The 248897-nt window shown below is 41.0% G+C and overlaps 2 protein-coding genes across 6 annotated transcripts; both read left to right on the forward strand.

Moving 5' to 3' along the window:
- Positions 1–3395: 3395 nt before the first annotated feature.
- On the forward strand, positions 3396–219478 carry syt1a (synaptotagmin Ia). Of its 5 annotated transcripts, none has more exons than XM_061959648.1 (12): positions 3396–3501; positions 3614–3691; positions 72885–72938; positions 101735–101812; positions 166525–166724; positions 185458–185630; positions 189763–189888; positions 194135–194302; positions 194647–194814; positions 195697–195814; positions 208242–208375; positions 217860–219478. In XM_061959648.1, exons 5-12 carry the CDS (start codon positions 166541–166543, stop codon positions 218064–218066), a joined length of 1278 nt encoding a protein of 425 aa, XP_061815632.1. In that variant the 5' UTR covers positions 3396–3501; positions 3614–3691; positions 72885–72938; positions 101735–101812; positions 166525–166540; the 3' UTR covers positions 218067–219478. The 5 variants fall into 5 exon arrangements, with proteins under 5 accessions (XP_061815632.1, XP_061815630.1, XP_061815634.1 ...); XM_061959647.1 differs by lacking the exons at positions 3396–3501; positions 3614–3691 and adding exons at positions 11884–11944; positions 23092–23196; XM_061959646.1 differs by lacking the exons at positions 3396–3501; positions 3614–3691 and adding an exon at positions 11844–11944.
- A 10462-nt stretch (positions 219479–229940) lies between these two features.
- On the forward strand, positions 229941–242284 carry LOC133606086 (NADH-cytochrome b5 reductase 3-like). Its single transcript, XM_061959651.1, has 9 exons — positions 229941–230204; positions 230473–230598; positions 234754–234826; positions 234899–235005; positions 235074–235203; positions 237913–237996; positions 238079–238164; positions 238242–238341; positions 241698–242284. Exons 1-9 carry the CDS (start codon positions 230184–230186, stop codon positions 241868–241870), a joined length of 900 nt encoding a protein of 299 aa, XP_061815635.1. The 5' UTR covers positions 229941–230183; the 3' UTR covers positions 241871–242284.
- Positions 242285–248897: the final 6613 nt, after the last annotated feature.

Raw genomic sequence — 248897 nt, forward strand, 5'->3', positions numbered from 1 at the left:
ATCTACATCAACTATATGATTTGCCTGAGAAGCTGGATAGGACACAAAAAACAAAAAACAAAAAAAAGAAAAAAAAAAGCCTTAGATATAATGTGACTGGGCCGGCATGTAAAGGCAGTGCCTTTAAGGTTTATTGGCGCTCTGTATTTCTCCCTACGTCCGAGTACACAGCGGCGTCTAAAAAAAAATCATAAATTTTACTTTTTTAAATCGATACCGATAATTTTGAAACCGATACCGATAATTTCCGATATTACATTTTAAAGCATTTATCGGCCGATAATATCGGCAGTCCGATATTATCAGACGTCCCTAAACATAATCCATCTTGCATCAGATATCGCTCAAAATCAATAGTGTGCCCGCTCTGACAATAGAACAATAATCCCTGCGTGTTTGAAGACGGGCTGAGAATCGCCTTACAGCTCAAAGACGAATATCATGTGACCTTGCTCGGATCAACAGACATCCCATAATACCACTCCCGCCCTCAGGTGTCTTGTTGGCATGAGCGACGCTTGGATCCCATCGTATGTTCCCAGGCAGATCGACCGCCGTGATCGTTCATCACCTCAAGGCTGCCGACAGGGAGCGGTGGCGTGATGGCGGCCATCATGGACATGCGTTGCTGGCGGGCGATGACAGCTGAGGTGGTGTAGAAGGCGGGCTGACAACAGGAAGTGAACGACACGCTCGTTATCTTACAAAAATAATCTTAAACAAGCTAAAAATGACGGGCCGCACGTCTCTGAGATTACGTGACAGGCGGTGACGACTGCGGAAAAATAATCCCCTGAACTCAATTTTAGCCTGACAATAGGAGCCATTAGCGAGCCCGCTGGCGGGGACACGCCAGAGGAATTCTTCGTGTTTCTGGGATTAGGAAAGAAAATTAATTTGTGTTTGTGCTCAAGTGTGCGCGGCGGCAGCTTTAATTGGATACGGTTCGTAAAAAAGATCAATGCTTTGTAAGCCGGCCAGTCTTTAATTGACACCAATGCTGCAGGTGAGGACTGGCACACAATGAAAGCAGGTGTGTAAGTGAAGGCCTTTCTGCTGAAGGAGGTGTGGATTAGCAAGCCTCCATTGACCTCTGACCCCTCATTCAAGAAGAAAATATGCAGGGAGTTTCTTCAAATGCCTCCTTTCTCTGCCTGATTTTTAATTCCTTTTATTTTAGGCTCATTACAGAATTGGAGATTTGCCACCAGGGATGGGCACCGAAACCTGATTCCATAATGTAAATGTAGAAACCAGACTCAAAAAAGGTGCTATTCAGGTGCGAAATGAATGCTGACTCAGCAACCTGCAAAAAGTGCTTGGCTGTGATATTGTACAGGTAATCTCTTGTAAGTACTAAGTTATGTAAGTCATGTAGCAATAGTGATGTTGTACAAGTTATGTATTGTAAATAATGTAGTAGTTGTAATATTGCACATGTAATGTATTGTAAATAATGTAGTAGTTGTAATATTGTACAAGTCATATATTGTAAATAATGTAGTAGTAGTGATATTGTACAAGTCATGTATTGTAAAAATTTTTGTAATAGTGATATTGTACAAGTAATGAATTGTAAATAATGTAGTAGTAGTGACATTGTACAAGTTATGTATTGTAAATAATGTAGTAGTAGTAGTAATATTGTACAAGTAATGTATTGTAAATAATGTAGTAAAAGTGATATTGTACAAGTAATGTATTGTAAGTAATGTAGCAATAGTGATATTGTACATGTAATGTATTGTAAATAATGTAGTAGTAGTGATATTGTACAAGTAATGTATTGTAAGTAATGTAGTAGTTGTAATATTGTACATGTAATGTATTGTAAATAATGTAGTAGTAGTGATATTGTACAAGTAATGTATTGTAAATAATGTAGTAAAAGTGATATTGTACAAGTAATGTATTGTAAGTAATGTAGTAGGAGTGACATTGTACAAGTTATGTATTGTAAATAATGTAGTAGTAGTGATATTGTACAAGTAATGTATTGTAAATAATGTAGTAGTAGTGATATTGTACAAGTAATGTATTGTAAGTAATGTAGTAATAGTGATATTGTACAAGTTATGTATTGTAAGTAATGTAGTAATAGTGATATTGTACAAGTAATGTATTGTAAATAATGTAGTAATAGTGATATAGTACAAGTAATGTATTGTAAGTAATGTAGTAGGAGTGACATTGTACAAGTAATGTATTGTAAATGTAGTAGTAGTGATATTGTACAAGTAATGTATTGTAAATAATGTAGTAGTAGTGATATTGTACAAGTAATGTATTGTAAATAATGTAGTATCAGTGATATTGTACAAGTAATATATTGTAAGTAATGTAGTAGTAGTGACATTGTACAAGTTATGTATTGTAAATAATGTAGTAGTAGTGATATTGTACAAGTAATGTATTTTAAGTAATGTAGTAGTAGTGACATTGTACAAGTTATGTATTGTAAATAATGTAGTAATAGTGATATTGTACAAGTAATGTATTGTAAATAATGTAGTAATAGTGATATAGTACAAGTAATGTATTGTAAGTAATGTAGTAGTAGTGATATTGTACAAGTAATGTATTGTAAATAATGTAGTAGTAGTGATATTGTACAAGTAATGTATTGTAAATAATGTAGTAATAGTGATATTGTACAAGTAATGTATTGTAAATAATGTAGTATCAGTGATATTGTACAAGTAATATATTGTAAGTAATGTAGTAGTAGTGACATTGTACAAGTTATGTATTGTAAATAATGTAGTAATAGTGATATTGTACAAGTAATATATTTTAAGTAATGTAGCAGTAGTGACATTGTACAAGTTATGTATTGTAAATAATGTAGTAATAGTGATATTGTACAAGTAATGTATTGTAAATAATGTAGTAATAGTGATATTGTACAAGTAATGTATTGTAGATAATGTAGTTATGGTGATATTGTACAAGTAATGTACGGTACTGTAAGGAGTGATATTGTACAAGTAATGTATTGTAAATAATGTAGTAATAGTGATATTGTACAAGTAATGTATTGTAGACAATGTAGTAATAGTGATATTGTACAAATAATGTATTGTAAACAATGTAGTGATAGTGTACAAGTGTAATTATGTCATGTAAATATAATGTGTATTTCATAATGTATTATTGTCATAATTACGCAAAATGTGTAAGTTACATGAAAATACCTGAAGGTTGTCTGATGTTTTTGTCAATGTGGAACCATTGTCTCGTTGTCCCTCCTACTGCAACAATTGTTGTGACACCTAGCTGCCTCTTGTGTTGGACGCGCCTTTCTACTTCCCTTTTGTCCAACGGGAGAGAGGCTCGACGATTGGCTGAACAATATTGACAACGTTCGTATTTCCTCTATCGTCAGACTCATTAACACAAGTAAATGCAGCTGAGCAGCAGTCCCTGGTGTCCCTCGTCTTCATTCAATTCTACACACAACGCAGAGGAAGAGAACACCGGTTACACAAGTTACACGCTCTTGTAAGTAATTTAGTAATAGTGACATTGTACAAAAAGTATATTGTAAATAATGTAGTAGTAGTGATATTGTAGAAGTAATGTATTGTAAGTACCCCGCCTTCTGCCCGAATAGGCCCCTGGGATAGGCTCCAGCCCCCCCGACGTCGAGAGGGACAAGCGGTAGAAAGTAGATGGATGGATGGAATATACTGTAAGTAATGTAGCAGAAGTGATTTTTATGCAAAACATAATCCCTGATTTTCAACCAAAATGGCCGACATTAATTGGGTATGTGTGTTCTTGAGACTTGTCAGAGGTGGGTAGAGTAGCCAGAAATTGTACTCAAGTAAGAGTACTGTTACTTTAGAGATTTATTACTCAAGTAAAAGTAAGGAGTAGTCACCCAAATATTTACTTGAGTAAAAGTAAAAAGTATGTTGTGAAAAAACTACTCAAGTACTGAGTACCGGTAACTGATGAGTAACATACACACACATATCATATATATATATATATATATATATATATATATATATATATATATATATACATACACACATATATATATATACACACACATATATATATATTTTTATATATATATACACACATTTATATATATATATATATATATACATATACATATATATATATACATACATATATATATATATATATATATATATATATACACACACACATATATATACAGTATATAATTTATATTTATTTATTTTGCCGTTTTTGTTTACATGTTAAAGGTGTTTTAATGAATATACATGCATGTTTAACACATATAGATTCCTTTCTTTCATGAAGACAAGAATATAAGTTGGTGTATTACCTGATTCTGATGACTTGCATTGATTGTAATCAGACAGTAGTGCTGATAGCGTCCACGTTTTCAAATGGAGGAGAAAAAAAGTTCCTCCTTTCTGTCTAATACCACATGAAAGTGGTTGGTTTTTGGCATCTTATTTGTCCAGCTTCCATATTCGTTTTTATACACTTTACAAGAAATACATTGGCGGCAAACTCCGTAGCTCGCTAGCTTGTTTGCGCTGGCTTTCGGAGACTCTTGTTTTGAAAGCGCAAGCGCGATGGAGCGGCACTTTTATTGTGAAGACAGGAACTGTGCAGTCAGTCTTTAGGCTTTTGACGGGATGTACGGTTGAAATACAAAAGGGTCTTTTTTCCTTCACACTTTTGATTGATTGATTGAAACTTTTATTAGTAGATTGCACAGTACAGTATATATTCCGTACAATTGACCACTAAATGGTAACACCCCAATACGTTTTTCAACTTGTTTAAGTCAGGTCATGTGACCGCCTGGCTCTGTTTGATTGGTCCAACGTCACCAGTGACTGCATCTGATTGGTGGAACGGAGTGAACGTCACCAGTGACTGTATTTGTTGAAACGCAGGCACTATGACAGACCAAAACAAACAAAGCGTGCATTAACAGATCGATAAAAATTAGTAGCGAGCTGAATGTAGATAAAAGTAGCGGAGTAAAAGTAGCGTTTCTTCTCTATAAATATACTCAAGTAAAAGTATGTTGCATTAAAACTACTCTTAGAAGTACAATTTATCCCAAAAGTTACTCAAGTAGATGTAACGGAGTAAATGTAGCGCTTTACTACCCACCTCTGAGACTTGTTCATGCGTCAATATCAGGTTGATTAAAGCCAACATTTCCACAATGACCTGTGGCGTTAAAAAGATTAAAAAAAAGAAGAAGGGACATTTAATTACATTTCAGTTGCTTTGGGACAAGCTAAAATGTCATCTCAGTGGGTATTTAAGACTTGTATTTATTTTTAAAAATGATCACTTTTCTTTAGTGTTATTTTTGCTCTCATGAAAAGAACAAGTTGCTCAACGACTTCACAAGTTTTTATCTGCAAAAAATAAATAAATCACATTTTACATGACGGATAGGAGGCGGTCCATGTTTGCTCACGATCACCCAGAGGGGGCTTCAAGTGGGCGGGACTTAATCCAATCACAACTAACATGGCGAACTTTGTCGATTGACCGGACCTAATTAAAGACATAGTTCAAACATTTGAATGGCAGCATGGCGAAATAAACGATACGTTTGCACCTGGGCTGCAACTAACGATTAATTTGATAATCGATTAATCTGTCGATTATTACTTCGATTAATCAATTAATAATCGGATAAAAGAGACAAACTACATTTCTATCCTTTTCAGTGTTTTATTGAAAAAAAAACAGCATACTGGCACCATACTTATTTTGATTATTGTTTCTCAGCTGTTTGTACATGTTGCAGTTTATAAATAAAGTGAAGTGAATTATATTTATATAGCGCTTTTCTCTAGTGACTCAAAGTGCTTTTACATAGTGAAACCCAGTATCTAAGTTACATTTAAACCAGTGTGGGTGGCACTGGGAGCAGGTGGGTAAAGTGTCTTGCCCAAGGACACAACGGCAGTGACTAGGATGGCGGAAGCGGGAATCGAACCTGCAACCCTCAAGTTGCTGGCACGGCCACTCTACCAACCGAGCTATGCCGCCCCGAGGTTTATAAAAATGTAAAAAATAAATAAATAAATAAATAGCCTCTGCGCATAGCATAGATCCAACGAATCAATGACTAAATTAATCGCCAACTATTTTTATAATCAATTTTAATCGATTTAATCGATTAGTTGTTGCAGCCCTAGTTTGCACTCTTGGCACCTGGAATTCATCCACAGTCTGAAGGTAAGCCTGTTTGCTGAGTTCACTGTCTTGAAGTGTCGTGAACAGAGTTCGTACGGGTGCTTGAAAATGCTTGGATTTTAATGTTGTGTTTTCAAGGGTTGAAAAATGCTTGAATTTTGGGTGAAGTGCTTGTAAATTCTTGGAAATGTTCATCATATTTCTCGGCAGTCTGACTCAATAGGCTAATTATAAAATGGAAAAAAACCAAAAACGTTTCCTTAAAAATGGAAGCTACACGCTTGATCTTTTGGCTTTGCATGAGCTCTTACATTAGGTTGTTGTCATGCCAGAGCCGTATATACGGCTCTGTGTCGACCCCCAAGAGGACAGTGGTGCATTGGTCCATCATGCCGGGAGGTTGTTGTTTTAATGATTATGTATGCATGAATTATGATACAAACAAACAAGTAAACAATAATAATTCATGTTATTTCTTGTAAGGAATGATGTATACATGAATGATGATGATACAAACAAACAAGTAAGCAATGTTTGCAAACACCAATGACATTGAATAGTCTACAGAAACACTGCTTCATTTTCTATGCCCCATTCAGTTCAATGTTAGGCTTAGGTTTTAGCAGATTTTCTGTATTTTTCCTACAGACAGCATTTGGTGACCTCAAACAACAAGGCGATGGATTGATTCACACTGGTTTTCGCCTTTTAAAGGGTACTGGAAAAACTGGAAAATTGATCTTGAAAATCCTTAAAAAGTGCTTGAATTTGGTCATGGAAAATGTGTACGAACCCTGCGTGAAATAAGGTGCTAACAAGCTAGCTAGCATGTTTTGCTTCATCATTCACAACCAAACGTTATTTTACATACTACTTTTGTTATTGACTGTTTTGATTTAACCATGCAGACCACAGGTTATTTGTACTTATCTTTGATTCAGCTGTGTGAACATTCCACCTGCCTTCTATCTCTGATTTGGTGAGCGTTCTTGTTGGCAAACCCTCCAAACACAAACAAATGATCAAATACCAGACAACACGAGCACCATGAAACTGCAGTAACTTACCAGTGAAATGCTGTGTGCACACAATAATGCTGCAGGATCAAAAAATGCAACAAGAACTGTAGGAGGGAAATACTTTGATGGAACAAAAACTGACTACCAGACTTGCCAGACTACCAGTAAAAGGGACATATTTTTTAGTCTTTGATTAACTTTTTATTCTAATGTCAGCATTAACTACATAGAGATCTATGTAAGTCACTCAAATATGAGAAACAGTGCTGTCAGTTTGATGCAGTTCAGTTCAAACTAATATACAGGTAAAAGCCAGTAAATTAGAGTATTTTGAAAAACTTGATTTATTTCAGTAATTGCATTCAAAAGGTGTAACTTGTACATTATATTTATTCATTGCACACAGACTGATGCATTCAAATGTTTATTTCATTTAATTTTGATGATTTGAAGTGGCAACAAATGAAAATCCAAAATTCCGTGTGTCACAAAATTAGAATATTACTTAAGGCTAATACAAAAAAGGGATTTTTAGAAATGTTGGCCAACTGAAAAGTATGAAAATGAAAAATATGAGCATGTACAATACTCAATACTTGGTTGGAGCTCCTTTTGCCTCAATTACTGCGTTAATGCGGCGTGGCATGGAGTCGATGAGTTTTTGGCACTGCTCAGGTGTTATGAGAGCCCAGGTTGCTCTGATAGTGGCCTTCAACTCTTCTGCGTTTTTGGGTCTGGCATTCTGCATCTTCCTTTTCACAATACCCCACAGATTTTCTATGGGGCTAAGGTCAGGGGAGTTGGCGGGCCAATTTAGAACAGAAATACCATGGTCCGTAAACCAGGCACGGGTAGATTTTGCGCTGTGTGCAGGCGCCAAGTCCTGTTGGAACTTGAAATCTCCATCTCCATAGAGCAGGTCAGCAGCAGGAAGCATGAAGTGCTCTAAAACTTGCTGGTAGACTGCTGCGTTGACCCTGGATCTCAGGAAACAGAGTGGACCGACACCAGCAGATGACATGGCATCCCAAACCATCACTGATGGTGGAAACTGTACACTAGACTTCAGGCAACGTGGATCCTGTGCCTCTCCTGGCTTCCTCCAGACTCTGGGACCTCGATTTCCAAAGGAAAAGCAAACCAAACCAAACCAAACCATCAGTGATGGTTTGGGGTGCCATGTCATCTGCTGGTGTCGGTCCACTCTGTTTCCTGAGATCCAGGGTCAACGCAGCCGTCTACCAGCAAGTTTTAGAGCACTTCATGCTTCCTGCTGCTGACCTGCTCTATGGAGATGGAGATTTCAAGTTCCAACAGGACTTGGCGCCTGCACACCGCGCAAAATCTACCCGTGCCTGGTTTACGGACCATGGTATTTCTGTTCTAAATTGGCCCGCCAACTCCCCTGACCTTAGCCCCATAGAAAATCTGTGGGGTATTGTGAAAAGGAAGATGCAGAATGCCAGACCTAAAAACGCAGAAGAGTTGAAGGCCACTATCAAAGCAACCTGGGCTCTCATAACACCTGAGCAGTGCCAGAAACTCATCGACTCCATGCCACGCCGCATTAACGCAGTAATTGAGGCAAAAGGAGCTCCAACCAAGTATTGAGTATTGTACATGCTCATATTTTTCATTTTCATACTTTTCAGTTGGCCAACATTTCTAAAAATCCCTTTTTTGTATTAGCCTTAAGTAATATTCTAATTTTGTGACACACGGAATTTTGGATTTTCATTTGTTGCCACTTCAAATCATCAAAATTAAATGAAATAAACATTTGAATGCATCAGTCTGTGTGCAATGAATACATATAATGTACAAGTTACACCTTTTGAATGCAATTACTGAAATAAATCAAGTTTTTCAAAATATTCTAATTTACTGGCTTTTACCTGTATATCATGATATAGTTAAAAAAACAAACTATAAAGATGCATGTTTTGTATTTCGTATGCTTCACTGATATTGTTTTAGTCTTAGTTTTTTATCTGTTTTAACGGATAAGCTTTCATTTATTAAATACTGTAGCACTTTAGGATTTATTTAGATGAAAAGTGCATAGCAAATAAAATGTATTCTTACCTATTATTTCTGGAGGGCATTGTGGCATCCTACTCTGTTCGGCGGTCCTTGAACACACCAAAAAAACACCTTATGTATTGCACTGATGACAGAACAATCACTCTGTTCTAAGAGAGCACAACTTGTAGGTTCAGTTTGCAAAGTTAAAATATCTTGGTTGCTCAGACAGTAATGTGTTTGTATACATTTAGATTAGGGTATGTCGTTTCTTAATGAGGGAAGATGTTATTGTCTCTTGTTTTCATGTTATCTAAGCTAGCAAGTTACCACTAGTCAGTCCGTGAGTTTATCAAAGTGCAGTTATCAATTACATTTTTTTTCTGATAATTGTAATCTAAAACAGTAATATTAACCGTTGGGAGTGTTACCACGGTTATTAGTAATGCTGTTTATGTTGCATCCCTAATCAGGGTTGTAACGAAGTACCAAGGTAATAAAAAGGTACTACACTGCCTTTGAAAAATACAGATACTTTTTCTTTTCATGTGAATGCTGGCGCGCCGCGGTGACATTGCTGGTAATGTGAGCCGAGGCGCATTTTGAGTGAGTCTACACACACAGAGAACACATACAAGCGGTGACAGAAGAGGAAGAGTAGCAGAAACGGCAATTTTACTTGTTAATAAATAGGGTTTGCAAAGCGCAATATGGAGGTATTTTTTTATTCAAAACTAACAAATAAGGTGACGCTATAAATATGCATTGCCAAAGGTGGCGATACTTTAAACTTAGGTAAACATTTGAAGGACAACCAGCCAGACCTGCAGAAGGATTTTAAAGACTGACAGGTAAGATTGTAGTTAACTAGCTCCCCTGTTGTGCCTATATAGACGTAGACGCCGCATTGAGCTTGTGAATTGACTGAACTTCGTAACAAATTCTTGCTACATGTCTTATCTGTGTAGTTTTAGCCATACTATTGTTTTTAGTATTCATTAATTATTGTATTTGTAAAGCACATACCAAGATTGAATCATTTAATAAAATGTTATTCAAGCTTTATATTCTATTCAAACCTAATTCTAGATTATGGCAAGCTATATGTAATGAATATTGCAAAATTGTAGAAATATTTTGAGTGCAAAAGGAAAAGCCCAGTATGTTTAATTCCTTTCAATTTATTTTTCTGTTAAAATGGTTCTTTGCACAATGAGAACCACATCTTTCATGTATTATGAGATTTTTTTTAAGTTCCTCTGCTAGGCTCGTTTGGTGTGCGTTTCTTTTCGTCGCATCGTGGTTTTGAGGTAACTTTTTTATTTTGTCGTATTTAAACACGATGTACTTACTAGTTATCGTGTCGAGTCTTCTTCATGCGATCAAAGAAAATAAACGTGTTCGAGTCATGAGCAATGACCGGGTGGCTGCATGTTTTTCAAATTCGCCTACTAATTCCTCGTCAGGTTTTGTTGGTTTAGCTTCCATTGTGGTCTTTGCAATGTTGTTGGCATCCATACCTTGCCGTAAAAGTATTTCATGTGACAAAATATGCTACCTGAATGTAAAATCATAGCTGCGTTGGCATGAGCTGCAGCTCAGACATAAAATTGCGATTTTGTACGTCTGTACGATAGATATACTGTATATAATATCACACAACACGAGTTGAAATTACAACCACAATACTGGACATTGTATTTATCCTCGGTGATAGGTATAGATATTAACATTCAATGGCAGCCACCCTTCTATCACCACCCTTCTAATTATCTCCTCCATTACTTGATTAAAATTGTCTCTTTCATTTTGCGCGGTGACATTTGGAGGCACGACCCAGAGTCAGAGGATGCTGGTTTTACAGCAGAAATCAAGTCTGATCACATTGTTATGAGTGGAAAAACTGTTCTGTTGCTATAAATAGGGTATTGAATATTGGACTCTGGCTGGAGAGCAGCGTGACCTTTCCGAGTGCTTCATGGAACACCGCAGGTCGCTCCAGTGTGGGACCTACCGCTGGGAAAAGATGGAACGCCGATCAGAGGAGTTCATTTTCGGTGAAGATGGCACTGCCGATATGTTTATTGTTGTTTATTAAATATGTTCATTAGTTACGAGCTATTGCTGCTGCTGAAAGTTTCTTAGTTTGAGGCCACCATGGCAACATAGTTAATCAGTGTAATGAAAGGGTGTTTGTGTGGCGTGACTTGTGACAGGCGTCACCATCGCCGCCATCCTGGAGGGAAATTAGTCTCACCAACACGGACAAGTTCTTACAAGTAGACGTGCGCACTTGTCCTTTGACAAACAATCTCCCAAAGGAGGAAAGGGGGGTTGTGTTGTTCTGAAGGTGGCTTGTTAATGTGTTGAAAGGGTCAACTTAGGTCATGTAATATCTCCATCATGGTTCTCCTCACAGCCAATCATGGACAAGGACTCACTGATGCTGGAGGGATTCCGAGAAAGTGTTGCGTGACGACGCCGGCGGGGTCTCTCCCGTCTCGCTGGTTTGAACGGGATGCAGTCTAGCGCCATCCGCCGCGCTCTCTCAAGACTGGTTGTGCAGCGCAGTGACAGAGTCATCATCCAAGCTCCGCCTCTACGTTTCCCTCTCTCTCCATTTCTTTCTTCCTCTCTCTTTGGCGTGAGCTCCGTTGCCTCTCCAACTCCAGATGCCTCCGCCTCCCCGCCAGGACCTGCAGATCCGGAACTGAAGGTGAGGTTGGCAGGTAAGAGCACTCCTTTTCTTTGCTTTTCCATCCATGGTTGATTCCTGCTGCCCAAAGTGTGTGATAGGAATTGCAGCTAGGCAACGCAATCAGGATGAAAGCATGCTGTGTGATTGATGTTCCAGTGCCTTGTTTTACACCTCTGTGTGCCTAAAAGCGTTTGTGTGTGCTCCTGAGCCCCGGTAAGTGCGGCCATCGGTGGTCCGCATGTCTCCGGTTGCGAGGGGAGACCATGGTGTTGGTGCGTGGGCGGACAGAGTGACGAAGGGAGGGAGGAGGGCTGGGTGCTTTCATCTTATAGAAGCTAATCCCTGCATTTGTTCATCTCCTACACATCAAATTAGCGCCACTCTTCTTCTTTGCCTTCTTGGTGTCGTCTTCAAGACCGGAACAAAAGAGAAGGAAATGGGCGGAAACGCCATCTGTGACAGCAAGATGGCATCCCACTCTGTGACTTTTCTCTTCATAAACTCGCTGAAGATGTTGAATCAGTGATGAGAACTTAGACTTCCTGGGATGCTCTCTCGCTCCCAGCTGAACGTGTCAAGTGACTCCAAGGGACACATGCTCCCATCATCTCGGGGTGATCTAACGTCTCAGTAGCAAGCAGAGAGAAGAAAGTGGAGTAAGCAGGTGCAGCTGTTTAGCCCAGCGCTGGGAATACATTAACCAGGAAGCTCTCTCCTGTCCAAACGTTACCAGGTGACGGAGAGAGCGCCATCGGCCAATGACCTCGCGGCTCATTTCCCAAGGCAGAGCTTATGTTTACATTCTCAGGGGAGGCTTTCGCTGATTCTCCATTTCAAAAGCGGGCAGGCGGAGGCCGTTCACGCGCTGATGGATAACGCTTCAGGCTGGAAATGGCTCTTTGAAACACCTTGAGGGGGCTTTCATGTACTTGGCTGTTTCATGGAATTCTCCAGCACTCTTAATCAGCCAGGGTTACCTTTTTTTTCTTTATTCATGTGTAAACCGCCTGAATCATTTGGATTTCCTTTAGATTCAAGATTGTTTATTGTCATATGCACAGTTAAACAGACAGTTTGCCGTACAATAAAAATCTTACTTTGCTAGTCCACCCTTCAACAAGTCACATGGTACTTAGCTAAAATGTATATACAAGGCACAGTAAGTAACATATTATTGCACATTCTGATTGACAGTCAACAGTATAAATATGGAGGTGACATTTGGTCACAGCAGCAGTTAAAGTGTCTTTAGTGATCAAAGGTGAAAAGTGTCTACAGTGATGGTTCACAGTTTGGGGGTGGTCATGGTAGCTGTCTTTTGTTCAAAAAGATACAAGTAAAACGGGGGGGGGGTAGCTAGCATTCACAAGTTAGCATTCACAAGCCTGATGGCCTGTGGGTAGAAACTGTTTGTCAGTCTCGTAGTCCTGGATTTCAGGCTCCTGTATCGTCTGCCTGATGGTAGGAGGCTGAAGAGACTGTGCTGGGGGTGTGTACTGTCCTTTATGATGTTGTGTGCTCTCCTGGTGGCCCTGGTAGAGTACATGTCCTGTAGTGAGGGGAAGGCTGCTCCTGATATGTACTGAGCAGTTTTTATCACTCGCTGCAGTGCCTTCCTGTCCTTAGCAGTGCAGTTTCCATACCAGACCGTGATTGAGCTGGTAAGGACACTGTCAACCGTACTTCTATAGAAGTTGCTGAGAATTTTGGGTGGCATGCCAAATTTTCTCAGCCTTCTTGGGAAGTACAGTTGCTGCTGGGCTTTCTTTATTGTTTGTTGGGTGTTGTGAACCCAGGTGAGGTCCTCGCTGATGTGGGTCTCGAGGAATTTAAAGGTTTTCACCCTGTCCACCTTTGTCCCCCCCCTATGTACAGAGGTGTGTAGTGGGTACTCCTTCTCCGTGGGTCAATAATCATCTCCTTGGTCTTGTCTGTGTTCAAGGAGAGATTATTATCCTGACACCAGGCCACCAGTTCCGCTACCTCCCTTCTGTACGCTGCCTCAGCTCCCCCGGTGATCAGTCCGACGACCGTAGTATCATCTGCAAACTTGATGATACTGGTGTTGTTCTGGGAGGCCACACAGTCGTGTGTGTGAAGAGGGTGTACAATAGGGGGCTCAGCACGCAGCCTTGGGGGTCCCTATGCTTAGAACCTTTGTGACTGTTGTCTGGTTGACGATTCTGACTGACTGGGGCCGGTTTGTGAGAAAGTTCAGGACCCAGTCACAGAGAGCCGGTGTCAGACCAACAGTGAGGAGTTTAGCAGTGAGTTTTTGTGGGATGACCGTGTTAAAAGCAGAGCTGTAGTCGATGAATAATAGCCTGGCATAGGTGTCCTTGCCCTCTAAGTGGGTGAGGGTGGTGTGGATGACGGTGTTGACTGCATCCTCAGTGGACCGGTTCTGCCGGTAGGCAAACTGTAGAGGGTCCAGTGTGTCTGGGATGGTCTTCTTGATGTGTGACATGACTATCCTCTCGAAGCACTTCATCACTATTGGGATGAGTGCAACAGGGCGATAGTCATTCAGACAGGTCACAGTGTTTTTCTTTGGCAGGGGCACGATGGTGGTGGTCTTGAAGCAGGTGGGCACAACAGCTTGTGCTAGTGACAAGTTGTATATGTCAGCAAGTACGTCAGCCAGCTCTGATGAACACACCCTGAGGGCCTGGCCAGGGATGTTGTCTGGGCCGGCTGCCTTCCGTGGGTTTGTTCTTCTCAGAATTGTACGTACCTCTGCTGTTGTCACAGTGAGTGGTGGGTCCTGCGTGCGCTCCAAGGTTAGAACCCCTCTCTGTTGGTTGGTGTTGAGGACCTCGAAGCGGGCGTAGAACTCATTCAGCTCATCTAGCAGTGAGCGTTGGCTGTTTGTGACCCCCTTGCTCCCCTGCTTGTAGTCTGCGATGTGTTGCAGGCCTTGCCACATGCGCCGGGAATCTGTGGTGGAGTAGAATCCCTCCAGCTTTTGTCTGTATTGTCCCTTGGCATCGCTGATTGATTTACGCAGGTCATATCTGGCCTTCTTGTAGTCCTCAGCGTTGCCTGAGACAAATGCAGTGGAGCGGGCATGTATCTTGGACCGAACATCACAGTTAATCCAGGGTTTTTGGTTTGGGTATATCTTGTATTGTTTTGTGGGAACAATGTTTTCCACACATGTGCTGATGTAGCCAGTTACACTGGAATCATATTCCTCTATGTCCACAGTACCGTCATCCCTCTGAGCAGCAGTTTTGACTGTGATTGGTCTGTACTCCCAAAGCAGTCTTGAAGCACTAGTTCAGTGTCTTCATTCCACACTTTAACAGTTTTTTTCACTGGGGGGGGCTTGCTTGAGGCGCTGTCTGTACGCTGGATATAGAAAAGCTGAGATGTGATCAGATAGTCCAAAGTGTGGTCTGGGTACAGCCTTGTAGGCTCCCCCCACGTTGCAATATACTTGGTCCAGAATGTTTTTTTCCCTCGTAGGAAAGTTCACATATTGATGGTTTTTCGGGAGGACGCTCTTTAGGTTGCGGTGGTTAAAATCCCCAGCTACGGTGAACGCAGCATCGGGGTGTGCGGTCTCTTGTTTACTGATGACGTCATGCAGCAGCTTTAGCGCTGTAGTGGAATCCGCCCGTGGCGGGATGTAAACAGACAGTATAAACACTGCACTAAACTCCCTTGGCAGGTAAAAAGGTCTGCATTTCATCAAAAACTCAATGTTGTCCGAGCAGTGTCTTTCAACCACCTGTACATCCGAGCACCAGCGGTTACTCACGCGCCGCCGCCTCTCGCCTTTCTTGAAGCCTTTGTCCGGTCTCCACGGTAGACTGAGTGCATTGCTAGCTGGATAGCAGAGTCTGGGATGTTGTCCGAAAGCCAGGTTTCCGTGAAAATAAGAGCACAGCATTCTCTCAGTTCACGCTGGGTTGTAATCCTGGTTCTCAGCTCATCCAGCTTGTTGTCGAGCGAGCGCACGTTAGCTAGTAGCAGGCTAGGTAGTGGTGGTCGTGTAGCTCTAGACTTTAGCCGAGCATGTAGCCCCGCTCTCCTGCCCCGCCGCCTTGTTGTTGTTGTTTTGTGGTTAGCTGGGTCTCGTCGTAGCAGAAAGTTGAAGTCCGTCAGACTATAAGTGAGCTCATGGTGAGCTTTTCCGATGTCCAGAAGTGCGTCTCTGTTATATCTCACTGTTGCTTGCAAAAACTTTGCATTTAAGATGCAAATTAGTACTGTAATAAAGAAAAAAACGTAAATGTTGTCGGGAGTACGACGCAAAGACGTCAGCCACGGGGGGCGCTATCTTGCACTTTTAAATTAGCTCCGCTCTCAGTCGTATTTAAATAATCTCATTAAAGGGAAGTGGGAAGGTCGCTAATGCTAACCTTTTGACCGGCAGAGCTGTGAACGTTAAAGAAAGACATAAGCCATGAAGATGAAAGGGCACCTGCAGGAGCTCATTTGCATGCACATGACTCCTTACGTTCACTTTCGGATTCTCTTGTGGCCGGAAACGAGAGCAAAGGAGAAAGAGGCGGCTGTTTTTTCCACCCTGGTGGATATAAATAAATAGTCTGTATGATGTCACCCTGCGTGCCCGTTTTGGTGTGCAGCCTTTGCTTCCAGTGTTCTGTTAGCAGCGCCCTATCAGCACATCACTGGCAGAATACTGGTGGGGTGATGTCTTACAAGATTAAAAAGATTTTGGGAGGGTTTCCTGTCGTGATTATTAATTGATGAATGATTTAATTTTCCTTTTATAAACTTAAAGGCTGATGTAAAAAATCTAAATGACCTTGAGCAGGGAAAAACAAAAACAAAAGCCGCAACAGTGGAACCTTGATTTACAAACTTAATTGGTTGAACATGGTTTGTAAATCGAAAAGTATGTATGGTGATGCAAAGTATATTTTTTTAAAAGAATGCATACTTTCAAGACACTAGAACGTCTATATACTGTGTACACACACACACACACACACATATATATATATATATATATATATGTGTGTGTGTGTGTCTGTATAATATATACTGTATGTATATGTATATATATATATATATATATATATATATATATATATATATATATATATATATATATATATATATATATATATATATGTATATATATATATATATATGTATGCATATATATGCATATATATATATATATATATATATATGTATATATATATATATATATGTATGCATATATATGCATATATATATATATATATATATATATGTATATATATATATATATATATGTATGCATATATATGCATATATATATATATATATGTATGTATGCATATATATATACAAACCCCGTTTCCATATGAGTTGGGAAATTGTGTTAGATGTAAATATAAACGGAATACAATGATTTGCAAATCCTTTTCAACCCATATTCAATTGAATGCACTACAAAGACAAGATATTTGATGTTCAAACTCATAAACTTTTTTTTTTTTTGCAAATAATAATTAACTTTGAATTTCATGGCTGCAACACGTGCCAAAGTAGTTTGGAAAGGGCCACCGCTGCTGCCCACTGCTCCCCTCACCTCCCAAGGGGTGAACAAGGGGATGGGTCAAATGCAGAGGACAAAATTCACCACACTTAGTGTGTGTGTGTGTGTGTGTGTGACAATCATTGGTACTTTACCTTAACGCCCTGAAGCTTCCAGCGACCCACAAAATAAATGATTTGGCGCGATCTGAAGGTTCTTAAACCGAAAAGTTTGCAAATACAGGGGTTTGTAAATCAAAGTTTTACTGTACTGTTGTAAAAAATTATGAAAATCTTAAGTGTTACTTTTACTATTATTATTATTGACCCTACACCCATTCTATTACTTTCAAAACCCATACAACCTGCCCCACACTTCTTCACACTCCTGCAACCTCCATCTTTCCTGATTGTTTGCAACCTGGCTTGCTGACAAGTCACCGGCTTGTTGCAAGTAATCACAAACCTGATATTAATCACTTTGATCCAGCTGAATTTTGATTACAATCATCCCGCGGGAAGCAAACTGTAACGCTTTTGATAAATTCATAAAAACAACCTGGATTAATCTTTTCTGAGAAACGCCACACCAGCTTCTGCAGTTAAACGAGCTCATTGTCTTGTTTCCACGCTGATGGATGGACAATAGATTGCAATGATTGACAGGTGCATATACATATTTAAGTTGCTGTATATGCAAACGTTTGCATTTAAAAAATAATTTAAAATAAGGGAAACACTTCTCCCCCAACATAAGAAAATTGTGTCTTGTCGGTAGGGATGGGTACCGAATACGGTACTTTTTTTGGCACCGACAGAAACCCGACGGTCCTACACATAAAATCCAACGTTACTGTTTTACAGTACCTATATTGCGTGTGACACCACGCCCGGTTGCTTTTTGACATTTGGTGATCACTCATGCAGCACATGTGTGACATCATGCACAAAAGTGCACTTTATTTGTTTTAAACTATTGTAGTGTCATTCTGTACAAAAAGTGCACTTTAATTTAGTGTTGTTTTGATATGTCATCTTAGTGACATCATGCACAAAAGTGCACTAATAGCTTGTTTTAAAATGTCTCTGACAATCTTGCACTTTCTGTTTTGAAATTACATAATTGTTTGTGCCACTGCTTAATAACTGTTTAATAAATACAGTGTTGGTAAATTGACTTAGCTGTGATTTCCCTCTCTGCATGAAAGTTTAAAATGAACATATATTAATGCAGTATGAACAATAATATTTTAATGTAGACACATAGAATCATCATACTGTTGTGATTATATGCATCAAGTGTTCATTCAAGGCTAAGGCAAAATATCGAGATATATATCGTGTACCGTGACATGGCCTAAAAATATCGAGATATTAATAAAAGGCCGTATCGCCCAGCCCTACCTGCTATTATGTTTGAGTCTTCAAAAGTTTCAAATGAGAGCAAATATCACTAGATTTCTTCCTATGGACAATGTGGAGAGGTCTGAATACAAAGCCGTTAAGTTGGCAACAGTGATCCCTGCTGCTGCTACATCTTCTTATTCTCTGGCAGGCCAGATGTTTTTGAGGTGTGTTAAGCAGGTTTACAACACCACTTACTATATGGAGTTGTACCAACTAACTGCATTCACAGACAGTCCTATTATAATGTGTTTGTTAGCGAGGCCCTAACAGGTAATTGCGGTGCTCCAAATGTATCCATGGCCACAAATCAATGACTAAGGGGTAAACTGATAACGTATGTCTTTATTGCCAAGAAGTATATTTATAAAGTACAATGTAATCCCTTTGTGCAATAAATGAATAAAATATGACAGAGGCGTCTGGTGAAGATGCGCAAGAGTGATTTTTACGACTTAACTTCCTCTCCAAGAGCTGTCATTTTAAAATCTCCCTTAAGAGGAAATTGCTTTTTGCCTGCCCGCGTTTTTTTAATATCCTGATTCATACTTAGAGCCGCTAAAGAGCCAGCGTCCACACGTTTTCCTGCCGCTGCCCGCAGGAGCTTTGTGGGCCAGTTATTAGAGATGAACGTTTTGTGTGTGTGTGTGTGCGCGTGCGTGTGCGTGCGCGCATGTGTGTGTGTGTGTGTGTGTGTGTGTGTGTGTGTGTGTGTCTGTGTGTGTGTATGTATGTAGCTCTGCCTCTACTTGTTAGAGGAGCGTCTCTAGCGGCTAATAAAAGAGATTAATTATTAGTGAAAGCGATTTACGCAGTGAAAGAGGTCTTTCTCTTTCCAGTGCTTACCTGAGACCTGCATGGGGATATCCCATCATGCACTTGCTGGTCTCTAGGGCGGTGCCACTGAAGGTCCAATCCACCGCAGCTTTTCCTGTCACTGTGTATTTGGCTCCACCATAGAGTATTTCTGCCTGCCACTCAAGCGTCATTGGAGTGCCATTGATGGCTTTGATGAGAGTGCACAAAAACTGCCACCATTGCCAGTCCAATTAAATTTAACGCGCTGAAGACGAAAGCATCAATTTGAACAAAGTGAGAGGCTCACAATCGAGAGCCTTTTCTTCTACTACAATGGGCCCATTTTCTGTTAACGCCTACACGCCCGCAAGTCTACAAAACAACAGAGTAAGAGGTTTTATTTTGCCTCAATCCAACGAGCTCCGCTGCGTAAACACGTGCGTCATGAAGTAACATGACCCCTGCTGTGACGATACAGCCAACTATCACCAGTGACCTCCAGCAATGTGGAAGAAGCATCACTAACTTCATCCTGTACTGTTGGAAAGCGGAGCGCAGTAGGAAAATGCTCCTGCGCTTTCCTTACAAGTCTGCTGCTGAAACTTGCCTCTGATGTGAACATCCTTGTTTGTCGCCATGGCAACCAAGTCTCCCGCCGGGCTGTACGTTGTCATGCCAGCCGCCGATCCAACCCCCCAACCCCCTCGTCCTTGCCTGTTAGCGTAGTCTTGTAGGTGGGACGCGCCAGCCCTTCTTGTTGTATTGCATGCTGCAGGAATTTCGGTAGAGTTGCCTCCATTTCTTCTTCGATTATTGCCAAGTTCACAGCTTCCATGCAGGAGGAGTGTGGAACGGAAGCTCCATGCTGAGTTCTCTCTCGCTGCCCAGATTTTGTTTTTTTATGCTGGAAAGGGGCAGCCAGAGGCTGTTTTTCCAAAACATGTCCACCCAGTTAGACAGGAAAACACTCATTAGCACAGCGCCCAGGGATAATAACTAGGAATCTGCCTAAATTTGATATAAAGCGTCTTGCACTAGGATTCTACTTGGATTATTCACACCAGAAGGTTGACTGAATCTTTACTGCTCAGCCTCAAGTTCAACTTAGCATTTACTCTCATCTTTATTTACTGTTGTGCAAAGAAGACTAGCCTGATGATTACAATTCTCTCCTGGTTTGATGAGCGCAGATGAAATTCCCCAGAATTGCGACCGCCGTTCCTTATCTCCTAAATTAACTCGTTACCTTAACATGCTGCTCGCACTCCTGAGGAATAGATTGGCCTTGAATGTATAATGAGCTGCTGCCTTGCCCCGCGTGACAAATCCCGTTCTTGACACGAGCGGCGGCCTTAGGGAGAAGAAGAGCGACCCAGAACAGGAAGTGTCATGTGATTGCATCATGATGCCGAAAAATGTAGTTCAGCATTTAATTGACATTGTTGTGTCTCTTATTGCCAAGTTCTGCGATGACGCCACGCTAAACGGGGCCCAGTCAAATCAGGCGTCCCTGTCAATCACCTGCGTCCCCGCAAGCTAACGGTAATTGCATATGCAAATTGCCAAAGATGATAACTTTGCATGGTGCTACAGGCTTTGCTGATTGTAAGATAATGACATTTTTCCTCACATTGCTGCCTTAATGAAGAGGCAGCCACTTACAAACATGATCACTAAACAAAGTCTCGGAGGCGGACAACCGTTATTGACAAGTATTCCAATTAAATGTCAAATCACAGGATGTGTTTATTTTCTTTGGCTGACACCCAAGAGCTCAGTAGCGGTCGTCATTATTCAGTATCATTACAGGAAGAGGAAATGTATTTTCTTCACTTAAAAACGCTGGCATTTACTATTTTATTTAAATGTTTTTATTTGTGCCTTGTGGCTTTTAATAAGTGTACATACTAGCAAGGGAGCATAAACTAATGCTTCAGAAGAAAGTAAAGCAAATTTGTTTTATGTAAGGTAGAAAAAATATGCAGCATATGCGTCTGCACACAAGACAGTGAGCCTGGCCTTGTGAGGTTATAGTCAGCCATTAAAATCAAATTAGTTTTTTGTTACTTTATGGAAGCTAGCATGCCATAAAATCTTTGTTTTTTCTTCAGCTGTGGAAGATAATAGTCCGCTTCATGGTGCAAGGCGCCACAGTTCCTGGAGAAAGGTGTTAAAGCCGCTCAGGAGCAGCGTGAAGGGCAACTTCAATGTCAGAGCATCACGCCGTGCGCACACAAACATCCTCGCCAGCGCCCGCTCACAGATTATGAGAAGCTTCAATCAATATCTCCGGAGCCATCCTCTCGCTCTGGCTGACCAACCTTGCTAAGAGCACCCGCGGGGGCTCGAGTCCCAGACATACACACACCTCTTTACTGAATGCTTGTGTGCTTGTTTTTTATCAGTGGGAAAACTGCTTTTATGGAAGCATAAACGAGAGCTGCTCTCCTTATCACGAGCAACCAGGGGAGTATTCGCCACAGCATGTAGATTTAGGAATGGCTAGATGCAGTGATCCTGCACAGCCACTAGATACTGCTGCAAGCTGACATCTGCCGCCCTCAAGGGGATCTGATTTTATGATATGTTGGCTGGCACGCTATGTTAAACAAGCAACAGTGAAACTCATATTCATGTGCTCCCTGGTGCATGCAAGGAACACTGGAATCTCTGAGGCCTTTGCAACTTTGTAACCCCTCGCTTGGAAATATAGCCCCTGTTGCATTTATGGCAACATTTAACAACATAGAAAGTCTAGATGTTTACTGCATGCTCCACAGTCTTTGGAGGAGGTCAGAACAAAACCGAGAACATACTGTAGGTCCTCTAAGCGCCAAGTGGACACCTTACCTGCACATCTTACAAGGTCAACAAGTACAAGGCATTAGCACTTTAATCAGTCTCCAATTCAGCTTAAATCGTGCTGAAGGAGATAAGCGATTCTCCCTTCTTGGCAGAAAATCTATATCTTTCATATAGTAGACGCTCGACAGGGAGTGCCCGAGGCTTTGGCGGTCTCGCCGTGCGCTCGCTCTCGTCTTTCTGCAGGGTTTCACCTCGACTCACCTGCATATCTCTCTTTGTCTGGGAACATCAGCTTGTATTAGATTTTCTGTCTGCTTTCTGTGAGTATATTTCGTTTGGACTGAGTTGTTATTGAGGCCAGACCTCGGAAAGGAAGTTGTTCTGCTCGCCGGATGGGATGTGGAAATGACACACCCGGTTTCTACATGCAGTATTTGCACTCTAGCAATTTGTGGGGCTTGGTGTTCCAAAGAAATCTGGCCCCCCGAACGGCTGAATCGCTGATTGACCCGACGTGTCGGTGCTGTGTCAGTAAATAATGTTGTCTGGGTGTACAGTAAACACAGCCACTGAGTCATGACTCCATCTCCAGCTTTGAGGGTCACTGCCTATCAACCGATTGTTTACTCTGCCTTGTCTTCCTCCTCCTTGACTCTTTATCGTCCTCCTCCGTAGATGGACAGTTCTTCCTCCTCTGTCGTAAAGAGTGACACCAGTCTCGGAGAGAGAGGTGAGCTTCAGAGGCCAAACGCTAGTTGATCGTCAGCTCGGATCTTTGAGGTGTGTTCCAGTGTACTTAGCTTTGGTGTTTCCAGAACCACAACCAGATGTAATCATTACATTTGCGTTTTACACACATTCTCTTGCTGTGTCATTTTAAATAAGGGTATGGCTAAACGGGCCACTGGTTCCAGTAATTGGACCCAACAAGAACACAGACAGTTTTCAAATGTAGAATTGATATGTGAACCACAAATAAATAGAGCCCTGTTTCATGGTGTAGCTGTGAGTCTATGAAGGTGGTGCACCGCTTCTTACTTGTGATGACGTTGAAGGCTGGCTGGTTCTGACCTGTTGAACACACCTAGACGCTTCATCTGAGGAAGAACTGTGTACCTAATAAGACGTCATGCAGATGCTCAGGTTGTGCTGGAACGGGTGATGGGCATGGCAAAGGGATATGCGGATTGATGACGCTTGAAAACAGATGAATGCTACACAAAGAGACCTCAAGGGTGCGCTTTATCTCACACATACAGTCGACTGACTGAGGACAAAAGGCGCTCAGACACCAAAATGAGTCAATTATAGAAACCGTTATAATGTAGTCATCAATTATGAATCGTGGAATAAAAGGAAGGCAGCCGGTGTCATCTTCAGTGAAAATGGTTTGAATGCACTCAAACCCGCATAGGAGGCCGCTGCTGAAACCCTATGGCCCCATAAAAATGTCAACATTTCCATTTTCCTCTCTAACTCTCTCACACACACACACACACACACACACACACACACACACACACACACACACACACACACACACACACACACACACACACACACACACACATTGGCCTTTTTTTTGATGCACCTGCATTTGAAGTGTGTTCTTCCTGAGAGAGATGGCCTTCACACTATTTGTCGTTTTCTTCTCTTTTGTGAAGCCACCATCTCCATGCAGGAATGTCTGCTGCTGTAGGTTTTATTCAAACCTTAAAATGTGTGGGAATGAATACCTGGAAATAATTTGCCCTTATATAACACATAAAGGCCTCATTGGTGGATTAATAAGACTGAATGAGTTATGCTTTTATAGTCAGCATGTTTTTCCACTTAAATGTTTCATTTTCTTGGCAACCTTACTGCAAAACAAAAGATAAAAAGCACTCGCTGAGAGTAGACTAGAACATTGCACACCATGAAATAGCGTCTGACTGGTGAGACGGCGGTCAAAAAAATTTAATAAAAGCGTCCCGTCCGCGTTAAATTCGCCGTAAAAAGATTTTCCTCCTCTACTCAGGTCGCTCGTTCCGGGAGTATTCATTAGACGTAAATGTGAAATCAAAGTGCTTTGAAGGCATGACATGTCTTTTAACACAGGGGTCTTCAATGTTTTCCAGGCCATACTCCATCTCTCCAAACTGATAGAGAGATGGAGTGGGGACTCCCAACTTGTATATAATTGTGGCCTAAAGGTACCTTGTTATTATGCAATACTAATATATTCAACTAATATGGTATATACCTGTAGTACTACTGGCTAGCAGGCAACTAATGCGCTAATCACTAGCCAGCAACGAGCCTGCTATTGCTATCTGGCAGCTAGCGCAGTTAATTGCTTGTGCATTTAGTCACTAGCTGGCAACTACCGCATTTAAATGCTAGATGACAACTAGCACGCTAACTGTTAGCTGGCTACTCCCATACTAATTGCTTGCCTGCAACAAGCCTACTTATCACTAACTGGCAGCTGGTACTGCTAATCGTTAGCTGGCAACTACCGCCGTTAATTGCAAGTTAACAACTTGTAATCGCTAGCTGGCAACTAGCTCCCTTAGCACTAACTGACAGCTGGCTCTGCTAATCGCTAGCGCCTTTAATTGTTAGCTGGCAACTACCACCATTAATCGTTTGTTTGCAACTAGCACTTTAATTGCTAGCTGGCCGTTAGCATGCTATATGCTAGCTGTAAACTAGCGCGCGTATTAATAGCTGGCAGCTCGTGCCATTAATAGCTAGCGCTGCTAGTTGTTAGCAATGCTAATCGTTAGCGCCGCTAACCGCTTGCTAGCAACCAGAGCGCTGATCACTAGCTATCTTAAATGCTAACATGAATATGATATATAATTATTTATTGATGCTTGATGTTTTAATTTTACACCTGCATGGTACATTGAGTTGGGTGACCATGTCAATTTTCAATCATGTTTAAACTACTCTACAGTATTTTGGATCAAAGTTCATGTGTATTTAAGGACATTTAAATTTGTGGGAAAGTTGTGAGGGAAATATAAATACGTTTTTAAGTCACACCACTCTGTAGTACCTCTGCGAACTAGGGATGATGTTCGAAACCGGTTCTCCCGATTGTTCGATAAGAAAAGAACCGATTCCATGGATTCAAATCCCTTTGAGAACCGGTTCCCGTTATCGAAGTCACTACAGGCCCGGCCCTAACCAATCTGGCGCCCTAGGCAAGATTTTAGGTGGCGCCCCCCACATCGGCAGTGAAGTGTATATACTCACAAGAAACCGAATAGCTTTATCTTTGACCTTTTTTTTTACTTACAACTACACCTAATATATAAAGGGGTGGACAAGTGACTATTACCTGCAGGGCAAACATTAGCTAACCAGAAGGCAATAACAATGTAAACAAAAAACACCTGCTTAAAAGATCTAATACCTGAGGAATGTAAGGTGGGAGTACAGTAATTACCTAACGTTACATTATTATTTTCCATAACAATTTAGCCCCCTCCACAATATTAACCCGACGTTAAAACAGAACTAGCTATTTATTGATTAGCAATTGCCGAATCATGTAACATTAGCTTAATGCTAACAAGCCAGGTTACTATCACATTCTGTAACAGACAAATAATTTAATGTAGGCTAACGCTACCTACCTGCTACCTCTGTCTTTTCTCGTTTCTACTCCTCTTCTTTTCTCTTTTTTCTTCCCTGGGCACCTGACAGTTTTGGCCGTTTTGACATCTTGTGTTGATTTTTTGATGTGGTGACGTCCAAAAAGAGTCATGATACGGGAACGGAGGGGGCGCACCGTGCGCGGGAGGGGGGGGCGTAATGTTGTAACAAATAATATTTCTATTAAATAGGCTTTACTTTGCATTTTAATTAACGTGGGATTATTTTTTGTATTTAGAAATAATAGTACCAACTTTTTTTCTCTTTTTTTTTTTTCTCCAACATTTGTGGCACTGGCGTGGCGCCCCCTGATGGACGGCGCCCTTAGCATTTGCCTATATGGCCTATGCCACGGGCCGGCCCTGAGTCACTATACCGTATTTTCGCGACCATAGGGCGCACCGTATTAAAATGCGCCGTGTCAGTTACGGGTGCTATTTCTGTATTTAACGCATAAATAAGGCGCAGCGTATTTTTGGGCGCATGCATGGTTAAACATGTGCTATCTTAAAACATACGCTAGCATGCATGGATGCTGTTTTAAAAAGGCAGCAGGAGCAAAGCTGAGTTGGGTTGTACTTTATTGAAGTATTTATCAATGTACTCACATTATTTTTTGATCAATCCTCATCCACAAATCCATCAAAGTCCTCATCTTCTGTGTCCGAAATGAACAGCTGGGCAAGTTCTCCATCAAACACACCAGATTCCCTCTCCTCATTTTCAAAGTCAGTCTCGTTGACCATTAGCATAGCAAGCTACCACAACAGCAAAAGCTGACTTCTCTTGCCCCGTTGTGTGTATCGATTCGCTACCGTGCTGGTGCCCTTCTTCTCCAGTGTGCTTCACCGGGATGTCGAAAGTGAGCGGCACCTCGTCCATGTTGGTGATGTGTTTGTCTGCAATTTTTTTATTTACAACGCACATAACAGCACTATATGCTCACTGGGGGCGTGCCTTTAGCGTCCTCTCTCACCTGAAACCTTCACTCTTTAACGGCCGTATGCTGTCCTCAATCACGTCCGCTTTTCCTCCATATAAGCAGCGTGCCGGCCCAGTCATATAACATCTATGGTTTTTAGAACTCAGTGCACACACACCAATCTATCTGGATTCGATAAGAGATTCGATAAGGAATCGGTTCGATAAGAGGATTCGATAATGGTATCGAACTCGATAATTTCTTAACGAACATCATCCCTACTGCGAACCCTCAGTTGAAGACCGCTACTTTAAAACACCAGTGCTCAACATTTAATGTCAAAGTGCTACAGCATGTGCATCACATTCCCACCACGCTCTCATTACGTTTAGGGCGGCCAAAGTGGTCTATTTGATGCAGCGGACAGCTGGAATCGAATTCGGTCTCCAGTGTTTGCTGACCAATCGTCTGCTAATCAACCAACGGTGCATTTTGTCAAGTCAGCCGATGACAGTGTCGATTAATCAATAACAAACACATCCTAAAGAAGAAGAGCGGATGTTTCGGAAGTTTGTTGGTTTCATTTCAAAACATGTTTATATCTAACTTACATCTTAGTTTCTGAAAACATATTTGATATCATTGATTATGGATGTCGGAACAGGACAGCTAATGACTGTACAAGGCTAAATTTGATTTGCTAGATGCCGTGCTGCATCACACACAAAAACACAAGACAGAACGTTGGCGGGCGGCCGGTGATAAATGACTCGGTGGAGGGTTTGATTGGCTTTTTATCTGCTCACGGGACTGCTCGGGATGAACGGAGATTGATGGGCCGCAGAGAGCCGAGACGATGTTGTCGGCTGCAGTGAAGAGAGCCCCAGAGTGCTAAAGACACAAACTCTCAATCCAGTCGACATGCTAAGATCACCCATTTACTTTCCACGAAGTGCACTTCTGGGCGACAAAAAGCTATGTTTTTGAATGTATTTTCTAAGCTAATTCCACTTGGCTGATTTGGAGTCGGAATGATCCGGCTCTGCCTTTAGTGATGCGATAAGCCCCAAATCAATACATGATTGTATCGATGGTCTCTATTTAGTAGCACCAGGTACAAGTGTTATCTTTGCTGCTAAGCACTCACACGTAAATATAGATTTTCTTTAATGTTCAAGGTCATTTTAGGGTATACCGCGAATAAAGATGGAGCGAATGTGAAAGGAAACATTCTAAGACAACCTAAACCAATGGTTTCAAAAGCAATCTATAATCAGGGTGATGCTGGGACAAAATATTCCGAATTACATAACTAAATGAAGGATGGGCGATATGGCCTAAAATCTATATCTCCATACATATTGCGATAACGATTTACTGTACATCATGATATATTATTTAGTATATAATGATAATAGAAACGTTTTAAAACCGGTTACAAATGCTCCTAATTTGGCTGCTGACATATTGAGTCATTTATGGTTGTATTCCATCCATCCATTTTCTACCGCTTGTCCCTTTTCAGGGTCACGGGGGGTGCTGGAGCCTATCTCAGCTGCATTCAGGCGGAAGGCGGGGTACACCCTGGACATTATTTTCTCAAAACTACAAACCCCGTTTCCATATAAGTTGGGAAGTTGTGTTAGATGTAAATATAAACGGAATACAATGATTTGCAAATCCTTTTCAAGCCATATTCAATTGAATGCACTACAAAGACAACATATTTGATGTTCAAACTCATAAACTTTATTTTTTTTTTGAAAATAATAATTATTAACTTAGAAATTCATGGCTGCAACACGTGCCAAAGTAGTTGGGAAAAGGCATGTTCACCACTGTGTTACATGGCCTTTCCTTTTAACAACACTCAGTAAACGTTTGGGAACTGAGGAGACACATTTTTTAAGCTTCTCAGGTGGAATTCTTTCCCATTCTTGCTTGATGTACAGCTTAAGTTGTTCAACAGTTCGGGGGTTTCCGTTGTGGTATTTTAGGCTTCGTAATGCGCCACACATTTTCAATGGGAGACAGGTCTGGACTACAGGCAGGCCAGTCTAGTACCCACTCTCTTTTACTTTGAAGCCACGTTGATGTAACACGTGGCTTGGCATTGTCATGCTGAAATAAGCAGGGGCGTCCATGGTTACGTTGCTTGGATGGCAACATATGTTGCTCCAAAACCTGTATGTACCTTTCAGCATTAATGGCGCCTTCACAGATGTGTAAGTTACCCAGGTCTTGGGCACTAATACACCCCCATACCATCAGAGATGCTGGCTTTTCAACTTTGCGCCTTTATCAATCCGGATGGTTCTTTTCCTCTTTGGTCCGGAGGACACGCCGTCCACAGTTTCCAAAAACAATTTGAAATGTGCACTCGTCAGACCACAGAACACTTTTCCACTTTGTATCAGTCCATCTTAGATGAGCTCAGGCCCAGCGAAGCCGACGGCGTTTCTGGGTGTTGTTGATAAACGGTTTTTGCCTTGCATAGGAGAGTTTTAACTTGCACTTACAGATGTAGCGACCAACTGTAGTTACTGACAGTGGGTTTCTGAAGTGTTCCTGAGCCCATGTGATGATATCCTTTACACACTGATGTCGCTTGTTGATGCAGTACAGCCTGAGGGATCGAAGGTCACGGGCTTAGCTGCTTACGTGCAGTGATTTCTCTAGATTCTCTGAACCCTTTGATGATATTACGGACCGTAGATGGTGAAATCCCTAAATTCCTTGCAATAGCTGGTTGAGAAAGGTTTTTCTTAAACTGTTCCACAATTTGCTCACACATTTGTTGACAAAGTGGTGACCCTCGCCCCATCCTTGTTTGTGAATGACTGAGCATTTCATGGAATCTACTTTTATACCCAATCATGGCACCCACCTGTTCTCAATTTGCCTGTTCACCTGTGGGATGTTCCAAATAAGTGTTTGATGAGCATTCCTCAACTTGATCAGTATTTATTGCCACCTTTCCCAACTTCTTTGTCACGTGTTGCTGGCATCAAATTCTAAAGTTAATGATTATTTGCACACAAAAAAAAAAATGTTTATCAGTTTGAACATCAAATATGTTGTCTTTGTAGCATATTCAATTGAATATGGGTTGAAAAGGATTTGCAAATCATTGTATTCTGTTTATATTTACATCCAACACAATTTCCCAACTCATATGGCAACGGGGTTTGTATTATTGATCTACTTGCTAATTTACTGTTGATAACTGGCTACTTTATGTTGTAACATGGTTCTATCTACACTTCTGTTAAAATGTATGAAGCAGTTATTCTTCTGTTGTTTGGATACTTTACATTAGTTTTGGGCGTTACTACGTATTTTTCGGACCACAGGGCACACCGGATTATAAAGCGCGCCGCCGATGAGTGGGTCTATTCAGGACTATTGTCATACAAAAGGCGCACCTGATTATAAGGGGCATTAAAGGGGTCAGATTATGATTTTTTTCTAAATTCAAAACACTTCCTTGTGTTCTGCATAACATGTAATGGTGGTTCTTTGGTCAAACTGTTGCATAGATTATATTTTATAGACCATCTTCAAGTTGCTTTCTGACAGTCGTTTCAAAATGCGCCATAACAAGAAGATAGAGAAAAAGAAGAAGCTTATCGACTACGGACTACAATGGCAGACACGTGCAAATTTTCAGGACTTGTGCAGATCCCAAATACACATCAGCAGGTACCAGAAGGCAATAGTAGATTTTGCATATTATTGCAAAACAAAATGCCAGATAATGTCTTCTAATGGGTGCCATTTTGCAGTCCTTATACACACGCACCATAATAATACTGGTGTTGTTTACTGGCGTCAACTTGCAGTCTACACATATCTCTTATGTGTCGCACTTATCATTACACCATGTACCAAATGAAATAGCTTTGAGGTCGGTGAACACAACCAGGATTATGTACATTAGGCGCACTGACGATTTTTGAGAAAACTAAAGGATTTTAAGTGCGCTTCATAGTCCGAAAAATATGGTACAACATTTTGGTATCCATCCAATTTCAAGTAGTTACAGGGGCAGAATTGACCCTACCAATGTTGATACTTTAGAATAGCGGTGTAACAATATCAATTATTATACAGGAAATGCTTGAACTATTTCCTACTATTTGCTCAGATTTAAATCCTTTGTTGTTTGCCCTTGAAGGCCTCCTTTGCCCAAGGACCTATTTCTTGAGTTCATCAGCAATAACAAAAACGACAAAAGATTTTTAAATAATAAAGAATATTGATATAATCACTGTAGTATCCACCATATACTGATACTATACTTTGTATTGTTACTGTCGATTATATTCAAGAGCTCGAGCTTAGCAGGTCGCATGGCTTATTGTATTATCCTACGGTGTGTAGTTTAGTATTTTCAGCTATTCCTTGTCCTCCAGTGACAATGATACCTGTGAAAAACGTCGGCTATTTGCTGCCGTGGAGGCAATAATTGCTGACTTAGAAACGGCTTTGCACTGTGGAGTGACATTAATTAGCGATTTGCTCACTAACATTGCGTTAATATTGCAGTCGTTGGCTTATCACTGTCAAATTTACAGTACACAGCTAGTCATAATGTGCATTATCCTGATATAGCGATAATATCAAAAGTTATACTCGTTTGGACAAATTGGTGTATTTATATTGTCTGTATCATGTTAATCTGTATTTGTCGTGCTGTAATTTTTGTGTGTGCACGGCTATTGCTATTTCTCATCAGATTCAAGTTTGGCATTATATACAATATATTTAAAGGCCTACTGAAATGCGATTTTCTTATTTAAACGGGGATAGCAGGTCCATTCTATGTGTCATACTTGATCATTTCGCGATATTGCCATATTTTTGCTGAAAGTATTTAGTAGAGAACATCGACGATAAAGTTCGCAACTTTCGGTCGCTGATAAAAAAAGCCTTGCCTCTACCGGAAGTAGCAGACGAGTAGCGTGATGTCACAGGTTGTGGAGCTCCTCACATCTACACATTGTTTACAATCATGGCCACCAGCAGCGAGAGCGATTTGGACCGAGAAAGCGACGATTTCCCCATTAATTTGAGCGAGGATGAAAGATTCGTGGATGAGAAAAGTGAGAGTGAAGGACTAGAGGGCAGTGGGAGCGATTCAGATAGGGAAGATGCTGTGAGAGGCGGGTGGGACCTGATATTCAGCTGGGAATGACTAAAACAGTAAATAAACACAAGACTGTATTAGCCACAACACAACCAGGCTTATATATAATATGCCACAAATTAATCCTGCATAACAAACACCTCTACCCTCCCGTCCATATAACCCGCCAATACAACTCAAACACCTGCACAACACTCAATCCCACAGCCCAAAGTACCGTTTACCTCCCCAAAGTTCATACAGCACATATATTTCCCCAAAGTCCCCAAAGTTACGTACGTGACATGCAAATAGCGGCACGCACGTACGGGCAAGCGATCAAATGTTTGGAAGCGTACTCACGGTACCGTGTCTGCGTATCCAACTCAAAGTCCTCCTGGTAAGAGTCTCTGTTGTCCCAGTTCTCCACAGACCAATGGTAAAGATTGACTGTCATCTTTCGGGAATGTAAACCATGAAACACCGGCCGTGTTTGTGTTGCTGAAGTCGGCCGCAATACACCGCTTCCCTCCTACAGCTTTCTTCTTTGCTGTCTCCATATACTATATTTGTTTCGGCTATCCTTGCTTACACAACCGCTTTTCTATTATGTCAAATTACCGTCACAATATGGTTCCAGCCTTACATCCGCTAAATGCATCACGTCATACAAAGTCATGTTTGGGCCATTGACGTTAACCAAACACTATTTACCAAGCAAAGCTCTGCCTTGTGTGTGTGTGTGTGTGTTTGTGTGCGTGCGTGTGTGTGTGTGTGTGTGTGTGTGTGTGTGTGTGTGTGTGTTTGTGTGCAGACTGTCTGCATCCATTCCCCTCATTTAGCGTTAATGCCGTGTATTGAACAACAAGCAGGCGAGCTCCAAACAGAAGCCAGGTCCAAATAAGCATGCCTAATATAGCCTTGCATCTCCAAAATTGGCATCAGCGCATCCCGGACGTCTGAAAGTGTCGACCTAATGGGCCTTGATAGGAGTCATGTAAAGACCTCCTCAAAGATCTCCAGCACAGGGAGGAGACGGGCTCATGTGCTGATTAAAGTAGATATGTATTGATACTGCTAGCAAAGCCAACCACACGGACTAACACAACAAGGGAATGGTAACCTCTTGTCGATAAACGGGCAGTTTTAATCGAGCAGATTTAAGTAGACTAGAATATGCTGTGTTTACTGTATAGCATCCAAAGATAACTTTGCGTTGCTCTCTTCTTTTTGTGGTGCGCTTTTCAAATGTTAATTGTCATGTTGATTTGCTGTCGATTGGCACAATCTTAATGTCCTATAAACTGAGACACAATAGAATAACTCAATACAATATTTATTGCACAGCATGCTGTCGAAAAACTCTTGGATAACAAGTCTATTAATAATTGAAAAGGTTACCGGCGTCAATGCAAACATAAGGGCGGCTCCATGAATGAGGTGTAGGTGAGCATATTACGATATGTAAGTACGGGGTGCTTGAAGCTGTTCTGTGGGTCTTGCGTCATGTCTACGGAGGCAGAGGTGTATTGATAGGCGGTGGCTTCCAGGTCGCCACTGTTCTTTCTAGCGCCCCTTTTTGGCTCCAAAACAAGCAGCTTAAAAGGTCAAAGCGTCCTCCGCTGCCCGCTGTGCTGTTTGCCCTTTCAGCTCACCAAGATCCCCCGTTGACCATAAGTTACATCCGCCAACCCCCCGCCTCCACCTTGCCACTAAACCCGCTAGTATTTTCCTGGCAAATTGTCTTTTTTAGCTGCAGTTGAGTAGCGATAAAAGGAGTACGCTACCCTATTGCTAATGATATATTGTTGCGCCACGTGCTGCACTGGATGTGCAATGTTTCCCACAGATTCCCAATATTGCTGGGATGTTACTAACATCGCCTCCTGCTCACGTCCCGTCCACTGAATACTGATGGTGGTCAAGCTAGCTTTGTTCTCAATGGGTACTAGGCCATCCATCCATCCATCTTCTCCTGCGTATCAGAGGTCGGGTCGCGGAGGCAGCAACCTAAGAAGGGAAGCCCAGACTTCCCTCTCCCCAGCCACTTTGTCCAGCTCTTCCCGGGGGATCCCGAGGCGTTCCCAGGCCAGCCGGGAGACATAGTCTTCCCAACGTGTCCTGGGTCTTTCCCGTGGCCTCCTAGGGTACTAGGCGGCTGTACGAATTATTCAAATCGCAAAAAGGATAAAACTTTCTTCAGAGTTCCCCGAGAGGTAATCAAAAGGATGAAAAAGTGCAAGATTTTACAAAACAACCGCAGCTCACACCCCAGTCAAAGGGAGCAGAGTCGAAGAATGCACGAGTTTACAGTGATCACTTTGTTAAAGGTTTGTTTAATATACCTTAAACCTGTATTATTTCCCGTTTAAGTATTATCTTGATATTTGTATTTTTTAAACACATGTTTGCTACGAGTGTTTCGAAAAGCACCGACTTGGTGAATCTAAACAAATAAAATAAAATCTGAGCAAAACCTAAAAGAGTTATTAGGCTTTTACCAAAGGCAGCAATCATAAATTAATCTTTCAGCACATACCCGATGTTGACATCTATAGTTATATTTTGGTAAAGATGGGGGAAAACACGCTAGTCTTAAACAGCGTGTGCAACAGCAACAAATATTGCATTAGATGCAAAGTTAAATCATAAAATGCAACTTTACCTGAGCAAAAATTATGCATGTTTATCCGGAAGAGTCTTGATACCAATGTCCTTGACCCAGCCACACACAAAGAAGTTGTAGACCTCCACGCTTTTCCAAGTTTTTATCTGTTTTGTCGTGTAGAATGGCGCAATAGTTCCATATGTCTGGGAACGCGACCAACGATAATCCTTGATATTACTCGACAAATCTTTTTCGATTGAGTATAGAAATCTATGTATGCTCAGTGGCCCTGTGGTTAGAGTGTCCGCCCTGAGACTGGAAGGTTGTTAGTTCAAACCCCGGCTTGACTATAAAAAGCCCAAAGACTATAAAAATGTGACCCATTGCCTCCCCGCTTGGCACTCAGCATCATGGGTTGGAATTGGGGGTTAAATCACCAAATGATTCTCAAGCGCGGCGCACGCTGCTACTCACTGCTCCCCTCACCTTTCAGGGGGTGAACATGGGGATAGGTCAAATGCAGAGGACAAATTTCACCACACTCCGTGTGTGTGTGTGTGTGTGTGTGTGTGTGTGTGTGTGTGTGTGTGTGTGTGTGTGTGTGTGTGTGTGTGTGTGTGTGTGTGTGACGATCGTTGGGACTTTAACTTTAACTATCCCATTGCATAGTTAGATTTTTTTGCTCATATCTGCTTTTTGCAGGAAGATTTGAGCCTTTTTTGCACCCAGATAGTTTGCGTGCCGCTTGCTGTACAACAGCCATCTTAGCTTGGTTGACCATCACTGCACGTATTAGAATACAAGCAATACTTGTGACAGTGAGGGCGTGGCCGGGACGGTGCCAATATGATATCATCATATCATTTGCATAATTGGTGATGATTCATACATTTTCTTTAAAAAGGCTAAACAAAAGTTAGTATTTTTTTAAACAATTCTGTGTTATTAGTAATTAGTATTAACATGTATATTTTTCTCATATCGTTTTGCTGTATTTTACAATTGTTGCGGCTTTTTTTTATTTCAAAAATGTAACACAGGCTGCACTTTGTACACCCCTGGTTACACATGTTACACACAAACTAAATGTTGGAATTTAGTTTGCTAAATATGTTAACAGTCTTTCAAATTAGAGATGAAAAAACAACGTGAGATTGTTTGTAGATAGAAGTTGTGTAAAACTAATCACACAAAGAAAAGTGCATTAATCTACGCTACATCCGAATACACCTTGGAATAAACTGAAAAAAGCAATACAATTATACAGGATAAAGGTTGGCTCTAATGCCGCTAGGTCAGGGATTCTCTGACTGTGGTATGCGTACTATTAGTATTACGTGGGCTCCAGCTAGTGGTACGCCAAATAATCACTTAATTAAACATTCAAACAAAGTGTTACTGTTCAAACTGTATGTAATGTTACAGTAGTTCAAAATATTAAATAAACTTGTTAAATAAAACGTCTGCCTTGCTTTTATTAAATACTAAGGTCTACTACGCTACTGTATTTTAATGTTGATCCTTATAATAATAATAATAATAATAACTGGGATTTATATAGCGCTTTTCTAAGTACCCAAAGTCGCTTTACATGTAGAACCCATCATTCATTCACACCTGGTGGTGGTAAGCTACTTTCATAGCCACAGCTGCCCTGGGGTAGACTGACGGAAGCGTGGCTGCAATTTGCGCCAACGGCCCCTCCGACCACCACCTATCATTCATCATTCAATTCACCGGTGTGAGTGGCACCGGGGGCAAAGGGTGAAGTGTCCCGCCCAAGGACACAACGGCAGCGATTTCTGGATGGTATGAGGCGGGGAGCGAACCTGCAACCCTCAGGTTTCTGGCACGGTTGCTCTACCCACTACGCCATGCCGATGGTACTTAGAGAGCTAAGTGTTTTCTGAGGTGATACAGTACAGTACTTTGTGAAAAAAGTTTGAGAACCACTGTGCTAGCTTAATGCTAAAGTACAACGGACCAGCTCTTTGACAGGCTAACAAAATTTAGCAAAGCGAAGTTGTACAAATGTTTATCAAGTTTGATTTTAACTTAACAAAATTGACAAAAAACAGCAACCTCAAACTCTTAATTTTAAAACAAATAATGTAGTGGATGTTTTGTGGAACATGATTGCAGGAGATGAAGCACCTGGAAGGTGAAGTGTTACGTACTCTATCGCAAAATCTTTAAAAACAGTTTTTAATTGTGGCGGGCCACGTAAGTAAATTTAAGGCCGCAACAAGTTATAAATAAAATAAATGGGTTTTATTTAGGAGAAAGGGTTAGCGAATTTTAGGCTTCATGTTTCTGCTCATTTGCTGCATAATTATTCACGCAAGTGGCACACAGCGAGTTATTTATACCGTCCGGCGTGTTGCCCAACTGCTACCACGCTCCTGATTGGCGCAACTGCTTTTCTAGGTCAGACACGGCATCGCACACGCAAGCGCGTGCGCGCACGTATACACACAAATGTTCTCTCCCTCCTCACCCACACAGCCAAATGCCTCTGCCGGGAAAGGTGATGTGGATTTTCCGCGTGGCTGCTCTTTATCCTCGCCAATCTGACTATAAACATGACTCCCAACAAAACGCCGCTCACTCAAGATGGCAGCATTTTCCCTCCTTGTGGACACTTTGTTTGCTTCTATTGTCCTTTTTGAAGCGATCGATTCACGCCGCATGCTGAGCATCACACCCGCAACATCCATCCCAGCTTTTCTCTATGCCAGACCCTGTAATAGCTGCTGCTTGGGAATAATCTATAGGTAACAAATGTGCTTCAGCCAGCTGTTGTATGCCGCTCGGCAGCCCCTCATGGGGTCTAATCAGGTGGGTGCTCATCTGGTGAGGCCCTACCAGACTTCTCGCTTGGCTTGCTCTGGCTTCTGCCAAAGCGCTCTGGTCGTCTCGCATCTTCATACTAACTCCATTTTGACCTAAATTTCACTCTGACATGCCAGCCCGGCTGCCATATTTGTCACGGCATCGATCACTTCGACTCCAGTGACGACGCCTCATTGGTCATTGCTTCAACCTTCAGTGGCAGCTGCTTTATCGCCACCATCAATCACACGTCAGTGCTGCTCAAAAGAGACAGCGACTTTGCACATCTGTATTTCTGTCCGCCGTCATCGAGAAAAAGCGTTTTTTTTATTTTTACTTTTCATACTTGGAGAAATGTCCTTTATCCATGATTAAAAACATCCAAAACAGATTACCTTGTATAAACAAAATAAAATAAGTAGGACGTGAGAGTGGCACAGCCTGAGGCCCTGACCTAAACATATTCACATTCCAATGCACAAGCCAAGTGGAACCAAATACAGTTGAGTGCGGTCTACTGATTCTTGTAGACGCATATGAGCATGTAAAAACAGTACAGCAGATGAAAACAAACACCCCAAAGTTAGCAAAGTTTTTGAAGCTCTAACTTTACCAGGCCGGGGGAAACTTATTGCAGTCTGTTTTGTCGTTATATATCGCATCAGTGTTTTAAAATGATAGCAATGACAGTACTAAACCATACAGTACACCTTGATTTCTTTAGTAATCTCTTCCAAAAGGCAAATACGGAATCTTACAAATAATTAACATTTTTTCCATAGAAAATAATGTAATTCCAATTTATTTGTTCTAGACACACCCAAGTATGAACAAAAAAACACGTTTTATAGAGAATTCTAGTTTTACATGCAGAAAACAATGCGGAATGAAATGAGTAGCGTTGGGTATCATTGCCAATTTCCCAAATTGATTTGATTTCAATTTATACGAGTAATTGTCATTCGATTCGATCTGCATTTAAATATTGCAAACCAGTTTGAAGTCTGTTCACATAATACAAATGTACTTAGTTTTTTTTTCTTAGCCATTAACAATTTTGGACAGTTCAACATTTTTCAAAAGTACAAATTTGAAATAAGAAATGAATTGCAAGTAAATGTGTACCTGTAATAATTATATCCCTGCGCATTATATTAAGGTATTGTTTCTTCATGTGAAAAATGATAACAGTAAATATGTAAGCCATTTTTCTGGGACTCTTATTTTGTGAGCAGTCAGGTTTTAATGCACAGCAATTTTATTTTGTGTGCTTGTTTTTCTGCCTCACTTTACGACAGTGCTGTGTGCGGGAAGATTTGTCGTTTTCTCATTGTGAGTTTGCACAACGTCAGTTCTCATCTCACAAGACTTTCATTTATAAACACAACCAATAAAGTTAACAATTTGAGTCAGATGAAACTTAAACAAGAGTTATGTTGGGCTAATTTACTGTATCTTTATGACCAACGGAGAATGGAGTGGTATTGCTAATTTTGTCTTGGACTGCTTGTTGTTGAAAGCTAACATTAGCATAGTGTGATACGGCTGCCGCTTCACGATCAAGACTACTTGAGGGGACGGGGGGGGGGAATCAATATTATGCCTTGTGAATCAATAATGTAAAATTGGAAAGATACCGATCCATGTCAATGAAACTGATTATTTTGCTGAGCCCTGACAGACAAATATTTTTTTATTTATTATTATTATTTCACCTTTGATCACTAAAGACACTTTAAATGCTGCTGTGACCCAAGGTCACCTCCATATTTATACTGTTGACTGTCAATCAGAATGTGCAATAATGTTATGTTACTTACTGTGCCTTATATATAGATTTTTATTTTTATTTTTAGCTAAGTACCGTGTGACTTGTTGAAGGGTGGACTAGCAAAGTAAGATTTTCATTGTACGGCAAACTGTCTGTTTAACTGTGCATATGACAATAAACAATCTTGAATCTTGAATCTTGAAATAAATAAACATTATCTTGTGGCGATAAATGGAGAGGGAGGAGGGGAAGGAAGAGCCACGGATGCCACCGTCATACTTTGCTACGAGTTTTTTCTTGATTTTAAAAATAATAATGGACCAGATTTAATAGCGCTGTCTTCTATTGAACCCATCACTCATTCAAACCACAGTCACACTACGGTAATGGTAAGCTACATTTTTAGCCACAGCTGTCCTGGGTTAGACTGCCAATTAATTCACATTCATACTCCAGTATGAGTGGCACCGGAGGAAAAGTGGGTGAAGTGTCTTGACCAAAGACACAACAGTGACTAGGATTTGTACCAATAAACCTCAAGTTTCTGGACGTCTGCTGTACCGTCTGAGCCACGCCGTAGTGTTGCTCACCTTCTTTATGAAAATACTAGCACATGCAACTTTCTTTCGCCCAATGGCGGATTATTTTGCAGTCGACTGAATCACAAACACATAGGATTCTTTGTTTGGATACGCGGGCAAACCGACTAGTTTGTACGATAACTGATATGGTACGAAAAAAATCCCCCAAGGCAACCTTTGGCACAAATCCATCCATCCATTCATTTTCTACCACTTGTCCCTTTTGAGGTCGCGGGGGGGTCGCTGGAGCCTATCTCAGCTGCATTCGGGCGGTAGGCGGGGTACACCCTGGACAAGTCGCCACCTCATCAGAGGGCCAACACAGATAGACAGGCAACATTCACACTCACATTCACACACTAGGGCCAATTTAGTGTTGCTAATCAACCTATCCCCTGTTGCATGTCTTTGGGGGTGGGAGGAAGCCGGAGTACACGGAGGGAACCCACGCAGTCACGGGAAGAACATGCGAACTCCACACAGAAAGATCCCGAGCGCAGGATCAAACCCCGGATCTTTGTATTGGGAGACAGATGCACTAACCCCTCTTTCCACCGTGCTGCCCCTTTGGCACAAATATTCTATAAAAATCAAATCTTTGAAAAATGGTGTGGACAAAAACTGAGTTACCACTGTTGATGGGTTTAAATGAACAGTGCCCCCTGCTGGTGAAGTTCCATGATGCCTTTGCTTCAAGACATAAGCTTGTCAATTTGAACGTAAAAATAGCTAAATAAATACATCAGTATAATGTCTGTCTGGTTGTACAGTAGCTTTTGGTTTCTCTCACTTGACATTTGCAGCTTTCTATCAACATATGGTGTGCCTTTGCCACACTGGCCAAGGGGGAGGTCCTGGTCGGTTTTGTCTTAAATTGGGTTCAAAGTGTCGAGCAGCCACATGAGAGGAGATGGTCGAAGTTTTGATTGCCACATACATCTCTCATGACTCTTACTCTGTCCTCCCTGCCTCACCTCATCACTTCCAAATAGCATGTTACTGGACCTCCTGCAGAAAAATCTCAAAAGCGATCATTCTACTATTTTTATGACGGTGGGCAAGAAAAATAGTGTTTGTGCGTAAATGGACGTTTGCAACGTGAGTAATGTGCTCACTTACTCACTGCTTTGCTGTCCTGCAATGCCTCCAAAATAAACTGATGCATATGAATGTTGTTCGGGTACAGTGTGAACTACTCCTTCCTGCTTCAACCCCACCGCCTTCCTCCAATTTTCACATGCAAATATCCCGGGAGGTGGGGGGACAGTGCGTGCAGCCAACTCGGGGAACATAAATTACATTTGCATGTGATTGGAGGGAAACGGGAGCTCGACGGGAGCAGGCATTACAGACCACGAGAGCCCGGACTGATTGCTGTCCTCTCCAGAACACTTACTGTATTGCTCATCCTCAGGAGGGCCGAAGCATGTGATCCTCTCATCACAAACTTCAGCTGATACAACCTGTTCTCATCAAGGTGTGCTGCTTTTTCACTCATCCCCCTTTTGTTGTTTTTTACTTTTTTTTCTTGTTGTGTAGCATTTATTATCTCAGTCCTTTTTTTAATCAGATTTTTCAGAGTGGTAGGAAGTCTATTGTGTAGGCCATGGGTGTCAAACTCTGGCCCGCGGGCCAAATTCGGCCCGCCGTGTAATTTCACTTGGCCTTTGAGGCGATATCAAATTAACACTAGACCTGGCCCGCCGATTATATTCAGCGGCGGTGCCGCGGTAACACTGCATTCACCGCTAATTCTCATACTTGCCAACCGGGAGACTCTCAAATTTCAGTGCCCCTCCCAAAAATCGTCACGTCCAGTCCAGTCCAGCAAATGCTGGCCCAGTCACATAATATTTCTAACAGTGTTAAGTTATTTATACGGGCACCGTCAGTGTAACCTGTATTGCTGTTGGCCAAGTATGCATTGCATAAACGTGCGTGTGCGTGCTAGAGTCGCACATATTTTGTGATCGGGCCGGCACGTTGTTGGAATAGATGAAAAGCAGACGTGACGACAGCTCGTGGAGGACGATAAACGCAGTGCCTAAAAAGCACGCCCCCAATACTGTGGTCCGGGTGGAAGAGATATAATGACTGATGAACAACTTTGTTTGATAATGAAAGATGCCTCAGCTCAAAGCCCGAGTCCCGACATTAATGAACTAGCATCCAAGAAAAGATGGCAGGTATCTGGCTTGGGCACATTAGATTAGATCAGTGTGTTGCAAAATGAGCAGTTTAAAGTCCTGAATGGTTGGTTTATTCATTGTTATTTTATTTTGTAATTTATTAGCCTGTGGAAAAAGTTAATGTTGATATTTACCTTAGAAGGCTGCAAATAGAAAAGAGGCATTACATTTTTATTTAAATTGTATTTGATATGCTATTGATATTTTTTAATTATTATTATTATTATTTGAAACTCGATTTTGCATGTCACTATAAAGTTATATAAGCCTTGCTTGTTCAATATTCAATGCAAAACTTGTTTGGGGCCCTATTAAAAGGTTAATTTGTTCAACCTTGGCCCGCGGCTTTGTTCAGTTTAAAATTTTGGCCCACTCTGTATTTGAGTTTGACACCCCTGGTGTAGGCCTTTAAAGCTCAAAACCGACATCCGCAGGTCATTCCAACATCATTTTTGTTCATCATGTTTAATTATGATGACTCATGCAGTGTGCTGCACTGATGCCTACCTGACTCACTTTGTGCGCCACAATTGTGTCAAAGACGCACAGCAGCCGCTCTTACGCAACACTCATCGCTGCATGGGTTGCAGCATCACCCCAACAGACATCCAATCACAGCACAAGCTCTACTCTCTGCCCCTAAGGAGTGGTCACCTGGTCTAAATGTCATCATGCAAATGGACCTAAGAACGTATAATCCAGAGAAGCGTACTTGTCAACCCTCCTGTTTCCTCCCCAGGAACTATTTTGCCCTTTTCTGGTATATTCCCCTTCCCGTATTTTTATCTACCATGAAAAAAAAAAAATCCTCTCCAGTACCGTCTGCAATCGGAGCAGCACAGCTTCGGGTCTCTGTCTTTGGAACCCTTGGTAACACACATCCTGAGGCCTTCAAAATAATAGCGTGCCGGTAAAAAGGGGTGGTTGGACACACCACTGCACAAGTGACAATGGTGTGTGTGGCGAGGCTTGTGACAGATAGCCCAGCAGATGTCATATGAGTCAATCAAATTAATGCGAGGGAGATGGATGGATGTGAAGACAACGCAAGAGAAGGCATCGCAGCCAAAACACATCCCTAATTAGCTTACATTTCTTGGCAAATGGCAGGTTTCTGATCCTTATCTGAAAAAGAGAAGGGTCAGACACATGCTTTTTATAGGCTTTGTAACATTAACTTGACTATATTACAAAGAAAAAGAAATTACGTTTGCAGTTTTTAAAAATCTCTGAAGCATAAATCTGAGTCTCATTTGCAAGTGTGCATTCATTTCCATTTGTCCTCATTGTGTGCGATAGCCTGAAAGTAGTCTTTGCCATTAAAATAAATGAGCCAGTCTTGGTATTGTTGAGCGTTTATACCATAAGTATTGTACTTATTACACACTAGTTTGTTTGTAACCAGTGTTGGGTTAGTTACTGAAAACCAGTAACTAGTTAGTTACTAGTTACTTTATTTCAAAAGTAACTCAGTTACTTACACCAAAAATTAATGTGTTACTGTGAAAAGTAACTAGTTACTTTTTTTCCCTTTTTTTTTTTTTAAGGCTCCCATTAATGCCCTTTTAGCCTTCATTTCAGTACTGTTATTGCACTGGAGAATAATACAATCTGTTGATCAACTTGACATGCATTTGCATCACTGAACTTAGAAAGCAATGTGGTCTACATACAACACACAAAGACAAAGATATGTTTCAAAGGGCCAATTTATTTCAGGCCAGAACAAATTGACAAAACTATTTTAAATAGTTGCAACATAATGGCACTTTAACTTTAAGTAAATAGGATCTTTGATCCAAAACACAACTAACATTTAACTGAAATGTTATTTTATTTGTGCTCGACAAAAGAAAAGTATTGAGAATTTCTCAATGTTAAGAAACTCGACTTCTGGCTTCGCCATGATGTCTTGTTAGTTGTTATGAGAGTAGTGCATGTGTGTGTGTGTGTGTGTGTGTGTGTGTGACGTCAGTGAGTGAGTTGGCGAGAGAGGTGAGGGAACGGCGACAGTAAGTGCGTGCAGGTGCTCTAGCTTGGTGGATTGCTGCGTCCAATAAAGTCACAAAGTTGCAACAAACCGCCGGCCTCGTCATTCACCCTCAGCTGTAAAGACCCACTTCCGGGTAAAGTAAAAGTTGTTAGCCCTGAAGTACCCTGGAGGAACGTCTCCCCTGCGCCCCTCAACTACGGTCTGGGAGTCCCCCGCCCCCACCCACAGAAAGCACGCCTCTTCTTTTCCTTGTGATACAGAAGGACGACACCGCAGCGCTTCAATAAAACACTCGAATCTTCTGTTTCTAGCCGATACTGCGTTATTTTACGTTATTTTTTATGTAGTAACGCATCATGTAGTAACGGTAACTGAGTTACTGAATATAAAAAATAACGTGTTACATTACTAGTTACCTTTGTAACGCGTTAGTCCCAACAATGTTTGTAATATATATCGTAGTTGTAGTTCGGGCTGCACGATAATGGCCAAAATAATAATCACGATTATTTTATATCAATATTGAAATCATGATTATTTACTGTTATGTAAAACATATTTTTATTGCCTTTTCTATTTTTTAACAAACAGTATGTTAACTGGGCATTCATTTCAAAATTTAATTTAATAAATAGTTAATCAGTTATAAAATAACATTTACGAAATGACAAAGGACTGACTAAAAGTAAATATGCCACTGCAGAGTGCAATCATAAAGTGAAAAAATAAGATTATGCACAAAACTACAAGGAACAGTGTACTGCTCACCGTGTACTGTGTATAGCACATCCATTTATCCATCCATTTTTCTACCGCTTGTGTCTTTGCTAAACAAAACTTTATTACATCTGTTATTTATGCGTGTCTTTGAGAGGGGGTTGGATATGGGGTCCCTCGGTGCACGGTTGATATTACGCTAATCTGTACGTTTGCGCCGGTGGCGGGCGGCCCGCTCCGTGAGCAACCATAACACTGTTTGGATTATTAGCATTACTTCGCGGGCAAACAATGGCGGTTGACAAAAGAAGGGTAATGTTTTTAATGCCTTACTTGTCACTGCAACTAAATTTGCACACCGTGCCGTGCAACTTGTGGCATTTGTTTGTTTATACGCGCAGGAGCATTTCCGGGTTTGTGGGAACAAGCGGGAGGATGCCTAGAGAAGGGTGAGGCGTATAGGTGTTTTCCGGGGTTAAAACGTGGGTCACTCTACGGGAGAGAAGGGCACCAATGTCATAATGCATTTATTTTTTCAAATGATCAACTTAGTGTCAGTCACCCTCTCACTCTTACTCGCTCTCACATGAGTCTTCTGACTGTCTTTCGGTCGCCCACTGGTGGTTGGCTGACTTTTGGTTGTGAAAGTACTTAATTGATTTGCAGTGAAGCCTCCTTTTTAAATGTTAATATCGCCGACAACCACCCTCATTAAATCGTAGCGGAAAAATCGTGATCACGATTAAAGTTTTATTAATTGTGCAGTCCTAGTTGTAGTTTTCATTACCACATTTGGAGATGTTGAACTCGCCATGTAATGCTAATGCTAGCATGTACAGGTTATGGCAAATCCAATTATCAAGAAAAGTTGAGTCTTACTTTTGAGCGCTTTTTGTCAGGCATGCTTGCTTTGTTGGCATGGGAAATTGCAACATTACCTAGAGGCAGCCTGCTATTATTACACGTGCCGAGGCTACAACTGTACGTGACATCACGTGCAAACAAATGTACTGACAAATGGTAACAATTTTTCGTGAATCGGTACCTGGTAGTACCTACGAAATTTGGTTGGTACCTACACAAGCACAAACAAATCCTGAAGCATGAAACCTTTTTGTGTTTTAATTTATGCTACATACTGTAAAGTAGGAATGTTGACAGCATTTACCATTTCCTATTTACAGTCCTCCCTTTTCAAATTGGATTTCAAATATTGCGGCTTCATTATATCGTAGATTCAATTTTTATTTTAAGGACATTCTGCATATTCTAGCCTAAGCTACATGTGTAATTTTGTATTATTTACTGTATGTCTTAAATATATTACTGTGCAGTATTTATTTTATTTTCTATTATCATGTTGTGGCGATCAGTAAAGTATTCTCCAAGCGGCACTTCCAATTCCCGGTTAATGGTGAAAACAGCGGCTAATATTAGCGATATCAAGTTGACCAACTTCTAGCAGAACAAATTTTCGAAACATTTGATCTTTAACCCCTGCCTCATCAATAACACTTCTCCACATCGGTGAGCCTTTGACGTGAGCGATGTTAAAAGACGATACACGAGAACGTTTAAGTACTATACAGCCACTTAATGCTAACAAGACGTCTATCAGCTATCAGCAGCTGTGCGGGCATTGCTCAGTGGAGATGAACTCTGTTAGTTCACTTAATTTTTAACATCATCGCGTCCACATGACATTGGTTAAGCTATGAGGAATAACAATGGCAAGACACGCGATGCTAATACCACGGAATGCTAACAACACGGCTAATGGTCATAGCTGCGACTGTGAAGTTGACAATCTTTTGACAAAACTACTAATGCCCGGGGATCCAGCAAATGGACGCCCAGTTCTAATTTAGAGGAATTACCCAGGATGTGATAAAGTATTTCCATGTAGTGGCTGTGTTGTAGTGACCGGACGACGGCCATCGTAATGACGCTTGGCGGATCCTCCGGGCTATTGGTGAGTACTGTAATCCAACCAATTTCAACCACTGTGCTGCGGCACACTAGTGTACTGTGAGATATTGTCTGGTGTGCTGTGAGAGATTATGTATTTTCACCTAATTGGGTTAAACCTTTTACCAACCTTACCATGAATTGATTAACGTGGACCCCGACTTAAACAAGTTGAAAAACTTATTTCGGGGGTTACCATTTAGTGGTCAATTGTACAGAATATGTACTGTACTGTGCAATCTACTAATAAGTTTCAATAAATCAATCAAAAACATTTTTTATGCAAACCAGTAATTATAATCCGCAAATGTGCCGTTGTTGAGTGTCTGTGCTGTCTAGAGCTCGGCAGAGTAACAGTGTAATACTCTTCCATATCAGTAGGTGGCAGCAGGTAGCTAATTGCTTTGTATATGTTGGGAACATGGTTTGTCGTGATCCCATTATGCAGATGACAGCGGGAGGCAGTGTGCAGGTAAAAAGGTATCTAAAGCTTAAACCAAAAATAAACAAAAAGCATTGAAGTTTAGGGAGGGCTATGCAAAACGAAACTACAACTGAACTGGCTGCAAAGTAAACAAAAACAGAATGATGGACGACAGCAAAGACAGCGTGCTGAGCAGACGGCGTCCACAAAGTACATCCGTACGTGACATGACAATCAACAACAAAATTAAACTTAGACTTCGACTTCCTTTTTATTGTCATTCAAATTCGAACTTTACAGCACAGATAAGAACGACATTTTGTTACATAAGCTCATGGTAGTGCAGGATAAAAAAGCAATAAGGTGCATATGTAAATGAATAAATATATATAAATAATATATAAATATATATAAAATAAATAAATATATATAAATAGATTACTGTACAGATAAATATATTGCACTTTTTCACATGCGTCCACGTTTATGGATGTATGTTATATTGTCTTTTTTATTCCAGTGAGTTAATCTATTTTGGGGGGAGTTGAGGGGATAATTTAATTATGAGCGTTCAAGAGTCTTACGGCCTGAGGAAAGAAGCTGTTACAGAACCTGGAGGTTCGGCTTCGGAGGCTGCGGAACCTCTTTCTAGAGTCCAGCAGTGAAAACAGTCCTTGGTGGGGGTGGGAGGAGTCTTTGCAGATTTTCTGAGCCCTGGTCAGGCAGCGGCTTTTTGCGATCTCCTGGATAGGAGGGAGAGGAGTCCTGATGATCTTTTCCGCCGTCCTCACCACTCTCTGGAGAGACTTCCAGTCTGAGGCATTGCAAGCTCCAGTCCAGACAGAGATGCTGTTGGTCAGCAGGCTCTCTATAGCAGTGTTTTTCAACCACTGTGCCGCGGCACACCGTGAGATATTGTCTGGTGTGCCGTGGGAAATTATGCAACTTCACCGAATTGGTCCAAAAAAATCCATCCATTTTCTACCGCTTGTCCCTTTTTGGAGTAGCGGGGGGAGCTGGAGCCTGCATTCGGGCGGAAGGTGGGGTACACCCTGGACAAGTCGCCACCTCATCGCAGGGCCAAATATTTTTTGCAAATCAATAATTATAATAATGTGCCGTTGTCTAGTGCAGTGTTTTTCAACCTTTTTTGGCATGTAAAAGGTATCCATCCATCCATTTTCTACCGCTTGTCCCTTTTGGGGTATGTAACGCTTAAACCAAAAATGAACAAAAGGCAAGTCCCGCTAGGAAAAGGCACTGAAGCATGGCTATGCAAAACAAAAGTAAAGCTGAACTGGCTACAAAGTAAACAAAAACAGAATGCTGGATGACAGCAAAAACTTACAGTGTGTGGAGCAGGGCGACGGCGTCCACAAAGTACATCCGTAAACGACATGACAATCAACAATGTACCCACAAAGAAGGATAGCGTACGCACAACTGAAATAGTCTTGATTGCAAAAACAAAGCAGGTGTGGGCAATAGCACTCAAAGGAAGGCAAACAGGAAGGGTCACCAAATTAACAGCGCAATACAGAAACTAAAGCACTATACACAGGAAACAACAACACACTCAAAATAAGGCATGACAACCTGGTGGAGTTTCATTTTTTAACCTTTGGTGTGCCTCCGTATTTTTTTTAATGAAAAAAATGTGCCTTGGCTCAAAAAAGGCTCTATAGTGCCTCTGTAGAATGTGGTGAGAATGGGGGGAGGGAGCTGTGCTCTTTTCATCCGATGCAAAAAGTGGTGTGTAGGGACCAGGTTATATTGTCAGTTATCTGCACCCCCAGGAACTTGGTGCTGCTTACCATCTCCACCGCTGTGCCGTTCATGAAGAGTGGAGCGTGGCTGGACTGGTGCTTCCTGAAATCAACGATGATCTCCTTGGTCTTGTTGACATTCAGGACCAGGTTGTTGGTTCTGCACCAGTCAACCAGATGTTTCACCTCCTCCCAGTAGTCCGTGTCGTTGTTGTCACGGATGAGGCCCACTACTGTCGTTTCGTCCGCATACTTCACAATGTGGTTAGTAGTGGACCTGGCGCAGCAGTCATGGGTCATCAACTAGGAGCACAAGACAAGAACTAAAACACAGGAAAACACCAAAAAACTCAAACTAGGTCACGGCGTGATGTGACAGGTTGTGACAGTACACGTACTTTGAGACAAGAGCTATAGTGATGCATGCTTGGTTATGGTTTGAATTAATATCCAACAATTGCGAGAACGACTTGTTATTGTCAATATCGGCTGCTGAGATTCATTTTGTTATATTTTCTGCTGGTGGTGTGCCTCAGGATTTTTTCAATGACAAAATGTGCCCTGGCTCAAAAAAGGTTGAAAACACTGCTGTAATCTACAGGAGAACACACTCAAGGCTGTTTCAATATTGGGTGAAACGAGTATAAAGTTGATGGGTGGGTGTTATTTCATGTTAAGAGGGCTCTAATTATGTTAAAATAAAACATTTAGTAGGTCTTAAACATTTTTTTATATAAGCTATGCCAATATTCAATTCAATAATTAAGTAGAAATGTATTTACTACGGTCAGGCCTGGAACCAATTAGCTAGATAAACGCAGAACGACTGTATCTGGTAAATTTCCCCCATTTTGAAATGGCAATGTTGAAAGGGTAAGCAGAGGAGCAATGTAATGAATTGGAGTATCCAATCGACATTAAGTCCCAGTTAAACGTGGAAATTGAGCATCCAGAAATGAAAGGATAGCACGGTGCTCATTATATGTAAAATGGCGATTCAGTGTCCCGCTCTTGGAATCCAAACACATCCCGAGCGTGACAATCAAACAGTTGCACAGTAATCACATGAAATGGATCTGTGGATGTTTATGCCTGCTTGCTCTTCCCCTGTGGTGTTCCTCCATAGCTGCTTCGCGGCTTTCAGCACATATAGACACAATTAAACACTTCATTCATGTCTTCTTGCTGGAGCTGGGCCAGAACAGCAGAGACCAGGATCCTACTACTGAAGGAATATAAAACTCATTTTGCTTGATGTACTAATATAGGGCTGTTTGCAACAGTTATGGGATACCTAGAGGACGCCATATTTTGTATGTTCTGCAAGCATTACTATACACTCTGTCCTCTTCTTGCACTGATCATGTAAACTACACTCCACGTAACACACACACATGCTAGGTATATGTGTTGTCAGCTAAAGATAACGATTTGGCAAAATTTTGCTACTAAAGATAGTTTTTATTGAATGTGTTGCCAATCTTAACAAGAGCATAACAGCAAATTGTTCATCGCTTCTTTGGAACTGGTTTTCCATATGCGCTTCGGGTGTATGCGAGACCGCAGTGAGTAAAAGCCATGAACGCCAGTCATCTTATTTCGGCCTGAACATTGCTTGATATTATATTTTCTTATTGTGTAAAATATAGACATTTTTTGCTTAACCTTTTCTTTTAGAGCCAGTGTTATTAGATTTTGTATTTAAAAACAAGTAGTACATACAGCAGCTTTAACTTTAGATATCATCCTTTAAGTTAAAGTGGAACTGAACTTTTTTCACATTCACAATCAATGTTCCCTCTAATTTTTCATGTGTGTGAGCAAACGCAAAAATTCCTTGAGCATTCAGGGGAGCACATGTGAGCAACATCACCACTGTGGCCACAACAGCAGCACACCTGTCCCAAACCTGACTAAATAACAAGTTAAATGTTTTAACATTATAATCAAATGACAGGCAGTCATTTCCATGAGATTATTTTCTAATATAAGTGTTTTGGCCCACTTACAATGACAATAACAAAAATATTGTTTTTCATGAGCTGTGTACTAGTATTGTATGTCTAGGTGGGGGTCCTGCTTTGGAAATAATGTGTACCCCTTTCAGATATCTCGTTTAGTTCCCATTAAAACATTCACATGGTGCACAATGAATCAGAATCAGAATAGTTTTTATTGCCATTGTTTGAGAACGGGTTCACAAACTAGGAATTTTTCTTGGTGCGATCGTGCAAGATAAAACACATATAACACAGATTTGGTAATAAAAAGAGCTGTAACTGAGCTATCAGATCTTGTTATAGACTTAGAAAGGAATTCAAAGGAGCTACTGTTAGCAGTTATTTTTCATGTGCCTGATGGCCAAGGGGAAAAAACTGTTCAGGTGGCGGGAGGTGTGGGTCTGGATGGACCGTAGTCTCCTGCCTGAAGGGAGAGGGGAGAATAGTTTGTTTCCAGGGTGAGAAGAGTCAGCTGTGATCCGACCCACACGCCTCCTGGTCCTGGAGGAGAACAGGTCCTGGAGGGATGGGAGCTTGCAGCCAATCACCTTCTCAGCAGCACGTACGATGCGCTGCAGTCGATGCTTATCCTGGACTGTGGTGCCGGGGAACCACACGGTGATGGAGGAGATGAGGATGGACTCGATGATGGCCGAGTAAAACTGCACCAGCATCTCAGGTCTGCACCTTAAGTGTCCTCAGCTGCCGCAGGAAGTACATCCTCTACCGGGCCTTCTTGATGAGGGAGCTGATGGTCGGCTCCCACTTGAGGATGGTGGTGCCCAAGAAACGGAAGGAGTCCACAATGGAGACGGGGGTGAGAGAGTCAATCAGGGTGAGGGGGGATGGTGGGGCTGTGACTTTCCTGAAGTCCATGATCATCTCTACTGTTTTCTGGGCGTTCAGCTCCAGGTTGTTGAGGCTGCACCAGGACGCCAGCCGGTCCACCTCTCTCCTGTAGGCGGTCTCATCGCCATCCGAGATGAGCCCGATGAGGCTAGTGTCATCCGCAAACTTGAGCAGCTTTACGGACTGGTGACTGGAGGTGCAGCAGTTTGTATACAGGGAGAAGAGCCAGGGGGAAAGTACACAGCCCTGAGGAGTACCAGTGTTCGTGGTTCGACTGTGCGAGACTATCTTCCCCAGCCGCACGTGCTGTCTTCGGTCTGTCAGGAAGTCATTGATCCAACTGCAGAGGGAGTCGGGCACGCTGAGCTGGTAGAGCTTGTCTCGTAGCAATCCAGGGAGGATGGTGTTGAAGGCAGAGCTGAAGTCCACAAACCGGATCCTAGCATAGGTTCCTGGGGAGTCCAGATGCTCCAGGATGAAGTGGAGGGCCAGGTTCACTGCATCATCCACAGACCTGTTGGCTCTGTAGGCAAACTGCAGTGGGTCCAGGAGGGGGGCGGTGATGTCCTTGAGGTGGGGCAGGACCAAGCGCTCAAAGGATTTCATGACCACAGACATCAGCGCAACCGGCCTGTAGTCATTAAGTCCTGTGATCCGTGCTTTCTTGGGGACAGGGACAATGGTGGACGTCTTAAAGCAGGACGGCACGCGGCATAGCTCCAGAGATGTGTTAAAAATGTCAGTGAAGACAGGAGCCAGCTGATCCACGCAGTGTCTGAGAGTGGAGGGGGAGACACCATCCGGCCCGGGGGCCTTCCGCGTATTCAGCTTCAAGAACTGCCGGCGTACATCCTCCTCTCGGATGGAGAGGGCCTTTAAAGTCCTGTGATGTTCTTGGAATCCTGTGATGTCCTTGGAGTCCTTTAAATTCTTTATGAAGTGCTGGCGTTGGTGGGGAGGGTGATGGTGGGGGGAGCAGAGCTTTGATGAGCTGAAGGCCGTTCATGGTGACAGTAATGTGTGTTGAGGCCCTGAGCGAGAGTCCGGTCATTCAGGGCCTGGGGGGCTTTGGGCTTATAGTTCGTAAGGGCCCTTAGCCCTATCTAAACGGCCTCAGAATCATTGGAGCGGAACTGTTCATGTAGACGGTTATTGTACACAGATTTAGCTTTCTCCACTTCCCTGTTGAAGTGGTACTTCGCTTCTCTGTAGGTACTCCGGTACCCGCTTCTCCACGCAGTCTCCTTCTTCTTGCGCAGCGGTCTGAGCTTGGGTGTGAACCAGGGCTTGTCGTTGTTATAACAAGCCCTGGTGCGCGTTGGAATGATGCGCGCCTCATTGAACTGAATGTATAAGGTCACAGTGTCCGTATACTCGTCTAGATTGTCCGTGGCCGCTCCAATTGCCTCCCAGTCTGTCGTCTCCAAACATGCACGCAGCTCCTCCACAGCCTCGGCGGTGAAACACTTAATGGTCCTCATAACAGGTTTAGCCAGTTTCAGTCTCTGTCTGTATGAAGGGATTAAGTGCACCATCACGTGATCTGATAGTCTGAGAGCAGCGCGCGGGACTGCATGATATGCCTTGCTTATTGTAGTGTAACAGTGATCCAAAGTGTTCTCCTCTCTGGTCGGGCATTTAATAAACTGCCTATACTTGAGTAATTCCTGGCTCAAATTTCGCTTGTTAAAGGCACTAAGTACGATAACAAGAGAGTCCGGAAAAGACCGTTCCACATGTAAGATCTGGCCTGCAAGCGTGCGCTGAGCGTCACGCACGTCCGCGCCGGGCGGTATGTAGACAGCCACCAGTGAGATGTAAGCATGGGATCATGTGTACATTCCTGTAACTTTCTGTTTGTAAAATATATACTTTTATTAGTATTTCTTTAATATAATAACAGCATTTCGTGATTAATATTTATAAATTAAGATTCTTAATGAATTACACTAGAATAAGCATACATTTGATTGGTAAATCATAGTGTAACGACCTGGAATTAAACATCATGTATGGTGTTGGAGTTGTCCGACTTTGTGTGGCTATAAATGTGTTGGCGCAAGCGAGCGGCTGCTGTTGATATGACGGAAAACAAAGTTGGTTTTGGTCTGGTTTGTACGGCAGAAAATTACCAGTTTTGCTAGATAGAAATGTTTTACCAATGTTTTTAGTCATGTGTTTATGGCCGACAAAGAGTTTTGTTCGACAAAGTGATCGATGGAATTCATGTCCTCCTTAAAGCGTCTCAACAGACGTTACAGTAATTGAACAGTGTTGTTGAAAACTGTTTTCTCTGTTGTGGCTGCGTGTCGTCAGTTACATTGAAAATTGTTATACGTTTCTTTTTTTATTTGATTTGCTGTGCACAAAGGACGCGTGAGCAGTGCGCAATTGCGCAGGAGCGGACCTTAGAGAGAACGTTGTTCACAATCCCTATGTAAGACAAGAACACATGATTTTTTTTTTTAATGCATTCTTATTTGTAATTGCAAGCAAGAGGTGGATGATAATGCAGCTAATGGAAGTAATCTATTCCGCCCATAAAGCCCTCTAAAACAACATCCAAAACCACAAACGATACCCCATTTACAAGTCGTATCCTGCATACTAACCAAGTATTAGCAATATTGTTATTGTAAGCGCTAATGCAGAGGAACTACTTTTAGCGGCGTCGTGATCAGAGAGGTAACTAGTTTATGCAGCTATTGACATACTGAGCTGCTGCATGGCCTCTGTGAATTTGAGATTATAAATCATGTCTCACTCGTTTAGTAAAATGTTGTGGCCAAAAGTTGGTCAGTTTTGACATACAACTTAAACCTGTTAATTGTGAGACAGACACGAAAGTACTTGCTTGCACCCTTTCTATTTTTATTTAATGTTTTACCTGCATGAGGATTATGATTAATTCTTCATCTAAACGGGAAGATATTAACATTACATAAATCGACATCCCAGTTCAGAGAAAACATTGTACAGTAAGTGATTGTTTTATTATGTTCGTAGTTTTTATTTCTTGTTTAGCACTTAGCAATCGTACTACTTGCTGGCTCTGCTTAACACTCAGCTTCTTAAACTAAAACTTATAAACTCATCCTCTGTATATTCAGGCTCAAATATATACATTTCTGGATCATCATTTGTCCCAAAGTAGTTTTTGTTGGCTCTCATGAAGTATGCCATGAGTAGTAGTGGTGTTGTTGTTAAAGGAAATAGCGAATATTGCGATGCGTCTAACATTAATACCATGCGTCTGTAAAATTAATACGCCGATGTATGAATCTAAAATGTCTTTAGAATACGTAAACATGACATGTTATTATGAATGTTCCTGTTACTACATTACATATATACTTATGGCGTGTAAATATATATGGATGTTTTTTTTAATGTTTTGGATGTTTTTTTAGAGCACTTTAAAGGTGGAATAGAGCAAATCCTATTACCTCTATTATTTGCCACCTCATACTTGCTGTATATTATAAATTAGAATGCATTTAAAACAAAAAGACCTATATGTTTCACATAAGGATTGTGAATTATAGAAAAAGTGCAGTTTTCCTTTAACACAACAAAATCCCCCCAAAACACACTAAACTCAGATGAAGAATTGTAAATTGCACGCTCCACTTTCCAGCAGTGAATAGTTGACTGATTGGAAGCTTGACAGAGGTTGCACGTCTGGGTGCTTATTTGCATAATCATGACACTTTGATGTGTGGAGAAATACTCTCGCACATGAAAACAAAAAAAAACCCACCATGGAAAACAAATGGACCTGAAGATGCTTAGAAAAGCCTAATCTTCTCATATCATCTCATATCTCTCTGGAGTTATCCTAAACGAGCTCTGCCGCTTTATTGTGCACGTCTGCCTCCTCAATGAGTCCGGCCTCGTCCGCAGCCCCTCGCTTGGCTAATTAGCAACTAATGAACAGGAGCGGGCTAGAGCAGCAACAAGTAGGTCAGAGGAGGAGGAAACAGTACTGATAATACTACACTTTGACTGATCAGGTATCACTTAAGTGACACGCCCGGATGGACTCACGGACCTATTCTTTGCGTCACTGCGCCATTACAGAGACTTCTGCGACTTTGATTGGCGCCCATTAACCTCCTACTCCGGCGGTCTACGGCGTTATTCATCAGCTGCGCTTTTCTCATCAAAGTCGAGTTTCAAAAAGAATCCGAGGTCTGACATCTCTGCTGGAGCTGTCACCGACGTCGGTCCGGTTTTGTCGGCTTTGACGAGACAGCGGTGCCGACTCTTTAATGAGGCATTAAAGGTCATCCAAACGTTGAGCTCTGGAATAACGAACGTGTCACACTGTGTGACGGGGGAGAACATTCGACTTGCATTTTTTTCCTAACTTTTGGAGTTTGTCCAACTTTGAAAATCCATAGCGCATCGGCGCATGATTATGATTTAGTTTAGGAAAGTCAAAAATGTTTTCAAGCTGATACTGATAACTTCCTGCTTCTTAAGACCGACAACTTATTTATATCCATATTTTTTTATTTTGATTTTACTGTAATTTGTGTACACCTGTAGGTAGGAAAGGCTAGTCAAAAGTGGATTTGACAAAGCCAATATCTTGGACTACAATGGACTGGTTGTATGCCATCATTTTCATGTTGAAATCGCTTTCATTTCCTTGGCAAATGTTTTGCACTTTTCAAACACCGAAAAAGAAAAAGCCCCCAGCATTTCTTTGCTGCGGACTTTGGTGCAGCTTCTTTAGCAGCAGGCGCCTTCTTTGGCTTTACCGTTGTAGCGATGCTGGCGAAAAGTCTTTAAAAAATAGTGAACAAAGCCCACACGATCGACGCCATGTTTGTTAACAATGAGCTCAGGAAAACTTTACGACAGACTCAGAGAAACACTTGATTTACTCACCCTAACCCGTCTAAACCCGTCTTTTTGCGGTTATTGTAGCTATTTTTTTTAATGTTATTGGATTTATCCGTATGACGTCATAATTCCTCTTATCAGCCCAAAAATTAATCACATGTCTGATATTTGTTATGCACGCCGAATTGTAGGCGTCTCTGAGAATTCCTGTCTGAGGCAGGTGCTCCTAAACAAGGTTTCCCTTCTGCTGTAATTCAATTTAGTACTTTGCAGCCAAATGTGTGTCCCAGTCAGGCCGTGTGCTCGTCACACAAACTGGATTAAAAAGCCTAATGACCAAACAGCAGGCTCCTTCTGATGTACAAGTCAACCTTTTTTAAAATCTATTTCAACTATGACTGTGGGCCTATTACAGCAAGCCTGCATTTGATTTTCATGATAATAATTTGTGTGTGCTCCTTATTCATTCATTGGTACATTTATTCATGCATTCGTTTTTTACATTACTTTGATTAATACATCTATTAATACATTCAATCATCCATTCATTCATTCTTACATCCATTTATACATTATTTATTTCATGCATTCTTACTTAATTCATTCATACATTGATTTTGCATGACATTGTGTTGTGGGCTTCTCATCCATTCATTCATTTATTGATGCATCCATGTATTCTTACGTTAAGTGATTCATACAAAAAAAAAAAAAAAGTCATTCATACATGCATTTATTCAATCTTGTATCCATTTATATATTAATACATTTTTAACATTTAGCATTTTTAACGTAAATTAATTCATCCATTCATGCTGCCATTTATGCATCCATTCATCCATCCATTCATTCATTCGTACAACAATGTACACATTAATTGATTCATACATCAATGTATGTCATTCATCCATTCTTTCATTCATTCATTCTTACATCCATCCACAAATTATTAAATTCATGCATTCTTACATTAATTCATACATCCATTTCTTCATGATATTGCTTTGTGCGTCCTAATTTGTTCATTGATACAGCCATTCATACATACACACATACATTAATTTATTCATCCATTTAATTCATTCTTGCATCCATTTATATATTAATGAAGTAATTCATGAATTATTACAGTAATTCATTCATATGTACATTCATTTATGCAGCCACTCATCCATCAATTCATTCATTCATTCTTACATCTATTTATACATTATCCATTTATATCTTTCATGAATTATTACATTAGAACCAGCAAAACCAATTTTCGTACATGATGGTACCTGCTTTTGTGTATCTGGGATCCACATAAGTCCGGAAAATTTTGCAGAGATATTTGTAAAATAATCTTGTGTTCCTTTATACCACCGCCAAACAAGCCATTGGGAATGTGACGTCAGCGGATATCATCGGAATTTCATACACAAACATTTTTTTTGGTTTTACTTCAATGTATGTTCTTTATTTGCCCAAAGCTTGGTAAAAATATTATCGAGAGTTTCAAGTTTCATTTTTGCAGACATTTAAACATTTGACAGATAAACAGAAGATTTTCTTTATACATATAGTTTGAAATGGAATAGGCAGAGGCTAAAGCTTATTATTACACCTACTCCATATCTCCATATATGGTCGAAATTTACCCAAAGACCTTTGCAGCAGTTCCCAATCCGCCATTGTAGTCCGCCCTGCAGTCAACAAGCTTCTTTTTTGCTATCCTTTTGTTGTGGGGCAGGCTCGCTCGTACATGCGTCCTCCACTATTACCATTTCTAATATAAAGTAGTGTGTAGTTCTAACTTATATCTGTCAGTAGACTCGATATGGAAGCGCTAAAAACTACAAAATGGATGACGGGGAGAAGACGCAGTCGAAGTGGAGGCACGTGAAATAGCCTGCTCACAAAACGGCGCATCCTGTTAAGACGGCCAGAAAGTGGCTCAAAGATGGTCATAATCTATGCCAGTGTTTCTTACACATAGGTTGGGACCCATTTTTGGGCCGCAAGCGCCCCCTAGAGGGCCGTCAAAAAATATCTGTTTCCAAATAGGCCACAGCAGTACTCGGTTGTAATACACTTTTACACCACTTGTGGCAGTACTGACAATATCAAACACAGAAAAAGTCTGGAGCTAAAGTCATAGAGAAGTTTCTTAAGCGCAAAAATTATAACTAAAGTGGTGAAGCTGTGTTTTTATTTCCACTTTAATTTCATTGATTGTTTCTTTAAGAAACAATTATCTTATGAATTATTTATTACATTTAGTTAGAGATATATTTATTTTTATTTTACTTATTTTATTTGATTAATTTAGTTCAGTTCAGTTTGTTTATTTCGAACATGCATATGATACAATGTAATGCATCACATATTTCCAGTTGTTTCATTACATCACGTCCGAAAAGCAGTAGGAAGAAACTGAGCTTATTTAATTTGACCCCTTTTCATACCATAGCAATTTTATCACATTTCCTGCGATAAAAGGACCTGCGAAAATTGCCTTTAAAAAAAAAAAAAACGAACCACAAAACTCAAAATTGCGCTCTAGCGCCCCCTAGGAAACAAAAAAACTAGACTGCCTGTAACTCCCACTAGGAAGGTCGGAGAGACATGAAACAAAAACCTCTATGTAGGTCTGACTCAGACCTAGATTTTATAATAGTACATTCTCGGGCTAAAATCAACAGGAAGTTGTCAATTCCCCCTTCAAGACAAAAAAGTACTAAAAACAGTCACTTTTGCCTCTTTGAGCTGTAATTTGACCCCTTTAACATGCTTCAAAACTCACCTAACTGAACGCACACATCAGGACTGGCAAAAATTGCCATCTAATAAAAAAACCTAACCCCAAATCTCAAAATTGCGCTCTACCGCAATTTTTGAATAAAACGCAGAAAAAACTGCTCCTCGGAAGAAAAAAATGACAAAACTGCCTGTAACTCCCACTGGGAAGGTCGGAGAGACATGAAACAAAAACCTCTATGTAGGTCTGACTTAGAACTGCATTTCATAAATTGACAACCCCCAGCAAAAATCAACAGAAAGTTTGCTATTCCCCCTTCAAAACAAAATTTTTGTAAAAACCGGTCACCTTTCTTCAAACATTATCTCCTCTGAGCGCGTTTGTTGTTTCAGCTTCAAACTAACACAGGAGAGAGATTGAACCCTTCTGATTAAAAGTTGGCGAAAGAGTTTTGATACCTGCTCCGGTTTTGATTTTATGACCCTTCAAAGAACTGCTGCGCTGATGCTGCTGTTTTTTTAAGATGGCTGCGTAAAAGCAGGATGCACCAGCGTGCCCACACAATGCAGACTAGGTAGGTACACTAGACAAAAGTATTGGGACACTTATGACTACCACTGGACAAAAGTATTGGGACACTTATGCCGAAAACTGGACAAAAGTATTGGGACACTTGGGACTACAACTTGACAAAAGTATTGGGACACTTACGACTAAAAGTAGACAACAGTATTGGGAAACTTAGGACTACCACTGGACAAAAGTATTGGGACACTTACACTGGGCAAAAGTATTGGGACACTTGGGACTAAAACTTGACAAAAGTATTGGGACACTTAGGACTAGCACCTGCCAAATACGCGGGCCCGACCAATGCTGCTTGCAGCTTTAATTCTAATTGATCTTTTTTGTTACACAGTTAGTGAATGAAGCGCACATTTTTAGTTGTTTCCCCATAATTCTACACAATAACTCAGATATGGTAACACTAGCGAGCAGTAGAGAATATGAAGTGATATTTGGTCCAGAACAGGTTTTGCTTTATTCATTATTTACGTGTTTCTTGCTACTTTATGTTGTATATTTTTCTACGTGAGGTTTCCAGTTAATTTTATTATCTATTATTACACCCAAAAATGTGTTTTCTTTTACCCTTTCAATATCTACTCTGTCTATTTGTATTTGTGTTTGACTTTCCCTTCTACTGTTACCAAATAGCATTATTTTAGTTTTACTGAGATTCAAAGATAGTCTTTTTTTCTGTCAAACCATCTTTTTAATTTGTTAATTTCTTGTTATGCGTATTAGCTTTGTGTGTTCTCTCCTGAAAAAAACGTGGTTGTATCATCTGCAAAATATACTAGTCCTTTGTAACTTTACAAATGTCATTTATATAAAGATTGAACAATTTTGGTCCAAGAATTGATCCCTAAGGTACGCCACAAAATATTTTCAGCTCTGTAGAAGTGTGTTCGCCTATCTTTACGTATTGCTTCCTGTTGGTTAAGTAGCGTCTAACCCAGTTCAATACCAACCCTCTGATTCCGTACCGTTCTAATTTGTTTATTAAGATGCTATGATTAGTTGTGTCAAATGCTTTTGTTGAATCCATAAACACTGCAGCAGCACATTTTTTAACATCTATGATCTCTTGTTATTTTGATTAATGCCATAGATGTTGAGATGTTGGCTCTGTATCCGTATTGGTTGTCTGTGAGTGTTTTGTTTTTATTTATGAATTTCTCTAATCTGTATTTAAACAGTTTTTCAATCTTTTTAGAAAATTGTGGAAGTAGAGAAACAGGTCTGTAGTTTGTAAACTAGTGTTTGGTCACCAGTTTTATAAAATGGTACGACTTTTGCTATTTTCATTTTATCTGGGAATTTGCCTGTTTGAAATGATATGTTGCTGATATATGTTAAAGGTTAAAGGTAAATCTCTTCAATAACCTTTTTATTGTTTCTATATCAATTTCGTTACAATCAGTTGAGGTCTTGGATTTACCTTTTTTCACAATATTGATTATTACCTCTTTTGTCATTCTTTTGAGGAACATAGAGTTGGGTTTCTATCTATGGTGTCATTCAAGTCCTCAACTGACTCGGGATCTGGAACCTTTTCCTCCAGATTTGGTCCAATTTTCACAAAGTACTTATTGAAACTTTCAACTACTTCGTTCATATTGTCATGTTTTACATTTCCATCTAAGAAGTATTTAGGATAGTCCTTTTTAGCACCACTTTTAATAATGCTATTTAGGATACCCCATGTTGCTCTCATATTGTTTTTGTTCTGGTCCAATAATTGACTGTTATATTCTTTTCTACATGTTCGTAGTATGCCAGTTAGCTTGTTCTTATACTTTTTATACTTGTTTTCTGCTTCTGTAGATATTTGTGTCATAAATGTTCTATATAATGTATTATTCTTTTTGCAAGCATTTTTCAGTCCTTTTGTCATTCATGGTTGATTATTTTTCTTTTGCTTCTTACTAAGTTGTTTCAATGGACAGTGTGTGTCATAAAGCATCGAAAGTATAAATACCATATGCATCATCTACATCATTTTCACTGTAGACATTGTCCCAACTCTGTTTTCTCAGATCATCTTTGAAAGCCACCATACTTTGTTCTGTACATATTCTTTGAAAAGTATTCTTGTTATCAATGTTCCTCATCTTGTAGTTTCCGTCATAGATGATGAAAACTGGCATATGATCACTGATGTCGGATATTAGCAGGCTACTTGTGGTATTATCAAAATCATTAGTAAAAATATTATCAATAAGTGTGGCGCTGTGCCCTGAGATTCTGCTTGGCCTTGTGATTTAAGGATATAAACTCAGGCTGTACATTATGTCAAAAAACTCATCTATGGCCTTTTGTTTGTTTGGGTTCAATAGGTCAATGTTGAAGTCTCCACGTAAGAAGGATATTTTTTGACTGATTTCAGTAAAAATTGCCTTAATCCAGTTCTCAAACGTATCAATGTTTGACTTCGGTGATTGAGATATACAACTGATCAGTACGTTTTTGCGTTTTTCATGACATATTTCAATGGTTATACACTCTTAAGATGTTATCAATAGCTAGTGACATATTTTTTACCACTTTGTAGTTTAGGTTCTTCATCACGTACAGAGCTATCCCCCTCCGTTCTTGTTGATTCTGTTGATATAATTTAGTTTATATCCTTTCAGGTCAAAATCCATTCCTTTTTTAGCATTTATCCATTTTTCTGAGATAGCGATAGCTTTGAAGGGTTTGTTGAATTGTTCCAAAAAATGCTTCACATTGTTGTCGTTAGCATACAAACTTCTGCTGTTAAAATGAATAATCGACAGTTTATTGTCTATTTTAATGTTTCTGTTATATTGTTTGTCTGTATAATAAAAACAATTATTTCTGGTGTGAAAGAAAACATCTGTATCTGGATCTATATCTTCATCTAATTCCAGACTTTTGTAATCTATGCTGCTGAAGGTTTTCAGTTCCATTCTTTCCTGTTGATTTATATTTATTTTTATTTATTTCAACACTATAATTATTATATATGATTAAAATCGAAAGTAAGATAACTAAGGGTATATTACTAGTTTAGTGTTAATATTTGAGTGTCCCCCGGGTTTCTCTGTAGTAGAAAAGTTGGGCCCTGAAGTCAAAAAGGTTAAGAAACCCTGATCTATGCAACATTTTGACCAAGGAACCGCTATTACATGTTATGTAGACCGTTGTTTCTTAACCATAGCACACCTTTTGTGTATAGCACATTGTTGGGTCGCCAGCACCCCCTCGAGGGCCGCCAGAATTATCTGTTTCTCAGCTGTGGTTCGTATGGGCTGCAGAGGTACTCAGTTGTAAAACACTTTTCCACCACTTGTGGCAGTAACGACAATATCAAACAAAAGTCTGGAGGTCATAGAGAAATTTCTTCAGCGCAAAAATTATGATTAAAGTGGTGAAGCTGTTTTTTTGCTTTGAGCTTTTTTGACAGTTTATTTAAGAAACATACGTATTATTATTATTTATCATACATTTAGTTAGAATTCATTTATTTTAGCACCATTTAATTATTTTGTATTTGTTTTATGAGTCCCTTATTTTGAAGTATATTTGTTTAGTATTTATTTCTGTAATCAGCCTGACCTACACCTGACATTTAAACGTGTCGTGCAACACGGCTAATCTTGGAGTTGCCTCGGGACCTTGTACACATGTAAATTGTTCAAAACAACCATTTATGAAATATGTCTTAATTAGTTTGACATATGCAGCAGTGAAAAAAAAGTCAATGCTGAAATCAAACCAAACGAGAATACAATCTGCAGAGCTCTCTCAGGAGAATGTTAAGTTTGTTAAGGCGTTGTTGCTTGACATCTTACAAATAAAACATTGACAGTGTCATTGCAAAGTGCTAAAGGTGTAGTTGGCACATTTATTTTGAGATGCATCACTTTTGCCTCAAACAAGTGAAGATGCTCTCTTTCAAATTAAAAAACTCTGTAATGAATGTTTAGCCAGAAGTGGGTCACCCTTCTGGGTGAGGAGGTGACAGGCACGCCACACGTGGTCATGCTTGTCTCCTCCAATAAAGCACCCACGGGCTTCAACTCACGCAAGTGCTCTTACCTTTACACGGCGTCAAGAGGCAGCTGTGTGTTTGCGACGCTTGCGTAGTCAGACTTTTTCGCCGCTGTGAGGCTTTAAACAAACGAGATGATCCAAGGACAAAGGCTGGCCACTGATGTGTCATCATCATCATCATCATCATCTCGCAGCCAGACCATCTGAATGTTATTATGGCCTGTGATTGGACGGCGACATCCAAGGGCGTTTCACTTGGCCCAGATGGCCATCGAGGCCAAAACAACATCTTAGTCACACAGGAACAAAATGACCATATAACCCAGATCCTTTTACGTTTTTATTTAATCTCGAGCCTGTCTACTAAACTTCTGTATGCTACAGCGAAACATCCTTGGAAAGGATTAGATAAACAACAAAAATCGACTGTTGAGGGATCCTGGATCATGATCAGACGTTCATCAATTTGCTGTCAAGGCATACCTAAGCTTCACGCTAACTTAAAAGAAGGTGGTACCTGTCTGATACTGTGGCAAACAGACTACCTACATGATGACCCAAAAAAAACAACCCATAAAACTTTTTTTTGATTCAACATAGATCCAGCAAAATTCAAGAAATTTGCTGACCTTAAAGTTCAGATCATTCCCCAAAGTTTCAGTTGTCTTGGTCTCTTTGCATAAAAGTCATGTTTTTTCCAAAATATGTTCCAAATGCGGCATTGGAGGCAAACTCTGCGGCATTGGAGGCAAACTTGCATATGTGGCTCTACGGATGTCTCGATACCAATATTTTGGTGCTGGTAGCGGTACCAAAATGTATTTCAACACTTTTCGATACTTTTCAAAATAAAGGAGACCACAAAAATGTTCAATATTGGCTTTAATTTAACAGAACATCTTATGATACATCTAACATACATTTCTTATTGCAGCTTAAGAACAATTTTGGCATTAAATAACAGTTAACATACGAGACAACGTCTATTTTAGTAAGTAACCAAACGGGTTAAAAGGTTTCTCATGTATGCAGGCTGCTGATGTATGCAGTCACATATGTCATTTACCATTGTCTTAGTTTGTCAAATTATGATGACACGCAGTAGAAAATGAATGGATTATTAATCTACATGTTCATTTACTGTCAATATCTGGTTACTTTTTGTTTAACATGTTCTATCTAAATGTATTTTAAAATGTAATAAGCACTTATTTTTCTGTTGTTTCGATACTTAACATAAGTTTTGGGTTATACTACAGATTTGGGTATCGATCCAATACCAAGTAGTTACAGAGTCATACATTGGTCATTCGTAAAGTTCTAATGTGTTTAAGGACATATTTCACAAGTTTATAAACAATAAAAAAATTACAAAAGATTTTGTGATAATAAAATATATCGATTTCATCACTGTAGTATCGACTATATACGGCTCTTGTACTTGGTATCGCTACAGTCTGTGTATTGATCAACCCATTTGTTTACATTCAGGAGCGCCAGCTTGTTATTAGTGCTGAGCTACTGTATCCTCCTACGACGTGTAGTGAAACATGTTTATCTATTCCTCGTCCTGCAGGGATGATAATTGCTAGAACCGTAGTGTTTTTGTCGCCAAGGAGGCGATGATGAGTGATTTAGAAGTAGTTAAAACACTGTGGACAGATGTTAGCCGCTAGCTACCTAGGTTTAAAAGTACTTTACTGTTAGCAGCTCAACCTTTATCGTTAGTTTTTTAGCCAAAATGCATCCATTATCCCTCTTTTGTCTCAACACAATTTCTGCCTGTAAGTGGTATGTGCGTGTGTTGACTCGCGAGATGCGCCTCGACTCGTATTAGCAGCAATGTCACCACGGCAAGTCATCATGTTAGTGGGAAAAAAAAGTACCAGTATTTTCTAAAGGCAGTATAGTACCTTTTTTCATTTATTAGTAGTGCGGTACTTCATCAATACAAGTATACCATACGTACATAAGTGCCACAAAATTGTCAATTGCTCAAACTTTAGAATTAATATTTTGCACAGTTCAATAGTTTCTGAACTTGACAACATGATGACATCAAAACCTTCTCCAAAAATTTGCTTGAACTACAGCAGGGCTATTTTTACAGAAACCAAAGGTCTATCCATGGTGCCGAACTTCTCCTTTCACTATTATTCTTATTTGGAGGACCAGCATCCTTTGCAGTGGATAGTTGTTTCCATTCTGTTTATTTGATCAATTACAAAGTTCTAAATTTATTGCGCTGTTATGCAAAATACAAGTGCCCGCCGCCGTGGATTCTGGTCTTTAGGAGGTTAAAGTGTCAATGCTAAGAGCAGTTTACTGGTTTTAGGAATTTGCTGCAAAAATGTTTTCTTCCAAGTTTTGTGCTAAATTCCAAAAAGGGGTCATTCTCGGACCACCACTTGAATAGCCCTGCCCTAGTGTATGGTTTGTTGTAGAAATAGACCTCAGACATTTTAGGGAAGTCTATATTTAGGATATTTCATGCAAATAGTCGACTTATATAACCTGAAAAAGAAAAGAAAAAAAAAAAAACGTTCGAGATTTATTCAACAATTTGTGTGTTCTGTTTTTTGGTCACCCTTGTAGTTCCATCCTTCCATCCATTTTCTACCGCTTGTCCCTTTCGGGGTTGTGGGGGGTGCTGGAGCCTATCTCAGCTGCATTCGGGCGGACCCTGGACAAGTCGTTATGTGCAATGTTGGACTGTAAGAGAAAAAGCCATATATTGGCGAAAATTGAGGCATACGAAAACCGAGGCACCGCTGTAAAATACTCATCGCTTACACCAAAAATTTTCCTGCTCAAATATAAAACAGCTCTTTCTTTCGTCACCAAATTTGATGCAAAACTGTTTCTGACTTTTTGAGCCAACACACAAATAAAAGCCACAGCAAAACCTGACATCATCAAATATTACCCACATAAATAATATTTGATTTGATTAGCAAACAAGGTAAACAAAGACTGTGTCGATGCCTGCGTCTTGTATTCTTGGAACAATTTGACTTTTAATTTGCACGCATTGTGCGTTCATGGTGACATTTGGTGCACAAAATAGCCTAAAGTGCTTTTTTGTGTTTAATGTCACACAATTTAGTGTGATTACAACGGCAGTATAATTAGATGCCTGAGCCTGTTTGTCTCTCCCTTTCCCTCTCTTTTGCAAGCGTCCATAACCGAACAATCGGGGATGTTTTCATGTCAAGCGAGACAAGCGTTGAGTGGCAGCCTCCCCTCAACCGCAACACAACCAAAAAGTAAAACAATGCCAACAAAATATTAAATTACTCTTGCAGGCAGAATTATTCATGCCGTCTAGCTGCTAATACTAAGGAGGCAATTGTGTTGGCTTAGCGTTGAATTGGTGGTGAAGACGATGTTCATGAAGGACATGTTTCACTGGTATTGTGAGCCTGCGAGCACAATGACTTACTTTGTAATGTGTCTTCTTGTCTTTGTGTTCATTTAACATCTGCTTTGCTTACAAGACTTTCAAGTGGGACCTTTTTCTGCTCGCAGCATGTTTTTTATTGCATATTGTCAAAATAAAATGAATTTGAGGTATATTGTTAAATATTGCACTCATTTGATTTTTTACCTGTACCACATTAGATTGATTTTAGCATCTTTCAATTAAGGAAATGTATCAAAATACCCCCCCTGCAATTTCATTCAACTATTAAAATGTTATGTGTTCTATATCTCAAGATACGAGTACCGCAGCTTACAAATTTTTCGGGATAAGAGATGTCTTTTGGTTAGATGTTATGCTTAAGTTAAGTTTTTAACGATATCCTCCTGTCCACTGATTCTGGTAAATATGTTGTCCTGGTGCTTTTAGATCTGTCTGCTGCGTTCGACACCGTCGACCACGCCACCTTAATCACTCGTCTTGAGAACTGTGTGGGCATTAAGGGCGCCGCCCTCAACTGGTTCCGGTCGTACCTAACCGACAGGAGTTTTTGTGTAAAAGTAGACAGTTTTATGTCGTCCACAGCTCCTTTACCACATGGGGTCCCCCAGGGCTCAATCCTTGCCCCAATTTTATTTGCGCTTTACCTTCTCCCCCTTGGTTCTATTTTTAGGAAGTACAGTATTGCATTTCATTTTTATGCCGATGATTGCCAGATTTATTTTCCCATGGCACAAAATAACACGGTTCAACGTCTTATTGACTGCCTGCACGACATCAAAGTCTGGCTTTCAGCTAACTTCCTGAGCCTAAATGAAGATAAAACAGAAGTTATGTTGTTCGGTCCAAGTCGCTCTCCCTCCCCCAACGTTGACCTCGGCACTCTGACCCCGTATCTCAGCGACTCTGTCACAAACCTGGGGGTAAAGTTTGACTCAGATTTTAAATTCGAAAAACAAATCAGCAGCGTCGTTCAAAAAAGCTTTTATCAATTACGCCAAATAGCGAAAGTGAAACCGCTTCTATCAAGACATGATCTTGAGAAATTAATCCACGCCTTTATCTCGACTCGTCTTGATTATTGTAATGCCCTGTATGTAGGCATTAGCCAGGCCTCCCTCGCCCGCCTGCAGCTCGTGCAGAACTCTGCTGCTCGTCTGCTAACACAGACCCGCAGACGTGAGCACATCACCCCTATTTTAGCGTCCCTTCACTGGCTCCCTGTGCGTTACCGAATCAATTTTAAACTCCTTTTATTTGTTTTTAAATGTCTAAACAACCTCGCGCCAACCTATCTCTCCGACCTCCTTCAGCCTTACTGTCCCACCCGATCCTTAAGATCAGCCGATCAGCTGCTGTTGACGGTCCCTGACACAAGGCTGAAGCTTAGAGGTGACAGAGCTTTCGCCGTTGCTGCTCCCAAGCTCTGGAACGACCTACCCCTGAGTGTTAGACAAGCCTCCTCTCTTCCTGTTTTTAAATCTCTCTTAAAAACATACTTTTATTCCATGGCTTTTAACACTGAGTGATATCCATCCTGCAATGGCGCCCCATAATACACCTGCTGTGATCCTGTTTTTATGTTTTTATGTTTTTTTTATTAATTCTATTTTAATTATTTATTTTTTATCGTGTTCTGTTTGTGTTGTGTTTGCTCGGTACTCGTTTTATCTTTTAACCTGTTCATTGTACAGCACTTTGGCTACCCCTGTGGTAAATTTTAAATGTGCTTTATAAATAAATTTGATTTGATTTGATTTGATTTAAGGTTGCGAGCAAAAAATTCAGGTTACGATACTGTCAACTGGTAGTTGGTGTAGCGAATGTCATAGTGAACCCTGTAAGAGCTGACCAAAACACTAGCTAGCATTAGCTTATAGTTAAACATCAACACTTTGTTTTTCTTAACATGGGAAGGATGAAAGTGAATGTGAAGGACAGTGCTGAGAAGAAATGTGGGGTATGTTTATTTAATTAAAGTAAGGAATCATCAATAACATGACACTGCTTGTAGCTAACTACAGTAACTTGGTGAAGCAGTTGGAGCATAGCACTGCTATTTTTAATGTTATGGAATTTTCACTATCCCATAAAGAAATGTTTACAGAAAGCTGAGGTATTTTAAGTATTTATTTGAGATCCCAAATAACACCATGATTACAGAGGAAAAAGTTTTACGCTTCTACAGAACGGTGAGAGAGAGAGAGAGAGTGAGACAAAGAAATCTTCAAGATGTTTATATCTGGTTTGGGAAATGTGAGTTGGAGGAAAGGTTGGGCTAAGTGTACCATCCTGAGAGGGCAGAGAGGAAGAATGAACAAACAGATTCTATCTGATTGGGATTTTAGCAAAACCAGGAATGTTTTTTTTTTTTTTTAAGTTTATTTATGTAGCCCTTAATCAAAAGTGTCTCAAAGGGCTGCACAAGTCACAACCACATCCTCGGCTCAGATCCCACATCAAGGCAAGAAAAAACTCAACTCATTGGGTGCATCAATGGATGCCGAGTGGATACAGTTGATAATGTAAGAGTCCAGTCCATAGTGGGGCCAGCAGAGGCACTATGTCTTGATTAAAGATGGAAAGGTCAGTCTAAATCAAAAAAAGAAACCCACTTGGATATGTTTGTGCTTTTGTGTGCTTAGCTGCTGGATACAGTGGCTGCCATCTATCATGTTTACCTTTTGTAAATTAATTTGCTAAATACAGGAAAATACCAACCTTGTGTGCTTATTGGAGGACATTTAGATCTTAAGTGGCTGTCCAGCTTTACATAAGTAAAGTAGAGCTTATATCGGAGCTTTTAAATGCAAGTCAATATAATCGTAGTTTTCTTTGTTCCTATCGGATCGATATCAATATCGTATTGGGACACCTGTTGAAATTTTTTATTTTAAAGCAGTTTCAAAACGTACATCCATTTCATAGAGCAGGAATTGTGAAAATGTAGTTAAAGGTCATGTTTCAAGGTTAGGCGTCAACATGGCATTCTGGCATGTGTGATCACGACAAATCCAGATGTCACAACAAGGCGTGTGTAATGTTTGCTGTGTAAACAGTAAGCAGTGGAGGAGTAAGTGGGTTGGTTAGCATGATATGGCGGCTTCATTACATCCTGCTTACAATGCAAGTCCCTTTGTGCGAAGGTTTTTGGCGTTCCCCGTCCTTGCTGGCAAACCTCCTGGCAAACTCTTTGAGCTGCATTCAAGTGGGCGTTGGTTTCGACTGTTGTGGAGGCTGCCAGTCTGCTTGGAAGCCAGCAAGGAATCTAAAAAAAAAAAAAAAACACACAATAGACAACATAAACTCGATCTAGCTTGCAGACGTATTGCAGTATGACAGGATGTAATGTGCTGAATGGTGAAAGCTCCTCCCTCCCTGGTGTAATATCTCCATGCCGGATATTGTCCCTGTTGTTAAACGTGTGCTGCCATTGTTCCTTTAGCACTGCTCCTGATCAACAGATGCTCTTTTCTCAAAGCTTAATATTGTGAGTCTAAAGTCCTCTTGCTCTTGTCTCCTAGTGTGGTGAGACTCAAGTGTTGTCCATACTGTAGTTGTCCTTCATCATCTTAGCAGGACATTATCAATAGTACACTTCCAAGTTTTTGGGAAAAGTTGAAAAAAAACGCCACACATCTGGCTCAGACACAGCAGTGGCAGACTGATGGCAGGATGAAACTTCTGTGATAATAAAGTGCAAACTCATACCAGCAGGATGATTATTTGCGCTGCATATTAGTGCCAAGGCAGGACTGTGTTGAATGTGAGGCGAGAATGAAAGACAGGATGAAATTTGAGATTATAAATTAGCGCTGAGATCACTGACATGATTGAAGTTAAGTATTCTAAAAGCCAAAGCTCTTGTATCGGTTCTTAGCTTATGCAGGTGTAAATAATGCACTTGTTGCAGGTCTATTCCTGACCTTGTTTCTTTGAATACAAACAAAACGTTTGCTCTCTCTTCACCCGCTCTAATTGGTGTCCATGTCTAACACCGAGGCCAAACGGTGCACTCGATATCGTTTGAAGACTATTTCGACAGTGAGGAGTCCACATGATTGCTACTGAAGCAGCTTCTTGGTGCTTCTCAAAGCCCTCCTGCGGTCTGCTGCTAAATAGCAGTCGAAATTGGAGGCTCCTGACCTCCCATAGTAAAGACATTTGAAGCTATTTGGGCAGAAAAGCTGTGTGGTGCACGAGTCAATGCTCTATAGCTGTGGTTTCAATTACCCCAGTACAAACCTTAGCAGCACAAACTTCAGTAAGAGTTGCTGGTACAAGCATCCTGCATAAAGTCACCTGATTTTTAAAATGTATTAATAAATGAGCTGAGATAACCTCTTCTACAATTTAAAACAAATTCCAAGGTAAGTTTATTTCGAGAGATGCATTTGTCAGGGTAATACCGTTTCAGGTAATGTTACTTATATTGAATCAATATTTTTTAAGTTTGGATTCAACTGTAGTTTGTGCACACCTTTTTTGCGACTAGCCTTGGAGCAGTTTCTTTAGCAGTGTTGGCGTCTTCAAAACACTGTCGTAGTGATGCCGACGTGTCGTGTGGCTAAGTTTTGATTTGTTAATGCGCAATATATATATATATATATATATATATATATATATTTTTTTTTTTTTCCTCCGAGCAGAACAATCCGTGCAAATAGTACACACAGTTTTCCCCTGAAACAGTAAAGAAGTCCCACATAATCAATGCCATATTTGTTTACAACGAGATCAAGGAAAATATACAGCACGGCGCAGACAAGGCACACTTGATTTGCTCACCCTAACCCTCATACAACACAATATGGGTAATCTCGTATTGTTGGTAAACCCAAAATGTTATTTTTGTCACAGCGCTTTCCCCGACGTAACCATGATAACTGTAGTATATGCGCCTACAATCTGTAACTGTGATCACCATATACAACGGTCTGGGAGCGTTATGAGACTTTAATATAATTATATGTTTCCCATTGACTTTTAATTGTTCACAGGTTCAGAGAGGGCAGTCACATGTTCTGCAATATAGTGATGGCTGTTGTGGAGAGTATGTCAGGTCAATTTAACAGATTTTGTGTAAAATAAAACTTCAGTGTTGTGTTTTGTGTTCAGTGTTTGGCCCAGTTTGACCAAACTTGGTGGAAGGTTAAGCCAGGGGTGAAAGAAGAACCCAGAACACAACAGGGCAAATTGGCTATTGCGATTTTGTGTGTTGAGTATTTCCTGTTGTAAGGAGTCTAGTATGGCTTCTTCTTCCTCACAGTGGTCATTAGATTAAATTGACAGAATTACCAGTGTTAATTAGTGAAAAACGTCTGCCTGCAGGCTCAATAAGCCTTATTTAAAATATCAGTTAATCATCTCCGCTTATGAGTTACAACTAGACTGTCCTCGCATCTTGACATCATTCATCACTCATAGGAATATATCGTTCAACCGATGAATACTGACACGTCGTCTTCTCTTTCAGCAAACACGCCACTTTGAAGGCAGGCCTGGAAGGAACCCCTTGCGACAACACATCGTAAGTGTCTTGTTGCAGACAGTGCAAATCAGAGCCTTTTCTGGATGCCGCAAGATCCCATAGTCCAATTTCCAACTGATTGTGCAGCCTGTAAATGTGTCGTAATTATATTTGCCAAACACGCCAGTAATGCTCTGATGCGTTTACACAATATCCATCAAATCAGTAAACCACACAGACAGACAAAAAGTGACCTCCGGGCTCATTGGACATGCAGACGCAGTCCTGTTGCTTTTTTATAATGAGATCTGGGGCGTTAAATTTAAGATTCAACACACTGTGTGATCACTCAGTGCACTGGTCATTTAGTCAAAAGGAGAGCTTAAATGAGTCAATTTGATTGTGTCCTTTACTTAAAGCTGTATTTTGCACAATTGTGGAAAAGTCTATACGCTATAAAGAAAGCTGTCCAAATTGTTCTCAAATCAATTCCCTCCAAATGTTCAGTGTTTGTTGTGCTTTGATCGATTTCTAAAGACTATTGTTTGCATTTAGGTGTAAAGATAAGACCATTGATCAGTTACCACTTTTTAAATGGGATGCGGCGCGTTCAGCCACATTTCCATCACACTCACACCTGTCAGCTGTGATTAATGCGCTGTTCACTCGCCATCTTTCGCCGGCATACCTGCTCGTGGAACACGCCTCCGCCGCCTTACATTAGGGTGCCTATTAATCACCCTTAACGTTGAGTCATTGAGCCCACGTTACATTTACGCTTGTTTAATGTTTAAATACAACCAGGAATCTGAGACCTCAAGACTGCACTCGTATCTGTGGCGCTGGCTTTACTTTAGTGTCTGAAATACAAGATATTATAATTCTGTCATCTGATGAAATCAACTCAAAAATCTGCATATAAAATGAAAATGTATACAATCAACACGTGCAGGTTAGCCATAACAGCTTATTTGTTTAGCAGTCAGATACTAGTAACTGTAGTTAATAAACACAGCTGTCGTTTTAAATATAATAATATGACAATAGAAATAAACAATCACACACACTAAAAAATGCAAGATTATTTTTTCTAACCAAATGCTGGGTTGAGCCTGTTGGGTCATATTTATAGGTTATTTCTTAGGAGTTGGGTAGTTTTTGTGACCCAACCAGTAAACCAGCCAGCTGGGTTAAAAATGGAGTCAAACGTCTCAAGTGCTAAAAGAGTCATGTGACAGTTTCTGCTGGAAGAAGCATCTCTGACAAGCCTAATATACGTATAAGCATTAGCCGATAGATTAAATTAAATGTAGCGATAAGAAATTAAACTCAACGTGACAGAGTAAAAGTAGTGTTTCTTCTTCATAAACATACTCAAGTAAAAGTAATAAGTATGTTGCATTGAAACTACTCTAACAAGTACGATTTCTCCAAAAAGTTACTTCAGTAAATGTGACGGAGGAAATGTAACATTTTAATACTTACCACCCACCTCTGCTTAATAGCACTAATGTTAGACTATTGAGTGAATGAATAATGGATGCTCAGTGTACTGTAAAGCAAAGTCGGTAAGCTAGAATCTAATTGCTGTATTGTAAAAACTTTTTATTTTTAACATTGCTAAGCACCTGGTTGCAAAGCCATGTTTTTCTTCTCTTCTGTTTGCTTCATTGGCTTTGACACACGGAGCACTGAGGCCTTTGTAGCGATTGCATGTCAAGGAAAAAGTTCCCTCAATGATTCATCAACATCATCAAATCTTATTCAGTATACAGGAGAACAACCTGGATCCAGTTGGTTCGGCGCCAGTGACACAGGTGCTTGTGAAAGAAGGATGTAAACATTGCATTCAACTCCCACGCTGACTGCTTCATAAAAACAATCTAGAGCCAGACATCTGTCTGTCACAAAGATCCTTCGCTCTTTTAGCCTGTGGTCACCGGCTCAAAATGAAAACCACCTCGGTGCCACATCTCCTTTGCTGCGGGCGCACGTGGCGCTCCTTGTGCTTCTTTTTAATCTCGCCGCGCTGCTATTTCATTTCCTGTCTGGTTGAATGAATCAGTGCCACTGCCACAATCTTGTGTCAGTCACACACTTTACATTCATAAAGCCACATAATGGTACCAGCCAGTGTCTTTTTGTGTGTAAAGAAAGAAGCACAGACGTTTAATAATCAAATTTTACTTATATAGTCCTAAATCACGAGTGTCTTGAAGGGCTGCACGAGCCAAAATGACATCCTCTGCTCAGATCCCACATCAGGGCAAGAAAAAACTCAACCCAATGGGATGACAATGAGAAACCTTGGAGGGGACCCCCCCTGGGCGACCGGTGCAATGGACGTCGAGTGGCTCTAGCGTAATAGTTTGAGAGTCCAGTCCATAGTGGATCTAACATAATAGTGTGAGAGTCCAGTCCATAGTGGGGCCAGCAGGAGATCATCTTGAGTGGAGACAGGTCAGCAGCGCAGAGACGTCCCCAACTGATGCGCAGATGAGTGGTCCACCCTGGGTCCCGACTTTGGACAGCTAGCGCTCATCTGTGGTCTCAGAATCTGTGCCGGCAGAAAAGAAACGGCAGATCAACTGGTCTAAAAGGGAGGTCTATTTAAGGGCTTGAGTATACAAATTAGTTTTAATATGGGACTTAAATGCTTCTCCTGAGGTAGCATCTCTACCTGTTACCGGGAGGGCATTCCAGAGTACTGGAGCCCGACTCGAAAACGCTCTGTAGCCCGCAGACTTTTTTTGGGCTCTGGGAATCACTAATAAGCCGGAGTTCTTTGAACGCAGATTTCTTGCCGGTACATATGGTACAATACTATCAGCAAGATAGGATGGAGCTCGACCGTGTAGTATTTTATACGTAAGTAGTAAAACCTTAAAGTCACATCTTAAGTGCACAGAAAGCCAGTGCAGGTGAGCCAGTATAGGCGTAAAATGATCAAACTTTCTTGTTCTTGTCAAAAGTCTAGCAGCCACATTTTGTACCAATTGTAATCTTTTAATGCTAGACATAGGGAGACCCGAAAATAATACGTTACAGTAATCGAGAGAAGATGTAACAAACGCATGAATAATGATCTCAGCGTCGCTAGTGGACAAAATGGAACGAATTTTAGCGATATTACGGAGATGAAAGAAGGCCGTTTTAGTAACACTCTCAATGTGTCACTCAAACGAGAGTTGGGTCGAAGATTATACCCAGATTCTTTACCTAGTCGCCTTGTGTAATTGTTTGGTTGTCAAATGTTAAGGTGGTATTATTAAATAGGTGTCGGTGTTTAGCTGGACCGATAATCAGCATTTCCGTTTTCTTAGCGTTGAGTTGCAAAAAGTTAGCGGACATCCATTGTTTCATTTCATTAAGAAACGTCTCCAGCTGACTACAATCCGGCGTGTTGGTTAGCTGTAGGGGCATGTAGAGTTGGGTGTCATCAGCATAACAGTGAAAGCTAACACCGTATTTGCGTATGATGTCACCTAGCGGCAGCATGTAGATGCTGAAGAGTGCAGGGCCAAGAACCGAACCCTGGGGAACTCCACACGTGACCTTAACATAGTCCGAGGTCACATTGTTATGGGAGACGCACTGCATCGTGTCAGTAAGATAGGAGTTAAACCAAGACAAGGCTAAGTCTTACATACCAATACGTGTTTTGATACGCTCTAATAAAATATTATGATCGACGGTATCAAAAGCAGCGCTAAGATCAAGAAGCAGCAACATAGATGACGCATCAACATCCATCGTTAGCAATAGATAGTCATTTGTGCGAGGGCTGTTTCCGTAGTGTGATTTGCCCTGAAACCGGATTGAAAGGGTTCACAGAGATTGTTAGACGCTAAGTGTTCATTTAGCTGCTGTGCAACAATTTTTTCGAGGATTTTTGAAATAAACGGAAGCAGGTCAGGATCGAGGTTAGGTCTTTTGAGCAGAGGATGAATAAACGCTTTTTTGAATGCTAGGGAAACAGTGCCGGAAGAAAGTGATAAGTTTATAATATTTAGCACTGATGGACCTAATAATACAAAAAGCTCCTTGATAAGTTCCTCAGGAAGGGGGTCAAGTAAACATGTTTGTTTTATCCCATTTACACGCCATAGCAATTCCTCTAATGTTATTTCATCAAAAAGAGAGAGACTATTTTGGAGGGCAATATCCGTCGTATCTGTGTTAATAGAACCCAGTTGTAGCAGGGATGCGTTGTCTTTAATCTCCTTTCTAATGAGTTCAATTGTCTTATTAAAGATATTCATAAAGTCATCTGCCGAGTGGGTGGAGCTACTGGGAGGAGTCCCTTGTTGGGTTTTTGATTGATTGATTGATTGAAACTTTTATTAGTAGATTGCACAGTTCAGTACATATTCCGTACAATTGACCACTAAATGGTAACACCCGAATACGTTTTTCAACTTGTTTAAGTCGGGGTCCACGTAAATCAATTAATGGTATAGGGTTAGCGATGCTACTGTACTGAACAAATATTTAGGATCGTTTTTGTTGGGGCGGATGAGATTTGAGTAGTATTTAGCTTTAGCTAAGGTAAGCATGCGTTTATAAATTATTAAACTATCACTCCATGCTTGATGGAAGACCTCAAGTTTTGTCGCGTGCCATTTGCGTTCCAGCTTTCTACATGATCATTTAAGAGCTCTAGTTTCTTCTGTAAACCATGGGGTACGCCTTTTAGGGGCCCTTTTTAGCTTTAGCGGTGCTATACTATCAATGGTTTCGCGCAGGGCGTCGTTAAAGTTGTTAGTGAGGTTATCAATAGAGCCCACATAATTTGTGAATGGTGCCATTACCGATTGCAGTAGGCTAGCAAGAGTCATCGTTGTGGCAGCATTAATGTTGCGGCTGCTAAAGCAGTTATTATTATTATTAGCTTGTTGACAATGAGTCAGAACTTCGAATTTTATAAGGTAATGATCGGACATCACTTTAGTATACGAGAGTATCATAACTTTTGAGGTGGTGACACCACAGAAAGTTTCTCAAACAAATCAAATGTTCAAACAAATATTTTATAAAGGGATCGCGGCAAGCACAAGCAGTCCGATTGTATTCCACAAGATGATGAAAGTGATATTTTTAAGAGTCATTACCTTCGACGCACTTTTGTGCTTTTTTCTGACATTGTTTCCTTTTATTTCCTATGTCTCTATAAGAACAATTGGAACATCCCAGAACAGAACAGCAATACGGCATCTTCTGCTCAGACTCTACTCACTCTCATTTGTTTTATGCTCCGCTCAAGCTGCTTGACCATCGTGTGAATTAGGCTGCAAAGAAGAAAAACGGATGTGCTGTCATATGCAACCCTTGTATACGCCATTATTTGTTTCAATGCTAAACACCACTTACACAAACACTTGGTGTGTCTTCACACCAGCTCCTCAGTGGCCGTGTGTCTCGCTCAAGGCTTCTGCACGCTTTTCAGTAAGCTTCGAGGCGTGACAGTGACACGGCGAGAAGACAAGGCGTGGCCCCAGAACTCGCTGAAGAGAAGGCAACACGGCGCCCCGTTGTCCTCAGGGACATGGCTTCTCTCCACGTCCCCTGACTCTTCGCTGTCTGATCTGTCGTCAGTGAGCCAAAGTGTCTTGGACACATTGCGGTCACCCTGAGCTGGAGGAAATATGACAAACACAAAAGGTCGACCCTGTTTGCTTCTGCCTCACGAGGCCAACGTCAGGCTCAGTGTTGCAGAGGTTAGCAGTCCTTCTGAACTGGTTGGTTCTGAACTTGGTAGAATTATTTGTCATTGGAGAGATCCCTTCTATGCTTTTGTAGCAAGGATACAAAGAGATACTTTGAAGTTAAAGTACCAATGATTGTCACACACACACACTAGGTGTGGGGAAATGTGTCCTCTGCATTTGACCCATCCCCTTGTTCACCCCCTGGAAGGTGAGGGGAGCAGTGGGCAGCAGCGGTGGTCGCGCCCGGGAATTTTATGTCCCGTGGTGGGAATTGTACCTTAGAAACCCAATCGCAGACTCTGTTGCTGCTGCTCTTCTGTCTGTGTTTCAGAGCAGCCATCGTCACAATTTCTTTGTTGTACATGACCTCATGATCTCATCCATGCAGCACGCCAATGTCTTAAGCTGCTCTCAGATCAGCTTCTGGTGACTCATTGGATACGTGCGCCCCGTATCTCCTCAGGGCCGTAAGAATCGACCCTGTTTTCTCGAGTTACACCATTGGGAGGCCAACATATCTGAGTCTGATGTGGGCGCTTGTGGGCGGGTGCAGGTTTAATCTCTGCAGCAGGAGTCTGCTTTTACTACCTGCCAGCAAACCGCCGCACTCCAACTCATACTTTTGGTGTTGATACTTGTAGAGAGGCTGGCATTGCCGTTCCATTTTATTTATGCGGTGCAAATTCACAAGAAGTGATGTGAAGCCACTTTGGCCACAACAGTGAAGAAAAACAAACAGGAAGAACTTTTAAACGGCAAGAGACCTGACTGTCAGAGTGCCATTAAGCCGCCGTGTTTGTGTCTCATCAGTGGCCTGAGCCAAAGCGCCCAGATGCTTGTCTAATGTGACATTGGCTGGCGTTCATCTGAAAAAATGGAACACGGGGAGCATAATTTAGGGTGTCTGTTCGTCGTATTGGAACCTTCTGCATTTGTAGCCTCATCACAAACAATGACGCTTCTTTCCATCCCGACACCTCAGCGTACAATCGGGCATTTAAGCTACCGCTGCCGGGATGACGATGGTGATGTTGCAAGCGCCATTAACGGATGCGAGAAAAAGAGCGTTAGCATCACACTAGCTTGGTCGTCATGGCAACTAAAAGTGTGCGGTTATTTCTGCAAAGTGCGTCAGGTTTCTCACACCTCTGAGAATAAACTCACAAGCTGCGTCGACAGACAAATAAGATGAGCAACACTGCCAAAGTGCAGCAGACTGCTTGATTCTTTTGCATCATTAGTTAACATCACTTGGTGTCGACTTCCATCCCTTCAAAGTTTGGAAAGTTCTTGGGGTTCACTTAAAGGCAAGTGACATATTGTTTGTCCTTATTAAATTTACCATGGCTAGAAAGGGCTAAAAAAGGGTTCCTGTCTGTGCTTGGGTTGTACGTTAAAGGGGAACTGCATTTTTTGGAATTTTGCCTATCATTCACAATCATTATGTAAGACAAGAACACATATGTTTTTCTTTTTTTCATGCATTCTAACTAGTAAATAAATGCGATCAAAATTTCGCTTACAATGGAGCCTATAGGAGTCGCATTAAGGTTTTATATACATGCTGTAAGTATATATTTAATGTAGTAACAGGCACATTTATAATAAGATGTAATATGTATGTATTGTGCTCATTTTAAGCTTATGTGGCACATTAATTAAAAAAAACGCATCACGACTTTTGCTTTTTTTTTCGACAACTTCACTAATTACAACTCAATGCAGACTTCATGAGAAACAACTAACATAATAAAACATTACTTATTGTACAATGTCTGCTGTTATTAGGATGCCGACTGATAGAATATTGTTATACTCCTGTTTAGATGAAGAATGACTCATAATCTTCGCGAGGAAAAGGGGGGTGAAACAAAGTGCCTTTTCGTGTCCTTCTCGCCATTCCTGGGTCTACATTGGCTGTCAAAGTGTACTAAATTGTCAGATTACGTCCTCACACTTCCACTATCAAAGTGAGAGGCACAATTTATGATCTCGAATAAACAGCTCGAGGAAGCAGCTCACCACTCTATGATGTCAACATAGGCACACAAGCTTGTGATCACGGCGCCGCTATAAATAGTTTGTGTTAGCGCTTATAAAAACAATATCACTAATACTTGGTTAATTTTCAAGTCACAAAATGTAAATGGAGTATTGTTGGCGCTTTTTTGCTGGTTATTTAGACTGCTTTATGGGCGGAGTAGAGGACCTCTCATATGCTCCATTGTAAGCGGACTTTTATTTACGTTTTGTACCAGTTAGAATGCATTGAAAATAATTCATCTGTCCCCATGTCTTTCACAATGATTTTGAATGATAGGCAAAATTTCCAAAAATGTGCAGTTCCCCTTTAAAAATAAGGTATGAACCCTGGAAAGACACACTCTAGCAGCTTTGATCCTAAGGCCTGAGAGCCATTCTGATGCCAACAATGAGCCTCATTTGTAAAACATGAAACCAGCAGGATCATCATTCTCACTTTTTCCACTGATGCTCTGCGTCTCCTGTCCTCTGTGTGACCACCAGTGCTTGGTGGTGTTAAAGAGAAATGTGACACTTCCTCCCTTGACCCTTTTTAGAAGTTTAAATCATGACTGTATCACTTCTAAAGAATTTGACAGACCCCTTCTTGGCAGTTTTAAAAGCATCAGGACTTTTTTCACCTCATAATACACCCTCACAAAAATACAATCTTCTCTAACACAGGTGCATCTGCCTCTATGGATGCTGTCGCTATGGAGACGACCCCCTCTAATGGCCTAGTTTGGCGTGCCTGCTATTTTCTGAACTTAAAAGATCCTTGTTCCGATGTTATGCAAGTGCAGTGTGAATGTTCTGCTTGACGCTGGCTCACATCGTGTTTGTTGTGTCACTGTGTCAGTTGTCAATGTCTCACTTGCTTCTGGACCCAAGTGGCGCGGCCAGGTCGCGTACTTTATGATCTTGATGAATGTAGACATGTGCCACCATGGCTCGCCGCCATTTGAGAGCGGACTCCATCTTGGCTGATTCCCATCTCGGCCTCTTGTCATTTTCCCACAATGCTTTATCCGTCTTCTGCATGCGCCACTCGCAGCTACCTGACGTGATTCTTGTTCATTAACAGGTGTAAGGCCTCAAGGCGGGATTGGGAAAAAACACGTGCTGAACTTTCAATGCTTTTAAACTACACTGGTGCTTGATAAGCATGTGTCCATAATGTGTAAAATGTATTTGTTGCTTCCAGGTACGTGCTGGTTGCCAGGAAAAGTGAGGCAATATCCTTGCCAGTGTCTTCTTTCTAAACCACTGAGACAGCGATTCACGCGGAAACAAGGCTGTCCGTGTTCATCGCCGTAATCTTGTTTGCTCAGGGCGACTGTCTCTGTGCTTGACGACGACAAAGGTCCGCCTTAAAGATATTTGCGAGCGCCGTGGAGATAAGGTCGAGAATGTTAGTGTGAGACTATTAGCAATAGCGGCTAGCTGATGATGTGACATATCTGGGCCTTCGCTTTCTGCCTGACTAGAGAAAAAGGCTTCTGTGATTGGCAGGTTAAACTCTTCAAGGTCAGCCTGCTCTCCTTTACTGTATAGATTACTGTGGTAATATCGCTCTTGTCGAGTGCCGCCCCGCCTCTCCTGCTTGGCTTCTTTTCCAGGGAGATGCTAAGATTGCATCTCTGCCTCTCTCCATGCATTTTACGTAAACTGAGCAAAGGTTGTTGAGCACAGTGATTCCACAGTGGCAGTCATATCTATAATTCTGAGGGGGGCTTCTGACAGACAAGTTATTGCATGCACATCAGAATCGTTCAGGGGGTCCGATATCATGCATGCATTATGTGGCCCTGGTGGGTTTTTTTGTGGAAAATTAAAAGAGGTGATGAGCAGAAGGATTGGAGGAGAAAATGTGAAAACACAGCAGGAAGAGGAGAAGTGGTGCAGATGGCTGCTGAAAGGCAAATTTTCTCCTGCTCATTGTTTGTGACACTCGCATATTTAGCGGCGCACTTTCAATGATCATGCATGGTTGGTTCTTGCCCACGCTGCATGAAATTTACAAGTGTGAGAGCCTTACAGACCCTCCATCCCTCAGTCTGCACGCCCTCGCCTGTTTTTAGGTACAAGATCAGAATGAAAGGACTCTGCAACCACCACCAATAATTCGCTCAGTCATTTTGTAGTTTTTGAAGACGCCACAAAAAACTGGAGTCCTGACAGAAGCCATAAACTATAAGTATGGAATCACATGATTTTTTTTAAACTGAGGATACAGCAGTGCCTTGGTCTACAACAGGGGTGGGCAATCTTTTGCATCAAAAGAGCCATTTGGGCATGTTTTCACCAAATCAAAACCCACTTGGAGCCACACAACCTATTTGATCACAATATTGAAGTTAATGCTACACAATTTCCTTTAACTTATTGTCACGTTACATTACTGTCTCAGTATATATTTCGTTATTTTCTTGTTTTGTTTTCCCCTATGGTTTCCCGAGATAACGGCCCACACCTGTCGCCACCTGTCAATTATTTAAGATCCAGTTTTGCTGGACAACTTTGTTTTGTGCTCGTGCTCTGTTTGTGTTGTGTTGTTTGCTCGGTTCTCTTATTATTTTTTAACCTGCCCATTGTACAGCACTTTGGCTACCCCTGTGGTAAATTTTAAATGTGCTTTATAAATAAAGTTGATTTGATTTGATTTGTGATGTGTTCGGCAAAATACTTTGAAAAATAAATACATTACAGTCAATACAGGGATCAAAAGTGCTTGGGTGGCTGTATCTCTCCTTGTCCACAAACAGGGTATTAATGGATTACATGATTATCACTTCCTTGAATTGTTGTTGATTATTACCCCCCAGTTGTTAAAGGTGTGTGTGTGTGTGTGTGTGTGTGTGTGTGTGTGTGTGTGTGTGTGTGTGTGTGTGTGTGTGTGTGTGTGTGTTGGTAACGCTGTTATTATGTAACACTGGTTGTCACACATCTTCTTTTCTTTATGTGGTTCTGGACATTTGCTCTATTCTATCTACAACTTGTTTATGCTGCTGCGTCAAAACGAGCTCTGTTGTCCCCCTCCAAATCCTCTTGTGTAGCGTGACGTACACCTAAAACAAATGTATACTTGCGTAGCTGCGACGCGACAAATGCTGTAATTGGTTGGTTTTTAGTACTTGTTCTCTGTTGATGCAATTCAATCATGAGTCATACTGCACACTTTTGCAAAATGCCTTCTTTGTTTTCAATTAAGTATTGTAACAAAGCACCAGTTCAAATAGCACTCAATCCCTCTCTCATAACCGTTGTTTATTAGCAATAAAGGAAGTTAACAAGCTAAATCATGACAAATGAAGTGTCATGGTTTCTCACCAGAAAACAGTGCTCCTAGAATTGACTGGCTTATGCAGAATTTTGAAAGACTCAAGACGGTGCCTCAAGGGACAGGGTCTGGATTACGGTATACAGAAGCACAAACTATCTGGAGCCACAACACAGGGATAAAAGCGGGTTGCAGACCCCTGGTCTACAAGTATCACAGCTTACAGTCTTTTCAGGGCACAAGCTGTCTCTTAATTGTTATGCTTTAGGTTGCGAGAAAAAAAAAATGTTGCAAGTCTCTACAGCTAGTTGGCCTAGCCAATGTCCCATTGAAACCCTGTAAGATACGACCTACCGTCCAGTGTGTTTAGTTTATTCGAACATGCATACATTGACATACAGCGCTTGTTTGCATCTCACAATTCAATGTCCCCCCCAGAGATACTAACAATTTGTCTGTTAATTTACAACTGTCACTTGAACAGTTATTGTCATATTGCCGTTACTCGGGGACCAACGTGGCATCCAGCAACTCCACCTAATTACAACTTACTCGCTAGCAGTAGCTTATAACTAGAGATTGACACTTAGTTTTTTTCAACCATGGGAAGAAAGAAAGTCAGTGTGAAGGACAGTGCGGGAAGAAGAGGCTGATCTGTTGTGTAGGACTAGATGTTACAATCCCCTATTGCATACTTGAGACACCTATGCGACTGTGGTATGGTCAAGTGAGTGAAGGCATCCTCTGGGTCAGGGGTCGGCAACCCGCGGCTCCGGAGCCGCATGCGGCTCTTTGACCACTCTGATGCAGCTCAGTTGCATACTTTTTATTTTTTAAGGCCCCATGCCTCACCCGTCTACAATGTTTCTGGGAATCAGTAGATTCTGTGTAATCCGGATAATAAGCAGACATGCATCCTTTTGTTGTATCAGTTCTTATACCATATGTTGTACCTGACATGGACGGTGAAGTCTCTATCCCAGCGGCATTGCTGGTTCAAGCAAAGATTGGTAGTTATCTACTCAGGCATTGTGTGCCTTAGTCGATATAGCCTCATTAAAGACTATTTTGTTGCGTTGCTGCAGCGCTCCAGACCTCTGTGGCCGCGAATGAAGGCAGTGTGCTGAGCGGGGACCCGGAGAGAAGTCCAATTTTTCACTCTTATTGGTGGTGATGTATCCAAAGTGGCAGAGTGCAGTGCAGCGTGCAGGCAGGAGGGCCCAAACGAAGAGAAGATGAATTGATGAGCGCGTGTTCTGACTTCCTGTTCCCAAGCTGCGCCCCAATTTTCCTGGGCTAAAGCAACACAATACACCTCTATGGGAGTTGTAATCTCTGCTTCTCCTTTGGACTCGTGCATGGACATGATGGAGCGCCTGTCAAGGTGACCTCAGAGAAATGGCACAACTGTTCCTTTGGGAGTGCCCCCTCCCCTGCTGACCCCTTCCAGTTTCGCTTTTCCTCCTCACTGCTGAGATTAAGATCTCTTGTTGTAATTAGTGCTGTGTGAGGCAGCCTCATTCTGCCAGGGTGATAGCATCAAAGCCGCCAGGTGCTGTTGAGGGTGTTCTGCACCAGATGTCCATGTCCTCTACATGCTCCGCTGGGTTGCTATGGATGCGTGTCTGCCTTTTCTACGGTCAATTCCTCAAAGTTCACCCCTGCTGCTTGTCTTCGCTTCAATAGCTGCTATAAAAAGGAAAATGGGATGACACCAAAGTGAAAACCCAGGGGTGTCTGAGATTTTAACACCTGAAGACAATAGGAGCATCAATCATCCTACTCATTTCCAACAAACACATGGACCCCCAACACACACACACACACACACACACCTCTTTCCTAAACACACAGTCTATTGCTTGACAGTCAATTCTGCGTAATGAGCATTTGTGCTGCTGTGTTGTTTTTATCTGGTGTGCACAGTCAGGAGCCCACGTTTGGAGGCCCACTGCTTTCATTAGCACACACACACACACACACACACTCTCTCAGCAGGACCCCAACAACATTTTCTACTTCCAGCAGTCACGCTACCGAGTATCTGCAGCTAAGATACACCCCAGGGGGCCCAAAGTCTACCAGTGAGAGAACGCAAAGGTTGTCTCAAGAAAACACAATCAGCACATTTGAATCGATTGGTAAGCATGTTATGTCCGATAAATTAGCTTCGAAGCAGAGGTCACCCTATCAGTGGTCCTATGGGGGTGTGAAATATGGTGCTGATCCTAATTTGGTTTGTTGGGTTGCGTGTGGCGTCACTTCAAGCACTTGCGGGACAAACAGGCATAGCCGTAGAAAAATGTCAAGTGAAATCAGAGTGAAAATACAGACTATATACACTGTTCTTGCATGTGGAAATCAATCAAAAAGGGGGTTTCAGGAAAAGTTATTACAGACTTCTTAAACTAAACCATGATAAAGGGAAAAAAGTTCAAGAACCAACCAAAAACACAGATTTGGAACACGCACAAGTTTGCAGTGAGCCATTTGTCAAAGGTCCGTATAAACTTGAAATACAGTTTTTAAGCCTTTTATTAATTTATTTTGCGTGTGCTTACATTTGAGAAGTTTTCTTTAAGAAACTTCCAAATGGAATGGATTTTTGTGTTGTTGCTAACCTTACTAAATACTAGGGGTGTACCACCTCAGACTACGTTTACACTGCAGGCGAAAGTGGCCAAATCAGATTTTTTCAAAACCTTTTTTTTCCCAGCTTACTGTTTACACTGCAAGTAAAATGTGATCTTTATCAGAATCCAGTAAAAACGCGCACAGGCCCCCATAATGTGGCCTCAACATCTTTTGCATGCACAGTTTGAAACAAAGGAAGTTGACCGGAAGTTGATCTGTCGAAATGAGCTACCTTTTGTAGATGAAGAGTTGACTTGTCACTGGCACTGCAATTAAGTGATTATTTTATTTGAAAAACAAGTTGCCTCTACATTGAAGTTATTATCATATATATCTCATGTATGACACCCAAAGACTTAAAAAGTTTGCGAGTAAATAGATATGATCAAAACAGTATCAATCTCGCGGATATTCCGGAGCCATTTTGAGAGATAATGAGCTAGCAAGTCACGTAATCGCGTGACGTAGAGGTAGGAACCGCAAATCATGCAGACTTTGTGGGACCCAATAACGGCTACTTTGGGACAAATGATGAACCTTATATTTTTAACCTGAATATAACGAGGATGAGCTACAAGTTTTATAAGCGCTGCTAAACATATCCAGGTTTAGTGAAACTCTAAACATCATGTAGCAGTATTGCTCAGTGCTAAACAAGAAATACAAACATAATAAACGATTGCTTACTGCACGATGTCTGCTCTCACTGCGGTGACGACTGATAGGATGTCCATATCTTCCCGTTTAGATTAATAATTATTTTAATCCGCACGGCCAATGATTAAAAAAGTTGCTGCTGACACTGTCTTCTGTTGTAGTGTGTTTGTTTCCATCACCGGGTATAAACTGAATGTCACAGATGAACAACTTCTAGATTCATGGCTAAATCCTCCAAATATCCAGATGAGAGGCCTGATTTATAATCTAGAATAACTGACAAGCCGAGACGCGATGCATCAGCAGCAAGAACGGCAACAAACAACACCTCGCCATCTCAATATGCTGCAGTGCTGCATAAATTGCTTCTTTATAGTTTTACTGTAGTTTGCATATATATATATATATATATATATATATATATATATATATATATATATATATATACGTTGCATTACTGCCATCTTCAGTTTCATTTTATAATGACATTAAAGGCTCCTTGAGTCCAGTGCAACATAAACTATAATTGGCTCTCAGTTATCAATGCTAAAAATGCTTTGTCTGCGTGAGCGCTTACAATAACAAAATTACTAGTATTTGGTCAAAATTCAGGTCACAAGATGTAAATAGAAGTTAGCGGGTTTTGGATGGTTATTTAGAAAGTTTTGTGGGCGAAATGGAGCCCACATACACTCCGTTGTTAGTGGACTTTTTGTGTATTAATTTATTTACGACTTAGAATGCATAAAAAAACAAAAACGTGTACATGTCTTACATAGGGATTGTGAATGATAAACAGCAAATCTATGTCTAATTTTTGCTATTTTCAGCATGGCTGATCTGATAACATGGTCAGAGTACAGAAGCGTTACTACAGCAACGTCAAACATGGACGCCACAGTCAGCTTGTTAGTGAGTATTTGCCGTGGCTGTTGGGTAGAGGAAGTAGGAAGATGATAGAAAACAGCCGCAGGAGAAGGAAGAAGAGAATTGCAAAAAGGAAATGGATCGTGCTGTGCACACGAATGATGTAGCTTGACCAAAGATGACGTAAAAGTCCCGATCGGGTCGCATTTAGATTGCATTTCCGTTTCGACTGCCGTGTCATTTGAAAAGATCAGATTCTAATCAGATTCAGACTACCTCATGATGTGGCCTAAATCTGATGCGAAAATGTCAGATTTGTAGCATTTAAACTGACATAATATTCGATCTATGTCACTTGAGTGCAAAAAAATAAAATCAGGTGTGCAGAGTGCACACTTCACAATTATATTCAATTATGAAACGGGGTGCTACGATTCAATTATTAAACTAGAATCACTGCATACTTTATTCATACAGGATTTCCTTTGAACAAGTTATATTAATCAGCATCCACTAAATAAAGAAAACAAATAGAACGATCTAACACATTTCTAGCAACAAAATGCTGCTCTTATCCCATAAAGTGTAGTTAGGACATAGTCCTTTAATACTTTTCTGCTGTTTTCACAAATTTAGATATTAACATGCAGGGCCGTAACTAGGATTTGACAAATACCGAGGTCAAAAATTGGTTGTTCAAGAGAAGCCTTAAAAGGCTAAAATCATAGGTATTCTAGCACTATATATTAATAAAAGCTTCCATTGAAATAGAACTATCACATGTAATATTATAATCTTTGACAATCATGATTTTGTAACAGTCCACTTTTTATTAATATGCTGAAGTCCATCCATCCATCCATCCATTTTCTACCGCTTATTCCCTTCGGGGTCGCGGGGGGCGCTGGAGCCTATCTCAGCTACAATCGGGCGGAAGGCGGGGTACACCCTGGACAAGTCGCCACCTCATCGCATGCTGAAGTTTAGCGTATTAAACAATTTTAAAGATCATTAAAACATACATTTAAAAAACATACCGAAACTTCTCCCATGATTGGGATTCCAACCCATGACCTTCTGCTTTGCAAAGCAAGTATTAATGAAATCCGCCACAGATCCACCGGACTTGAACACGAAAAATTAGATTTCATATTCTAATCAGTGACAAAGCACGATGTGGTCAGGAATTTGTTTGGAGTAAAATGTAATATGAAGCGCCTTGTCATTTAATAATTTACATATTTATGCCCTTGTTCACGCAAAACCGGGTCCCCCCACTGATCGCGAAGCCCTACGCAGAGCGCGTGTTCCGCATTTAGTGCGGGACGGCTTCTGACTGACATGACAATGTTATTATACCGACAGCGTTTCACATCAATTTTATTCATGTGAAACCAACATTAGTTATATTAGTAATGAATTAATGTTAATGTTATGTTGACAGCACATTTCTTATCAGATAATATTTAAATTAAAAGTGGACTTCATTGTGGAGTTGCAGCGGGCTGTGCTTGACCAAAGATCGTATATTAAGAGAGGATGATATACCGCATGATGTTGTACAGCGCACACGATGTGCTACACAAAGTACATTTGCAGTCAGCTATATCATCGTCTTTTATATACAAGATAGCGCCCCCCGTGGCTGACGTCTTTGCGTCGTCCTCCCGACAACATTTACGTTTTTATTTATTATAGTACTAATTTGCATCCTAAATGCAAAATTTTTGCACGCAACAGTGAGATATAACAGAGATGCACTTCTGGGCATCGGAAAAGCTCACCATGAGCTCACTTATAGTCTGACGGACTTCAACTTTCTGCTACGACAAGACCCAGCTAACCACAAAACAACAACAACAAGGCGGCGGGGCAGGAGAGCGGGGCTACATGCTAGGCTAAAGGCTAGAACTACCTAGCCTGCTGCTAGCTAACGTGCGCTCGCTCAACAACAAGCTGGATGAGCTGAGAACTGGGATTACATCCCAGCGTGAACTGAGAGAATGCTGTGCTTTTATTTTCACGGAAACCTGGCTTTCGGACAACATCCCAGACTCTGCTATCCAGATAGCAACGCACTCAGTCTACCGTGGAGACCGGACAAAAGCTTCAAGAAAGGCGAGAGGCGGCGGCGTCTGTGTTTACGTGAGTAACAGCTGGTGCTCGGATGTGCGGGTGGTTGAAAAACACTGCTCGGACAACATTGAGTTTTTGATGGTGAAATGCAGACCTTTTTATCTGCCAAGGGAGTTGTACATAGGTGGGACAAAGGTGTACAGGGTGAAAACCTTTAAATTCCTCGGGACCCACATCAGCAAGGACCTCACCTGGGATCACAACACCCAACAAACAATAAAGAAAGCCCATCAGCGACTGTACTTCCTAAGAAGGCTGAGAAAATTTGGCATGCCACCCAAAATTCTCAGCAACTTCTATAGAAGTACGGTTGACAGTGTCCTTACCAGCTCAATCACGGTCTGGTATGGAAACTGCACTGCTAAGGACAGGAAGGCACTCCAGCGAGTGATTAAAACTGCTCAGTACATATCAGGAGCAGCCTTCCCCTCACTACAGGACATGTACTCTACCAGGGCCACCAGGAGAGCACACAACATCATAAAGGACAGTACACACCCCCAGCACAGTCTCTTCAGCCTCCTACCATCAGGCAGACGATACAGGAGCCTGAAATCCAGGACTACGAGACTGACAGTTTCTACTCACAGGCCATCAGGCTTGTGAATGCTAATTTGTGAATACTAGCTCCCCCCCCCCCCCCCCGTTTTACTTTTGTCTTTTTGAACAAAAGACAGCTACCATGACCACCCCCGAACTGTGAACCATCACTGTAGACACTTTTCACCTTTGATCACTAAAGACACTTTAACTGCTGCTGTGACCAAATGTCACCTCCATATTTATACTGTTGACTGTCAATCAGAATGTGCAATAATGTTATGTTACTTACGGTGCCTTGTATATACATTTGTATTTGTATTTTTTATTTGTAGCTAAGTACCGTGTGACTTGTTGAAGGGTGGACTAGCAAAGTAAGATTTTCATTGTACGGCAAACTGTCTGTTTAAATGTGCGTATGACAATAAACAATCTTGAATCTTGAATCTTTTTATCACTTTATAAAAAATACAGAGGACATGACCTTGGTGTCCTCTATGGTAGTTACGGCCATGCTAACATGTTTAATACATAACACATTTTCCGAAATTATAAACTTTCAAACAAAATAGTTTACAAATAACTTATTTCAACTAAAATCATCAATTATTTTTCGTTGGTTTTATACAGTAGTGATGTTTGATTATCCGACTGTTTCTGTGGCCATGAATGTATTATGGTGCGAGTAAAAGAAGGCGGTTGAGTGCGGAGACAAAGAGGATTGTTTTGTTGCTGTTGTTGCTTTGGAGTGCTTTTAGTCAGATTTACAATACAGTGATTGTTGATCGACCACCTCCTCATAATCCTCAACATCACAATAGACAACTAGACGATACAATACAGTCTGTACCTTAAAACTGTCCGAACGGCATTTTTTTTTTGTTTCGTCCAATTTAGAGGGGCTGCATTTGTGTTAATATGATTTCGATATCATGGAAAATTATCTGTAAATCTGTAACGATTATTTTTCTTTTATATGTAAAAGTGTGGGGATATCAAGATACTGTATTCTCAGTATCTTGCCTGCGAGAGATTTAATTAATTTATGAATTATTAATCTAGTGCACTACAGTCGAGCATTGACTTTCATGAATATATGCTTAATTTATATACCAATCCAGGTATATGAGGAGGCACGTCAATTATGTGCCTCCATACTTTTGTACTTCTTGAACTCTGTGTAGTATTTAGGAGGAAGTGTGGGAAACCATATAGATTGAACTGTCAATTTAGGTGACGTTGAATCTTTTAATTTGTTTTGAAAGTCTCTTAAGAGTGTATGGATCCACTCAGTCACAATCAGATATTTTTGATGATATCTAATATGGGCATCCCAATCCAACTCTTTCACTTCAAATACGATTTCAATATTGGAGCCTTGAGTATTGGCTAATACCAATATTAATCCGATACAATACCAGCAAGAATCATACATACTTTTATTATTTTGTTGTGTGGAATGTTACAAAAGGATGTTGATGTTTCTTTAAGTGAAATTACTCTGAGAACAATAGTAGTTATAAAAAAAATTAACATATTTATTAATTGCAATGGGTTTATGTTGTCTTTAATTTGAAGAGGAGTGGTAACATCTCATAGTCACAATTTATTAAATTAAGCTCATAACGCAGTAAGTTAAATGCTGCGGACACGTTTGTTACTGAATACTTTGTCATTTGCTTCTGCCTTGGTGTGAAGTGAATTATATTTATATAGCACTTTTCTCTATTGACTCAAAGCGCTTTACAGAGTGAAACCCATTATCTAGGTTACATTTAAACCAGTGTGGGCTGGCACCGGGAGCAGGTGGGTAAAGTGTCCTGCCCAAGGACACAAAAGCACTGACTAGGATGGCGGAAACGGGGATCAAACCTGCGACCCTCAAGTTGCTGGCACAGCCGCTGTACCAACCGAGCCACGCCGCCCCAGGTGACTTTGTATGTGTAAGTAATAAGCAACTATAGTTATTTGATACTTGTTTATATTTACAAACGAGCTGTTTTAGACTGTAATATTGTTAAATTAACGACACAGGTATGTCTAGCTTGTGTGCTTAACTGTTTTGTAGCTACTATGTCCCAATAGCCAATAGCCTGCCATGTTTCCCCCCCCATGTGAAAACTGGAAAAAAAGTCACGTGATTGCAACCCACCAATACAAGATAACTCCATTTGGCAGTTTTAGCATTTTTTGTGAACTTTTTTAGTCACTTGAAGAGCTAATTAATCGATGTGATGAAGCTTGCTTCGCTTGACTTAGAAAGTTTTATGTAGCAGTTCAGTAACGGGGGTCGCAGAAATAATTTAATTACTGGAAACCTACACGGGTGTGTGCAATTACCGCCTCCTAAATCCAAACTAATCCTCCCTCTGAGTCGCCAGCACAGGTACAGCCCGAGGCGTTCTATCAGGTGTCGACTGGTTCCTTTGTAGAATGGGGTACGCTCGGGTTGTTCCTCATTTGGTTGTGTTTGTGAAATGAAAACACTCTTGTGTTTTATATTAACACACATTGTCTACACTTTGTACTGGTACTAATGCAAAAATGTAAAAACAAACAACAAAAAAGTATAACAATTTTGTACTTGTATAAATTAGTGCTTTAAGTACATTGCTTGTGTAAAGTACTTTTTTAAAACCTTTATTTTGTTAGCAAAGTCAGAGCGGATGTTGCACACAGTTTTGTTATTGTGAAATGTGCTGTTGCCCTCAGCTTGATGAGTGGAGACAACTTGAGGCTGTTAAAAAAAAAAAAAAAAAAAAAAAATGAGACAGGGAAGGCCTCTCAAGTTGCAACTGCTGTTGGGATGTTACATCGATGATGTCGTTCACAACAACACAAGCATATGAGATGAGTCGTGGGCGTATGGATTGTTCTTGCTATATTTAGCTTAGTAGTTTAGTCGCTGTTTCAAGTGGTTGCCTCTGCATTGTTTAGTTCAGGACGGGGCGGTTTGATTGTTTCGGGGATGAATGAGTGATACCGGACACATTATTTTCCCAAACAAATGTTCCTTTCCCTCACAAGGACAACATTTTACTCACATTTATGCCAATTACCGTGATATTCTGCATTTGAATAGCTGATTCCGTTTTCTTGGCCAATTCTGTGACTCTGTCCGTGGTTATGTCAACGCAGAAATCATATGACTTTCGTATTTTTGTTGATTTTAGTGATTGTTGATTAGGCATACTAGCGCCGTGTCAAATAAAAAGTAGCAACCATGGTGACATCCCAAACTTAGTGGTCTTTTTTCCCCTAAAACGCTCACTTATCCGTTTCACCGTTACAAGCTCAAGTTTTTGATTGCATCGTTTATTTTTTCCGATTATTATATTTTTATGATTGTGAGAAGCCGAAATCGAAATCAAAATTGAATTGATTGTCCAGCCGTACTGTACATGAAATAAACATACCAATGGGGTGATGGATCAACTTTCTTTTTAATAACAAGGCCAACACAACAACTAGCTGAACTGTCCTATTCATATGAAGCTGCCCTCACTTTACCTTGGCGGTTATTCATCTTGGTGTGCAGTCGACAACGCTCTGGATACTTCCTAAATGTCTTAAACCACACGTCTCTTGTCCGTTGCTTTCTTTAGACTCACATTGAGCTAGCAAAACTAAAAACATGGTTATGTACGAGGGGAGTAGACGGCACAGACACAAGGGGGTGTAGTAGCTCTATGATTTAGTATATATATAAACACTATATGTATACAATAATAAACAATACTAATATAAACTGGAGAATAGTGTGACAAAAATCCAAACGTGTGTGTGTGTGTGTGTGTGTGTGTGGAATTAACTGTTGTGTGTTACCGTGAGTGTTGAGCGAGAGGCGGCAGTCCTGGAGGGGAAAGGGAAAGGCAGGCTCGAATGTCCGTGAGACAGGGTGGTTGTCGGAGGGGGGTATAGCGAGGCGACAAAAGGTCCGTGTCCAAGCAGGGGTCGTGGATCGAGGGAGGCAGTCCGGAATCCAACAGGAAGTCGAGGCACACAGCTCGATCACGGGAGACAGGGAAAGCATTGCGGAAAACACAAAGGACATAAGACACGGGAACTCAGAAGGCACAGAGAGAGCGCAAGTTTGCGGGAGGAAAGCCAAAGACGCGATAGCTTACTGTGTACAGAGAACTACGTTCCGGCACCGGATCTTCGGAATCGCTGGTCTTTATGCCGTCCGCCCTCATCAGACCCAGGTGCGCTGATTGCAGATTGCTTGCAACCGAGCAGGGGCGTGGCCGTGATGCAGGGTGCAGCAGAAGGCATGCGGGACTGCGCATGCGCCGTGACAAACATGCTATTAAAAAGGCTAAAACGCACACAAAGTAGGACTAAGCCCAGTAGCTATCGACGGCACTGAATAAATGAGCACCGGAAATTGGGTTGATTGCTCTCCAAAATGTCTGAGCTACTAGGCACACCGTGAGTGGATGAAACTTTGAGACAAGGTTCGTACGCCAAAGCATATTTTTATTCGGTCTGTTAATCGAAAAGCTCCTACGATGAGGAGTTCCTAAATCGAGGTTCCATCATAATAACATACACAACATAAGTTTGACGCGTATACAATTCTGTAGTTACGGTCAGCTAACACGACAAAAGCGGAACTTTCCACAATCTAAAAATAAACAACTTTAGGGAGGAAGCTGAGCAGCTCCTCCTCTAACCTCAAATGCAAGCCAAACATCTGCGTGACATTGGAGCTGTTGGCAAGCGTTGCTGACCCCAGCAGGTGTGTACTGAGTGTGTGTTTGTGTGTGTGGGTGAGTCTGTGTAGGCTGTCTGCTGAAAAGGAGCACCTGTGCCCGCTGAAAAGAGTTCTTTGAATAGTTCCATATTTGAACAGCCACTTATCCAGCGGCGAGCCTGTCAGGGATTGGCGGCTGCTTCCTGTCGGAGGTAGTGTGTGAGGAAGCAGGAGGCGGTGAGGGAGAAAGAGAGGAGAGAGCAGAGAGAAGCGGCAATTAAATGAACAAATACTCTTGATGTAACCGCAAGCTTGACCCTTCAGTGTTGCTAATTGTTCTCACTAATACTACTGGCATGTGTGCCATTTCATGTGACTGAGTACATTTTTCACAATCGTGTAAAAACAATAACGGTTAATTGTTTGCAAAAATGTCTTCATGTAAGATGGTGCAGGGTAATAATGTCTCCTCTCAGAAGCAACGTGTGCCTCTAAAGCCTCACATTTCCTCCTCCTGATTCATAGTGTCCAGGTTGAGCTTTCAAATGCTGACATTTAGAAAATGGAGCTTTTTGTTCTTTTTTATTTTTATTGTTACCCTGCTACCCTTTCCTTGCTGAATGTTGTATTTTTACTTTTCTGTTTCTTAATGTTTCCTGGGGTTGTTCAGGTTAGAAGCAGACAGCATACTTGCCAACCCTCCCGAATTTTCCGGGAGTCTCCCGAAATTCAGCGCCTCTCCCAAAAACCTCCCGGGACAAATATTCTCCCGAAAATCTCCCGATTTTCAGCCGGAGCTGGAGGCCATGCCCCCTCCAGCTCCATGCAAACCTGAGTGAGGACAGCCTTTTTTCACGTCTGCTTTCCCACTATATAAACAGCGTGCCTGCCCAATCACGTTATTCCATACGAGGCGTCTGGCATACCGCCGATGAGCATGGTGCAGATGGAGAAGATCCTCTCGGCGTCCGTGTTGGCGCACACGTTGCCAAAGCCGACGCTGGTCAGGCTGCTGAGGGTGAAGTAGAGGGCGACCATGTACGAGCTGCGCACTGACGGGCCGCCGACCGTGTTGTTGACGTAGGGCATCTCCACGCGTTTGCCCAGCTCATGGAGCCATCTTCGGGGAAGAGACGGGAGGACAACAGGGGGACAAGAACTAAATCATCCAGACTAGAAATAAATTGTATTACTATGTTTATCTTACCTAAAAATAAATATATTTATTAATAAAAAAAACAAAAAAACTAAATACATTTTTACTATATTTTGCTAAAAACATCAAAATTAATTGTATTTTTACTTGTATTTTTGACTCCTTATTACATCCATAATCATAATAATTCATTTAAAATGACCATATTTAATTATTAAAATAATTGCTTTTTATCAACAACTTTAGCATTTTATTCATTACATTTTGAAGCTCTCAGAAGCCAAGTTATGTTATATTCCTTAAGATTTATTTATGCAAGTTTGAAGTATCAATTATCTAAACACAGTTTTGTTTGCATATTTTCAGGATATATATATATATATATATATATATGTATATGTATGTATGTATATATGTATGTATGTATGTATGTATATATATGTGTATGTATGTATGTATATGAAATAATTGACTTGGTGAATTCTAGCTGTAAATATACTCCTCCCCTCTTAACCACGCCCCCGCCCCCCACCTCCTGAAATCGGAGGTCTCAAGGTTGGCAAGTATGGCAGACAGGATTCTTTCAGAGGTTTTCTCATGTTTGGAAGTTTGCACTTTTTATTTATTATCGTTGGAGAAAAATATATTACGTTTGTACTACAAAGTTGTTATAGTAGGAGGTGTTGACTCATGCATTTACGCTTGTTGTTGCCAGCGCTACACAATACCACTGATTGATTAATGACATTTTGATTCCAAAGCCTCCATTACATGCTGACAACCATCTATGGAAAGGCTAAGCTTTTGTTCATTCAAAAAACAGGAGCATCACATCCCGCCACTTAACACAACACATGCTGCATTGAAATTGTTCTATTTTGCAAAATAACAAGCTCAGACTTCCAGCCCGCTTTAATTTGAGAGAAGTTGCTGATTCCGGGCCGCAGGTGCGACGACGAATTGCCTCTGCGGGGTTCGGGTTGCGGCTACCGCAGACTTTTCTGGCATAAACGAAGATATTCTCACTTTGGCCACTCTTCTTTCTCAGCTGATTCGGGTCCAAGCGGGAGCCTGCTGAGAGACAATGAGACCCCGGTTGCATCCCCTGTCCAGCGCACACACACACACACACAAGCAAAACCGTACGCTGTCCAGGCTAGCTGTTAATCAGTACAACCATCATCTTGTTTGCTCTGTCTCTCCGCTCCTTTTTGCCGTCCACAGCGTTGTGTGTAAGCCCTGTGCACTATATTTACTCTGACACATATATGCACGCCGCACATCATGACATGTGTGCGCCCACGTTATGCAAACAATGCTCTTTTCCTCTTCGCCGTACGCACTTTCCATCTACCTGACAGATTCTATTACAGCAAACGGAAGCGAGTGCCATTTTCCCTTCTGATAATCCGCCTGGTGACAGAATACTCCAACCCGGAGAGGCAAAGATTTGGAGGTGCATGGTTGGTGGCGTGTCGTTTCATTTCGGATCACATTTGTATCCTTAAGTTGTTGGTAGGTAGCTACGAATATTGCTATGGGCAAGGCCCTGTAACAATTCATCAACACACTTGCCGCAATAATAAGCAGATTTGTTACCAGGGTTTTTATTAGTACTGTAATTTCTTCCAAAGGTCAAACAAATCAGAATAAACTTTTCTTGTAAGAAATAATGTAAATCCAAGAAGAATCAAGACACACCAACATTTTGACACTAAACACATATTTTTGTTGTTTACAGATGTACAGTAAACAGTGCAAAATACATATAAATGACAAAATAAATGGATTAAAAAACTTTTATTTTATTAACGAAGAGGGGAAGCAGGGCAGAGCCGCACAGACGCCATCTTCGTACTTAGCTTCAAGGTCTTTCTTAAATTTACTAGTGTTTCTCACCTTAATTTTCAAAGTGCTGGCCCTCGTAACTTTCTTTTCTCGTATTCCCCCAACCCTGCCCCCCACACATCGGTTGAGGTGGGCGGGGTTAGGTGGTAGCGGGGGTGTATAATGTAGCCCGGAAGAGTTAGGCATGCATGGGATTCTGGGTATTTGTTCTGTTATAAATGATAAATGGGTTGTACTTGTATAGCGCTTTTCTACCTTCAAGGTACTCAAAGCACTTTGACACTACTTCCACATTTACCCATTCACACACACATTCACACACTGGTGGCGGGAGCTGCCATGCAAGGCGCTAACCAGCACCCATCAGGAGCAAGGGTGAAGTGTCTTGCTCAGGACACAACGGACATGACGAGGTTGGTACTAGGTGGGGATTGAACCAGGGACCCTCGGGTTGCGCACGGCCACTCTCCCACTGCGCCACGCCGTGTTACGGTGCGGATGTTCTCCCGAAATGTGTTTGTCATTCTTGTTTGGTGTGGGTTCACATTGTGGCGCATATTAGTAAGAGTGTTAAAGTTGTTTATATCGCCACCCTCAGTGTAACCTGTATGGCTGTTGACCAAGTATGCCTTGCAGTCACTTACGTGTATAAGCGACGCGACGACAGGCTGTAGAGGACGTTAAAGGCAGTGCCATCACGGCACGCCCTCAATAGTGTTGTCCGGGTGAAAGTAGGAGAATGATTGCCCCGGGAGATTTACGGGAGAGGCACTGAAATTCGGAGGGAGGGGAGTACTAGGATGACAGGGGATGCAAAACAATAACAGTGCAATCATTTTTCATAACATGGTTACTACAGTCTATTTTCTCTTGTTATATTCTTATTTTACTGTTATATTTTTATTCTCATTGTTGCTTTTTATTTTTATTCTATTGTAATATTTTTCTATTTTGTTCCCATTACTTACTTTTTACTTTTTTTTTTTTTTTTTTAATTCGATCTCAAATTCTGTACACTGCTGCTGGAATTTTAATTTTCCTGAGGGAACTCTCCTGAAGGAATCAATAAAGTACTATCTATCTATCTATCTAAGTATGCAGCTGAGCCGCATCAGAGTGATCAAAGAGCCGCATACGGCTCCGGAGCTGCGGGTTGCCGACCCCTGGTCTAAGTCGAGTTGCTCTTTACATTTTGTCAAGTCGAGTCTAAAGTCATCAAATACATGACTCGAGTCTGACTCGAGTCCAAGTCATGTGACTCGAGTCCACACCTCTGTAGATGTGTGTGTCCAAGTTAAAGAAAAAGGCAGGCTGTGTCTTCTAATTGATTTATTACAATCTTTGCAAGCTGAGTAACGTTTGCTATGGTCTATAACAGTGGTTCTTAACCTGGGTTCGATCGAACCCTACAATGAGACACACCCTCCAGAACGAATACACATGTCTATGGTTCTACTTTAGCCTGAGACAGGATGAGAAAAAAAGGAAAAGGGAGTATCTCTCCTCCTCACATTCCTAAAGTCCAAGGTAACTTACAGTGTACCATCGGACACGAGATGGAGAAAAAATAGAAAGAGTACAACTGGAACAATAGCTATTTCAAATATGACTATAGAAAGAAATAACTCTTAAATATATATATATATATATATATATATATATATATATATATATATATGTTTATATATATATTAGAGATGCGCGGTTTGCGGACACAACCGCGGAGTCCGCGGATTATACGCGGATCGGGCGGATGAAATTTAAAAAAATAAGATTTTATCCGCTCGCGGGTCGGGTCGGGCGGATTAATTAGATTTTTTTTTGATTTTTATTTTTTTGATTTTTTTTTGCGGGTGGCAGTTAAACCAATTCGGAAATATATATACATAGTTAAATGTTGTTACCCACATACGAAAAACAAGCAGGCACCTGCAGCATATGCCACAACAGAAGAAAAAAAAAGAAAAGAGATGGACACTTTTACGGAGCGGAGAAGGGACGCCTCCGGGAGCCGTAGCTGAGGCGATCCGCGAGAAGGGCCCGACGCACGTCCAGGGTCACTACCGCGCCCACCGCACCGACACCCCGCCTCGTCCGCTTTCGCCGCGGCCGGCGTCACGCGCAGCAGGTAAGCAGCTTACCTGCCCGCCACCCCCGTGGCCGGGGGCTCGTAACAGGGGTCACTCCGCGCAGTGCGCTCACGAAAGGGGTGGGGCTCACCCTGGTTGATATAGAGAGCAGGACGGTGGCCATGGAATTTCATTTAAGGTTTGTGATAAACCATCAAACTCATTCGTTAAAAGGACTCTATAGTAATATAAAGCGAATTTTTCTGGACATTATCATGCAAGAAAAGTTTATTTTTGGGATCGCGATCACCGCGTAATGATTTTTAAAGGTTGCATTACATTATTAACTGTCCCATGTGATCAGCCAGTGCGATTGGAAGTCCATGCTCAATTATTGCCTCCGTAAATAAAACTTCGGCATTTATCACATCCAAAGAATCTGTTTGGGCGACGAAAAACGTTGAAAGTTTTCCACTTGTATCACTAGCAACGGCATTAGGCTTGTGTTTTTTTGTCCCAACGTGGTCTTTTACATCGCTAATTCCTCCGTGTCCGATCGAAAAATCTTGTCTGCACAAGGTGCAATTCGCGTAGTTTTCACCCTTTTTTTTATTTTTTATTAATCTTAGATATATAACAACGGGCGGATGGCGGGCGGGTGCAGTTCTGATCAAACGTTACATCGGGTGGATGGCGGATGGTTGACGACTTTCTGGCGCGGTTGCGGATGAAATAAATTGCCTATCCGCGCATCTCTAATATATATATCTCCGTCAACGCCCATATTACTGGAATGCCATTGAAGAAGCAGCAGTGGGATGTGAAGGAAGATGAAGAATATATAGCATCATATTCTTTCAGTGTTTGTTTGTCTAAAGACACTCCCAAACACACGCACACACACACACACACACACACACACACACACACAGTGATTGTTGTTTTCGTGGAGCAGAGGGTGTGTGTGGGTGGAGAAAATGTCAGAAAATAGTGAGTGGAGGGATAGAGGATGTGTGCACTTTGTCTGACAGCAGAGGAAGAGAGCGAGCGATGGAGGGAGGGTGTAGGGGGGCTATGGTGGGCTTGAGTAGGTGGGCGGGAAGAGAGGAGTGAGTGTCACAGACCGAGAGAGAGAGAGAGAGAGAGAGCCGCTGGATGCTCAAGTGTGCCATCGGGAGTGTTTCTTTAGCCGTCGTCGTGGCGATTTTGTTCTTATTTCAGTTCTTTTTTTGTCATTACACAGCGGCAGATTGAGCACCTGCAACTTGACGCACTTCCTGGGATTGTGACCAGCGCTCTCGGAAAGACAGCCCGCTGCCAGGTAGGATAAATACCTGACACACACACACACATGTGATGTGGTGAATGTTGGAAAATACAAGCTGGAGTGGAGCAGTTGAGAGGGGAGAGAGTCACCAACCACCTCATGCATGGTGACAGGTGTCAAATTGGGAATGACAGGATTACTGAAAGGGAGAAAATCCCCAAATCAAGCTCAACTGAAGGCATTCTAGCATATCATATCAAATAGGTCCCCCAATGGCTGTGAGTAGAATAGGCGCTTCATTTGTATAATTATAGAAGTCCACACATACCCAACAAGTGCCACGTCTTGTTCTCTAAAGGCTTTTGCATCTGTTGCACGACGTTGCTGCTATTCAATTTAGAAACAAGCCAATGCAAATACTGAGTTGTCAGTGTTTGGATTTAAAATGTGATTGCTGGACAACAGCATTCACACACAGTGAGACATGAAGACATGCTTGCGTCAGCATCTTCTTTCTGTCACGTCACTCGATGACAACTTCCTGGTCGGGGGCGCACTTTCAGGCCAAGCGCTGCTTTTTCCACCTAAAAGAGCGTGCATGTGAGGGAGCGCAGTGTGAAAAAATATCGTTCAGGGATTTCTTTTGCTGGTGTCGTCCAAATATTTATTTTCTTGTAAGGTCCAATGGATTCTTTTGTGGTGCCCACAATAGCGTTGTACAAGCCATAGAGGGCCTGAACAGCGTACTCACCTTTCATTTGTCACACCTCCTGTACCATCTTTATCATCATTGCTGTGTTGACCTTCACACAACCTTGGAGCGTTTAGAGCTGCGGAGTTTGTGTGACATGGAAGACATTTCAAAGTCGCTTCTGTGTGCAAACACAGGAAGCTGACACTTCAGGACTTTTTTTGATTGATCTGCTTAGCTGAAACTTTGCCGTGCACCGTTTAGTGTGTGTGTCGCATTGTGACCAGAACCTTCCATCCGTGGACGCCGCTGCCCCCGAGCACTGCTCCTCTCGCTCCAGTGGTCGCAGTTCGCTGTCGACGTGACTCAGTGCCCTCCTGCTCTCTGATTGGCTGGCCTCTCTTCACAAAGGGGGCTGGGTGTCGGGGCTCAGCCGCTGCGTTCAGCCTGACGTCCCACCGCGGACCGTCGGCCTGAATCAAACCTCTCACGTTTCAGAGCAATGTGGTGTCCTACAGGCCGACCTCGTGACACAAGGTCCAAATTGTCCACCGTGTGAGCCCTGAAGGTCCGTCTCAGCAGGACCAGCTTGTTTGCTCAGGCGATGCTGAGCTGCTTCAGGACCACGGACAGTGCCCAGCATCCTTTATGGCGACAGGAGGGGGGGTTAGCTTCAGGCAAAGGAACACTTTTATGATGATTACATAATCTAAACGACATATTTGAATATTTACTCGACACTGGCATGAATCACTACACACACAGCGTGCACACGTCACATTCAGGCTGTTCAAGGAAGTACACATTATTTGTGTGTGTGCATTTGTTTATATGGTCCTGAGAATTTGTTTTTGCTTTTTCTTTTGTTAGGGTTACATATTTTGGTTTAAAAAAAAATGTCCCTGTCATAAATCAGTCTGAATGTGTATTTATAATGTATCAACAGCTCTCAATTGATTCAGCTACAATCAGAAACATATTGATAAATGCCTCATAACTTAGCAATATAATAAATGCAGCATTTTTTATAATGTGTATTTAAAGGGGAACATGATGAGTTTTGTCTTTTCTGACTTATAAATGTTCCAATGTTGAATACTCATGTTACACAATGCCAAAACGTAAAATCAAAGGCTATCAAATTATTAATCAGATTAATTTGCTTAAAAAAATACCCCAATATTTCTACAAAAATGCAATTGTATTGTCAGAATGTTATCTAGGAACATTTTTTAAACGTTTTGCCCTGTTGCACGTCATTTATTTGCACGGAACAGTTTTATCTGAAGTTCTTTTAGGCTGTATTATTTTGAAGTGAATTTTGCCAGCAAGCACACCAGTAGGAGTCTCCTCACTCATGTTTGTACTGACATATGTATCGATCTGATCGCTGACCGTATAGCGGTTAATGTAAAGGAGCTAGTACAATTTAAATAAATTGCATGATTAATCTGAAAGTTAACTCGTTAATTTTGACAGCCCTAGTCAAATCATAAGGTTCATGCATTTGAGCGTGGGCTTGTGCGGAGTTTTGGATGCCTCTGACCACGGTGTTTTGTAGTCTGCCTTGTGACATCACAGTGAGGTGGACATTAGGGCTGCGAATCTTTGGGTGTTCCACGATTCGATTCAATATCGGTTCTTGGGGTCACGATTCGATTCAAAATCTTTTTCTTTTTTTTTTCGATTCACCGCGATTCTCGATTCAAAAACGATATTTTCCCGATTCAAAACGATTCTCTATTCATTCAATACATAGGATTTCAGCAGAATCTACCCCAGTCTGCTGACATGCAAGCAGAGTAGTAGATTTTTGTAAAAAAGCTTTCATAATTGTAAAGGACAATGTTTTATCAACTGATTGTTTTAACTATTAAATGAACCAAAAATATAACTTATTTTATCTTTGTGAAAATATTGGACAGTGTGTTGTCAAGCTTATGAGATGCGATGCAAGTGTAAGCCACTGTGACACTATTGTTCTTTTTTTTATCTTTTATAAATGTATAATGATAATGTCAATGAGCGATTTTTAATCACTGCTATGTTGAAATTGTAACTAATATTGATACTGTTGTTGATAATATTCATTTTTGTTTCACTACTTTTGGTTTGTTCTGTGTCGTGTTTGTGTCTCTTCCCAATTGCTCTGTTCTGAGTGTTGCTGGGTCGGGTTAAGTTTTGGAATTGGATTGCATTGTTATGGTATTGCTGTGTATTGTTTTGTTAGATTGATTAATAAAAAGAAAAAAAAAAGAAAAAAAAAATCTATTTAAAAAAAAATGAGAATCAATTCTGAATCGCACAACGTGAGAATCGCGATTCGAATTTGAATCGATTTTTTTCCCACATCCTTAGTGGACATACTTGCTGAGATTGAGGAAACACAAAAGAAGATAGAATTAAGTATTATTTTTTATCTAATCTTTGCATTTGCATATTAAAAGTGCAACATGCAGTGACATAAATGCTGCTAAAAACATTTTTTATGCTGCTCTGTATCGATCTGAGAGGGGGCAGGTGTACTTATTGATGTGACCGGGTGAATATATATAATGTTTATAGAGTTTATTTTCGACCATGTCTGCAAAAAAATAACGGTGATGTTCATCTCTAAGATATATATTTAACCCTCTCGGGACATTTGATTTCAATGATCTTCAAAGCCAAGGAGGACATAGAAGTCCTTAAGATTTGTTTTGGAGAGCGTAAAAACATTTAGATTTTATGTTTTCTTTTGCTCAAATTTCTCAATAAACTTCAGTCCTAAACGAAAATATCAAACATGTAATGTTTTTTTAATTTGGCCCTTTTCAAGGCCGTTTGATCAGATAATGTCACAAGTTTAAATTAGTAAAAATACCCTTTTTTATTTTAATTTATAATAATTGACAACTGTGACATCAATTAACAAAAATGTCTTTAAGGGGTTAAAATAAAAAAATAAAAATCTATACACGTTTGGTATTTTTGTTTAGAGCTGAAGTTGATGGAGAGATTTTGACAAAAAGAAAAATATAAATCCAAAATGTTTTTATGCCGTTTGAAAAATGAAGGACTTTCATGTCCTTTTTGGCTCTGGGGTATTTTCCAATAACTGCCATACATGTGTGAAATAATTGACAATTTTTAAATTTAACATGAAAATAACCCTCATACGAAAATCATATACTGTACTATGGAGTACATACTTGCCAACCCTCCCGGATTTTCCGGGAGACTCCCGAAATTCAGCGCCTCTCCCGAAAACTTCCCGGGACAAATTTTCTCCCGAAAATCTCCCGAAATTCAGAATATAAACAGCATACCTGCCCAATCACGTTATAACTGTAGAATGATGGAGGGCGAGTTCTTGGTTTCTTATGTGGGTTTATTGTTAGGCAGTTTCATTAACGTCCTCCCAGCGCGGCAACAACACACAACAACAGCAGTCACGTTTTTGTATACCGTAAAGCAGTTTGTCTGCCGTAAACAGCAATGTTGTGACACTCTTAAACAGGACAATACTGCCATCTAGTGCATTTGATGAAAGCACGTTTGTGCGTGCCCCACATTAATGCATCACAGAGAGGGTGCTCAGCATGGTTAGAAAAATAGTGACAGAGAATAGAACAAGGATGGACAATTCAACCCTTAACTCAACAATGAGTAGATGAGTGTTATGTGTGTGTGTATATGTGTAAATAAATGAACACTGAAATTCAAGTATTTATTTTATATATATATACATATATATATATATATATATATATATATATATATATATATATGAGCTAGAATTCACTGAACGTCAAGTATTTCTTTATATATATATATATATATATATGAAATACTTGACGAATTGTAGCTGTAAATATAGTCCTCCCCTTTTAGCCACGCCCCCAACCACGCCCCCGCCCCACCTCGACCACGCCCACCTCCCGAAATCGGAGGTCTCAAGGTTGGCAAGTATGATGGAGTAGCACATCAAAAATTAAAGCCATAAAAAACGCAAAAATTGACTGAAAGGACAAAAAAGTCAGACTTTGTCCCCTGAGGGTTAAACAGTGTACATTTTAAAAAATGCATTTTGATTCTTATGAAGAGGGTGGGATGTGGTTTCATTTGCAATCTGGGAACGCCTCAACAAACGGACATCTTGCAGATATATGCAGAAAGTAGGTTATAAATGTGACTGTGGAGCAAAAATTACACCAAAGGATATCCAATACATATTATCTAGAGCACAAAGAAGTGTTTTAAAATCTCCATAGGTCATCTTTAACCATGTGTCTTCTGTAAGTGATCATATGGCTGCCTCGTAATACTGCTGCTCGTGTGAAATATTTGGTCTGCTTCTGTTGAGTGGTTCAAATAAATGTTGAACGTGGCCCTTGAGAGCCTCGTCACGCTGCCGGTGTTGGCCCACACACACACGCACACGCACACACACACACACACACACACACACACAGAGAGATATATGCAAACATGGTCTCAGCATGACATTGATTGTGCGCAACACCGGCAAACACACACCACGTGCGGCCCCCCACAACCTGACACAAACAATAACGTCTTGCCCTTCGGCCTCAGTTTTCAGCGGCAGACAGCCGAGCACCCGCCACTTCACTCCATGCCTACCCCCCGCCCCCTTTTACCCTCCCCTAGCCATACAACATATCGCCTAATTGAGGCCGCTAATAACCAACGTGGGTCATTTGTATGTGTAAGCATTAGCATAATTGAACGGGCGTGAGAGAAGCGTTTTCCGCTAGTGTGTTAATAACAGCCTGGACAAACGCTGCTGTCATGAGAACGCCGTTAGGGCCCCGCCTCTTTGGCACCTCCGAAAGACTCGCCAACTGTCAGCGTGTCGGGTGTGGTCCTCAACATAAGGCCATCCCCATCTTTGTTTTGATTGATTGATTGAGACTTTTATTAGTAGGTTGCACAGTGAAGTACATATTCCGTACAATTGACCACTAAATGGTAACAACCGAATAAGATTTTCAACTTGTCGGGGTCCACTTAAATTGCTTCATGATACAGATATATACTATCATCATAATACAGTCATCACACAAGATAATCATCAGGGTGTATACATTGAATTATTTACATTATTTACAATTCGGGGTGTGGAGGGGGGTAGTTAGGTTTGGTTGTTATCATCAGTCATCAACAATTGAGAACAGAGAAATGGATATTGGAACAGTGTAGGTCTGACTTGGTAGGATATGTACAGCAAGTAGTTGACATAGAGAGAAAGAGAGAGAGAGATCAGAAGGCATAAGAAAAATATCTGCATTTGATTGTTTACATTTGATTATTAACAACAATCCGGGGAGGGTGTTAGTCTAGGGTTGAAGTTGCCTGGAGGTGTACTTTTATTGCGGTTTTGAAGGAGGATAGAGATGCCCTTTCTTTTATACCTGTTGGGAGTGCATTCCACATTCATGTGGCATAGAAAGAGAATGAGTTAAGACCTTTGTTAGATCGGAATCTGGGTTTAACGTGGTTAGTAGAGCTCCCCCTGGTGTTGTGGTTATGGCGGTCATTTACGTTAAGGAAGTAGTTTGACATGTACTTCGGTGTCAGGGAGGTGTAGCGGATTTTATAGACTAGGCTCAGTGCAAGTTGTTTTACTCTGTCCTCCACCCTGAGCCAGCCCACTTTGGAGAAGTGGGTAGGAGTGAGGTAGGATCTGGGGTGGAGGTCTAGAAGTAATCTGACTAGCTTGTTCTGGGATGTTTGGAGTCTAGATTTGAGGGTTTTGGAGGTGCTGGGGTACCAGGAGGTACATGCGTAATCGAAAAAGGGTTGAACGAGAGTTCCCGCCAGAACCCTCATGGTGCTTTTGTTGACCAGGGAGGAGATTCTATAGAGAAATCTCGTTCATTGGTTGACCTTTTTGATTACCTTGGTTGCCATTTTATCACAGGAAAGATTAGCCTCTAGAATGGAACATAGGTAGGTGACCTCATCCTTCCTGATGATAACAATGTCACCCACTTTTATAGTGTATAGTTGTTGTGCTTTGGGATTTGTTGACCAAATCGAGTCGATTTTTACATCGTCAAAATTGGTGAAGGATACCAAAACAACATGTCTGGGCACCGAAAGGGCGGAGCTAGATGGTGCAGAGCATTGATTGGTCAACAGACTAACATTGAATGAAGTATGTCCCAGTTTATTTTTCTTCTCCAGAAGCATCACTTCCTATTTCCTCGGGTCAGCGCCTCCTTCCTCTCAGCGTTGCTTAGCTGCAATTAAAAGATCCATCATGCCAGCAGGCTATCTCGCAGAGGAAGCGAGAGGTTATCTTCAAAAAAATCTGGCTTTTTCCCCCCCCCTTCCTCCAAACAGCGTTCTCTGGCGCTCCTTACCAGGAGCAGCGCGTGGCAAATGGAGGCTAATCGTTGATCTCGGCCGTCGATTCGGGAGCGCATTATCCCGTCGCCGAGGAACAGATCCCATTACAGATGTGTCCCACGCCGGATTTCTTTGCGTGCAAAATAGTGACGAGTGTGAACCCCAGTGCACTGACGCCAAGTTTGGGAAGCAATCAGTGCTTTTTATGGATGACAGCCACAGGGAGGCAGCGTGTTTAAGAATAATTTGCCATGTTTTTTTATACCCCTGCTCTCATGTCTTTGCCTGATTTTCCGCCGCTTGCTCCGAGTGTGCACGTAGCATGATGATGGCAGTGAAGGTGTGTGCATGTGTGCGGCGGGAGGAAGATACAACGTTGCGACGTGTTCGATGGCTGTGAATAACCGCAGCACATTGGTGCATTATTCAACTGTCGTCACCTTCCCTCCAGTCGTGACTGCAATTTGGGGGTGTTGCAAGCAGGAAAGGGCGGTGTGGGGCTCTGCACCGAAAGTATGAGTGAACAAAATCAAGCTTTCTTAGCTCCGATCTCCACCTCGTGAGTGAAACTATCAGGAGTGCGTGTTAAAACATTCTAGAATACAACACATTGGTGATATTTTGGTGGTGGTCCTCAAACTTTTTTCACCAAGTACCACCTCAGAGAACACTTGGTTCTCCAAGTACCACCATAATAACCAACAGTGAAATACTACAGTAGTCCTAAGTAGAGATGTCCGATAATATCGGCCGATAAATGCTTTAAAATGTACCGTATTTTTCGGACTATAAGTCGCCTTTTTTTTCATAGTTTGGCCGGGCTCCAGTGCGACTTATATGTTTTTTTTCTTTTTTATTATGCATTTTCGGCAGGTGCGACTTATACTCCGGTGCGACTTATACTCCGAAAAATACGGTAATATCGGAAATTATCGGTAAGGTTTTTTTTTTTTTAATCGGTATCGTTTTATTTTTTTTATTTTTTTTATTTTTTATTAAATCAACATAAAAAACACAAGATACACTTACAATTAGTGCACCAACCCAAAAAACCTCCCTCTCCCATTTACACTCATTCACACTCATTCACACAAAAGGGTTCTTTCTGTTATTAATATTCTGGTTCCTACATTATATATCAATATATATCAATACAGTCTGCAAGGGATACAGTCCGTAAGCACACATGATTGTGCGTGCTGCTGGTCCACTAATAGTACTAACCTTTAACAGTAAATTTTACTCATTTTCATTCATTACTAGTTTCTATGTAACTGTTTTTATATTGTTTTACTTTCTTTTTTATTCAAGAAAATGTTTTTAATTTATTTATCTTATTTTATTTAATACATTTTTTTAAAAAGGACCTTATCTTCACCATACCTGGTTGTCCAAATTTGGCATAATAATGTGTTAATTCCACGACTGTATATATCGGTATCTGTTGATATCGGTAATTAAAGAGTTGGACAATATCGGAATATCGGCAAAAAGCCATTATCGGACATCCCTAGTCCTAAGTATTAATTTAAAACAAGACAGATGTCTTATTTAGCAAGTGGATTGTGACATTACGCACAGTTTGACCAGTAGCATTGTGTTTGAATATAGGAAAATAAAAGTGTTACAATACAATACTTAATTAAGTGATTCTTCGGAATACTAGTGGTACCCGCACCACAGTTTGACAATCACTGTTCTAAACAACATCTGCGTGCTGTAAATCAGCTCGCCTTCATTCCCACGCTGTAAAAACATCAGTGTGCATAACCTCTGCTTCTATTAACCTCCACCCGACTTCTCCTCCATTGAAGCAAATTACCCAGGATGCACCTGGGAGAGCCTGGAGAGCATGCAGACGGATTATGGCGGCTCGAGCCTGACATTCGCTTAATACACTGTGCTAATGGACTGTTTCAAGCCTGAGTGTGTGTGTGTTTGTGTGTGTGTGTGTCTGTGTGTGTGTGTGTGTGTGTGTGTGTGTGTGTGCGTGCGTGCGTGTGTGTGTGTGTGTGTGTGTGTGCGCGCGGACGGACCCCTGTGGGGGTGAAGTGTTTTGTGCGGAGGTCAAAGTCACCTCACGTTCCGCATTTGTGCTGATTTGCATGTCGTGGCATGCGGGTTCCAGAAAGGGTGGATTATGACTAAAGAGGAATTTAGAAGTTTCTGTTTCAATCAAAGCAGTCAGCAAGAACTCAACATCTCATCAACAGAACCCGCCTGCTGTGTTATGGCAGTGTGTTTCTTGGGGGAAAAAAATGGAGGAAAACAAAGTGTTCCACCTTGCAGACTGACATATTGTTCATGTTTCCCTTTTTTCTTGTGTGCTACTCCAGAAAGCTACACTAATTATCAAGCATCTATCTTGGATGACATACTGTATTTCCTAGCAGTAATCAAGCTGTGACAGAAAGTAGCTCAAGTGTTCACTTTTCTGTAAAGGACCTGTCGCGTCCAGATGACCAAAACAAGTTATACTAAAGTATGTTTTGCTCCTGAAAATGAATCTGACAGCCATACTTTCAAAAATGTTCTGAATAATGTGTAGAAAGCTAACTACTATACTTGGAACGCCCCTTTCCATTGTCAGACTTGTTGTGCTCCCCCCCCCTTCTTGGTGGGAAGTCATCCATAGCAGTGTTTTTCAACCTTTTTTGAGCCAAGGCACATTTTTGTCATTGAAAAAATGCGGAGGCTCACCACCAGCAGAAAACATAAAAACATTAAACTCAGTAGCTGATGTTGACAATAAAAAGTTGTTCTCGCAAGTTTTGGATAAGAATTGCATGACTATAGCTCTTGTCTCAAAGTACTGTCACATCACACTGTGACTTCTTTGGTTTTTTTTGGTGTCTTCCTGTGTGTAGTGTTTTAGTTCTTGTCTTGCGCTCTTATTTTGGTGGCTTTTCCTGTTTTGTTGGTATTTTCCTGTAGAAGTTTCATGTCTTCTGTACATTGTTGATTGTCATGTCATGTTCGGATGTAATTTGTGGACGCCGTCTGCTCCAGACGCTGTAAGTCTTTGCTGTCTTCCAGCATTCTGTTTTTGTTTACTTTGCAACCAGTTCAGTTTTTTAGTTTCGTTTTGCATAGCCTTCCCTAAGCTTCAATGCCTTTTCTTAGCGACACTCGCCCTTTGTTTATTTTTGGTTTAAGCATTAGACGGACGCCTTTTTACCTGCACGCTGTCGTCTGCATATTGTGATCACAACAAACCATGTTCCAGAGATCTACAAAGCAATTAGCTACCGGCTGCCACCTACTGATATGGAAGAGTACAACATGGTTAGTCTGCCGAGCTCTAGACAACACCGACACTCAACAACGGCACATTTGCAGATTATTATTATTGGTTTGCAAAAAATATTTTTAACCCAAATAGGCGAAATTACATATTCTCCCACGGCATACCAGACTCTATCTCACGGCACACTAGTGTGCCGCGGCACAGTGGTTGAAAAACACTGATCTATAGAACTGGAGGCCACTTCCCTGCATAGACAGTGTAAATAAAGGCATGTCAAATATTATTTTGATCACTTAATTGCATGTTACTGATATAATAATAATAATAATAACTGGGATTTATATAGCGCTTTTCTAAGTACCCAAAGTCGCTTTACATGTAGAACCCATCAATCATTCACACCTGGTGGTGGTAAGCTACTTTCATAGCCACAGCTGCCCTGGGGTAGACTGACGGAAGCGTGGCTGCAATTTGCGCCAACGACCCCTCCGACCACCACCTATCATTCATCATTCAATTCACCGGTGTGAGTGGCACCGGGGGCAAAGGGTGAAGTGTCCCGCCCAAGGACACAACGGCAGAGATTTTTGGATGGTAAGAGGCGGGGAGCGAACCTGCAACCCTCAGGTTTCTGGCACGGTTGCTCTACCCACTACGCCATGCCGCCCACAATATGATAGATATGGTTAACATAATGAGCAAAAAATCAAATAATCGTAATTTCCAGACTTCCCCGCTCTTCCATAGACACCATGTGTTTCCTCCTGCTCTTTCAGCATTTACTCAAGCATCTTGAGGAAAACATCAGTAGAAGAGGACACAAAATAGAATAGCGGTTTGCCTTCTTTTGTTTTTGAGGGACAGGTTCGCGCTTACGTCCACAGGCTTTCTCCCTTCAAGGGCGCTTCTGTCATGTCTGTGTAATCATGTTTTGTTTAGTTATAGGACTCTTTAGTTTCTGTCTTTTCACTCCCTTGTCTTGTTTCCATGATTACCCCATTAGTTTCACCTGTTCCACGTTTGGACTCATTGTGCACTCTTGATTGTCACCATAGCAACCCATTAGTTTTCACCTGTCACGTCACGCACCTGTTTCACGTCTTGAGTCACGCACCTGTTTTCGTTAATCATGTCTGTAGTATTTAAGTTCAGTGTTTTTCAGTTTGTCTTTCTGACGACCTCACCACATTTATGCTCTGTCCATTCTTTCCATGTCCATTCTTCATGCAACTATTTTTGTCCAAGCCAAGTAAGTTTTTGTTCCATGTTTATAGTCTTTTTGTTTTTCATAGTTTGTTCTCCGCCACTGTGCGTGCTTTTCATTTGTACTTTTTTGCTATAGTCTTTTGGTTTCATAGTTTATTCTCCGCCACTGTGCGCGCTTTTTGTTTGATTTTTTTTTTTGTATTTATAGTCTTTAAATAAATCATGTACCTTCATTCCCATCTCGCCCGTGCCAACTTTCCGTTGCATCCCGGAAAAGCAAACACCCAAGATCAAGTCATGACAGCTTCTAATTTTCAGGATCACATTCAAACCTTAAAAGGTTGTCCCATCCTAACCCAGAGCAAAACCCTTCATCTTTGATGTCATGCAAATTTCACTCCTATCGCTCGGTCGTCCCTTTTTGTGCGAGTCAATTTGAGTGAAGAGATCCATACTTTCCTCATATTCCCATCATTTGGAAATGCATGCAGATGGACTCCTTCTTTCGTTGTATTACTTCAACCTGCAACAAAGCCACTTCATTCACTGATCATTCCTTCAGATTCTGCGCACAAAATAACAAGATTTGTTACCAAAACACTTTCTACATGATATGGTATTACCTCCAGTCTTTTGTGTGTGAGGTCAGCAGGCTGATGCAAGCCCGCCCACATTTTGGATATATAAGTGGGCTCTCCAAAATGTTTGGAAACTCCTTAAAAGTCAGGCCTAAAATCGCTACAGTGTGTAATTTGGTGACCTTTTAACTTTATAGGTCAAGAGCAATGAAATTAGTGGCAATATTGTCAGCATCAGAGGGGCGTTTGAGAGTCCAGCAGGTTGTGTGCAATAAATGGATATACTGTAGCATGTACTGTAATTGGTACAATTGAGGGATTTTAATGGACTCAGGCGATTGTTTACAGTCGAAGGAGACATACCGTATTTTCCGCACTATAAGGCGCACCGGATTATTAGCCGCACCTTCTATGAATTACATATTTCATAATTTTGTCCACCAATAAGCCGCCCCGGACTAAAAGCCGCGCCTACGCTGCGCTAAAGTGAATGTCAAAAAAACGCTGCGCTAAAGTGAATGTCAAAAAAACAGTCAGATAGTTCAGTCAAACTTTAATAATATATTGAAAACCAGCGTTCTAACAACTCTGTCCCAAAATGTACGCAAATGTGCAATCACAAACATAGTAAAATTCAAAATGGTGTAGAGCAATAAATAGCAACATAATGTTGCTCGAACGTTAATGTCACAACACACAAAATAAACATAGCGCTCACCTTCTGAAGTTATTCTTCATTCGTAAATCCTTCGAATTCTTCGTCTTCGGTGTCCGAATTGAAAAGTTGCGCAAGCGTGGGATCCAAAAATGGCCGGCTCCGCCTCGTCGAAGTCATCGGATTCAGTGTCGCTGTTGTTGTGCAGCAGTTCTGTGAATCCTGCCTTCCGGAAAGCTCGGACCACAGTTGTGACCGAAACTATCTGCCCAGGCATTTACGATCCACTGGCAGATGTTGGCGTATGTCGACCGGCGCTATCTGCCCGTCTTAGTGAAGGTGTGTTCGCCTTCGGAGCTGTGTGAAAAAAGCCACCCGGCCTCTTCGCGTAAACTTCCCTTAACCACTCGCTCATCTTTTCTTCATCCATCCATCCCTTCGAGTTAGCTTTTATGATGACGCCGGCTGGAAAGGTCTCTTTTGGCAAGGTCTTCCTTTTGAATATCACCCTGGGTGGAAGTTAGCATGGCAAGCTAGAACCACAGTGAAGGATGACTTCTCATTCCCTGTGGTGCGAATATTCACCGTACGTGCTCCCGTTCCACAGTGCAGTTCACAGGAATATCAGTTGCTGTGAAATACGGTAGTAATCCGTGTGCGGATGGAGAGATTGCGTCTTTTTATGAACCGGATCCTTGTCCTTTGTAGGAGCCATTTTGTGGTCTTTACAGATGTAAACAGGAAATGAAACGTACGGTGATATCCGCGCGTTTTTTCTTCTTCTTCCGGGGGCGGGTGAAGCGCTTCCTGTTCTATGGGGGCGGGTGCTTTCCTTGGCGGTTGCTTGCGTAGAAGAAGAAGCGCTTCCTGTTCTACCGGGAAAAAAGATGGCGGCTGTTTACCGAAGTTGCGAGACCGAAACTTTATGAAAATGAATCGTAATAAAGCGCACCGGGTTATTAGGCGCACTGTCAGCTTTTGAGAAAAATTGTGGTTTTTAGGTGCGCCTTATAGTGCGGAAAATACGGTAATTTTTTTTTTTTTGCTTTTGTCCCCCTTTAAATAACAAAATACTTGTTTCGAGTGAAAGAATCAATCAATCAATCAATCAATGTTTATTTATATAGCCCTAAATCACAAGTGTCTCAAAGGGCTGCACAAGCCACAACGACATCCTCGGTACAAAGCCCACATAAGGGCAAGGAAAAACTCACCCCAGTGGGACGTCGATGTGAATGACTATGAGAAACCTTGGAGAGGACCGCATATGTGGGTAACCCCCGCCCCTCTAGGGGAGACCGAAAGCAATGGATGTCGAGTGGGTCTGACATAATATTGTGAGAGTCCAGTCCATAGTGGATCCAACATAATAGTAAGAGTCCAGTCCATAGTGGGGCCAGCAGGACACCATCCCGAGCGGAGACGGGACAGCAGCGCAGAGATGTTCCCAGCCGATGCACAGGCGAGCGGTCCACCCCGGGTCCCGACTCTGGACAGCCAGCACTTCATCCATGGCCACCGGACCTGTGCCCCCCCCGCCTCCACAAGGAATAGGGGAGCAGAGGAGAAAAGAAAAGAAACGGCAGATCAACTGGTCTAACAGGGGGGCTATTTAAAGGCTAGAGTATACAAATGAGTTTTAAGATGGGACTTAAATGCTTCTACTGACGTAGCATCTCTAATTGTTACCGGGAGGGCATTCCATAGTACTGGAGCCCGAATAGAAAACGCTCTATAGCCCGCAGACTTTTTTTGGGCTCTGGGAATCACTAATAAGCCGGAGTTCTTTGAACGCAGATTTCTTGCCGGGACATATGGTACAATGCAATCGACAAGATAGGACGGAGCTAGACCGTGTAGTATTTTATACGTAAGTAGTAAAACCTTAAAGTCACATCTTAAGTGCACAGGAAGCCAGTGCAGGTGAGCCAGTATAGGCGTAATATGATCAAACTTTCTTGTTCTTATCAAAAGTCTAGCAGCCGCATTTTGTACCAATTGTAGTCTTTTAATGCTAGACATAGGGAGACCCGAAAATAATACGTTACAGTAGTCGAGACGAGACGTAACGAACGCATGAATAATGATCTCAGCGTCGCTAGTGGATAAAATAGAACGAATTTTAGCGATATTACGGAGATGAAAGAAGGCCGTTTTAGTGACACTCTTAATGTGTGACTCAAAGGAGAGAGTTGGGTCGAAAATAATGCCCAGATTCTTTACTGATTCGCCTTGTGTAATTGTTTTGGTTGTCAAAGAAGCAACTGGATCAGTGATGGTGTCCGACCTCAGGTGCTCTCTTGCGAGCGCGCCTGTCAATCACTTTGGGGCCGCCCTACGCTCCACTAAGCTTGAGTGACGTGCCGCTAGCCACACGCTAACCTTTGTGCGTGGCGTGTTTGTGTGTTTGCACGCACACTGCACATTTATCTGCTCCTCTCTCTCTTATCGGTCAAGGACTCGCCTTGTCAGGTGATTTTAAACTGTATCGATCACCGCATCTATCCACTTTAACAGCATGTAGAATACACCCGATCGTGTCCGAGCGGACGCCATTAAGCACTCATCTTCTCGTGTCAGTGTTGCGCTAAGCCGCCTTGTGTCGCCTCGTAGCAGACGTGAAGGGCACCAAACTACTTTTTCACTGCCTTCTGTACGGGTGAGTAAAGGGCGTGGCTGGACTGTGTGTTGTGTGGAAGGACGGCAGGCGGATGTGATGGAGAAGCAGCAGAATAAGACAAAGGATGGAGTTCTTCAGAAGGTTCAGTAATCAGATCAGATTTGCAGGATGAGCTTGCAGATGGCCTTCGTCGCCTCACTGGCTCAGTCCGGCCCCACTTATCTCCACTCCGCAGCATTGTTGCTGCCATCTTGCCTTCGCCGCCTGCCTCTTGCAGGATGACTGCAAAGTCACTCGGAGTTTATGGAAAATCTCCTTCATCCTTCTTCAATCTTCTCATTCGGGGCACAAACATGGTCTTCAGTCCAAAACCTTTGGTGTTAAATTAAGTATTTTTCCCCCAAAAGAGGGGACAACCTCGTATTTGCTAGAGTCATGGTACCTCAGCATAGTTTTTATTGGTATATGCACCCCCCGCGACCCCAAAAAGGGACAAGCGGTAGAAAATGGATGGATGAGCTGTTTATCGGTTCATTGTTTTGCATTATAAGCTACAAATAAAATGTTGGATTGTGAGCCTCCCTACTGCTAGTTGCTGTAGCAAATGGATAACGGCAGCCAAGAATGGTAAAATAATATATGAACGGCGGACATTTACCCTTGAAAATATAGGAAAGCTGCTGATGGTGTATTTGACGGAAAAGCAGCGCAAAGGAGATACCATAGAAGTCCACTCTCCAAAGTAAATGCTGTACATTATTATTACATTACTTCCTAAAACTACTACAGTTGTTTGTGCTACATTCTATTGCAAGGGTCGGGAACCTTTTTGGCTGAGAGAGCCATGAAAGCCAAATATTTTAAAATGTATTTCCGTGAGAGCATATAGTATTTTTTTAACACTGAATACAACTAGGGCTTCACGGTGGCAGAAGGGTTAGTGCATCTGCCTCACAATACGAAGGTCCTGAGTAGTCTTGGGTTCAATCCCGGGCTCGGGATCTTTCTGTGTGGAGTTTGCATGTTCTCCCCGTGACTGCGTGGGTTCCCTCCGGGTACTCCGGCTTCCTCCCACCTCTAAAGACATGCACCTGGGGATAGGTTGATTGGCAACACTAAATTGGCCCTAGTGTGTGAATGTGAGTGTGAATGTTGTCTGTCTATCTGTGTTGGCCCTGCGATGAGGTGGCGACTTGTCCAGGGTGTACCCCGCCTTCCGCCCGATTGTAGCTGAGATAGGCTCCAGCACCCCCCGCGACCCCAAAAGGGAATAAGCGGTAGAAAATGGATGGATGGATGGATGAATACAACTTAATGTTTGCATTTTTAAGTAAGACCAACATTTTTTGAGTATAATAAGTCTCTTATTATTTTTAATAACATTGTTATTCTGCAGTTAACCAATAATAAATAAAATACTTCTCACCATTAATGAACAGGTGCGGACGAAAAGGGATTGATGGATTAAAATGCATGAGAATGTTTTATATTCTGAACGTTATTTTTAACACTGATTACCAGCGGAATTATTCATTACTTATCGTGTTAAGCAATGTCAGCTAAGATTTATCTGAGAGCCAGATGCAGTCATCAAAAGAGCCACATCTGGCTCTAGAGCCATAGGTTCCCTACCCCTGTTCTATTGTATAGTTTTTTGATACAATATTTCTTATCTAAAACTCAAAAGTACATTTTTCTTTTTAAAAAGTATGTTCCATGTTAAAATTATTGTTTTTAAGGGATCCAAGCACCTATTAAATAGATTTATAATTAATTTCAATGGGTGACACTGTTTTGTAGTATAAGCTGCGTCACAGAACCAATTCAACTGGTATCTCGAGAGACCACTATTCCCAAGTGCAGACAATATGAAAATATTCCACGGACATGCGGCCTGATCTTTCCAGAAGCAGCAGCTGTTCCCGCCTCAAGAATCCCAAATTTTGCAGAGTGCCATGACTCGGCATGGTGCAACACAAACAGTGATCAATGGTCAAGCTGTTGTTTGCACCTTCAGGCTGCAAGAGAAAGACGAGGACGACCTTGCAATGCTGCGAGCGTTCATCGGGATGTTACAGAAGATGCTTGTGCAGGAGAAATATGAAGGAATGGGTCACAGACATTTTTTTTTAAGGCAGCCGAGTTTTCACACTAATTCCCAATGTTCCAGGATGTGTTAGGAAACGGCTTACCACCGTGCGCCTTCCTTGGTTTCCATGACGACCGTGATCCTTGTATGATAATCGGATTCCTGCAATAGCTGTGAAAACACTCATTCCTGTCCGACACAGGGATAAATGATGGGGCCCGCAAAGACCTGTTGGTGAAGCACCTAACGCTGTCGGCCTGATTTACTAAATGGCCATGTGTATTAAAACACGTGCAAACTTAATAGTACAAGCAAATCCAATCTACTAAACTTTTGTGCAGAGGATAGTTACTGTTAAGTAAGCAAAATAAGGAGCACAACCCAATTAGCGTGTCTGTCTTTATTAATATGCAGAATATATGCTGATCTTGACAATGCCTACAATACTGGGAGTAGAAAAAGAAAACATATTTATTTACGCAGTTTGATTCATCAAGACTAGGGATGTCCGATAATGGCTTTTTGCCAATATCCGATATTGTCCAACTCTTTAATTACCAATACCGATATCAACCGATACTGATATATACAGTCGTGGAATTAACACATTATTATGCCTAATTTGGACAACCAGGTATGGTGAAGATAAGGTTCTTTTTTTTTAAATTGATAAAATAAAATAAGAAATATATTAAAAACATTTTCTTGAATAAAAAAAAGTAAAACAATATAAAAACAGTTACATAGAAACTAGTAATGAATGAAAATGGGTAAAATTAATTGCTAAAGGTTAGTACTATTAGTGGACCAGCAGCACGCACAATCATGTGTGCTTATGCACTGTATCCCTTGCAGACTGTATTGATATATATTGATATATAATGTAGGAACCAGAATATTAATAACAGAAATAAACAACCCTTTTGTGTGAATGAGTGTAAATGGGGGAGGGAGGTTTTTTTGGTTGGTGCACTAATTGTAAGTGTATCTTGTGTTTATTATGTGTATTTAATAAAATTAAAAAAAACGATACCGATAATAAAAAAAAACAATACCGATAATTTCCGATATTACATTTTAAAGCATTTATCGGCCGATAATATCGGCAGGCCAATATTATCGGACATCTCTAATCAAGACTGAAATTATTCTGGTGTAGCTGTTATGCATCTTTATTTAGAATGCTTAGAAAGGATGTGCAAACTGGCAGTTGCGCAGGAATAACTGAAATAGGAGGCGATCACATTGCAGCTCTGCCCTACGTATGCTTGTCAACATATACAAACTGTAAATAATTTAAATATTAGAAATGTTTTCTATTCAGCAATATCATTTTATAATTGTATAGCTGCTGGGTGACTTAAAAGGCTGATTAAAATAAATTGACACGTTTTGGTGACTGCTGATGTTTTTTAGTGATGTTAATTTTTTCATGTAGAAGATATATTATTAACATATCTCCTAAATGAAAAAAACGTATTGCAATATTCCTTATTTTTGTGTCTGGAACAGTCCACGGCAAGCTCGCAGTTAGCGCCAGCATCTTCAGCGTGAGTTCCATTGTAGATGCCGTGCAAGACTGTGTCTTAAATGCCAATAAAAAGTGGTGCGTAACGGTCTGCAGCATGCTAACATGAATGTGCCATAAAATGAGTTTATGCATGATAAAATCCGTGTAATACAGGCAAAAACCTAACTTAAATAAGGCTGTCTGCACCAGTTATCAAATGTCTTAGTAGATTAGATAGAGTAGACCTACTCAGTGGCCTAGAACCTACTCAGTGGCCTAGTGGTTATAGTGTCCGCCCTGAGATCGGTAGGGTGTGAGTTCAAACCCCGGCAGAGTCGTACCAAAGACTATAAAAATGGGACCCATTACTTCCCTGCTTGGCACTCAGCATCAAGGGTTGGAATTGGGGGTTAAATCACCAAGAATTATTCCCGGGCGCGGCCACCGCTGCTGCCCACTGCTGCCCACTGCTCCCCTCACCTCCCAGGGGGTGATCAAGGGTGATGGGTCAAATGCAGAGAATAATTTCGCCACACCTCGTGTGTATGTGACAATCATTGGTACTTTAACTTTTTTAACTTTAGATCAGACGAAACATTTCCGCTATTGGTACATGCATTTTTATAGTTTGCACACGCGGTGTAGCGTGTCTTATTTGGATCGTAGTAGATTTATCCTTATTTGTACTGCAAACTTTGTTCGATTCTCAGCAAAACGATACTAAGGTTTTCATGAGCACACCAAGGTCTAAAAAAGCCACTTGTCCAATACCTTTTTATGTGGAGCATTGGATGATAATAATGATTATATCTGCATTCATTTTTCCCATCTCTTAACCCTCTTTCTTTATTTTGTTAAAAAGAGCGAAGGCCAGACTGCACATTCATCTCCGGACAGAGCGTGACAACTATAGATCGGCCCTCCTTTGCACAAGACAAATAACCTCATTACCGGAGAGGAGCATTCAAAATAGGATCAAGTCGGAGCCGGGGAAAACTGCCTCGGGGGATAAAACGCAGGCCTGCACCGTTCCATTTGGAAGGCAGACCATCAAAAAGCGTTTTTTAACGGAAAAAACAAGCGTTCCAGCTTATCAGGGGGACGACCGGGAAGCACGGCCGACTAAATGGCGCCGTCACTTTCTGTTCAAGTCAATATAGTGAAGCCTCTTCTTCTACTATTCTACCACTAGGACACTTAATGGTGTCCTTTGTTTTCCTGAATACTGACAAATTTGCCTGAAGGCCAGAAGCGCGTGTGTGTGTGTGTGTGTGTGTGTGGGTGTGTGTGTGTGTGTGTAGGAACACAATGTCCCCCCTGGTGGCAAATTAGCGTCTGCATGCATAATTACAGAACCAGGACGGGATCCCCGCCATTCTTCTCGGCTATGTACATGAAGTCCCGGAGCGGTTCGCCTTGCTAAAGTCCTTCATGATTTGCGAGGATGCAATTGGTGCCAGGTGAAACCTCCTTGCCAATAACGATCGAGAAGTCGGACTCATGACAACGACCCAAAGGTCACAGATGTTGCATCCCTCTTCGAACACTCACCCAGTCCTAATGAGGCCCGATAAGGCGTCCAATCACAAGCCCTGCACTCTGATTCCTAATGGCGGCGCCACTAGCGGCGCGCTTGGCTGTAATAGGCCAATCATACTTCTGTCAATCATCCAGAGCAGGCTTTGTCTTCAAGGGTAATATTGTTATTTTTATCCCCAAGAGTGCTTGGTAATAGGCATAAAAACAAAGAGAGCAGTGGTGGAGCAGGCGGATAGCTTACTTTAATGCTAAAGTGAACCATTTTTTGTTTTTCAAATACAGCAAGTAGAGATGGGATGGGATCGGGGCCGATATTCGCCTTTTTTAACTGATCGACAGATGAGCTGCCGAGCCCAGCCGATCTTTACCGCCGCTGCAAACAAGAGCTGATAAAGTACCGTATTTTCCGCACTATAAGGCGCACCGGATTATTAGCCGCACCTTCTATGAATTACATATTTCATAATTTTGTCCACCAATAAGCCGCCCTGGACTAAAAGCCGCGCCTACGCTGCGCTAAAGTGAATGTCAAAAAAACGCTGCGCTAAAGTGAATGTCAAAAAAACAGTCAGATAGTTCAGTCAAACTTTAATAATATATTGAAAACCAGCGTTCTAACAACTCTGTCCCAAAATGTACGCAAATGTGCAATCACAAACATAGTAAAATTCAAAATGGTGTAGAGCAATAGTAACATAATGTTGCTCGAACGTTAATGTCACAACACACAAAATAAACATAGCGCTCACCTTCTGAAGTTATTCTTCATTCGTAAATCCTTCGAATTCTTCGTCTTCGGTGTCCGAATTGAAAAGTTGCGCAAGCGTGGTATCCAAAATGGCCGGTTCCGTCTCGTAGAAGTCATCGGGAGTCAGTGTCGCTGTTGTTCTGTGAATCCTGCCTTCCGGAAAGCTCGGACCACAGTTGTGACCGAAATATCTGCCCAAGCATTTACGATCCACTGGCAAATGTTGGCGTATGTCGTCCGAGGCTGTCTGCCCGTCTTAGTGAAGGTGTGTTCGCCTTCGGAGCTGTGTGAAAAAAGCCACCCGGCCTCTTCGCGTAAACTTCCCTTAACCACTCGCTCATCTTTTCTTCATCCATCCATCCCTTCGAGTTAGCTTTTATGATGACGCCGGCTGGAAAGGTCTCTTTTGGCAAGGTCTTCCTTTTGAATATCACCATGAGTGGAAGTTAGCATGGCAAGCTAGAACCACAGTGAAGGATGACTTCATTCCCTGTGGTGCGAATATTCACCGTACGTGCTCCCGTTCCACAGTGCGGTTCACAGGAATATCAGTTGCTGTGAAATACGGTAGTAATCCGTGTGCGGATGGAGAGATTGCGTCTTTTTATGAACCGGATCGCTTATTAGGAGCCATTTTGTGGTCTTTACAGATGTAAACAGGAAATGAAACGTACGGTGATATCCGCGCGTTTTTTCTTCTTCTTCCGGGGGCGGGTGAAGCGCTTCCTTTTCTATGGGGGCGGGTGAAGCGCTTCCTGTTCTATGGGGGCGGGTGCTTTCCTTGGCGGTTGCTTGCGTAGAAGAAGAAGCGCTTCCTGTTCTACCGGGAAAAAAGATGGCGGCTGTTTACCGAAGTTGCGAGACCGAAACTTTATGAAAATGAATCGTAATAAAGCGCACCGGGTTATTAGGCGCACTGTCAGCTTTTGAGAAAAATTGTGGTTTTTAGGTGCGCCTTATAGTGCGGAAAATACGGTATGAGATAAAAAGACTAGATTTTAGGGAAAAAATTATAAAAACTAGTGAAATTATCTCTCCATGCAGCTAGTTAATTTGACCGAGTAGGACATCCTACATTAAAATGTGTATATCTAAAAATAAGCAGTACTTTAAAGCTAGAAATAAGTGATTTATTCTGATTAAGCATCCTCGGGACGTTGCAGAATCTTTATAACAAGATTTTCTAAAGTATGTGGGAAAACCCCAAATATCTTATTTTTGAGTAGCTATTTTTTCAAATTTCCATGCATCCTTTTTCTTCCGCCTATCCGGGGAAGCAGCCTAAGCAGAGAAACCCAGAGGGATCCCGAGGCGTTACCAGGTCAGCTGGGAGACATAGTCTTTCCAACGTGTCCTGTGTCTTCCCTGTGGCCTACTACTGGTCGGCCGTGCCCTAAACACCTCCCCAGGGAGGCGTCCGGGTGGGATCCTGACCAAATGCCCGAACCACCTCATCTGGCTCTTCTCGATGTGGAGGAGCAGCAGCTTTACTTTGAGCTCCTCCCGGATGACAGAGCTTCTCACCCTATCTCTAGAGGAGAGCCCCACCAACCAACGGAGGAAACTCATTTCAGCCGCTTGTACCTGTGATCTTGTCCTCTCGGTCATAATTCAAAGCTCATGACCATAGGTGAGGATGGGAACGTAGATCGACCGGTAAATTGAGAGCTTTGCCTTCCAGCTCAGCTCCTTCTTTACCACAACAGATCAATACAGCATCCGCATTACTGAAGATGGCTCACTCGTGAACAAGACTCCGAGATACTTGAACGCCTCCACTTCGGGTTGGGGAGATCTTGCCCGGAGATGTCACTCCACCCTTTTCGGGGTGACAACCATGGACTCGGACTTGGAGGTGCTGATTCTCATCCCAGTGGTTTCACACTTGGCTGCGAACTGATCCAGTGAGAGCTGAAGATTCCGGCCAGATGAGGCCATCAGGACCACATCACCTGCAAAAAGCAGAGACCTAATTCCATAAAAGTTATGAACAAAATGGGTAACAAAGGGCAGCCTTGGCGGAATCCAACCTTCACTGAAAACGGGTCTGACTTACTGCCGGCAATGCGGACCAAGCTCTGATACCATTCATACAGGGAGCGGACCGCCACAATCAGATAGTCCGATACCCCATACTCTTTGAGCACTCCCCACGGGACTTCCCGAGGGACACGATCGAATGCCTTCTCCAAGTCCACAAAGCACATGTAGACTGTTTGTGCAAATTCCCATGCTCCCTCAAGGACCCTGCCGAGAGTATAGAGCTGGTCCACAGTTCCACGACCAGGACGAAAACCACACTGCTCCTCCTGAATCTGAGGTTTCACTGTCCGGCGTAGCCTCCTCTCCAGTACACCTGAATAGACCTTACTGGGGAGGCTGAGGAGTGTGATCCCACAATTGTTGCATCATACCCTCCGGTTCCCTTTCACGCAATGTTGTCTTGTCAACCATGACAGCCCCACAGCATTCAGAGCCTTAAGGCAGTCCGGGCGGATCTCTTCCACCCCCGCGGCCTTTCCACCGAGGAGCTTTTTAATTACCTCGGCAACCTCAGCCCCAGAAATAGGAAAATAGAAGAGCCCACCACAGATTCCCCAGGCACTGCTTCCTCATAGGAAGACGTGTAGGTGTGATTGAGGAGGTCTTGAAAGTATTCCCTCCACCGATCCACAACATCCGCAGTCGCGGTCACCGGCACATCATCCTCACTATACATGGTGTTGACAGTGCACTGCTTCCCCCTCCTGAGGCGGCGGATGGTGGTCCAGAATCGCTTCAAAACCGCCCGGAAATCGTTTTCCATGGCTTCCCAGAACTCCCCCCATGTCCAAGTTTTTGCCTCTGCGACCGCCGAAGCTGCACACCGCTCGGCCTGTCGGTACCTGTCCGCTGCCTCCGGAGTCCCATGAGCCAAAAGGACCCGATAAGACTCTTTCTTCAGCTTGACGGCTTCCCTCACCACTGGTATCCACCAGCGGGTTCTGGGATTACCGCCCCTACTTGCACCGAGCACCTTGCGGCCACAGCTCTGATTGGCCGCATTGACAATAGAGGTACAGAACATGATCCACTCGGACTCAATGTCCACCACCTCCCTCCTGACATGTTCAAAGTTCTTTTAGAAGTGGGAATTCAAACTCTCTCTGAAGGGAGACTTTGCCAGACGTTCCCAGCAGACCCTCACTATGCATTTGGGCCTGACAGGTCTGACCGGCATCTTACCCCGCCATCAGAGTCAACTCACCGCTAGGTGGTGATCGGTAAAAATGTCCGCCCTGCTCTTCACCCAAGTGTCCAAAACATGAGACTGCAAATCCGATGACACAACTACAAAGTCGATCATTGAACTGCTGCCTAGGGTGTCCTGGTGCCAAGTGCACATATGGACATCCTTATGTTTGAACATGGTGTTTGTTATGGACAGTCTGTGACAAGCACATAAGTCCAATAACAAAACACCACTCGAGTTCAATTCCATGTGCCCGTTCTTCCCAATCACGCTTCTCCAGATTTCACTGTCGTTGTCAATTTGAGCGTTGAAGTCACCATGATTGACACACTAGGTGTGGCGAAATTATTCTCTGCATTTAACCCATCACCCTTGTTCACCCCCTGGGAGGTGAGGGGAGCAGTGAGCAGCAGCGGTGGCCGTGCCCGGGAATCATTTTTGGTGATTTAACCCCAAATTCCAACCCTTGATGCTGAGTGTCAAGCAGGGAGGTAATGGGTCCCATTTTTTATAGTCTTTGGTATGACTCGGCCGGGGTTTGAACTCACGACCTACCGATCTCAGGGTGGACACTCTAGCCACAAGGCATAAGATTTTTTTGTTGAAATACAGCCAATAACAAAATTTTTTGTGGTCCACTTTATTTGTAAAAGTCTCGAAATACATTTTGGTATTGCGACAATCCTAGTTCTGTCAGTAGACTCCATATGGAAAACTGCAACATAGCTGACTGGGACAAGACCGTGTCGAAGTGGAGGCACATAAAAAAGACCGGCCATAAAACGGCGCTTCCTGAAGAGACGTTTAGAAAGCAGCTTGAAGATGGTCTGTAAAACATAATCTATGCAAAATATTGACCATAGAACCACCGTTACGTGTTCTAAATTTAACAAGATAAGCTTAATAAAAATGCGTTATTGTTTTTACTTACGCGGCAGCACGACTTTTAACAGGGGTCAGGAAACGCGAGCATATAACCCCAATTCTTGAGAGTTTGCACTGGCTCCCTGTTCATTTTAGAATTGATTTTAAAACATTGCTGTTTGTTTTTAAAGCTTTACATGGACTGGCACCTCAGTACATCTCGGACCTCATCCAAATTTACACTCCTGCATGCGCTCTGAGGTCCGAGAGCCAGCTCCTGCTCGTGGTGCCCAAGACGAGACTTAAAACCAGGGGAGATAGGGCCTTCTCTGTGGTTGGCCCTAAGCTCTGGAACACTCTGCCCCTCCATGAATCAATTTAAGTCATACTTGCCAACCCTCCCGGATTTTCCGGGAGACTCCCGAAATTCAGCGCCTCTCCCGAAAACCTCCCGGGACAAATTTTCTCCCGAAAATCTCCCGAAATTCAGGCGGACTCAGGTCCATGAGGACCTGAGTCCACTAACCCACAATATTAACAGCATACCTGCCCAATCACGTTATAACTGTAGAATGATGGAGGGCGAGTTCTTGGTTTCTTATAAGGGTTTATTGTTAGGCAGTTTCTTTAACGTCCTCCCAGCGCGGCAACAACACACAACAACAGCAGTCACGTTTTTGTATACCGTAAAGCAGTTAGTCTGCCGTAAACAGCAATGTTGTGACACTCTTAAACAGGACAATACTGCCATCTAGTGCATTTGATGAAAGCACTTTTGTGCGTGCTACACAGCAATGCATCTTCAGAGAGGAAATAGTGACAGAGAATAGAACAAGGATGGACAATTCAACCCTTAACTCAACAATGAGTAGATGAGTGTTATGTGTGTGTATATGTGTAAATAAATGAACACTGAAGTTCAAGTATTTATTTTATATATATATTTATATATATATATATATATATATAGCTAGAATTCACTGAACGTCAAGTATTTCTTATATATATATATATATATATTGAAATACTTGACTTGGTGAATTCTAGCTGTAAATATACTCCTCCCCTTTTGGCCACGCCCCCGTCCCACCCCGACCACGCCCACCCCCACCCCCCTCCCCCCACCTCCCGAAATCGGAGGTCTCAAGGTTGGCAAGTATGATTTAAGTGGACCCCGACTTAAACAAGTTGAAAAACTTATTCGGGTGTTACCACTTAGTGGTCAATTGTACGGAATATGTACTTCACTGTGCAATCTACTCATAAAAGTTTCAATCAATCAATCAATCCATGTTCAAACTGCTCCCACAGTGGAGTGTTTTTAAGTCTCGTTTTAAGACCCACTTTTATTCTTTGGCTTTTAACACTCTGTGAGTTTTATTTTATTTTAATACATTTTGATTTGTTAAAGTTAAAGTTAAAGTACCAATGATTGTCACACACACACTAGGTGTGGTGAAATTTGTCCTCTGCATTTGACCCATCCCCTTGTTCACCCCCTGGGAGGTGAGGGGAGCAGTGAGCAGCAGCGGTGCCGCGCCCGGGAATCATTTTTGGTGATTTAACCCCCAATTCCAACCCTTAATGCTGAGTGCCAAGCAGGGAGGTAATGGGTCCCATTTTTTTATAGTCTTTGGTATGACTAGTAGTATTGTATTTACTGTTTTAATTGGTTTTACCCTTTAAAATAATTTTTAATCATATTTATTTTTATATTGTTTTTATATTGGTTTTATATTTATTTATTTTTTGATTTTATTCAGTCATTGGTGGAGCATAATATTGTTTTTAATATTGTTTTTAATATTGTTTTAAACATGGCTGTGCAGCACATTCTTGTTGTTTAAATGTGCTATATAAATAAAGTGTATTGGATTGATTGAATTACTTTAGTTATTTGCACTAAAAATGTTGATCGGGACATCCCCAGCAGCAAGGTTAGTTCACTTTTCACATCATGAAGGCAGGAGTCCATCCTGCTGGTCACGTCTGAGTAACTTTCCCCATCATGTCATCCTTTTGTCTCTCAAGGAGACTACCCTGAACCTCTTCCACCAAGCATCCCCTCCACCCTCTTTGTGTTTATGCAGGCTGTCACCATCTGACAGGAGGAAGCTGAAAGCTACTGTAGCTCTTACTTTTTTCTTCTTCTCCTAGATCAGTCAGTGGTGTGTTTACACACAGCTCAAGGTCAAACTTTGTCGGCCACACACACACACACACAGTAAAGCACTCATTTGCATGAAAAAGCAATTTAGGACACATTTTGGAGGAAGCGGCAGACATCTGGAAGGTGCTGGGCTTTCTCCAATTAGACACAAATGAGATGAAATGAAGGGTGTATTAAAGTTTGATGGTGACCCAACTTTGTAAACAAGAAAGCCCGTTTTCTTTTCTAAATAAAATAAGCTAGTCCTGTTCAACTATCTTTGCTGTATTACTACTTATGTACGTATGTCACCGGTTGTCATGGTTGCAGTGACACGCCACCGTTTTTCCTCAAAATGGTCTCAAAATGGCCGGACCTCAAAGAAGTGTGCAAGATTAAAAAAAAAAAAAAAAAGGGACAAAGAAAGTAAGAGGTGTACTTAAAGGAGACCTACGCCATAATACTCCCTCTGTCTTGGCTAAACGGAGACAAAGCGGTTTTCATTTTTCCCTAACACTCTCTAATTCCTTTAAATGTCAGCGACTGCAGCAATGTCAGAGCTGCTACTTCACTCTCAGGTGTTTCTAAAGGGGATAGTACTCATTGTGAGGCTTTAGGACAGTGGTTCTTAACCTTGTTGGAGGTACCGAACCCCACCAGTTTCATATGCGCATTCACCGAACCCATCTTTAGTGAAAAATAAAATATTTTTTTTCAAATTCAAGACAAAGTTATATGTTTTTGGTAACACTTTAGTATGGGGAACATATTCTAAGTAACAAAGACTTAATTTAGAGTTTTTTGGACACTAGGGGAACGTATTCTAATTAACAAAGACTTAATTTAGAGTTATTTGGTTAGGGTTAGAGGGTTAGGGCCAGGGTTAGAGGGTTAGGGTTATAATAAAGCCATGCCGAATAAGACATTAATAAGTACTTAATAATGACTAGTTAAGAGCCAATATGTTACTAATTTGCATGTTAATATGCAACGAATTATTGATGGTGAATATGTTCCCCATACTAAAGTGTTACCATGTTTTTTTACTGGTGCACAAAATGAACCGTGCATGAACATCACCTTGTTCAAAGAACAAAACCAACACAGTGCATAAACTCACAACAAATTACACACCTGCAAATCAGTCTGACTTCTGTAATACGCCGATAGGGAGAAGTTTTTATTTACACGATGAGTCGGGTGTGTTTTGACCTGCGCCGAACCCCTGAGCCCGACTCACCGAACCCCTAGGGTTCGATCGAACCCAGGTTAAGAACCACTGCTTTAGGAAGAATTGTTTTCTGATGAGCTGTCTTCCATGAAGGATTTTCCCATTTGAATGTTTTTTGTATAGTAGCCTGTATGTTAGCAAGGGTTCAGCTAACGGAGGGTCCCTACAAATAAATTAAAATATGTCTAATATGTGATGTATCATGTTGAAATTGTTTACATGTTCGAAATAAACCTCAACCAACTAAACCAAACATGTAAAATACTTCTACATAACATGTAATGGTGGTGCTTTGGTCGACATTTTGCATAGATTATGTTTTACAGACCGTTTTCAAGACAAAGCTGACCGTCTCTTTAGGATGCGCCATTTTGTGGGTGGTTTTATTTACATGCTTCCACTTCGACTGCGCCTTGTCCCCGCCGTCTTTATTGTAGTTTTTAGCACTTCTGTAGCGAGTCTACTGACGGATATAAGTTCGAACTATACGCTGATTTCTATGAATAATGGAAACAGAGGAGAATACATTTATACTTTTATTAGTAGGTTGCACAGTGAAGTACATATTCCGTACAATTGACCACTAAATGGTAACACCCGAATACATTTTTCAACTTGTTTAAGTCGGGGTCCACTTAAATTGATTCATGATACAGATATATACTATCATATATACTATCATCATAATACAGTCATCACACAAGATAATCATCAGGGTGTATACATTGAATTATTTACATTATTTACAATTCGGGGTGTGGAGGGGGCGGGGGGTTAGGTTTGGTTGTTATCATCAGTCATCAACAATTGAGAACAGAGAAATGGAACAGTGTAGGTCTGACTTGGTAGGATATGTACAGCAAGTAGTGGACATAGAGAGAGAGAGAGAGAGAGAGAGAGATCAGAAGGCATAAGAAAAATATCTGCATTTGATTGTTTACATTTGATTATTAACAACAATCCGGGGAGGGTGTTAGTTTAGGGTTGAAGTTGCCTGGAGGTGTACTTTTATTGCGGTTTTGAAGGAGGATAGAGATGCCCTTTCTTTTATACCTGTTGGGAGCGCATTCCACATTGATGTGGCATAGAAAGAGAATGAGTTAAGACCTTTGTTAGATCGGAATCTGGGTTTAACGTGGTTAGTAGAGCTCCCCCTGGTGTTGTGGTTATGGCGGTCATTTACGTTAAGGAAGTAGTTTGACATGTACTTCGTGTCAGGGAGGTGTAGCAGATTTTATACATGTGCATGTACAAGCCAGTCTACCTCACAACAAGAATATATAGAAAAAGAAGGCGATTATATGTAAACTACAATGGTGGACTCGTGCTAAGCTCTCGAGGTTAAACTTTACCATGTATGGAGGTATCTGCTGAAGAGTTATTGCAGAAAACATCACAGGACATAGCGGAAGTTTAGCGGAAGTATAAAGGAAGGCAATATTTTTTATTAATATCTCTGCAATGCCTCAAATTACCGGTATCATCAGGTTAAAAAAGTAGTTTTTGCATGATAGGGCCCCTAAAAATGACAAAATACAAAAATATAGCGTTATCGTTGTAGTGGAAAGATTGTACTCATGTGAAAGAATCCTTCAATGCGCAAATGCATTACCTGTATTCATACGTATGCGCAGATTCAGGGGGTGCAAGTATCCCATGGTCTTGCCGGTGTTACACTCAGCTTCAGACTGTGTTTAGCATGATAGTTAGCTCTCCGTCCTATTAGTGGGAATCCAAAGAGGCAAGATAAACAGTGTGTTGTGCAGGCCTCCACACCTGTCGTCGTTTAATAAGAGTAGTGCGGTCTTTAACGCACGCCAGTGAATCTACGGAAGTGAAACGAGGTGACTCAAAACTTCGCTAATGCCGGCCGGCGAAGTGGTCGGCGTGGTCATGGAGCTATATGCCCTTACACAATGGCGTGGGCGGTAGCAGCTGTTGCTCTTCTGCCTCCGCGGCCTATGAAAGGGCTTGATTTGATATACTGCAGAGAGCGCTTTTTAAACATTCTAATACCGCCTACAATCACCTTCATTTAATCGTGGCAGCCAAAATCGTAATTAAAATTAGGTTAATTATACAGCTCTAAAACACAGTAGAGTTTAGTGCAGGTCCTCGGATCAGCCCCGCCCGGTTTAGCTTCGGCCCTGACATAGCGCTGAGAAGACAGTCAAACTTGACTATTTCTTCCAGGGGAAGTAAAAGCGTAAACAAGTTTCTGTAGGTGAACCTGCGGAAGGATCATTACCATTACCGGGGGGAGCAGTGAGGAAGGTTTCATGCCCAAGCAAACTGAGCCAATGGCGAGCTTTGACACACACAAGGTGTGCGTTGGCACGGCACGCTATGTTTGATGGGGGGGCTCAGAATTCCAGTGGGTCATGCGTCCAGTATCTCGAAACACTCTCCCAACATACCCCCTGTACGCTTGGGGCCACAGGCACTCAGCTCGCCTCCTGCCCATGGAGAGAGGAGGGGGGTTCGATATCTGACGACCCGACTGCGAGGTTGATGGTCGTATTCAACTCCTTTGAGTCGAATCATCAAATAGTCGACTGTACTATAAAACACTCCTAGTCTGTACTTCAACAAATCAATACTCAATAGTTGTAACGGTATAGAACAACTCTGACATAGAAATGGGTGATATGGCCTAAAATCTATTTTGCGATACATATTGCAGCCTCTTGTGATAACGATATATATCAAGATATATTTGGAATATAAAAAGATAATAGAAACATTTCAAAACAGGTTAAAGGGTATGGCGTCACATTAATGCCAAAAATCAGAGCGCATAAAAACTGTTATCGCGCGCTGATTCTCCACTTCGTGCGCGCGCGTGACACCCTTTTGCGCGCGCGTGGTGCCTTTTTGCGCGCGCGCGGTGCCTTTTTGCGCGCGCGCGGTGCCTTTCTGCGCGCGTGCGGTGCCTTTCTGCGCGTGCGCCGTCTCTGTCTGTGCGCTGTCATGTTTCGTTTTGGCACTTTGGGGGCGGGTATGCTTAGACTTTCTGATTGGTCAGGCGAAAAATGCTCAGAGCCAATCAGAAGTATAGCAGGGCGGGTCATCGTCAATATGTATCAAGATTTACGGAGGAAGAAGTGGATAAAAAAATGTTGCGCGCTGATAAAGGTTATTTCATACCACATAAACACAATACAGGGTAATACAAAATGTGACCCAAATAAATAGTAAGACAACAAACACCATAATCACATCTTTCAGCCAGAACTGGTCCACCAGCAATAACATTCAACCATAACATTATTTTATATTTTCACTTCTTCTTGAACATTTGTTTTCTAATTTATGGAATTTCTTTTGATTCAGTCATAAAATTAATGAAATAATCTTTGAATTTTGTTTTTAAAATGTTAAAAATAGCCTTTTAATAATGTATTCTGAAACAGTTTAAAATAATCAGAGAACGGACTAACACTGACCCTACACAACTATGTTGCACAATTAAGTAATTTTTTTTTTAAAGCGAAAGAGGTAATTTCAACAGGTACAGCATCCTATGTCATATCTACATGTAATAAGATTTGTAACAAGGCAAACCGTTTGTAAATTGGTCGAAAATCGAGCAAGTTATGGTAATTTAATTAGTACATGTACCATTGACATCAATGTAATGATTGAGGCTAGCTGTCCGAGGTAAGATGGCTACAACGTTGCTACGCTGGAGAATCATTGGTCATATGAAAAATGCTCAGAGCCAATCAGAAAGTAGGGGCCGTTTAAGCATACCCGCCCCCAAAGTGCCAAAAATTAACATGACAGCGCGAAGAGAGATGCCAGGAGTACACAGAGAGCGCACAGACCGAGACGGCGTGCGCGCAGAAAGGCACCGCGCGCGCAGAAAGGCACCGCGCGCGCGCAAAAGGGTGTTGCGCGCGCACACAAAGTGGAGAATCAGCGCACGATAATAGTTTTTATGCGCTCGGATTTTTGGCACTAATGTGACGCCATAAAAGGGCTCCAAATGTGTGAAGTGTAGCATGTTTAGCTAGCCCTCGTCTGCCAGTGATTTGTAAGTTTTTTTTCCCCGCCACAAAAGTAAGTGTTACTTAGAAACATATTCGCATTGTGAAGGGACATTAGCCGCCAGATCGCTAATGTGAACGCTACTTTGCGTTGAGGACGCTTCCTTTCGCTTGTCGCTGTCAAGTTTGCGAGACACATCTAGAATGTCAACATGCAATATTATGTTATGACAGTATTAAAAGCTATCGCCGGCCATATTTATATCATATCATCTACATCGCGCAACCCTACTGAGGTATTTCTAATATAACATTTGCTACACAAGAAGGTCAGCATTATTGCCTTTGTAAAGGCAGCATTATTAAAGTATTGTTCTGCATCCTTTGCTGCCTTGTGATAAGAAATCTAAGTGTTATAATGGGATGTGCAGACTGCCTCTGCTAATTATTGCTGGCTATACATCATTTGTTTATCTCAGTGATGCTGACTCTTCCAGCACAGAGTCTGTCCTCACCAGTAATGGTGATTCATTTTCTTCAGCGGGCGATCATTGTGGCAGACCAGGTCCTCCCGACTGACCTCTTCCTGCTTTCATGCCAGGATAGTTAGCGTTAGCATGTCTGTGCTAGCAAATGTCCCAGCAAGCTCTCCGTTGCAGCATCCTAATTGGCCTAATGATGGTGCTGGAGAGGGTACCACTCCAGCAGCAATGCGCCTGATTGTGTGGTCCTCGTCAAGCTTCCTGTATAATCAGCATTGGCAAATCAGCGCTTCCTTGCAGAATATACAGTAGGCTGCAATTTGGTGTTATGACATGTGTGCTCTGCGTACGCAGGAAGGGTAAAGACGCTGCTGTAAGCGGGATCACGAGAAGCGCTTTTGCTGTTCAGGAGGTGATCTATCTCTATAATCACAGCCAGGTCCTACCGAACACAATTTCTTGTAGTCAATTTGGGATAATCACACATTTTGTTCCCATTTGCCACTTAACCTGTCCAGTGGTTAAGGGGGTATCGTCCGACATTGTCACACCCTGCCTCGGGTGAAGGTAATGTAACCTTTGCAAACCAGACTTTCAAACCAAGGATGGCAAGCCACGCAGTTGGTAACAGTTTACAAACATTTATTTACAACCCAAGGTGTCAAGAGGTGAACGACAACAAGAGGAAACAAAGCACCCAAAATCTGCAATAGTAATAAATACAGGCAATATTCCATCCATCCATTCATCTTCTTCCGCTTATCCGAGGTCGGGTCGCGGGGGCAGCAGCCTAAGCAGGGAAGCCCAGACTTCCCTCTCCCCAGCCACTTCGTCCAGCTCTTCCCGGGGGATCCCGAGGCGTTCCCAGGCCAGCCGGGAGACATAGTCTTCCCAACGTGTCCTGGGTCTTTCCCGTGGCCTCCTACCGGTCGGACGTGCCCTAAACACCTCCCGAGGGAGGCGATCGGGTGGCATCCTGACCAGATGCCCGAACCACCTCATCTGGCTCCTCTCGATGTGGAGGAGCAGCGGCTTTACTTTGAGCTCCCCCCGGCAATATTAGTATAGTACATTATATTTTAGAGATGTCTCATAATGGCTTTTTTGCCGATATCCGATATTCCGATATTGTCCAACTCTTAATTACCGATTCCGATATCAATCGATACCGATATATACAGTCGTGGAATTAACACATTATGCCTAATTTTGGTGTGATGCCCCGCTGGATGCATTAAACAATGTAACAAAGTTTTCCAAAATAAATCAACTCAAGTTATGGAAAAAAAAAATGCCAACATGGCACTGCCATATTTATTATTGAAGTCACAAAGTGCATTATTTTTTTTAACATGCCTCAAAACAGCAGCTTGGAATTTGGGACATGCTCTCCCTGAGAGAGCATGAGGAGGTTGAGGTGGGCGGGGTGGGGGGGGGGGGGGGGGGGCGGGGTTGAGGTGTGTGTGTGTGTGGGGGGGGGGGGGCAGCAGGGGGTGTATATAGTAGCGTCCCGGAAGAGTTAGTGCTGCAAGGGGTTCTGGGTATTTGTTCTGTTGTGTTACGGTGCGGATGTTCTCCCGAAATGTGTTTGTCATTGTTGTTTGGTGTGGGTTCACAGTGTGGCGCATATTTGTAACAGTGTTAAAGTTGTTTATACGGCCACCCTCAGTGTGACCTGTATGGCTGTTGACCAAGTATGCTTTGCATTCACTTGTGTATGTGAAAAGCCGTAGATATTATGTGATTGGGCCGGCACGCAAAGGCAGTGCCTTTAAGATTTATTGGCGCTCCGTACTTCTCCCTATGTCCGTGTACCACTCCGTACAGCGGCGTTTTAAAAAGTCATAAATTTTACTTTTTGAAACCGATACCGATAATTTCCGATATTACATTTTAAAGCATTTATCGGCCGATAATATCGGCAGTCCGATATTATCGGACATCTCTATTATATATAGTAAATGTATATTCTAAATCCATTTCAAAGTCGCATGTGTTATATAGGCCTAAATAATTCATCAAAATATGCTTCAAATAATCAAAAGGTAAATCATACATTATAACAAAATACATGTATTCACAATCAAAGGTCAATAATCAAATATGTCAAAGTAAATAATTAAATAATCAAAACAGATTTAGCAAAATCAATTAGCAATCAACAAAACTCATTCAACCGGTTACAACACAACATAATCTCATCATCAAAATAATCACCTCAGTAGATGTTTGATGCATGGAGACCTGAGCTCCTGCTCAGGACAGAGACCTTCCTCTGGCAGTGACAGACAGCAGACTGTCAGAATAATGGCATTTTCCAATTTAAATAGCCAATAGCCCCGCCCACGAGCTGGGACCAATTTGACAGGGGGGGATTAAGAATGTCGTTCTTTTTTAAAATACGCCATAAATAACCATCACACATCTAAAAGTATTCACATAGTACTTTTGCATTTGTAGATCAGTCATTTTTTGTATACAGTGTATTCAGGCTTGGATAACATAACTTTTAAATGTCCAGTGTCCTTCTGTAACACCCAGCTTTTGAGAACCATGGTTCGGCCCAAATTAGGCCTAATCAGTCAAGGCAGGTGTGTTCATTTATATAAAGCCCTCAGCCCCACCCTGACTTGTTTAGCCACCCGTTCAGAGCCATGGTGAGTGACAGGTTGTAATTTGTCTGTTGAGCGCATGCTAGTGATGGGTTGATGAGGCGTCATGAAGCGTTTCGACACACACTGTATTGACGCTGTGTCGATACTGTGTCACTAAATACTGACATCTGCTGGACATTAAAAATCCCTACAGGCAACCTATGGACCGACTCAACTGACACTGATTTTATGACCCCGTATATTAGAGATGCGCGGATAGGCAATTTATTTCATCCGCAACCGCGGCAGAAAGTCGTCAACCATCCGCCATCCACCCGATGTAACGTTTGATCAGAACTGCATCCGCCCGCGATCCGCCCGTTGTTATATATCTAATATTAATAAAAATAAAAAAAAAAGGGTGAAAACTACGCGAATTGCACCTTGTGCAGACAAGATTTTTCGATCGGACACGGAGGAATTAGCGATGTAAAAGACCACGTTGGGACAAAAAAACACAAGTCTAATGCCGTTGCTAGCGATACAAGTGGAAAACTTTCAACGTTTTTCGTCGCCCAAACAGATTCTTTGGATGTGATAAATGCCGAAGTTTTATTTACGGAGGCAATAATTGAGCATGGACTTCCAATCGCACTGGCTGATCACATGGGACAGTTACATGTTTGTAATGCAACCTTTAAAAATCATTACGCGGTGATCGCGGTCCCAAAAATAAACTTTTCTTGCATGATAATGTCCAGAAAAATTCGCTTTATATTACTATAGAGTCCTTTTAACGAATGAGTTTGATGGTTTATCACAAACCTTAAATGAAAGAAGTCCTTTGTTCTCCTGCAGCATGGCCTTGCTTTGTGTTTGGTGCGCCATCCTGTCGGCTGTATTTCACAGCACGACATACTGTTAAAAGTGTTTATACTATTTATACTTTCAATTAACAAATTGAAGTCTTGTGAAAGGTTGACAGGATAACTGGCATTAACTGTCAAAATAATTTCAAACTATTGAAGTTAGCTTACAGAATAAACATGTCAATCAACCCATATGATTTTTGCTGTAATATTTTTGTTTTGAAAAGTCACTGTGACTGATAGAAAAGTGATGGTTTTAGCAACATTTTAACCTGTCTGAATGCTAATAATCATTTTGCGAGCAAGCAGGTAAGCTACGCGGGCGGAGCGCGCGGAGTGACCCATGTTACGAGCCCCCGGCCACGGGGGTGGCGGGCTGCGCGTGACGCCGGCCGCGGCGAAAGCGGACGAGGCGGGGTGTCGGTGCGGTGGGCGCGGTAGTGACCCTGGACATGCGTCGGGCCCTTCTCGCGGATCGCCTCAGCTACGGCTCCCGGTGGGGCCCTCTCGGGGGAAGGAGCCTCGGTCCCGGACCCCGGCGAGGCGTCCCTCCGCTCCGTAAAAGTGTCCATCTCTTTTTTTTTTTTCTTCTGTTGTGGCATATGCTGCAGGTGCCTGCTCGTTTTTCGTATGTGGGTAACAACATTTAACTATGTATATATATTTCCCAATTGGTTTAACTGCCACCCGCAAAAAAAAATAAAATAAAAAAAATATCTAATTAATTCGCCCGACCCGACCCGCGAGCGGATAAAATCTTTTTTTTTTTAATTTCATCCGCCCGATCCGCGGATAATCCGCGGACTCCGCGGTTGTGTGCGCAAACCGCGCATCTCTACCGTATATACAATAATACAAACCAAGTCATTGTATTTCATTTAGGATTATTTCATATCTTCATTTAAATAAAACCATATTTTTATCTTTTTTAGATACAGTCAATAAATAATGTGAACATATGTGAATGTATGGAAATCTAAGAGAACGTGTTGTGAAAGAGGATGCTTGTGGACTGGGAAAAAACAGTTTTTCCAACGTATTAAATTTTAGACGATTTCTCTTCTTAGTTATTATTTCTCCGGCTGTAGAAAAGACCCGCTCACAGGGCACAGAGGAGGCGTATCGGTCACGTGACCGAAACAGCTCATGATCGGTCACGTGACTTTCTAAAAGCGGTACGCGCACCGACACAGGGTTTTGCTCTATGAGCTGCACGCATGCGCCGATGCATCGGTGTTGCCGGACCCATCACTAGCGCATGCTTTTCACTGACTAACAAGATTGAATGTTTGTAGTTTGTCCATGTTGAGCTTCCTTACAAATGGGCACGGTTTGAGAGGAAGTTTAAGGGCAAACGGTGACAGTGGGGGGTTAAACTGTCACAGACATACTGCAGTCGTTAGGAGGCGGGTCACGATCAGAAAAGTAAAGGTCACAATATTTCCTCCAACCTGAGTGCAACTCTGAAGCTTTGAGGTCTGTATTGGTTACATTTCAGCCTCTGTTCGTGCACTCAGGTCTCGTCTCAGGAGTGCTGGAGGGTTGCATCCACATTACGAATGATAATGGAATGTTTGTATGCCCGGCTCGGCTCCCGGCACGTCTTGCGCCAAGGTCGCGGGGCTCAATCAGTTGGACCATTTAGCTGCTTTCGAGTCCATATCTGGTGGAGCAGAGAAAATAGGTATCGCAGTTAGCGATGAGTGACAAATTTGGTACTTTTTTTTAGGTACGGACCGAATTCCGCCGGTACTATTGTGTATCGATTCACGAAAAATCAAACGGTGCTATATTTCAGTACTTTTGGAACTCATGACGTCACGTCCGGTTGCAGACTTTGCAGTGAATCAAGCAGTTGGTAGGGAAACAAGCTCTCGGAGCAGACTCATGTTAATGTTGCAATTTTCCATGTCAACAAAGCAAGCATGCCTGATCAAAAGTGCTCAAAAGTACAGTAAGGCTCAACTTTTCAAAGTTTGATAGCCCAATGCTAATTTACAGTGGACATGATAGGTTGATTGGCAACACTAAATTGGCCCTAGTGTGTGAATGTGAGTGTCAATGTTGTCTGTCTATCTGTGTTGGCCCTGCGATGAGGTGCCGACTTGTCCAGGGTGTACCCCGCCTTCCGCCCGATTGTAGCTGAGATAGGCTCCAGCGCCCCCCGCGACCCCGAAGGGAATAAGCGGTAGAAAATGGATGGATGGATGGATGTCACAGACATGCTACATGTGACCAAATCAATAAACCGCCCTCTTCCATGTATTTTGCGTGAGTGACTTCAATCTGCAGGTTATTCATTTAGTTCTATTTCACTTATTTAACTGTTAATATGTTTACCTGTAGGATTATTAGCAATCATTACTCGGGATGTCCGATAATGGCTTTTTTGCCGATATCCGATATTCCGATATTGTCCAACTCTTAATTACCGATACCGATATCAACCGATACCGATATATACAGTCGTGGAATTAGCACATTATTATGCATCATTTGGACAACCAGGTATGGTGAAGGTAAGGTCCTTTTTAAAAAAAATTACTAAAATAAAATAAGATAAATAAATTAAAAACATTTTTTGAATAAAAAAGAAAGTAAAACTATATAAAAACAGTTATATAGAAACTAGTAATTAATGAAAATGAGTAAAATTAACTGTTAAAGGTTAGTACTATTAGTGGACCAGCAGCACGCACAATCATGTGTGCTTAGGGACTGTATCCCTTGCAGACTGTATTGATCTATATTGATATATAATGTAGGAACCAGAATATTAATAACAGAAATAAACAACCCTTTTGTGTGAATGAGTGTAAATGGGGGAGGGAGATTTTTTTGGGTTGGTGCACTAATTGTAAGTGTATCTTGTGTTTTTTATGTTGATTTAATAAAAAAAAAAAAAAAAAAAAACGATACCGATAATAAAAAAAACGATACCGATAATTTCCGATATTACATTTTAAAGCATTTATCGGCCGATAATATTGGCAGACCGATATTATCGGGCATCTCTAATCATTACCATTGTGAATTTTAGATAACGATTTAAACACCTTCAATTTTGGTAATGACTCAACAAACAACATGACTAGCATATTCAACCTAATGTGGCGGCGTGGCTCATGTGGTAGAGCGGCTGTGCCTGTAACTTGAGGGTTGCAGGTTAGATTCCAGCTTCCGCCATCCTATTCACTACCATTGTGTCCATGGGGGGTTGGGACACTTTACCCAACTTGTTCCCAGTGCCACCCACACTGGTTTAAATGTAACCTAAATGTAGATAATGGGCTTCACATTGTAAAGTGCTTTGGTTCTCTAGAGAACAAATGATATATAAATATAATTCACTTCACTTCACTAATGGCAAAGACTACAGTTATCATTATCAGTTCACTTTAAAAATACTGAGATTGTTTTATAAATTTCCTATACTTTAAAGTTTGTCCTTGGCTCTTTAAAAAAATGAAGAAAGAAAGAAGTTTAAGAGATGGAAAAAAAAATTTTTTTACACTCATTCAATATCCAATGCTTCACAAAAGAATATATTGGACAAGTGGCTGTTTTAGATCTTGGTGGACTAATGAAAACCTCAGTATCATTTTGCTGGGAATCGAACAAAGTTTGCAATACAAATAGGACCTGATCTACTAAGATCCAAATACCACACGATAAACAGCGTGCACAAACTATAAAATTGCATGTACTGTAGATTCCGGACTATGAGCCGCTTTTTTCCTCCTACGCTTTGCACCATTCGGCTTACAAAACGGCGTGGCTAATTTATGGATTTTTCTTTGCGAACGGCCATAATGTTTTGTATTCAACAAGTAGTTTTCAACACCCACAGACACAGTGAACATTTATGGTATTGTTTGTGCTATGGCGCCATCTTTTGGACAAGTTCACTCACAGCAGGTGCTTTTTTTTGATAATGTATCCCGTTTCATGCCTTGAACCGGAAGTATATTTCGTTTCTTCTAGGATTCTTCTTTTATCACTTCAAGCAACGTTTGTAAGTTTTACAATATATCTAAAACAATTCATACTTACTAAACTGTCCCATGTGTGATGTCTGTAGAAGTGTTTAAATGCACATTTGTATGTGCTATCATAGTGTAATCAAACCGCCGTTGTTAGCATTAGCAAATATGTTAATACATTTACGAGTGTATTAGGGATGTCCGATAATGGCTTTTTGCCGATATCCGATATTCCGATATTGTCCAACTCTTCAATTACCGATACCGATATCAACCGATACCGATATCAACCGATACCGATATCAACCGATATATACAGTCGTGGAATTAACACATTATTATGCCTAATTTGGACAACCAGCCTTGAAGATAAGGTAAAAAAAAATTAATAAAACAAAATAAGATAAATAAATTAAAAACATTTTCTTGAATAAAAAAGAAAGTAAAACAATATAAAAACAGTTACATAGAAACTAGTAATTAATGAAAATTTGTCAAATTAACTGTTAAAGGTTAATACTATTAGTGGATCAGCAGCACGCACAATCATGTGTGCTTACGGACTGTATCCCTTGCAGACTGTATTGATATATATTGATATATAATGTAGGAACCAGAATATTAATAACAGAAAGAAACAACCCTTTTGTGTGAATGAGTGTGAATGGGGGAGGGAGGTTTTTTGGGTTGGTGCACCAATTGTAAGTGTATCTTGTGTTTTTTATGTTGATTTAATAAAAAAATTTAAAAAAGGATACCGATAATAAAAAAAAACGATACCAATAATTTCCGATATTACATTTTAACGCATTTATCGGCCGATAATATCGGCAGGCCGATATATTTTCGAACATCTCTAGTTAATATTATTAACTTGCAGTGGCTTTCTTTTTGTATTGTTTCAGTTTTTTAAATTCACCAAAACATCACCGTGGAGTTATTGAGTCTGTTTAGCTGACTGGAGAGCTAGCTTTCGCAGCTAGTAGGTCCATGACGATGACTTCTGTTTTGTTAGATGTTCCGTTTTACTGCCGTGCTACAGGCACACTTTGGAAAAAATTAAGGTTGTATATCTGCGGCTTATGGTCCGGTGCGGCCAATATACATAAGAATAATTCTTTCTTCTAAAATTTAGTGGGTGCGGCTTAAATACCGTTGAGCTCTATATAAAAGCCAAACACACCTTAGGTGCTGGGAATTGTTACCATATATGTTCGAATATGAAAGTTACACGTCTCTGATCACAGTTGATGAGAATATTTGTAAAATCTGTTAGAGGTGAGAATTTAGGCACCGGTCACAGTGTGCCAGCCTTTTCCCTTTTTGTCTGAACTTGACTGCCGAAAACCTTTTAGGAGATATTGTATCCAATCTAGTTCCACCTAACATCCTCATCGCTTGCCATGATGTAAATGACCACTTGTCTTCTACTTGATCAATGCTTCTTAACACTGCTTAGAAAGAAAGCATTGATATCTTAAATGTGTGGCCCCTGAGGATTCGCTTATTGTGATAGCTCATTCTGTTTGGCCTCCATGAACCATTCCACCTGAATAAGAGTGAATTTAAGCAGGTCGTTGCTGTTGACGGATGTCAGGAAGTACGAGAAGAAAACAATTGGCTCCTAATTGCTCTCTTGGGTTTACCATTAAGTTCAGTGGGTCATCAGATTCAGCTTGAGAAGTAGTCCTTGTTGATGCACTGATTGCAAATGTTATAATTTTATTTAAAAGCCTCTGTTACAGACTGATTCACCATTTGTCTAAAGAAAATTGCCAAAAGCTTTTGTGTCTGTTAGTCGTGACAATGTTTTAGTCATAGTGATCTGTCAAAAGTGTTGTTGCTTTTACAACTGAATGAGCAAACATTTCATTCTATTTCTTCACAGTGTTTCTTTGCAGACGGGGGAGGACAGAATGAATTAAAAAAAATAGTGTTGACGGGGTGTCTGTAAATGGAATCCGCACAGCTCGGTTACTCTCACGCAGCCCGTGATGACCGAGATTGGATTTGCGGATTTTGGGTCCCAGACCCGATCCATGCTGACGGGGCGGGCGGTGCATGTCAGAGAAAGTTATCTGCAAAGCACTGCGACGGAAGGTTTTGTAGACAAGATGAGGCACAGCTTCTCCGTGGGCAGAAATGGAAATAAGCGCAAGTGTTGTGTAACTGCAGACTTGGGAGGCAAAAAGTTGAAACTTTGAGGAATTTTAGTGAAGCAATGACATTCATTTTTGACTGGCATGACAAATCAGATTACTAATGTCCAGAAAATTAATATTGTATAGGCAGTATTCAATAATCCAGGTGATAAAAAGCTTTTCCTCGCCGTCATATCCATTTCAAAGTAACATATTTTAACTGTTGGCAGGGGGGAAAAACGATGTAAGAAGACTTGAGGCGATGCACAACAAATGACAGAAGGAAATGGAGCAGTCCTAATGAAAAACAAGCATTAGTCTCAACTGTAGGGGACGCCTTTGAACCTTTCAAGGCTTTTTGGCCTATTTCCACTTCGGTGCCCGACATCCATCTTTGCGCACTTTTATCTCACCATCATGGCTCCTCTGTATTATTCAGCAGCAATTTCGGCCCAATTTCAAAGCCTGTCTCGATATGGTGCCTCTGATCCCAATCGGCAGTCTTGATGCCACAGAAATAATGGGTACAGAGATGTCTGCAAAGGTATCCAGCGTCACATGCACCATATGTGCTGCTGAGAACACCTCCAGGAGGTGGAGATAATGTGTGTTGAAAGATTGGGATACAAGCATCATCATCCAGCATCTTTCAGTCACTCCAGGAATTCCCGATGTTGAGATTGCGGCAATCTCCACAAATTCAAAAAAATCCCTTCGAATTATTCACAAATAATCTCGCAACTTTGCCTGCAATTTACCGGTGCATTTTGGCCGATCAGCGTAATATTTGCCAATCGAATTTTTACTAAGCGACACTCAAACTTCCATGTCAACTGTAATCAAAACAGTTAAAACAAAGCAGGAACAGCAGCGTGTAACAATATAGAAAAACGATTTATTGCTGAAATGGCAAAATTTCTCGTTCTTCCGTGTAGCTCAGAGCTACTTCCAGTTCCTGTCTACAGCACTAAGCTTTCTGGGTAATGTAATATAAAAACAATATTGACATTTCCTGGTTTATGAATTTTATTGAGTCTTTATTTTTTTAGGGTAAAGGCAATTTAGAACAGATGTTAATTTACAATTCTGACCTAGCAAAGAGGCAGCATTTCTATGACAGAGATGTTGATGATAATCTCCTATTGTCTCGCATTTCCATCCATCCATCCATCCATCCATCTTCCGCTTATCCGAGGTTGGGTCGCGGGGGCAGCAGCCTAAGCAGGGAAGCCCAGACTTCCCTCTCCCCAGCCACTTCGTCCAGCTCCTCCCGGGGGATTCATGGGTGTTCCCGGGCCAGCCGGGGGAGATAGTCTTCCCCGTGGCCTCGTACCGGTCGGACGTGCCCGAACGCCTCCCTAGGGAGGCGTTCGGGTGGCATCCTGACCAGATGCCCGAACCACCTCATCTGGCTCCTCTCGCATTTCCTAACAGAAATTTTAGATCGCTCTCAACAGTTCATAAATGCTGTTAACATGAAAGCTTAAATGTGTTGGAACATCATTTAATGTTTTAGATGGACAAACACTTCACAAGCGTAAAAGAAACATGGAAGAAGTCTGAAACTTGTGGACAGCAGACTGCAGATAACAAGGCAGACCTTTGGTGGTGTTTCTTTCGGTAATTATAAACGAGTATTGCTATTGTTAGTTATGATTATTAAAACATTGCATTAATTTGACACCAAGCTTTGAGTTTGTGCCTTTACTGCCATGCATTATCTACAGTGCATTCAGAAAGTATGCACAGAGCTTCACTTTTTCCACATTTTGTTGTTAAATTTTGCAAATAATAATTGAATATTAAAGAAAAAACAAAACAAAAACACATGTACATACTGTAAGTACTCACAACCTTTGCTCAATAATTTATTGATGCACCTTTAATGTAATGTTTGTCTGATCTGGAATGGGATTGTGCTGAAAATGTTGATTTCTTCTCGGGGATTAATAAAGTATTTCTGATTCTAATTCTAATTCTGATTAGTAGCAATTACAGCCTCAAGTCTTTTTTAATACGATGCCACAAGCGTGGCACACCTACACTATATTGCCAAAAGTTTTTGGCCACTCATCCAAATGATGAGAATCAGGTGTCCTAATCACTTGGCCCGGCAACAGGTGTATAAAATCGAAGAGTTTGGGAACAACAGCAACAACGTAAACTGACAGAGAGGGGTCAGCGGATGCTGACGCGCATAGTGCACAGTCAGTTGCTACAGAGCTCCAAGCTTCATGTGACCTTCCAATTAGCCCACGTACAGTACGCAGAGAGCTTCATGGAATGGGTTTCCAGGGCCGAGCAGCTGCATCTAAGCCATACATCACCAAGTCCAATCCAAAGCGTGGGATGCAGTGGTGTAAAGCACGTCGCCACTGGACTCTAGAGAAGTGGAGACGCGTTCTCTGGAGCGATGAATCACTCCAGGAGAACGGTACATTTCGGACTGCATTGTGCGGAGTGTAACATTTGGTGGAGGAGGAATTATGGTGTGGGGTTGTTTTTCAGGAGTTGGGCTTGGCCCCTTAGTACCAGTGAAAGGAACTTTGAATGCTCCAGGATACCAAAACATTTTGGACAATTCCATGCACCCAACCTTGTGGGAACAGTTTGGAGCGGGCCCCTTCCTCTTCCAACTTGACTGTGCACCAGTGCACAAAGCAAGGTTCATAAAGACATGGATGACAGAGTAGGGTGTGGATGAATTTGACTAACCTGCACAGAGTCCTGACCTGAACCCGATAGAATACCTATGGGATGAATTAGAACGGAGACGGTCAGTGTTTGACCATATCAATGCGCTTTTGGAAGAATGGTCGGAAATTCCTTGTGGACAGCCTTCCCAGAAGAGTTGAAGCTGTAATAGCTGCAAAAGGTGGACCGACATCATATTGAACCCTATGGGTTAGGAATGGGATGGCACTTCAAGTTCATATGTAAGTCAAGGCAGGTGGCCAAATACTTTTGGCAATATAGTGTATTTTTGGCCAGTTTCACCCATTCCTTTTGGCCCGTTCCTCTTTGCAGCACCTCTCAAGCTCCATCAGGTTGGATGAGAAGCATTTGTTTTCATTCAGGATGTTTCTGTATATTGCTCCATTTATCTTAGTCTAGTCAGGGAGGTGACCAAGAACCCGATGGTCACCCTGTCAGAGCTGCAGTATTCCTCTGTGGAGAGAGGAGAACCTTCCAGAAGGACAACCATCTCTGCAGCAATCCACCAGTCAGGCATGTATGGTAGAGTGGCCAGACGGAAGCTATTCCTTAGTGAAAAGTTTGCCAAAACGCACCTGAAAGACTCTCAGACCATGACAAACAAAATGCTGTGGTCTGATGAGACATAGATTGAACTCTTCGACATGAATGCCAGGCATCATGTTTGGAGGAAATCAGGCACCGCTCATCACTAGGTCAATACCATCCCCTACAGTGAAGCATGGCGGTGGCAGCCTCATGCTGTGGGTATGGTTTTCAGCGGCAGGAACTCAGAGACTAGTCAGGCTAGAGAGAAAGATAAATGCAGCAATGTTCAGAAACTTGATGGATGAAAACCAACGCTTCCAATCCAATTTGACGGAGCTTGAGAGGTGCTGCAAAGAGGAATGGGCAAAACTGCCCAAAGATAGGTGCGCCAAGCTTGTGGCATCGTATTCAAAAACACTTGAGGTGCATCAACAAAGTATTGGGCAAAGGTTGTGCACAAGACTTGCGTATGTACATGTGATTTTAAAGGGGAACATTATCAGTAGACCTATGTAAGCGTCAATATATACCTTGATGTTGCAGAAAAAAGACCATATATTTTTTTTAACCGATTTCCGAACTCTAAATGGATGAATTTTGCCGTTTTTAAACGCCTTTCTATTATTCGCTCTCGGAGCGATGACGTCACAACGTGACGCCACATCGGGAAGCAATGCGCCATTTTCTCAAACACATTACAAACACCGAGTCAAATCAGCTCTGTTATTTTCCTTTTTTTCGACTGTTTTCCGTACCTTGGAGACATCATGCCTCGTCGGTGTGTTGTCGGAGGGTGTAACAACACGAACAGGGACGGATTCAATTTGCACCAGTGGCCCACAGATGCGAAAGTGGCAAAAAATTGGACATTTGTTCTGCACACTTTACCGACGAAAGCTATGCTACGATAGAGATGGCATTATAGCAGATGCATTTCCAACGATAAAGTCAAAGAAATCTGCCGCCAGACCCCCATTGAATCTGCCGGAGTGTGTGAGCAATTCAGGGACAAAGGACCTCGGTAGCACGGCAAGCAATGGTGGCAGTTTGTTCCGGCAGACGAGCGAGCTAAACCCCCTGAATGTCTTTGCTCACACCGTCCCTTATGCCACCGAAGATGATCAAGAGAAGAATATCGACCCTAGCTTCCCTGGCCTGCTGACATCAACTCCAAAACTGGACAGATCAGCTTTCAGGAAAAGATAGCGGATGAGAGTATGTCTACAGAATATATTAATTGATGAAAATTGGGCTGTCTGCACTCTCAAAGTGCATGTTGTTGCCAAATGTATTTCATATGCTATAAACCTAGTTAATAGTTGTTAGTTTCCTTTAATGCCAAACAAACACATACCAATCGTTGGTTAGAAGGCGATCGCCGAATTTGTCCTCGCTTTCTCCCGTGTCGCTGGCTGTCGTGTCGTTTTCGTCGGTTTCGCTTGCATACGGTTCAAACCGATATGGCTCAATAGCTTGAGTTTCTTCTTCAATTTCGTTTTCGCTACCTGCCTCCACACTACAACCATCCGTTTCAATACATGCGTAATCTGTTGAATCGCTTAAACCGCTGAAATCCGAGTCTGAATCCGAGCTAATGTCGCTATGGCTTGCTGTTCTATGCGCCATGTTTGTTTGTGTTGGCATCACTATGTGACGTCACAGGAAAATGGACGGGTGGTTAAAATCAGGCACTTTGAAGCTTTTTTTAGGGATATTGCGTGATGGGTAAAATTTTGAAAAAAAACTTCGAAAAATAAAATAAGCCACTGGGAACTGATTTTTAATGGTTTTAACCCTTCTGAAATTGTGATAATGTTCCCCTTTAAATGTTTTAATTTTTAATACATTTTCATTATTGGGTGTTGTCTTGAATTTTGAGGGCAAAAATGTATGTATTCCATTTTGGAAAAGGGTTCTAACACAATAAAATGTGGAAAATGTAAATACTTTACAGATGCACTGTACTTTTAGGTGTGTGGTATAAAACAAGTAAGCCATCAACACAGTTGTTTTAGTTTTTGTTGAAATCCTCTGCTTTTTGAGAATAAGGTTACATTGATAACAAATTCATCGAATCACAACAATTCAATGTTACTGGGGAAAAAGCCTTAAAACATTGTGCGACTTTTGTCACGGATTCAGGCTGCAAAAATGACAAAAAAGCCTTTAGTGGTGTTATGTCCTAAACCCCATCTTTGTCCTGCATAAGTCTATTTCAGTCTCAATAATGTCAAACAGACACAAAGGCGCGCTTGCTACTGCAGTATATCAGTCTGCTGATGCCGAGAGATAAGCTGACAATACCTGTTTTTTTTCCAACGTCACCATCACAATGTTATCAATCAGCTTGACAATTGACTAGATGACACTCCTCAAGCGGTGGGCCGCGGTGGAGTATGATTCAAAAAAAGGCTGTTATGTTAAATGATAATGTCAGCAGGCTGGGATGTGACAGCTCAGTCAAGTCCAAAGAAAAGAGCATGTTATTTTTCCATCTCGCTTGATAGTCAACGGCTATTCTTGCGGTGCTTTTAATGTCACAGTGCACGACGCGCTCCTAGAAAACAAGAGTGAGCGCCGTGACTTTGCAATGACTTAGAGCTCAGGAGGAACAGCAAAACAAGACGTGTTTGTGTGCCTCATGTTTACACCGCACCCCATTGTGCCGCCATCATTTAATCATGGTGCTTATTTGCTGAAGGTATTTGTCGCCTTGCAGTCCCTCTATGACACCGCTATCAGATTAGCAGCCTGCCAACGTATTTGTTGTTCATTAAGATCTCAGGAGACTCCCTGACACATGTCTTAACATATTTGCATTGACAGCAACTTCATAAGGAGTCTTGGGATACTCCAGGCTTGTCTCTAAATCTTCATTCTAACCAAGATATCCCCCTGAGAACCACCAGCCCCTGCGGTGGACATTTGTTTTGGGTCGTTTGTCAAAATGACACATTTTTTTTGGTGGTGGGGGGGGGGCACGGCAAATGTCCACTGCAGAGGACGCTTGTTCTCAGGAGGATCTTTAATTTATGCAGTGCCAAGGACAACAACGCTTCTGACATCCGTAGCCAAGATCTTTGGGGGGCTGCACCGCATGGCGTAAAGAGGTGGGCGTCAAGCATTTGAAGGAGATGAAATAGTGTATAGTGGGAGTGGGAGCTAAGTGGAATAGAATCTTTCAGCAGTGGTTCTCCCCCCACTGTAGGGCAGATACACGTCGCTCTATTCTTAAAGGTCAAATGAAGACTGAATTGAACGGAAACCAAAGCAGTCTTTCAATTAGAAAATATTGTAAAACCAATGAATACGTTCGACACCCAAAAATATGAACACAAAACATTTTATGGAGAGTTATTGTAGTTTTACAAGCAGCAAACAACGTAAAATACATATAAATAATGACCGACAGCACCTTTGTGCTTTCTTATATTAAATAGTGTTTTTCACCTTTTTATCAAAGTGCTGGGTAGGGTTGGGTACCTTTCACATTCGAACCGGTACTTGGGAACGGATACCGGTCCTCAAAGGTACCAATTTTTGTTACTTTTTGTGTGTCAATAAATGTTAAGTTTGTTTATATAAAACAAATCTATTTTTATATTAAACAGTGAGCAAAAATTATACAAATGACAACTGGAAAGCACAGTTATGTGGCAGTTTTGCCTTTTCTTGAGTCCTAAACAGCAATGGTCCCCAACCTTTTTGTAACTGCGGATTGGTCAACGCTTAAAAATTTGTCCCACGGACCGGGGGGTGGGGGGGTAATAAAAAAAAATTTATTCTTTTTTATTTTTATTTTTTTGTCATTAAAAAATACAATCATGCGTGCTTACGGACTGTATCCCTGCAGACTGTATTGATCTATATTGATATGTAATGTAGGAACCAGAAATATTAATAACAGAAAGAAACAACCCTTTTAAGTTAAAGTTAAAGTACAAATGATTGTCACACACACACTAGGTGTGGTGAAATTTGTCCTCTGCATTTGACCCATCCCCTTGATCACCCCCTGGGAGGTGAGGGGAGCAGTGGGCAGCAGCGGTGCCGCGCACGGGAATCATTTTTGGTGATTTAACCCCCAATTCCAACCCTTGATGCTGAGTGCCAAGCAGGGAGTAATGGGTCCCATTTTTATAGTCTCTGGTATGACTCGGCCGGGGTTTGAACTCACAACCTACCGATCTCAGGGCAGACACTCTAACCACTAGGCCACTTTTGAATGAGTGTAAATGGGGGAGGGGTTTTTTTTTGGTTGGTTCACTAATTGTAAGTGTATCTTGTATTTTTTGTGTTGATTTAATACAAATTAAAAATATATATATATATATATATATTTATTTTTTTTAATTTCTTGTGCGGCCCGGTACCAATAGATGCACGGACCGGTGGTTGGGGACCACTGCTATAGAGGGTTTATACTTGAAGTATTGTACTTATTACACACCAGCTATTTGATTGTAATGTGCATTTTAGTTGTAGTTTTATTTAACAAATTTGGAGGTGTTGAAATGGCCATGTAAGATCGCTAATGCTAATCAGTAGCATGTATATGGCGTAGCCAGTGTAAATTAGCATGGACGTGGCACATTTTGAAAAGTGGAGCACTTTCTTTCAGGCATGCTTGCTTTGTTGTCATTCAAAAATGAAAAATTACCTGCAAGCATTCAAGTGTTCGAGCTGGTCTGTCACCGGATGTCACCGTCACACGCAATACAGGTGTCAAAATATTGTATCAGCTGATTTTATGTGAATCGGACCCGGTAGCACCGACCAAATTCAAGTACCGAATTCGGTACCCATTCCTAGTGCTGGCACTTACAACTTTCTTTGCTGGTATATTTTTTAGTAGTGCTCATCAAAATAAGTATAAAGACTACAGACTTCCGATTCCATGAGCATGTTAACACGGGCACATGTTGTGATAAAGACACGTTAGAAACACAGTTGGACTCACCCAGTGACTTAATAACAAGACTGAGTGACCAATGTGTGGAATTCTTTGTTTGGGAATTCAAGTCCACAAATTCATGCGTGGGCAAACTGACTAGTTTTTATGGCCGTATGCAGTATGCGTAAAACTTTTGGCGAAGAATATTGAAAAAAAATCTTATTGCAACTCTTTTGTTTTCTTTCCGCGTGACGACATCCAAAAACATCGAGCGGGGGAAAGGTTGAGTACCGCAACCATTTGTCACACTGGGTCACTTAAGCTTCCGAGCTCAGGCACATCTGTTCTGACTGAAGGGTCAAAAGTGACAAACCACAGATCCTGAAATACCAGGAAGAATGCTTAACGACGTCCCTCCTAAAGGACTTCATCCTAACAGGTTCCCTGTGCTGCTGGTTGCCGGGCAACTTTCGTCTCAGCGTGACGCTGGAGGCGGGCGGACGTTGAGCAAACAACCTCTCGTTACCACCTTGACTCACCTAGCTGACCTCCTTGCGTCAAACTGATCCCAGTCGACTCAAGCCCCCTCGGGGCGATGCTATATTGGCCTCCGCCCTCGGCCACCTCCTCAGCAGAGCACGCCACCACCGGGTCCGAGGTCAACGCCTCAGAGCGCATGTGTCAACATGTGATGGAGAGACTCTGTTTAATCTCTCACCTGCCCCCGCCTCCCTTGTGATATGCTTGCCTCACACTTTTTAGCACCTCCTTATTGATTTGGGTACAGTTCACTCTGTGCCTGAATGCCCCCATTTTCCAGGGGGTCCTCGCCATGCTTCTTGTCGAAATAATGTTTCTGCAGGAACAAGAGGAGGCGATAAGGCTCCCACTTTCTTTTACCTACTATGCTTAGCTTTGCAGTGCTTTGGAAGCAGTAATTGAAAATGTGGGGAAATCTTTGAGCTCTGCCTTAATAGAGCTGTCCTGGCCTGGCGGCAAAGCGGGGTTAATAACTTTTTCCACTTCCATTACCCCCAGAGATTGGCTTCAGGTGAGTAAAGAGGCTGCACTGGACAAGGGAGAAGCGGCCTCCTCATATCTCCCCTTCCCCGCTGCGGGAAGCCTCACCTGACAAGCACTAATGTGCATTATAACATTCCTAAAGACCACTCCTCCCATGTGTGACACGTGTCTAGTGGCGGCTACATGAGTGGCAGCCACTAATTATTGTGATGGTTCACTAACCACGTTGCCTCCAAAGTGCACTTGTGTGACGAGGGTGCTGACATTTAGACATTACATATACATTATTTTATATGATTGCCTATGAAAAGTGAGCACCATGCGATCTAGATTTTATTCTGAGCGGCAGATTGAGGCTTCTCACATGACTATTTTTCTACGAGAGCGACCTGGCACCGCCATTCACTACGTTTACAAAGCCTCAGCAGTGAGTGAAGGTCCACATTTAGTATGCTGTTAAAGCCAATGTCATTACATACAATAAAGGGGGGGGCATCTTTGTGATTGTTGTAGCCATGGAAACAAAACCATAATGGCCTAACTAGGACGGTCTCTGCAAATTTTAAAGGGGAACTGCACTTTTTGTTTTCCTGCCTATCGTTCACAATCATTATGAGAGACGACGACAGATGTATTTCTTTAATGCATTCTAACTCGTAAATAAATATAAATAGAAGTCCGCACACAGCGGAGCCAACCTGAGGTTCTCCATTCCTCCCATAAAGCCCTCTAAATAACCATCCAAAAATTGCCAACAATACACCATTCATATTTTGTGACTTGAATATTACCAGGTATTAGTGATATTGTTACTATAAGCGCTAACGCAGAAAAAATATTTATAGCGGCGCCGTGATCCCAAAGAGCTAAGTAGCTCGTGTGACTATTGACATCATCGGCTGGTGAGCTGCTTTCTCACCTTGGAGCTTGTGGAAGTTTATTCTAGATCATAAATACTGCTTCTCACCTTGATAGTAGAAGGATGAGGGCATAATCCGACAAGTTGGTCAACTTTGACAGCCAATTTAGCAATGACAAGAAAGACACCAAAACATACTTGCCAACCTTGAGACCTCCGATTTCGGGAGGTGGGGGTGGGGGGCCGTGAGGGGGCGTGGCTAAGAGGAGTATATTTACAGCTAGGATTCACCAAGTCAAGTATTTCATATATATATATATATATGTATGTATATATATATATATATATATATATATATATATATATATATATACATATATATATATATATATATATATATATATATATAAAAGAAATACTTGAATTTCAGTGTTCATTTATTTACACATATACACACACATAACACTCATCTACTCATTGTTGAGTTAAGGGTTGAATTGTCCATCCTTGTTCTATTTGTCACTATTTTTCTAACCATGCTGTTTTTCTAACCACCTCTGATGATGCATTGCTGTGTGGCACACACAAAGTGCTTTCATCAAATGCACTAGATGGCAGTATTGTCCTGTTTAAGAGTGTCACAACATTGCTGTTTACGGCAGACGAACTGCTTTACAGTAAATAAAAACGTGACTGCTGTTGTTGTGTGTTGCTACCGCGCTGGGAGGACGTTAATGAAACTGCCTAACAATAAACCCACATAAGACACCAAGAACTCGCCCTTGATCATTCTACAGTTATAACGTCATTGGGTAGGTATGCTGTTTATATTGTGTGCCTGAATTTTGGGAGATTTTCGGGAGAAAATTTGTCCCGGGAGGTTTTCGGGAGAGGCGCTGAATTTCGGGAGTCTCCCGGAAAATCCGGGAGGGTTGGCAAGTATGCACCAAAAACACTTTTTATCTTTGCAAAGATTATGAATCATTCTTCATCTAAACGGGAATATGTGATCATCCTAGCAGTTGGCATGCCAGTGACAGCACACATTGTACAGTAAGTGATGTTTTATTATGTTTGTTGGCAGCATGAAGTCTGCAGTGAGTAATAATCAGTGATGTCGAAGGAAAAAGAGAACATTGTGATGCGTTTTTTAAATTAAGGCGCTGCCGTGTGCTTTAGATGAGCAAAATACATAAATATTACATTATTATCAATCAATCAATGTCAATGTTTATTTATATAGCCCTAAACCACATGTGTCTCAAAGGGCTGCACAAGCCACAACGACATCCTCGGTTCAGATCCCACATCAGGGCAAGGAAAAACTCAACCCAGTGGGATGACAATGAGAAACCTTGGAGAGGACCGCAGATGTGGGTGACCCCCCCCCCCCCATGGGTGTCCGGTGCAATGGACGTCGAGTGGGTCTAGCATAATATTGTGAAAGTCCAGTCCATAGTGGATCTAACATAATAGTGAGAGTCCAGTCCATTGGGGGGCCAGCAGGAGACCATCCCGAGCGGAGGCAGGTCAGCAGCGCAGAGATGTCCCCAACCGATGCACAGGCGAGTGGTCCACCCCGGGTCCCGACTCTGGACATCCAGCACTTCATCCATGGCCACCGGACCTTACATTATAAATGTTTCTGTTACTTCACTGCATATATACTTAGTGTTTGTAAAAAAAAAACATTGTTCAAGGTGTTTGGATGTCTGCATTATAGGCAGAATAAGGCGACTCTCGTAGGCTCCATTGCAAGTGGACTTTTGATTGCATTTATTTACTAGTTAGGATGCATTAAAAAAAAAAAAAAAAAGTCTTACATAAGGATTATGAATGATCGGCAAAATTCCCAAAAAAGTGCAGTTCCCCTTTCATGACTTGAATTGAATTATCCGATAATCTCCACACCGATACAATAAATATGACACAAGCGTTTATTGTAATTAAACTGTCGCCACTCTCTTTAGCCCCAAGCAAGTGTCCTTGTGCTCATTATATTAGTTTATCTGTAAGAAGTGTCTTCCTGAGGACAATTCCCAAGCCTGCAAGTGTAATCAAACCTGCCAGAGATTTCAGAATGATCAGCGCAGCTTGTCACGGCTACGTGCTCGCCGGCAATAAAACTTTATTAGCGTTTCATTGCTGCAGAGGGAATTTAAGGCGCTGCTTCTACATTCACATAAAATGTGTCTGCATGTTTGCTCAGATCACTTCCTTATTGATCCAACTTATTGATTTCAGCACCATTTAAACCATCTGGAGTTTCAGGACTTTGTACGGGAAATTTGTAGACATTTTTCCAATAACCAGCAGTACCTCAACTTACAAGCTTTTAATTGGTTCTGTGATGGAGCTCTTAACTCAAACCACTTTTTTGTCAAGTCATTGTCTTTTGATTGATTGATTGAGACTTTTATTAGTAGGTTGCACAGTGAAGTACATATTCCGTACAATTGACCACTAAATGGTAACACCCGAATAAGTTTTTCAACTTGTTTAAGTCGGGGTCCACTTAAATTGATTCATGATACAGATATATACTATCATATATACTATCATCATAATACAGTCATCACACAAGATAATCATCAGGGTGTATACATTGAATTATTTACATTATTTACAATTCGGGGGGTGGAGGGGGGGGGGGTCAGGTTTGGTTGTTTACATCAGTCATCAACAATTGAGAACAGAGAAATGGATATTGAAACAATGTAGGTCTGACTTGGTAGGATGTGTACAGCAAGTAGTGGACATAGAGAGAGAGAGAGAGAGAGATCAGAAGACATAAGAAAAATATCTGCATTTGATTGTTTACCTTTGATTATTAACAACAATCCGGGGAGGGTGTTAGTTTAAGGTTGAAGTTGCCGGGAGGTGAACTTTTATTGCGGTTTTGAAGGAGGATAGAGATGCCCTTTCTTTTATACCTGTTGGGAGCGCATTCCACATTGATGTGGCATAGAAAGAGAATGAGTTAAGACCTTTGTTAGTTCGGAATCTGGGTTTAACGTGGTTAGTGGAGCTCCCCCTGGTGTTGTGGTTATGGCGGTCATTTACGTTAAGGAAGTAGTTTGACATGTACTTCGGTATCAGGGAGGTGTAGCGGATTTTATAGACTAGGCTCAGTGCAAGTTGTTTTACTCTGTCCTCCACCCTGAGCCAGCCCACTTTGGAGAAGTGGGTAGGAGTGAGGTGTGATCTGGGGTGGAGGTCTAGAAGTAATCTGACTAGCTTGTTCTGGGATGTTTGGAGTCTAGATTTGAGGGTTTTGGAGGTGCAAGGGTACCAGGAGGTGCATGCGTAATCAAAAAAGGGTTGAACGAGAGTTCCCGCCAGAACCCTCATGGTGCTTTTGTTGACCAGGGAGGAGATTCTATAGAGAAATCTCGTTCGTTGGTTGACCTTTTTGATTACCTTGGTTGCCATTTTATCACAGGAAAGATTAGCCCCTAGAATGGAACCTAGGTAGGTGACCTCATCTTTCCTGGTGATAACAATGTCACCCACTTTTATAGTGAAGTCATTGACTTTCTTAAGGTCGATGTGGGACCCAAACAGGATGGATTCTGTTTTACCCAAGTGTATGGATAGCTTGTTGTCAGCGATAAAATTAGTTGAAATCAATTTAATTGGTGTTTACACAAGCCCCCCAAAACAGCACAACTTATAAAAAAACAACAACCTTCAAAATAAGAAATGTTTTATCAAATGTATACAATAAAATGTAGTACAATGGTATGGTAGTTTTATGATGTGATGTAGTAATATTGTACAGCCTTTACCTTGGAGCGTGGACTTCCACAGCATCTCCTTCCAGCGGCATCAGCAGCTATTATGGATACGGTAAATGTGCGGCATTTAAATATTATTTTAGCGTCAGCAGTGCTACCCTCGAATTGTTTTGCCTAAACACTCAGTCGTGTTTTTGATGTTATATTTCTTACATTTAATGGATGTCATCCGCTTCTTGATCTCAGCAGTGTCCTTCACACTCACTTTCTTCCTTACCGTGGTTTAAAAACAAGGTTATGTTGATCTATATGTCGAATAAAAACAAGACAAAAAATGTTGACAAAAATCCAATCGTATTTAATTTCGTCTTGTAGATGGTTGAGACAAGCTCTGAATATCCAGTCAGATGCTTTTTCTTGGTGAGATAGGGGAGTTGGACTAAACTGTTGGAGTTAAACAAGTTCTTTATCATAATATGTGCACAACTGGGAGAAAGAATAGGACACAATTCACTTTTGATGCCGTGACATCATCAGCAGGCAAGTCTTTGTGACATCTACACCACTGTGAGTTAGCCAGAGCTGACACTAGCATATTATTACTGTTACTATATTAACTACTGGTGTGCTTTGCTAGTTGTACACACCTTTGCTGTGCTAATTTGGTGATTAAAAATGTCATGCATGCATTCTCTTTTTTGCTCGTGATTGTGTTTATGCTTCCTGTGTGTGCACATTACCTTGTTTTTTCAGAATTAAATGGATTCCAACCTGTACGCCATCTCCTGTCGTTGCGTCTTGGGGTTTCAGACTGACAGAATGTAACACAACAATATATTTAGCTCTTTTATATCTGAAAACTATGACTTCACAGCAAACCATAGCAATATTATTATTATTATTATTATTATTATTATTATTATTATTACTATCACAGGATGACCTGTCACTACTGTTAAAGACAGGAATGTAAAAGTCTGCGAAAAGACGGAAATCCGGATTTTTAAACATTAATTTTCGCGTCAAAATATAATGTCCTTGTTTTTTTAATGAAATATCAGAAAAAGTAGGTTCTCAACATAATTCATTGCACGCTCGCCTCAGCTGCAGGCACTCGCTGTTCCTCTTGCCTAAACGCCGCACTGAATTCCAAGCATAGTTAGCGTCATCTAGCTGGCTTACTTGTCGTTGCGTGCGTTGACGGAGTTTGTTTTGCTGCTAATCATATTTGGATGATTACAATACTGTTAGTTCCGAACCAGTTGTAGTTCGAAAGCATTTATAAGTAGCCAGCGAGAAGGTATATTTTGGACGGGATGGATGTAAACAGAGGTCACAACCATACTTGCCAACCTTGAGACCTCTGAATTCGGGAGATGGGGGGTGTATATTGTAGCGTCCCGGAAGAGTTAGTGCTGCAAGGGGTTCTGGGTATTTGTTCTGTTGTATTTATGTTGTGTTACGGTGCGGATGTTCTCCCGAAATGTGTTTGTCATTCTTGTTTGGTGTGGGTTCACAGTGTAGCGCATATTTGTAACAGTGTTAAAGTTGTTTATACGGCAACCCTCAGTGTGACCTGTATGGCTGTTGATCAAATATGCCTTGCATTCACTTAAGTGTGTGTAAAAGCCTCATATATTATGTGACTGGGCCGGCACGCTGTTTGTATGGAGGATAAGCGGACGTGACGACAGGTTGTAGAGGACGCTAAAGGCAGTGCCTTTAAGGCATGCCCCCAATATTGTTGTTCGCGTGGAAATCGGGAGAAATTCGGGAGAATAGTTTCCCCGGGAGATTTTCGGGAGGGGCACTGAAATTCGGGAGTCTCCCGGGAAAATCGGGAGGGTTGGCAAGTATGGTCACAACACTGGAAGTATATTACCCGAGGCGGCGTGGCTATAGGATAGAGTTACCAAATGGGAAACTTTTTCTGATTTCTTTGCATGCATGTCATTGAATTTTACATTACATTTTCAATGATAATATTGTTAGTAAATTATCCATAAAATAAATTATGTGGTACATTACATGGGACATGTGTCAAAAAGACAGCCAAACGAGGTTGGCAGTTGAGAATAAATCTAAAGGTAAAGTACTGTGTAGAATTACATCCAATTGCAGGAAATGAAGTCTTGATTTTCAAAATGTTCTTTCGGGGCTTGTGTGACAGCACTTTGTACCGATAGAAACGGCACATGTTTTTGTCAGTTTTCCTCTTCTTTTTCTTACAGGGTGCTCACATGCCTAGTAAGATGAGGACTTTATTCAAATGATAGAAACACTGCATAGAAACTGACAGTTCCAAAGAAAACTAAATTAGATTTTGTGAGACTTTATGAAGCTGAAATAGAAAAGAAAAAAGTCCTGTAAAAAAAATGTATTGACATTGACATGTGGAGCAAAAGATGACTCACAGCATCATTCACAACCATAATCATAGCACGTTTGTGTTAAACCAAAGCCTGCAGGTACAGTAGTAGGCTAAATGAAGCTGCTTTCAAGAAAACTTAAAGGGGAACATTATCACCAGACCTATGTAAGTGTCAATATATACCTTGATGTTGCAGAAAAAAGACCATATATTTTTTTAACCAATTTCCGAACTCTAAATGGGTGAATTTTGGCGAATTAAACGCCTTTCTATTATTCGCTCTCGGAGCGATGACGTCAGAACGTGACGTCACATCGGGAAGCAATCCGCCATTTTCTCACTTTCGTCGGTGTGTTGTCGGAGGGTGTAACAACACGAACAGGGACGGATTCAAGTTGCACCAGTGGCCCAAAGATGCGAAAGTGGCAAGAAATTGGACGAAATTTGTTCAAAATACGAGGATGTGGGGAAAGCCGACGAAATGGTCAGTCGTTTGTTCCGCACACTTTACCGACGAAAGCTATGCTACGACAGAGATGGCAAGAATGTGTGGATATCCTGCGACACTCAAAGCAGATGCATTTCCAACGATAAAGACCCTAGCTTCCCTGGCCTGCTGACATCAACTCCAAAACTGGACAGATCAGCTTTCAGGAAAAGAGAGCGGATGAGGGTATGTCTACAGAATATATTAATTGATGAAAACTTTATTCATTACTCGCGGTTTTACGTAAATTATTATACATAAACTGTGTTTACCAATAATTTAGCTTAAAAACATTTATTTTTTTCAATCAATCGAGTAGTCTTGTGTAATGCAGTATTTTGTGTCTATTTAGTTATGGTTAACCTGAGTGCTGAAATCGTGGAAAAATATGTTCTTAGCACGCCTGAATTGGGCTGTCTGCACTCTCAAAGTGCATGTTGTTGCCAAATGTATTTCATATGCTGTAAACCTAGTTCATAGTTGTTAGTTTCCTTTAATACCAAACAAACACATACCAATCGTTGGTTAGAAGGCGATCGCCGAATTCGTCCTCGCTTTCCCCCGTGTCGCTGGCTGTCGTGTCGTTTTCGTCGGTTTCGCTTAAAGTTAAAAAAGTTAAAGTACCAATGATTGTCACACACACACTAGGTGTGGCGAGATTATTCTCTGCATTTGACCCATCACCCTTGATCACCCCCTGGGAGGTGAGGGGAGCAGTGGGCAGCAGCGGTGGCTGCGCCCGGGAATCATTTTGGTGATTTAACCCCCAATTCCAACCCTTGATGCTGAGTGCCAAGCAGGGAGGTAATGGGTCCCATTTTTTTTATAGTCTTTGGTATGACTCGGCCGGGATTTGAACTCCCAACCTACCGATCTCAGGACGGACACTCTAACCACTAGGCACTTGCATACGGTTCAAACCGATATGGCTCAATAGCTTCAGTTTCTTCTTCAATTTAGTTTTCGCTACCTGCCTCCACACTACAACCATCCGTTTCAATACATGCGTAATCTGTTGAATCGCTTAAGCCGCTGAAATCCGAGTCTGAATCCGAGCTAATGTCGCTATAGCTTGCTGTTCTATGCGCCATGTTTGTTTGAGTTGGCATCACCATGTGACGTCACAGGAAAATGGACGGGTGTATATAACGATGGTTAAAATCAGGCACTTTGAAGCTTTTTTTAGGGATATTGCGTGATGGGTAAAATTTTGAAAAAAACTTCGAAAAATAAAATAAGCCACTGGGAACTGATTTTTAATGATTTTAACCCTTCTGAAATTGTGATAATGTTCCCCTTTAAAACATTTCATATGTTTTATGCTTTGTGTTTTACTGTATGTAAGTGTCGTTGAAACTTACACTTAATATTTTTGTTTTAAGGGTTAATATTTTTTGTTGAAAATTATTCTGGTTGTGAATTCATGTTACATTTTTTGTAAATAAGACACATTTTGTTTACTATAAAAAGGGCAATTTATTTCCTTTGTTACACCGCTATTTTTGGTTTAGTATTGGAGGTTGCGAGACCTGCATTCGCCCAGCCATGCAAAGGACTTTGAGCGAGCCATCAGCAGCAGCAAGAACATTTAGCTAGCTGAACAAATTATTTTGTCATATTGTGTCGAATTGTTCTGTATATTTATAAAGTACATTGGTTTAATTATTGTACGCTCATTTAGTATGCACAAGACTGAAATATTTTCTGCCCAAAAACCTCCGAAGTGGCAGGCGGCCACGAGGTAGCTACCGGTATTTTGTTTAGCACTTTATTTGCCTGTGACTGAACTATGTCTAAAGCATTGTATTTCATGTCTTGTCCTGTAGTTTTCACGGCATAAACCCAAGTAAAGAGCCCGTCTTTAAGAAGCCGTGCCTGTGTTGTCATTTCGGAGGCACACTGTAGTTTTAGTGACTAAACTATTGTCGAATTTAGTCGACTAAACCAATTTAGATGACTAAAGTTTAACTGAAACCAAAATACATTTTTGTAAAGACTATGACTGAAAATACTGTTTATTAGAAAGAAGAGAAGTTTCTTAGGCACACAAATTATGACAAACGTAGTGAATCTGTATTATTGACAATTTATTTAAGAAATATATTATATTAATTAATGTGAAGGTATTTATTTTAGCACCGCGGGATTTTATGTAAAAATATGTTTAAAAATATGACTCTTGATTAATATTTACTTTTGGAACCACCCTGAGCTAAGCCTTGACGATAATATTTAACACTTGCTTTTTTATCATTTGACAGGTTTATCCGGTTAAACAGTGTGTAGGTTAGATGTTATTATTGAATACGATTAAAATCAAGACTAAACTTACTAATTCAGTGTTAATATTTGAGTGGGCCCCTCTGTATTGGAAAAGTTGGGCCCCTAGGTCGAAACGTTTAAGAACCCCTTCTGTAATACATATAAGGCATATAGGCGACATCATACGCAAATACGGTGTTAGCTTTCATTGCTTTGCTGATGACACCCAACTCTACATGCCCCTAAAGCTGACCAACACGCCGGATTGTAGTCAGCTGGAGGCGTGTCTTAATGAAATTAAACAATGGATGTCCGCTAACTTCTTGCAACTCAACGCCAAGAAAACGGAAATGCTGATTATCGGTCCTGCTAAACACCGACATTTATTTAATAATACCACCTTAACATTTGACAACCAAACAATTACACAAGGCGAATCAGTAAAGAATCTGGGTATTATCTTCGACCCAACTCTCTCGTTTGAATCACACATTAAGAGTGTTACTAAAACGGCCTTCTTTCATCTCCGTAATATCGCTAAAATTCGTTCTATTTTATCCACTAGCGACGCTGAGATCATTATTCATGCGTTCGTTACGTCTCGTCTCGACTACTGTAACGTATTATTTTCGGGTCTCCCTATGTCTAGCATTAAAAAATTACAGTTGGTACAAAATGCGGCTGCTAGACTTTTGACAAGAACAAGAAAGTTTGATCATATTACGCCTATACTGGCTCACCTGCACTGGCTTCCTGTGCACTTAAGAAGTGACTTTAAGGTTTTACTACTTACGTATAAAATACTACACGGTCTAGCTCCGTCCTATCTTGTCGATTGCATTGTACCATATGTCCCGGCAAGAAATCTGCGTTCAAAGAACTCCGGCTTATTAGTGATTCCCAGAGCCCAAAAAAAGTCTGCGGGCTATAGAGCGTTTTCTATTCGGGCTCCAGTACTATGGAATGCCCTCCCGGTAACAATTAGAGATGCTACCTCAGTAGAAGCATTTAAGTCCCATCTTAAAACTCATTTGTATACTCTAGCCTTTAAATAGCCCCCCTGTTAGACCAGTTGATCTGCCGTTTCTTTTCTTTTCTCCTCTGCTCCCCTTTTCCTTGGGGGGGGGGGCACAGGTCCGGTGGCCATGGATGAAGTGCTGGCTGTCCAGAGTCGGGACCCGGGGTGGACCGCTCGCCTGTGCATCGGCTGGGAACATCTCTACGCTGCTGACCCGTCTCCGCTCGGGATGGTGTCCTGCTGGCCCCACTATGGACTGGACTCTTACTATTATGTTGGATCCACTATGGACTGGACTCTCACAATATTATGTCAGACCCACTCGACATCCATTGCTTTCGGTCTCCCCTAGAGGGGGGGGTTACCCACATATGCGGTCCTCTCCAAGGTTTCTCATAGTCATTCACATCGACGTCCCACTGGGGTGAGTTTTTCCTTGCCCGTATGTGGGCTTTGTACCGAGGATGTCGTTGTGGCTTGTGCAGCCCTTTGAGACACTTGTGATTTAGGGCTATATAAATAAAGATTGATTGATTGATTGAAGGCATAAATGAAAATGTACTTTTAAAATAAAGGTGAAAAAAGGATATTGTTAAACTGCACAATTTGAAGCCCAAAGTGGTGAGGGATTACTGTAATAGGGAATATTTCTAAAGTAATGCAAATGAGTTATAGTTGTATAGCGCTTTTCTACCTTCAAGGTACTCAAAGCGCTTTGACACTATTTCCACATTCACCCATTCACACACACATCCACACACTGATGGCGGGAGCTGCCCTAACCACGACCCATCAGGAGCAAGGGTGAAGTGTCTTGCTCAAGGACACAACGGACGTGACTCGGATGGCAGAAGCTGGGGGTCGAACCAGGAACCCTCAAGTTGCTGGCACGGCCGCTCTACCAGCCGACCCACGCCATTTCTTCTCTGTCACTGAGTCATTTAAACTGCTGGTTTCATTTAAGTTGACATGCAACTAAGTGCTCAGCAGTTAGTGCAGTAGATGATCGCTGATAAAAGGCTTTTAATTGGTAGATTTACTGGCTGATTAACCCTTTACAGACACCAAGCGACTAATATCATCCTTGTTTCCCACTCATAGACCGTCTTCTACTTGGTTTCAAAGCACAGGGCATGTTGTTTTGGGGCGCGTGATGGAAGTAAATGGCGAGGGAGGTGACCCAGTTAGAGAAGGGAAGTGTCAGAAGGGGGTTTATTGCCAGCATCACCACTGTGGTTGGGGACCTGCTGGGCCATCTGTCCGCTCTGTAATTGGGTGAAGGTTTTATACCTGATGTTGCTACTTTGTGAAATAATTTGTGTTATTATTTTCTATGTAGAAAGAGATATCATGTTGCATTTGACTCCCCGTCTTCTACTCATGTGGGGGTCCAAAGTCGGGAACATTCAATGTGACACGTCGCTGGAGTGGAATGATGAGCCGTTATGACTAGCAGGGAGAAATGCAGCCATTTTGTGCATGTTACATACCCCCCCCCAAAAAGCCAAAGGGCAAATATTGTATGTATAATATTCCCGACGCAGTCTTGATTACACTGGGAAAAAGGTCATCGCTGCTCTCAGGTTTTGCGTGAAGATAAATCAAGCTGAAGTGAATATCCCGCAGTGAGGAGAGAATACGGATGTTGCTGTTTGGTGCTTGAATGGGAGAGCAGTCATTAAGGTGCAAAGGTAGTGTGAGAATACTACAAACGCCACTCTGTGTTTATATTCCCCTGCTTTGCCTTTGTTCGCCTACAAGAGGACAGTGGGAAGGAGCGCAATATAGAAGGCATATATTGTTTTGGATGCAAACACATCTGTTGTGTCCTTTCGGGCCCACTTGCAAACACTCAATTCAATTAAATCCAAAGTGGCACTGAGATTTATTGCCGTGTCGTACGAGACTAATAAATAACGTCCGCTGTGCGATGCTAATCTGAAGTTTAAACAACGAGTGGGCAGCTTTGTTCTTTAAATACGGATGTTTGTGCAGGATTAGCTAACAGCTGTTCGCACGCCCTGCGGCCGTCGAGCAAAGCTCTACACACATCTGTCCCGAGAAAGACAACCTGATGTCTCTGTCTCTTTTCACCGTCCAGCGCCCCAGCAAGAAAGATGAACGAAAGTCGAAGGGAAGCGCTCGCAGCGGCGCCCCCCGCACCTACCGCCTCCTCCTCGTCCTCGGGCGGCGGCGGTGCCAACACAACCAACATAGCTGGCGGCCCAGGCACAGGCCAGAAGGACGAGAACTTTTCCAAGCTGAAGGACAAGTTCATGAACGAGCTCAACAAGATCCCACGTGAGTGTGTCTGCAAACACAAACAATGGGCAGCAGGGAAAATGATGAAGACACAGCATTAGGTACACTTGCTCAGTTTAGTACAAGCGCTGGGTTGGACAGTTTAGATTATTTTGAATTTACAATATTCACATATAGTATGATTGTAGATTTTGAATTTACAATATCCACATATAGTGTGCTTGTAAATGTAGATTATTTTGAGTGTACAATATTGAAAACCAGTGTGCTTGTACATTTCTATGTTTATTATACTATATTCATGTTCACTGTGTTTGTAAATTGAGATTATTTAGACTATGCAATATTCACATACAGTGTTTGTAAAATTAATAGAGATGTCCGATAATATCGGCAGCTTTAAGCTGAGATGTAGGCCTTTATTCTACCATGAAAGGCCACAGGACAGACAATTGAAAGCCTTAAAGTAAAAGGTGACGAGTTTTTTTCTCAAATTGCACATAATTCTGCCTGAAGAGGTCTGGGAAAAGGTGATGAATTTCACAACCAAAGCCCAACTTACACAACACAACCAAAATAAGACAAACAAGAAAGATTAAAAAAATTACAACTTAGTGATAACACATCCACATCCCAAGCACTTATTTGGAGGGAAGAAAAAGGGAGCTGAACTGATAAGGAATCACACAATTGATGGGTAAATATTTATTTCGTCATAAATCTTACCCAACCAGAAAAAAAGGTATTGGCGAAAGGGTTGAACGTTGCCATGACTCTTCAGCAAGTTCCCACAGTTGGTCTGATCACAGCGACAGAATCAGCCATTAGGAAAAACAACCTAACAGAAACTGAAGGGGACCAAATTCGGCTGGAAGTGGCAGCAGCTCTTTCTAATGCCAAACCTCTCCTTTGAGGAGAGGAAAGCAGAAGCATCACTAGGCAAGGATGAAAACATCACAATCCTGCCAGCAGATAAGGGGCGGTGCACAGTAATTCTCAACAAAGCTGATTACCAAAACCAGTTGCTTACACTTCTCAAAGACTCTAACATTAAAATACTCAAAAGGGACCCAACAAGTGGGCACAAGAGGAGAATCATTCAGTACTTACAAACTCTACTAAAGTTAGAAGCCATCAACTAGGCATTGTATTACCGATTATACCCACAAGAAACCACCCCTGGTACATTTTAGGCTTCTAAGAATACACAAATATGGGGCTTCTCTCAGACCCACTGTCAGCAGCATGAACTCTGTGACATAAAATATTGCTAAGTATGTGGCCTATCTTAGCATCTTTGGTTGGCAAAACACCACATCATATCCAAAACTTCATTGGCCTTGTAGCGAAGATCGGAAACCTAAAATTGGACAACAATGAAACTATAGTTACATTTCACGTCACCTCCCTGTTCACCTGTATTCCAACCCAGGATGCAGTAGAGACAGTGAGACAGCGTGTACTAGATGATCACACCTTACAGCAGTGGTTCTCAACCTTTTTTCAGTGATGTACCCCCTGTGAACACTTTTTTAATTCAAGTACCCCCTAATCAGAGCAAAGCATTTTTGGTTGAAAAAAAGAGATAAAGAAGTAAAATACAGCACTATGTCATCAGTTTCTGATTTATTAAATTGTATAATAGTGCAAAATATTGCTCATTTGTAGTGGTCTTTCTTGAACTATTTGGAAAAAAAAGATATAAAAATAACTAAAAACTTGTTGAAAAATAAACAAGTGATTCAATTATAAATAAAGATTTATACACATAGAAGTAATCATCAACTTAAAGTGCCCTCTTTGGGAATTGTAATAGAGATCCATCTGGATTCATGAACTTAATTCTAAACATTTCTTCACAAAAAAATAAATCTTTAACATCAATATTTATGGAACATGTCCACAAAAAATCTAGCTGTCAACACTGAATATTGCATTGTTGCATTTCTTTTCACAGTTCTTTTTGACAGACATTTTAAAAAAATCTCACATACCCCTTGGCATACCTTCAAGTACTCCCAGGAGTATGCGTACCCCCATTTGAGAACCATTGCCTTACAAGATAGATGCACACTAAACCCAGAATAGATTTGTTTTGTGCTGGAACTTTGCCTTAGTACTATGTAATTTTAACTCATGGGAACGTTTACCGACAAAAACACAGTTGTGCAATGGGATCACCTCTATCCCCAATAGTGGCAAACCTTTACATGGAGGACATGGAAAAGCGAGCTCTGAGCTCTTTTAAAGTAACAGCACCAAGTTAATAGTAAGAATATGTGGATGACACATGGGTTAAAATCATAAGCCAAGAAGTGCAAGCCTTCACCGAGCTCATTAACTCGGTGAACAAAAACATCAAGTTCACACGTGAGGATGTCAAATACAGTAAGTTGCCTTTTTTGGACTGGGACATCCACATTGGAGAGAACAAGGGCCTCCATGTCGGAGTTTACCGTAAACCCACACATACCGATCAATACCTACTTTTTGACTCACACCACCCACTGGAACACAAACTGTCCGTTTTCAGAACCCTTCAACACAGATCTGATAATGTTCCCACCAGCCCACAGGGCAAAGAGAAAGAGCATAGGCTGGTCGTTTGTGAAAAGTGCATCACGTTCGAGAAAAAGCAAGTACAGATTGGATGAGGAGGAAAAAATTGACGTACGCAAAGATATTGTCATTCCATATGTATCAGGTCTATCTGAGAAACTCAGAATAATTTTTAACCAACCCAACATCCCACTTTAAACCAGGCAACACCCTGAGACAGAGACTAGTGCATCCTAAAGACCGGACAACCCACACCCACAAAAACAATCTGGTGAATGATACCCAGTGTAATGACGAATGCAATGATTCATATGTTGGGGAAACAAAACAACCACTAAGTTGACGTTTGGTACAGCATAGACGGGCGAACTCTTCAGGCCAAAACTCAGCTGTCTACCTGCACCTCAAGGAGAAACAGCACTCCTTTGAGGACACATTGTATACGAAAGAGGAGTGAGGGAAGCCATCAATGTTGAGGTTGAAAAACCATCCCTGAACAGAGGAGGAGGTCTTCGACACCACCTGTCTCCCACATACAACACTGTCCTTTCAACCATATCTAAAAGACTCTGCAATTTAGCCTCCAACAAATACCAGGAGTTAAAAACATTCTGGCCACAGAAGGTGATCAGAATGCCATTTGTTCCATTTGTTTAAAACTGAATGGAATGGTAACGTGGTTGATTTAGACTATTTTAGGCTGGTAGTGGTCGATCGACAGTGATTGCTCTGCCACATGATACCTCAATGCTACCGAGTGGAACTAACACTTCAACGACTGTCGTCGGCTTTGACAGTTGGATTGCTCGTTTGCATCTAACAGTTGTTTTTCTCACTACGATAGGACGGAAACATCCATGCTCAAGCACACTCTCCTGGTGTTGGAGTATAAATATTTGGGGTTTGGGCACCAGTCACTAGACTAGATCTTATCAGTTTAAATCTAAGACTAGGTCTGACCAATCTAAGTCTATGAGCATGAACTGATGAAGCCTACTTGTATGAGAGGTGAAACGTCCTCTAAGACAAACCAAACAGTCCAGTGGGGATGGATTGAATGCCCTGAGACTACATTGTCTTGTATTTTTTTTTAATACAATATTTCATCTAAAAGTTTTTTAAGACATGTCACATGTGCAAATTGTGCAGTTTTTTTAGACGACCAAGTACCGATTAAATTGATTAATTTCAGTTGGGACATGTTTCATAATACGAGTTTTTCAAGATAAACGCTTTGTCACTGAACCACTCGTATCCCACGGTACCACTGTATTAATGATATTTTGAGGAACGCGTTGAAGGTTTTCATCATTTCATCACTCCTGCGCTTGTGCATTGGAATTCGTTATTTTTGCTTATTTTTCTGGTTGTTTGCAGTTGCGTAGAACTCATCACATTGAGTATTGTGCATAATAGGAATTAGGATTAAAGAGCATGTGGTCGCAGCATGACTGTAGCAAAAACAAACGACGGATCTTGAAGTGTTGTTGTTGCTCCACAACACAGCAACAGTCTCTGTGACAAAGTCGTGAATCAGCTTGACAATTTTATATTTTTGCATTTTTCATGTCGAGTCAAACTCATCGCAGATCTTGTAAAATAATTGTAAATTTACATTTACACACCGAGCATGGGACTCTTGCTGGTGGCGCTTCGAGCCTTGAGATGTGTACATGTTAAATACATGAGTGCCATTATCCAGCATGCAGCGCTGCCCTCTCGTTGCTAAATATAGCAAGACGAGCATATCACTCTTCACCACGGCGAGAAAAATCTCCTGTGAATTCGTCGCCCTAATTTCTACACACATACACTTGCCCCTCATAGATAGCAACCATGAAGAAATTCCTAATTCTGAAGGAAGCTTATCGGTCTCAGTCGAGCGCATATTTACCCAAATAAAAATCACATCAAGATAACTGCTGAGGCTTTAGGTGTAGAAGTCATTATGAAGGTGGAGGAAGAGATTTATATACTGTATAATACAAAACTACAGCCGCTATAATAAACACATTGTTAGCCTGCGTAATGATTGGGGAATGGAGTATCTGTTAGTGTATAATCATCTTATCCCCTGTTGTCGCTCCGCTGATGACTGATGACCGAAGGCTTGTTTACCTCTCAGAATATCGATACTGTCTGGATAGAGTTGGGGAGCTCATTTGACAGATGCAATGTGGGTCAGACCTACAGTTTGTGGCGCTAACACACTAACTTTGCTAACTTGGTTTACAACTGACTATTTTGATAGTTGACTTGTCATCAACTATCTTAACGACTTGTCGACTAATTGGATTATGAGGTGTCCACCTATTCAGTGGCTCTAATTTTATATTCTTCTTCTTCTTCTTCTTCTCAGTTTATTTCGAACATGAACACACTTACATCATAATACATCACACAATTTCATATCATTTCATTTTACATCATGCCCGAAAAGGAGTAGGAAGAAGCAAAGCTTATTTAATCCTACCCCTTTCCCACTTCAAAGCGTTTACAAATATATAGAATCATTTACTGACCTTTTTATATAATAAAATAACATCTATGAATTAGTATACAACAGTTTTGTCATATGTAATTAATTAATTAATTCAGTCATTATTAACATACTGAGATGAAGAATATCTTATTTTCAATAAGGTTGAAAGTATTTCTCATAATTCTTCTTTTTTGTACTCTGTAAGCACTATTATTTTTGAACAACCTCTTAAACTGGATCATATCAGTACAATTTTTAACTTCTTTACTTAATCCATTCCATAATTTAATTCCACATACTGATATGCTAAAAGTTCTAAGTGTTGTACGTGCATATAAATGTTTTAAATTATTTTATTCAGCTTGAGACATTTTTAGGCATGTGCTAACTAACAATAAATATGACTACTTCATTCAGAAAATATTTATTTATACTGTAACCATGCTGCTTATTAGGTTGTTACAAAAATAGTATTAACTCGATGAAACTTTAGTCCATTGAGAGGCAAAGTGCAGATAAAAACAAAGTATCAATTTATATGTTAACAAAGGGCAGGCAAAATAGCAGTAATAAAAACAAACAAAACAACATCAAAGCTATCTAGTTTGCTAAAAAAAATAGTATTTTCTGATTATGTTGGGTTAGAAAGCTGCACACAGGCATATAGACAACGTTTAGCTGGCGGGCTTTGGCTAAAATAATAGTTAAATCTATTTTTCACAGAACTCCATCTCTTTGTTGTTATCCGAACTGAAAAAGTTTACTTGGTCACAGTCCTGTTATCAAAATAGATTTATATAATGCTTATTTTAAAGGGGCCCTATTATGCAAAACCATTTTTTCTTACCTATTGGTACCTACTTATGTGTATTTGGGATCTGCATAAATTCCGAAAATTCGAAATGAACAATGGAGGCATTGCGAGATATTCATAAAACATCTTCCTCCAAATGGTTAGTTTGTAATATGCCCCGAGTGTGACGTTTTTCCTAAGTGTGACGTCAGCAGATTATCAATATATGTTGCTAGCAAACTAGCTGAGCCTTCTAATGTAAGACAACAGCGTCACCATCCTCCGGCAAAATAAGTGATGATTTTCCTAAAAAATACTTTGAATTGGATCAGTGTCAACTGTGTTTGGCAATGGACCAATTAGTATTATAATCAGTTATTACTTAGTCTGCCCGAGCCTCTATTGTTTAGAAGTGGTCAAAGCAGCAGTGCATTGAATGTATTAATACAGTGTTTTTCAACCACTGTGCCGCGGCATACTGGTGTACTGTGAGATATTGTCTGGTGTGCCATGGGAGAGGATGTAATTTCACCTAAATTAGTTACAAATATTTTTTGCAAACCAGTAATTATAATCTACAAATAATGTGCCGTTGTTGAGTGCTTGTGCTGTCTAGAGCGCGGCAGAGTAACCGTGTAATACTCTTCCATATCAGTAGGTGGCAGCAGGTAGCTAATTGCTTTGTGGATGTCGGGAACATTGTTTGTCGTGATCACAATATGCAGACGACAGCGGGAAGCAGCGTGCAGGTAAAAATGTATCTAATGCTTAAACCAAAAATTTAAAAAAGGCGTGTGCCACTAAGAAAAGACATTGAAGCATAGGGATGGCTATGCAAAACGAAACTAAAACTGAACTGGCTGCAAAGTAAACAAAAACAGAATGCTGGACGACAGCAAAGACTTACAGCGTGTGCAGCAGCAGACTGCGTCCACAAAGTACACCCGTACATGACAATCAACAACCAAATAGGAAACACTACACACAGGAAAACACCAAAAAACTCAAAATAAGTCAGGGCGTGATGTGACAGGCCGTGACCGTACACCTACTTTGAGACAAGAGCTATAGTGATGCACGGTTGGTTATGGTTTGAATTTATATCCAACAATTGCGAGAACGACTTTGTACTGTCAATATCGGCTGCTGAGTTTAATTTTTTTTATGTTTTCTGCTAGTGGTGTGCCTCGGGATTTTTCCAATGACTTGGCTCAAAAAAGGTTGAAAAACACTGTGTTAATATATAAAATAGAAAATAATACAAACTTTCGCCAGCAAATAGATGGATTTGTAGCCGGGCTTTCTTACTTTCTGTCCCCTGTGTCGTCTCCTCCTCGAGCTGGAAACAAAACACATAATCCATACCATCCATCCATCCATTTTCTACTGCTTGTCCCTCTCAGGGGTGCTGGAGCCTATCCCAGCTGCACTCGGGCAGAAGGCGGGGTACACCCTGGACAAGTCGCCACCTCATTTCAGCATATTCAATACTGTCTGAGCAAAACAAACAAACAAAAACCCTACAAAACAAGGCTGCTGGGGTGGGGACAAAAGTGTAGTCAGCGTGAGGGGGCGTGGTAGGGCTTCATTTGCATCTGACAACTCCGACTCTCGAAACAAACCGTTTTTGGAAGCAGCTGAAATGTGGATTGAAGAGCTTTACAACAAAGCCTTTCCAAATTTTTTCCCAAAGGGCCATCATTTTCACTGCTGGACTCTAGAAAGAAGTTCCGCAGCCTCCGTAGCAGAACCTCCAGGTTCTGTTCTCCCTCAGGCCAAAAGACTCTTGAACGCATCGTAATAATCCCCTCAGTTCCCCCCAAATACGGATTAACTCGCTGGAATATAAAGACAATATAACATACATCCATAAACGTGGATGCATATGCAAAAGTGCAATATTTTTATCTGTACAGTAATTTATTTATATCTGCACCTTATTGCTCTTTTATCCTGCACTACAACGAGCTAATGCAACAACATTTCGTTCTTATCTGTACTGCAAAGTTCAAATTTGAATGACAATGAAAGGAAGTCTAAGTCTATCACATGTTATGTAGACAAAAATTAAGTGTTTTGAAAAAACAAACAAAATCATAATATGGCCCCTTTAAAAAATACCATTGTAAGGTGCTTTGTGTCAACATGCTAAAAGCATAATTGCCCTGTATTTGCCAATTCTATGCTAAAAATGTCAACCTTGTTTATTTCAGTCCTGTTTGCCAAATGAGTCATCTTCCACTGAGGAACCTTGTACAAACATGAAATAAAGTCTACTGAGATGCGCCAGTACACATTTTGAGTATCTCAGGGCGTTCAATCGACTTCTTGGTGTGGTGACAACGACCTGGATGAAAGGGAACCTTCATAGGTACATATTGAGTAATTTAGAGAACTTGAGTTTCAATATGTGTATTTTCACATTTAGGGTTATCCCGATACCAATATTTTGGTACTGGTGTGGTACCAAAATGTATCTCAATACTTTTTGAAATAAAGGGGACCACATTAAATTGTCATAATTGGCTTTATTTTAACAGATAATCTTATAATAAACAATATGTTTCCTATTGCTATAAAATAACAATTTTGGCATTAAATAAGATGATAAACATACTAGAAAACTTCTCTTTTAGTAACAAGTAAGCAAACAACGGGTTACTCCTAATTTGCCTGCTGACGCATGCAGTAACATATTGTCATTTTGCATTCTATTACTTTGTCAAAATTATGAGGGACAAGCTGTAGAAATGGATGGATGGATCTGGTTACTTTCTCTTTTAACATGTTTATCTACACTTTTGTTAAAATATAAGCATTTTTCTTTGTTGTTTGGATACATTACATTAGTTTTAGGTGAAACTACACATTTTGGTATCAATCCAATACCAAGTAGTTACAGGGTCATACATTAGTATTATTTAAAGTCCTCCTGTGTCCAGAGACATATTTTCTGAGTTTATAAACAATATTAAAACACAAAAGATTTTGGGATGTTAATATCGATTAGAGATGTCCGATAATGGCTTTTTTTTCCGATATCCGAAATTGTCCAACTCTTAATTACCGATTCTGATATCAACCGATACCGATATATACAGTCGTGGAATTAACACATTATTTTGTTGTGATGCCCCGCTGGATGCATTAAACAATGTAACAAGGTTTTCCAAAATAAATCAACTCAAGTTATGGAAAATCAAGTTATGCATCGTTTTTTTTAACATGTCTCAAAACAGCAGCTTGGAATTTGGGACATGCTCTCCCTGAGAGAGCATGAGAAGGTTGAGGTGGGCGGAGTTGAGGTGTGTGGGGGGGATGGGGGGGGCTAGGGGGTAGTGGGGGTGTATATTGTAGAGTCCCGGAAGAGTTAGTGCTGCAAGGGGTTCTGGATATTTGTACTGTTGTGTTTATGTTGTGTTGCGGTGCGGTGCGGATGTTCTCCCGAAATGTGTTTGTCATTCTTGTTTGGTGTGGGTTCACAGTGTGGCGCATATTTGTAACAGTGTTAAAGTTGTTTATACGGCCACCCTCAGTGTGACCTGTATGGCTGTTGACCAAGTATGTATTGCATTTACTTGTGCGTGTGATAAGCCGTAGATGTTATGTGATTGGGCCGGCACGCAAAGGCAGTGCCTTTAAGGTTTATTGGCGCTCTGTACTTCTACTTATGTCCGTGTACCACTCCGTACAGCGGCGTTTTAAAAAGTCATAAATTTTACTTTTTGAAACCGATACCGATAATTTCCGATATCACATTGTAAAGCATTTATCGGCCGATATTATCGGACATCTCTAATATCGATGTAATCATTGTAGTATCGACTATTTGCGGCTCTTGTATTTTGTATTGTTACAGGCGATGTCTGTGTAGATCCCCCAATAACATTTGTTTACATTCAGGAGTGCTGGCTTGCTGTTACTGTTTAGCTATTGTATGCTCCTACGGTTTGTAGTAAAGCATGTTTAGCTGTTCCTCATCCTGCAGGGATGGAACTTGTAAGAACTGTAGTTTATTTGTCGCCATGGAGGCAAGGATTACTGATTTAGAAGTAGCTAAAAGAGTGTCGACTGCGAATGGACGTTAGCCGCTAGCTAGGTATGTTTTAAAGCACCATGTACAGAACTGCACTTAAATTTTTATAGCTTCAACACTATCATTATTTTTTAAGCTATTCTACCTCTTCTGTCCGCTTCTGTTCTGCGTGTGTGCTTTGACTAGCATGCGCCTTTGCGCGCCGTCATGTTCGAAAAAAAAAAAAAAGTATCTGTATTTTTCAAAGGCAGTATAGTACCTATTTTAATTCATTAGTACCGCAGTACTTTATTAGTTCCAGTATACCGCACAACCCTGATCACGTTTAGATTTGAAAAAAGACAGAAAATTCTGTTTATTTTAAGAGCGTTACAAGATTCTTTTAACTGGCCCTTACATGTGATCTCATTTCATCCTTTGCTCGCCGCCAGGTTGTGCTCGGACTCTCTGCTGCTCTGGTGGGCTTAACAAGACATAATGACAAGGTTAATTGACCAACAGGGTCCTGCCATATTGGATTAGTGCAGTCTGTTGAATGTTGCACAAATACACACACACTGCACACTTTATAAAAACATCTATCAGCCTTCTTTGTAAAAGCTAAAAAAGATGAAATCGTGAAGCAGTGCATCATTGAAGTCCCGCTCTGCAGACACCATGACTGCAAAAGATGCTCTATTACTTGGCCCTAAAGTGTGTTTAAAGGCCCTAAAATGTCAGACTAGGTTTAAGCAGATTCCTGATTAGATCTTGTTTTTAGGAAAACCAAAATAGGCTAGGGTGAGGCTGGAGTGCAAAAGCAACAAAAATAAATTGGGATGTGCTCATCGATTGATATTGGCTGATTTTCAAGAAAAAATATGTGATCGCCATTGTCGATTATGCCTTTTAATGCCGATCACAAACGCTAATGTCCTCTGGCTGACACTATTTATTTTCAGTCCCCCGGCTGACAACCTAACTGCTAATTATGTGTCTGCATACACAGTGTGGAGCTGCTCACCTAAGCTAATAATATTCACCTCTATTTCGGCAAATAAACTGCATTACTTAGTATCTTAAGTGTCATTATTAAGTTTCATTTTCACTGGAGGACGAGGTTAAGCATGTTACACACTGGGAGCAGGCCAGAAGCAGACCCTAAACCAGGGGTCGGCAACCCAAAATGTTGAAAGAGCCATATTGGACCAAAAATACAAAAACAAATCTGTCTGAAGCCGCAACAAATTAAAAGCCATATTACATACAGATAGTGTGTCATGAGATATACATTGAATTGAGATGACTTAAAGGAAACTAAATGACCTCAAATATAGCTACAAATGAGGCATAATGATGCAATATGTACATATAGCTAGCCTAAATAGCATGTTAGCATCGATTAGCTTGCAGTCTTGCAGTGACCAAATATGTCTGATTAGCACTCCACACAAGTCAATAACATCAACAAAACTCACCTTTGTGCATTCATGCACAACGTTAAAAGTTTGGTGGACAAAATGAGACGTGAAGTGGCATAAAACACGTCTTCGAAAGTCGGAGAAAGTTATACATGTAAACAAACTACGGTGAGTTCAAGGACCGCCAAAATTAGTAGGACAAAACGGCGCTCGCCAAATACTTGAGTCAGTGAAGCATGTTTAATATAAACAGTGTGCTTTATAACAATTAGGGAGGTTTGTGTCATGTTTGTCCTCCTACAGAAACCATATTAAAACAAAAAATATATTTTTTCCCCCTCATCTTTTTCCATTTTTCATACATTTTTGAAAAAGCTCCAGAGAGCCACTAGGGCGGCGCTAAAGAGCCGCATGCGGCTCTAGAGCCGCGGGTTGCCGACCCCTGCCCTAAACTAACTTGAAACAGCAGAAGAAATAAGTTTAGGAAGTGTAGATGAAACCACCTTGCAGCAGAAAGTAAGCAGATATTAACAGGAAATGAACAAGTAGATTAATAAGAGTCTAGAGAGAGGACAATATACTGTAACAACAATTGTTGGTGAGTCAGCATTGTCAGTACACGATACTTGAGAAGGGGGGTTAATCCATAAATTGGTGGTGTCGATACCAAGAGTAGTATCAGTATATGATTGACACTAGAGTGATTAGATCAATATATTTTTTTATATAAACTTTTTTTTTTTTGTTGGTTTTGTTTGTTTATACATTCCCATAATAATTCCTTAGACTTTGAGGGTAAAAAACAAAGGATTTAAATGAGTAGTACAGTAAATTATAGTTTTTGCTTTTGTTTAGTTCAGTGGTTCTTAACCTGGGTTCGATCGAACCCTAGGGGTTCGGTGAGTCGGGCTCAGGGGTTCGGCGGAGGTCAAGACACACCCGACTCATCGTGTAAATAAAAACTTCTCCCTATCGGCGTATTACGGATACGGCAACAGCAGAAGTCACACTGATTTGCAGGTGTGTAATTTGTTGTGAGTTTATGCACTGTGTTGGTTTTGTTCTTTGAACAAGGCGATGTCAATGCACGGTTCATTTTGTGCACCAGTAAAAAAACATGGTAACACTTTAGTATGGGGAACATATTCACCATTAATTAGTTGCTTATTAACATGCAAAATTAGTAACATATTGGCTCTTAACTAGTCATTATTAAGTACTATTTAATGCCTAATTCGGCATGGCCTTAGTATAACCCTAACCCTCTAACCCTGGCCCTAACCCTAACCCGAACCAAATAACTCTAAATTAAGTCTTTGTTACTTAAAACTTAAAACTTTTAACTTTAACTTAAAATATGTTCCCCTATTGTCCAAAAAACTCCAAATTAAGTCGTTGTTACTTAGAATATGTTCCCCATACTAAAGTGTTACTAAAAACATATAACTTTGTCTTGAATTTGAAAAAAAACAACATTTTATTTTTCACTAAAGAAGGGTTCGGTGAATGTGCATATGAAACTGGTGGGGTTCGGTACCTCCAACAAGGTTAAGGACCACTGGTTTAGTTGTTGTGTACTGTGATTTAGTTTTTCTTTGTTTTGCATTGTATGTAATAAAAGAAAATTAAGAAATTGTTTAAATATTGTGATATATATATATATATATATATATACATATATATATATATATATATATATATGTATGTATGTGTATATATATATATATATATATATATATATATATATATATATATATATATATATATATATATATATGTATGTGTATATATATATATATATATATATATATATATATATATATATATATATATATATATATATATATATATATATATATATATATATATATATATATATGTGTGTATATGTATATAAGATATACTTGAAAATATATACACCCACCGCTCCCCCCCACCTCAACACACACACACACACACACACACACACACCCCATCTCCCGAATTCGGATTCGGAGTATGGATATATCAGATTGTAGGTGGGGTTTTTTTACCCTTCGTGTTCATATTTCGCTCTGTTTGTTGCATTTTTGTTGTGTTTCGCTTGATTGTAAAAATTGTTGATAGAGAGGGTGTGTGACGTTCATATGCTGTCAATATCCATCCATCCATCCATTTTCTACCGCTTATTCCCTTTGTGGTCGTGGGGGGCGCTGGAGCCTATCTCAGCTACAATCGGGCGGAAGGCGGGGTACACCCTGGACAAGTCGCCACCTCATCGCAGGCCCAACACAGATAGACAGACAACATTCACACTCACATCCACACACTAGGGCCAATTTAGTGTAGCCAATCAACCTATCCCCAGGTGCATGTCTTTGGAGGTGGGAGGAAGCCGGAGTACCCGGAGGGAACCCACGCAGTCACGGGGAGGACATGCAAACTCCACACAGAAAGATCCCGAGCCCGGGATTGAACCCAAGACTACTCAGGACCTTCGTATTGTGAGGCAGATGCACTAACCCCTCTTCCACCGTGCTGCCCATGCTGTCAATATTCAATGTTTTATTGTTCATAGTTAATATTGTAAATCCCACATTCTTTATTTTCATGTACATTCTGGGTGTCTCATTAAGTAAACAAATTTAAAATTCATTCTGTTTTTTAAGGCGGTCTGTCATAACATTTTTAGCATTCAATCAGACATTATTGTGAGGTTTTGTATTAGTGTTCCTAAAAATAGATATACCGGCCCCCAGACATATTTTTTTCTCTAAATTTGGCTCCTGAGTCAAAAATAATTTTCCCCAGGCCTGCCTTATTGAAACACCTCTAGTAATAAACATCTTATTCAATCCAACAATCAAAGTTTACTTATACAGCCCTTAATTACAAACGTCTCAAAGGACTGCACAGATCCCATATAAGGGCAAGAAAAACTCAACCCAATGGGAACAACAAGAGTGACCGGTGCAATGGTTGCCGAGTGGATACAGTTAATATTGTGAGAGTCCAGTCCATAGTGGGGCCAGCAGGGGATGGATCTTCTTGCATGTAGACACGTCGGGCGCAGAGACGTTATTGAGCCTATGCCTCACTGAGAGCGGCAATCCATGATATTAGTGGACAAAGTTGAACTCATTTGAGTCTTATCAGTCATGTTGGCTGGTTTGGGACATTTTGATGCTGTGTCTTGTTACAGTGCACCTTTTTAGCGCGGTTCCTTTTTGCATGAGGTGTCACAATGGCGGAACAAGAGATAAGCAGCGCCGGTTGAAGGGCTTAACACATCCCGCCTTTTCTCTCTCTCTCTCTCTCTCTCTCTCTCTCTCTCTCTCTCTCTCTCTCTCTCTCTCTCTCTCTCTCTCTCTCTCTCTCTCTCTCTCTCTCTCTCTCTCGAGAAAAGACACTCACACAATGTAGTTAATTAGGGGATGCTTTTATTGCTTTCTGGGACTCGGCTGCCTTTAATTAAGGAACACAGAAGTGCTTTTCACTGGGCGACGCGTGCTCAATGAAATAGATAAGAGCTGGATTTCCACCCTGACCGTCTGAATGACAAGCCATCACACAGTCTGGTAGTAGAATTAGCAAGGCAACTTTGCATTTACATTGCATTTATTAATTTAGGGCCCTATTCTCCCGTTTGCACTTAGGCAGGGTTTTTTTTTACGCTCCTTGAGTTAAACATGGTTCTCTTATTTATACTCTTTTCGTACTACGCCCACCGCGTGTAATGTAAGGTAACACTTAAAATGTGAAAAGGCCATATCCATTCATTGTGATGTACAGAAGTGTATATATGCTACAACAGCGTCTTCTTCCTCGCTGGATGAGATTATAGTAATATGTAGATAAAAATCTTTTTTTTTTTACTTATTTAGTGTAGCAATCCTAAGGAGTTAAAAGGGAACTGCACTTTTTTTCAATTTAGCTTATCATTTAAAATGTGTTCGTAAATCAAGAACACATATGTTGTTGTTTTTTTAATGCATTTCAATTTGTAATATACGGCAAGTACGAGGTGGCTAACAATGCAGCTAATGGGGGTCATCTATTGTTCCTACAAAGCCCTCTAAAAAAATACCAAAAACGCCAACAATACTCCATTTACATGTCGTGATCTGAATATTAACTAAGTATTAGCGATATTGTTATAATTAGCGCTAATGCAGAGGAATCTTATGCAGCTATATTGACATACTGAGTCAGTGAGCTGCTGCATCGCCTCTGATGTGGTAAAAGTTAATTTGAGATTATAAATCATGCCTCTCACCTGTAAAGTAAAAGGTTGTGGCTATAAACCTAGAAGTTGGTCAACTTTGACATTCAACTTAGACCTGGAGATTGTGAGAAAGACACGAAAATACTATTTTTATTTTTTTTTTAACTGCTTGTCGATTATAAATAGAGATGTCCGATAATTAATTTTTTGCCGATATTCCGATATTGTCCAACTCTTAATTACCGATTCCGATATCAACCGATAGCGATATATACGGTCGTGGAATTAACACATTATTATGCCTAATTTTGTTGTGATGCCCCGCTGGATGCATTAAACAATGTAACAAGGTTTTCCAAAATAAATCAACTCAAGTTATGGGAAAAAATGCCGACATGGCACTGCCATATTTATTCTTGAAGTCACAAAGTGCATTATTTTTTTTAACATGCCTCAAAACAGCAGCTTGGAATTTGGGACATGCTCTCCCTGAGAGAGCATGAGGAGGTTGAGGTGGGCAGGGTTGGCTGGGAGCGGGGTTGAGGTGGGGGGGGGGGGGGTGTATATTGTAGCGTCCTGGAAGAGTTAGTGCCGCAAGGCGTTCTGGGTATTTGTTCTGTTGTGTTTATGTTGTGTTACGGTGCGGATGTTCTCCCGAAATGTGTTTGTCATTCTTGTTTGGTGTGGGTTCACAGTGTGGCGCATATTCGTAACAGTGTTAAAGTTGTTTACACGGCCACCCTCAGTGTGACCTGTATGGCTGTTGACCAGGTATGCATTGCATTCACTTGTTTGTGTGAAAAACCATAGATATTATGTGATTGGGCCGGCACGCAAAGGCAGTGCCTTTTAGGTTTATTGGTGCTCTGTACTTCTCCCTACGTCCGTGTACCACTCCGTACAGCAGCGTTTTAAAAAGTCATAAATTTTACTTTTTGAAACCGATACCGATAATTTCCGATATTACATTTTAAAGCATTTATCGGCCGATAATATCGGCAGTCCGATATAATCGGACATCTCTAATTATAAATAATTCTTCATTTTTTCGGGAAGAGTTGAAAATCCCATCAGTCGGCATCCCAGTGAGAACAGACATTGTACAGTATGTGTTTATTTTATTTTGTTTGTAGTTTGTATTTCTTGTTTTGTATGTAGCAATACTGCTACTTGCTGGATCTGCTTATAATTCAACTTCTAAAACTCGTAGCTCATCCTCCTTAGATTCAGGCTCATTTTGCGAATCATCTTTCCACACAACTCACACCAAAGGCTCACCAAAATGATAATTTGTCATCGATGAGGCAGGAGTTGAAGATGAAGTCTATCAAAAAGTTTTTTTTGTCAAAAGTTGGTCAGCTTGATTGCTGTGGTGAAGATGGCGCCAAGATGAGCCGTCGTGTTGTGGTTAACATTGTTCACCCTTTTGCTCCGTTCCATTTATTTCAGAAGTTGGAAGTCGGAGCTGGGAATGACGTCACAGCCGACTTGAGACGGTTGTCGTTACGATGTTAAAAATCAATGTTTTTGCACTTGCCTTGTCTATAAACATCCATCCATTTTCTACCGCTTATTCCCTTCGGGGTTACAGGGGGCGCTGGAGCCTATCTCAGCTACAATCGGGCGGAAGGCGGGGTACACCCTGGACAAGTCGCCCCCTCATCACAGGGCCAACACAGATAGACAGACAACATTAACACTCACATTCACACACTAGGGCCAATCTAGTGTTGCCAATCAACCTATCCCCAGGTGCATGTCTTTGGAAGTGGGAGGAAGCCGGAGTACCCACAGGTAACCCACGCAGTCACGGGGAGGACATGCAAACTCCACACTAAAAGGTCCCCAACGTATGGGAAAATATACACTCTCTCTTCAACCTTCAAACACGGTGGATGAAGAGGAAACAAACGCTATTGCTAGCTATGTACAACGTATATACCACATAAAATGTAAATGTACATGAAACGTACAACAATACATTGTATATGACTGATTTACTTCGTCAACAATAACAAGTGCTTGTAACGGATAATAGAAAAGCGGATATCATTGTTTACATCCAGAATAGCCATTTTTGAAACAAACTCGGGGTGTTGAGAATGCTCCTACTTTCTGAGTCGGAAATCCGAATTCCGACTTCCCTGTACAAAAGGCACCATTAAGCCGGAAACAAAAGTCCCGCTCTGTGAATATCTTTATCCATCGCCACAACTTAATATTAGAACATATGACAACTACTGCACTGTAATACATATAATACACATTTTAAGACATAATTTAACACTTAATTTCATCCAAAAATATGCTTTGAAGAGAAAAAAACATCAATGCAATGTAGTGAAGACTCACCATTTGAAGAGGGTTGTAAACATGTTCAAAAGCATTTGATAGCGATCAACTCTTTGTGCGGTTTCAAGGTGGTTTGCAGTAAATGTGTCACAGCTCCAAGGCAAGGCCAAAGCCATTCATGCATCCTGCAGTCATTTTAGAGCGTCACCTATTGTTTTTCTTGGGAGGAGAGCACTCATTGATTTCTGTCAACCGGGCATCGATCTCCGTGGCGTGCACAAAAAGAAAAAAAACCCAGCTCAAACTTCAAAAACAACAACTTTGAGCTGAGGACTAAGACGTTGTTACTTGTATTTTATTGTTTGTTGTATTAATAAATGCATGATTATCGGGAAGTCTACAAAGTGTTTAGGTAGCCACCTTTTCATGGAGCCCCCACAGTTGGGAGACGACTTATGGAGGCGGCAATATGCTCCACTTATATGTATGATTTGCATTTAATAAGCTGCATTAATCACACAGCTGCTCAGGAGGAAACTTTAATCTCATTAGCCATATTCGGCGATGACAGCCGGATGTGCGGCTGCTTAACAAACCGTTCAGCTGCTCTCACGTGGTTGACGTTATTTTTCTAGCAGTTTCTGTTAAGTAGGCTGCAAAAATAAGTGGGTGGCCGGAATTGTACATTAAATATGCCAACATCTGTTCCTTCCTCTAAATTGGCCGACTATTAGCTGGGGTGGTTGATTGCTAAGTCACTGCCAACACCTCTTGGCCGATCAGTGGGCAAACTCCTGTTTCTTTTACCATGAGTTGATTAACGTGGACCCCGACTTAAACAAGTTGAAAAACTTATTCGGGTGTTACCATTTAGTGGTCAATTGTACGGAATATGTACTGTACTGTGCAATCTACTAATAAAAGTTTCAATCAATCCATCCAAACAGGAGCGTAGCTTTTTTTCCTCGCGGACGAGAGGTTTATGTCCCGATGTGTCTCGCCACAGTGCCGTCATGGGCCATTGTCTCCATTGCCTTCGTGGTTATCATCCTGATGCTGGCGTGCTGCTTCTGCGTCTGCAAGAAGTGGATATTCAAGAAGAAGAACAAAAAGAAGGGCAAAGACAAAGGCAAAAATGCCATCAACATGAAGGACGTCAAAGACGAAGCCAAAACCGAGGTAACAGCCTGTTGGAACAACTTTTTTAAATTCTCTTCTAATATAAGAAAGTTCCCTTCATGCAGCATGAATTATCCAACACTTGTAGTTGAATTTTAATATGCTTCCTTTGATACATGCTAACAATTGAGCTCCTTTTGTAAAGTGTTTCTTTTAGCAGTGGTTCACAGCTAGCTCTCAGTAGCTGCTCTTTTCATAGTTTACTTTTTCCAATCTAAACCACTGTATTTAAAGGGGACCTATGATGATTCTAATCTACATTTAATACACTTCCTTGTGGTCTGGATAATATGTATTGACTATGCTTTGGTGTAAATTTAGCGTAAATTTTGCTCCTCAGTCACATTTTGAAACCATCCACGCCCCGTCCTCTCCAAGAGATCAGAATTTATCTTTTGAAAATGTACACTTTTAAATATATATCTTGAAGAGGAGCAAATATGCTTGAAACGTACTAAAAACTTTTAACCAAGTTTTATTTTTGTATCCTTATCCTTTTTTTTGTGGAAGAAACATCACATGTTCTGGCTTTTTAAGAGCGATATTTTTTCGGAAAAAATAGGTTACCAGATTCTCGTATCGTTCAAGAAATCGCTGGAGTCGTCTATAATGACAGGACATATTGCCATCTTGGTTTTGTCTGCCATTTTTAGGTCAAAAACAGGGGTTGTACTTTAACGAACTCCTCCAAGGGACTTTGACCAAATGAGCCGTGGTTAAAGTGACAGATACTAGAATAATAGGCTATGGTAAATTGCGAAGGAATTTTGTCTACGTCAAAGTATACATCCATGGCTCACCACAAAACATTTAACATTTATAACTCGACTCTACAAATTCAAATCTTGTTAAGAATTAGTTAACATTATGATGATGACATGTTGATGTGCTGGATGGACCAGTACCCATTCGTGGTTGAACGGAGCCTGGTGTCAAAAACTGCTCCTCGCAATTAACCATCAGACTGTAATTTTTTTTACTTTAAATGATCAGTTCTCTTTCCCAACTGATATAAGGCTTTAAAGGGGAACATTATCACAATTTCAGAATTGTTAAAACCATTAAAAATCAGTTCTCAGTGGCCTATTATATTTTTCGAAGTTTTTTTCAAAATTTTACCCATCACGCAATATCCCTAAAAAAAGCTTCAAAGTGCCTGATTTTAACCATCGTTATAAACACCCGTCCATTTTCCTGTGACGTCACATAGTGAAGCCAACACAAACAAACATGGCGGAAAGAACAGCAAGCTATAGCGACATTAGCTCGGATTTAGACTCGGATTTCAGCGGTTTAAGCGATTCAACAGATTAGGAATGTATTGAAACGGATGGTTGTAGTGTGGAGGCAGGTAGCGAAAACGAAATTGAAGAAGAAACTGAAGCTATTGAGCCATATCGGTTTGAACCGTATGCAAGCGAAACCGACAAAAACCACACGACAGCCAGCGACACGGGAGAAAGCGAGGACGAATTTGGCGATCGCCTTCTAACCAACGATTGGTATGTGTTTGTTTGGCATTAAAGGAAACTAACAACTATGAACTAGGTTTACAGCATATGAAATACATTTGGCAACAACATGCACTTTGAGAGTGCAGACAGCCCAGTTTTCATCAATTAATATATTCTGTAGACATACCCTCATCCGCTCTCTTTTCCTGAAAGCTGATCCGCTCAGTTTTACCAAGAAGTAATGTCGCAACGATGCCATCTTTTTTGTCCGAGTTTAGCGGCTAATCCAACGTTTATACGGGCCATAACGACAAAACAGTCCTGTGTAAAATGTCGTGCACAAATAAACAAGAAAATAATCAGGGTCGTGCTGTGCAATTACTTAAACATTTATTTTGTACCAGATAACTCTCTAATATTAACGTACGGGTTGCGGCTAATGTACCTGCAGCAACCCTGCTACTTTGCAGGAGGATTTTCACGTGGCTTGAAAGATCTTTACAGTGAGAGCATAGATGTCAACATTGCACAGACGGAGAGCACAGTGGAAGCTAAACCAACAAAACCCAAAGAGGAATCGATGCCAAAAAGAAGAATGAGGAACATCATTATTTGTTTAAAAAAAAATCAGACACAGACCAAACAACACTAGGCTAATCTGAAAAAAACGCAACGGCACTGAGTTGCTGCTTGTGACTTGAACACGTACTGTATATTTTGTTTTGGTCACAAGAAGACACAACATGAAGAACAGTACAAACACAGTGTTAAAATACGACAAAATACTAACATTACTTCAAAACCATGAGGCGATGAAAAGAAAAGCACACCAAAAGAGCCTAACATGATACGGTCTGGTGTATACGTCTGGATGCAGCGACAACTCCAACATTGTAACATGTGTAAGTCAGAAAAGAGGAAAATCATCATAGGTCTTTTTTAAATGATTTAAATTTCCTCAGACTGAGAGAGATCCTTATTTTAGTCTCTAGTTTCTGTGATCTTTTTGGTTTTGTCTAATGAGGACCTGCTTACTTGTTGAGGTAATGAAGTGGTGTGCACCCTGAGAAATGACAACGACGAAACAAATTGGATTGGATAATTCCCACTTTCATCTTTAATTGGAATTTAGGGATGCTGAAATTTAGCGTTCAGTTTGCCTTCGCTCCTATCAGGAGCTGGCAATGTTTTCCTTTTGTTGCTGAATAAGGAAATTAGTACTAGGTTATACATCACTGAGCCTTATCAAGGTAATTTCCCCACCTTCTCCACTGTTGTGGGCCCAGTTGTGTTTTCCAGCAGCCATGAATCAAATTGAAAGGCGGTCATTTCTCCCGGTGTTAGCCCGACTGGTGTGTTTACTTACTCCTGTGTGTGGTTGTTTTAATTTGTGTTTCTTCCTTCTATGTCCTCCTTATCTGTGTTGTGTCTGATGACTGTTCGGGATGGTCACTGGCGGTAGGTTCCCAATTGCTGTTGGATCTTCTTAAGCCTGCTACGCTGATGTTTTTGTTCTTTTCAATAGCCTCTTGACGACAACTTAACTCCCATTCAGCCAAATATATGTAACTATGCATACTTTATCTGTTGTATATATGTGCGTACAAGCTGCATATGCACATATATATAAATATATAGGAATAATAAGCACCGGGTGCGCCTTGACCAGACTGAGCAACACTGATTGGTGCCGAGCAGGGTTTCCCGCCAGGAAATGTTTGAAACACAAAACAAAAGTTGTGGTGAAGAAGAAGAGGAGCCAACCAAAACTATTTCCCCAACTATCTAATCAGGGATTTTAGGTGCTTAAATGCTCCTCAATCCATGTGTCGATTGGTGGGGGTTTTTGGCGACTAAAGGGGACACCAATCAGCAACTAATCAGTGTCGTCCAGCCGTTTGCATTCACTTAAGCAGACAGACCAATCAATAACAACAAACTAGATCAACCCCTTTAGCCACACCCATTTGCTGGCATGACGCTTCGATTTAGCATTAGCATAAGGGGGTGGGACTCCAAGGGTGATGATGATGATGCTGGTTGTGGAAGCACACTGGGGAATGAGGGCAGGCGTGGTCACGTGTGAGCACCATTTTGAACGTCAGAGAATGCTGTGCATGCTGGAACAATGAGACCTCTTGGACGGAAACCTTTGATGCTGAATGAATGACAATGACAGCAACCGCATGTTCTAGCAAACACCACCCCCATCCCTCCCAACCACCACCACCTCCTAACCCCTCACCTCGGCTCGCTAAAAATGCAGTCGATGACTTGAGTTGCTTGAAGTGACTCATACTGTGATCTTTTACCAGAAACCTCTCTATTATTCACCTCTCGCTCTTTTGTTCGCCGTAATCTCTGGTGCCATCATTTGATCTTTCCTCCTTTGAGACAGAAGCACCCAGAGAGTCATAGCAAAGCGCCATGAAGGGACCGAGCCTTTGGCTTTAGTGCATCTCAGAGCATGTTCCGGTGTTACCTGCTATGGTGTTTTAGTGCTTGCTCCCCCCTACCCCCGTTTGCCCCTCCCCTCTCCGCCCTTGAACGCCATAAAACAAGTGGCAGCTCTTGCAGGAGTAGGTCCGCCGGCAGGACCTGGGCGGGGACGAGCCGGCGGGGGCGCTGGCACCGCCGACAATCAGGCGGCTCTGACTCTTGGTGGGTGTCTCCTCCAGGCCTTGAAGGATGAGGAGGACGCTGAGACAGGCCTGACTGAAACGGAGAAAGAGGAGGAGCCCAAGGAGGACCAGAAACTGGGCAAATTACAGTACTCGCTGGATTACAATTTCACAGAGAACACGGTAAGTCGCTCGTACTTATTTGTGTTTGTCCTAAGTGTAAGTATGGTCACGCTATTGAACCGACTCTGTGGTGCAACGCTGCTGTTTGCTCACGGGAATTTGCAAAAGTAAGGCTGTCCCGCTTTGGATTTTGGTTTGTTTCCGCCTGATTTAAAACAAATTCCCCGCGGGTATCCATCTGCTTTATTTGGTTCCGATAGCTGAGTTTTAAAAAACACACGGTGAAGGGAGAACATCAGTTTCGCTCTCGCCAGATGTTGTGTGACAGATAAAAGACGCGGTGGATGAACACGCCGGGCCGAGCGGACTCCCCGTCATGAGCAGAACTGACAGAAACGGGATTAGCGGCGACACGCTGCATCGGTACACATGTATATTCTCCTTATCTACTGTTTCTGTAAACAAGTGTGGACAAAGATGGCGTCTTGCATTGACTGAACTCCCATTTTTATCTTGGAGTGTTGCTGCGCTCCTTAAAATGGCTTTGGAGACTCGCTAATGATCCCTCTCAAAGTCTAAAACAAGATTAGTGCCTAGTCAAGGATTATGTTTGGGGGGACAATGACAAATTATAGAGTCATTTTACAGAAAGGGGATTTAAAGTGGACAATGTCACATTTTACGGCGTTGATGTATCATGTCGCAGGAGGCGGTGGCAGCCCCCTCTGTGCTCGCACTGCTAATAAGCCGCACGCTCAGTGGAGCTAAAGTGTAATGAAGGGACGAAAGCTTTCACGGCATGACAATGACCGCAGACAGGCTTTGGCTCCACACCGAGTGCAGGCAGCTGTTTATCAGGCCCGCCTTAAGGCTCGATAACGGGTTCGCTCCAGAAGCCTCCTGGAAATGCTTCTTTTTAATCCTCAGCCGGGTGGACACACACAATTGCTTCCACAACTTTCTTGGAGTCTCCTTGAGTGCATCCAGAGAAGACCAGAACAACTTCCCCAACACAAATAGAGGCGTCCGTCAGTGTGAGCGGCAACCTGAGGAGGTTATGCACACAGCAATTCCACAGCAAATGAAGTACTCCAACAAAGAGTATGTTCACACAGCAGGGTCGGATATCCAATCCAATCCGTTCTTTTTAGTGGCCCTACCCATTACAAAACTTTTTTTCCCCCGATTTCTAATGTGAATGCAATCTGACTGGCATGCAGTCATGACGTCGCACGCACTGCAGTGTTTACGGTAGTAAAAATGGCTTCAGATCTCATTCCAGGGTTTTGTGCAATCAATCAACATTTTCTGAACCAAATTATTGCGTGTAAAAGATTAAGAAATGAAGAGGACAAGTATTTTGGCTCTCGCAGTTTTACGGGATCATTTGGTCCGATGTCTGCTTGAATGTCTGTGGGCAAGCAGTCGGAGACAGGAGTGGTGGAAGTTTCACGTGAGTTCCTAAAACTAATTATTTTCACCTGTTTTCTGCTCCGTTGTCAACTATTTATTTCAAAACCGTCTATTTTGGCTAATAATCATGACGCTTATCGCTTTTTAGTGAATTTCTGGTCAGATGAATACAACCTGAGCGCGGGATAGTTCAAATTGAGAATGTATCGCATATACATCTGATTTATTTCCACATACGAAAGAGGCCTGGGTCGGATATGAAAAATTCGGAATTGCACTGTTCACACTGACATGAAAAAAATCCAATACAGGTTGCATATGGTCAAAAAAATCTAATTGAACTGCATTGTGAACAAGGCCAAAGACACTGTCATGTGACTCCTACTTTTTGTTTTACTTGGAAATAATTACTACAAGAGGGACGCGTGGTCACCTCGTGGTTAGCAACATAGCTCTAGCTGTGGCCAGCTCAAAGTTGAAAGGTAGTCACTTAAGTGCCTTTTGACTAATCATTGAGCAGATGGTCTTAAAGGGGAACATTATCACAATTTCAGAAGGGTTAAAACCATTAAAAATCAGTTCCCAGTGGCTTATTTTATTTTTCGAAGTTTTTTTCAAAATTTTACCCATCACGCAATATCCCTAAAAAAAGCTTCAAGGTGCCTGATTTTAACCATCGTTATATACACCCGTCCATTTTCCTGTGACGTCACACAGTGATGCCAATACAAACAAACATAGTGGATAGAACAGCAAGGTATAGCGACATTAGCTCGGATTCAGACTCTGATTTCAGCGGCTTAAGCGATTAAACAGATTACGCATGTATTGAAACGGATGGTTGTAGTGTGGAGGCAGGTAGCGAAAACGAAATTGAAAAAGAAACTGAAGCTATTGAGCTATATCGGTTTGAACCGTATGCAAGCGAAACCGACGAAAACGACACGACAGCCAGCGACACGGGAGAAAGCGAGGACGAATTTGGCGATCGCCTTCTAACCAACGATTGGTATGTGTTTGTTTGGCATTAAAGGAAACTAACAACTATGAACTAGGTTTACAGCATATGAAATACATTTGGCAACAACATGCACTTTGAGAGTGCAGACAGCCCATTTCAGGCGCGCTAAGAACATATATTTTTCCACGATTTCAGCACTCAGGTTAACCATACCTAATTAGACACAAAATACTGCATTACACAAGACTACCCGAATGTACTCGAATGATTGAAATAAATAAATGTTTTTAAGCTAAATTACTGGTAAACACAGTTTATGTATAATAATTTACGTAAAACCGCGAGTAATGAATAAAGTTTTCATCAATTAATATATTCTGTAGACATACCCTCATCCGCTCTCTTTTCCTGAAAGCTGATCTGTCCAGTTTTGGAGTTGATGTCAGCATCTGCTTTGAGTGTCGCAGGAAATCCACACATTCTTGCCATCTCTGTCGTGGCGTAGCTTTCGTCGGTAAAGTGTGCGGAACAAACGACTGACCATTTCGTCGGCTTTCCCCACAGCCTCGTATTTTGAACAAATTTCGTCCAATTTCTTGCCACTTTCGCATCCTTGGGCCACTGGTGCAACTTGAATCCGTCCCTGTTCGTGTTGTTACACCCTCCGACAACACACCAACGAAAGTGAGAAAATGGCGGATTGCTTCCCGAAAGCGAGTAATAGAAAGGCGTTTAATTCGCCAAAATTCACCCATTTAGAGTTCGGAAATCGGTTAAAAAAATATATGGTCTTTTTTCTGCAACATCAAGGTATATATTGACGCTTACATAGGTCTGGTGATAATGTTCCCCTTTAAACAGAGTTGGCCATTCTCTCTTTTTTACATGATTCTGAGTCAGTCTCTGAACCAAAAATCATGTAGAAGTTTCTTAAGAGCAAAAATTATGATTATTAAATGCATATAAATGCAAAAGTCCCATCGTTTGCAGTATTGTTGATTAGTATTTATTTTAGTAATCAGCCTAACCTAATTCCTGTAATATTTTATATCATTTGACAAGGTTTAGACCTGTTGAACTGTAAGTCGGTCAGATATAATTAGTGGATGCGAATAAAATCAAGAATAGGATTTCTGAATTCAGTATTAATATTTGAGCGGGCCCCTCATTACTGAACAGGTTGGACCCCAAGGTCAAAAATGTTAAAAGGCACTGATCTTTATGAACCCCTGTCACCCTAATGAGAAGAATTGCTCTTGAAGATGGATGGATTACTCCAAGAGGGTGAAGCTGCAGCCATGGTGCGCTGGGGCAGGACGGGAGCAAACAGCGCAAGTCCAGATGTGCAAATAGTGACATGTGAGAGGTGTGATAGCGCAAAAGTCAGCTGTTTGTTTATCCAGCTCATTTACACCTGCAAGGCAGATAAGTAGTGGAGTTGTTGCGGTGCTGCTAGCAATTAAAATCTGCCTTTCCTGCAATTAAAGGCTAATTATCCATGTGAAAAAGTTGCAAGGCCTCCGAGAGGTCCATAATTGATTTTCCATCACGTCAACATTGTTGTCCTATTCCCACCTGAGGTTATAGTTTTATTTTCCTCACTACCTCGACAAGTGACAGCCATTGAATTCCATGGCTGAGCGCCCTGGTAGCCTTCCAAGATCGCCGCCTGATGAGAAGTTGATTGACAGGCTACCCGAGCCCCTCGTTGAAGCGGTGACTGGCAGGTCAATCGGGCTCCCGCACTGCGCAGCGTGGTTATCAATTATCAGCCTCGACACGCCGCAACCTTTCCAACCTTTTCGGCCGCAGATGACATAACCGACTAATGGCGGCGCCGCGTGCCAGAAATATCACATCCTGCGGGTATGAAGGTGTTCACCATGAAAGTTCTGGAATGATAGGACTTGTGTCTTTGCTTTCATCGCCCAGCTTATCGTGGGGATCATCCAGGCGGCAGAGCTTCCTGCCATGGACATGGGCGGCACGTCTGACCCTTACGTCAAAGTCTACCTGCTGCCCGACAAGAAAAAGAAGTTTGAGACCAAAGTCCACAGGAAGACCCTCAACCCCGTCTTCAACGAGCAGTTCACCTTTAAGGTAAACCTTCTTATCGCCTCACGTCAACTTTGGAGATATCCTGCTTCCTGCTGACAGTCTGATTTGCATGCTTGCCGCCAATCCAGAGAAGGTGTGAAGACAGCAGCCAGCTGGCATATTAACAAGCTCCTGACAAAACAAATCACGCACACACACACAATGAGGGGGATTAACGCCGGCAGATGCCTCGCCTCGGCCGTAACGGATGCACACTTTGCAAAGTTTACTTGTGATTAGCACAGGTGCTATCAGGACATCAAGTGATGTGCTGAATCTACGCGAAAGACCAGCAGATCAAACCCTGTTCCAACGTAAACGCTGTAACCGCGCTCCGATGTCCTCAGGTTCCGTATGTGGAGCTGGGCGGGAAGACCCTGGTGATGACTGTGTACGACTTCGACCGCTTCTCCAAACACGACGCCATCGGCGACATCAAGGTGCCCATGAACAAGGTGGACTTCAGCCACATAACGGAGGAGTGGCGAGACCTGCAGAGCGCCGAGAAGGAGGAGGTGAGACGTCATCGCTGTCATCCATCCGCGGTGCACCTGATCGCACGTCACACGCCGCCCCTTCAATTAATACCGCCGTGACTTTGCAGGCGACACGTCGGGAGATTCCATTTTCACGCTGAATGTCACGGCGTAGGGCGCACGTCGCCAGGGCGACCTCACTTTAACGTCACGTCGTTTTGATTTAAAGGTTAATGACGGCAACTGGCTGCGCTGGTTAAAGTTGAAGGCCAACGCCAAGTTCGCCCCATCCAAGTGTTTCCGCTCGCCATCTTTGTCTGAGCAAGTCTCAACTGCGACATATTTCTCTGTGAACCACGCACACGTCAATTATGACAAAATTGCTTCCTATTGTGATGCTGAATTCCGAGGTTTAATTAAACGCAAGTCAATTCATTTCAATTAGCGGCTACCTAATGATGGTATTTAATTCTCAGTGGTGCAGCTGAGTTTTAGCATGTTAGTAAGACTTTTCCACCACTGTGATGAAGGCTAACGAGCCACGAGCAGGAAATTAAATGTTGTTAAATAAATGACGCGTCATTGGCAGATTTACCCCCTCGGCACTTTATTATTCTGCTCTGTACGACTGGCTGCTAATGCGGTTTATGCACATTTTTTAGCGCGCAGCATGCTTATGATTTATGATGTCAACTGAATAGAAAATAACTGTTAGCGAGTGTTTTATTACAAATGTGAAGACTGCAGCTCATTAAAAGCACATAAACATCAGCAGATTCAGAAATGCTCTGCTGAACAAGTTTTAATAAGCCTTATTTTTTTTAAGCTATTTACACACTGGCTTTCTCTTACGTTTGCATCAAAGCTATTTTCACTCTCTCTCTCTCTCTCTCTCTCTCTCTTTCGCTCGGTTTTTCACAGCAAGAGAAGCTGGGCGACATCTGCTTCTCCCTTCGCTACGTTCCCACCGCCGGGAAGCTAACCGTAGTCGTCCTCGAAGCCAAAAACCTGAAGAAGATGGACGTGGGCGGCCTGTCAGGTGAGGACGATTGACACCAGTAGTTTTCGGAGGCCGGCGTCTTAATCACACACAACCAGAATACACTCCAAATTGCACTTTGGTGTCAGCGGCGACAGCTTCCCGGGCCCCGCGAGTGCGTTTAAAAGCGGGTGAACTAATGGGCAGGTGTGTAATGACAATTATTAGCCTCCTCCATGGTCTCGAGGAGGAAGACATGCCACTGGTGGCACGCAGCGAGCGTCTATTGTTGTCCTGTTTAGCATGGCTGATTATGGCTGGCAGACAGAGACATGCATATTAGCATTAAGCAATCTATAATCACTAATAATTCCTCTTTTGGACACTCCTTCAAGCAGGCTGCTCTTTGTCTGTCTGCCCGAAATAACCTTCAGCTTCTTGCAGACTTTTAAGCAATTTTAGGGCTGCAAAGAGCTTCACAAGTGCAGAAGGAGGACAATTGGCAGTTTGTCTGCAGAATGGTGGTTGTTAAAAGTTCCTCTCACACACCACATCGCACCACCATTGTCCTCATGATGCCTCTAGGCGTCAGGTAATGACCCTCAGCAGGGGAGGATAATCAAGATAACAGGCGTCGCTGGTAATGACCCGGCACCAACCCCAATCCCCCCGCCCCCCATTTTCCTTCCCAAACTGATGCTCCTCTTGGCTGCAGGACTTTTTTGTTGGATGCCTTTCTCCAGCACAGTTATTAAAGGGGAACATTATCACAATTTCAGAAGGGTTAAAACCATTCAAAATCAGTTCCCAGTGGCTTATTTTATTTTTCGAAGTTTTTTTCAAAATGTTACCCATCACGCAATATCCCTAAAAAAAGCTTCAAAGTGCCTGATTTTAACCATCGTTATATACACCCGTCCATTTTCCTGTGACGTCACACAGTGATGCCAACACAAACAAACATGGCGCATAGAACAGCAAGGTATAGCGACATTAGCTCGGATTCAGACTCGGATTTCAGCGGCTTAAGCAATTCAACAGATTACGCATGTATTGAAACGGATGGTTGTAGTGTGGAGGCAGGTAGCGAAAACGAAATTTAAGAAGAAACTGAAGCTATTGAGCCATATCGGTTTGAACCGTATGCAAGCGAAACCGACGAAAACGACACGAGGACAAATTCGGCGATCGCCTTCTAACCAACGATTGGTATGTGTTTGTTTGGCATTTAAGGAAACTAACAACTATGAACTAGGTTTACAGCATATGAAATACATTTGGCAACAACATGCACTTTGAGAGTGCAGACAGCCCAGTTTTCATCAATGAATATATTCTGTAGACATACCCTCATCCGCTATCTTTTCCTGAAAGCTGATCTGTCCAGTTTTGGAGTTGATGTCAGCAGGCCAGGGAAGCTAGGGTCCGTCTCTGTCGTAGCATAGCTTTCGTCGGTAAAGTGTGCGGAACAAACGTCCAATTTCTTGCCACTTTCGCATCTTTGGGCCACTGGTGCAACTTGAATCCGTCCCTGTTCGTGTTGTTACACCCTCCGACAACACACCGACGAGGCATGATGTCTCCAAGGTACGGAAAACAGTCGAAAAAACGGAAAATAACAGAGCTGATTTGACTCGGTGTTTGTAATGTGTTTGAGAAAATGGCGGATTGCTTCCCGATGTGACGTCATCGCTCCGAGAGCGAATAATAGAAAGGCGTTTAATTCGCCAAAATTCACCCATTTAGAGTTCGGAAATCGGTTAAAAAAATATATGGTCTTTTTTCTGCAACACCAAGGTATATATTGACGCTTACATAGGTCTGGTGATAATGTTCCCCTTTAACATTTTACCAGAGTAGCATGGAGAAGTGTAGTTTACCAGATTAGTCAAGTCAGTATTTAGTGTAGAGCTTGACCGATATGTTTTTTTTAGGGCCAATACTGATTAATTGTCGTCAAGGGGACCCATAACCGATATTTGGAGTTGATATTCATTTGCAGTAAAAGTTATTTAAACATGAATGGTATTCGTCAGTAAACAGCTGGACAAGGCTTTAAAGTTGTCTTTATTAACATTATTTTTTGGGAAAGGGCGGACCTGCTCAGTGCCCTGAGATCAGTTAGGTCGTGAGTTCAAACCCCGGCCGAGTCATACCAAAGACTATAAAAATGGGACCCATGACCTCCCTGCTTGGCACTCAGCATCAACGGGTTGGAATTGAGGGTTAAATCACCAAAATTAAAACGGCCACCGCTGCTGCTCACTGCTCTCCTCACCTCCCAGGGGGTGGAACAAGGGCATGGGTCAAATGCAGAGGGTACTTTCACCACACCTAGTGTGTGTGTGACTATCAGTGGTACTTTAACTTTAACCAGTAGCAACATATTGCTTAATGCAACTCTAATTTTGTGGTTAATTTAGCACCAAACAACATCAGGGGATTTCACAAACAACTTTATTACGTGTGTCTAAGAGGAGCATCAACATTTGCATTTCTAAATATGGGGAATCGCCTAGGAAAATTGGTGAAAATATGAGATTTTTCTACTTCACAATAACTCGCCGTCTACTTAATTCTATAGCAGTTTATTGATTTAATTTTTATCTTTTATGGATTTATCGTGACCGCTTGAGCACCACAGCACAGCTTAGAAGACCGGAGCAGTGGTTATTGCTATCGACTTCACAATCATTTTTTAAATACAAAATGTGGGTACTTTAAGTGTATATATTGTATCTGCTGATGTAGTTCTGTTGTAGATAAGGCTGATATTGATAAAAAGAGGCCGATGCCGATACTCGATCGATCCCTCATTTCGTGCCTCTCAACAGGACAGTGGCAACCATCTCATTGATTCACAAGTGTGCGATGAAAGAGTACATAATTGTTGAAGGATACCTGCCTCAAGGAATGCTTTCCATGGAATCAACACAAGCACAGGAAGCCCACATGCTCACTTCTCCAACACTTCCTGTGAGTGGCACTACATCCACAGGAAAGGCGTGCGCGTGGGCTTCCCAGCACGTGTTATTTTCTTTGTTTCGATTCCACGTTGAGTGAGATGGAGGTTCAGTTGATTAGCCTCTATTCTTCTCTGCTGTGTTGGTTAGCTTTTAATAGCAAATAAATGCCCACATTCTCAAAGCAATATGCTGTGATTTTATTTTATTCAAAAGAGTGCTACAGACTAGGATTGTCACGATACCATAATTTAAGTTGTCTATAGCGAAACGTGTGAATTTCCACAATTTTCCATACTTTTTCGATACCACGATGGCAGGATTTTTATAAAATAAGCCCATGTACTTTTAAATGCACTTCTTTATTCAAACCTGTTTCAAAGTGTCTACTGTGCTTAAACGTCTTTTTGCACAGAATTCAAAATGCAGTACCAGCTGCCAAAAGGTAACTTTATCAAATCAAATCAAATCAACTTTATTTATAAAGCACATTTAAAATTTACCACAGGGGTAGCCAAAGTGCTGTACAATGAGCAGGTTAAAAGATAAAACGAGTACCGAGCAAACACAACACAACACAAACAGAACACGATAAAAAATAAATAATTAAAATAGAATTAATAAAAACATAAAACATAAAAACAGGATCACAGCAGGTGTATTATGGGGCGCCATTGCAGGATGGATATCACTCAGTGTTAAAAGCCAGGGAATAAAAGTATGTTTTTAAGAGAGATTTAAAAACAGGAAGAGAGGAGGCTTGTCTAACACTCAGGGGTAGGTCGTTCCAGAGCTTGGGAGCAGCAACGGCGAAAGCTCTGTCACCTCTAAATACGTTATATTTAAAGTAACCCAGCATTGGCCTACTGCCTCCCCATTCCCCAATATAGCATTGTTTGTTAAGATAAACAACGCTGTGCTTGTAACTATGCTCAATAATAACAACAACAGTCAACTATTTTACATTGTAAAAAGAACAGCACCATGAAGCGTTCAAGTATGTAAAACGAGCAATATTGTTGTTAATGTCCTTTCAATATGGTGGTAGTGTGACGTCATCATGTACTTTGTAATGAAATAGGCTCATAAAAAGGCTTTAACTTATATTTTTCTTTGTTTGTATTACCTATTAGGATCAAGAGTTCTGCCCTTTCTCATTACATAATGTCTGTTTGCTCAATTTTTCTATTTTTTCTGTTTTCTACAATTGTGTCCTGCTTCCACGAATAAGTAAATTACGGAAACACTGGACATTTTATATAATTTTTTCCTCTTTTTTTTTCTTCTTCAATCTTCTTCGGCGCTGACTCAGTCCTCACCTGCTGAGAATTGACGCGGTTACTAATCAGTATTGGCGATACTGAAAAAAAGCAGGTTTCAATGTATTTTTGCCGAGTGGTATCGTATCGGTACTTTTAAAACCCCTAATGAGAACAGCGCGCACTAGTATTTGTTCAATAACTGTGCACGCAAACATTGTTCCAAAAAAGCCAAAAGCTTAATTGTACTTTCAGAATCAATCTTTGAACATTATCACAATTTCAGAAGGGTTAAAACCATTCAAAATCCGTTCCCAGTGGCTTATTTTATTTTTCGAAGTTTTTTTCAAAATTTTACCCATCACGCAATATCCCTAAAAAAAGCTTCAAAGTGCCTGATTTTAACCATCGTTATATACACCTGTCCATTTTCCTGTGACGTCACACAGTGATGCCAACACAAACAAACATGGCGGGTAGAACAGCAAGGTATAGCGACATTAGCTCGGATTCAGACTCGGATTTCAGCGGCTTAAGCGATTCAACAGATTACGCATGTATTGAAACGGATGGTTGTAGTGTGGAGGCAGGTAGCGAAAACGAAATTGAAGAAGAAACTGAAGCTATTGAGCCATATCGGTTTGAACCGTATGCAAGCGAAACCGACGAAACCGACACGACAGCCAGCGACACGGGAGAAAGCGAGGACGAATTCAGCGATCGCCTTCTAACCAACGATTGGTATGTGTTTGTTTGGCATTAAAGGAAACTAACAACTATGAACTAGGTTTACAGCATATGAAATACATTTGGCAACAACATGCACTTTGAGAGTGCAGACAGCCCAGTTTTCATCAATTAATATATTCTGTAGACATACCCTCATCCGCTCTCTTTTCCTGAAAGCTGATCTGTCCAGTTTTGGAGTTGATGTCAGCAGGCCAGGGAAGCTAGGGTCCGTCTCTGTCGTAGCATAGCTTTCGTCGGTAAAGTGTGCGGAACAAACGTCCAATTTCTTGCCACTTTCGCATCTTTGGGCCACTGGTGCAACTTGAATCCGTCCCTGTTCGTGTTGTTACACCCTCCGACAACACTCCGACGAGGCATGATGTCTCCAAGGTACGGAAAACAGTCGGAAAAAACGGAAAATAACAGAGCTGATTTGACTCGGTGTGTGTAATGTTTTTGAGAAAATGGCGGATTGATTCCCGATGTGACGTCATCGCTCCGAGAGCGAATAATAGAAAGGCGTTTAATTCGCCAAATTTCACCCATTTAGAGTTCGGAAATCGGTTAAAAAATATATATGGTCTTTTTTTCTGCAACATCAAGGTTTATATTGACGCTTACATAGGTCTGGTGATAATGTTCCCCTTTAACATTTTGGCCTGATACAGACGACGGCACTTTTTCAGTGATAACATTCATCCTGAAAAATACAGCCTGCATCGTTATTGCTCACACAGTGTTTGTGGTTTGCTGCTAGTATGAAAGAATACACACTTTTGAAAACAGCACATCATCCTTAAATGGAGCTGTTATCCTTCCTGCTGTGTGTGTGTGTGTGTGTGTGTGTGTGTGTGTGTGTGTGTGTGTGTGTGTGTGTGTGTGTGTGTGTGTGTGTGTGTGTGTGTGTGTGTGTGTGTGTGTGTGTGTGTGTGTGCGCGCGTGCGTGCGTGCGTGTGCGTGTGTAAAAGGGAGCCTACACACCCTGCTAAGTCCAAAATGATGGCAGATGCTTTTTATTTAACTCGCTGTGTGTGTGAACGTAACACAATATGATCATGCTGGACGAGGCGCGGCGCTCTACTCACAGGTGGCGCTGCCGCAATCACAGGCGTGGCCAACCATCCATAAAATGGCAAAGATAACATCCGCCTGGGACGAGGCGTAAAAGCGGGCCGGATATAAGGGAGAGCGCACCTCATGACACTCCATAATGTTATCCCGACTTTTCTTCTCAGCTACTCGGGGAGATGAAAGTGTTTTTCTTCTTCAGAGTCCATTTTGCTCCGTATGAGAAGTGACATGATGTCCTTTGCCGTGCAGAACTAAAAGCTTCCTCGCCAGAAGTGTCTCCTTCTCGGGTGCACTTCAGCTCCAGGTCAGCAGGGGGCGAGGTCCATGTCAGCCGTCCAATCACAAGCAACACAAACATGGACGCTTGCAATGATTCTCCTGGAGTCATAAATCATTTCTGGATTCTAGTCAGCTGTGGTGACACAGCAGAGGCGTGTCACTTCGCACAAACTGTTTCCCATCGACCGGCATTGGCCCACTAATGAGATTTATGTCATGCATTTGCTCTGACAGCGCTCTCCCTGTTTCACATGTTACGTGACATTTAAAGTAGGCGGTGGCCGCGGCTTGTAAAGAGTCTGAATTCAGGCGGGTGACATGATTTGTACGGGTGCGTAAGTCCTATTTCAACACGCTTTAACACTCATGACCAGTGTTCGGGGAAAAAAAGCATTACATAACGGTGTTACCTTAACTAGTAATGAGTACCCTTAATAATTACTTTTACATACGTTACAGCGCAGTTACAGATGTGTTTACTGTAACGTGGCATGCTACTTTTGATGTGGTTGTATGTCAACAAGACAGAAGCACAACAAATCTAATGCTGGAAGTAACTTTTTACTTATTTTCACAATACAGAAATGAACTTGGTATCGAATAGGAAGAGGCAACATCACACAGCAAACAACACTACATGGAAGTACACACACACACACGAACCTCTACTACTAGTACACTGCAAAAACTGAAATCTAAATAAGATTATATATCTCAAATAAGGGTGATATTTGCTTATTTTCTATCTGATAAGATCATTCTTCTCACTAAGCAGATTTTATGTAAGAGTGTTTTACTTGTTTTAAGGGTTTTGGCCCTAAATGATCTCAGTAAGATATTACATCTTGTTGCTGAGATTTGATGACCTATATTGAGTAAAACATGCTTGAAACTAGAATATCAACTGTTGCAAAGCTGTGTCATCAACACTCACAAGTATAAAACTACTTTTTTAAGGTACCGTATTTTTCGGAGTATAAGTCGCACCGGAGTATAAGTCGCACCTGCCGAAAATGCATAATAAAAAAGGAAAAAAACATATACCGGTATAAGTCGCACTGGTGCCCGGCCAAACTATGAAAAAACTGCGACTTATAGTCCGAAAAATACGGTAATAATTTTTTATTTCAATAGAAGATTTATGACAGTTTAGTTGTATTTGTAGAATATTTATGATAGTTTAGTTGTATTTGTAGAAGATTTATGATAGTTGAGTTGTATTTGTGGAAGATTTGATAGTTTAGTTGTATTTGTAGAAGATTTTTGACAGTTTAGTTGTATTTGTAGAAGATTTATGACAGTTTAGTTGTATTTGTAGAAGATTTATGACAGTTTAGTTGTATTTGTAGAAGATTTATGATAGTTGAGTTGTATTTGTGGAAGATTTATGACAGTTGAGTTGTATTTGTGGAAGATGTGATAGTTTAGTTGTATTTGTAGAAGATTTTTGACAGTTTAGTTGTATTTGTAGAAGATTTATGACAGTTTAGTTGTATTTGTAGAAGATTTATGACAGTTTAGTTGTATTTGTAGAAGATTTATGATAGTTGAGTTGTATTTGTGGAAGATTTATGACAGTTTAGTTGTATTTGTAGAAGATTTATGACAGTTTAGTTGTATTTGTAGAAGATTTATGACTGTTTAGTTGTATTTGTTGAAGATTTATGACAGTTTAGTTGTATTTGTAGAAGATTTATGACAGTTTAGTTGTATTTGTAGAAGATTTATGACTGTTTAGTTGTATTTGTTGAAGATAAATGACAGTTTAGTTGTATTTGTAGAAGATTTATGACAGTTTAGTTGTATTTGTAGAAGATTTATGACAGTTTAGTTGTATTTGTAGAAGATTTATGACAGTTTAGTTGTATTTGTAGAAGATTTTATGACAGTTTAGTTGTATTTGTGGAAGATTTATGACAGTTTAGTTGTATTTGTAGAATATTTATGACAGTTTAGTTGTATTTGTAGAAGATTTATGACAGTTTAGTTGTATTTGTAGAAGATTTATGACTGTTTAGTTGTATTTGTTGAAGATTTATGACAGTTTAGTTGAATTTGGAGAAGATTTATGATAGTTTAGTTGTATTTGTGGAAGATGTGATAGTTTAGTTGTATTTGTAGAAGATTTTTGACAGTTTAGTTGTATTTGTAGAAGATTTATGACAGTTTAGTTGTATTTGTAGAAGATTTATGACAGTTTAGTTGTATTTGTAGAAGATTTATGATAGTTGAGTTGTATTTGTAGAAGATTTATGACAGTTTAGTTGTATTTGTAGAAGATTTATGACAGTTTAGTTGTATTTGTGGAAGATTTATGACAGTTTAGTTGTATTTGTAGAATATTTATGACAGTTTAGTTGTATTTGTAGAAGATTTATGACTGTTTAGTTGTATTTGTTGAAGATTTATGACAGTTTAGTTGTATTTGTAGAAGATTTATGACAGTTTAGTTGTATTTGTAGAAGATTTATGACAGTTTAGTTGTATTTGTAGAAGATTTATGACAGTTTAGTTGTATTTGTAGAAGATTTATGATAGTTGAGTTGTATTTGTGGAAGATTTATGACAGTTTAGTTGTATTTGTAGAAGATTTATGACAGTTTAGTTGTATTTGTAGAAGATTTATGACTGTTTAGTTGTATTTGTTGAAGATTTATGACAGTTTAGTTGTATTTGTAGAAGATTTATGACAGTTTAGTTGTATTTGTAGAAGATTTATGACAGTTTAGTTGTATTTGTAGAAGATTTATGACAGTTTAGTTGTATTTGTAGAAGATTTATGACAGTTTAGTTGTATTTGTAGAAGATTTATGACAGTTTAGTTGTATTTGTAGAAGATTTATGATAGTTGAGTTGTATTTGTAGAAGATTTATGACTGTTTAGTTGTATTTGTTGAAGATTTATGACAGTTTAGTTGTATTTGTAGAAGATTTATGACAGTTTAGTTGTATTTGTAGAAGATTTATGACAGTTTAGTTGTATTTGTAGAAGATTTATGATAGTTGAGTTGTATTTGTGGAAGATTTATGACAGTTTAGTTGTATTTGTGGAAGATGTGATAGTTTAGTTGTATTTGTAGAAGATTTATGATAGTTTAGTTGTATTTGTAGAAGATTTATGACAGTTTAGTTGTATTTGTAGAAGATTTATGACAGTTTAGTTGTATTTGTAGAAGATTTATGACAGTTTAGTTGTATTTGTAGAAGATTTATGATAGTTGAGTTGTATTTGTGGAAGATTTATGACAGTTTAGTTGTATTTGTGGAAGATGTGATAGTTTAGTTGTATTTGTAGAAGATTTTTGACAGTTTAGTTGTATTTGTAGAAGATTTATGACAGTTTAGTTGTATTTGTAGAAGATTTATGACAGTTTAGTTGTATTTGTAGAAGATTTATGATAGTTGAGTTGTATTTGTGGAAGATTTATGACAGTTTAGTTGTATTTGTAGAAGATTTATGACAGTTTAGTTGTATTTGTAGAAGATTTATGACTGTTTAGTTGTATTTGTTGAAGATTTATGACAGTTTAGTTGTATTTGTAGAAGATTTATGACAGTTTAGTTGTATTTGTAGAAGATTTATGACAGTTTAGTTGTATTTGTAGAAGATTTATGACAGTTTAGTTGTATTTGTAGAAGATTTATGACAGTTTAGTTGTATTTGTAGAAGATTTATGACAGTTTAGTTGTATTTGTAGAAGATTTTATGACAGTTTAGTTGTATTTGTAGAAGGTTTATGATAGTTGAGTTGTATTTGTGGAAGATTTATGACAGTTTAGTTGTATTTGTAGAAGATTTATGACAGTTTAGTTGTATTTGTGGAAGATTTATGACAGTTTAGTTGTATTTGTAGAAGATTTATGACAGTTTAGTTGTATTTGTAGAAGATTTATGACAGTTTAGTTGTATTTGTGGAAGATTTATGACAGTTTAGTTGTATTTGTAGAAGATTTATGACAGTTTAGTTGTATTTGTAGAAGATTTTATGACAGTTTAGTTGTATTTGTAGAAGATTTATGACAGTTTAGTTGTATTTGTAGAAGATTTATGACAGTTTAGTTGTATTTGTAGAAGATTTATGATAGTTGAGTTGTATTTGTGGAAGATTTATGACAGTTTAGTTGTATTTGTAGAAGATTTATGACAGTTTAGTTGTATTTGTAGAAGATTTATGACAGTTTAGTTGTATTTGTAGAAGATTTATGACTGTTTAGTTGTATTTGTTGAAGATTTATGACAGTTTAGTTGTATTTGTAGAAGATTTATGACAGTTTAGTTGTATTTGTAGAAGATTTATGACAGTTTAGTTGTATTTGTAGAAGATTTTATGACAGTTTAGTTGTATTTGTAGAAGGTTTATGATAGTTGAGTTGTATTTGTGGAAGATTTATGACAGTTTAGTTGTATTTGTAGAAGATTTATGACAGTTTAGTTGTATTTGTGGAAGATTTATGACAGTTTAGTTGTATTTGTAGAATATTTAGGACAGTTTAGTTGTATTTGTAGAATATTTATGGCGGTTTGTTAGCATGAAAAAAAAATCATGACTTTGACACAATTAAAGTTAAAGTACCAATGATTGTCACACACACACACACTAGGTGTGGCGAAATTGTGTCTCATATTAAAACAGATGACAGCCGAATGGACTTTGCTGTTTTATTTTCAATGAAACAATAGAAAATACGTACTCATATAGTAGTACAGCTGTTATTAGTGAGGATATACTTATTTTAAGGTATTTTGGGTTCATTGAGATTAGCTAATTTTACTTGTTTTGGAAAGTCTTGACAAGCCAATTTTTCTTGTTCTATTGGCAGATAATTTTGGTTAGTTCAAATAAAATACCCCTAATTTAATTAATTACTTTTGCTAGTATTTAATTACATGTATTAAAGAGTAATTCTGTTAGTAGTTCAATTACAATTAACAATTACAATTGAAAGTAACGAGTAACTATAATTAATTATCATATTTTTCGGACTATAGCGCGCGCCGGTTAATAAGTCGCACCCACTAAATTTTAGAAATAAAATATTTGTTTCCATATATTAGCTGCGCCGGACTATAAGCTGCAGATGTATACGTTATGAAATGAGTTATTTAGACAGAAATATTTTGTAAATGTTTACTTTACATACATTAAATGTTTCCAAACGGTGTCTGAAACACGGCAGTAAAATGGCTGATCAAACAAAAGAGAAGTCATTGTCATGGACCCACTAGCTGCGGAAGCTAGCTCTCCAATCAGCTAAACAGACTCAATAACTCCACGAAGACGTCTTGGTGAATTTACTGAGGAATTTGTGAAACGGAAACAATACAAAAGGAATGCCATTGTAAGTTAATCGTTTTTAGTTTACGTTATGAAAATTGACAACGGAAATACGGTGGATTGGACCAATAATCACAATATTTATTACTAGGACTTACCATGACGTTAGTTTATTTGCACAACCAGGTCTTTGTAGTTATATTTAGGCATAGCTACCACAAAAGAACAAAAACTAATGCAATATATTGTCCTTTTTACGTTTAATTCTGTTTCCTAACACTACTAATATAGTAGAGAATAAACCTGATTGCATCACAGAAAGTTTCTCAAACAAATCAAATGTTGAAACATTTTACAAAGTGATCTCTGCAGACACAAGCATGGTCAGATTGTGTTCCACAAGATGATCAAAGTGAAATTTTTAAGAGCCATTTCCTTATGTTTATTCCCTGACTCTATTACCTTTGAACGACTCCTTTCGAGACTCGATGAAAGCGCTTTCCTATGTCTCTATTTCAACGACTGGAACACCCAAGAACAGAACAGCAATACAGCATATTCTGCTCAAAGTCTACACTCACTCTCACTTGATTTATTGTTACGCTCAAGCTGCTTGACCATCATGGAAATTGAGTTGCTAAGAAGTAAAACAAACGTGACGTCCTATGCATCCCAGCAATTTAGTGTTTTTGCTCAGTGAAGAAAAATCCATAAATTAGTCGCACCCTTTTATAAGCCGCATGTTGCAAAGCGTAGGAAAAAAGTATTTTATATCAAGATTTACGGTATTTTTTTAAAATACATTTTCCGGGGACTGCTCATGAACCTCCTGAGGACTGACCTATGTGCCTCGTAGTTATGTAAACACAACAAAGTGTCATGGCCGCCACATGGTCTTGCTATTTTGCAGATCCGTACGTGAAGATCCACCTGATGCAGAACGGCAAGAGGCTGAAGAAGAAGAAGACCACCATCAAGAAGAACACGCTTAACCCGTACTACAACGAGTCCTTCAGCTTCGAGGTCCCCTTCGAACAAATCCAGGTACACTTTTTTTCTTTTTCTTTTTCAGTCAAAGGAAAGCATCACAAAGAGATGCAGGGCAATTTGATATGAAAACAAACACTAAACATATCCATCTACAAAAACAATTTTAAACCATAGAAGATATGGTTTAAAATAAGTGCTGTCCCAAGATTGGCGCAACACTGCCCTCTCAGGGGAACAAAGGTAATTCAGGTCCTCTTCTCTGTTCATTAAGTGTGTTTTTTTTTTTTTTTTTGTGATAAAACATGTCAGACACTTTCTGCTCACGATTTGTTCGGTTTGCAAAGATTTCAACAAAACTCCACTTTTGTCCGCCATCAAAAGTGTTTAGTCGTGTCGTTTGCAACAGAGAGAGCAATTTTCACTGACAGCAGCCAACAAATTACTTTACAAGAGGAGTGTAAATACAAAATACATTCTTTATCCTTGTTTCTGCTTGTGCTTTCATCACACATCAGACCAAAGGGTTGGTTTTGGCACAGGTCGATCGCTTCCTCGTCCAATTCCGGGGCAATGGCACCTATCAAATACACAGTAATGAAAACACAGTTTTTCTACTAACTGTACTGTACTTGCTGCTTACTTAAAAAAATAATAATATTTAACAATTTAATCTTAAAATACGGGACGACTCCACATTATAAGGGATGGGTGGCAACCCTTTACACTCACCTTTCACTATTTGAGTAACCTTTGTTCTTCCAATTGCGTACTGGCGAGCGATCTCTGAATCCGGGAACATATCCTTCACGGATTTGTTGAAAACTTCCGCAAATGAGAACGGGATGTTTCTTGTAGCTCTCAGCATAGCCATCTTTGTCTCGGCATAGGTTACACTCTCGGGTCTTCATTTAGCAAGGTGGCCCATAATACTGGGCTGTGACCGGTGCTGCGTTGCCGCTGCCTTGTGCTTCTCTGATCGTTCATGAGTGACTATATCCGTTCGGCCACCGTGTTCAACGGAGAAGTCTGATCTACAAAATTTGCAGGCAGCATACCCCTTCCCCTTCGAGCTGTCCTGGATGAACTGAAATTCTTTTTTCCAATCATTTTGGAACTTGCAAGCATACTTGCCAACCCTCTCGAATTTTCCGGGAGACTCCCGAAATTCAGCGCCTCTCCCGAAAACCTCCCGGGACAAATATTCTCCCGAAAATCTCCCGATTTTCAGCCGGAGCTGGAGGCCACGCCCCCTCCAGCTCCATGCGGACCTGAGTGAGGACAGCCTTTTTTCATGACGGGAGGACAACAGGGTGACAAGAACTAAATCATCCAGACTAGAGACAAATTGTATTATGGGGCGGCATGGCGTAGTGGGTAGAGCAACCGTGCCAGAAACCTGAGGGTTGCAGGTTCGCTCCCCGCCTCTTACCATCCAAAAATCGCTGCCGTTGTGTCCTTGGGCGGGACACTTCACCCTTTGCCCCGGGTGCCACTCACACCGGTGAATTGAATTATGAATGACAGGTGGTGGTCGGAGGGGCCGTTGGCGCAAATTGCAGCCACGCTTCCGTCAGTCTACCCCAGGGCAGCTGTGGCTATGAAAGTAGCTTACCACCACCAGGTGTGAATGATTGATGGGTTCTACATGTAAAGCAACTTTGGGTACTTAGAAAAGCGCTATATAAATCCCAGTTATTATTCTTATTATTATATTTATCTTACCTAAAAATAAATATATTTATTAATTTAAAAAATCTAAAATGTAAAAAGACATGTTTACTATATTTTGCTAAAAACATCAAAATTAATTGTATTTTTATTTGTATTTTTTCTGACTCCTTATTACATCCAGCCATAGAATTAAAATAAACATATTTGAAATAATTAATTTTAAATTATCATAATAATTCATTTAAAATGACCATATTTAATGATTAAAATAATTGCTTGTTTATCAACAACTTTAGCATTTTATTCATTACATTTTGAAGCTCTCAGAAGCCAAGTTATGTTATATTACTTAAGATTTATTTATGCAAGTTTGAAGTATCAATTATCTAAACAGTTTTGTTATTGCATATTTTCAGGATGTATATATATACATATATATATATATATATGTATATATATATATATATATATATATATATATATATATATATATATATATATATATATATATATATATATATATATATATATATATATGAAATACTTGACTCGGTGAATTCTAGCTGTCAATATACTCCTCCCCTCTTAACCACGCCCCCCCCCCCCCCCCCCACCCTCCACCCCCCACCTCCTGAAATTGGAGGTCTCAAGGTTGGCAAGTATGCTTGCAAGCGTACTTCTTCTTCGTACTTGCTGTCGAGGTGTCATCCTCGACAGCACACTCTCCTTTAAAGCCCACATAAACAACATTACCCGGTCTGCTTACTTTCATCTTCGGATAATTAATCGTCTTCGCCCATCCCTTACCCCTCATACTGCTGCCATACTAGTCCATAGCCTGGTCACCTCTCGCCTGGACTACTGCAACTCTCTCCTGTTTGGTCTCCCTCACAAGTCACTTCACAAACTTCAGCTTCTCCAGAACTCTGCAGCCTGGATAATCACCAGAACCCCTTCAATCCAGCACATCACCCCTGTTCTGCAGCAACTCCACTGGCTACCCATCAAACATCGCATCCACTTTAAAATAATTCTCCTCACTTTCAAAGCCATCCATAACCTCTCTCCATCATATCTCTCTGACCTGATCCATGTCCCCACGCCCTCACGTTCCCTAAGATCCTCTTCATCCATCCATCTCACTGTCCCTTTATTTAAACTGTCCACCATGGGTGCCCGAGCTTTCCGCCGCTCTGCCCCACATCTTTGGAACTCTTTACTAGGGATGTCCCGATCCAGGTTTTTGCACTTCCGATCCGATACCGATGTTGTTTTTGCACTTCCGATCCGATACCGATACTGACCGATACTGGCCTATCCGAGCATGTATTAAAGTTTAAAGTTATTTAGCCTACTTAGTTGTCAGAATAATGTTGAAAAGGGTTTTAGTACTCTTGATAACAACTAGCCAACTGAATTAGGGGACCACCAGCAGATGACATGGCACCCCAAACCATCACCCAACCATGCAAATTTTGCATTTCCTTTGGAAATCGAGGTCCCAGAGTCTGGAGGAAGACAGGAGAGGCACAGGATCCACGTTGCCTGAAGTCTAGTGTAAAGTTTCCACCATCAGTGATGGTTTGGGGTGCCATGTCATCTGCTGGTGTCGGTCCACTCTGTTTCCTGAGATCCAGGGTCAACGCAGCCGTCTACCAGCAAGTTTTAGAGCACTTCATGCTTCCTGCTGCTGACCTGCTCTATGGAGATGGAGATTTCAAGTTCCAACAGGACTTGGCGCCTGCACACAGCGCAAAATCTACCCGTGCCTGGTTTACGGACCATGGTATTTCTGTTCTAAATTGGCCCGCCAACTCCCCTGACCTTAGCCCCATAGAAAATCTGTGGGGTATTGTGAAAAGGAAGATGCAGAATGCCAGACCCAAAAACGCAGAAGAGTTGAAGGCCACTATCAGAGCAACCTGGGCTCTCATAACACCTGAGCAGTGCCAGAAACTCATCGACTCCATGCCACGCCGCATTAACGCAGTAATTGAGGCAAAAGGAGCTCCAACCAAGTATTGAGTATTGTACATGCTCATATTTTTCATTTTCATACTTTTCAGTTGGCCAACATTTCTAAAAATCCCTTTTTTGTATTAGCCTTAAGTAATATTCTAATTTTGTGACACACGGAATTTTGGATTTTCATTTGTTGCCACTTCAAATCATCAAAATTAAATGAAATAAACATTTGAATGCATCAGTCTGTGTGCAATGAATAAATATAATGTACAAGTTACACCTTTTGAATGCAATTACTGAAATAAATCAAGTTTTTCAAAATATTCTAATTTACTGGCTTTTACCTGTATATGTGGATATTTTGCCTTAGCCTTGAATGAACACTTGATGCATATAATCACAGCAGTATGATGATTCTATGTGTCTACATTAAAACATTCTTCTTCATACTGCATTAATATATGCTACTTTTAAACTTTCATGCAGAGAAGGAAATCACAACTAAAAAATCACAATTTTTTTCATACGATGTTGATCTGGAAATGTTTGCCTCGGCATTTAGATGGTGTGGACGTGTGGCACCAAATGGAAATAAGCGTCTCGACAGACGTTACAATATTTGAACAATAATGACGAAAACTGTTTTCTCTGTCATGTCCGTGTGTCGAAAATTGTTATGCGCTTATTTTTTTATTTGATTTTGTGCGTGGCATAGATTTGCTGTGCGCAGAGGACGCTTGAGCAGTGCGCAATTGCGCAGGTGCGCACCTTAAGAGGGAGCGTTGCTCGCGCGGCTGCGCTAGCATCACAGCTAACGTTAGCCATGCTGCTACCTCTCTGCTGGGAGAGGGCGTATACGTATGTGACGTATGACGTGACAGTATGTGACGTGTGTAAGAAGGTGCGCTTGCTGTCTGTGAGAAGTAGACACAGGAAAGAGTGAGAAGAGCCTGTCGTGTAATGCCAGCAGCTAAAAGCAACTGCGTGAGAATCCAAAGACCTGTGGATGTGTTGAAGGTGTGCTGGAAAATGCGGAACGGAAATTAGGGAGCAGCAGAAAAGTGGAATGTATTATTTAAATCGGTGCATTGGAAAACACGGACCGGAGTTGTTGTTTTTTAACTGGATCTGGATCGGCATTTTCCCATGCCTTGCCGATACGCATTTTTGGCAAATATCGGCGGCCGATCCGATCCAAATATCGGATCGGGACATCCCTACTCTTTACCACCAGACCTTCGCAACTTAGATTCAATATCCCTCTTCAAATCAAGACTTAAAACACACCTATTCCTGACTGCTTATTCATTGTAATCATCTTTTCTTTGCTCTTTGTTGTTGTTGTTGTTTTTTATCCAATTTGATTTTATTGTTGTGATTTTGTACGGTGTCCTTCAGTGCCCAGAAAGGCGCCTTATAAATAAAATGTATTATTATTATTATTACTCGTCGTCGCCATGTCTCTTCTTCTGCTTCGTCTTCTTTGTCTTCTGTTCTGATTGCCGCGCTTGACTTCGAGGTGTAACCGTTATTATTGTCCGGCCGGAAACGGCGCCCAGTGAATGATGGTGCAGCAATATTGTTGTCCGGGTGGAAGTCGGGAGAAATTCGTGAGAATGGTTGTCCCGGGAGATTTTCGGGAGGGGCACTGAAATTCGGGACTCTCCCGGGAAAATCGGGAGGGTTGGCAAGTATGATGCATGCACGCTGCTAATTGGACTCTTTCATCCTCAACGTCTGGACTGCATCCTGGCTTTTCAAGCAATCCTTAGATTTTAATCGTCTCTGAGGATGTGTGGTAATCACGCGCCGCTAATTGGCCTTTTGCTCGTTACCGCGCGTTTTCACCAGGTTATGTTTTGATATCACATCTTTGAAAACAGAAATAAGGCACGCAGGTTATCAGTAAGAGACTGCGGTTGCCTAGGTAACCCTCCATTATACTGTCTTAAGATTGATTGAAATCCAGAGGAGGTTAAGCAGCATTTATGCTTCTGAGTCTTGGCGCCAGTTTACACTCCAGGATTGCCAAATTATGCACAGCCTTGCAAACTTTGTCCAATCCCCGCACAATTGAGGGAGCATTGGTATCATGCAGGACCATGTTTCAAACCCCGCATTGAAAAGCTGTGCACTACAAAGCGTGCTCATTGCAGCAATTAATCCTGACTTCCTCATTTTGGTCAAAATGAAATCAGCACAAATATTTTTATTCTATTTAATTTTTTGTTAGTGTTTTTTTATATTAGGTTCCAAAAGTAATGTTGCTGATCAATTTGAATTTATTATTATTTATTACGTTAATTTAATTGTATTTTTCAGTATCAAATGGTTCAAGTCAGTCAAACATTTTTTTTTTTAATTTCAGGCAAATTGATGCACTTTAAATATTTTCTGTTACAGACTAATAAACAATGGTAATAAAGTTATTTTTTTGTTTTCCTTGTATTTATTTCTTTTTCAATGTTATGTTTTCTTTAATGCTAATAAGGATACTGTGTGATGCAGAGGTGTACTTATAACAATTTTAATAGACAAATGATACTATTATAGTTGTAACGGAGAGTGGGAGGGAGGCGCGTAATGTTTTCATCTTCCAAGGAGGGGCGTAACAGAAAACAATTGAGAACCATATTGCTGCCTAAAACAGCATATTTGCCAATATAATTAGTAATTAATATAATTAGTATAAAATAATTACAGTTGCATATTACAAAGTCCCCAAGCGTGTAAGAAGGTATCCAGTAAGAAACGTGTTCGCATCAGTCAACTTACTGCGTCATAATCTTCAAAGTATTGTGGCCACTTGGTGTCACCTGAGATCGGGAGGTTGTGAGTTCAAACCCCGGCCGAGTCAATCAATCAATGTTTATTTATATAGCCCTAAATCACAAGTGTCTCAAAGGGCTGCACAAGCCACAACGACATCCTCGGTACAGAGCCCACATAAGGGCAAGGAAAAACTCACCCCAGTGGGACGTCGATGTGAATGACTATGAGAAACCTTGGAGAGGACCGCATATGTGGGTAACCCCAGTCATACCAAAGACTATCAAAATGGGACCCATTACCTCCTTGCTTGGCACTTAGCATCAAGGGTTGAAATTGGGGGTTAAATCACCACACACACCTCCCGAAATCGGAGGTCTCAAGGTTGGCAAGTATGAAAAGATAGTAAGTAAGTTAAGTAAATTTTATTTATAAAGTGCTTTTCACAGATAAAATCACAAAGCGCTGTACAAAACATAGGTAAAGTAAAACAACAATTCCATTTAAAACAACAGGGGCAACATCATAAAAAGATGCACAAAAGAGCACAAAAAGAGGGCAAATAGTAGCAATATAAATATAACATGTATGTAATATTTACATATTATATATACAGTATATAATATATACAATATATAAGAAATCCCAATTACCATGTACAATATTACAGTATATGTAACAGCTGCAGCAAAAAAAAGGGCAGCATAAAAAAAAGAGTCGATCCAGCAGAAAATAGACATGATAAACAAAGCCTCTCAGCAGAGAACTTTGTATCAGAACCCCGACCATGAAACCACCGCATAATCCAAGCTTTAGTCCTGTGTTGCAGTACCGTTTTTGTTCCACCTGGGGCGCCAGTGAGACATGAAACACAACCCAGGAACAACGTTCCCTCTAAAATGCGCGCCTGCGCAATTGCGCACTGCTCAAGCGTCCTCTGCGCACAGCCAATATATGCCGCGCACCAAATCAAACCCCATCTGAATTCTAAACAAAATAAACACATAATTTATTCTGTGTAATTTTGCAATGCAACTCTGAGTGACAACAAGCGGCCCTAACGGTGTTCGTCAACACCGTTCAATTATTGTAACGTCTATCGAGATGTTTCGAGGACAGGAATTATATCGATCACTTTATTGAGCAAAACTGTTTATATTCGGCCATAACCACACCAAAAACATGAGTAAAAAACTTCTATCTCGAAAAACTAGTCATTTTCTGCCGTACAAAGCAGGCCAAAAGCAACTTTTCATCTGTCACCAACACGCATACCACTAAGCCACTAGTGCGTTTATGGCCACACAAAAAGTCGGACAACTCAAATACCACACAAAGTTACACTATGACTCCTCAGTCATACGCAGAGGTGGGTAGAGTAGCCAGAAATTGTACTCAAGTAAGAGTACTGTTACTTTAGAGATTTATTACTCAAGTAAAAGTAAGGAGTAGTCACCCAAATATTTACTTGAGTAAAAGTAAAAAGTATGTTGTGAAAAAACTACTCAAGTACTGAGTAACTGATGAGTAACATACACACACATATCATATATATATATATATATATATATATATATATATATATATATATATACACACACACACACTTATATATATATATATATACACACATATATACAGTATATAATTTATATTTATTTATTTTGCCGTTTTTGTTTACATGTTAAAGGTGTTTTAATGAATATACATGCATGTTTAACACATATAGATTCCTTTCTTTCATGAAGACAAGAATATAAGTTGGTGTATTACCTGATTCTGATGACTTGCATTGATTGGAATCAGACAGCAGTGCTGATAGCGTCCACGTTTTCAAATGGAGGAGGAAAAAAGTTCCTCCTTTCTGTCTAATACCACATGAAAGTGGTTGGTTTTTGGCATTTTATTTGTCCAGCTTCCATATTCGTTTTTATACACTTTACAAGAAATACATTGGCGGCAAACTCCGTAGCTTGCTAGCTTGTTTGCGCAGGCTTTCGGAGACTCTTATTTTGAAAGCGCAGTCGCGATGGAGCGGCACTTTTATTGTGAAGACAGGAACTGTGCAGTCAGTCTTTAGGCTTTTGACGGGATGTACGGTTGAAATAAAAAAAGGGTCTTTTTTCCTTCACACTTTTGATTGGTTGATTGAAACTTTTATTAGCAGATTGCACAGTACAGTACATATTCCGTACAATTGACCACTAAATGGTAACACCCCAATAAGTTTTTCAACTTGTTTAAGTCAGGTCATGTGACCGCCTGGCTCTGTTTGATTGGTCCAACGTCACCAGTGACTGCATCTGATTGGTGGAACGGAGTGAACGTCACCAGTGACTGTATTTGTTGAAACGCAGGCACTATGACAAACCAAAACAAACAAAGCGTGCATTAACAGATCGATAAAAATTAGTAGCGAGTAGCGAGCTGAATGTAGATAAAAGTAGCGGAGTAAAAGTAGCGTTTCTTCTCTATAAATATACTCAAGTAAAAGTAAAAGTATGTTGCATTAAAACTACTCTTAGAAGTACAATTTATCCCAAAAGTTACTCAAGTAGATGTAACGGAGTAAATGTAGCGTGTTACTACCCACCTCTGGTCATACGTGTGCTTATTCTACTGTCATTTATTATTAATGTTAATTTATTGATATTAATCATGGAATGCTGTTACTAGAGAAAGTTACAGGAATGCACACTTCATCCTATGCTTATATTTAATTGTGCAACATGAAGATGTTTAAAGGGAACTAAATGTGATCTCTGAAAGGGGTACAAATGATTTCCAAAGCAGGACCCCCACCCAGACATATTGTACAATACTAATCCATAGCTTATGAAAAACAAGATTTGTTTTATTTTCATTACAAGTGGGCCAAATCACTAATATTATAAAATAATCTCATGAAAATGACTCCTCTCATTTGAGTGTTATTATAAAAGATAGGTTTGAGACAGGTGTGCTGCTGGTATTGCCACGTGTGATGTTGCTCACATGTGCTCCGCTGAATGCTCAGGGAGTTTTTGTGTTTGCTCACACACATGAACAATTAGAGGGAACATTGCCCAGGATGAACAATTAGAGGGAACATTGCCCAGGAAGTGACTGCTTCCTCGCTTCTCCCAACCCGCAGAAAGTGCAAGTGGTGATCACCGTTCTGGACTACGACAAAATCGGCAAGAACGACGCCATCGGCAAAGTCTTCGTGGGCCTCAACAGCTCGGGCACGGAGCTGCGCCACTGGTCCGACATGCTGGCCAACCCGCGGAGACCCATCGCCCAGTGGCACGTGCTGAAGCCCGAGGAGGAAGTGGACGCCCAGCTGTCCACCAAGAAATAGGCAGGCCCCGCCCCCCCCTCCACGCTCCTGCCTTGTAGTACTTTAGCCAGTCTGTGTAAATACCTCAGTGATACATACGTGTTGGCCCCGCCCTCCTCTCTCCTCCATCTTTCGTTCCATCAGGGTCTCTTTTGGCGTTTTCCTCTGTTAGCCCCGCCCCCTCCCGTCCCTCCCGGTCCTTCTTCCAAGCAATATGAGGTGTATAGATAGCGCATGACTGAAAGAACATGTACATATACGTATGCACACACCATGATTTCTAGTTGACGTGTTTCTATGTCGTTTCCTAATCTGTGCATATCTGGCTGTTTTTAATCCGATTTTAAAGCATATAAAGCACCGCCAACGTTACGTGAAGCCAGGATTTCAAATATAACCGATCATCTTCTTCTTCTTCTTCTTCTTCTTCTTCTTCTTCTTACGACGATACGACCGCATTCCACCAGATGACAAAAACAAGGTAAAGGAGGAAGCGAGCGGACCACACAAGAAGGCCATTAACTGCTTGGGTTCTCCACAAGCACACGACTTCCTGTCACTTTTTTCTACTTCCTGTCGGGCGCCGTCACCTTTGACCCCGGCTCCACCCGAGTGATTAAAGCACCAAGCTGTCGCCATCGTGTCTTTAACGCTCTTCTTTCTCGCCAACAGTGTGCATCGTCTCTTTTAACGATCTTTGCTACGACCCGCTTTTTTGCCTTCCGCCAATCAATCGGAGAAAAAAGGAAAAAAAAAGTAGAGATGTCCGATAATATCGGACTGCCGATATTATCGGCCGATAAATGCTTTAAAATGTAATATCGGAAATTATCGGTATCGGTTTCAAAAAGTAAAATGTATGACTTTTTAAAACGCCGCTGTACAGAGCGCCAATAAACCTTAAAGGCACTGCCTTTGCGTGCCGGCCCAGTCACATAATATCTACGGCTTTTCACACACACAAGTGAATGCAAGGGACACTTGCCACACTGAGGGTGGCCGTATAAACAACTTTAACACTGTTACCTAGGCCACTACTCAGTGGCCTAGTGGTTAGAGTGTCCGCTCTGAGATCGGTAGGCTGTGAGTTCAAACCCCGGCCGAGTCATACCAAAGACTATAAAAATGGGACCCATTACCTCCCACTCAGCATCAAGGGTTGGAATTGGGGGTTAAATCACCAAAAATGATTCCCGGGCGTGGCACCGCTGCTGCCCACTGCTCCCCTCACCTCCCAGGGGGTGAACAAGGGGATGGGTCAAATGCAGAGGACAAATTTCACCACACCTAGTGTGTGTGTGACAATCATTGGTACTTTAACTTAACTACAAATATGCACCACACTGTGAACCCACACCAAACAAGAATGACAAACACATTTCGGGAGAACATCCGCACCGTAACACAACATAACAAATACCCAGAATCCCTTGCAGCACTAACTCTTCCGGGACGCTGCAATATACACCCCCCCGCTGCTGTTCATGTTAAAAATAAAAAAAAATGCACTTTGCGACTTCAATAATAAATATGGCAGTGCCATGTTGGCATTTTTTTCCATAACTTGAGTTGATTTATTTTGGAAAACCTTGTTACATTGTTTAATGCATCCACCGGGGCATCACAACAAAATTAGGCAAAATTATGTGTTAATTCATTCACATTGTATATATCGGTATCGGTTGAATTGAATTGAATTATTTATTTCAAACCTGCACAGTACAACAACACACTTTTTTTTTTTTTTTACATTTGGGCAGAGACATTTATGCAAGGCTTGAAAAGGGGTTGGATGAAGCAAATGCTTATAATATCCCAACCCCTCTCACTCATTCCACATTTAACATAAACAATAAAATACAAGAACAATACTATACAAACAAAAACAAGAAAAGCTCCTGTTCACTAACAATACAATGTTACTATGAGACAAGACAAGACGAGACAAAACACACACACACACACACACACATGCCCAAACACTCTCTGTTGATATCGGAATCGGTATTAAGAGTTGGACAATATCGGCAAAAAAGCCATTATCGGACATCTCTAAAAAAAAGTATTTCCGGCTAATTGAAACACTGCCAGGTGCTCGTCGGGCAGCGCCGCCATGTTTTACTGCCACTTGTTCCACTGACATGGCCGCCGATTTGCACTCTTCTCTGTTCGCTTCTTCTGCGTTGTCGTCCACACCGCCGGGCTTCTCGGAGCGTTCTCGCGTTTACTTCAGTTCCTGCCGTGCCTCATCTTCCTGTCGCCGTTGTTTCGGGAATGAGCCGGCGGCGGTTCTTTTAAAGACTTAATTGGCGCCTGAAAGCGAAGCGAGCGTAGGAGTTAATGGTCCGCGGCGTCCTTTACTACGCCTCCAATTAGGGAACCCACGGAATCTGCGAGGAAGCGCTTGCTGGCTCGAGGAGGACTTTGTAGATGTTTTCAATGTTCTTGTGTAGTTGATATAATGAACAAGCTACTTGTCATTCCATCCCAGCGTTGTGTGTCACTGTGATGCCGTGTGTGCGTAGACTTCTGACTAGCTAGCACAAGCAGTCTGTTCCGTAGTGATGTCGTAGCGTTTGACGCCATTCTCCCCACCCCCGAGAGCGAGAGCACTGTGCAATATGTACGTGTGTGTGCGTGGGTGTGTGCGCGTGTGTGTGTGCGTGCGCGTGTGTGTTCAGGCCGTCGTCTTCGCCACAACAGAAAACTGGAACTGGAGTCTAGATTCCAGAGGGCCGAGGAAGCAGCACACGTAGATTTCCTGTTTGTTTTCCTTCTCGCACACTGATTCCAGCACGGGAAGTTTCAGGGAGTGAAAGACCCTTAAAGGCAGTGTACATATTTACATAAAGCTCTCTAATGTATATGTAGAATAAATATCAAGTGATAATCTATGATATATTAGCCATCATCCCTCTTCTTTTCTATTTGACATTACAACGTTGAATGTACAGTACGGACTGTGTTGGTGTTACTTTTCAAGTGATGTACTTTGCACTTTTATTTTGTAAAAAAAAAAAAAGAGTCTATTACTTTCCTTTTTTCTTTTTTTTTTTTTACTTCCTTTGGATCATTTTGAGTGCAGCTGCATTCTCTGCCCCTTTTGACTCGACCGAGAGCAGCAAAGTGTGAGAGACAATTGGTTGAAATATTCAAAATGTGCACAAATGAGAGGACGCAGGGACGGACTGGCAGTGCAGGACTTCTTGTGTGTGGTGGGAGGATTGTGGGGGGGGGGATACCAAAATAAAAGCCATTTAACTGCACTGCAACACAAAGCTCCTCTTCTGACAATTCCCTACCAAAGTATGCACGGAAAAACTTAGCAACATTCCCTGTCGAGCTCCAAATTCCTGCCAAGCTGCCCTTTGGGAAAGCAAAGCTGTGTAAAGTGTAGAAGGATCCTAGTTGCCTTTGTGTGTATCAACTGCCTGCTTGACTTTTTGCTGTTCTGTAAACTTGTAAAACTCTTTGGGCTCTTTTCTCCCACCGTCGTCACCACAATTTGCCATGTTCGACCTTCATTTTGGATTGTTTCTTTCCTTTTTTACATTCTTTTTGACCATGTTTTCCAGTTGCGTTACACTTTGTGTAGTGATTCACGCTGTGGAGTTTTCTGACTGTTGTTATATAACTTCATATACACAAATGATCAATAAAAATGTTTTATTTCCTGTTGATACAGAAACTGTGCATCTTTTGTTGTCATTCTGCAGCTGATGACAAAACCGTCAATGCATTAAGAAACAAACATACATAGTACATAGCAGAGGTGTGGACTCGAGTCACATGACTTGGACTCGAGTCAGACTCGAGTCATGAATTTGATGACTTTAGACTCGACTTGACAAAATGTAAAAAGACTTGCAACTCGACTTAGACTTTAACATCAATGACTTGTGACTTCACTTGGACTTGAGCCTTTTGAATTGACATGACTTGCTACTTTCCCCAAAACCCAAAGATGAAAAAGTTATTCGGGAGCGCTCCGTATTTTTCATTGTGTACTTGTCTATCAGCGTTGCGTGTGTCAGCTGGTGTGGTCTCAGTACAACAGCCAATCAAATTAGATCTACTTTGTTTTCATCACACAGCATTCATCCAATCAAATTGCAGGACAACCAACGAAGAAGACATGTCCAAACCACACGCCAGTGAACAAAAAATGATACCTAAAATAATTTTGTTTGGGTATAAAAATTACGAGGTGGTCAACACAAAACGGTTTGCCGTATGCAACACATGCGGTTCGAAAATTACTGATGGAGAGGCAACAACTTCCAACTTCGTCCGGCATTTGAAGTTGCACAAAGAACGGTAAGTTTTGAATGTAAGATAACGTTTATTGGCTAAGTAACGTGACTTTTATTTGCTGTGTAGTTAAATCAGTGAGGCTGTAAACTCACTGCTAACGTTATTGCAAACACGGGAATCTGTTGCAGTTCACTACCTTATTCATACTTTTTGTTCAGTGATTTTTTTTAAGCAGGGTTACGTTAGTCAATATATCACACGTAACGTTAGACGGCGGTCAGCAGCACCGCGTATTTTAGCCACCTAAAAAAAGACAAAAATAGTAAAATAAAGGTCAGTTAAAATGTATACTATATTATGAATATGTGTACCGTTTTAGCTAGCTTTCTGACATACTGTTGGTTGTTTACCTCAGTGGTCCCCAACCACCGGGCCGCGGCCCGGTACTGGTCCGTGGATCGATTGGTATCGGGCCGCACAAGAAATAATTTTTTTTTCTTTCTTTTTTTAATTAAATCAACATAAAAAACACAAGATACACTTACAAGTAGTGCACCAACCCAAAACAACTCTCTCCCCCCTTTTGTTCTGGGCATTGAACATGAAGACTCTTCCTTCACTGTTCCGATTGGCCATGAGAGTCTTGGCAGTGCCTGCCTCCAGTGCTCCAGTGGAGCGAGTTTTCAGCCATGGTGTCATCATACTACGCCCCCATCGTGCACAAATGACTGACAGACTCTTGACTAATTTGGTCTTTTGCAAATGCAATGCAGCATAGGGCCCTGACATATAAAAAGTACAACTTTTTTGTTATGTTCACGTATATGTCATGTTTTTTCAATGTTAACACTTTTGTACAAATAAGTACATTTGCACTTTATTTTTCAATGTGTTTGTTCTGTAAAGGAATGAGTTAATGTTTAAAATGTGCTAAAAAGTGCTATTATAAAGTGCAATGTCAGCACAATTTTCTTTCCTGCAATTTAAAATGCACTTATTTTAATAAATAAATACAGCGTTTGAAAAGCATACACAATCTGTGTTAATATATTAGTCTGTGGTTAAAAGGACTTGAAAGGACTCGAAACTCAAAATGCAGGACTTAGGACTTGACTTGAGACTTTCCAGTCTTGACTTTGGACTTGACTCGGGGCTTGCCTGTCTTGACTCGGGACTTGACTCGGACTTGAGGGCAAAGACTTGAGACTTACTTGTGACTTGCAAAACAATGACTTGGTACCACCTCTGGTACATAGAGGTGTGTATATGGATCAAAGCAAATCATTTGTGTGTATGGTGTCACGACTTGGACTATGGAGTTTTTGTTTTCCCAAGATGCAAGTGAATTTGGATCGGACATGGCTTGAAGGTGGGTACATGATTTATTTAAACACTATAACTACAAAAAAAAAGTACAAACGAAAAGCGCGCACAATGGCGGAGGTAAAAAAAACTTGGCGGATGAAAACAAAACTTGCACAAAGGCAGAAACTGAACACGAAATAAAAACACTTACTGTGGCATGGGACCGTGAACAGGGCTTGAAACGAGAGGATAGCAGGGTTAGAAAAGATATGACACCAGGACGAACAACAGAAAATGAAAAGCTTAAATAACACAGACATGATTAACAACAGGTGCGTGACTCAAAACAGGTGCGTGACATGACAGGTGAAACTAATGGGTAACTATGGTGACAAAACAAAACAAAAGTGCACAAAAAGTCCAAAAAACAAAACCGAACATGACTAAAACAAAACATGATCACACAGACATGACATATGGAGAGAAATACATCTTTTTATGCAAACAAAAAAATAGCAAACAAAACATGGATTGTGTGACACACTTGTCACTCCCAAGTTTTTTTTGGATGACATATATGTTGAGTAAAAAAAAAGGACCACCGAGACAGAGTAGTACTTGGCCAAGCTTTAGGAGACCAGCCCTTACAACGCAACCATAGCATCAACCAAGAGAGGTCTAAAAGTAAGACAAATGGAATTATCTCTCATAGTGAGAAGGCCCCTCCTCCCCCTTTACAGAGAGGGATGCACCCGCTGATAAGAAGAGGGACCGTGTCCTTCACGGAACGGAACTTGCTCAAACCTCCCTTTTGAGGAGTGATTCATCATGTTTGTGCAAGATACTGAACGCTGGAGGACCAAATGTGGAAATCAACAACAGATGATAAGGCAACAGAAGTATACCGGCCGCACGAACATCTCCAGAGTGTAAAAGTACCAATAGCATGATCACACAATACAATGTTATACTAAAGCATCAACATATATAAAAATACATGCGTTCTCCACAATTGGAAATGAAACAAATATTTTCAAACAAAAAAGGGATTTTAATTGTGTTTTTTTTAAATGTTTCAAACAAAAGAATGTTTTCTATCAAAATTAACATTTGCAAACAAAACATGGACTGGATATAAAAAATATATATCAATGAAGAAATAATAATTTGAACTTAGAAGAAATAATAATTTGAACTTAAAAAAAATATTGAAACAAAAAACGTAATAGATTTTTTTTTTAAAGTATGTTCATACAAAATATATATATATTTGCAATCAAAAAAGTTGATTTTAAATTCAAACAAATATTTTCAAACTAATAAAATGGATTTGAAATCCTTAAAGTACCGCGTGCAATCGTTTTTTTCTAGTTACAAGGGATAAGCGGTAGGAAATGGATGGATGGATAGTTACAAATATTTTTTTGTGGCCTCTGAACAATGATGGCGTGACCCAGGCCCGGCCCTAACCAATCTGGCGCCCTAGGCAAGATTTTAGGTGGCGCCCCCCCACATCGTCAGTGAAGTGTATATACTCACAAGAAACCGAATAGCTTTGTCTTTGACCTTTTTTTTTTTACTTACAACTATACCTAATATATAAAGGGGTGGACAAGTGACTATTACCTGCAGGGCAAACATTAGCTAACCAGAAGGCAATAACAATGTAAACAAAAAACACCTGCTTAAAAGATCTAATACAAATGTCCCTGAGGAATGTAAGGTGGGAGTACTGTAATTACCTAACGTTACATTATTATTTTCCATAACAATTTAGCCCACTCCACAATATTAACCCGACGTTAAAACAGAACTAGCTATTTATTGATTAGCAATTGCCGAATCATGTAACATTAGCTTAATGCTAAAAAGCCAGGTTACTATCACATTCTGTAACAGACAAATAATTTCATGTAGGCTATCGTTACCTACCTGCTACCTCTGTCTTTTCTCGTTTCTACTCCTCTTCTTTTCTCTTTTTTCTTCCTTGGGCACCTGACAGTTTTGGCCGTTTTGACATCTTGTGTTGAATTTTTTTGATGTGGTGACGTCCAAAAAGAGTCATGATACGGGAAGGGGGGGGGTGCGTAATGTTGTAACAAATAATATTTCTATTAAATAGGCTTTACTTTGCATTTTAATTAACGTGGGATTATTTTTTTGTATTTAGAAATAATAGTACCAACTTTTTTTTCTTTTCTTTTTTCTCCAACATTTGTGGCACTGGCGTGGCGCCCCCTGATGGACGGCGCCCTTAGCATTTGCCTATGCGGCCTATGCCACGGGCCGGTGTTGGCGTGACCATATATGGGCGTGACTGCTGGGTGGGGGCCATACTGACAAATTAAAATGTAATTTAAATGCAAATTAAAAGACTGTTAACACGGACCAGTTGTACAGGAAAGGACAGAGCAGGCTGTACTTCCTGAGGAGGCTGCACTCCTTCAACGTCTGTAAAAAAAAAACTCTTGTGGATGTACTACCAGTCTGTGGTTGCCAGTGTACTGTACTACATGGTAGTGTGCTGGGGGGGGCAGTACATCTAAGAAGGACAGCTCCAGACTGGAGAAACTGATCAGGTGGGTCGGTTCTACGATCGGAATAAAACTGGACTCAGTGGTGACGGTGGCAGAGAAGAGGACTGTGGAAAAACTAGTGAGCATCCTGGATGATGCCAGTCACCCTCTGCATACCGTTGTCAGTAGCCAGAGGGAGCCTGTTCAGTGCTAGACTGCTTCATCCCAAGTGCAGGACTAATAGACTCAAAAACTCCTTTGTCCCACACACCATTAGACTGTACAACTCCTCTCTGGGAGGGAGGGAGGGAGGGTACTATAGGATGACAGGGGATGCAAAACAATAATTTTTCATAACATGGTCACTACTGCCTAGTTCAGGGGTCGGCAACCCGCGGCTCTAGAGCCGCATGCGGCTCTTTAGCACCGCCCTAGTGGCTCTCTGGAGCTTTTTAAAAAAAATTATGAAAAATGGAAAAAGATGAGGGGGAAAAAAATTATTTTTTGTTTTAATATGGTTTCTGTAGGAGGACAAACATGACACAAGCCTCCCTAATTGTTACAAAGCACACTGTTTAAATTAAACATGCTTCACTGATTCGAGTATTTGGCGAGCGCCGTTTTGTCCTACTAATTTTGGCGGTCCTTGAACTCACCTTAGTTTGTTTACATGTATAACTTTCTCCGACTTTCTAGGACGTGTTTTATGCCACTTCTTTTTCTGTCTCATTTTGTCCACCAAACTTTTAATGTTGTGCATGAAAGGTGAGTTTTGTTGATGTTATTGACTTGTGTGGAGTGCTAATCAGACATATTTGGTCACTGCATGACTAAGCTAATCGATGCTAACATGCTATTTAGGCTAGCTATATGTACATATTGCATCATATTATGCCTCATTTGTAGCTACATTTGAGGTAATTTACTTTCATTTAAGTCCTCTTAATTAAATTTATATCTCATGACACACTATCTGTATGTAATATGGCTTTTAATTTTTTGCGGCTCCAGACAGATTTGTTTTTGTATTTTTGGTCCAATATGGCTCTTTCAACATTTTGGGTTGCCGACCCCTGGCCTAGTTTCTCTTGTTATATTCTTATTTTACTGTTATATTTTTATTCTCATTGTTGCTTTTTATTTGTATTCTATTGTAATATTTTTCTATTTTGTTTACATTTATACACCCATTATTTACCTTTTACATTTTAAATTCGACCTCAATTCTGTACACTGCTGCTGGAATTTTAATTTTCCCGAGGGAACTCTCCTGAAGGAATCAATAAAGTAATATCTATCTAACTATCTATCTGACAGATGAGGTTGGTTTTAAGTTGAGTAGTAACCAGATTTATGACCAAAAAATTATTTGTAAGCTAAATATTTTTTTATAAAAAAAAAAAATTACAATCCACTTTTTTGTTTGCGAATGTTTTTTTGTGTTTGAAATCGCAACGGTTGCATAAAAAGAAAAAAATATCTCCATAAATGTAGCGAACGTTTTTTTTTTTTTTACATAAGGCACATTGTAAAATCAAGCAAAACAACTTTGTTTTTTTGTTTTTTTTTGTAATGATATATTAAATTGCCAAGAATCTAATCTAATATATTATTATATATTAATACCAACATTATTTTAAATCGGTATTTTATATTTTTAGCTTGAAAGTTTCAGAATCAGAATCAGAAATACTTTATTAATCCCCGAGGGGAAATTACAATTTTTAGCACAATCCCATTCAAGATCATAAATAAATGATAAATGGGTTGTACTTGTATAGCGCTTTTCTACCTTCAAGGTACTCAAAGTGCTTTGACATTACTTCCACATTTACCCATTCACACACACATTCACACACTGATGGAGGGAGCTGCCATGCAAGGCGCTAACCAGCACCCATCAGGAGCAAGGGTGAAGTGTCTTGCTCAGGACACAACGGACATGACAAGGTTGGTACTAGGTGGGGATTGAACCAGGGACCCTCGAGTCGCGCACGGCCACTCTGCCACTGCGCCACGCCGACCATACATTTCACTAAAGCTGTGAAAGCGTTAGTGAAATGTATGTGTATATATGTGTACATAGACATATATACATGCATATATGTGTGTATATACACACACATACACTGTATATATACACAAATATACATATATACATACATATACATACACATATATACACATATATACATACATACATACATACATACATATATATATATACTGTGCATACATACATGTATGTGTATATATACACATATATACATATATAAACATACATATATACATACATACACATATATACATAGATATACATACACATATATACATATTTACATATATGTATATATATACACATGTATATATATATATATATATATATATATATATACATACATATATATATATATATATATATATATATATATATATATATGTGTATGTATGTGTGTATATATATTCTAGGGCTGCAACTAACGATTAATTTGATAATCGACAAATCTGTCGATTATTACTTCGATTAATCGATTAATAATCGGATAAAAGAAACAAACTACATTTCTATCCTTTCCAGTATTTTATTGAAAAAAACAGCATACTGGCACCATACTTATTTTGATTATTGTTTGTCAGCTGTTTGTACATGTTGCAGTTTATAAATAAAGGTTTATAAAAAAATTAAAAAAATGTTCTAAATAAAATAAAAATATTGCCTCTGCGCATGCGCATAGCATAGATCCAACGAATCGATGACTAAATTAATCGCCAACTATTTTTATAATCGATTTAATCGATTAGTTCTTGCAGCCCTAATATATTCACATATGTGTATATATATATATATATATATATATATATATATATATATATATATATATATATATATATATATATATACAGACAGGACAGGATCGCTGACGGGTCTGCCAACTTCCGGCGCCCCTTACAAAAAAGGTAAGATACAGGTAAACAATGGGGGCACTTTTTTTGTACTTGCTTTGATGTTTCATTATACAACCTTTGAGGAAAAAGTTAGACACCCCCTGGATTACAGCACCGAAATTGTTCACTACTGCTATCTAGTGGACATTAAGTAGAATACATGTCAATAACCCTGTAACACTGCTGCCATCTTGTGGTCATTAGGCATAATCGCATCTATGGACGTTAGCTGATTGATTGATCGAAACTTTTATTAGTAGAATTGACCACTAAATGGTAACACCCGAATAATTTTTTCAACTTGTTTAAGTCAGAGTCCACTTAAATTGATTCATGATACATATATATATACTATCAAATATATACTAACATCATAATACAGTCATCACACAAGATAATCATCAGAGTATATACATTGAATTATTTACATTATTTACATTATTTACAATCCGGGGTGTGGGATATGGAAGGGGGGGGGGGGGGGGGGTAGGTTTGGTTGGTATCAACACTTCTGTCATCAACAATTGCATCATCAGAGAAATGGACATTGAAACAGTGTAGGACTGACTTGGTAGGATATGTACAGCAAGTAGTGGACATAGAGAGAGAGAGATCAGAGAGCATAAGATGGCGGATGCGAAATAGAAAACAAGCTATTGTCAATTATCGGAAATTATCAGTCATTGCTTTGCCTGGAAAAAAATTGTCAGACGAAAAAACTGCTGTCAAGTAGGGAACAAAAGTCGCCTTTATTGTGAAATGATTAACTCTGACAGACGGAAGTGACGTTCTAAAATGTAGTGCATCAAGTTCCATACAACCAGCCGGAAGTTCATAAGGACAGCGTTTAGTCATAGAATAACAGCAGCTAGAAGTTAAACTTTACTGAAAAAAAATACGTGCATAAACAAAGAGACAAATTCTAAAGAGGAGCGAGTGTGTTTATTGACAAAATACACGCTTTTGTTTGCCACTAGGATTTTATTTTAAAAGACCTCAGGCGGAAACGCTTGCTACTCACGCTGTGACGTATGCCAAGTGTTGACAGTGTGAAGTTCACGGCTGAGCAGACTCGTCCGACAATCGTCAGATCTCACAGTTTCAAATCTCCTCCAAGATGCTCTCTTACGTCGTCGGCGTAAGTAAACCTCCAACACAAATAAAGTATTAGTGTGAGCGACGTTGCTAAGGTTAGCGTGTGCAGAATTCCCTGGAAGTTGTCCATGCTTGTCTTTGGGGAAAATGTGACTCATGTGTTCCTTTAGCTGCAACAACGTGAGCCTACTTAGCCGCTAAATGTGTCCGTTAAGCCGGGGCAACGCCCTGCGAAAGGCGCGGACACAACTGGATGCTAATGCTAATCGTGCTCATGCTAGCTGCTGATTTTTTTAAAAATTATTTCGCAGTTGATCAGGAGCGGCTTTGATGGAATCATCAACCTCCTGTTCAGGCTGCTCTTCTCCAAGAGGAGGCCCGCCATCACGTTGGAGGATCCAAACATCAAGTACGCACTGCGGCTCATTGACAAGCAGGTGAGGCGTTCACTGACACACCCTTTGATTGATTGATTGATTGATTGATTGAAACTGTTATTAGTAGATTGCACAGTACAGTACATATTCCGTGCAATTGACCACTAAATGGCAGAGGTGGGACCAAGTCATTGTTTTGCAAGTCACAAGTAAGTCTCAAGTCTTTGCCCTCAAGTCCGAGTCAAGTCCCGAGTCAAGACAGGCAAGCCCCGAGTCAAGTCCAAAGTCAAGACTGGAAAGTCTCAAGTCAAGTCCTAAGTCCTGCATTTTGAGTTTCGAGTCCTTTCAAGTCCTTTTAACCACAGACTAATATATTAACACAGATTGTGTATGCTTTTCAAACGCTGTATTTATTTATTAAAACAAGTGCATTTTAAATTGCAGGAAAGAAAATTGTGCTGACATTGCACTTTTATAATAGCACTATTAACCAGTCATTTTAAACATTAACTCATTCCTTTACAGAACAAACACATTGAAAAATAAAGTGCAAATGTACTTATTTGTACAAAAGTGTTAACATTGAAAAAACATGACATATACGTGAACATAACAAAAAAGTTGTACTTTTTATATGTCAGGGCCCTATGCTGCATTGCATTTGCAAAAGACCAAATTAGCCAAGAGTCTGTCAGTCATTTGTGCACGATGGGGGCGTAGTATGATGCCACCATGGCTGAAAACTCGCTCCACTGGAGCACTGGAGGCAGGCACTGCCAAGACTCTCATGGCCACTCGGAACAGTGAAGGAAGAGTCTTCATGTTCAATGCCCAGAACAAAAGGGGGGAGAGAGTAGTTTTGGGTTGGTGCACTACTTGTAAGTGTATCTTGTGTTTTTTATGTTGATTTAATTAAAAAAAGAAAAACATTTTTTTTTCTTGTGCGGCCCGATACCAATCGATCCACGGACCAGTACCGGGCCGCGGCCCGGTGGTTGGGGACCACTGAGGTAAACAACCAACAGTATGTCAGAAAGCTAGCTAAAACAGTACACATATTCATAATATAGTATACATTTTAACTGACCTTTATTTTACTATTTTTGTCTTTTTTTTAGGTGGCTAAAATACGCGGTGCTGCTGACCGGCGTCTAACGTTACGTGTGATATATTGACTAACGTAACCCTGCTTAAAAAAAATCACTGAACAAAAAGTATGAATAAGGTAGTGAACTGCAACAGATTCCCGTGTTTGCAATAACGTTATAACGTTAGCAGTGAGTTTACAGCCTCACTGATTTAACTACACAGCAAATAAAAGTCACGTTACTTAGCCAATAAACGTTATCTCACATTCAAAACTTACCGTTCTTTGTGCAACTTCAAATGCCGGACGAAGTTGGAAGTTGTTGCCTCTCCATCAGTAATTTTCGAACCGCATGTGTTGCATACTGCAAACCGTTTTGTGTTGACCACCTCGTAATTTTTATACCCAAACAAAATTATTTTAGGTATCATTTTTTGTTCACTGGCGTGTGGTTTGGACATGTCTTCTTCGTTGGTTGTCCTGCAATTTGATTGGATGAATGCTGTGCGATGAAAATAAAGTAGATCTAATTTGATTGGCTGTTGTACTAAGACCACACCAGCTGACACACGCAACGCTGATAGACAAGTACACAATGAAAAATACGGAGCGCTCCCGAATAACTTTTTCATCTTTGGGTTTTGGGGAAAGTAGCAAGTCATGTCAAGTCATGTCAATTCAAAAGGCTCAAGTCCAAGTGAAGTCACAAGTTATTGATGTTAAAGTCTAAGTCGCAGTTGCGTCTCCCAGTCAGCAGCCCCTCCCCTCTCCCACACACAACACAGGAGTTGACGACTGCAGCATGAGAGGTTTACTGGCGACGCTTGATGACCTCATCAAACCGCCGCGAGCGTAGCATAAGAGTGTGTTGTTGCCGGTGCTGTAGCCATGGCTAACAAGCCAGCTTGCTCGTTGACTGACTAACAACACCATGTCTATGGTTTGGGATTATTTTAAAGTGTGTCTGACGGATAAAAAACTGGCAATTTGCAATGACTGCAAAAAGTTGGTTATGCGAGGAGGAACCAAGACGTCTTCCTTTAATACGAGCAATTAGATCTCCCACCTCTTCAAGAATCAAAAGGAGATACACGATGAATACAAGCGGAAGATGGATGTGAGCCCAGTTTATAATTCCCTGTTATACAGTATACCAGGCAGTCTTGCACTAAAGGAGGACTATATTATTGTTTACAGTGTTGGGACTAACGCGCTACAAAGTAACGCGTTACTGTAACGCCGTTAGTTTCGGCGGTAACTAGTAATCTAACGCGTTATTTTTTTATATTCAGTAACTCAGTTACCGTTACTACATGATGCGTTACTGCGTTATTTTACGTTATTTTTCATGTAGTATCGGATAGAAACAGAAGATCTGAGTGTGTTTTATTGCAGCGGTGGAAAAGAAAAGGTGTGCTTTGTGTGGGTGGGGGCGGGGGGGACTCCCATACCGCAGTTGAGGAGCGCAAGGGAGACGTTCCTCCAGGGCCTATGTACGTCTTCGGGGCTAACAACCTTCACTTTACCCGGCAGTGGGTCTTTACAGCTGAGGGTGAATGACAAGACGGGCGGTTTGTTGCAACTTTGTGACTTTATTGGACGCAGCCATCCACCAAGCTAGAGCACCTGCACGCACTCACTGTCGCCGCTCCCTCACCTCTCTCGCCCACTCACTCACTGACGTCACTCACCTCACATGCTGTCATATCTTAAAGGGCCACACACACACACACACACACACACACACACACAGGGGCGCCGCTAGGGATTTTGGGCCCCATGAAAAGAATCTTTACAGGGCCCCCAACACAGTGTCATTATTTTTTCTGTATTATAATTTCATCATCATTAGGGGCCTCTCTGGGCCCCCCTCCATCATGGGCCCCTAGAATCCGTCTCCTTTACCCCCCCCTTTTCTGCGCCCCTGCACACACACACACACATACGTGACTCTCATAACAACTAACAAGACATCATGGCGAAGCCAGAAGTCGAGTTTTTTTTAACATGGAGACATTCTCAATACTTTTCTTTTGTCGAGCACAAAGAAAATAACATTTTAGTTAAATGTAAGTTGTGTCTTGGATCAAAGATCCTATCTACTTAAAGTTAAAGTTAAAGTGCCATTATGTTGCAGCTATTTAAAATAGTTTTGTCAATTTGTTCTGGCCTGAAATAAATTGGCCCTTTGAAACATGTCTTTGTGTGTTGTATGTAAACCACATTGCTTTCTGAGTTCAGTGATGCAAATAAATGTCAAGTTGATCAACAGATTGTATTATTCTTCAGTGCAATAACAGTACTGAAATGAAGGCTAAAAGGGCATTAATGGGAGCCTTAAAAAAAGGGGGGGGGGGGGGGAGTAACTAGTTACTTTTCACAGTAACGCATTACTTTTTGGTGTAAGTAACTGAGTTAGTAACTGAGTTACTTTTGAAATAAAGTAACTAGTAACTGTAACTAGTTACTGGTTTTCAGTAACTAACCCAACACTGATTGTTTACTTTATTACTCTAGTATACTCTGGACTGAAGCTGTGTGCCTTCATTGTTTTTGTAGCTGTTGTTTTGAGGCATGTTAAAAAAAAAAAAAAAAAAAAATGCACTTTGTGACTTTAATAATAAATATGGCAGTGCCATGTTGGCACTTTTTCCCATAACTTGAGTTGAAGTTGTTCTCTTATTTTGGAAAACCTTGTTACATTGTTTAATGCATCCAGCGGGGCATCACAACAAAATTAGGCAAAATAATGTGTTAATTCCACGACTGTATATATCGGTATCGGTTGATATCGGAATCGGTAATTAAGAGTTGGACAATATCGGATATCGGCAAAAAAGCCATTATCGGACATCTCTAGTTAGCATGCATTGTTTTCTAGTTACATTTTTGCTGGTAAACAACTCTGAGTGATGTGTTCTGGTACTTGACATATGTTAATTCCTAGGATGCTGACGTTAAAAGTGTTGGCTTTTTAAACACATTTTGCAGCTATGATTTTTTGTTACTTGATGCAATCTAATCGGCGTGTTAACTGTTAGCATTTTAGTTTGGCTTCATCTTTTTTGCAGTTCACACAGAATTTCATGCCAAATGTTGTAGTTTTTCTTCATATTTGTTGTTTATAGATTGTCAGCCACGATACGAGGAAGTTCCGCTTTGCCCTGCCGTCCCATGACCACGTCCTGGGTCTCCCTGTGGGTCAGTATCGACACATTTGACAACATGATGGGTCTGCGCGTGTCAGACTAAGTGTGATGACGTCATTCACAGGACAGCACATCTATCTGTCCGCCAAGATTGACGGCAAGCTGGTGGTGCGCCCGTACACGCCCGTGTCCAGCGACGACGACAAAGGCTACGTGGACTTGGTCATCAAGGTAACAAAATCAATCAGTCGCTTTAAAGCGTGCAATATTTTCTCATACGTTCCCCCCATCCCCTCCAGGTTTACTTCAAAGGGGTCCATCCTAAATTCCCAGAAGGCGGGAAGATGAGTCAGCACCTGGAGAGCCTCCGTATCAACGACACCATCGACTTTAGAGGACCCAGCGGCCTTCTCGTCTACAAGGGCAGAGGTGAGCGCTTGTGTTGAAATGACGCCGCCACTCCAGTCCTGTAGGGGCAGTAATGTGCACCGTGTGATGTTTTGGATGCAAACAGACGTTGATTCCGCCGTTTTTAAAAGGCAACCAAAAAACATAAGTCAAGTCCTCCATCCATCCATTTTCTACCGCCTGTCCCTCTCTGGGTCGCAGGGGTGCCGGAGCCTATCCCAGCTGCATTCAAGCGAAAGTAGGGGTACACCCTGGACAAGTCCCCACCTCATCACAGGGCCAACACAGATAGATGCTTCATATTTCAATAATACAAATAGTTTTTTGCTTACTGGACAACAAAACTTCCCTTACTGTGTCAAGAAATGCTAACTGACGAATTTTTATACAACTCTAAATTATGACCCACAGATAAAGATTGAATGAATACATTTCAAAATAAAAACTTAAATGCGTTAATTAGAATTAACTACATAAATGTGTAATTAAATCAATCAATCAATCAATGTTTATTTATATAGCCCTAAATCACAAGTGTCTCAAAGGGCTGCACAAGCCACAACGACATCCTCGGTATAGCCCACATAAGGGCAAGGAAAAACTCACCCCAGTGGGACGTCGATGTGAATGACTATGAGAAACCTTGGAGAGGACCGCATATGTGGGTAACCCCCCCCCTCTAGGGAGACCGAATGCAATGGATGTCGAGTGGGTCTAACATAATATTGTGAGAGTCCAGTCCATAGTGGATCCAGCATAACAGTAAGAGTCCAGTCCACAGTGGGGTCAGCAGGAAACCATCCCGAGCGGAGACGGGTCAGCAGGGCAGAGATGTTCCCAACCAATATACAGGCGAGCGGTCCACCCCGGGTCCCGACCCCGGACAGCCAGCACCCCATCCATGGCCACCGGATCTGTGTGTCTTCCCCTCCACAAGGGATAGGGGGGAGCAGAGGAGAAAAGAAAAGAAACGGCAGATCAACTGGTCTAAAAAAAGGGGGGCTATTCAAAGGCTAGAGTATACAAATGAGTTTTGAGATGGGACTTAAATGTTTCTACTGAGGTAGCATCTCTAATTGTTACCGGGAGGGCATTCCATAGTACTGGAGCCCGAATAGAAAACGCTCTACAGCCCGCAGACTTTTTTTGGGCTCTGGGAATCACTAATAAGCCGGAGTTCTTTGAACGCAGATTTCTTGCCGGGACATATGGTACAATACAATCGGTAAGATAGGCTGGAGCTAGACCGTGTAGTATTTTATACGTAAGTAGTAGAACCTTAAAGTCGCATCTTAAGTGCACAGGAAGCCAGTGCAGGTGAGCCAGTATAGGCGTAAAATGTGTAAGTCATTTCATTATTTCATGATTTAGTTAATTATTTCACAATGGAATTATCAATGGAATTATTTAATGAGTTATTTAATTAATTAATTACACATTTAATTAAGTATTTAAAGATGTTCTTATCTAATTTCCCCCTATTGGGACCTCGTCAGTGCTTCATGAATTTATTTTTTATCCGTCAGTCGCAGATAAAATATTGACATTTAGTAAATCATTTATGTATTTAATTCCAATTGTAGTAAATTAGTGGCGCATTTGAGTAATAATTCGAAATATTTGTTTATTAAATCCCTTTTGACCATTGTCAGTACTGTGTGAATAATTTTATATTTCAAACGCCGATAAAACCATGACACCCTTAATTCCAATTATAAATGAAACATTTAATTGTTGAAATATTTATTTATTTGGGTCCCATTTGGCTCTTGTCAGTGCTTTATGAATAATTTTAAGTGTCAAACTTAGATAAATGACACATTTATGTATTAAATTCTAATGATGACACATTTACTGAAGTATTTATGTATTTATTTAATTTTGTCCAGTTTGGCTCTTGTCAAATTCATATAAAATCATGACTCATTTATGTACTTAATTCCAGTTACAAATGACATTTGTTTGAATATTTTTTTATTTGTGTCCCATTGGCTCTTGTCCGTGCTTTATGAAAAATTGTATCTGTCAAACTTAGATCAAATCATGACGAATTGTGTTATTATTTAAAACAAACACATTTAATTATTTAAATATGCATTTAATTTTGGCCCTTGTCAGAGCTTTATGCATCATTTTATTTTTCAAACTCTGATAAAATGACACATTTATTTATCTATTGACATTGAATTGTTTAAATATGTATTTAGATAGTTATGTCCCAGTATCCCGGCGTGGCTCGGTTGGTAGAGCGGCCATGCCAGCAACTTGAGGGCTCCAGGTTTGAGTCCCGCTTCCCCTATCCTAGTCACCGCCGTTGGTACAGCTCCCACGTCCCTCTATTTATTCAGGAGTTCCCCAGTCAACATCACTGAGGCCGCCTCTAAAAGGAGTGGTCACACATCATGCAAAGCAGCTTCAGTACGCACAATACGTGACGGAATGTGCTGGCGCCTTGTGATTTCGCCTTGTCTCTGCTTCGTCTGCGTGCTGTCGTCTTATGTTCGTTGAGGTCCTTGAAGTCCTTGGCCGTTAGCGGGCTAAAACAAAGATAACATCTGCGGCTGAGGCCACCCCTCAGACAAGAAGTTTTTGTCCTTGCACAGATATAAAAAGTACAGCTTGAGCACAATAGCTAATAACTATAGCAACAAACTTTAAGCATACTAAAGTTGTGTGATAATAATCGTAATAGTAAATTGTTGAAAAAATAATATTTATGTTTCTCTGCAGGAGTTTTTGCCATCCAGGCAGACAAAAAGACTCCAGGTGTACCAAAGACCGCCAAACATGTCGGCATGATCGCTGGCGGCACCGGTAATGTCCTACTTTTTACTTCCTTTTAAATTAAAACATTGTGAAACTAAACTAAAAAAAAAAATCCCTAAAATGACATCAGGGATCACGCCAATGCTGCAGCTCATCACCGCCGTGATGAAGGACCCTCAGGACCAGACAGTGTGTCACCTGCTCTTCGCTAACCAGGTGACCACCACCATCATCATCATCACATTTTTATACTCCATCATGGTCATGATCATCATGTGACTTCCTGTCCTCAGACGGAGAAGGACATCCTGCTAAGACCCGAGTTGGAGGAGATTCAAGTCAACAACCCGGAACGTTTCAAGCTGTGGTTCACTGTGGACAGAGCGCCTTCCAGTACGTTCCACAACTTTTATTATATGCTTTGGTATCGTAAAAATAGAATCAAAAACTTGCATTAGAACATTGAGATTGAGGATTATGACAACAAAACATTTCTGAAAAATGACAGCCACAAAGCAAAATGTGCGTCGTCCAGAGTAGTTTCTTAGATGACTTGCATGCAATCTGGATTTCATGTCAAATATTTGATATTCTCAGTTTCCAGCGAGGGCAGTACTGTGCAGGTTTTATGCGTTCGTGTCATGGCGTAATATTTCTAACTTATAATGCAAAATAGCATTTTGTTGTGTTTTTAATTGCTTGGTTGGTTTAGCACGTTTAAAAAATATTTATCGGGCCTTACAGGAATTTGCTAGGTTGCAATCCCTACTAATTATGCGCGGCCTCGTAAATTGGTCCATTCTCCGCAACTTCGTATTTGTCCCCTGAAAAGCGCTCAAACGCTCATGTCAGCGATCTGATCAAAACTTTTGAGCAATGTGTCAACTCTTTACTGCTCTAACGTAGTGTTGGAACTAGAGATGTCCGATAATGGCTTTTTTGCCCATATCCGATATTCCGATATTGTCCAACTCTAAATTACCGATACCGATATATACAGTCGTGGAATTAACACATTATTATGCCTAATTTTGTTGTGATGCCCCGCTCGATGCATTAAACAATGTAACAAGGTTTTCCAAAATAAATCAACTCAAGGTATGGAAAAAAATGCCTACATGGCACTGCCATATTTATTATTGAAGTCACAAAGTGCTTTTTTTTTTTAACATGCCTCAAAACAGCAGCTTGAGAGAGCATGAGGAGGTTGAGGTGGGCGGGGGGGTGTATATTGTAGCGTCCTGGAAGAGTTAGTGCTGCAAGGGGTTCTGGGTATTTGTTCTGTTGTGTTTATGTTGTGTTACGGTGCGGATGTTCTCCCGAAATGTGTTTGTCATTCTTGTTTGGTGTGGGTTCACAGTGTGGCGCATATTTGTAACAGTGTTAAAGTTGTTTATAAGGCCACCCTCAGTGTGACCTGTATGGCTGTTGACCAAGTATGCTTGGCATTCACTTGTGTGTGTGTGTGAAAAGCCGTAGATATTATGTGACTGGGCCGGCACGCAAAGTGCCTTTTAAGGTTTATTGGAGCTCTGTACTTCTTCCTACGTCCGTGTACACAGCAGCGTTTTAAGAAGTCATAAATTTCACTTTTTAATTCTGATACCGATAATTTTGAAACCAATACCGATCATTTCCGATATTACATTTTAAAGCATTTATCGGCCGATAATATCGGCAGTCCGATATTATCGGACATCTCTAGTTGGAACCATAAAGGGTATTAATGATAACTGCAGTATAACGTCTTACACTTAGTATTACCGGTTTAAATTAAAATGGCCGGAAAAAAAACGTGAATGATAGCCACACTCTGATAAAGTCACGGACCGACTGGCACTAGATCGCTTACATGCTAATATGAACACAAGAGACATTAACATCTTTCAACATTAAGAAATGACATAACAATACATAGCCTAGACTTAGACTTCCTTTTTAGTGTCATAAAAATTTGAACTTTACAGCACAGATAAGAACGAAATTTCGTTACATAAGCTCATGGTAGTGCAGGATAAAAAAGCAATAAGGTGCATATATAAATAAATAAATATATATAAATAATATATATAATATATATATATATATATATATATAAATCAAATTTAAAAAAATAAATAAATAAAATAAAATATATATATATATAAATAGATTACTGTACAGATAAATATATTGCACTTTTTCCACATGCGTCCACGTTTATGGATGTATGTTATATTGTCTTTTTTTATTCCAGCGAGTTAATCCATTTTGGGGGGAGTTGAGGGGATAATTTAATTATGATGCGTTCAAGAGTCTTACGGCCTGAGGGAAGAAGCTGTTACAGAACCTGGAGGTTCTACTTCGGAGGCTGCGGAACCTCTTTCTAGAGTCCGGCAGTGAAAACAGTCCTTGGTGGGGGTGGGAGGAGTCTTTGCAGATTTTCTGAGCCCTGGTCAGGCGGCGGCTTTTTGCGATCTCCTGGATAGGAGGAAGAGGAGTCCCGATGATCTTTTCCGCCGTCCTCACCACTCTCTGGTGTATGTACTCGTATAAACATGTTACTGTCTGAACATCTGAGATATTCTACTGTGCACTTTGAACATACAAGCAGTGCTCTCTTAGGAGTGATCAACCTTCAGTGTTTTTTTTACAACTTTATTCCATCCATCCATCCATTTTCTACCGCTTATTCCCTTCGACTTTATTAACAAAGCCGAATCTTTCTACAATAGAAAGTGAACTTGTGTCACATAAACCGGACATGAACCTTAGTGAACATTCAATTGGCCTTCACCAATAAAAAAAACATTCCAAAACGTTTACAAATTAAAATTGGTGGAAAAAAAAGACGTTACTCTCAACTATCTATCCATCCATTTTTTTACCGCTTGTCCCTTTTGGGGTCGCTGGAGCCTATCTCAGCTGCATTCGGGCGGAAGGCGGGGTACACCCTGGACAAGTCGCCACCTCATCTACTAAGCTCTTAAAAATCCAGAAAAATATTTAATGTTTCCTCTGTCAATTTATTACAGTTATTGTATTTAAAAAAAAAAAAAAAAAAAACTTTAAAAGATTTCAATGTTCACATTCAACAATACAGCATGATATGAAATGTTCATATCGTTACATCCCTACTCTAACTTCCATATTTACTCAGAGCCTCTTCCTGTTCCTACTTACTGCCTTCTGGGTAATGTAGTACACAAACATTAAGCACTTCCTTGTTTAGATTGACCGACGTGTTAAAGTTTGATGATAATTGCTCATACATCGTCAAAAATCACCGCAGTAAAGCAATCGTTGGAACATAAATATAAGTTTGATGGACTAAAACCTTTCAAGTGTGAAACAATGAGACTAAGCTTTTACTGCCATCTAGTGTCTACTTGAATGTTTTGTAACTTTGTAGTAATAAAAGAAGTAAAACATCAAATGCTTTTCAAACTAAGCACTAATTTGTGTGCAAATAAAGTATTGTTAGGAAGCTTTTTAAAAACGCTTCAAACATTAGTAACACATTTTATAAAATTAGCGCAACTTTTTGAAAAAACTGGGAGTTAAAGTACCAATGATTGTCACACACACACTAGATGTGGCGAAATGATTCTCTGCATTTGACCCATCACCCTTGTTCACCCCCTGGGAGGTGAGGGGAGCAGTAGGACTGTTGACTATGTGGTAAGAGTTGAAAATAAGGCTGTTAAGTGATGTTTATGTTTAGTGTGTACACGCCAACAATGTACTGACATGTTTGCTTGTCATGTCAGAGTGGGAGTACAGCGAGGGTTTCATCAACGAGGACATGGTGAGGGAACATCTGCCGCCGCCCGCCGACGACGTCCTCGTCCTGATGTGCGGACCCCCTCCCATGATCCAGTTCGCCTGCAACCCCAACCTGGACAAGGTGGGACACGCGGTCGAGCGCAGGTTCACCTTCTAGAAGGAACGTCAACTTTGTGTTTGTTTTTCTTCAGCACTTGTATTTATACCATGCAGCTTTATCACTACTGCCACCTGGTGGCCATTATGGACCACACGCGGTCTTGCGGTGTCACTAATATTAAGGTGCCTTAAGCGTTGTTGTGCTGTTTGTATGGATGCAAAGTTATTTTTCATGTTTATAGCCAACAGGTTTATCAGAGAAGTCAGCACTTTACTTGACATCAGATGGACAAAGCTCCAGAAAGGAAAGATGATTCCACATGCTTTATTGAAATCATGTAAAACGGCATAAAATGCATTATGAATATTATTATTATTAAATTGTATGCAGCAAACTCTTGTCTTTCCAAGATGGCGTGTACACAGCATCATGCTAACATGCTAAAGCAGTAAAGTCGAAGAACATGTCAAATACGTGTCGTATTTTTTTTTAAACTGTCCTGTTGCTCGCATGCACACAGCAGCACCCTCTAGTGGGCTGGCTGAGAACTCCTTGTTGTGATGTGACTAAGACATCAAATGTGTGTGTGTGTATATATATATATATATGTGTGTATATATATATATATATATATATAAATACAAGCAGTATGTATATATATATATATGTCTTAAGGTTATCCAAAAAATAGTGCTCGATACCGTAGTAGAGCGCAATATATGTATGTGTGGGAAAAAAAATCACAAGACTATTTCATCTCTACAGGCCTGTTTCATGAGGGGGTTCCCTCAATCATCAGGAGATTGATGATTGAGGGAACCACCTCATGAAACAGGCCTGTAGAGATGAAATAGTCTTGTGATTTTTTTTCCCCACACACATATATATATATATATATATATATATATATATATATACATACATACATACATACATACAAACCCTCTTTCCATATGAGTTGGGAAATTGTGTTAGATGTAAATATAAACGGAATACAATGATTTGCAAATCCTTTTCAATCCATATTCAATTTACAAAGACAAGATATTTGATGTTCAAACTCATTAACTTTATGTTTTTTTTTGCAAATAATCATTAACTTAGAATTTCATGGCTGCAACACGTGCCAAAGTAGTTGGGAAAGGGCATGTTCACCACTGTGTTACATGGCCTTTCCTTTTAACAACACTCAGTAAACGTTTGGGAACTGAGGAGACACATTTTTTAAGCTTCTCAGGTGGAATTCTTTCCCATTCTTGCTTGATGTACAGCTTAAATTGTTCAACAGTCCGGGGGTCTCCGTTGTGGTATTTTAGGCTTCATAATGCGCCACACATTTTCAATGGGAGACAGGTCTAGTACCCGCACTCTTTTACAGGGACGGCGTGGCACAGTGGGAGAGTGGCCGTGCGCAACCCGAGGGTCCCTGGTTCAATCCCCACCTAGTACCAACCTCGTCATGTCCGTTGTGTCCTGAGCAAGACACTTCACCCTTGCTCCTGATGGGTGCTGGTTAGCGCCTTGCATGGCAGCTCCCTCCATCAGTGTGTGAATGTGTGTGTGAATGGGTAAATGTGGAAGTAGTGTCAAAGCGCTTTGAGTACCTTGAAGGTAGAAAAGCGCTATACAAGTACAACCCATTTATTATTATCATTTATTACTATGAAGCCACGTTGATGTAACGTGTGTGTGTATACATACAAAAAATATGTTAGATTAATCAGGATCATCCATCCATCCATTTTCCTACCGCTTATTCCCTTCGGAGTTGCAGGGGGGGGGGCTGGAGCCTATCTCAGCTTCAATCGGGCGGAAGGCGGAGTACACCCTGGACAAGTCGCTAAGTCATCGCAGGGCCAACACAGATAGACAGACACATTTCACATTCACATTCGCATTCAATCACAGGTAATTGCTCATTTTCAGAATAAAACATTTCTGGGGGAAAAAAGACCCCAATATTTGTACACGAATGCAATTTTATTGTCAAAATGTCATCCAGGAAAACATTTCAACATTACATATGGAGATGTCTTTATTCTTTCTCTCTAAGCTCGACAATTACAGATAGAAACCAGCATTACATTACAAACATGCTTATTTGCTTGAAATAGATGATTAAAACGACGATTCTTGAAGACACTCGCCTATTTTAGGACTTTGTGAACACAACTATTTCAAAATGGTAGGATTTAACTGCTTTCCATTTCATTTTGTCACCACCGAAACGTTATCGCGTGTTTCAGTGGTGACAATTCCAGCTCATTTTGACCACAACTGCAATGCTGGCAGACACATACAGGTAAAAGCCAGTAAATTAGAATATTTTGAAAAACTTGATTTATTTCAGTAATTGCATTCAAACGGTGTAACTTGTACATTATATTTATTCATTGCACACAGACTGATGCATTCAAATGTTTATTTCATTTAATTTTGATGATTTGAAGTGGCAACAAATGAAAATCCAAAATTCCGTGTGTCACAAAATTAGAATATTACTTAAGGCTAATACAAAAAAGGGATTTTTAGAAATGTTGGCCAACTGAAAAGTATGAAAATGAAAAATATGAGCATGTACAATACTCAATACTTGGTTGGAGCTCCTTTTGCCTCAATTACTGCGTTAATGCGGCGTGGCATGGAGTCGATGAGTTTCTGGCACTGCTCAGGTGTTATGAGAGCCCAGGTTGCTCTGATAGTGGCCTTCAACTCTTCTGCGTTTTTGGGTCTGGCATTCTGCATCTTCCTTTTCACAATACCCCACAGATTTTCTATGGGGCTAAGGTCAGGGGAGTTGGCGGGCCAATTTAGAACAGAAATACCATGGTCCGTAAACCAGGCACGGGTAGATTTTGCGCTGTGTGCAGGCGCCAAGTCCTGTTGGAACTTGAAATCTCCATCTCCATAGAGCAGGTCAGCAGCAGGAAGCATGAAGTGCTCTAAAACTTGCTGGTAGACGGCTGCGTTGACCCTGGATCTCAGGAAACAGAGTGGACCGACACCAGCAGATGACATGGCACCCCAAACCATCACTGATGGTGGAAACTTTACACTAGACTTCAGGCAACGTGGATCCTGTGCCTCTCCTGTCTTCCTCCAGACTCTGGGACCTCGATTTCCAAAGGAAATGCAAAATTTGCATGGTTGGGTGATGGTTTGGGGTGCCATGTCATCTGCTGGTGTCGGTCCACTCTGTTTCCTGAGATCCAGGGTCAACGCAGCCGTCTACCAGCAAGTTTTAGAGCATTTCATGCTTCCTGCTGCTGACCTGCTCTATGGAGATGGAGATTTCAAGTTCCAACAGGACTTGGCGCCTGCACACAGCGCAAAATCTACCCGTGCCTGGTTTACGGACCATGGTATTTCTGTTCTAAATTGGCCCGCCAACTCCCCTGACCTTAGCCCCATAGAAAATCTGTGGGGTATTGTGAAAAGGAAGATGCAGAATGCCAGACCCAAAAACGCAGAAGAGTTGAAGGCCACTATCAGAGCAACCTGGGCTCTCATAACACCTGAGCAGTGCCAGAAACTCATCGACTCCATGCCACGCCGCATTAACGCAGTAATTGAGGCAAAAGGAGCTCCAACCAAGTATTGAGTATTGTACATGCTCATATTTTTCATTTTCATACTTTTCAGTTGGCCAACATTTCTAAAAATCCCTTTTTTGTATTAGCCTTAAGTAATATTCTAATTTTGTGACACACGGAATTTTGGATTTTCATTTGTTGCCACTTCAAATCATCAAAATTAAATGAAATAAACATTTGAATGCATCAGTCTGTGTGCAATGAATAAATATAATGTACAAGTTACACCTTTTGAATGCAATTACTGAAATAAATCAAGTTTTTCAAAATATTCTAATTTACTGGCTTTTACCTGTACATGTTTGAAGAGTTATACACTCGTAAAAAAATGTTGCATAAAAGCTAGAAACGTTTACATAATCGAAGAGAATATGTATGTGTTTGGTGGTGACCTTTGTTTGAGACACATCTATTTAACAACAAAAAGAGTAGGTAACTTACCACGCAGCCATGAGGGGCAGACGTGCAATGTCACTTCCTGGTCAAAAATGAAGGGGCGTGGCCTTCATCTACAATCTGCCATGCGGCCATCCTGATTCCATGCCTCTGACTTCTTTGCGTTTCTTAGTGGAATCAAATCTAGAGACATGATTTTTGGAGCACAGTTTTTCAATTTAAAAGATAACCCCAAAATCAATCTGTGTCTTTCAACCTCTGTTTAAACAGAATCATAAAGATATTTTAAATTACACCATTCATGAAACAAATCTAAAAAAAATGTAAAGCAGTATTTTCATACATTTAAATTTAGGGGAATACATCAACACACACACACACACATTTATATGCATATGTGTATTTGTACTGTATATATGTATATACAGTACATATTTATATATATATATATATGTCTTAATAAGGTTATCCAAAAAATAGTGCTCGATACCGTAGTAGAGTAAACGACATCATCTGGTACAACCCCCCATACAGCAAAAAAGTCTCAACTAACATTGGACACAAATTCCTCAATCTGATTGACAAACACTTTCCCAAAGACAACACCCTAAGAAAAGTATTCAACAAGAACAACATTAAATTGAGCTACAGCTGCATGAACAATATACGACAAATCATCTCAAACCACAACAAAACAATTGCAAATGAGCCGTCGGCCCCCAGACAGAGCGACTCCAAAACCAACAAAGACTGTAACTGTCGAAAGAAACCTGATTGCCCTCTCAACGGGGGGTGCTTACAAACATCAGTTGTCTACCAATCTAAGGTAATACGCAAGGACATTAACACATCCGACACATATGTAGGATTAACCGAGGGAGAATTCAAAACCAGATGGAACAATCACAAGGCTTCTTTCAGGAACAAAAACCTGCGAAATACCACAGAACTCAGCAAACACATTTGGGACCTCAAAGACAATAATGTTGAATATTCAATAACATGGCAAATTCTTGCATCCAGCACACCTTACAATAGTGGTAATAAAAGATGCAACCTATGCTTGAAAGAGAAACTGTTTATCATTTACCGTCCAGACCTGTCATCCCTCAACAAGCGCAGCAAAATTGTAACAACATGCCGCCATAGACGGAAACACCTCCTAGGTAACACATGAGCCAATCACCACGCCCCTAGGCCAGCCTGTATCCACCCACTCTGTGCCCTATATAAACCATGGTATGCGAATGCTCCCATTAAAATCTCCTGATGATTGAGGGTACCCCCCCTCATGAAACAGGCCTGTAGAGATGAAATAGTCTTGTGATTTTTTTCCCACACATACATATATATATATATATATATATATATATATATATATATATATATATATATATATATATATATATATATATATATATATATATATACACCGACATTTATTTAAAAATACCACCTTAACATTTGACAACCAAACAATTACACAAGGCGAATCAGTAAAGAATCTGGGTATTATCTTCGACCCAACTCTCTCCTTTGAGTCACACATTAAGAGTGTTACTAAAACGGCCTTCTTTCATCTCCGTAATATCGCTAAAATTCGTTCTATTTTATCCACTAGCGACGCTGAGATCATTATTCATGCGTTCGTTACGTCTCGTCTCGACTACTGTAACGTATTATTTTCGGGTCTCCCTATGTCTAGCATTAAAAAATTACAGTTGGTACAAAATGCGGCTGCTAGACTTTTGACAAGAACAAGAAAGTTTGATCATATTACGCCTATACTGGCTCACCTGCACTGGCTTCCTGTGCACTTAAGATGTGACTTTAAGGTTTTACTACTTACGTATAAAATACAACACGGTCTAGCTCCGTCCTATCTTGTCGATTGCATTGTCCCATATGTCCCGGCAAGAAATCTGCGTTCAAAGAACTCCGGCTTATTAGTGATTCCCAGAGCCCAAAAAAAGTCTGCGGGCTATAGAGCGTTTTCTATTCGGGCTCCAGTACTATGGAATGCCCTCCCGGTAACAATTAGAGATGCTACCTCAGTAGAAGCATTTAAGTCCCATCTTAAAACTCATTTGTATACTCTAGCCTTTAAATAGCCCCCCTGTTAGACCAGTTGATCTGCCGTTTCTTTTCTTTTCTCCTCTGCTCCCCTGTTCCTTGTGGAGGGGGGGGGGGGGCACAGGTCCGGTGGCCATGGATGAAGTGCTGGCTGTCCAGAGTTGGGACCCGGGGTGGACCGCTCGCCTGTGCATTGGCTGGGAACATCTCTGCGCTGCTGACCCGTCTCCGCTCGGGATGGTGTCCTGCTGGCCCCACTATGGACTGGACTCTTACTATTATGTTGGATCCACTATGGACTGGACTCTCACAATATTATGTCAGACCCACTCGACATCCATTGCTTTCGGTCTCCCCTAGAGGGGGGGGGGGGTTACCCACATATGCGGTCCTCTCCAGGGTTTCTCATAGTCATTCACATCGACGTCCCACTGGGGTGAGTTTTTCCTTGCCCTTATGTGGGCTTTGTACCGAGGATGTCGTTGTGGCTTGTGCAGCCCTTTGAGACACTTGTGATTTAGGGCTATATAAATAAACATTGATTGATTGATTGATATATATATATATGTATATGTATACACATCTTATATATACAGGTAAAAGCCAGTAAATTAGAATATTTTGGAAAAACTTGATTTATTTCAGTAATTGCATTCAAAAGGTGTAACTTGTACATTATATTTATTCATTGCACACAGACTGATGCATTCAAATGTTTATTTCATTTAATTTTGATGATTTGAAGTGGCAACAAATGAAAATCCAAAATTCCGTGTGTCACAAAATTAGAATATTGTGTAAGGGTTAAATTTTGAAGACACCTGGTGCCACAAACTAATCAGCTGATTAACTCAAAACACCTGCAAAGGGCTTTAAATGGTCTCTCAGTTCAGTTCTGAAGCCTACACAAACATGGGGAAGACTTCAGATTTGACAGCTGTCCAAAAGGCAACCATCGACACATTGCATAAGGAGGGAAAGACACAAAAGGTTATTGCTGAAGAGGCTGGCTGTTCTCAGAG

The sequence above is a fragment of the Nerophis lumbriciformis genome, linkage group LG05 (assembly GCF_033978685.3).
Source record: "Nerophis lumbriciformis linkage group LG05, RoL_Nlum_v2.1, whole genome shotgun sequence".
Lineage (NCBI taxonomy): Eukaryota > Metazoa > Chordata > Actinopteri > Syngnathiformes > Syngnathidae > Nerophis > Nerophis lumbriciformis.

Bases quoted from the DNA above. Each gene is read 5' to 3' on its own strand.
- syt1a (XM_061959648.1), top strand. From the start codon at position 166,541: ATGAACGAAAGTCGAAGGGAAGCGCTCGCAGCGGCGCCCCCCGCACCT. The intron at 194,815-195,696 runs GTGAGACGTCAT...GGTTTTTCACAG, and splicing joins AGAGCGCCGAGAAGGAGGAG to CAAGAGAAGCTGGGCGACAT. The intron at 208,376-217,859 runs GTACACTTTTTT...CCCAACCCGCAG, and splicing joins TCCCCTTCGAACAAATCCAG to AAAGTGCAAGTGGTGATCAC.
- LOC133606086 (XM_061959651.1), top strand. From the start codon at position 230,184: ATGCTCTCTTACGTCGTCGGC. The intron at 238,165-238,241 runs GTGACCACCACC...TCCTGTCCTCAG, and splicing joins ACCTGCTCTTCGCTAACCAG to ACGGAGAAGGACATCCTGCT. The intron at 238,342-241,697 runs GTACGTTCCACA...TTGTCATGTCAG, and splicing joins TGTGGACAGAGCGCCTTCCA to AGTGGGAGTACAGCGAGGGT.